Source organism: Lynx canadensis, chromosome A3 (assembly GCF_007474595.2).
Source record: "Lynx canadensis isolate LIC74 chromosome A3, mLynCan4.pri.v2, whole genome shotgun sequence".
NCBI lineage: Eukaryota > Metazoa > Chordata > Mammalia > Carnivora > Felidae > Lynx > Lynx canadensis.
Genome location: NC_044305.1, coordinates 67,622,282 through 67,910,639, shown reverse-complemented (window position 1 = coordinate 67,910,639; position 288,358 = coordinate 67,622,282). Strand labels below are relative to the sequence as shown.

Sequence of the window (288,358 nt, the reverse complement as noted above, 5' to 3'; positions counted from 1 at the left end):
ACCAAGAGTTGGTTTTTTGAAAAAATAAACAAAATTGACAAACCGCTAGCCAGGCTTCTCAAAAAGAAAAGGGAGATGACCCAAATAGATAAAATCATGAATGAAAATGGAATTATTACAACCAATCCCTCAGAGATACAAACAATTATCAGGGAATACTATGAAAAATTATATGCCAACAAATTGGACAACCTGGAAGAAATGGAAAAATTCCTGAACACCCACACTCTTCCAAAACTCAATCAGGAGGAAAGAGAAAGCTTGAACAGACCCATAACCAGCGAAGAAATTGAATCGGTTATCAAAAATCTCCCAACAAATAAGAGTCCAGGACCAGATGGCTTCCCAGGGGAGTTCTACCAGACGTTTAAAGCAGAGATAATACCTATCCTTCTCAAGCTATTCCAAGAAATAGAAAGGGAAGGAAAACTTCCAGACTCACTCTATGAAGCCAGTATTACTTTGATTCCTAAACCAGACAGAGACCCAGTAAAAAAAGAGAACTACAGGCCAATATCCCTGATGAATATGGATGCAAAAATTCTCAATAAGATACTAGCAAATCGAATTCAACAGCATATAAAAAGAATTATTCACCATGATCAAGTGGGATTCATTCCTGGGATGCAGGGCTGGTTCAACATTCGCAAATCAATCAACGTGATACATCACATTAACAACAAAAAAGAGAAGAACCATATGATCCTGTCAATCGATGCAGAAAAGACCTTTGACAAAATCCAGCACCCTTTCTTAATAAAAACCCTTGAGAAAGTCGGGATAGAAGGAACATACTTAAAGATCATAAAAGCCATTTATGAAAAGCCCACAGCTAACATCATCCTCAACGGGGAAAAACTGAGAGCTTTTTCCCTGAGATCAGGAACACGACAGGGATGCCCACTCTCACCGCTGTTGTTTAACATAGTGCTGGAAGTTCTAGCATCAGCAATCAGACAACAAAAGGAAATCAAAGGCATCAAAATTGGCAAAGATGAAGTCAAGCTTTCGCTTTTTGCAGATGACATGATATTATACATGGAAAATCCGATAGACTCCACCAAAAGTCTGCTAGAACTGATACATGAATTCAGCAAAGTTGCAGGATACAAAATCAATGTACAGAAATCAGTTGCATTCTTATACACTAACAATGAAGCAACAGAAAGACAAATAAAGAAACTGATCCCATTCACAATTGCACCAAGAAGCATAAAATACCTAGGAATAAATCTAACCAAAGATGTAAAGGATCTGTATGCTGAAAACTATAGAAAACTTATGAAGGTAATTGAAGAAGATTTAAAGAAATGGAAAGACATTCCCTGCTCATGGATTGGAAAAATAAATATTGTCAAAATGTCAATACTACCCAAAGCTATCTACACATTCAATGCAATCCCAATCAAAATTGCACCGGCATTCTTCTCGAAACTAGAACAAGCAATCCTAAAATTCATATGGAACAACAAAAGGCCCCGAATAGCCAAAGGAATTCTGAAGAAGAAGACCAAAGCAGGAGGCATCACAATCCCAGACTTCAGCCTCTACTACAAAGCTGTCATCATCAAGACAGCATGGTATTGGCACAAAAACAGACACACAGACCAATGGAATAGAATAGAAACCCCAGAACTAGACCCACAAACGTATGGCCAACTCATCTTTGACAAAGCAGGAAAGAACATCCAATGGAAAAAAGACAGCCTCTTTAACAAATGGTGCTGGGAGAACTGGACAGCAACATGCAGAAGGTTGAAACTAGACCACTTTCTCACACCATTTACAAAAATAAACTCAAAATGGATAAAGGACCTAAATGTGAGACAGGAAACCATCAAAACCTTAGAGGAGAAAGCAGGAAAAGACCTCTCTGACCTCAGCCATAGCAATCTCTTACTCGACACATCCCCAAAGGCAAGGGAATTAAAAGCAAAAGTGAATTACTGGGACCTTATGAAGATAAAAAGCTTCTGCACAGCAAAGGAAACAACCAACAAAACTAAAAGGCAACCAACGGAATGGGAAAAGATATTTGCAAATGACATATCGGACAAAGGGCTAGTATCTAAAATCTATAAAGAGCTCACCAAACTCCACACCCGAAAAACAAATAACCCAGTGAAGAAATGGGCAGAAAACATGAATAGACACTTCTCTAAAGAAGACATCCAGATGGCCAACAGGCACATGAAAAGATGTTCAGCGTCGCTCCTTATCAGGGAAATACAAATAAAACCACACTCAGGTATCACCTCACGCCAGTCAGAGTGGCCAAAATGAACAAATCAGGAGACTATAGATGCTGGAGAGGATGTGGAGAAACGGGAACCCTCTTGCACTGTTGGTGGGAATGCAAATTGGTGCAGCCGCTCTGGAAAGCAGTGTGGAGGTTCCTCAGAAAATTAAAAATAGACCTACCCTATGACCCAGCAATAGCACTGCTAGGAATTTATCCAAGGGATACAGGAGTACTGATGCATAGGGGCACTTGTACCCCAATGTTCATAGCAGCACTCTCAACAATAGCCAAGTTATGGAAAGAGCCTAAATGTCCATCAACTGATGAATGGATAAAGAAATTGTGGTTTATATACACAATGGAATACTACGTGGCAATGAGAAAAAATGAAATATGGCCTTTTGTAGCACCGTGGATGGAACTGGAGAGTGTGATGCTAAGTGAAATAAGCCATACAGAGAAAGACAGATACCATATGGTTTCACTCTTATGTGGATCCTGAGAAACTTAACAGGAACCCATGGGGGAGGGGAAGGAAAAAACAAAAAAAGAGGTTAGAGTGGGAGAGAGCCAAAGCATAAGAGACTGTTAAAAACTGAGAACAAACTGAGGGTTGATGGGGGATGGGAGGGAGGGGAGAGTGGGTGACGGGTATTGAGGAGGGCACCTTTTGGGATGAGCACTGGGTGTTGTATGGAAACCAATTTGTCAATAAATTTCATATATATAAAAAAATGTTTTGAACCAATGTCTCTGCCTAGCTACTACACTATTTTATCTTATTTTCACCCAAAATGTCCTAAGAATGGTCAGTTCTTGCACTCTTAACTTCCTCACTTTGACTCACTTCAAACAGGCTTATATCCCTACCACCACCTCCAACAAAACTGCTCTTGCAACAATTACTAGTAATCTTTATCTCGCCCAACTGAAAAGTCCTTTCTCTGTCTTCACCTTGCTTGACTAATTTCTCCTTCTTCAAACACTCTCTTCTCTTTCCTTCCATGGCACTACTTTCTCCAGAGTGCCCTGAGATTTTGCCCTGGTCTCCACAGCCTTCTTTTCATAAAAACTCCAAAAATGAATTTATGATTTCTTCCAAACTGTTCTTTCCATGTTCTTCACCATCTTAGTGGCCCCATAACTGTACAGTTACTCAGTCTAAAGGCCAAGAAGCTGGGGCACCTAGGTGGCTTAGTTGTTAAGCGTCTGGCTTTGGCTCAGGTCATGATCTCGTGGTTCGTGAGCCCGAGCCCCACGTGGAGCTCTGTGCTGACAGCTCAGAGCCTGGAGCCCACTTCAGATTCTGTGTCTCCCTCTCTCTGTGCCCTCCTCCACTCATGCTCTCTCTCTGTCTCTCTCTCTCTCTCTCTCAAAAATAAATAAACATTAATTTTAAAAAAAGATTAAAAAAAACCAAGATGATATTTTTCATGCCTTCTTTTGGAAGGGAATAAGACTCAGTCTACTCATACAGTCCATTAATGAGTCTCATTAACTCTACCACCAAATTGTGTCTGGAATCCAATCACTTAGCACTATTTCCCTGGCCATCATTCTGGTCCACACCACTACCATGTGTCACACAGACAATAGCAAACTTCCCCTATCTCCCTCTTTCCATTCTGTACTCTTCAAGTCCATTTTCCATATAACAACCAGAGCGGGGAGGGGGCATAGAGAGAATCCCAAGCAGGCTCTGTGCTGAGCGTGGCTCTATCTTATGACCACAATATCATGACGTGAGCGGAAATCAAGAGTCAGACGGTTAACCAACTCAGCCATCCAGACACCCCCACAGTGATTATTTCTTTCCTATTTTTTAAATCTCTTTTTGGTCTTGAAATAAAACAGCTATACAGACAGTACATAAAATACAAATGTTCACCTCAATGAATTATAAGGCAAATATACATCAAACAACTCTTATTTCAAGGTGTAGGCTCTTACTAGCACATAGATCTTAAACAAGCTCCTTCCAAACCCTAACCATCTCCTGCCCTCCTACAAATACATGTAAAGTGATAAATTACTTGTATTTATACTTTTACCACTTAATTAGGTATCTGTCAACTATAATAGAATTACACAGTATGCATTCTTTTTAGTTCTGGACTCTTTCATCCAATGTATTTGTAAGAATTATGAATATTATTATCTGTAGTTGTAGTCAATTTATGTCCTTTGCTGTATAGTATTCCATTGTGTGTTTATGTCATAATTTATCCATTCTATTGTTAGAAATTTAAGTGTTTCCAATTTTGGATCATTGCAAACAATACTACTCTGAACATTCTTGTTTATGTCTATTAGCAGACATGCATACATATTTGTCCTGAATGCATATCTAGAAGTGGAATTGCTGTGATATAGATTACATGTATTTTTAAACCCAAAAGAATCAATTTCCCCAAATTGATTATTCCAAATTGCAAGAGTAGCACAAGAAACACTTGTCTCTTCACCTAGGCTTGCTAATTATACTTACTTTACCATATACTTTGCACTCTCCCTCATAGTAATAATGTATGTTTCTTTGTTATTGTCATTAGGTATGCTTACTTCTCATCATTGGCCATTTTAAAGAAGCACTTTGAACTAATTGAAACATCATGGCTCCTTAACCCTAAATACTTAAGCATTTATCTGAAGAGAACAAAGACATTTTCTGACAGATCATACTTACATATTATCAAATTCAGGAAGTTTAACATAAATAAGATACAATTAACTAATATAGTGCTTCTCAAACTTTAGTGTGCATACAAATCATGTGGATATGTTATTAAAATGTGAATCTAGGGGCGCCTGGGTGGCGCAGTCGGTTAAGCGTCCGACTTCAGCCAGGTCACGATCACACGGTCCGTGAGTTCGAGCCCCGCGTCAGGCTCTGGGCTGATGGCTCAGAGCCTGGAGCCTGTTTCTGATTCTGTGTCTCCCTCTCTCTCTGCCCCTCCCCTGTTCATGCTCTGTCTCTCTCTGTCCCAAAAATAAATAAACGTTGAAAAAAAAAAAATAAAAAAAAAAAATGTTTTTGTTATAAAAAAAAAAAAAAAAAAAAAAAAAATGTGAATCTAATCCATTAGGTCTGGGAGGGTGCCTGTGATTATGCATTTTTAATAAGTTCATCGATAAGGCTAATGCAGCTGATCCACAGACCATACTTTAAGTTTACATTGTACATATTCAAATATTTCTGATGGTGTCAATAATATACTTCAGAGCATTATCTTTTCTGATGCAGTATCAACCCAAGTTCAAACATTACGTTTGGTTGTCATGATCACCATCATTTTTGAAGGACATTTCACTGGGCTAAAATTTAAGGTTGCCAATTATTTTCTTCCAAAACACCGAAGGTATTTTTTCATTGCCCTTTTCTAACTTTTCAAAGCTAAGATGCTTTTGAGAAATCAGTTTTTAATCTCAATACTGCTCCTTTTAAGGTAAACTCTTTTCCCCTCTCCTATTTATTTTTAAGATGATCTTTATTTTTGTTTTCTATTACTTCACTGTGATCTGTCTAGGTATTGGTTAGTTTCACTTATTTTGCTATAGTTTTGTTGGATTTCTTGAGTCTATGATTCATCAGTTTTAGAAAATTCTTAACCATTAGCACCTCAAATGTGATTTGAGGTGGCAAGAATATATCAGTTTTGCTGTGTCATCTTCCCCTTGCCCACTCCCCTATATCTTCCATTCTTTTGTCTCTCCACGCTTTTTTGTAGATATGTAATTTTCTCATCTATGTTTAATATCCTATTCAACAAATCCAATGAGTTTGTAATTTTGTTTCTTACACTTGTAGTCAGGGAATTTATATTGGTTCCTTTCAAATCTGTTGTGTCACTTTTTAGAATGTCATGTTTTCTGCCAACATTTTGTATCTCATCTTCTGTCTCTCTGAAGAAAATAAGTAAAATTTTAAGTTTTAAATTACAGTATCTAGAGCCTTTGGGAGGTTTTTTCTATTTTTGAGGTTTCTACTATTTCTCATTTTTATGTTTTCTTATCTGCATACATCTGGTTCTTTGTTTCTATGCCAGACTTTGCATTTTAAATATTTATGGGATTTAAATTTTTTTTTAATATTTATGGGATTAGTTGGGGCCTAGAGTGATGCTCATTTCCTTCACAGGGGACTTCACTTGGCTTCTTCCGGGTGACTGTAAGAACTACAATCAGGAATTAGGTTAATAAATTATAGGACCTGAAAACTCCTGAGTCACTGAGAGGACTCAAGGTTCTTCAGTGATTCCAATAGCTTGTTTGGAAGTTTGTTCTTTCACCAGGGGTGCAGCTCTTTAGGAGTTTTCAGGGAAACTCTGAGACTTCCAATCTGTTTTACTGGCCCTTCTAAGCTGTCAAAAGGGCTGCTCCTTTTCCAAGAGAGCTCTTTGATTCAGGAAATGCCTCTTGGACAAAAGTGAACCCCAAATGCCAGGATCTCCAAGATGCTGTTGCAATAATTCCTCACTGACTTATTAGTTCTCCAAGGCCTTCCAGCAGATTAAAACACAAAAATTGGTTTATGTTTTATCCTTGAATGTAGAGTTAGTCTCAACTACCTAGTCTACCAGTTCCAAAAAGTGGATTCTAAATAATGCTTTTCAAATATATGTTTTGGGATTTATATTTGAAGCATCCAACCATTGATATTAAATACAAAAGTGAGACAACAAAGAGGCAGATATTTTTGAAGTAGGTTTCAGAGAGCCAGTTAGTTAGACAACTGGCCTAGAAAGAAGACAAAAATGTGTTGAGAATGTACGGATTTTCTCAAGCCCAGAGAAAGGATTTATGAAACTAGTCTGAGAGTATGAGAAACATTCTCTACATTTGGAGAACATGGAAGAACATTGTCGATTCTATGTGAAAGAATCTAGATGGGAGGCCAGCTAAAGCAGCTCATCGTAGCTAAGTAAAATTGCTTTATCTGGGGAGTAACCACTCTCAGTGATGATCAAAGATGCATGAATGCTGGGGACCAGATATAGAACCTATGATTAAAAGAAATATGAGGTTAGGGTCATGTTTAAAATGATCCTGCATCAAAAGGGTTGTTTTTAGTGCCAGTGAAATTCCCAAAGAGGGTCTATGTGAAGTGGAAAGCCAGAAAACCAGAAGTTGAGGGGCATAAGGAACACCAACTCAAAGAAGAGGTGATTCTCAAATGAAAGGAGCTACAGTCTGAGGGCCCAGCCAAGGAGTCTCTGAAGAACCTATAAAAGCCATAAGGCGTAGGGTCACTTTACCTATCTTTCAGGCATCAGAAAAGCAAAGGTGTCTTCTAATAATATTAGCCACGTACGAACTCCCTGTTCCACTACCTCTCTTCTTTACATGCACTATAACCCTGTAAGGGTCAGTAAGAGCATCTAGCAGACAGGAGGACAGGGAAGCAAGCCAAAAGGATGAATCTGATTGCATTTTGCTCCCTGAAGACAGGAAAATTCCAATGAAAGTTAAAGTCTTGCTTAATATATTGGAATGGACATCTGGCTTTCTGTACTGGGTTTATATTTGTGGCTTAAGGAAACCACAAGGCTTTCTGTTACCTCTGAGTCACTGGAACATTCAAGGGTTTAGAGGGAGAAAATTTTTCAGTGAATTAATTTTAAAAGGTCAAAGGAAGGTAAAATGAGTTTGTAATGAGATCCCACTTTTTTCTAAGAAAAAAAGGACATCAGAGTTTTAGTAAGCTGACTGAAGAAGGGGAAAGTACTATAGAATAGGTAAAGAGGTTGAAGTCAGGAAAGCCAACAAAACCCCTATAGCACTACATGAGATAGTGAGAGAATGGAGAGGACTTTCAGGTGCTGGAGCACCTGGAAGTAAGAGGTATTTCTGTCACCCCCCACCCCTAGAACTGTAGGGATATAAAAAGAGGAAAACAGTGAGTCAAAACCCTCTATTTCACCCCTATAGTTTACTTTCAGTATTGCCTTCAACTAATTGTTAACTCTGCTAATCCTCACCTCATCAATCAAGTGGGGAAAATAATGCTTGAGAAATGTAATAAAATATGTAATAAATGTGACAATATGGATAAAATATATAATGATATATGAACTCACCATAAGTTAATGAATGAGATGAAGTTATCTAAAAGAATGAATTAATGAATGGTCAGCTCTGGTGTAAGAGTAGAAGAGATAAGCTTCGCATCTCAAAAACACAAACCAGATGCCACATTACAGCTGAATCTCCCCATGTAAACATTTCTTTGTGTGTGTTTTCTTTTAATAATCAAAGTCAGGGGCGCCTGGGTGGCGCAGTCGGTTAAGCGTCCGACTTCAGCCAGGTCACGATCTCGCGGTCCGTGAGTTCGAGCCCCGCCTCGGGCTCTGGGCTGATGGCTCAGAGCCTGGAGCCTGTTTCCGGTTCTGTGTCTCCCTCTCTCTCTGCCCCTCCCCCATTCATGCTCTGTCTCTCTCTGTCCCAAAAATAAAAATAAACGTTGAAAAAAAAATTTAATAATCAAAGTCATGTTTAAATATTAAATAGATGGTTTTACTGCCTCAAAGACAAGTCTGGAGAATCTACCTAGACTGGCACAAACCTGTTGGGGTAAATGATCCTACGTGCTATTCAGTTTAGTGTTTACCACCAAGCATTCAGTCAGAGCCCTGTGCTAAGGGCTGCTGGCAAATCTTCCCATGATGGCTGAGTTCAAATGAATACCAAGGCACTGTCAGCTGCTGGCTTTCATTAGATTCTCTCTGAGTCAAATATTAAAACAAGGCCACCTGATAGAATCATCTTGGATTCCTGCAGAAAGGGACTGGAGATGCTGGAAGCAAAATGAGGTGCAGGTGGGATAGCATAATAAGTTCTGCAATTTACAAGTGTTAATATGAAAATTCAGAATGTGAACCTCACTGGAAAGGATCTATAGGCTATTTATCTACTCAAAGTGACCTTGTAATCTATAAGTCATTAAAGTGATAGCAAAGAACATGAATGCCACCCTGTGGCTACCAGCAGAAGTTATACTTAATGTAACATAATTTTACATAATTAGAGGGTAATGGCAATATGATTAAAAGAACGCATGTAGATGCCAAGAGAAAAGAGGAATGGCCACGATAAACAGTTACCACTGCTAACATATGACTCAAGGAAGCATTGCCCAAAGTAATAAGGAAAAACCTCCTCAGTCTTTCAAAATAGCGTAAGCAAAAATAAATTCTGATTATAGATACACAAAGCATTAGACAAAGACATCAATAGATTACTAGTAATAGAGAACAGAGAAGTAAGTTAAGTCTTCCAGCATCCTTATCATTCAAGCATACTGAGATTAGGTGAGACCCTCACATACACACAAAGATGATTACCTTTCCATGTCCGTGTGCATCTTGTTATACTAAAATACACACATTCCAATTCACAGACACATACATATATCCATTTTTTCTGTGAGTTTTTCCTACATTTGACTACTACAAAAACCATTGATGATTTCATTCATTTATTCACCAGATTTTCACAGAACCAGGTAGTGTCCTAAGTTCTAGGGCTACAACAGTACAGGTCCCTGCCATCACTGAGCTTTCATTCTATGTGGATCAACTGACAAATGTTGGTCAATTCCATGTGGTTCAAGTCCATGGAGAAAAATTAAACAATGTAAATGGAATAGTGAGTGCTGGAGGGTGGAGAATGGGGGAAAGCTTCTTCAAGACATTATAAAGTCTGAAGGATGTAGTGAGGGAGGAAGTCATATGGGTGAGGCAAGGAAGCTTTCAGAAAAAGGACAGCGCAGTACAAAGGCTCTAAGGTCAAGTTTGCTGTGTGTGTTTGTGGAACAATGAGGAGGTTAGTGTGCATAGAGCAAATTAGAGGAGTGTTTGGGGATGAGGAAGGACAGGTTATAACAAGGAGAGGACAGCTGGGCACAGGGCTTTTTGGACAATTTTTATGGCTTTGGATTTTACTCAGAATTAGAGCTTTCTGGCATGTTATGATTTATGTTTTTGAAGAATCAGTCTGACTTCATACAAAAGCAAAATCAAGGTAACTATTTCAGTAGCCCAGCAGATGATGGTTGTAACTTGGTCCAAGACAAAATCAATGGATGTAGTAATGGTAGTCACATTTTAGACATGTAATAAATGTAGAATCAAAATAATTCATAATTGGATACAATATAGGTATGCCAAAAAGATAAGAGTTCAAGGTTTTAGCTTGAATCACCAAAAGAGTGAAGTAGTCATTCACTGATTTGAAAAAGACTGAGGGAAGCATGTTGGTTGAGGATATCTGGGAGTTTTGCTTGGGACATGATAAGCCTAGGGCGTTTTTTTTTTAGCTCTCTAAATACAGGTGTTGGATTGAGGAGTAGGGTTACCATATTTAGCAAGTAAAACACAGATGTCCAGTTAAACTGAATTTCAGAAAAATAGTAACTTCTAATGCAGTATGTCTCAAATATTATATTTATTTATGCTAACAAGCTATTTATTGTTTATCTGAAATTCAAATTTAACTGGGTTTCCTAAATCTTATTTGGCAATGCTGGTCAAGAAGGCATTTAAGTTTCAAGTATGGAGTTCAGTAAAGAATTCTTGATTGGGGATATAAATTTAGAAATCATCATTATATCGATGGTATTCAAAACTTGAGGCTAAGTGACATTACCCAGGAATGAGCATGCTGAGAAAAGAAATGAAACCTAAGAATATGTTTTGGGCCACATTCAGAAATAAATAGTACAGTGTTGTAATCAGGCTTCAAACCATATAAGACTTATTAGTCTTTGAACATGAACCACAGAATTATCCACATCTGAACCTCTCAAAAGAAGACAAAGGCCAATTATGAAGCTGAATTTCTCTCAGTCTGTCTCTAAACCACTTTTTCCCATACATTATCCCTTCTATCACATCATGAACTTCTGAAAAGACAGTGACAAGTAGGCAGACCTCTCAGTCTCAAGATATGAAGGAAAGCATCTCACACATTCCATCCTAGGTCACCATAGTAACAAAGGTTCTGAAATTATTTAATCTACTTTCAAATTCCATCTCCAAGGTGAGCAAAACTGATGTAAAAGAAGAAATATTAGGCCAGTGAAGGCCAGTGGGGTATTGAAGTTTTAATGCCAGTGTTTTGAACTTTAAGACAAAGAACATGAAAGTTTGTAGATCGCCATTTTATTTCACTTAGAAATACTTCAAGTTTCTAAATGGAAGAATAGAGTGTCACCTGGAAATTAATGAGTGGTCAATTTGGAATAAATGAAGCATATTAGCTCATAATATGGCTATAGGTAGGCAGAGCTTTATTCCTGTACACAGATGCCAGGGGTGCCTGGTTGGTCCACCAAACATACACACCCTTAATGTCATACCGCCTTTAGAAGTCACTTCAGTGTTCAGCTGGATTCATCCTCTTGTCCTTGCACAAGCTAATCAGAGTGGTAGAATGCAGAATTCATAGAATAACCTGCCTTCGCTGTCAGACAAATCACGGTGTGTGTTTTGGTTCTGCTCTTCCTAACTGTATAACCTGAGACTTGTTAATCAACATCTCAAACTTTAGATGTCTCCATCTGCAAAATGGGGGTACTAATAATACCTGACATACAAGAATTTTGTATGGATTAAAGGAGATGAGCCTATTAATCCGTTAGCAGAGAATCTACCACATAAAGAGTGTTCAATATTGGTTTTATATCATTTTTATAATCATTAATGCTGTACAGTAAATAAATACTCATATGTAGGAGTGAAAAATAGCACAATAGTACTCAAAGCATAACAAAATGAAGGGGGAAAAAAAAAAACAAGAAAAAAGTTTCACCCAAGTCTTCCACATCTGATTATCTCCCAAGCTGCCTGCTTTGTAATACGGGGTGAATCCCCCTTTAATGGAATGACTGGCTAGCAAATCACTGCTGCCACTCTGGGGCTAGTTCACGGCTTCAGGAGCACTCCACTATTCTTGTCATGGTTTCACTGACAGAGCAATGTCCCTGAGCATTTTAATACTGTCCTTTAACATGAATTTGGAAAACTAATTTATAGAAAGAAATATAATTAATGGGAAAAATATACAGTATATAAACTTTAAATATGGAGATTGCAAATTGCCATTAAAGCAATCACCAAATTCTATTTTCATCATGGGAAGATACATAACGCTTGGGGCAAGTGGTAAAGTGGGATTTGGAGGCAGCCTCTATACTCCCCAGTGTTTGGGCTTCCCTATTCTCAGCAGTTATCTTCTCAACTATCAGAAGCTCCTCTCTAAAACAAAGGGAATGCTTACAGAAAAGGCTTTGGGATCTTCCTAGTACCCCTTCTCACACTGCTCCCTGGCCTGGGCCACAGTGTCATGCCTGCTCCCCCCATCCTTTCCTCTTTATTGCCAGCACCAGTTTGCCTAGCTTCCCATCTCCCTGAGCACTGAAATGCTGCAAACCTGCCCACCTGCAAAAAGGTGACACTGTGTTTCCTCATGACTGTATCACCTCTGTCAAGTTCATGAGCTGCATCATCTGATGAATAATCACTCTAGACTGAAGAAAAAGAAGAAAACTTAATTACTTAATACTATCTATTAGTAGGAATACCTGATGCTATTATTTCTTTTTAGAGAATTGGGATAGATTAGTTTAGTTTGGTCCACATATTAGAAGGTAAACATGTATGCAAAAGATAATCATTGGAGATACTAGGTTGAGCTACATGAAACTGCTGGTATTTGACTATTTTTCCCTACAAATACAGTAATTCGCACAGTTCAACCTAATAGAAACATTACATTGTTTCACAAAATGCATGTTGCCTCTGGAGGAAAGAAAGTGCTGGAACATTGAACTAGTATCTGCCATCACGAGAAGATACTGGAAGCAATCAGTGTGATTCAGAGGAACCCAAAAGTTCTCCAAACACCTTCTCAATATTCAGAATGGAGAGACCTGAGCTAACACCATATCCCCTTTTTGCAGGTGTGAAGTTTGAAGGACTGCTATAAATAAATTGACCAACCATAATGTAAATTGACAAACAACATGTTCCTCATCATCTAGTGCCCAATTCTTGGCATAAAAAAAGTGTTATTTTAGAGATTAAGAAAAAAGGAGGGAACCTGTTACAGAGAAAGAAAAGTTGTAAAAGACAATGTAAGGTACTTAGGGCTCAGGGGACAGAAGAAGGGGGGTTGACTCATTCAATATGCACACCGAAGTCAGTAATTGCAATCACTGACTCAAAGACATGTCTCCCTCTATGTTTGGAAATCAGCCAATTCATCTCCATTCTCTGACCAAAGTATGTGTTTCTAAGGCACAACTTTCTTTCCCTTCAAAAGCTGTTCTTGGTGAGTAGATCTCAGCCCTGTTACCTAAGAAAAAACAAAAATTCCCCAAGACTGCTTTGAGGCAGGAAGAAATGAAAATCAATGTGTCACCATATACAGAAAAGCAGAAGGCTCAGTTCAAAAGGACATTCTAAAGAGTCATTTTTCTCACTCATGAGGATGGCCAAGATGCTCATGTACCATATGTGGGCCAGTCATTAAATTCATTCAGAATCTAGAGCTTAAATCAATATAGTTCTATAAAAATGTTTCAGTTTTTAAAACATATTCTCAACCAATATCATATCACCCCATGAGACAGGTGGGAAAAGTAATGTTAGCCCTATACATAGGTAAGAAAGGTAGAAAATTTTTGCTAATAAGGAAATTGAGGCTCATGTATTCGCCTAAGATCTCACAAGCATTCCAAGAACTACAACAAGAATTGAGGCCTTCTGATTATTCCATATCAGAAATAACATTCTTTGAATCTAGAGAGATCTGAGCGCCAGCTCTACAACCAACTGATCTGTAATCATCTGAGTCTGTTTTATTAGCTATAAAATATGAATAGTTGGGTCTATTTCATGGGATCACAGGCTATGCTTAATTAATGTTGGTTCTCTGTTCCCCTGCTTCCCAAAGAGGGAGGATGCTATGATGGGAAGATGAAGTGAAATGAGCAGATATTCAGTGGTTAACTATAAAAAGTAGTGAAGGAAAAGAGTTCTGTGGATCAAAGTTTGAAACTACAAGAATGTCTTGGGTGCCTGGGTGGCAGAGTCGGTTAAGCGTCTGACTCTTGGTTTCGTCTCAGGTCCTAATCTCATGGTTTGTGAGTTCAAGCCCACATGGGGCTCTGCGCTGACAGCGTGGAGCCTGCTTAGGATTCTTTCTCTCCCTCTCTCTGCCCCTCCCCCACTCACGTTCTTTTTCTCTCTCACTCTTTCTCTCAAAATAAATAAATAAAATTTAAAAATTATAAAAAAAAAAAAAAAAAACTACAGGAAAGTCTTTTGCAGCTTCGGTGCCTCCTACACAGTGTTGTTACCCAAATAGGTAATGGTGGTTTCAGTATGAAACTGACATCCTTAAGGTTGTTCATTTTCTCTATTAAACGTGAATAATATGCTTTAACCTGGGGATTAAATATACTTTAAAACCTAATTAAAAATGAAGATTACAATCTACTTCCCTCATCCAAAGAAAACAAAATAGAAAAGAAGTTGCCCTAAAGGTTAATGCAAAAAATAACTTGTAATCTTGATTCTTCTACTTTTCTAAAACATTTAACTTCAAACCTAAGTTTAATACTGGATTAGCTTTAATGAAGGATGGTAATTTCTTAAAAAATACAATATGGCCATCTCTGAATTATCCTTATTTACAGAGGGAACCAAAGAAACAGAAATCCTAAAACAGCATATTACCTCAAAGTATTTTCTTGCCATAAAGACCAAAATATAGGTGATGTCATATGATTTTAGAAAAATGAAACTATTTCTTTATGAGCATACACATCTTTGAGGATGGTAAAAACAAAAAGCTATCAATTTGGTACAAATTCATTCATCAGCTAGTTGTTACCTACATTCTAAGTGGGACATTAAGAGAATGGGACATGGAAGTAATAATCCCAAGAATAATAAATAACAATTTTTATGTGACAACAGTGAATTCAAAGGAAACACTCTCTTCTTAGTTCTTCTGGACAACATGAAAGTCCAAGGTAGAGGAAGACAGATCACTAACATATACCTGTTACTTTTTGCATGGATATGACACTGTATTGTAATGTGTAGGGTGTTAACTGTTATTTTTAAAATTTTATGAAATTATTCATGTTTTTTTTCATTCAATAAATACTTTGAGCACCAACTATTTTCCATGCACAGTGCAGGGGCTTGAGGGGGAAAAAGGTGACTAAATCATAGCTACTATTCTCAAATAGTTTAAAATACAGTGACATATAAACCTGTTTCAAAATAAGTTTACATTCCCTGAACCACAGATAGTAGAAGAGGCATTAGAGAGTCACCAACTGAGCATTAAAAATTAATTTTAATACCTCAAACTATAGGGCATTAGTTGGATGGGCTATAGTACATGTTGTAATGGAATATGATGACATAATTTAAAAATAACATTATTGAGTTCTGTTTAAGAATAAGAAATTGTTCACAGTATATTAAATGTAAAATTAGGTTTAAAATATGTATCATTTATACCCCAAAACTTAGTGACTTAAAGTAATACTATGATATATTTCATAATCTTTTGGTTGGCTAAGGAGGCCTTCTGCTGTAATCTTCTGGAATCACTGATGCAGTAATTCTATGCAATGGAGCTACAGGCTCACCTGGGGCCTGGCTTATGTGGGACACTGTTAAGACTGTAGTTCCCTATAAATGAGGTCTTATATCTTCACGAAGTCTAGACCAGGTGGTTATCAGGCCTTCCACTTGCATCATGCTTCCTGATGTCCCACCTGATGATAAAATCACAGGACTAAACCCAAAGTCAATGTGGGAGCCATGTGCACACATAGAAGGATGACTCATCAGCAGCCATATACAGTCTACCACAAATTTCAAGCCATTATGAGCACATTCTAACACACACACAGTCTGAAGGAGATACACCAAAATATTAATTTACCTTTGGCAGGGTGGACAACAATGACTTTATAGGTATTTTTCTTTACTTTTTAATGTGCATTTAAAAAAAACATTTCTACAATTAGCATATATAGATGCATTATTTCTATTAAAGATTCAAAATTAGTTCAAATAAAATAATTCTGTGGATATTTCCCATCCAACAATATAGAACTCGTTCAACCATTAGAATATCTGAATGATGAACATTTCACAGCAAAAATACCACATAGAGACATTGTTCTCCTTCTCTCCCTCATTCTTGTAGAAAGAAATTTACAACACTCCCATTGCTATTTTTCTACTAGCTAAACATCACTCATCCATTTAGTTTTGAAAGTTTGAAAATTACATGAGTCATGTGTTATTCACCAAAAATTTCAGTAATATTAGCATGTTTTCAGACAATGATTTAAATATACACACATACTTGTAGCCAAATCAAGTTATACTTAGGAGAATTACCTCATTCTTCAGTAATACTCTCACTGCTAAAGCTAATGTACTTTTGCTCTGATTGTCCTCACTCCTTTTGTGGTCAATCATTTCTTCAAGGTTCCCTTTGTTCCAATGCCTTACTTAACTAGCTCAGCCCATGCTGATACCTCCTTTTTGCAGTTGCTTCAATCTCCGGGTCATGTTCAGTTTTGTACTGTCATGTAGGGGCTTATCTTCTGTATGTGCAGGCCCTCCATGACCACTGTGGTTACTCAAATATTTGAAACCTCTCAGAAGCTCTGAGCGTTTTGTGTAGGACTTGAACATAAGCTTTGATTATCTAAGCACCTTCAAATTTCAATTAGTTGAGCCTTTGGATTTTCAAAGGTAAGAAGCCATCCCAGTTTCCATCTTTACACTTGCATCAGGAGAAACAGGTACATAGATGTCCTGCTTATGAGCACTCATAATTTCTCCTGAGTGGTGACATCAGTTTTTGGTAAGGGAAGTTTCTTACTAGTGAAAATTTTAGCCGGTGTGTCCTCATTTTGGAGATTTGTGAAGGGCATTTGGCAAGAACACATTCTAGTAAATGAAGAAACATCTCTGCAGTGGTAGCTTTTACTCATCACAAATTGAACAAACTCATTTTGAAGACCACTTCTCCTTCCCTTCTAGTCAGTTCCCGAGCATCCTTTCTATTATCTAAAGAAGAGAGAGGATGGCATTGGCAGAGGGAAGACTTACATAGTAATATTTCCTGGAGCCAGAGTGGAGGCAGGCAGCTCTGGGGGCATTATGGAGATGTAAGGAAATGGAGTTGTTTCAAAAGCAGGAAAAGCGTCCTTTATATAGTCTCCTCTTTTTTTTACACTAGCTGTTTAATCTGAGTATTTCCCAGCTTTTTGCAGATGATAAAATAGGTGGAAAGAATGTTTATCTAATAAAGTGCATGCTATTAAACAAGCAATTTTGTTTTGAAAAAAAAGGTACATCATCACTTTCTTCCACTGACATCCAAAGTAGGATTGAGAAGCTTTTTGTTTTATCATTCTTTCTTATGTCTTCTTTTTTTAAAAAAATCTCTGCCACTCCTTCAGGGTTCAGTGTCCATATCTGTGTCCAGACACTGCCAAAAAATATAGTGATGATCTCATCATCATGGTGGTGATCCTCAGTGGTCTCTCCTTCCTTATCATGATCCTCTTTCTATGGGACTTTAATAGAGAGAAGACTGCTTGTGTTCAAAGCCTGGTTCTGTCGCTTCTTAGCTGGGCAAACTTGGGCAAATTATTTTATTTCTACGTACCTGGATTTGTCTTAACCTACAACTAAACTTACATCCTAAATTTGTTGTGAGATTAAATGAGTGAGTTAACATATGAAAAGCACTTTGAACAGTGTTTATCACATTGCAAGCACTCACTGAATGTTATTATATTTCTTTCATTTCTTACACTACTTGACAGTGGCATCCATGTCTAATGTCTCACCCACAGAATCTGACTTAGAGAAGCCTACTCCCTCCACAACTAAGGATGCTTGGAACAGCCTAAGAAATAAGAATAGGTCTACAAAAGGAAACTAAAGCTGATTTAAGAACTTAATGCAGCAAATTTTTATAGAATCATAGAACTAAAAGGAAATTAGAAATGGTACAACCAAATGTTTATCAATATTGGAAATACTAATCAGAGTAATATCCATCACCTCTACCACACATACAAACACCCTTAACTCTCTCACCTCCTCATCTGACATCCACCAAACCCCAAACCCAGGTTCTGTTAAGATTCATTGAAAGCTCCATGTGTATTGTGGAAAAGGCAATCAGATGATCTGATGTAGCTCTACCCACTCCTTGCCACTGGAGTCAACATATCCTAACTCTCTCAGTTTATGGAGGAGAAAAACAAGAGCAAGAGAGGAGCAATCATTCTGCCAAAGACATGTTGCTAATTATTGGGACCAGTTCTTCCCTGGCTATTGTTCCACCCCTACTATTTTAGAGTCTCCAGCTTCTTGTGAAGTATGCTTGCCACTACATAAAATAATTTCTGGCAGCCTCTAGAGGATATCCCACAAATGCTCAATATCAAACTGTCCTAACAGCCACTGCATGGCTTCTCTGTTCCTCTTCTTCCTCTTTTGGTCATCTCTTTGAGTTACAATCTCATTTTCTAGTTAATGCTGGGTCCATGGCACCTGCAGATCCTATGGCATCTTTCAGTTCCCCCTGCTGCTTCTGCTGGGCATGAACACTGCTGCTCCCATCGATGCTGCTATCTTCCGTTTGGCACCACTGCCTCCCACTGGGCACTACACCCCCACAAACACTCTGGGACCTATAAGGCATCAAAGGTATGTGCTGTGTAGTATGTCTACTTACACAGAAGACCAAGGTAGCGCAACGTATATTGAAGTCTGTCCCCGGATTGCAAAATAACTCTTCCTTTCAAATTCTTACTTATGGATCCTTGTGTCTCTTGCTTGGCTCACATATGAAAATAAGTAGATAAAAAACACAGTAAGGAATTCCAACAAATAAGAATCAGAGGTCCTAACGACTCTACTTTGCTCCCTATGGCTAGATAGTTTGTAAACTAAAATTATATGTAAAAATGTTGCATGTATATAATTTTTTTTCCTTCTGGTAAGAAATATGAGATACTCAAAGGGCCAAAGAAGGTCGTAGCTTTATGTTGAGATTTCCTATACAAAGCCCTATAATCTTTTATGAAAATGGACCCTTGCTACATCTATCCCACTGGGTCACCAAACCTGCCAAGATGTGTGAACCCCTTAGTAGTGGTTGCAGATCAGGCCTCCATGCTACTAGCTGTAAGTAGCAAAACCAGGACCATCTGTTTAGCTGTGTTGAGCTGAATTAAACAACAAGATCACGTGCTTCTCATTTTCCTACCTGAAATCTTTCTTGGTGACTGAAGACCCTAACACACGGGGGGCTAAAGAGAACCTGAAAGAATCCAATCCATGAGAATGCCAAGAAGATTATAAACCCAGTTGGTGGAAGCCACCTTTCTGGGGGCTGATGAAAAGTGCATCTCCTCCCCACCTGCATCTACTCAGGCAGCCCCATGGGGTGATTTAGCATGCTGCAGCTGTGCAGATTTCCATCTCTGATAAAACTTTGCCTGAGAGCTATTTGCTGATGATTGTCAACAATCAAATGAATTATAGATGATGTTGGTAAACAAAATGCTGCCTTGATGAATGATGAGTTGGCTCTATTCTGACATGACTGCTAAGTCATTCAAAGCGCTGATTAAACCCATTACTGTAAAATAATCACCATCCATTACCTTTAATGTCGTGAACTGACAACCTAGTTAAGGCAGCTGATGGTGTCAGCAAAGTGATTTGTTGTACTGCATGTCCATCGACAATAAATCACTCCGATAAATCAATGAACAGTAGCAATAAAACAATATATTTTCATATTTCTTGACATTCAATTACAGAGTGAGTATAGTGACTTATTCTTAAACACAAACACTGATATGGAAGGATTCAGCATTCACCAGCAATGAACACAGGATTAATTCTATTTTAGCCTAGACTGAAGGAGGCTTGCATAATTGTGTGTGTACGTGTGTGCGCCTTCTTCAGATACTTACCATAGTTGCTGCTGCCAAGATAACACACGATACAAACATAATGATGACACTAAAGATGTCTCTGGTCCTTAAACAAGGAAAGGCAGTAACATAGAATCATGACCAATGGACCAAAACTTAGGTCAGGAAAGGCAATAACATAGAAGAGCGACCAATGGACCAAGAATTAGAAGACCTGAGAACCCATTTTAAACCAGCTGTTTGACTTTGCACAAGTCACTTAACCTTTCTGGGATTTAGTTTCTTCATATCTAGAGTAGAGACGATACTTGCTTACTTCAGGGAGTGATTTTATCAATCAAATGATGAAGTAATATATATGAGAATCCTTTGCAAATGGAGCAGCTTCTTCAAAATTTAGTTTTCATTTTCCTTATTCTGAAGCCACTATTAGCTTTAAAACTCTTTCAGCTTATATGTTGAGGACTTTTTCTAGGTTTAGAGGTCTTATATGCAATTAAATCTTAGCTAACTCAAATTTTTATACAGTAATATTTTATGTACTGAATCTTTATTTATTCACTGACATTATCTACCACTTAATTTTTTGCTAAGTAATGCCCTAGGTCTTGAGAGGACAATAATGAAAAGAAAGTTCACCATTTCATGATGGAAATAGAAAAGAAACAGGAAAATAACAGAACTTGTGTAAAAAATCATTATATAAAAGTCAATTCATCAAATACCCAAAACACACTTTATTTTAGCCAATATGGTAGAAACTTTGGAAACAATAATGCATACTTCTGATTCTTCAACTCAGTTTCACAAATGTTTTTTGGACAACTATTAGATACAAGGGACTATATATATATATATATATATATATATATATATATATATATATATATGAATGATTTGGACCCTCAGAGGACCTCCTTTCTAGTTGAGAGGAAAAAAAAGTATACAGGAAACATCAATAGGAGGCATAATTTGTGGAGAACATTCAAAAAGTAACTACCAAGCTTCTTTATGATTAGAAGAGAAATTATATTTGATTGGGCAAATAAAGACAAGCACTAAGGAGGGTTGGTATTTAAGATGATTCTACAAGGGGGCACCTGGGTGATTCAATCAGTTAAGGGTCCAACTCTTGATTTTGGCTCAGGTCATGATCTCACAGTTAGTGAGTTCACTGACAGTGCAGAGCTTGCTTGGGATTCTCTCTCTCCCTCTCTCTCACCCCTCTCTCCCTCCCTCCCTCCCTCTCTCTCTCTCTCTCAAAACAAATAAATAAACTTAAAAAAAAGGATGGTTCTACAAGGATGAGTAAAACTTAAGTAGAGCAATGTGATAAGGTCTGGAGGAATGGATCATTCAAAGAAAGAAGTACTCAATGGAGAGATACACAAAGGCAAGGATAAGGATAGGAGAAAACACAAAATGATATCCAAGTTGATGAGTTCCCCTACTTTGGTGATGCATCAGTTTGGAGAGGCTAGGTTGTGTTGCGGTAACAAATTAACTCCAGAATCCCAATAGCTCAAGAACGCACCAACACATCAAAGGTTTATTTCTTGCTCACAACACATATCCATCAGAGATCAGGAGGGATTCAAATTCTGCCATTTTGTAGCTGCATGATCTGAAACATGCAGCTTTCCTTGTTGCTTCACAAGAATAAAGAAGCATGGATAATTCACACCTGTTCCTCTATGCTTTGGCACAGAAGAAACACATGTATTTTCTGCTAACAGCCAATTAACCAGAGCTAGCCATATGTCCTACCTAACCACAAGGAACAGAGAAATATAGAGAAAATTAGGTCCTTTGGTGAGCATTACTATGTGTGTCATGGCTATTCTGTAAAACATGTACAAATCAAAGTAGAAATTGAGAAATGTCAGTCACTTCTAGCCAAGAATGTCAGAATAAATAATTTGCACTTACCTTAATAGGAACTGGGGTGTCCGTTGAAAGTATTTGATGAGAAGAGTGAGTTGATTGGGTTTGGTTAAATCCAGCTATAATCCTGAAGATGGTCTCCTGGAGACAGAGAATTAAAGCCTAAATTGGTGTCATAGCTGTGACAATGGTAAGAAAAGGACATACATAAAGCATTCATGAAGGTAAATCTTGTTGCATTTGGCCATTAATTGAATGTGGGATCTGAGAAGTAGGGAGAAAAAAAAAGGAGAGATCCAATGGCTTGAATAATGGTGGTGCCATCGTATAGGCAGTCTGGAAAACACACTTTGGAGATGCCATGTCTAGGAACTAAAGGTTATCACTGAGAATCAGAGTGTTGAACTGAAGCACAATCACTTCGGCAGAAGCCAGAGAAGTGAGATGGGTCTAGTGTACATTCGTATCCATTCACAAATTGTCTAAGATTTCTTTTATTTTTTAAAAAAATTTTATTTATTTTTGAGAGGAAGAGAGAGCATGAGTGGGGGAAGGCCAGAGACAGACAGAGAGGGGGACACAGAATCCAAAGCAGGCTCCAGGCTGTCAGCAAAGAGCCTGATGCAGGGTTCAAACCCGAGCCTTGAGATCACAACCTGAGCCCAAGTTGAATGCTTAGCCAACTGAGCCACCCAGGCGCCTTGCCTAAGATTTCTAATAGGCTACTCTTTCATTTCTTTACCAATATTGTGGTCACACAAATCATCACTAAAAGACACGTGCCTTATACATCAGCCAACATGGTATCTTTTCACTACCCATAAATAATTACTATTAATAATGGTAAATACAACTCTGAAGTCATTATTTATAGCATAGTAGAATCAGGGTGTTTCTGTTCTGCTTCTTGTACTAACTAGGAGCCTGGATGCAAGGAAATTAACTCATGACTCTATTTCAATTTCCTCATGGGATATGCACTGTTTGCTTAAAAGTCATCTTCTCTGTGAGGTCTTTTCTGGTCATCCCACCTAAATTTCTATTGTCACCCTCCTACCAAATTTGCATATGCTTTATTTTTTTCTCCTTAAACTCTAATATGCTTTATGTTTTTCTTTTCATCCTTGCTTATAGTCTGTCTCCCCCACTAGAATGTAAGCTCCATGAAAATGGGGTTGTTTGTCTATTTTGGCTGTACTCAATACACACAGGGCTCTCTATAAATGTAATAATAAGAATAATATTATTATCATAAAAGGGCTTGTAATAGGACTTAGCAGCAAATTATATATAGCCTGTTGTACCAGGATTTTTGAACCCCAAAGCATTTCCCTGACCCTAAATATATCTGTACATTATTTTTAATACATGCTTAATATTCCAAAATAGATGTCCCTTAAATTTACTTTACCACTTCCTGTATCTTTAATATTTCAGTTGTCATCTTACTGTGGACCACACTGTAATAAATGCTATGGAATATATAATTTTGCATTTTTCTCACATCATTTATTATATTCCTAAAAGAGGAATGCTTGCTTAGGTAAAAGCATATAAACATTTTGCAGTTAGAGTGTATTTTGCCAAATTGTTTCCCAAAAGGGCATTATCAATTTATATTCTTCTTAAATAGAAATAGCCTCTTAGGTAGATGATGGGTTCAAATCCTAGCTTAATGATCTTTGGTTGAAGGTGCTGGGCAACATACTAAACCCCTGTAGGTCATAATTTCCACATCTGAAAAACAGGTTTCACAGAGTTATTCTGAAGATTGAATGTGAAAATATACATAGAAATGCAAAATGGGGTATGACACATATATCATGTATTAAATAAAATTTAACCATTATTATTTTAGTATATGATATTGTCTCTTCCCCATACCCTTATCAACACTGGGTATTTCTCTTTTATAATCTCAAGGCTGAAACATCTTTTTTATTGCTCATCAAATTAGCATTTATTTGATCACCAGTAATGATGAACATGCTTTCTGAGGGTTATTATTTCATTTCTCTCTTGGGGTTGTCATCTCTTACTGATCTGTAAAATTTCTTTAAGTATCAAGAAAGTTAAACCTTTATCTGTCTAATGTAATATAAATGTTTTTCCAGATTGGGATTTGCTTTTAGTTGGACTTATAGGTTTAATTGCATTACCAAATCTAAAATTTTTTGTTATCAGATCTATCAATATTTTCCCTTATGAGCTTTGTGTTGGGGGATATGCCTAGGCAGTTCTCCTTTACCAAGTGTAATTATTCACTTATTTCTTCTAGTCCTCTCAAACTTCTGTTATTTATATTTAAAATTTCAGTCCATCTGGAATTTATTTTGGTTTAAGGCATTCGGTGAGCATCTAGATTTTTTCACATGTTAATTCAATTCACTGTGTTGTCTGCTCATAATTTCTATTCTTTGTTTTGTTGTTGTTGTTCTTTGGGTTTTTTTGTTATTTATTTGTTTGTTTTTACTGATAAGACAGAACCAAAGGTACCAGGAATAAAAGGTTAACAAGATTAATTGAATCCAGATAATTATTTTATGCAACAATATAATTCATAGACTCTGAGCTGACTTCTCTAGACTTGTTAGTAAAATTTATTAAGGTGAATGGCCTTTGTAACAACTAGTTTCCTGATTGGGTTCCCCTTTTTGCTTCTGCCAAAACTTGTCTTCAGGGTGAGGTTACTATAAGAATACTATTGACACTATAACCATTACCTTTGCAACAGTGGGCATTTGATACTCCATGTGGAAATATTGCTCCATTCAGAGAAAGTTGCAGAGAAAATTCCTACATCTGTAAGAGATTACACTGTAGACACTGGTTTCAGGGGACCTTGCTTTGAAAAGTCAATTTTACGTCCCTGTTTCTCCCATTATCTCAAATAGTAAAGGATGAACATTCTCTGTAACTATTGGAAGTCAGTTTGGTGTCTCAAAACATAATTGATTTTGATGATTTTGTTTCTTCCAGCCTATAGAGAGTCTATTTTTCCCAAAGAGTCCTCCAAATTTATTAGTAATACTGGAAATTTATCTTAAATAAAATAAGAATTTCTACTTAAGGTCTCTTTCAGGCTCTGTGGTTCTTTTGGCTCAGTAAGTATGAGATTTTCTTCCTATGACTAGAGTCTTAAGGGGACAAGATTGCAACACAGAATTATTGAGAGTTATTATTGATCTAATGGCCTCCCATCCATTCCCCCATCCCAGACCTTTAAGTCAGAGTCTTGAATGTCTTCTGCTGACTCATAAAAAACAAGTGTTCATGACTAGCTGGTCTTGGAGGCTAAGATCAGGGCCCTCTTTCCTTAACTCCCTCTCTGTAGAAGTTCTGCTCTTGTTTGGCCTCATCTCCTTGATTTCAAACTGTTGATTCTCTATTTTGACTTTAACACCCGATTTCTGGCCCTTATTAAACTTGGCCCTTTTATTTTCATGTATTCTTTTGCAGTTATTCTTATCTTTTTCAGTTTAGCCTTGTTTACCCACACTCCCTGCTGTCTTTTGGAAAGAATCAGACATTTCTGAATTATATGAGTTACTCTTTAGTGTGGGTTTTAAATGCATGATGCCTTTTTGGTGAGTAACATATCTGCTTACACAGGAGCTGTGACAAGATTTATGAATCACATTCTACTTAACATAGCTACCTGTCTTTTCATCACCCTTATTCCTTTCTCCACACTTTTATTCATTATGTTCCCCTCTCCTGAAACAGCTACCATTTCCCTATCTTCTAACCACTTGTTTAGGCTCTGCTCAAATCAGTGAAGCCTCTTCCAACTATTTTTTTTCCTTCCTTTTAGGATTTTATATTCCCTCTGAAATATGTATTCAACAACTTGTATGGGTCTTGATTTACTAGAAGTATTTTCTAGTTACATTTTAATATAAGGTCTTAGGTTCAACATTTCATAATTTTAGAGGTATTTTACCAATCCTAAAAAACTAGGTAAGAGAAATATTTTCTTATCCTTAATATGTAGATGAGAAAAGGGAGATATGGCAATTTCAAGTGGCTTCTCCAGGTGCGTATATTTAGTAACTAGCCCAGGTGAAACTCAAACCATTGATCTGGCCTATAGCCAGTGGTTGCCAAAATGAAACCAGTGCTTAAAACCACTAAGCCCCATTGTCCCTCAATTACTTTAAGGCCAAATTCCAATTAAAATCCATTTCACTTGAGGGGCACTTCAGTGACTCAGTTGGTTAAGCATCAGACTTCGGCTCAGGTTATGATCTCATGGCTTGTGAGTGTAAGCCCCGCGTTGGGCTCTGTCCTGACAGCTTGGAGCCTAGAACCTGCTTTGGATTCTATGTCTCCCTCTCCATTTGCTCCTCCCCAGCTCATTCTCTGTGTCTCTCTCCTTCAAAAGTAAATAAACATTTTTTAAAAGTCCGTTTTACTTGAAGATGTATCTAAACATTAAATAGTAGCAATGTCTCAAATCTTAACCATTCCTCTATGTTGCTTTCCTAAAAAATAGAATTCTAGACTTCAAGGCTATGATTTGTACCTCTACTGTACCGCCATATTCTTTATCTCCTCTTCAACCAGCTATTCCCTTAATTGAGCCAATCTTTAAACTATGAAACACTTTCATTTTTCTGTCAGAAGTATTTCAGTTCCTTTGTACTGAATTGGGTAAGAAAACTGTGTCTAAAATTATTTAGGGAGATATAGTGGCAAGTGTACTATGGCTACTTGCAAAATGCAATTAAGCCCTGGGATGGTGGCCAAGAGCCCTGGCAGTCAGAGACTTGAAACCAGAGGAGGGATTATATTGCAGCCATATTAGTGCCATCTAATTGCTGTTTTAACTTTCTCCTTTCAGCCATACTGGTTGTCCTGGCAGAGACTTGATGCTTCCAACACAAGAGCAGGAGCCAAAGAGAATTTATCATCAGATTGGATTTGTTTGTGTTTGAAATTGTCTGAGATCTGGCCATGAGAAATTATTTCCTTTACACCTCTGCTGTTGTTCCAGATGTTCCAGGGCTTGTTGGGTGTTACACTGCTAATTCACTTCTGACCCTCACACTGGGAAATGATAGCCAACCCACCTCTGGAAGTCCATCCCCAAGTCAACTGTTAATAGGTTTGTATCTGTTCCAGACATTGAGGTTTCAGAAAAAACTACTTGGACATTACACTGCGAGAGAAATGAGCATTTAAATTGCTTTTAGTGGTAAAGGGGATTGGAATATGAGAGTACAAAATGTGCTGCTTATTTGTAGAAGAAAATCTCTTTTTTCCAAGTATCTTCTCCATTTTTACCTGCAATTCTGTGTTAGTTTTAGTGGAAAGTATCATTCACTTCACACTTTTTAAAAGCAAATTCCCTTGAAAGGGGGGTCACATCTGTATTAACATGTCAGTGTGGATAAGCTGGAGAGCCTGTGTTGGCTTGGATGAGGTAAATATGTAAAGGAGAAGTTATGCAGGCTGAGGAAAATCTTATGCTGAAAAAGTAGCTTCAACTTTTTTCCAGAGTGTAAAGTGTTAACATGTAATCTCTTGAGACTTAAATACATCTTGTTAAGCTGACAGTTTTCAAGAACTGGTGTCTTAACCAGTTTACCAAATGTGTATACCAAGATATTAAGTGCAATAATCAGACAACCAACTTAAAGAATACCTTTTATAGTTGAATTAGCTATTTTAAAATTATCTCACTAAAAAGATTTATTTCCTTCAGGTTACTCTGCAAATGTCTGCTATTTATTTCCTTAACTATTTGCATCTCTATTTGCAAGATGCTAGAGTTACATCTGTATCTTTGTTCTGAGTGCTTGATATAGTGGCCTCAAAAAAAAATCAGCACTTAGCTATATAGGATAAATAAGTTTTGGATATCTACTATACAGCATAGTGCCCATAGCTAAAATACTATATTATATACTTAAAATTTGCTAAAAAGGTAGATCTTACATTAAGAGTTCTAGTACTACTACTACTAATAACAACAACAATAATAATAGGGATGGGAGGAAACTTTGGGAGGCAATGAATATGTTTATGGCTTTGCATTGATGATGGTTTCATGGGTGTGTACTTATCTCCAAACTCATAAAGTTGTATACATTAAATGTGTACAATTCAATGGGTAAATAATTTCCCATTATAATAGCACTAACCTGGAAAAAAATCCCACAAAAATTTCTCAGTAATTCTCCACCTGGGATAAAAGTGTCATCAAACCACTTTTTTACATATCAACCATATTTCAACAAAGTGGTTTTTTAAAAAACTCAGCAATTTGCATTCTGCCTATACTGCAGACTGGGAGGGGAAGAGTAACACCAAATTTAGAGCCCAGCTCTCAAAGGTGTTATTCACATGGAAATGCAGATACCATGATACAAGCAGGATAACAATCTGAAACACTTTTTGTGACTTATAGCAGGTCTGTTTCCCGCTTTAACCATTTCATTTCTAAGTCATGTGATCAACACAAACAGAATTTGAGTTGAGGAAAAAAAGAAAAAAAGCATTGTCTATCCTCCTCCATCTCTAGCCTAGCCTTTCCTTTCACAAGCATCCATACCATGCCACCACCACAGACTCTGATGTTGCTTTGAAGAGCAAAAAGGGACAAAGAAGAGATCATGGAGGTGGGACACAATTTAAAGCCCAAGCATGGAAAGAAATCCACTGCTCCTCCAACTCCCCACTCAGAACTGCTAGCCTTTCCACAGTGTTTTCTGTTCTTTCCTAGCTGACATCCCTTTTCCTTCCATTGTCTTCAGAAATATTCCTCCATTTCATTCATATGGAAAGGGGTACTGGAATGAGATTCAACCAACTGCAGATTCACTTTCAATCCTTCAACCCATTTGCAGTGAACTCTTGGATAATCAGGTCAGGCACCTTGATGCCTTCTCTATACCACCTAGAAAACAGGTATGCTCATTTCAACTGGAGGGACTCTAAGTCTATGCTTCCCTGCTATCTGACCATGTCTCCACTCTTACTTAGCATTCCAATGGGATTGAAGAGGTTCACAAGAGGATATTTGATTACCACACTTTACTCCCTAGTGAGGAATTGCTGAGAATTGCTGTGGTAATTTTTCCTAGGTTGATGTTTTATGTGTGTACAATAGGAAATTGTTTACGTATTGAATTTTGAAAACTGCTGCAGGTGCCTGAAATCTCACCATTAGAGGTTTTTTCCTTTGGATTATACATTACTCTCTGTCTTTCCTTAAAATAAAAATACTAGTAATATGGATCCAAAAAAATCAGTCCTTATCTCCCTCTCTCCAGCCCTTGGTAGCTAGATGTCCTATACACCACCACCACTATAGTAGACTGAATAATGCCCCCCCCAAACATGTCCATGTCCTAATCCCAAGAAAAGAAATATGTCACAGGATCTGTCAAAAGGGACTTTTGATTAAGTGGAAGATCTTGAGGTGGGGAAATTATCTTGGATTAACCAGCTAGGTCCAATGTAATCACATGGGTCCTTGTAAGAAAGAGAGTTGTAAGAGTCAGAGAGAAAGACTGAAAGATGCTATACTCCTGACTTTGAAGATGGAAGATGGGCCCATAAGCCTATGAATACAGGCAACACGCAAAAACTGTTTAAGACAAGGAAACAGATTCTCTCCTAGAGACTCTACAAGGAATGCAGACCTGCCAAAACCATGATTTTAGGACTTCTGACCTGCAGAACTGTGAGTCTATAAATTTATGTTATCTTAAGCCACTAAATTTCTGGTAATTAGTTGCAAAAGACATAGGAACCTAATACAGCCAACCAGTTTATACTCTTTAATATGGATCTGTGTTGTTTGTGTTGGTTGTTCCATGTCATTATTTGTAATCAGGATAACTTCACTTAAATTCTTCACATTAACACATTATCCTATAACTAGCAGGTGATATTCCTAAAACTGGAGATACGACAAGTGGATCAAAACTCTGGCTCTAGATCCAGGCATATCTGGGTTTGAATGCCTTCTTTGAAACATTATAGACCTGTGACTTTGAACAAGATACTCTATCACTGTGAAACTAACTTCATATCTATAATAATGCTATACTAATTTCATATGGTCAATGAGAGATTAAGTGAGATAATTGATATGTAAGAACTTAACACAAGTCGCTGTATAGAAGGCACTGAACAAATGCTAGCTATTTTTGTTATTAAAAGGGATGATTCCATCAACTAAAGTGTTTAGCAAAGAGATACAGAGGAAGTGCAATCCAAGTTGGGCCTTGAACATTTAGGTAAATTTGGTTAGAGCCTTTCAGAAGTGAAGGCAATTATTACATTGGCAATTACAGGCTTTGCGATAGAGACTTGAGTTTGGGGCTCATAAGAAAGGTCATTTTAGGCAAGCTTTTTCCTCTTCTCTGACCCACAGTTTCTCCAGCTACAGTTTGTAAAACAATACCTACCTCATAGGATCACTTCAAGAACTAAACAGGATTATGTAGCTGATGCCTTGGGAAAAGCTCAGCACAGAATGCTATCAATGAGGTTAGAAAGGCAGCAGGGGCCAAATTGCAGGGCATGTTTTTGAAACAGACAAACTGGTAAACAGTCCCTGGAGCCACCAGACTAAAAGAGAATAGGTGACAAAACTAGAGGGTCGATTGGAACCAGATTATAGTGAGTCCTATGTTCCTAGCTAGGATTTCCTGGCCCAAAGCAATGGAAGTTATTTTTGTAATAAAACCTATCAAATAGAAGTCACAGAAGGTTTTAGGTAACACTGTAAATTTCTGTCAGTTTGCCCACGATGCAAATGATAGAGGAGTTTATGGAGAAGCACGCAGGTAATTCTAGAAGCCAATGTTTTGAAAGTTTCTTAGCATGCATTATATGTATTTTCTTCTAATGTATTACATGAATTACAATATATTCTACTGTAAAAAGTGAAATATTGCAGAATCCCAAAATATAAATCACAAAATGATTTTTAAACATAAAGTTATACTATATTTCAAATTTAAATATAGATATTTAGATAGATATGTGCTATGTACCATTTTATTAAAAATTTTTTTTAATTTTTTAAATGTTTTTTTAATTTATTTTTGAGACAGAGAGAGACAGAGCATGAGCAGGGGAGGGGCAGAGAGAGAGGGAGACACAGAATCCGAAGCAGGCTCCAGGCTCCGAGCTGTCAGCACAGAGCCTGACGCAGGGCCTTGAACTTACGAACTGGGAGATCATGACCTGAGCCACAGTCAGATGCTTAACCGACTAAACCACCCAGGTGCCCCTGTTTTATATTTTTAAATGTTTATTTATTTTGAGAGTGTGTGCATGAGCAGGGTAGGAGGAAAGAGAGAGAAAGAGAGAGAGAGAGAGAGAGAGAGAGAGAGAGAGAGAGAATATGAATCTCAAGCAGGCTCCACACTGTCAGCACAGACCTCAACATGAGGCTTGACCTCATGAACCATGAGACCTGAGCTGAAATCAAGAATCAGAGGCTTAACTGGCTGAGCCACGGAGGAACTGCTGGCTATCTACCATTTTAACACCTAGAAATAAAATAATGAGCAAAGGACTGTGTTTATGGAGCTTGGTATCATCGAAGAGATAGACACAAATTTAATAGTTATAAATATATATACTTTATATCATATAACATATAATTATATAATGTATATGCATATTTTATACATGCTATGAAAGAAAAGTATAAAAGGCTATGATAACATATTCCAGGAAAACTTGATACAGTCTGCTAGGGACTTAATTGTGACCCCTAAAATTTATATGTTGAAGATTGAATACCCAATGTGATGGTATTTGGAGATGGGACTGATGGGAGGTAATTAGTTTTAGACGAGGTCACAGGGAGGGGAGGGGAGGGGAGGGGTGGCCATCATGATGGGATTAATATTGGTACAAAAAGAGAGCTCTTGCTCTCTCTCTGCTGTGTGTGGACACTGTGAGAAGGTGGCCATCTGCAAAGCAAAAAACTGACCATGCTGACATCCTGATCTCAGACTTCTTTAGAAATTCCACAATTGTGAGAAAATAAATGTCTTTTTTAAACCACCCAGTCTATGGTGTTTTGTTATGGCAACCAAAAAAGATTAATATGGTCTAGGGAGTTTGTATCCTTGCCATCCATGACCTCCTGGCATGTCACCTCCTTATCACCCACTGACTTCACATGCTCTTGGCAATCATAATTCTTATCACTTAGCTGTCTCCTTGTGTTGTTAAATGGTGAGCATGATAGAACCTCTTCGACCATATAAGAACCGTTTCTTCTCCTGCTCTCTACATAGTACATAATGTGGTCAGTATGTACTTTTCACTTGATTAGCATGACTGAGAATGTGAGAAGTTTCTTTGTTGAGCTGGAAAGCGAGACAGTAGGTGTGGCATGAAACAACAGATATTACCTGGAGGAATCAAGGAAGGCTGGGCAAGTTATACCAACAGCAGCAGCAGCAACAATAACAAAAAGAAGGAAAAGGAGAAGAGGTTACTCAACATGTAGAAAAAAAGACCCCATTGTGAGTGAAACTAGACACAGGCTTTCACATCTCCTGAGTCAGAGTGGTCCCCAGAAAAAAGCCATTTGCCACTGTGGAGTTGATTCCATGTTTCTAAACCAAAATAAGAGTAAGCTTCAGACAAACGGAAATCAAGTTAGTGCTACTGACTCCAGGTTTATGATCTGCTACATTTGCCCCGTGCAAAAGTTATGGATGATGTATCCCACCTGGTCTATAGCTAAAACCTTCTTATAGTCTCTCATCCTCTCTTCTCCAAGCCGTTCTCCACAAAGCAGAAAGAATGACATTTATAAATTGAATCATCCTCTGCTTAAAACCAATCACTGCTTCCTTTATATTTAGAATAAAACTTGAGCTCTTTATTATGGTTTACAAGGCACTGTCAGTCTGATTCCTGCCCACTTCTCCTACGCTATATGCTTGCCATCCTCACTCCCAATGCATCTGCCATACTGGCCTTGTTTCCCTTTCTAAACGTGCCATCTCATTCTTACCCTTGGTTCCTGTGAAGGCTAAATGCTGAGCCAGCGAGGCTCTTCTTTCACATCTTCAGTTGCTTGCCTCTTTCTCATATGTCAGGTTTTAAGCATGAATGCCATCTCCTAAGAGAGGTCTTCCAATACGTATCCTGTTAAATAATGCCTTGTTATTTTCCTGTATAGCAACACATATACCAACTTTGCAACATATAAATATTCCCATAAGTGTCAGGGTTTTCTCTGTTTTTCATCATTATATTAACAGGACCTAACCCATTGTCCTGCATATATTAGACCCTGAAGAATTTGTTGGCTGACTGGCTGGCTGGCTGGTATCAGGATAGTATCCCTGGGGAGAAGGACATGTGAACCAGAAAACAATTTTAAGAGGAGTCATTTTTCTAAGTTAAAGCTTAAATGCTTCAGGAAATTAAAATCTGCCTTTATTTGGTCAAGTGCAGAGTTCCCCAACACTTCTTTTCCCTGTTTTTCTTTCTCCCTGGAATTCTATAATACTAAGAACATAGACACTATCCCATAGCCTTTTTAAAAAATCTTGTTTTCTTAATCTACATGATTTTGTTCATTTCTTTATCTCTAGCCTCTAGACCTCTGCACAACATCCAGTAGGCCCTTAACAAATACTTGTTGAATAAACAAGAGTAGAAATCCTTGAGGACAAGAATCATGCCAAACACCTCTTAGGCATTTTTAAAAATTAAGCAATATGTCAAGGAATGAACTGACATTAATGGTTTTAGATGCCAAAACTTAGAAAAAATAAACATTAAAATCTTTCTGAAATATAGGATGTATATTTTTACTTTCTTATATATAGATACTGAACACAATTTGACGTTTTCTTGATGTTTCAGGTTATTAACATGAACATCAATTATTGTTTGCTTCTGCCTCTGCTGTAATTTGGTCTGACATTTGCAGGAAGGAGAGGAGTCATGTAAGCAAATGCAGTTAGTTCCTCACAGTTCCCTTCAGCCATCTATGCCAAATGGCCTTAAGCATGCAAGACAGAAATTCTAAGATAACCAAACAAACATCTTCCTTGGGAAAGAGAAATGGATCCAAATCTGATCTCTGTTAAGACAGTAACAGGCATCTCATTTTCAGTGTGGGATGGTTCTCACATTCTCCCTCACCATACATACATTAAGAAAATACGTTGCCAATTCTATCTTTGGGACTTCCCACTTTAAATTTTGGTATTATTCTGAGGAAGTGTGATTAAAAGAGTACTGTATTTAGAGTCAGAGCTGAGCCTGAATCCCAGCTCTGCCACTTCTAACCATGCAAGGGAGATGTGGGGATTGGATTGTATAAGGTATATGTCATACTTCACACAGTCTCTGGCACACATTTTAATACTTGATTCATAGGGTTTACTCATTCCCCTCCAGTGTGTCATCTGCTCTTGATGACCTAACTGCCCCATGATCTTCCGTGTCTATCCCTTTGCCTGGGGAAAGTACTTAGAATCCTTCCCTCTACCTTCTGCCATCTATCAAGAACACTCCTATGGAAAGAATTTAATTAATTTACCCAAAGATATTGGGTTCTGAAAATTAATTACATGTTTTTCTTTCCAGAGGCATTTGCATTTGGAAAGGGGACAATCAGTTCATCCAAAGCAGCGGCTCTTAAATAAAACAGTAGCAGGCATCAGAGTCAAACTAGATGTAGAGTCTCTCTAGGGTATTGGTTTGTCCACTTGCTCTTCAAATCTCACCACTTGGAAAATGGTATCCCTACATTCATGCAGGGCAAAGCCTTGCACCAAATATTTTAATGCATATATTTAAAATGTGTGTGCTGATAGCCTTGATATTTCAGATTTATATTAAAGCTTTCTTCTTCAAATGTAATATGGTACAGCATAGCCAATATATTTCCTACCTGGAAAATCATGTAACTGCGGTGTCTTTATATAGCTGCATCTCATTCTGACTTATTGAAGGATTTTGACTTTTCATAGAGAGGGTTTTAATGGAGCCACTTTAAGTCTTTTTTATATTTGAAATGATAAAGAGATTGGCAGGACTTGTAAGAAATAGCACAGGGTCGCTATACGGACATCTTTAACAGTGGAAACCTGACCCTATGCAAGGAGAGCACTTTGGTATTTATCAGGATTTAGGTGAGAAACTGAAGTGCAAGCATGATGCAATTTTGAAAGATCCCATCAAAAGTAGACATTTCCACACCCACTGGAAATGGGGTTCATTTTATCTCAAAGTCTGCAGGTGGTATATTTTCCATTTCTGTGGCCATTAGGGGATGATTCCAGATGATTCCAGAGTGGAGATGGACTTGAAATCCTAAAGTTCTCTTTGTAACTAAAGAAAAACATCTCTCAAAAAAAAAAAAAAAGAAAAAGAAAAACATCTCTCAGATAAACTAGTAACAGCTAAGATGATTCGTTTATATGGTGATTTCATATATTATATCATTCAAAACGAATGATAGGGATTAATTTGCCTGGTTGCCTATGATTACTACTTGCAAGTTTATATATGCATGGTCACTGAAACTAAATAATTAGGCTATCTCTATACTACATACAAGCTCAGCTATCATCAATATTTTACTAAGCACTGGAACAGAAATCAAAGAATACATCATTTCTTTAGAAAATGATGTGGCTGTCGCCTTCTGAAATGGGTCCAAATGATCACTTCCTAGTATTCACGTGCTTGTATAGTCCCTCTCCCCTTGTATGTGAACTGGATGTAGTGACTTGCTTCTATCAAATAGAATGTGGAAAGGTGATAGCATGCCACTGCTAAAATTAGGTTATAAAGACTATGACCTTCTCTCTCTTTCAATCTCCCTCCTTCTCCCCACTCTCTCCCTCTCTCAATCTTTTTCCCTCTCAATCTCTTTTACGCTCTCAATCTCTCTCTCTCCATCTCTTCTCTCCCTCTATCTCTGTCTGTCTCTCTGTCTCTCTCTGTCTCTGTCTCTGTCTCTCTCTCTGTCTCTCTCTCTCTCTCTCTCTCTCTCTCTCTCTCCTGTCTTCTCTCCTGTTTTCTAAGATAAGGCCAGGTACTATATCATATTGTGAATTCCCTTGTTGAGAAACAAGTGAGTAGAAACTGAATACCCAGCTTCTGAATAACAACCAGTGAGGAATTTAGGTCATCAGTCCAATAGCCCATGCAGAACTGCATCCAATCAAAAACCACATATTGGAAGCAGATCCTCCACTAGTTGAGCCTTCAAATGAGGCCACATACCAGCTAACACTTTGACTGCAGTCTTGATAGAGACCTTGAAGAGAGGTGACTCAGCTAAGCCACACCAGATTCCAGACCCACAAAAACTGAGGTAAAAAATGTCCTAAGCCACTAGGTTTTGGGATAACATGTTATGCTACAATAGATAACTAAATCAAGAACATTTAAATATTTAATGTATAATAGAAGAGTAGATAAAGTGTGGTATATTCATATAAGGTTGAACACCATTTGATTATATTATTTATATAGTTACATATATTGTCTTCAAATAAACTAAACCAATTTCTCCAGAAGACTTAAAAGTAGAGAAGCCAGAGCATAAGGCCAACATCTAGAAATTATAGAACACTTTACCAAAAAACACAGGAAAATCCCAATTTTAATTTTAGGGAATTATGTTCTTTATCAGCCAGTGCCCAAGTAGGTGAACAGAAACCACTCTACATGGCTCACAGAGATAGAGATTTAACGCAAGACATTAGTTAGAAAAATGTTGGAAATTCTCACAAAGCAAAAGAGGGAGGGTGATACAGACCACAGGTCAAGAAGCTGCTACTGCCTTTGCAAAAACCCAGGGGACTACACTTGCTGCTGGTGCCACTGAAGGTACTAAACAAGAACCATGACCCTACTGCTACCACTGCTAATTCTTCTGCCTAAGGTACAGCAGAAGGAAATGGCTTCTACTGCCTTCTTAGTTTCTAATATTCCATGAAGGTCTCCTGTTGACAGAACTTCCCTTGAGCTCAACAGAAAAGAGGATCTGGGAAATGCACTACCAGTAGAAAAGTGAGTATATGGTTAAGTGCCAGTAAACTATTTCTGGCACACATATTAAAACAGCTTAAGTAGTCCCCTTTGAATGATGGCATATATTTTTCAAGACTAAAATTATCACAAAAGGATACATGGTACAAAATTCCTCAAGTGTTTTACTTTAGTTGTATAAATTGAGCCCCAGATTACCACTGTATTCACATGATGACAAGATAACTGGATGAATACAACCATTTCACCATATAAGAAATTAAGGGACTCCAGATTTAAAATGTCACTCAACCCTGTTATAGGAGTGGGTTTTTGATTCAACAGTTTAGTCAAAACAGTTTATTCAAAAATGCCTTATGTAAATATTTGCAAACTAGGTATGCCCAGGTTTATATACTTATTGCACTGAGAAACAAAGGAGAAACGGTCCAATTTAGACATGAGAGCTTTAAGATCCAAGTTTTTCCCTTACTTACAGAATTGTTTGGGATGCCAAATACACAGTCCTGATATGTCTAGCCATACCAGACAATATCCAATGTCTTGAATATTTTGCACAAAATTTTCCCAGGCAATTATTTACTCCCCTTAACTTGGTCAAAGTTTTCAGCCATGCATGGGAGGGGAGTCAGGTTAGCAATTAGTTTTCACCTGATTGTTACTCTAGCTTTCAGACCTATCTGAAGTCTCTTCTGTGTGCTTTCACAAAATGTCTCTACCTTGCTGTCTAGAGAACATGCTATTTGAGACCAGTGCCCATATTATCACTTTAACAAATATTTATTGAGGTAAATATTCGAAGCACAGTGGTAGTTGCTACTCTACATCTCTTTTTAGTAGCAACACCATGAGCCTCCTCCTCTGCCTGGCCTAAAGCTAGTAGTGCTTAGTAAGTAGTTACAGATAACTGATCCACTCAAGAAAAAGTACAATTTCTGAAAACTAATAGTTTTCAAATTAAATCCCAGTCTGCAACCTATAATTGTAATGGATTTATTTTCTATCTGCTTTCAGAATCCCTGGTAACTTGTCACTGGCACAGTTACTGCAGAGAGAAAAACCTGGATGTCTTGTTTTAATGCTCAGATTTGTACACATAATTGGATTTCTTCCTTCTTGAGGGAACACAGTTAGAAAGCCTTGTCTCCGGTCCTTTTCCTTAAAAAGTCTAAAGGACACTCAACCACAATTAACACACTCCTCTAGGAGCCTTTGCTGAGCTGAGCTGAGCTAAGTGGCAGCACTAGAACTGCTTCTAAAGGCTATTGTTGGGGGAGGAAGGGCAGGTGTTGGTATTTGCAGCTGAAAATCAGTACCCAACACCAGTGTACTCCATGAAGCCCTGAACTAAGTCAGCCCCTTGCATATTGCTCTTACCCTAAATCCTTATTTGCTCATCTGAATGAACAATTCAAACTGCCACTGTCAACTGAGTAGGCCCTGAAAGGATAACACGCCGGGATCAATAACACAATTGGCTCAGGCACCAGTGAGAGATGGCAGATGGCAGAGAACACACAAGCATTTACCTCTGCTCTCTTTCAGGACATACTGAGATGACAGAAAGGCAATTTTTAAAAAGCATAATCTCAACGACAAGAGGCATGAGCTACAACATTACAGAAGTTGGAAGGCAGAGGCACAAGGGCAAACTCCAAATGCTGAATCACATAAAGTAGAGAATGCATCTGAGCAGCAACTGGATTCATACTGCAGAACCCGCAAAAAGCTTAGAAAGGGCATCTTAGGGGCACCTGGGTGGCTCAGTTTGTTGAGCATCCAACTCTTGGTTTCAGCTCAGGTCATGATCTCACAGTTTCATGAGTTCGAGCCCTCATCGGGCTCTGTGCTGGCAGCATGGAACTTGCTTGGGATTCTCTCTCTCCCACACTCTCTCTGCCCCTCCCACACTTGCGCTGTCTCTGTCTCCCTCAAATAAATAAATAGACTTTAAAAAATTAAAGAAAAAAAAAAGAAAGGGCATTTTGTCACCTCTGAGGGTGGATGTAAAGATGGGGTCCAAATAAGAGAATCAGTGCAAAGTCAGTTTACATAGCACTTAAACCCCAAGATCATCTCTCTGGTGTAGTGAACACTTATACTCCATCAGATTAGAGATTTATTCCCCAGAAAAAAAAAGGAGAGGGTCTCTGCTCTAGAGGACAGAAAGTAGTTCTAAGAACAGGAATGTGATACCAAGGAAACGGTAAAAATGTGAAGGCTTGCATACATAATCTGAAGATAACTACCACCACCACCACCACCACTAGAAGTCCTTAGAAAGCTATTAGTCTTGGAAATCTGGCCAGCCCTAGAGAAAATGCCTAACCTACCTGATGATCTCCCATTATGACACCAACTGGTGAAGCCCATGAGTAACCAGTCCACACAAATAAAAATTCCATTATCTTAAATATCAGCATAAATATTTTAAAAAATAAAAAACATAAGCAGAGAGGCAAAAATCAGCAAACTAAGCGAAAACTACTTGAAAAGCAGAGACCAAAACAGAGAAAACTTGGGGGAAAAACAAAACCAACAACAACAACAACAACAAAAAACACTCAAATAGATCATTAATATCTTCATAGAACTGACAATATGCTGTGCAAAAGTAACATTCAGATGAAAAAAAAAAAAACCCTGGAAATTAAAACTGATAGTATACATTTAAAAATTGAATTAAAAGGAGAGAAAAAACAGTTGGGAAAAAATGTCAAAAAAGATGTGCAAAATGACAAGATGGAAAAATAGGATTTGTTTTTTTTTTATATGAAATTTATTGACAAATTGGTTTCCATACAACACCCAGTGCTCATCCCAAAAGGTGCCCTCCTCAATACCCATCACCCACCCTCCCCTCCCTCCCACCCCCCTAGGATTTGTTTTAAAAAAGAAGTGACAACGCAGATGAGAGAAGTTATATCCTCATCTTCCAAAGGCATGTGTCATTAGACAAGTACTGACAGTGAAAAATCAAGAAATAGTAGCATAAGTACGTGATATAAAGTATGAAGGTAATCAAATAGATAAAACAATTGGAAGCAGTTGCTTTTGGGAGATGAAAATGGGAGTGATATGGGCCTTATATAATAACCAAAATATTTTCATGCATGAACTTTAATAAGCACTTCTTTCTTTTCTAAACATCACAGCCTTTGCATCTGGTTTTTAAAACTTTGGTTCTGCCACTTAGAAGCCTTGGGCTTATCACTTAACTTCTGTAATGTCTCTTTATCTGTATACTGTGGGAAAGAGTATCTACCTCCCAGAATTGCTGTCAATGTCAAATACAACACTGTATGTGAAGAGTTAATTAAATAGTGTCATAAATACAAATGACATAATAAGTGTTAGCTATTATTATTCCCTAAGTTAGCTAGAAGTGAATTTTTTATTCACCAGAGGATACTCTTACTCCTTCCTTGTGATAACAGAGATAGAAGAAACTTTGAACAAAGTGGTACTTCTAAAGTTTGTCACAGCCTTTGCGATGGTCATTGGCCAACCAAAGGTTTTTATAAACTAACCCCTGATACCTGTTGTTATGCCTGCTACTACCTCTTTTACATCAGAGACAGAAGTCTGGAATAAAGAGCATATGAAGATGATGAAGGCTGTAATGTGGAGATCCTTGTTCCATGATAAATAAAAATCATTTTTATTTTCATGTTATTGTTTCATTACTCCTGTTAACCTAATAAGTTTTCCAGTCACCAAGAAATGAAATATTAATAATATTTGTAAGCAGAATGGCACTCCAAAGATGTCCATGCCTTGGTCCCTGGACTCTTTGAACATGCTGTATTACATGCAGATGTAATCAACGTTACTAACCTTAAAACAGGGAGACTTTTCAGGGTTATCTAGGTGGCCAAATCTAATCCTATAAACCCTCACAAGCAGAAAATTTCTTCTGTCTGGAGGCAAGGGAGAAGTGGTAAAAGGGGGAGTCAAGGACATTAGAAGCAGGAAAAGGATTCCACCTGCCATGTCTGGGGCCATTTGGAAAGCATGAAAAGGAATGCAGGCAGGCTCTGGGAGCAAATACCAGTCCCTGACTAACAACCAGTAAGGAAAAAGGAATCTCAGTTCTCTAAGTGCAAGGAACTGAATTCAATGAGCTTGGAATGAGCCTGAAACAGTTTCCTCCCCAGAACCACCCGTAAGGAATATAGCCCTACTAACACCTTGAGTTTGGCCTCGTTAGACCTCAGCAGAGAATCCAGTAACACCCACCCAGACTTCTCACCAACTATCTACTAAGTTGGTAGTAAATTCTTATGGCAGAATAGATAACTAATGCTATACTAAAACACTAGTAAAGTCTCATCTGATTCAGAATAGGTAATCTGATCCACTGGATCCAGCATATTTTCCAGAGATTTCACAACATAAAAATATTATATTGTAGCAGGTTGTACTTAAAAAAGTATACCTTTATAATATAAAGTACTTCTATCTTTAAGACATCAGTGAGGTTTGACAGAATGTATATGTTTCTGAATATAAGAGGTTCCAATGGCTGGATGACAACCTAGAAACCCATGATATTTCGCAGTATCAACTGCTTTGTAAAGGTGATTTGGCCATTCATTAACTTTACAAAGAGCTAAAGACACTAATGCACACCATAAAGTGTAACTTGGCATTTATTTTCTGTCGTTGCCTTGGGACTACGTTTTAGCTTTATTGAAAGGTAGTAAAATACATTATAAGAGACTACCTAATTCATTTCTAAAAGAGAAGGTTTAAGTACAAAATGAATATTAACACAAGGTGTTGATATTTGTGAATTAAGATCTTATCAATTATGCTACACTATAGACTTTATAAAATGTCCATATTGTTACCTTGCAAACAGCATAAAATCTCAATCTTTTACTGTCTTGGTAATTTGGGAGAGGATATTAGATGCTCACAGGGGCATAGTTTTCTGGAAGACTAAGTACAAAGGTTCCATGGGCTGGGATCAAGGATATGGGGAGATTCCTTAAGATCCTGTATTGAATGTTCTTGCGCAAGGGCAGTCAGGGTTAAGAATCACAGATATAGAAGTATAAAAGTATGTGGCATGTACGGGAATAGGTAAGTGGTGTGTTGTGCCAGAAACAAAGGACTGGAGAAAAGATAAAGGAGTGGAGGTAATGAGGCATCAGAGAGACAAAGAAGGATCAGAGTCTGTAGGCCAGTGTTTGGCTTGTGGACCAAATCTGGCCAGCCGTTTGTTTTATATGGCTCATAAGCTAAGAATGGCTTTAACATTTTAGCTTGTTGAAAAAAAAATCAAGGATACTGTTTCATCTCTCTTTCTTATGAAGGATACTATACATGTAAATTATATTATATTCAAATAAGTGTCCATAAAAAAGGTTTTGTTGGTATCTAACAATGACCAATTGTTTATATATCACCTATAACTGCTTTTGCACTATAATGGCAAAGTCAAGTAGTTGTGACAGAGACTACATTGCCCATAAAACCTAAAGTATTTACTGACTTTCTACAGAAAAAAAACTTTGCCAACCCTGGGTGTAGGTCTTTATATGTCATGCTTACATAGCTGAACTTCTTTCCTATGAATACTTATTGAAATAAATTAGTCAAATAACATCAGAATTATAACTCTGACAGCAGTGTAGAGGATGAATTAGATGAAGAAGCAGTTATAGACAGATCAATTGCTTAGAAATTATTGCAAAAGCCCAAGTTACAAATGAAAAGAGAATGCACTTGGGAAAGAGGGTGGGAGCAGAGAAGAGAAGGAAAGTCATATGTTATAAGATGTTTATCATATAGAATTGTCAAAATCTGGCTGGGAAAGGGGAGGTAAAAGAGAGAAATAAAAGACTGATATTTTAATTCTATTGGCTAAAGTGACATTGTTTGAAGATAAAAAGAGGAGCAATATTGAGAGTAGGAAAGAAAAAATAAGTGAGTTTGGCATTACACATTAAAAATGTGGCATACCTGAGGATTCTGGGAAGATGGCGGCGTAGGAGGACGCTGGGCTCACCGCGCGTCCTGCTGATCACTTAGATTCCACCTACACCTGCCTAAATAACCCAGAAAACCGCCAGAGGATTAGCAGAACAGAGTCACCAGACCCAAGTGCAGACGAGAGGCCCACGGAAGAGGGTAGGAAGGGCGGCGAGGCGGTGCGCGCTCCACGGACTGGCGGGAGGGAGCCGGGGCGGAGGGGCGGCTCGTCGGCCAAGCAGAGCCCCCGAGGCTGGCTGGCAAAAGCGGAGGGGCCTGACGGACTGTGTTCCGACAGCAAGCGCGACTTAGCGTCTGGGAGGTCATAAGTTAACAGCTCTGCTCAGAAAGCGGGAAGGCCGGAGGACAAAGGGAGGGTGAGCTGCGGAGCCCCTGGATGACAGAGCTCAGTTTGGCGGGGAACAAAGGCGCTCGCCAGCGCCATCTCCCCCGCCCATCCCCCAGCCAAAATCCCAAAGGGAACCGGTTCCTGCCAGGAAAATTGCTCGCTCCGCGCAAACACCCAACTCTGTGCTTCTGCGGAGCCAAACCTCCGGCAGCGGATCTGACTCCCTCCGGCTGCCACAGGGCCCCTCCTGAAGTGGATCACCTAAGGAGAAGCGAGCTAAGCCTGCCCCCCCTGCCGCCGTGCACCTTGCCTTCCCACCCCAGCTAATACGCCAGATCCCCAGCATCACAAGCCTGGCAGTGTGCAAGTAGCCCAGATGGGCCACGCCACCCCACAGTGAATCCCGCCCCTAGGAGAGGGGAAGAGAAGGCACACACCAGTCTGACTGTGGCCCCAGCGGTGGGCTGGGGGCAGACATCAGGACTGACTGCGGCCCCGCCCACCAACTCCAGTTATACACCACAGCACAGGGGAAGTGCCCTGCAGGTCCTCACCACACCAGGGACTATCCAAAATGACCAAGCGGAAGAATTCCCCTCAGAAGAATCTCCAGGAAATAACAACAGCTAATGAGCTGATCAAAAAGGATTTAAATAATATAACAGAAAGTGAATTTAGAATAATAGTCATAAAATTAATCGCTGGGCTGGAAAACAGCATACAGGACAGCAGAGAATCTCTTGCTACAGAGATCAAGGGACTAAGGAACAGTCACGAGGAGCTGAAAAACGCTTTAAAGGAAATGCAAAACAAAATGCAAACCACCACGGCTCGGATGGAAGAGGCAGAGGAGAGAATAGGTGAACTAGAAGATAAAGTGATGGAAAAAGAGGAAGCTGAGAAAAAGAGAGATAAAAAAATCCAGGAGTATGAGGGGAAAATTAGAGAACTAAGTGATACACTAAAAAGAAATAATATACGCATAATTGGTATCCCAGAGGAGGAAGAGAGAGGGAAAGGTGCTGAAGGGGTACTTGAAGAAATAATAGCTGAGAACTTCCCTGAACTGGGGAAGGAAAAAGGCATTGAAATCCAAGAGGCACAGAGAACTCCCTTCAGACGTAACTTGAATCGATCTTCTGCACGACATATCATAGTGAAACTGGCAAAATACAAGGATAAAGAGAAAATTCTGAAAGCAGCAAGGGGTAAACGTGCCCTCACATATAAAGGGAGACCTATAAGACTCGTGACTGATCTCTCTTTTGAAACTTGGCAGGCCAGAAAGAATTGGCACGAGATTTTCAGGGTGCTAGACAGCAAAAATATGCAGCCGAGAATCCTTTATCCAGCAAGTCTGTCATTTAGAATAGAAGGAGAGATAAAGGTCTTCCCAAACAAACAAAAACTGAAGGAATTTGTCACCACTAAACCAGCCCTACAAGAGATCCTAAGGGGGACCCTGTGAGACAAAGTACCAGAGACATCACTACAAGCATAAAACATACAGACATCACAATGACTCTAAACCCGTATCTTTCTATAATAACACTGAATGTAAATGGATTAAATGCGCCAACCAAAAGACATAGGGTATCAGAATGGATAAAAAAACAAGACCCATCTATTTGCTGTCTACAAGAGACTCATTTTAGACCTGAGGACACCTTTAGATTCAGAGTGAGGGGATGGAGAACTATTTATCATGCTACTGGAAGCCAAAAGAAAGCTGGAGTAGCCATACTTATATCAGACAAACTAGACTTTAAATTAAAGGCTGTAACAAGAGATGAAGAAGGACATTATATAATAGTTACAGGGTCTATCCATCAGGAAGAGCTAACAATTATAAATGTCTATGCGCCAAATACCGGAGCCCCCAAATATATAAAACAATTACTCATAAACAGAAGCAACCTTATTGATAAGAATGTGGTAATTGCTGGGGACTTTAACACCCCACTTACAGAAATGGATAGATCATCTAGACACACGGTCAATAAAAAAACAAGGGCCCTGAATGAGACATTGGATCAGATGGACTTGACAGATATATTTAGAACTGTGCATCCCAAAGCAACAGAATATACTTTCTTCTCGAGTGCACATGGAACATTCTCCAAGATAGATCATATACTGGGTCACAAAACAGCCCTTCATAAGTTTACAAGAATTGAAATTATACCATGCATACTTTCAGACCACAATGCTATGAAGCTTGAAATCAACCACAGGAAAAAGTCTGGAAAACCTCCAAAAGCATGGAGGTTAAAGAACACCCTACTAACGAATGAGTGGGTCAACCAGGCAATTAGAGAAGAAATTAAAAAATATATGGAAACAAACGAAAATGAAAATACAACAATCCAAACGCTTTGGGACGCAGCGAAGGCAGTCCTGAGAGGAAAATACATTGCAATCCAGGCCTATCTCAAGAAACAAGAAAAATCCCAAATACAAAATCTAACAGCACACCTAAAGGAAATAGAAGCAGAACAGCAAAGACACCCCAAACCCAGCAGAAGAAGAGAAATAATAAAGATCAGAGCAGAAATAAACAATATAGAATCTAAAAAAACTGTAGAGCAGATCAACGAAACCAAGAGTTGGTTTTTTGAAAAAATAAACAAAATTGACAAACCTCTAGCCAGGCTTCTCAAAAAGAAAAGGGAGATGACCCAAATAGATAAAATCATGAATGAAAATGGAATGATTACAACCAATCCCTCAGAGATACAAACAATTATCAGGGAATACTATGAAAAATTATATGCCAACAAATTGGACAACCTGGAAGAAATGGACACATTCCTGAACACCCACACTCTTCCAAAACTCAATCAGGAGGAAAGAGAAAGCTTGAACAGACCTATAACCAGCGAAGAAATTGAATCAGTTATCAAAAATCTCCCAACAAATAAGAGTCCAGGACCAGATGGCTTCCCAGGGGAGTTCTACCAGACGTTTAAAGCAGAGATAATACCTATCCTTCTCAAGCTATTCCAAGAAATAGAAAGGGAAGGAAAACTTCCAGACTCATTCTATGAAGCCAGTATTACTTTGATTCCTAAACCAGACAGAGACCCAGTAAAAATAGAGAACTACAGGCCAATATCCCTGATGAATATGGATGCAAAAATTCTCAATAAGATACTAGCAAACCGAATTCAACAGCATATAAAAAGAATTATTCACCATGATCAAGTGGGATTCATTCCTGGGATGCAGGGCTGGTTCAACATTCGCAAATCAATCAACGTGATACATCACATTAACAAAAAAAAAGAGAAGAACCATATGATCCTGTCAATCGATGCAGAAAAGGCCTTTGACAAAATCCAGCACCCTTTCTTAATAAAAACCCTTGAGAAAGTCGGGATAGAAGGAACATACTTAAAGATCATAAAAGCCATTTATGAAAAGCCCACAGCTAACATCATCCTCAACGGGGAAAAACTGAGAGCTTTTTCCCTGAGATCAGGAACACGACAGGGATGCCCACTCTCACCGCTGTTGTTTAACATAGTGCTGGAAGTTCTAGCATCAGCAATCAGACAACAAAAGGAAATCAAAGGCATCAAAATTGGCAAAGATGAAGTCAAGCTTTCGCTTTTTGCAGATGACATGATATTATACATGGAAAATCCGATAGACTCCACCAAAAGTCTGCTAGAACTGATACATGAATTCAGCAAAATTGCAGGATACAAAATCAATGTACAGAAATCAGTTGCATTCTTATACACTAACAATGAAGCAACAGAAAGACAAATGAAGAAACTGATCCCATTCACAATTGCACCAAGAAGCATAAAATACCTAGGAATAAATCTAACCAAAGATGTAAAGGATCTGTATGCTGAAAACTATAGAAAGCTTATGAAGGTAATTGAAGAAGATTTAAAGAAATGGAAAGACATTCCCTGCTCATGGATTGGAAAAATAAATATTGTCAAAATGTCAATACTACCCAAAGCTATCTACACATTCAATGCAATCCCAATCAAAATTGCACCAGCATTCTTCTCGAAACTAGAACAAGCAATCCTAAAATTCATATGGAACCACAAAAGGCCCCGAATAGTCAAAGGAATTCTGAAGAAGAAGACCAAAGCAGGAGGCATCACAATCCCAGACTTTAGCCTCTACTACAAAGCTGTCATCATCAAGACAGCATGGTATTGGCACAAAAACAGACACACAGACCAATGGAATAGAATAGAAACCCCAGAACTAGACCCACAAACGTATGGCCAACTCATCTTTGACAAAGCAGGAAAGAACATCCAATGGAAAAAAGACAGCCTCTTTAACAAATGGTGCTGGGAGAACTGGACAGCAACATGCAGAAGGTTGAAACTAGACCACTTTCTCACACCATTTACAAAAATAAACTCAAAATGGATAAAGGACCTAAATGTGAGACAGGAAACCATCAAAACCGTAGAGGAGAAAGCAGGAAAAGACCTCTCTGACCTCAGCCGTAGCAATCTCTTACTCGACACATCCCCAAAGGCAAGGGAATTAAAAGCAAAAGTGAATTACTGGGACCTTATGAAGATAAAAAGCTTCTGCACAGCAAAGGAAACAACCAACAAAACTAAAAGGCAACCAACGGAATGGGAAAAGATATTTGCAAATGACATATCGGACAAAGGGCTAGTATCTAAAATCTATAAAGAGCTCACCAAACTCCACACCCGAAAAACAAATAACCCAGTCAAGAAATGGGCAGAAAACATGAATAGACACTTCTCTAAAGAAGACATCCAGATGGCCAACAGGCACATGAAAAGATGTTCAGCGTCGCTCCTTATCAGGGAAATACAAATCAAAACCACACTCAGGTATCACCTCACGCCAGTCAGAGTGGCCAAAATGAACAAATCAGGAGACTATAGATGCTGGAGAGGATGTGGAGAAACGGGAACCCTCTTGCACTGTTGGTGGGAATGCAAATTGGTGCAGCCGCTCTGGAAAGCAGTGTGGAGGTTCCTCAGAAAATTAAAAATAGACCTACCCTATGACCCAGCAATAGCACTGCTAGGAATTTACCCAAGGGATACAGGAGTACTGATGCATAGGGGCACTTGTACCCCAATGTTCATAGCAGCACTCTCAACAATAGCCAAATTATGGAAAGAGCCTAAATGCCCATCAACTGATGAATGGATAAAGAAATTGTGGTTTATATACACAATGGAATACTACGTGGCAATGAGAAAAAATGAAATATGGCCTTTTGTAGCAACGTGGATGGAACTGGAGAGTGTGATGCTAAGTGAAATAAGCCATACAGAGAAAGACAGATACCATATGGTTTCACTCTTATGTGGATCCTGAGAAACTTAACAGGAACCCATGGGGGAGGGGAAGGAAAAAAAAAAAAAAAAAAAAGGACGTTAGAGTGGGAGAGAGCCAAAGCATAAGAGACTGTTAAAAACTGAGAACAAACTGAGGGTTGATGGGGGGTGGGAGGGAGGGGAGGGTGGGTGATGGGTATTGAGTAGGGCACCTTTTGGGATGAGCACTGGGTGTTGAATGGAAACCAATTTGTCAATAAATTTCATATATAAAAAAAAATAAATAAATAAATAAATAAATAAATAAATAAAAATAAAAAAAAAAAACGTGGCATACCTGCAAAACAGCTGGAAAATCATTGCCTCTGAACATTTATAGTGTACTCATGTCATTTACTGCATACAGCATTGTGTTATGTTTTGTATAAAACTAATCTTATTGTATTGTGATCATCTAGGGACACGTTTAATATTCCGATGCAAGGTATTGTACATAAAAGGCAATTCATACGTATTCTTTAATGGGCGGGTTATACTGCAAATTCTGTAAGGACAAGAGTATGTTTTAAATTGCTCCAGAGAACACAGGAGGCATGAATACGTGGTTTGTGACAGATGTTAAGTGAACAAACCCTCCAACTTACAGGAGGAAAATGCATGCTTTGGCCATCAGACTGCCCCTTGCTGTAATTATCCAGGGTTCTGTAACACCTTTTAGATGGAAATGTGGTCTGGTCAAGAACTCCTCTCTCAGCAGGGGCACACTATAGAAGCAGAAAACCTGTCTTTTAACCTTTCTATCCTCAGGGGACCCAGAGAGACAATGGTTGCTATTTTAAAAGACAGGTTACCGGGAAAGTTGATAGTTCAGATGAATAAGAGAACACTTTGGCAGTGAAAAGAATAAACACAGGAGCATTAGGAGAGCCATCAGGAGATGCCATCCCTAGCAACTGAATAAACCCATCTGCATTGTTCAAAATCATAGTCCAAACTGCAATTGTTTGGCAAATAGACTCTCACATCATTAGATGAAAAGGATAGGTAGTGTAGTGACAGGTAAAATTGGATGAAGGCTACCCTGTTATGTACAGTGTATGCCTGAGGGTCATTTTTGAAGGTGTAGATTATCACTTGAGATTAAATAACTCACAAGTAGTTGCCAGAAAAAAAATAAAAGGAAAAAAAAAAAGGATGCTGGGTGAAGGCCAGGTGAATATGGGCTGGTACTGAATGAATCAGTGGGATAGATGCATAATGAAATGAATGGCAAAGTCACATATGTACCCATAACCACGAAGAGTAAGGTCTGCAAGTAAGACTTTGTAGAGAAAAGAAAGCCATAACTCAAAATGATTTTGGTCTTAGGGTGAATCCCCCAACTTGGAAATTTACTTCTTATCTCTTCAGCTCGCAGACCTTTCACCTCATTACAAATTAGGGTGCATTTTCAATACATGGTACTCAACAGACACTATGGTAGACCTAAAAGGAATAAAAAAAAAATCCCCTCCTTTTCTCCACTTAATATGTATAGATACCCAGCCAACAACAACCTTTCCATCAGCCTTCTATACCACCAGGAACCCTAAATTACATCCACTCTTTAGAAGTGAAAGCATTATGAGTCTACTAGCCCTCTTAAAGAATAAATTTACTCTAGCACAGTGGCATTAATACTTGTTTTTAGGGCTGACTCTGCTTAAGTTGGCATCTCATGAAGCCAGCTGAGCAGGCCCAAATAAAAAATGGCCAGGCTCAGTAAAAGGATTCTCTGAGAGAGAGAGAGAAAACTAAAAGTGTAAATGATAAAACCTCTTTAGTTGACCAAAGCCCACTGTACCTAGGAGACTGCTATCTGTGTGTTATCCAGAAGAGTTGTTGTTAGCATCTACTATCTGGTGGTGGGGCAAGGAGCAACTCTTCACATCATTTGGGGCTGTGACAGCCTCTGACTTCATTTTTGTCAATCACCATGCAGAATTCACCCATTAAAAAAAAAATAAGATGAATTGTCCTTTGTATTTCATGAGTAACTTTAAACTGAAGAGTTCAAAACACCAGCCAAATTCTTACATCTTTCTTTAGAGAGCCATAGCATATGAAGTTATTTTTAACCTATGATTTATTTTAATGATTGTGGACCATTAGAAAATAGTTTGTGGGATAGATCATGCTTGGAAATTGCCCACTGGAAAAGATGAGGTTCACAGAGACTTACCATGGGGGACTTAGCCACCAATGAAACAGAATGTCCTAAGTGATCATATACTGTGGCCAAAGATGGAATAAATATTGAGGCAACTAAAAGAAAAAAGAACCCAGCTCTGCCTCAAAGAGCACAGTATAGAGGAAAGAGAAAACACATGCAAGCTTTTGAGTTGGGCAGATCTACATTTATATACTGCCTCTATTGCTTTCTGTGTGATCTTGGGCAAATGTTTTAACTTCTCTGAGGCTTAGTGTCCTCATTTGTAAAAAATAAGTGTGATACTTTATCTCGGAGTATTTGTAATAAATGTGCCTGGTGAATTGTGGGTCCCACCTGATACTTCCATCCAAATTTTGATGTCCCACCTCACACTGGGCAAATAAGGCTTATATAGAACAATAGCAATTTAGTAGAGACAGCTTGATATAATGGATAAAGCAGGAAAGGGTCTGAGGATTTGGGTATATAACTTTGCCACTATAAGAATAACTGTTATTTCTATACCAATTTTTAGTTTATAAACATGTTAACATATATTCCCAGTTATCTAATGTCAGTAACATCATGTCAAAGAACCTCAGTTGCATCATCTGAAAAACTGAATGGAGCTGATCAGCTAAACTCTCTTAAGTGTTCTTCCAATTCTCCAATCCTAATTACTAAGTTGCATAAAGTAAATAATAATTGAAAAAAGAGTACAAGGAACAGAGAAAGATCCTGGTGAATTTGGGAATCTGGAAAAGTTTCATTGACCATCAGACCCTGCCTTGTCTCCTGCAGCAGGGGTAGAATGCAGATAGATGAAGGAATGATGACAGGATGTCCCCAAGTGATGGTGAAAGTCTGAGCAAAGGCATGGAGTCAGAGTTAAGGAAGATGTGCAAAGTCAAGGGAGAGGAATAACCTGAATGAAGCAAACAAGAGTGCTGGAATATAATATGAAGAAGGGTCAGGAAGGCAAAGGCCAGCATTTAGATATATTGCAAAGTCAAACAAAGATGAGATTAGTTACGGCAGGAAACAGTTACTCTTGCAGTTTTTGTGTGATTTAGCCTCTCTCCTGTTGCAATCATGGTAATCCATCCACCATAGTAAACAACTACCATCTCTATCAAATTTCTTATCTTTTATCTTCCCAAGTAGATTCCTTCCCAAGTAGTTGAGTTCAAACCACAACTTCTACTTGTCTTGAAGAAGGCAGATAATAGACATCCAACAATATGCATGGATTGGTGAACCGGTTGAACCAAATTCAGTGCTTATAATGCTATGATCCACATGGTTTTGTACCGAAATGGAATTGTAGTCAAAGAACATGGACCATGCAGCCAAAATAATACAAAAATAATTCAGCTCCAGTTCTTATTTTTTCCCTAATACTTAACACCATGAAAAGGACTTGAGTGAACCTCAATACTTCTTAAAGTCTCTTTCTTTCTCCAGGGTGTGAATCACATATATACATTGCACCTGCTTTCAAGACTCTTCTCAAAACCACCTGAAGGTGCCCCACAAAATCTAATTATTTTCCTCTGTTCCTCTTCACTCCACTGCCCCTATATCTTAGACTATATCCTAGGAGAAAATAGATACTGCATAAACTTAACTAGAATTCTTGATAGCCAGCAGGAGGAGGAGATTTGGTAGCCATATATATGTATTTTATATATACATATATATTTATACATATATATGTATATATAAAATACATATTACATATATATAAAATACATATAAAATACATGTATATTTTATACATATTTTATACATATATATTTATACATATATATACATATATACGTGTGTATATAATATGTATATAATATGTATAAATATATATATGTGTGTATATAAATTTCCAACATCTACTCTCTGTTGTACCAAATGTGATTGAATAGGTTCAGTATGTGTCTCATATAGATTATACCAGAGATAGGCTTCAAAGAGCCTATGTGTACAGACAGGAGAGAAGAGACAACAACCACGTTTTGTTCAGTGGCACATCTCCTGGGTTGGCAGGGTCAGCTCAGAAAGGTAAACACACTTACTGCATCTAGACTGGCCCTGAGACAGGAAAAAATGGCTGAGTGAGATTTGAGTAGAAAGGAAGAAAAGAAAGGCAATTGGCAGCCCAGATATTAATACAAACCACAAACTCCAAAGTTTCTCAGTGAAATTTTGAGTTTCTGATTTGGCTCATCTCAAGGGAACCGGTCTTCACAGAACTCAGAAACTTAACTTTCCCCAGTTGCTTGCTTCTACTCCTGAAATCCCTTTATCAAGGGTCAAAATATCACTTGCCTCTTTTGTTCCTGCTGAAAATGAGAGTAATTGTAGCCCCAAAGTGCTAAAGGAGCCTACCTCTCCAGTCTTGGGGCAAAATTCCTGCAACTCTTTGAATAGCCCCAGGGGAAACCAAGAACAAAGCTTATCTCTCCAGGGTGTGCCAGCATATTCATTCTGGTAGCTCTTTCCCTTTCTCCCCACTTGGCTCACAAGCCCTTTCCTATTAATTGAGGGCAGGCTGAATCCAATTTACATATTCCCACATTAACAAATCCTCATCTAGTTTTTATGAGCCCATGCCCGCCTACAAATCTCTTGCAAAGTATATGATGAAAAATCTAATTCTTAGGAGCTATGTTTCTGCAAGTCAGAAAGATGCCCTACATATATATATTTTTTAACTGATCAGTCTAAAAACAGCTTCAGCCAATTTAAACCACTTTTTATAAAATGGCATTTGCATCAGGTTTGACAGCCTGCCTGCCATTTTCCCACCCCATTATGATATGAAACAGCTGAGCTACCAACTCTGGGAAAAACTAACTTTAGGCAGGAAACTGCAACTAGACAATAATGGTCCCAAGCCAGAAGCCAGCCTTAGCCCATGTTATAGAGCTCAGCATGGGAAATTTAGGAGAAATTAAATCAGTCTGAAAAAGGCAAAGAAAGAACTAATTTTCCTGTGTTACATGAGTGGGGAAAGATAATATGTTGTCTCTGTGCTCTGTGGAGTCTCAGATAGTCCTACCAACACTCCTTAGGACTTTGTTATGGACTCTATTGGGGGCAAGTGTTCACCAAGGAACACTGCAACAGACTGTGGAATGAGCCCCCAGCCCTGGGATGCAGTGGCTGCTAGAAAACACAGTTTAAAAGTTCCCTGGAATTAAGGAACAGTCTGCCTAGGTCTACACTTTGCTTAGCTATACTAAACTACACATCCCAACTCTGAAAGACAACAGTGGTCTGTACAATTTAGACAACTACCACCAAGCCACATAAAATATACTCTCTGCCATACTCACTGCCTTTCCCCATATGGTTTTATTTTTTTTCAACGTTTTTTTTTTTTTTATTTATTTTTGGGACAGAGAGAGACAGAGCATGAACGGGGGAAGGGCAGAGAGAGAGGGAGACACAGAATCGGAAACAGGCTCCAGGCTCTGAGCCATCAGCCCAGAGCCCGACGCGGGGCTCGAACCCACGGACCGCGAGATCGTGACCTGGCTGAAGTCGGACGCTTAACCGACTGCGCCACCCAGGCGCCCTCCCCATATGGTTTTATAAAATGATTCTTTCAAAAGCTGGAACTCAAATTTGGGGACAGAAATCCATAATCCTAATTGTTCTGGGACTAAGGGTGTCACGTACCTGGGCGTAACCTGTCTAGCAGGAACAAGAGGACTTTGTTTACATTCAGGCAATTAGTTCTTCTTGCCACCAGTCAGTGGTTGGACTTATTCAGAGGAACTGACATCTTGGTAAGGAGCAATCCTAGACTTTTGGAAAAGGCTAAAGGCTCTGAGAGCTGCTCCAGACACTCCTCATTCACCTCAAGTTCTACATTTTAGTTCGGTGCTTTTAACCTGGTTCTCCCAAGAAAACTCCCCCATCTTCTTCCTCTCCTCTTGAAAACCCTCATGTTGCTCTGACCTCAATCTCACCCCTAGCCCTCACCAAAGAGACTGAGATTCAGATTATTCTCCTATGTCCTAACCACTGTTGGGGGAAGGGTGGTGGTGGTGGTTATAATCTCTTCTCACTCTTGTCAACACATTCCAACTCTGCCTCAATTCATGACCATTATGGAAAACAGCACTTATTCTTTCATTCATTCATTCACTCACTCATTCATTCATTCATTCATAAATGCTTATTAAGCACTCTCTCTATGCAAAGGACCATTCTAAAGCTTGAACAAAACAAAACCCTCTCCCATCTTGAAGCTGATGTTCCAGTAAGCGGAAGTTAGACACTGATTTAGAACCCTTTAAAAATGTCCCTTAAAATATTCTCCTTCACCTCCTGTGCTAGCCAGCAACTGCCCCTATTCTTTATTATTTCTGTTCCCCCATATATAAAAAGAAAATTTCTATTTTATGTAAGCATAGTACTCCACACTTTTCTAGGTATTTTCAAATATTATCACAGGAGTTGTTTAAACAACTTTATGAGGTAGTTTTTTTAATTTTTAATTTTGACATAATTATGTATTTACAGAAAAGTTGCAAAAGTAGTTCTGAGAATTCATGTAGATCCTTTACCCCACTTCTCCTAATGTTAACATTTTAACAAGGCACATTGTCAAGACTAAGAAATTAATTATTGTGCCACACTCTCAACTATAAACTCTATTCAGAAATCACAAAACTCTCCACCAGTATCTATTGATACTTTTGTTGTTGTTGTTCCAGGATCCAGCCCAAGATCCCATAAAGCATTTGCTCTTCTTAAACTCTTCCAATTTGTGGTAGTTTCTCAGTTTTTCTTTATTTTTCATGACTATGACACATTTGAAGAATACTGGCAAGGGATTTGTAGAATACCACCCACCCCCAAGTTTGGGTTTGTCCATTTTTTCATGCTTAGATTGGGGTTATGCGTTTGGGGGGGAAATACCACAGAAGCAAGGTGCCCATTTCTTTATATCATTTGAGGTAAATGATATCAATATAACTTGTTATTGGTGATGTTAACCTTGATCATGAGGTTAAGGTGGGATCTGCCAGGTTTCTCCAATGCAAGGTGATATTTTTCCCTTTGCATATTCTTTGGTAGAAGCGAGTCTGAGTCTAGCCAACATTCAAGCAGAGGAGAATTAGCCCCATCTCCTGGAAAGAGGAATATCAAATAATTTGTAGATGTGTTAAAATCACCACCATGTTTAATTAATATTTGGGGCAAATGCTTTAAGGCTATATAAATACTCCGTTTCTCCTTAAAGTTTTGCTCACCGTTTTTAATTTTTTTTTTTAACGTTTATTTATTTTTGAGACAGAAAGAGACAGAGCATGAACGGGGGAGGGGCAGAGAGAGAGGGAGGCACAGAATCGGAAGCAGGCTCCAGGCTCTGAGCCATCAGCCCAGAGCCCGACGCGGGGCTCGAACTCGCGGACCGCGAGATCGTGACCTGAGCTGAAGTCGGACACTTAACCGACTGAGCCACCCAGGCGCCCCTTGCTCACCGTTTTTAGCATTCACCCATGGATCTTAACTGCAGCAATTACCTAATGGTGATTTTATTTTTCTACTTCCTTCTGCATTTATTTTCAGAATTCTTCTGTTTGCTCCTTTTCCTCATTTACTTGTCTGATCATTTATTTATATAACTATGGGCTCATGGATATTTATTTCATTTATGCTCCTGGATCATCTTGTAATCCCCATTCTACAAATACAGCAATTGAGATGAGGAGCATTTTCATGACTCACCAAAGATTATACAGTCACTCAGTGCAAAACAGTATCTACAGTTCCAGTGTACTCACCCTCAGCTCTACTCTGCCTCTGATTTCACCTGGTACACAACTTGCCACAAAGCATGAAATTAATAAATACTTAACAAATTAATGAATAAAAGAAATAGTAAGCTTCCAAATTCATCTGATGATCACAGTTGACAGTCAGTAATCTTATTCTATGAGCACAGAGAGGCAAGGATGTGTAGCCAGGAGATATGAATACCAACACCCCAAAGGAACTTTACTCAACAGTAAAAAGGTTTTGGCATTTGTCCAAATGTTCAGACTATATCATAGTTTCCTAGGAAAGAATGAAAATATAATCCCTATAAAGGGAACCCCAGCAGCTGGTTTCCTGATAATCCACCGTGATCCCACCATGTTGACTGAACAATGCTCCCAGGAATCTATGAACTACTCAAAGACAGAAGTCAGGTCAAATTTGCATAGTGTGCACTCAATTAATATTGATGAATATGTACCTTGCTTTTTGTGGTTCCTCTCTTGGGAAAATTCTAGGACCAAAACTCCCCTGATGACCTGTCATCAATTTAGTTTCTGAGTTATGTTTTTTTTCCCTGAGTTATGTTTTTAAGAACAACTTTAATGAATAAAGTACAGTACTAACAACTCATGTCCTAACAACAGTAGGATCAGTAGAAATGTCTGGCACCTTGCCCAATTTCTGGCATTCAGGAAGTGCTAAATAAATATTTGCAGAATGAATACATGAAGAAATAAATGAGTGGGCTAGAGTAATCGGGAAAGACTTTGTGCAGGAGGTGGGGCTTCAACAGGACCAAGAAGGATTCTGATGACAGGTAGAGAGCCTTATTGGAACAATAGTGAACACTGTTCCTTTTATAGTTTCACCCATGTCACTTTATGAGAACTCCTTGATACCCCTAAGAGTAAGCCAGCACCTCCTACTATCCCCACATTTGTCTTCTAAGTCTTAAAGCCCTGTCCTGGTATATACAATTGTTTATGAGCCCAAGAGATAACAGGAAATCATTTAACCATCTCTTGTAAGATTACTTAACGTAATTCCTTTTTCCCAGCCCAGATAATAGTCATCTTATACTAACATTCTCCCTGGAATCAACCAGTTCTGAATGCTGGGGCTGGATATTTGTAATGCTTCACTTCTAATGACTAATTTCCGGTTTTTCAGGAATCTGCACATACATAACAGAAACTGAACACATACTAACTTACACTAAAAGGAGCTTATTGTCCCATTTAACTGAGTAGGCTCACAGAAACAAAAGTACAGCTAAAGGAATAACATCAGCTCCAGGACCATGTAGAAGTAAAACAAGGAGTTAACAGTGGCATCATCTTTTCCTTATACATGTATCTCTCAATTTTGATGGTCTCTGATTTCATTCCCCCCCTGCTATTGACAATGATTCCTTTTAAGGCAGGAGAGTCAGACCTCAGCTCATACTTTTCTTAGTGCAGGAATTTAGAGGACGGGTTCCACTCTCTCCAGTTCAACCAGACACTATTGATATTACAGGGAAAGATATGGAAATTACTGATCCTGGTCACATGTCCAACCTAATTGCCAGTAAAGCTAGGTTCCACCAGGATCACAGACTAAAGTGATAGGGGCAGTTTCCTTAGAAAAGATTGTCAGTACAGGTCAACTCCCACCAAAGACCCACAAGTCTATGCCAAGCTGGACAGAGCAGGCATGCACAGATTTATATACCTCATGTCCACAGCCTTAACGCCTGATGTGTTTAGTCATATGGAACTCCCAGTGTCCTCCTTTTCTGATCCCGCAGACTCTCACCCCAAATTCCTTACCAATGAGAGAGAGAAGAAACAGCAATGAAGGTGCACTCTAAAATTACCATTTAGGGGCTAACAAATAAAGAAGAGAAGCAGTGAGGAGTAATGGTCTTTTCTTACTAAGACCAACTTCCTGCCAGCATTCTATCCAGATGAACAAAACATGGGCAAACTAAAGCCAGGTATATCATCTGCCTCTTTGAATTGGAGGGTAAGAATTAAAGACTGGCACTTCTGGGTAATCTTCCTGAATCACGTGGCCTCCACTATGTGTAAGGCATGCAGTAAAGTTAGCCCTACTTAAAAAGTGGCCATGACCCACGTCTCTAACTTCTGAGGCTTTATTTCAGAAAGTCAGCTGGAGGCTGTGTTGGGCAATACCGTGTGGTAGATGTGTTTGGTCAGGCCTACAGTGGAACTGGATAAATAAGACTCCACAGTTTTAAAGGCTTCTAAATACATGTGGTGTACACATGCATGTGGGGGATTAGGAAGTAGGGGCAAAGGAGACACAACAGTGAGTATACCATCCTGGTAAATGTGCAAATTTATATTCAGGAAAAACAAAAGAACCTCTAAAGGATGTATGTTTTCTGTGTGTACACAGTAAGATATATTTAGAGAAATCCTTTGAAGTTCAGTGTCAAAACTTGGAAGGAAGGTAGAGACCATGCTGGCATTGTAGGAGTTGATCTGGTACACAGGCAGCCCAGCCAGCAGAGTGACCCCTTTTAAATAAATAATGTCAATGGTCATGTTGCCATCAGGGCTTAATACAGGGGCAGGAGCAGCAAGCAAACTCCAAGTCAGATAATTACAAATCATTGGTCTATTACTATAAGACCCGAATCAGAAAAAAAAAAAATTTTAGAAGGAGAACTGTAAGCTCCCCAGCAGAGTCCAGAACAAACAGCATGATGTTCAGACAAAGGATCAATATACAGCAACAAAGTAGAGTAATAAGCAGGGAAACTGAGGCAGAAGCCCAATCATTCACAATGAGCCAACATGTTGGGCATTTGGAGTTCCACAGGGGATACTGACAGCTCCTCATTGTTCAAGTATTTCTAAGCCCTGCCAAGCAGGTTTGGAAGTCACAAAGTCCAGTCCCCTTTTCTGGTACTTTTTAGTTTTTGCATTCACTTGTTCACCTACTCGCTAAGGCATAACTCTCTGAAGGTAGGGAATCTGTCTTAATCACCTCATTTGTGGCATCTACAAGTGGCCTAGGAATAGAAGACAGTAAATGGCCAGACAGGTTATGCGTGAGTGTGGAGGCAGAGATGATGGGTGGGGCTCATCAGTTACTGCAGCATCCTGACTCTAGAGGTAGAAGGCATTAGTGATGCCAGCTAAGAGGGCATGGAGAAGTGTGGATGCACAGAAAAATCAAGGCTAGAGCTCTCTGGAGGTAGAGTGCCTTCCTTTCTCCCTAAACATCTGTGCTTTTCCACACTCAATGAAGAGAGAGTTCCCCAGCAGAAAGAGCATCTCCACTCCATTCCTCCAAGGTGCTCAGAGGAAATGGGTTCCTTCTTGGTCATGCCTGGCTTGCTGGCAGAGTGGCTGACACATATGTCTTCCCATCTTCCCTGTGCTCAGGCAAAGCATGTCCTTGGGGCCCAGTTCATGCTCGCGCTCAGAGACTGTTCAAGCCTGTTGCAGCTCTAAATGCTTTGGCTTACAGGGGAACTTAACAGCATTTTCTTTCAGTGAAAACTCATATTCAGGGCATGCATCCAAGACCTTGGGAAGCAGAGAACCCATGTAGAGAGATATGAAGGCATTTGTGCTCTGTCAGTCTCCTAATAATTATTAACTCTCTGAGAGACCAGGGCACTTCCCTTGACCTCTCTGGGCCTGGGGTTTTATATGTTAAATGAAAGCATTGGCTTTAGTAGCTTCTGACTCAGAATCCTCCAAGTACACTACCAGCAGTCTATTCCAGAAAGAATGAAAAGATTCACAGACCAAACTGAGATCCTTGAATCACACAATGAGAAGCAATGAGAAATAGATGAGGGTAGTTTAACACACACAGGACAGGGTACAAACAGGTGGAAGCACTACAGCGCCTCAATCCTGGGTTACACAATGACCAAATGCCTGGTCTTTCACCCTCTTCCTTTTACTTTCCCCTTTCCCTTCTTCTCTCCCTCAATTCTCCCCTGCCCTTCTGGTCAACACTGAGTTTCTGAGGACTAGAGGGTAGGGTGAACAAGGAAGATCTGCAGACCAAAGGTGTCTGGAGCTTCTTCTATTGTGGAGACTCAGGGGCAACTACTCCTGGCTCTAACAATAAACAGCCAATAACATTCTAAGCAGTAAAACTGCATGTCTTGGGAAAGGGATAAATGAGCCAGCACAGATGTATATACCAGTTCAGATACGGTATAGCTATGAATCCAGGGGTGATATGACCTGTGCTTTGTGGTATTTAACATTTACCTGGCCTTCCATTATCTTCTGTCAATAATATGTTACACTTTTATTTGTTGCATCCTTTGACCTATGTTCAAGACACAAATGTTCCATTTACTCTAGCTAGGTCTACTGTGCCTCACAGGTTACTGACAAACAATCCATGAGTTTTCTCTATGGCTCACGAGCTACTTGCTTACTTCCTGTCTATGATTAGTCTTGTCTCTATATTATGCATTTATTTCCTGTGCAAAAGAATTACATTTTCTTAAATAAAAGATAAAAATTAAAAACATGATAGCCTCTGAGATCTCTTCCTGCTGGAACATTGTAGCACTGGATGACTGAGGAAGAAGATGCCCAGCACACATGAAAGCAAAGCATGGAAGCCAACATAAGAGAATTCCCTCTCTCCTGTTCTCCTATCCCCACATGCCAGGATATCCTACCACCAAAATACTCATCTGAACATTGAGATACTTTTGTGACTCAATGAACCTCTATTAACACTTACATAAGTTATGAGTGTTTTTCTTGAGTTTAAAAGCAGCTCTGAAGGCGGAAAGAACCTCCCAGTTATAAAGCTGGGTTGTGACTGCCTACATGATCTCAGCTACTTCCTTGTCCCTCACCACATCTGGAAAATAATTCCTGTATGAGCTCAACTGTCCCTGGGGATAAAGCAGCAGCAGTAACCTCTGAGAAAGCAACATCCATGGGCTGCAGCCATTTCTGCAACAAGATGTGAATATGTGGCTGGTTCACCCCAAAGCTGGGTCTCTCCTTTGGACAACTGCAGCCCTCACCACCACAATGGCAACCCACAAAGAAACATCCATGCTGACAAGCAGCGAGTGAAAGAGTAAAGGAAGAGAGTATGTTCCAAAAATCTAACTGTGCATAAATAATGAAAATATTTTTACCCCCTAGACCTGCCCTTTTGGGATGGGCTAATGGGAAAGGCAAACCTACCATGCTATCTATCTTTCAGTAATAAATAAGTGGACACAAGAGGTAATCAGGGGAAGAGAAGACAGGGAAAGGTTTTTTATTTTGTAATTTGAACATTCCAGGATTTCTGGCCAGAGTCAACTGATGGGGACAGCTGGATCGAATAGAGGCTTTGTGAACAATGCCTAGGATCTGTGGCACCAGAAATACAGTCAGCAACGCTGCTATAGCAGGCGTTTCTGTTGGGCACCTCCTGCAGGCAATGTCAAAGTGCCAGCACATCATCGGAGAGGTGTTTGTCTCCTGTTGGCTTCCCATTTTGTTTGTGACTCCCACAGCACCCTGTGCAACCTCTCCTCTATCCTTCCACACGGACAAGTTCCTGCCTCACTTCAGCAGGGGCATCCCAAGGAACTCATCAGGGAAGGACAGGGAATTAGCATAAAATCTGTCCTAGACCAATAACGTTTCTCAAGTGACAGACACAAACAAATTAAAAACTACCTCATAGAGATACACCCTCAATTCAAGTCACACAGGATATCTATAGATAAACACCCTCCAAAATGAGCTCAAATCCCAATTATAGAACAAATGAGTTGACAGTCTATCATAAACGCGTGTGCAAAAACAGCAAAATCAGATCCTCCTCAAAACCTCAAACAATTCAAATATAGAAATAAAAACATTTAAAAACACGTCAAAAGAATAATACAGATTTGAAAAGAACCAAGTAAAATTTAAAATACAGTGATAGACATTGAAATTGCCCTAGCAAAAGGAATTTTTACAGTTTTTCTGTGTTTTCCTAAGTTCAACATCTCATTACATGATTATCTGCCTTAAGTATTATAACTCTTATCTTTCTCTATGATCTTCACAGTTGTAAACTTTTTTTTTTTTTTTTTTGCTATCCTTGATCAGGAAAACCAGAACTGGTCTTTTCAGGAGTTCAGTAAATAAACCACAAGTGATTTTTCTAATATAGAGCTAATGGCTGGACTGAGCTAACAACTCTTAGTTTGCTTTACATGTGTTTTCTAAATATTCTGGCTTTATCTTGAACATCTGCTCTTAAAGACAAGTCTCAGACATTACAGGTATAGGAGTGTGGCTTCTGCAGACAGATTCAGAGCTTTCTCTGGCCACTTCTAGTACTCTACTGGCTACCTGCCTGTGTTGAATGGTCAGCTCAAACACCATGGCCTTCTGGTCAGTATTGGCTTCATTCTAACACCTCACCATGCTGGACCCTAGATAGAAAGGAGGTGATGGCCCGTAGTTACCAGTAATAGTGCTTACCCTAAATTTTACTAAAACCCCACACCTACATGAAAACTTTTTCTCATGCTAAGATAGAGGAAGAATACATGAAGGATAAACTTCAGGATAGCCATTTATGGAGCAATAAAATATGAATTCTGCAACACTTGATGTTCATACTGTACTCCCTGCCAGGCCATATTTTATTTAGATGAATGAAGTAGGGACTCAGCCACACAAAAGTAAGTCTAACAAAAAAATTTCCACAGCTCCTTGAACTGGAGAGAGAAAACAGTCATCTCTGTCGGTCTCCCATAATACTGACTGCATTAATATTAAAATGTAGTAAGCTTTTTAATCAATAAGAATTATAAAGATCATTGCTTAACTCTAGCTGCTACATTGTACTTCATGTGGAGCCACAGAAGGGTGCATTAGGTAGGAGCTGGGATTTGTTGAGTATGTAAAAATGAATAGAGTGAGTGACTGAAGGTACAGAAGATTCCAAGTCACCAGACTGAGGAGAGACACCAAAAATTCTGTCTGATCTCCATTATCTCATAATCACAGAGCACATGGACAGGACTAGTTATCTCACTTTCCTCCTGCCTTGGTAGATGGCAGTAAGTCTCTAGGAGTGCATGCTGAGAAAGACTGTTGCACAATTTGGTTTCCATCAATAGAAGAGATCAGAAATCCTAGTATATGCTGGTTACAAAAATGTCAAAATATTAGTCAAAATATTGTTAAAGGACAAGTATAAATTAATGAGTAAACCTAGAATAAAGTAAATGAAGTTCAGAAAAAATGGGAATGGGAGTCGGAGGAGATAAGCCAGCACTTAGTTATTGCATACCCAAGACACATCTAGAAATCTGTTTGGGTTGGAGCATCAGTGGATGAGGGGAAGGTTAATGTGCATGTGCAGAATGGGGCACTGAATCTTAGAGCACTCCACACAAAGCAAAGGCTCAGGTATATGTAGTGAATCAGAAGAAAACCCAGGCAGTAGAGGCTAAAAATCAAGGATGTGCTGTGTCTTTTGATATGGATCCCGAGACCCACATGAGTTTGGATTTAAATTTATACTTTTGTTTTTCAGTTGAAGAAACCACAACCTGAGAACTTAAATTTGAAGTAAACCTGGTTCCGGGGCGCCTGGGTGGCTCAGTCGGTTAAGTGTCCAACTTCAGTTCAGGTCATGATCTCAGTTCATGAGTTTGAGCCTCGTATCAGTCTCTGTGCTGGCAGCTCGGAGCCTGGAGCCTGCTTTGGATTCTGTGTCTCCCTCTCTCTCTGCCTCTCCCCTGTTCATGTTCTGTCTCTCTCTTTCAAAACAAATAAATATTTTTAAAAAATAAAGTAAACCTGGTTCTGTAGTAGTGCTCCTAGATAAATACCTCAGCATGGGGCCCCTACATTTTTAGATAGTGAAAGCCAGTATAAATACAATTATAAAAGAAATTAGAGGCACAAAAACTTCACATTTAAGGAATGTGGACACAAAAATGAGTAAACAGCAGGAGACTATCAAAAATCAACAAACTGGTTTGATAAAGATTCAGGTAGATCTCTAAAAATTGAAAGATAGGAACACTGAAATAAAAAATGCAAGTGGAGGGTTAAACACTAGAAGAGACACATTTGTAAAGAAGCTGAGTGGAAGGGAGATATAATGAAACTGTACAAAATGAAAGAGAGTGAAAATAGAAGAGAGGTTAAGAATATGCACAATGGACCAACACATATCTAAGTGCTGTGACAGAAGGAAATATGAAAGAAAATGAGGAATGGATAATATTCAAAGAGATAATGTAATGCCTGAGTTTCCCAGAATCTAGACAGACATGAAGTCTTAGATTCAGGAATTCATGAAACCCCAAGGAGAGTAAATACTAAAAAAATCCATTTTTGAGTAAAGTGTAATCAAATTACAGCCAAGATAAAAAAGAGGGTCTCAAGTGGAACCACAGAGAAAAGTTAGACTATGCACAAGGAACAATATTTAGATTGACATCTAACTTTTTGATGGGGAAAAAAGCAGTCAGAAAGTTGAGGAATAGTACCTTCAGATACTTTCAAACTGTGACAGAACTGTCAATCTACATTTGTATCCCATTAAAAAGTATCTTTTAAGGATGAGAATAAAATAAAAATATATTCACGTAAAACAAAACAAAACAAAATGAATCTGACATCTACAGACCTACACTAAAGCTTACAAAGGATGCCATTCAGGACAAAAGAGAAATTACCTTAAGGATGAATAGTGGCAAAAAAAAAAAAATACTAAACATGTGGATGAAACTAAGGAAACTGTTCTAGTACAAAATAAGAAAAATAGCATTTTTTTTAAAATAGTAATAAAATGATTAATGAGTTTAAAAACAAGTAAGAGCATTAAAAAGCTAACCAACCATATCATCTAAGTTTGGAGTGTGTGTTTGCCATTCAAGCATTCATCCATTTAACAATATTAAGAGAGCACTTATGAAAGCAAAAGCTATTTGATCCAGGGTACACGTAACAGTCAAAAATGTTTATCCCTGTGAAATTTGCATGCTATTATAGAAAAGCATGCAATAAACAAACAAATAAAGCCAGATGATTATAAATTCTATGGAAAAAAAACAGGAGAGGGTGAGTGAGTGTGCAAGTTGAGGACCCTTATCCCTTTATATCTATCATACAGTCCATGTATTATTTCCATAAATTTATCTTATGATAAATAGAAAATTATTCTAGGGCTTTTATATTTTTGAAGGAGAGTAAAACTCAAATTTAGGCTTAAGTGTATGAAGTATGGATTTCAAAGAACATGTTAAAATTTCAAGAATGAAATATAAAAGTAGACCAAGTAAGTATGATGAGGGGTTGATAATGGAATGAGGTGGGGTGAGGCAGGGGGAAACTCAATTAATTCAAAAGGAACAAAAAAGGAAGAAAATCTGAGCAAAGAAAGAGTGAAGCAAATAGAAATCTTGAAAATAAGATGGTAAAAATAAATCAAACTAATGTCAGATATTATAGTAAACAAGAATAGACTGAGCTCTGTGAGTAAATGGCAGGAACTGTCAGACCTGATTACAAAAAATCAAGTAATATATGCCCTTTAGATGAAATAACCCTCACACATAAAGACAGAGAAATACTGAGGATAAAAAAGAAGAAACAGATATACTAGGCAAATATTAGCCAAAGATATCTGGTATACCTATATCATACAAGTCAAAATAGGTTTTATCACAAATAAAAAATTTATATATATTCAAGTATATTTATATATATTCAATTGAATTTATATATATTCAATTTCAAGTACACACACACACACCTCTCTGTTTCTCTATCTATATATCCATCCATCCATCCATCCCTAAAACTGGAATTAAAGTGCTCACACTATAATGAAAAATATTTTTCAGTTTCCTGGGAAATGTATTAATTCTAAAATCTTATTGCCCTAGGATGATCTAAAACATGCAAAACTAAAACTGAAAGGACTATGAGGAAAAACTGACAAATCTATCAATTCTCTATCAGGTATTAAATCCTCTCTGAGTGATTTACAGATGAAGCGGGCCAAAACTCAGTGCCCATAAAGAAGATTTAAATATTACTATTAACAAGTTTAAATAATAAATAATATGAAAACGTGACACTAACACTTTATTTTCTTTCTTTTTTTTATAATTTATTGTCAGGTTAGCTAACATACACTGTATACAATGTGCTCTTGGCTTTGGGAATAGATTCTGGTGATTCACCACTTACCCAGTGTTCATCCTAACAAATGCCCTCCTCAATGCCCTTCATCCATTTTCCCTACCACCCCAACCCCATCAACCCTCAGTTTGTTCTCTGTATTTAAGAGTCTCTTATGGTTTGCCTCCCTCTCTGTTTGTAATTATTTTTTTTCTTTCCCTTCCTCCCATGGTCTTCTGTTAAGTTTCTCAACTTCCACATATGAGTGAAAACACTAGGATTTTATCCAAAGGATATAGGAGTGCTGATTCAAAGGGACACATGTACCCCAATGTTTATAGCAGCACTATCAACAATGGCCAAATTATGGAAAGAGCCCAAATTTCCATCAACTGATGAATGGATAAAAAAGATGTGGTATGTATACACACACACACACACACACACACACACACAACGTGGATGGAACTGGAGGATATTATGCTAAGTGAAATAAGTCAGAGAAAAACACTTTATTTTCAAGTTTACATGGAATACTTAACAAATGTTAACAGAGATATTATGAAGCTTATATTCTCCTGGAAGAAGACAGACATTACTTAAGTAAGTAAAGTCTATAGTATATTAGATAATGATAAATAATGAGGAAAAACACTAAAGCTGGAAATTAGGCAAGAGATTCAAGGGGATAGAGTATCAATTTCAAATAGGTAGGCCATGGCAAACCTCCCTGAGAAAGAGCATTTGAATAAAGACCAGAAGGAAGTGATGGAGGAAGCAATGCAGTATCTGGGTGGAAAGCATTCTAGGCAGATGGAACAGAAAATGAAGAAAGCCTGAGGTTGAATTATGTCTATATTATTCCAATAAGGTGACCAGTTATCTGCAGCTTCAGCAGAATAAACTTGAGGAAGAGTAGTAGAAGATGAAGTCAGAGAGGAATGCCAGACTAGGTAGGGCTGCATAGCTACTTTAAGAAATGTTGTTCTTTACTATTAGTAAGAAAGGATTGGAAGAGGATTTGATCTGATTTGTGTTTTAAAATATCACTCTATTATGTTGTGAATAGACAGAAGATGCAAAACAGATGGAAGGACATGGGTCAGAGGCCACAAAGTGAGAAATCATAATGGCTTAGAAGTCAGGGGTAGTAGCCAAAGTGATAAATAATGCTCAGATTCTGGATTTCTTTTGAGGTAGAACCAAGGGGATGTGTAGAGTGTCAGAGTCGAGTAAGACTCCCAAGTTTTTCAGTCTGAGCAATTGGATGGATAAAATTACCATTTCCTAAAAGGGGAGAGCTGTGGGAGGTGCAGAAGCTCGGTTTTAGATCTATTAACCTTTGGATGTCAGTTAAACATCCAGGAGAGAGATCATATACATAGCTGGGTACATGAGTCTAGAGTTCAGAGGAGCAGTACAACCAAAAGGTATACATTTGATGGTCATCAGTATATGGATGGTTTTAAAGCCATGAGACTGGATTAGGTCACCAAGGGAGTGAACATAGATAGAATAGGGAAGAGTCCAAGGATTGAATTTGGGGGTCAACCCACAGACAGTGAAGAGTCAGGAAGCTAAGGAAGAACTAATGATGCTGACTAAAGAGTGATCAGACATGCAGAAGAAAACCAGAATAGCTAACTGCATCAAAATGCAATTCACAGGTTAGGCAGGATAAGGCATGGATATAGATGCAAAAATCTTGAACACAGTAACAGAAAATGCTATTCAACAGTACTTGAAAATGAAATCTAGTAATCATCAAATTGCATTTAACACAGGGATGCAAGATTAATATAGTATTAAAAAATCTATTACAGGATTTATTAACTTGAAAAGAGGAAAATCAAATGATATTCAAAAGCAGAAAAGCACTTAATAAGATTCAACATCGATTTCTAATAAAAGCTTCCAAGAAACAAGCAAAAAAAAAAAAAAAAAACCCTGAGTATCTTTTATCCTCATTAAGGGTGTCCACCAAAAACCTACAACCACAATCCACTGGATATTCACATAGTGGAACTATATTTTAAAAATCAAAAAGAAGGCAAGGCTACACACTGCTCAACACAATCTGTTAAGCATTGTATTGAAGGTCTTAGTGATCTTAGTAAGAATAAAAAGATGTGGAAGGATTATCCAGAAGACACAAAATCTCATTATTTAAGAATTATATAATTACATGAGGCGCCTGGGTGGCTCAGTCGGTTAAGTGTGTGACTTCGGCTCAGGTCATGATCTCACGGTTCCTAAGTTCAAGCCCCGCATCAGGATCTGTGCCAACAGCTCAGAGTCTGGAGACTGCTTTGGATTCTGTGTCTCCCCCTCTCTACCCTATCCCACTAATACTCTGTCTCTGTCTCTCTCTCTCTCAAAAATCAATAAACATTAAAAAAAAGAATTATATCATTACAATAAAAACCAAAAAATAATCTACAAACAAAATGTTAGCATTTATAAGAGTTTTGAATATAATTAGATAAAAGAGTGATATAAAATTAACTGAATTTTTGTATCAAAAACAGTTGAAAGTGTAATTTTTTATTTTTTTTTAATTTTTTTTTTCAACGTTTATTTATTTTTGGGACAGAGAGAGACAGAGCATGAACGGGGGAGGGGCAGAGAGAGAGGGAGACACAGAATCGGAAACAGGCTCCAGGCTCTGAGCCATCAGCCCAGAGCCCGACGCGGGGCTCGAACTCACGGACCGCGAGATCGTGACCTGGCTGAAGTCGGACGCTTAACCGACTGCGCCACCCAGGCGCCCCGAAAGTGTAATTTTTTAAAGATAGCCTGTATATTAACAGTAATGTGGACATGTATATTTTGCCTTAGAACACATTTAATAAGTGCAATGAGTAATTAAATAAATGATCTTTGAGGTCCATGATACAGAATGATCTTGGGTTGGAACACTAAATACCACAAATGCACCTAAATTAACTGAATTACAGTTTGAATGCAGTTTCATCAAAATACCCAGAAATTTTTTAAAGAAATTCAACAAGCTAACTCTAAGATGTGTATAATAGGCCAAAAGCCAATACTCAAGGAAAAGAGGTCCTGTTCTATCAGAGAAAGAGATTTATCATAAATCTATAATACATAAAGCATTAAGAATTAGCTCAGTGATAAGCAAATACAATAGAACAGAAAAGAGAACCCAGAAGCAGTCTGATATAGGTGTAATTTGCCATATTGATGGATGTAGCATTACAGGTAGGGAAATGAGGAACTGTTTAATAAATGATGCTAGAAAAAAATGGCATATAGAAAAATTGAAATTGTATCTCTAAGGTCACAATACACACAAATCAATTCTTAATGGACTAAAGACTTACATGTAAAAGGGAAAACACTGAAATTTATTTCTATGACTTCAAGGTGGAGAAGCAAGGGCTGCCCATAAAAAGAAAATATTTTACTAGATCTAAAAGTTTTTAATGACTACATTAAGAACTTTTATTCATCAAAAGATTCCAAAAAGAAAAAGAAAATACAAACCATAACCTGTGAGAAAGATTAGAACAAAAGTTAAATTAAAAAAAAAAAAATTTTAACGTTTATTTATTTTTGAGACAGAGAGAGACAGAGCATGAACGGGGGAGGGGCAGAGAGAGAGGGAGGCACAGAATTGGAAGCAGGCTCCAGGCTCTGAGCCATCAGCCCAGAGCCCGACGCGGGGCTCGAACTCGTGGACCGCGAGATCGTGACCTGAGCTGAAGTCGGACACTTAACCAACTGAGCCACCCAAGCGCCCCAGGACAAAAGTTAAATTTTAAAATAGCTTCAAAAAATCACTAAGAAATAAGGCATACGACCACAAGTAAAAATCTTAAGATATTAACATTTCTCAGAAGAAAAATAAATGACTAATAAATATGTCAGAATATATTCATCCTAAATAGTAATCAGAAAACTGCAAAATAATGAAATGTGATTCACAATCACTGGTGTGACAAAAATTCAGAAATCTGACAATATCAATCATGAAAAAAATGTGTAGCAATGAAGATTATACACTAATAATGGAAATTCAGATATTTTTCACACTTCTCTGGTACCTTTCCAGGTTCTACTATGAATAGATAACCAGCTACTACTACTTAAAACTAGCTATCAATCTAGTTGCTTAATAACAGCACATTGACTTAAGTATAGTCAATTCAAAGTACAATTGACATCTTGTAAAGCTGAGGGATACAGCCCTGTGACCCAGAAGTTCCACTTCTAAGAATATCCTAATTATACACTAAAGCAATGTTGTCTGATAGAAATTAAATGCAAGCCACATATGTAAATGTTTCCAGTAATCATATTAAATATAAATTTTTAAAAAAGGGAACTTATTCTTAATATGATATTTAATTAAATCAATATATCCATAGGGTACCTGGGTGGCTCAGTTGGTTAAGTGCCCAACTTTGGCTCAGGTCACAATCTCATGGTTCATGGGTTTGAGCCCCGTGTCAGGCTCTATGCTGACTGAGAGCCCTCTCTGCTCCTCCCCACCTGTGCATGCTCTCTCTCTCTCTCTCTCTCAAAAATAAACATTAAAAATAAATACATAAATAAATAGATAATATATCCAAAATTATCATTTCATCCTGAAGCCAATATAAAAAATATTAATTTGACATTTTATATTATTTGTATTTTTAAAGTATTTTTAAATTTATTTTAAGAGAGAGAGAGAGAAAGCATGGGAGTGGCAGGGAGAGAGAATCCTAAGCAGGCTGCCATCAGCACAGAGCTAGATGAGGGGTTCCATCCCACCAACAGTAAGATCATGACTCCTGCTTAAAAACCAACAGTCAGACACTCAACCAACTGAGTCACCAAGGCACTCCACATTATTTGCATTAAATCTTTAAAATCTGATGTGTATTTTATACTGATAATACCTATTTTATACTGATAATACCTAATACATTTCTAATACCAGAAATGGCTAGTGGCTACCATACTGGACAGTATAACTTAGGGAATCACAGCAAACATGTATAGCAATGTTTATATTCATGGAAACTCTGTACCTAACAGAAAAAACCTAGAAACAATTCAAATATCTATTGACACGTGAGAGATTAACTTAATTGTAGACTACTCAGGTAATGGAAAATTATGCAGCAATAAAAATGAAGAACAGCAGCCCCACACAAGAATGAATCTTAGAAACAAATGTTGAATGAGAAAAGTTTGATAGTAATATTGACAGTACATTATCATTTTCATAAAGCCCAAAAGGAAGAAAAACTCAACAATATGTTAAGAATACATACATATGTATAACATTATGAGAAAAAGAAAGAAAATAAAAACAATGACAGGGAAGGCAAGGAAATAGAATCAGAATAATTCATAGAAGTTTCCAGAGTTTAGAAAACTTTATTTTTCATGATATTTTCATTGGTAAGTTTTTAATATTCTGATATTCGTACCTCATATATGCTATATTTATTATTTTGTATGTATTACACTCTTCATAATAAAATGAGAAATTGTTAAAGAGGCTATTCTGGAAAACATGAGATAACTTTGCCTATGGCCATTTCTCTCTTCCCTCAACATTTTTTTCAATCTTTTTTCTAGGCAATAAAGAAAGTAAAGAATGGCCAGGCTTAACGCATGTAAGTTGCAGTTTATAAACAAATATTTGTTTCTTTGGATAAATACTTAGTAGTACAATTGCTGGGAGGCATGAAGAAGGGCACTTGTGGAGTCCAGGCTGCAGAGTGACAGAGTCATCTCCATGGGCCCATGGGGACAACTTGGCAGGCCATAGGTGTGTGATTGTGAACTGGGAGAGATTAAATGGGTGGTGTAGGCATGGAGGGGAGGGATTCCCTTCTGCAAAACTACCAAAGGAAGAGGAAGAGAGGTTGTAGAAGTGTAGGATTATATTTGGACAAGAGAAAAACCACGGATTGAGGATTGAAAAAAAATGAAAAAAGATCAAATTTCTAACTGTAGGGCTTTCTCTAGACTGGGACCAGCTGCCCTGTTGGCATGCCTGGGGAGCAGGGGAGCCAGCCCCGGCTTGGTAAATAGCTCAGAGCAGTCCGCAGACCATAGTCCAGAGTCGGAGGAAGCAATCCCCTCCCTTGAGTGCTGTGGGAAGAAGGCAAAGAGCCATACCAAGGACAAAGGACCCTGCTTGTGCCTGCCAGCCCTTTATTGGCTGGTCAGAGTGGCTCTACCCCAGATCCAGGTAACATGGAGTGGGATCCTTTAAGACGTTGAGGTTTGAATCTAGCGCCTGGGAGGCACAGGAGACTGTGGAGCAAAAAAAAAAAAAAAACAAAAACAAAAACAAAAAAACAAAAACAAAAAAAACTGGTCCACTCACGCCCATGCAGCACTGTGAAGACAGCCTGCACAGAGTGGTCTGGGACATTCAGTCCAGGGAGGAGAGACTGGGGTGCTGCCATTTTTCTCCCCATTACAAATAGGGCAGGGCTCAGGGAACAAAGGGCCCACAGTGGAGGCCGGACCCGCCTACACCAAACCACGACCCTCCACACCTGGTAACTGCGAATCTACCAGAGCAAGACTGACGCCAACCAACTGGACAACCAGACAGCCCCTCTTCCAGACCAGTGCAGCCACCAGTTCCAAGGCACCCAGCTGTGCCTTGATTTTCTGATTTAATTCTTCGTCAATTCTTATTATGTATATCAGTTTTTTCTCTTCCTTTTCATCCTCTTATTTCTTCTCTTCTCTCCTTTGGTTATTCTGGTTGTTGGTTTGTTTAAGCAGACATATTTAATCTATTCTTTTTACACCTCTTTTGTATCTCCTTTATCTTCCTCTCTCTCTCTGGATTAATCCATCTAGTTTCTCTGCCTGCTCAATGTTATTTTCTTTTCCCCCCACCCCTGTCATTTCTTTCTCTGTATGGGATAAGGCTTCTTCCACCACCACCACCACCCCCTTTTTAAATTTTTTTCCAGGGTTACTTCAACAATCAAATCAAAGCACACCTGATGGAAGGTCCAAACCATCACTACAAGTGGGGACATAAAACAACCAGAGTCACAACAAGAGAGAGCATATAACACACTTCAAAAACACCTCCTGAAAGACCAGACTGCAGACAGCATATAACTCCTTTTTAATATAGGAGTGCTCACAGCTGCATGACACATAAAAAGCTATTAAAACACATAAGGGACATGGGGTACCTGGGTGGTTCAGTCAGTTAAGCATCCAACTTCGGCTCAGGTAACAATCTCATGGTTTGGGAGTTTGAGCCCCACATTGGGCTGTGTGCTGACAGTTTGGAGCCTGGAGCCTGCTTTGGATTCTGTGTCTCCCTCTCTCTCTGCCCCTCTCCCTCTCATGACCTGTCTCTCAGAAGTAAACATTAAAAATTTTTTTAAACACATAGGGACAGAAAATCAGCCAAAATGATGAAACAGAAGAATTATCCTCAAAAGAAATCCCAGGAAGAAATGACAGCTAAAAAAATTGCTCAAAACAGATATAAACAATTTGTCTGATTAAGAATTTAGTATAATAGTCATAAGATTAATCACTGGGCTTGAAAAAAGGCATAGAAGACAGCAGAGAATCTACTGCTGCAGAGATCAAGGAACTAAAAAAATAGTTGTGATGAATTAAGAAATGTTGTAAATGACATGCAAGATAAACGAGATGCATTGACAGTGAGGATGGAAGAGGCAGAGAAGAGAATAAGTGAAATAGAAGATGAAATATGGAAAATGATGAAACAGAGGAAAAGAAAGATTAAAAAAATACTAGACCATGAGGGGAGAATTAGAGAACTAAGTGATTCAATGAAACATAATAATATCCTTTCCATAGGAGTTCCAGAAGAAGAAGAGAGAGAAAGGGGCAAACGATTTACTTGAAAAAATTGCAGCTGAGAACTTCCTTAATCAGGGGAAGGAAGCAGACATCCAAATCCAGGAGGCACAGAGAACTCCCTTCAGATTTAATAGGAATAGGTCTTCTGCATGGCATATCATAGTGAAACTGGCAAAATACAAACATAAGGAGAGAGTTCTGAAAACAGGTAGGGACAAACAGGCCCTAACTATAAGGGTAGACACATAAGGGTAATAGCAGACCTATCCACTGAGACTTGGCAGGCCAGAAGGGAGTGGCAGGAAATATTCAATGTGATGAATAGGAAAAATATGCAGCCAAGAATCCTTTATCCAGCAAGACTGTCATTCAGAATGGGAGTAGAGATAAAGGCTTTCCCAGACAAATAAAAGCTGAAGGAGTTCATGACACTAACCCAGCCCTGTAAGAAATCCTAAGGGGGAGTCTGTGAGTGGAATGCTGCAAAGACTACAAAGGACCAGACATCACCACAAGCATGAAACCTACAGATAACACAATGACACTAAATCCGTATCTGTCAATAATAACACTGAATGTAAATGGACTAAATGCTCCAATCAAAAGACGTAGGGTATCAATATGGCAACCCCTATCAAAATAACACCAGCATTCTTCACAGAGCTGGAACAAACAATCCTAAAATTTGTATGGAACCAGAAAAGACTCCAAAAGCCAAAGCAATCTTGAAAAGGAAAAGCAAAGCTGGAGGCATCACAATCCCGGACTTCAAGATGTATTACAAAGCTGTACTCATCAAAACAGTATGGTACTGGCACAGAAACAGACACTCAGATCAATGGAACAGAATAGAGAACCCAGAAATGGACCCACAAACATATGGCCAAGTAATCATTGACAAAGCAGGAAAGAATATCCAATGGCATAAAGACAGTCTCTTCAGCAAATGGTGCTGGGAAACCTGGACAGAAACATGCAGAAAAATGAACCTGGACCACTTTCTTACACCATACACAAAAATAAACTCAAAATGGATGAAAACCTAAATGTAAGACAGGAAGCCATCAAAATCCTAGAGGAGAAAGCAGGCAAAAACCTCCTTGACCTCGGCCACAGCAACTTCTTACTCAACATGTCTCTGGAGGCAAGAGAAACAAAAGAAAAAAGGAACTATTGGGACCTCATCAAAATAAAAACCTTCTGCACAGTGAAGGAAACAATCATCAAAACTAAAAGGCAACTGATGGAATGGGAGAAGATATTTGCAAATGACATATCAGATAAAGGGTTAGTATCCAAAATCCATAAAGAACTGATCGAACTCAACACCAAAAAAAAAAAAAACAAAAAAAAAACAAATAATCCAGAAGAAATGGGCAGAAGACATGAATAGACACTTCTCCAAAGAGGATATCCAGATGGCAAATAGACACATGAATAAATGCTCAACATCACTCATCATCAGGGAAATACAAATCAAAACCACAATGAGAAGCCATCTCACACCTGTCAGAATGGCTAACATTAACAACTCAGGCAAAAATAGATGCTGGAGAGGATGAGGAGAAAGAGGATCTCTTTTGTACTGCTGGTGGGAATGCAATTGGTGTAGCCACTCTGGAAAACAGTATGGAGGTTCCTCAAAAAACTAAAAATAGAACTACCCTACAACACAGCAATTGCTTTACTAGGTATTTACCCAAGGGATACAGGTGTGCTATTTCAAAGGGGCATATGCACCCCAATGTTTACAGCAGCACTATCAACAATAGCCAAAATATGGAAACAGCCCAAATGTCCATCAACAAATCAATGGATAAAGAAGATGTGGTATATATATATACAATGGAGTATTACTTGACAATCAAAAAGAATGAAACCTTGCATTTGCAACTACGTGGATGGGACTGGAGGGTATTATGCTAAGCAAAACTAGTCAGAGAAAGACAAATATCATATGACTTCATTCATATGAGGAATTTAAGATACTAAACAGATGAACATAAGGGAAAGGAAGCAAAAATAATATAAAAACAGGGAGGATACAAAACATAAGAGACTCTTAAATATAGAGAACAAACAGAGCGTTGCTGGAGGGGTTGTGGGAGGAGAGATGGGCTAAATGGGTAAGGGTCATTAAGGAATCTACTCCTGAAAACATTGTTGCACTATATGCTAAGTAACTTGGAAGTAATTAAACAATAAATTAATTAATTAAAAAAGACAAAAAAGAAGCCATCACTGCCTCTTGCTTCTGGATGCCTCTTTATCCAAGCCCACCCAATCCTCCCCTCTTCCACAGGACCAACCTGTTCCTTACATTGTAAATTTTTCTATTTTCTTTGTTTCTAGTCAACTATCATTATTTGCAGAATATTCTTAGTTTTGCATCTGCATCTATTTGCAACTCCCTTTGAGTACAGTATGTATCAATTTATTTCTGTTGCAATATGCTTTTCCAATAAATTATGCAAAATTCAAAGAAAAAGACATAGGTTATCAGAAGGGATTAAAAAACAAGATTCATCTATATGCTGTCTGCAAGAGACCCGTTTTAGACCTGAGGACACCTTCAGATTGAAAGTTGAGGGGATGGAGAACCATCTATCATGCCATTGGAAGTCAAAAGAAAGGTGGAGTAACCATACTTACATCATACAAACTAGATTTTAAATCAAAGGCTGTAACAATAAATGAAGAAGAGCATTATATCATAATTACAGGGTCTGTCCATCAAGACCTAACAATCATAAATATTTATCCCCAATTTGGGAGGACCCAAATATGTAAATCAATTGATCACCAACATAAGCAATCTTATTGATAAGAATATGACAATTGCAGGTGACTTTAATACTCCACTTACAACAATGGACAGATCATCTAGGCAAAAAATCAATAAAGAAACAGTGGCCCTCAATGATGTACTGGACCAGATGGTCTTGACAGATATATTCAAAACTTCCCATCCAAAACCAGCAGAATACACATTCTTCTCAAGTGCACATGGGACATTCTCCAAGATAGATCACATACTTGGTCACAAAAAAAGCCCTCAATAAATATGGAAGAATTGAGATCAGACCATGCACACTTTAAGACCACAATGCTATGAAACTTGAAATTAACCACAGGAAAAAGTTTGGAAAACCTCCAAATGCATGGAGGTTAAAGAACATCCTACTAAAGAATGAATGGGTCAACCAGGCAATTAAAGAAGAAATTAAAAATATATGGAAGCAAATGTAAATGAAAACACAACAGCCCAAACCCTTTGGGATGTAGCTAAGGCAGTCCTAAGAGGAAAGTACATTGTAATCCAGGCCTACCTCAAGAAACAAGAAAAATCCCAAATACAAAATCTAACAGTACACCTAAAGGAACTAGAAGCAGAACAGCAAAGACACCCCAAAGCCAGCAGAAGAAGAGAAATAATAAAGATTAGAACAGAAATAAATATAGAATTAAAAAAAAAAACAGATCAATGAATCTAAGAGCTGGGTTTTTTTTTTTGAAAAAACAAACAAAACTGATAAACCCTGGCCAGACTTCTCAAAAAGAAAAGAAAGAGGACCCAAATAGATAAAATCATAAATGAAAAAACACAGATCACAACCAACACCACAGAAATACAAACAATTATCAGAGAATACTATAAAAAATTATATGCCAACAATCTGGACAACATGTAAGAAATGGACAAATTCCTAGACATCCACACACTACAGACCCATAACCAGTGAAGAAATTGAATCAGTTATCAAAAATCTCTTAGCAAATGAGAGTCCTGGGCCAGATGCCTTTCCAGGGGAATTCTACCAGACATTTAAAGCAAAGTTAATACCTATCCTTCTCAAGCTGTTCCAGAAAATAGAAATGGAAGGAAAGCCTCCATACTCATTCTATGAATCCAGCATAACCATGATTCCTAAACCAGACAGAGACACCACAGAAAAGGAGGATTACAGGCCAATATCCCTGATGAACATGGATGCAGAAATCTCAATAAGATACTAGCAAATAGAATCCAACAGCATAAAAAGGTTTATTTACCATGATCAAGTGGGATTCATTCCTGGGCTGCAGGGCAGGTTCAATATTCACAAATCAATCAGTGTAATACATCATATTTTAGAAGAAAGGATAAGAACCATATGATCCTGTCAATAGATGCAGAAAAAGCATTTGACAAAATTCAGCATCCTTTCTCAATAAAAACCCTCAAGAAAGTCAGGATAGAAGAAATATACCTTAACATCACAAAAGCCATATATGAAAATGCCACAGCTAATATCCTCAATGGGGAAAAACTGAGAGCTTTCCCCCCTGAGATCAGGAACACAACAGTGACATCCACTCTCACCACTACTATTTAACATAGTGTTGGAAGTCCTAGCCTTAGCAATCAGACAACAAAATGAAATAAAGGTATCCAAATTGGCAAAGAAGTCAAGCTTTCATTTTTTGCAGATGACATTATACTCTACATGAAAAACCCAAAAGACTCCACCAAAAAGTTGCTAGAACTGATCCATGAATTCAGCAAAGTCACAGGAAAAAAATCAATCTACAGAAATCTGTTGCATTTCTATACACCAATAATGAAGCAACAGAAAGAGAAATCAATCCCATTTACAATTGAACCAAGAACCATAAAATACTTAGGAATAAACCTAACCAAAGATGTAAAAGATTTGTATGCTGAAAACTATAGGAAACTTGTGAAAGAAATTAAAGAAGGCACAAAGAAATGGAAAAATATTCCATGCTCATGGATTGGAGGAATAAATATTGTTAAAATGTCAATATTACCCAAAGCAATCTACACATTCAATGCAATCCCAATCAAAATTGCACTGCCATTCTTCTCAAAGCTAGAACAAACAATACTAAAATTCATATGGAACCACAAAAGACCCCGAAAAGCCAGTTATGTTAAAAAAGAAACCCAAAACGGGAGACATCACAATCCCAGACTTTAGCCTCTACTACAAAGCTGTAATCATCAAGACAGCATGGTATTGGCATAAAAACAGACACATAGACCAGTGGAATAGAATAGAGAACCCAGAATTGGACCCACAAATGTATGGACAACTTATCTTTCACAAAGCAGGAATGAGTATCCGATGAAAAAGAAGACAGTCTGTATAGCAAATGGTGCTGAGAGAACTGGACAGCAACATGCAGAAGAATGAACCTGGACCACTTTCTTACACCATACACAAAAATAAACTCAAAATGGATGAAAGACCTAAATGTGAGACAGGAAACCATCAAAACCCGAGAGGAGAAAACAGGCAACAATCTCTGTGACCTCAGCTGCAGCAATTTCTTGCTCAATGTGTCTCCAAAGGCAAGGGAAATAAAAGTAAAAATTAACTATTGGGATTTCATCAAGATAAAAAGCTTCTTCGTTCCAAAGTCAACAATCAACAAAACTAAGGGCAAATGACAGAATGGGAGAATATATTTGCAAATGACATATCAGATAAAGGGTTAGTATCCAAAATCTATGAAGAAATTATCAAACTCAACACCCAAAAAACAAATAATCCAGTGAAGAAAGGGGCAGAAGACATGAATAGACGCTTCTCCAAAGAAGATATCCAGATGGCAAACAGGCACATAAAAACATGCTCAACATTACTCATCATAAGGGAAATACAAATCAAAACCACACTCAGATACCACCTCACACCAGTCAGAGGGGCTAAAACTAACAACTCAGGAAACAACTGGCAAGGATGTGGAGAAATGGGAACCCTCTTGCACTGTTGGTGGGAATGCAAACTTATGCAGCCACTCTGGAAAACAGTGTGGAGTTTCCTCAAAAAACTAAATATAGAACTATCCTACGACCTGGCAATAGCTCTACTAAGAATTTATCCAAAGGATACAGGACTGCTGATTCATAGGGATACATGTACCCCAATATTTATAGCAGCATTTTCAACAATAGATAAATTATGGAAAGAGCCTAAATGTCCATTAACTGACGAATGGATAAAGAAGACATAGTTTATATGTACAACAGAATACTACTTGGCAATGAGAAAGAATGAAGTTCTGCCATTTACAACAATGTGGATGGAACTGGAAGGTATTATGCTAAGTGAAATTAGAGAAAGACAGATATCTTATGTTTTGACTCATATGTGAAACTTAAGCAACTTAACATAAGACCATGAAGGAAGTGAAGGGGAAAAAAATGGTCTCAAACAGAGAAGGAGGCAAACCATAAGAGAACAAACTCTCTCTTAAATACAGAGAACAAACTGAGGGGTGATGGGGGGGGTGGCGGAGGAGAGGGGGAAATGGGTGATGGGCATTGAGGAGGGCACTTGTTGGGATGTTCACTGCCTTTTGTATGTAAGTGATGAATCACGGGAATCTGCCCCAAAACCAAGAGCATGCTGTATGCACTGTATGTTAGCCAACTTGACAATAAATTATATTTAAAAAAAAAAAAACAGGAGCGCACTTGTTGGGATGAGCCCTGGGTGTTATATGTAAGTGATGAATCACTAAATTCTACTCCTGAAACCACTAACTTGGATTTAAATAAAATTTAAAAAATACATTAAAAAACACAAATATTTATTAAGTGCCAAGCACTGGACTAAACACTTGATATTCAATGTCTTATTTAATCATCACAAAAAAAATTCGGTTGGCACTTGTAATGGTCCCCATTTCACACATGAGGAAGTAAGCTTGAAGAGATGAAATGACTCACAGATGAAATAAATTGCCCAAAGTCACAGGATCAAATGGCCAAGATAGGATTTGAACTCGAATCTGATAACCATCAGAGCCTGAGCTCCTAACACTTGATGTATGATATGGCTGCAACTGCTGGAACCAGGGGCTATACGGTCATTTACTTAGATCATTGACCATAAGTAAAACAACTGCCACCAAGGACGTAAATTATTTACACCACTAATCAAGTACGTTCTCCATGTTAAGTGCTGGGTGTGCATTAAGTCTCAACCTTTCACCAGCTGGTTAGGCATCCTCTGCTATTGAGGAAATTGAGGCAGAAGTTTACACTATGAGTGGAAAGTCTTTCATTTAGTCGATGGCAGTGCTGGAATGCAAACCAAAGCTGTGGGTGCTTCCTAAATCTTAATAAATGCTAAAGGCATGAGTTTTGGTAGTCAATTCCTATGTCAGTTGAATTTGCAGCCAGGTGGACACTGTGTGAGAGAGATAGGATACCTTTCCAGTTGTGACCATCAAAGAGTTTAAAATGTAAATGATAACATTTACAAGGAACATGACTACATGCGTAAACCACAGTCTTGGGCAGGGCATGCCTGAGACAGGACAAAATGAGGTCCTGTTACCTTCCTGAGGTGGGGTGAGTTGGGAAGAGAAACCACATCAGCAGCAAGTTAGCCAGGAAGGAAGGTGGGTAATGATTCTAAAGATGCTGTCCAGTTAATGAACATGAAGGCAGAGGCGAAGCATTGGGTAGTTTAGGCAGTTTTACTTTTTTAAAAGTACACTTTGAAGCCTGACGCTATATATGGTGAATAATTCATGCTCTCTGGGATCACAGAAAGGCTTTGAGATGCTCTTGGAAAAAAAGAAGGGGGGGGGCGGGGGAAAGCTGTCCAGAGGGGTTTGTGGGTTTGGGAAGAGAGGGATATGTATACTACATACTGATGCAACTCTAACCAGGTGTCTGGATCAGCACATCTTGCTGCAGATCATGTGATAAGGAATCAGATTGGCTTTCTGTGGAAGTTCAACCAGCTTTTCAAATGTATGTTTTATTATTATTTTTTTAATCACAACACAGCGAACATTCTGTGAGGTCTGCAAAGCTGAAACAGCCTGCCTATTTTCTCCTTCTCCATTATCCTTACAGGCTTCTGCCTCCTTTATTTTCTGGTCAGCTTTACCCAAATTTCCAGTCAGAAGCTCTGAGATGTCTGGACCAAATCAGAAACACTTGCAATCCAATAATTGCAGGGGGAACCTAGAGTTGAGGGAACCCCACTGGATGATCCAATCAGGATTTATGTTAGTTCTCTGACTCAGATATATTTCCACAAACCTTCAAGCACTAAAGGAAGAGAACAATGGCAGAAACTAACTTATACTATGCAATGTTCCCACTAGCCATCTCATTCCCAAGAAAGTCTCTGGTTTCCCTTAATTGGATTTGGGGAAAACCCACAGGGAATGACAGCCACGGGAGTCTCAAACAACATAACACATGAAGCTGGACATCCCTTGAATGGTCACAACAGACATAATCTGAGCAAAATCAGAAAACCCAGACCAGCAAAACTATGAGGGGTCAGGTACAAGGGGAAACTATGAGAACACAGGGAGGCAGCTATGCTGAGCACATCAAGAAAGTTCTGGAAGCAACAAAGAGACAACAGAGACTCAACCATGGCTTTCTTCCTCAAAGGTGACCCATACTGTAGGGTTGTTAGAGAGGGGTGAGACCTCCAGGTAATGAAGTCTACCAGACTGACAACTTCAGCTGCCTCTGGAGACCTGGCTGCTACTCCTTCAGGGAGTTATTGAGGCTGCTCTAGCCCAGAAATCCTTAAGAGACATTACTAGCCTTGACAGTAATGGCTCCAAGCAGCCTGTCCTACAGAACTCTTATCTCCTTGACTGGTTCAGCCATCTCTTGGGTCCCTTAAAGTTTAAAAACTGATGATGGGGGTGCTTGGGTGGCTTAGTCGGTTGAGCGGCCGACTTTGGCTCAGGTCATGATCTCGCGGTCCGTGAGTTCGAGCCCCGCGTCGGGCTCTGTGCTGACAGCTCAGAGCCTGGAACCTGTTTCAGATGCTATGTCTCCCTCTCTCTGACCCTCCCCCGTTCATGCTCTGTCTCTCTCTGTCTCAAAAATAAATAAACGTTAAAAAAAAAATTTAAAAACTGATGATGATCATAGTGGTGATGATGGCTAACATACTCTATCCCAGAGATCATATACTGAGAAGCCATTATTTTATTTATTCTTTCCACCAACACCATGATGAAGGTATTTTTATATTATATTATGTTATATTATGTTATATTATGTTATATTATATTATATTATATATTTATTATATATTATATTATATTATATTATATTATATTATATTATATTGCCCCTTTTAAGAAATCAGGAAAATGAAGCACAACTGGGTTAAATAACACGCTTATATTTACAGTTTAAAGTGCCAAAGCTCCTATTTGAACCCAGGTCTCTCTAATTTCAAACTCTATGCTCTTAACCTCTACAACAACGTCTCTCAAATTTGAATAATGCACAGACCCCTTTAAAGGAATCTTTTAAAAAAAAATCCTGTGCAATCTGGCTTGTTACTTTTATTACAACTTTATTAAAATATGAACAAATATAAAACTAGTTATAAACCCCTTCTAAAATCATGAAACCAAAACCAAACATATATATTAAAAACATTTAATAACTAAATTTTAAGGCCAGTAAAATTCAAATTAAAAACATTAATTCAATGTGATGAAGGATGTTGTTCTGCTGAAACTAGACCATCCATGTGGGTTTTAACAAGAGGAAGATGAGCCTCATGTCAGGTTCCGTATTTAATACTTTTTTATGTGTATTTTAGCTTCAGTAATTCAGATAATGCCTGTTAGCCTAAGTATGTTATTAATTATTTCAAGGCTTTGCTTGCTGGTTCACAATAAATATATTTCACATGTTTCCAAAACGCTGCCAACAAACAATCTTCAAGTGTCAATTTTAATTCAGTGTCATTTGATAACTCTGTAATGCTGTCCTGTTTACTTGAAAAGAAGGCTATGACTGTAACATTATTGAAATTTTCATTAAATAAACCCTGATTGCCAGAAGCAGGTCTCATTTCATGTGTCTGGCCATGCTTACAGTGAATGAGTGGTGACAGTTGGGCTTGTTCAAAGATGGATTCTGTAGTGGGTGTCTGTGCAGTATGGGATTGCCTGCCCAGGAGCATATGGCTTTGAGTGTGATATGCATACAGCCCTTGGGGCCTCTGATGGCTAAGCTCTCCCATCACATTTCTTCCTGTGAAATTTTTATTAGTGCATCACTCCCTAAAGTCATTCGACCTTCTCCTAGTAAAAATAAAATTTATAAAAACAGATGCAAATGTCCACATAGAAATTGTGTGGTGGTTCTTGGAAGGTGTGACCTTAAAATTATTCAGAATAGATCTGTTAATTTATCAGAGTATCACTGAGATCAAACAAAAACTTTAAAAAATTCTTTTATGAGACATTTGCCTATGGGTTTTTGTTTGAAAAACATGGACCATGGCTATTGGTTTCCCAGCATCCAGTATGCAGAGAGTGGTCCAGCTCCTGAAAGGGTTTTTGACTATTAAAAAATTTGGTTCTAAGGTCATCTCTCAAATACACATAAAACTTCCATCCTCAACCCCTTTCTCTGGACCCTCAACACATCCCCACATTTCTGTTTCTGTAAGTCCCATCGACATTCACACTCTTGTTTCCCAGCACCTAGGTCTTCCCACACAAGGTCCATCAGTAAAGAAAGCAATGGACCTGAATCCTACATTGGCTTGTTATATCTGACCTTGTAGCAAGACAAGCATCATCACCCTCTTTGAATAGATGAAGAAATTGTAGCACAAAGAATTGACTTGCTGGACCTCACTGAAGGAAGTAAAAGACCCAGAACGTGGGCCTGGACTCCTGGTTCATGCTGTTCGCATTAAAACACACCACTTCAACCAAATAACACATCCACCCACTTTATAGAAGCAGGAGATTCCCACATTATTACTATGACTGTAGAGAAAAGAGAGTGAACACAAGGAAGAATCAAGAGCCACTTTGCATCTCTATTAAGATATAATACTGGATCCCTGAGATCAGGAACACGACAGGGATGCCCACTCTCACCGCTGTTGTTTAACATAGTGCTGGAAGTTCTAGCATCAACAATCAGACAACAAAAGGAAATCAAAGGCATCAAAATTGGCAAAGATGAAGTCAAGCTTTCGCTTTTTGCAGATGACATGATATTATACATGGAAAATCCGATAGACTCCACCAAAAGTCTGCTAGAACTGATCCATGAATTCAGCAAAGTTGCAGGATACAAAATCAATGTACAGAAATCAGTTGCATTCTTATACACTAACAACGAAGCAACAGAAAGACAAATAAAGAAACTGATCCCATTCACAATTGCACCAAGAAGCATAAAATACCTAGGAATAAATCTAACCAAAGATGTAAAGGATCTGTATGCTGAAAACTATAGAAAACTTATGAAGGTAATTGAAGAAGATATAAAGAAATGGAAAGACATTCCCTGCTCATGGATTGGAAGAATAAATACTGTCAAAATGTCAATACTACCCAAAGCTATCTACACATTCAATGCAATCCCAATCAAAATTGCACCAGCATTCTTCTCGAAACTAGAACAAGCAATCCTAAAATTCATATGGAACCACAAAAGGCCCCGAATAGCCAAAGGAATTTTGAAGAAGAAGACCAAAGCAGGAGGCATCACAATCCCAGACTTTAGCCTCTACTACAAAGCTGTCATCATCAAGACAGCATGGTATTGGCACAAAAACAGACACACAGACCAATGGAATAGAATAGAAACCCCAGAACTAGACCCACAAACGTATGGCCAACTCATCTTTGACAAAGCAGGAAAGAACATCCAATGGAAAAAAGACAGTCTCTTTAACAAATGGTGCTGGGAGAACTGGACAGCAACCTGCAGAAGAATGAAACTAGACCACTTTCTCACACCATTCACAAAAATAAACTCAAAATGGATAAAGGACCTGAATGTGAGACAGGAAACCATCAAAACCTTAGAGGAGAAAGCAGGAAAAGACCTCTCTGACCTCAGCCGTAGCAATCTCTTACTCGACACATCCCCAAAGGCAAGGGAATTAAAAGCAAAAGTCAATTACTGGGACCTTATGAAGATAAAAAGCTTCTGCACAGCAAAGGAAACAACCAGCAAAACTAAAAGGCAACCAACGGAATGGGAAAAGATATTTGCAAATGACATATCGGACAAAGGGCTAGTATCTAAAATCTATAAAGAGCTCACCAAACTCCACACCCGAAAAACAAATAACCCAGTGAAGAAATGGGCAGAAAACATGAATAGACACTTCTCTAAAGAAGACATCTGGATGGCCAACAGGCACATGAAAAGATGTTCAACGTCGCTCCTTATCAGGGAACTACAAATCAAAACCACACTCAGATATCACCTCACACCAGTCAGAGTGGCCAAAATGAACAAATCAGGAGACTATAGATGCTGGAGAGGATGTGGAGAAATGGGAACCCTCTTGCACTGTTGGTGGGAATGCAAATTGGTGCAGCCGCTCTGGAAAGCAGTGTGGAGGTTCCTCAGAAAATTAAAAATAGACCTACCCTATGACCCAGCAATAGCACTGCTAAGAATTTATCCAAGGGATACAGGAGTACTGATGCATAGGGGCACTTGTACCCCAATGTTTATAGCAGCACTGTCAACAATAGCCAAATTGTGGAAAGAGCCTAAATGTCCATCAACTAATGAATGGATAAAGAAATTGTGGTTTATATACACAATGGAATACTACGTGGCAATGAGAAAGAATGAAATATGGCCTTTTGTAGCAACGTGGATGGAACTGGAGAGTGTGATGCTAAGTGAAATAAGCCATACAGAGAAAGACAGATACCATATGTTTTCACTCTTACGTGGACCCTGAAAAACTTAACAGGAACCCATTAAGGAAAAAAAAAAAAGAGGTTAGAGTGGGAGAGAGCCAAAGCATAAGAGACTGTTAAAAACTGAGAACAAACTGAGGGTTGATGGGGGGTGGGAGGGAGGGGAGGGTGGGTGATGGGTATTGAGAAGGGCACCTTTTGGGATGAGCACTGGGTGTTGTATGGAAACCAATTTGACAATAAATTTGATATATTAAAAAAAAAGATATAATACTGGAACCTCGTGTTTTACAAAGAGTGACAAAATTATGGCTGATGATGCAGAATTTTTGGTTAATTTCTCTTGTCTATTGCCATTTGCTCTATTTGCCATTGGTTTAAGATGCAATTATTAAAGGTATTTTTTAAAATCACAGGACCCTAAAATCCATTTACTAATTCAACAAATACATAATTTTGTACCAATTAACACAAACTTTAAATGTTTTTATTTTAATGCAAAACTTCTATTTAGAAATTATTAGAGGGGTGCCTGGGTGCCTCAGTCAGTTAAGTGTCCAACTCTTGGTTTCAACTCAGGTCATGATCTCACAGTTTATGGGTTCAAACCCTGCATCAGGCTCTGTGCTGAGAGTGTAGAGCCTGCTTGGGATTCTCTCCACCCCCCTCTCTGTCCCTCCCCTGCACTTGTTCGTTCTCTCTCTCTCTCTCTCTCTCTCTCTCTCTCTCTCTCTCAGAATAAATGAATATACTAAAAAAAAAGAAACTGTAGAATTTTTTGAAGCCAACTTTCTTGGTTTGGGAGAAACCAACAGGGTGGAACTCTCCATTACACAAAGAAAGTGTAAATTCCAATGCCATTAATTGTTTTCAGAGAAAATGTATCTCCCCACAAATGTGAATGCAGATGGTATAAGCCAAAGTTTTCCTATTTATGGTTGGGTAAATTGGGTGCATTTATCATAAGCCAGACTGGGACCTGAAAGATTCAGACAATTGTCCTAAGGTAGGATTAATAATTAATGCTCCTTAAATGGCATTACTTAAATTAGAATATCTCCAACTTGGGGAAATATATTGCTGACTATTTCAACTGCTGTTCCTAAAGTTCTCTGACATAAATGGGTATTTGTATTAGGGAAATAAAACCTTCTGCAGTCTGAGACATGTGTGTCAGGGGTCCTGGGAGTGGCCAATGCTTATGACAGTGCATATTGAATTTGGGGCTGTCCTTGCACTATTCCACCAGTGATCTATAAGAGAGTCTGGTCTTAGATGTGCTTTTGAAGACCTAATAAAAAAAGTGCCCATTCTTAGTAAAGAGAGCCAGTAGTCTGCAGAAGTTAATTATAAGATAACATGATAATGTGGCATTTGGGAACAGCAATGGTTTGGAGCTAAGGCAGTGGACAAAGTAACAAGTGACTACCAAGATGAGTTTGCAGGAGATGTAAGCATTCATTGGGGTCCCACCTGATAGACAAACTTGGGAGAAAGATTGGCTTCCCCAAAATTTGGATTAAGAAACATTATCATTTTGTACCCATTTCAGGAGCAAAATAAATGGAACTTTTCAGTCACATCTATTATTTATATATGCTAGACACAATGCCTGGAATTGGAGATCCATGTAAACAAAGCATAACCTTTGCCTTCAAAGCACTTAAAATCTAGTGGGTGGTCATTTTTATGTGCGTGTTGGGAGGGTAAAGGGGTGGTAGGCAGATTGAGAGGGTTGCCTTTCACCAGTAGGAGGTCAAAGCATGAAAGTAATTTCCAGGTTTGTAATCTAGCCATGTAAGAGGAAAATATTTGGTGCCTACAAGTGTTTCTCCTCTGTAACAAGTCACTGGCTACCCTAGGCAATAGGCAATGACATAGCAGAAGCCACTCTTCAATCACAGCTCCTGCAAGGCAGGGGTTGCTTCATTCGAATTGTGGTTTATCCCACTCTTTATAAAGTAAGTTAATAAATTTAATAAAAGAAAACAAATTAATGTTTGTTAAGACATCAGGAGAATGCAAAAAAAAAAAGATGAATCTCTGAGAATTGAATGTCAAAAAGGAGCAAAGACAGAATCATACAATAATTCCATCTACTAATAAGGAAGAGGATTGTACTCTGGGATTCAGCTTCTGTGATCTTTCCTATCAACACGGCAAAGTGGTTTTAGCTTCCTCCTTGAGTCACCTGGGCCAATGGCAGCAGCCAGAATTCCTATGATAAATATTGATGGAAAATCACCCTCATATGTTATGTCTCATGAAGAAAGATGATGGCTCATTCAGAGAAATTGGAAAACATGATTTTTGATCAAAAAGGGAAAAATAAAGCAAGCATCAGATTTAGGAAAAGCCATCTCTCTTCCCACGTCTCTCTCATCATTATTCAAGTTATTGACAAGTTATTGAAAGGTTTTAAGCATCCTACCACTTATAAGAGTCAAAATTGACTTCTCTTGAGGGAGAATAGAATAGGTGGGGTCTGAGACCTTAACCAGCACATTTTGTTTTCTGTTTGGATGAAGTGGATTCTGTGCATGAGGGAAATTAGCTGACCATGGAGCTAAGAATGCTTTGTTTCCTTAACTGCAGAAATTCACTACACATACAATAGGATTTTCTTAAGAGTTTGTGACCGTAAGTCTAGTAATAAAGCAAACATAGGAGGAACTAGTTCATATATGGTCACCAATGATAGCTACATTAGCTAAATGGTTAAAAACAAACAAACAAACAAACAAACAATGGGTTATTTTCTGTCCTGATTTCATTACACTCTTGACCACTTCTCTCTCTTCATGTCCTCCCCTCCTTTTCTGTCCACTCTTTTCAGATTCTCCCTTAACTTCTTTGACTCCCCCTCCTCAGCTTTTCACAAATCTCTTCCTTCAGCCCATTATAGAGGGATGCACCCACTTTCTCTCAGATTGCTCTTCCCCTGCTCTGGTGAGCCCACGTTGTTGTGTTTACATTTTATTTTAATTTGGACTGATGACTGATTCAACAGACTCCTTCTGGGTCCTCTCGCTTTTAGTCTTCATTCTTTCCAATTCAGTTTTTACAAAACCACCAGAGAATTTTCACCATCTTTTCCTTGCTTACAGGTGCTCCAAGGTTCCCCATTATCCATGAAACAGACCCCTTGGCTAGGCATAAAAGGATTTCATGATCTAGCTCCTGCCTCACTTCTCCAAACTTCCCTCCCAGCATACCTTTCAATACATACCTTATGATATGATCATACAGAATTATTTGCAGCTCCAAAATGTTGTGTGCCATCTCTATGGAATGCCCTACCCTGTTTTTCCAGGCAAGCCCATTCAGGTAGCCCTGACACCACCCAATTTGGGTGAGATGCCATTCCTTTCTCATCTTCCTTTGTGTCCACTACTTGCCCTCATTGTAATATCCTCATTCAGTGGTTTGAATAGGATTCACACAGAAAAAAGTATGTATTATTGAGTTAGACTTTACACAAATAGGCAAGGAGCTGGGGAAGAGATGATATGGAAGGGAAGGCTGGAGGGTTAGAACACTAGTCACTAGTCAAATAGTCCGTTGGACTAGTGGGAGCTTAAAGAGAAATTCAGCAAATCACCAAAGTGTTACCACAAAGGGAGAACTCAAGAGAAGTCTCTGGAAACTGTCTCCCTCTGTGGAAGAGGTTGCCTTTGCATAACTGCAGGCTTGATGGGTCCCCCAGAGAAGCGTCTGGTGGTGGGCCTAGAGCCACTGTTTGAAGACAAGATGGATGAGGAGGGGAGGGGAGGAGAACAAGCTGGAGCCTACCAGGAACCTCTATATCTGTCCATCATCACAATTGACAACAAAGACCTTCTGAGAGCAAAGGAGTCTGATGATTTTCTGTCAGCAAAATTGCATGCAAGTTCTTTTTTTTTTCTTTCTTTTTTTAATTATTTATTTATTTTTTGAAAAAGCAAGCAGGCAAAATTATCTGGGGAAATTAGCTGTAGCTCTCAGATTTGGCCAAGTTGGCCTAATACAGTCCAACACACCTTAGCTGTCTTTTTATACTCCAAACTGGTATCAGAAGACAAGGTATGTGCCTCATTCATTTTCAACTACCAAGCAGCAAGCACAGGGCTGAAGACATATGAGAGATTCAGAAAAGTGGGCAGTGAATGAAGGACATTCATATAGATGATAAGGTATTTGAGTTTTTAGTCATGCTCAGAGCAGATGATGGGAATGGTATGATGCATTCTTGGGACCAGAATTTCTCATGTGACAACACTGAATTCCAGTGACTCAATAAATGTAGAAGCATTCCATTGGGAAAATCTATTTGATTATCTATATCAACACATTTACTTAACTTACTTAAAATTTACTTAAATTTTACTTTAAAATTTAAAGGAAATGGAGAAATGTTTCCTAAAATCAATTTTTTTTCTTTATTGTGATCAACATTTTCAGGTTTAGTGTGTTTTCGTTTTAGGGATGTCATTCATTTTTTTGTTTTCTTTTTGTTGTTATTGTTTTTAGGATGCTAACAGCAATGCAAAGAAAAGGCCTATTTTATGTTTATTATATTGAAAGGCTTGCCTGAGGTTACCTGTGTTCTTATCATAAAGTCAAAACAGTTTAAAAGTGCATCAGTTTTTAAGTCTGCTCCAAGCATACTAAAGTTCATACCCATTTCTCCTCACTTCAAAGAAGGAAAACTACATCTCCATCAAGAAAAAGATAAGGATAAATTCTGAGTTACTAAGAATTCTCACATAAAATATCCCATATCTTTATTTTAATCCTACTATATCCTGAAATCCAAAATTTTAAACTGCCCTTCTGATAAAAACTAATGAATGTTTAGGGGAAATGGAGCCATGTGGAAGAAAAAGGCCACTACAGATTGTACAGGGTCAGTATGACTATAGTATATTTGTCTCCTTGTTTTCTCTCCCTGACTCTTTGCACATCCATTTTGTGTGCATTATCATCATCAGAGTAACTTCTTTATCTCCTACTGTATTTCTGGTCTTGTGAAGTGTTTTCAAAAAAGAAGTTTTGAAATAAAGTTCAGGTTTTTATTTTACTTTCACAATCAAAATTCTGGATTTATGTCTCCAAAAATAATGAATTCCCGCCTGCTGTCAATTGCTATGGAGTGGTTTTCTATTCCCTGGTTCCCAAAATGGAGAATGTGGTGTTACACCAGAGGTAATGCAATAGTGCAGAATAAAAATGGCGTGTCTTTTTTGCCTATAAGTCTTATTAAAGATGTTTTGAGAAATTTGATAATAAAGCCATGCAAACATGGATATTGTAAAATAGAATGTAAAATTCACATTGATTTAGAATATAAAACAAGAGGCCCCAAAGAAATGTTGACTTTATTGGGGATCCCATTAGAACACTTACCACTCCCTCCCAATTCAGGGTAGTTAGATGGAAATTGCTGAGAAGCCTCTTAGATCATGCATTATTTTTGGTATTAGTAATAAAAAAAAAAAAACACTCAGGTTTTAGACAAAACAAACTTTTTGTCAATCCCAGAAAGATTCAGAACAGGATGCTACTAACTAAATTGATACTGTCAAGTTAACCCAAGAAACATTTTTATGTTTCTTTATTACCAGACATAACACAAGACAACATGTCATTTGATCAATGATGCTGTCACAAATCAACCCTCATTTGTCAGCCCAAAGAGAACAAATGACCAGAAGGTCAGGGATTGAAAGGAGGAGGGGTCTGGGTTCCAAGTCCATGGTCACACTGGAAGATGTTCCTGGATTTTGCTGGCTTAAAGCCACCTAAGACTGTCCTCCCACCCACCCACCCTTCCTTCTTTCTTTTCTCCCTTTCTCCCTCCCCACTCCTTATCCCCCTTCTTTAGAGCCCAGATCAGCAATACATATTATTTTCCAGGTTCATGCAATGTTTTGGGTTAAGTTACCTATTAAGAGAAACTCTATGATCCCTTGCTACAGTCCAGCTTATAAATTTTAAGCAAGAATATCCAAAGGCCTTCAAAAATAAGGTCTTTAATTGCTTTAAGATAGAATAGCCCAAAGTCACTAACTTTGGCAGTAAGCAAGAGGTTTCCACATAACAATGTCACTCTGACATGGTAAATCAAAGCTGTTTTGGCTTAGTAGGGAGTAGGTGAAGGTTGATGGACAAAGTTGCCTGAGTTCACATCAGACAGGAGATAATCATTGCTGTGATAGAGGAAATTCACTTCCATGTGGCTGTTCCCTGTTCCGAAGATGTTCTTGTCTGAGTAATGCAGATCTTATTTCCATGTTAACTGTATGCCTCAATCCCATATGGGTAGGGTTATTATTATTTTTTTAATGTTTATTTATTTTTGAGAGAGAGACAGACAGAGCATAAGCAGGGGAGGGGCAGAGACAGAGGAAGACATAAAATCTGAAGCAGCTCCAGGCTCTGAGTTGTCAGCACAGAACCTGACATGGGGCTCAAACTCTCTGACTGTGAGATCATGACCCGAGCCAAAGTCAGATGCTTAACCGACTGAGCCACCCAGGTGATAGGTTGATTATAAGCCTTGGGTGCCTGACCAGGATAGTCCTAGCATAATTACTAATGGAGTCCCCCTCACTCTCAAATGTGTCCTGGTTTACATGATGAATTAAATGTTAGAGCAAACAAAAAAACCTCACTGTAAAAACTGAGCTATTTCCAGCTAAGTCAGAGCCACAGAAATAAAAATGTAGCATGAATGAAGGTAATTTGGCCACAAGGAGGTTGGGATGATTAAGCAAGACTAGATGGCAGGAACAAGTGAGGGACCATGGCCTTCAGGGTCACTAAGGCAACAAAGGAAGGAGTTCCCCTCCCCTGGAAGGGCAGTTGAGCACAGTCCAGCAGAAGTCATGCTGTTGGCCAGCCAGTCAACCACCTTCAGCCTGCTGCTTCTGGTCCCCTGTCCTGGGCTATCCCCTCTTCCAGAGGGGAAGGACACCGGCTTTAGAGCCACTGCATTTGCATTTCAATTCCGGTTTTATTACTTGTCAGCTGTGTGACCTCAGGCAGATTCATTTAATCTCTCTAAGCCTCAGTTTTTCCATCCACAAAATGAGAATAATCAGAGCTGCCTTGCAGGACTGCTGGAAGGATCCAAGATTATGCAAGTATTTAGCCTGGGGTCTAAGTGCAAAGTCAGTACAAAATAAATAGAAACTGTTTTCATGGCCTATATGTGAATTCTGAACAATTTAGTAGACGATTCTCCACATCTTATAAATGGGCCCTATTTTTATATGGCTCATTCTCATCAATCCTGTGAGTCAGCAAATGCCTTGACAACAGTCTCCATTTTATACCTCAGTTTTGCCCACAGCACCCAGAATTCCATTGTACAAGGCACAAAGCAGGCCCTCAAGACATTCCTAATCAGTTAATCAATTGCCTCCCAAGCCCAGTGAACACTGATGGCCAGGTCCTGCCTGCTGGCTCTTTCCTTGCCCTGGAAAGCATCAAATTATCACAGCACCAGGGTTACTCACAGTATCTGCAGGGAAGGAGACATCACTGTGAGGCAAAGGCAAGAAGCCCTACGTGGAGTCAAAATAAATTATTCTTTGAAGACAGTGAAATTTCACTGCCTCTCTTGTCTTTAACCATGTTCATAAATAATGGAATGTCCATATTATTTTTCTTCATTCCAAAGAATGAAAATAGAAAAAAGGCCTTGGGTTTCTAGCTTGCAGTGCTGTGTTGCTGGCAATTGGCATTCATGCTTTCCTAAACAACAACTGTACTCCAAGAGTCCGTTGTGTGTCGAGTATGTGTACATACTGCATATAGATAAACATAGATATTTAAAATATTTTGTTTAATTAGGGTTTGATTGGGAGGCCTAAATGAGTGCAGGAACCAGATAAGGTAGAAAACTGCCAAACCAGCTTATCTTCACTGCTATGGAGACTCAGCTTAAAATCAGTGTTTCCACAAGCACTACAACATACATAGTTTGAAACTGAGTACTGATGCTATACTTTAATTCTTGATTATTTTCCTGTGAAGTAAAAACATTTATTATTATTAAAATATCCATACTACCCAAAGAAATCTATGGATTTAATGTAAACCCTATCAAAAATCAATAGCATTTTTCACAAAACTAGAACAAATGATGCTAAAATTTGTACAGACCATTAAAGACTCCATATAGCTAAAGCAATCTTGAGAAAAAAAAAAAAAAACAAAGCTTGGAGGTATCACAGTTTCAGATTTTGAGACATACTACAAAGCTGTAGCAATCAAAACAGTATGGTACTGGCATACAATAGACACAAAGAAAATGGAACAGAGATCCCAGAAATAAACCCACACTTATATGATCAGTTACTCTATGACAAAGGAAGCAAGTAAATATAGTGGGGGAAGAGACAGTCTCTTCAATAAATGTTTATGGGAAAACTGGACAGCTCCAAGCAAAGAATTCAACTGGACACTTCCTAACACCATACACAAAAATAAACTCAAAATGGATTAAAGAACTAAATGTGAGACCTGAAACCATTAAAATCCTAGAAGAGAACACAGGTAGTAACTTCTCTGACATGAGCCATAGCAACATTTTTAGATGTGTCCCCTCAAGCGAGGGAAACAAAAGGAAAAATAAACTATGAGGTTTACATCAAAATAAAAAGCTTTTGCAATGACAAAGGAAACCATCAACAAAACAGAAAGGCAACCTCTTTAATGTGAGAAGCTATTTGCGAATGATAGATCCACAAAGGGTTAATATCCAAAAAATATTTTTTAAATGTATACAGCTCAACACCAAAGAAAGAAACAATCTGACTTAAAAATGGGCAGAGGACTGGAATAGACATTTTACCAAAGAAGACATACAGATGGCCAACAAACACGAAAAGATGCTCAGCATCACTAATCATCAGGGAAATGCAAATCAAAACCACAATACAATATCACCTTAGAGCTGCCAGAAATGGCTAAAATCAAAAACACAAGAAACAACAAGAGTTGATGAGGATGTGGAGAAAAAAGAAACAGCATGAACTGTTGGTGGAAATGTAAACTGATGCAGCCACTATGGAAAAACACTGAGGAAAAATGTTCCTCAAAAAATTTCAAATAGAAATACCATGTGATCCAAATTCCACTACTGCATATACACCCAAAGGAAATGAAAGTGCTAATTTGAAAATATATATGCATGCCTATGTTTATCGTAGCGTTATTTTAAATAGCCAAGTTGTGTAAGCAACCTACGTGTCTACTGATTGACAAATGGATAAGAAAGATGTGGTATATATACACAATGGAATATTATATACCTTTAAAAAGGAGAATATTGTGAATTTACAACATGGATGGACCTGAAGAGTATTATGCTAAGTGAATTAAGTCAAAATGAATGAATTAAGTCACTTTTATGTGGAAACCAAAACAACAAATTAGTAAGCAAACAAGAGCAGAATTAGAATTAAAAATAGACCTACCCTATGACCCAGCAATAGCACTGCTAGGAATTTACCCAAGGGATACAGGAGTACTGATGCATAGGGGCACTTGTACCCCAATGTTCATAGCAGCACTCTCAACAATAGCCAAATTGTGGAAAGAGCCTAAATGTCCATCAACTGATGAATGGATAAAGAAATTGTGGTTTATATCCACAATGGAGTACTACGTGGCAATGAGAAAGAATGAAATATGGCCCTTTGTAGCAACGTGGATGGAACTGGAGAGTGTGATGCTAAGTGAAATAAGCCATACAGAGAAAGACAGATACCATATGGTTTCACTCTTATGTGGATCCTGAGAAACTTAACAGGAACCCATGGGGGAGGGGAAGGAAAAAAAAAAAAAAAAGAGGTTAGAGTGGGAGAGAGCCAAAGCATAAGAGACTGTTAAAAACTGAGAACAAACTGAGGGTTGATGGGGGGTGGGAGGGAGGGGAGAGTGGGTGACGGGTATTGAGGAGGGCACCTTTTGGGATGAGCACTGGGTGTTGTATGGAAACCAATTTGTCAATAAATTTCATATATTTAAAAAAATAATTAAAAATACAGAGAACAAACTGGTGGTTGACAGAGGGAAGGGGGTGGGGAAATGGGAAAAATGAGTGAAGGAGAGTAGGAGATACAGGATTACAGTTATGTAATAAACAAGTCACAGGGATGCAATGTACAGCACAGGGAATATAGTCAATTGTATTTTAATAATGTTGTATGGTGACAGATAGTCTCTATGCTTGTGGTGAGTATAGCATAACATATAAATTTCTCAAATAACTATGTTGCACACCTGAAACTAATGTAATGTGCATCAAGTATACTCAAATTTTATTTTATTTTTTAAAAGAATGCCACATGCTGTAGTCATGTTGTCCTGAGTAAATGTTTCAGCTCCTTAAGTGAAGGGGCAGTTATATTAGACAGGTATACACCAACTCCTCGGACTTAACTTTGGTAGATAACAGGTGTGTATTTACATTCATACTGCCTTCACTACCAGCATTCCTGATAACATTCATTTGCCTTTTCTTTTTTTTTTTTTTCAATGTATGAAATTTATTGTCAAATTGGTTTCCATACAACACCCAGTGCTCATTCCAACAGGTGCCCTCCTCAATACCCATCACCCACCCCTCCCTCCCACCCCCCCATCAACCCTCAGTTTGTTCTCAGTTTTTAAGTCTCTTATGCTTTGGCTCTCTCCCACTCTACCCTCTTTTTTTTTTTCCTTCCCCTCCCCCATGGGTTTCTGTTAAGTTTCTCAGGATCCACATAAGAGTGAAAACGTATGGTATCTGTCTTTCTCTGTATGTCATTCGCCTTTTCTTACGAAACTGCCCATGATCAAACCAGTAACTAGATGCAGCCACCACCACTCTCTTCCCTGGGCCTCTGCCTGCTATCTGAACACATGAAGCATCTGGTCTCTGTATGCATGTGTCCCAATTTCCAAGCATGCTCCCTTTTAATTTCTGCCTTACTGTAAAACCTGGAAATGTTGGAGGTCAAAACAGTGACATAAAGATTATATGCCATAGCTACAACGTGATTTGGTTCTCTCCATTTTGTTTATAAAAGAGATGAAGGCTTTCTGTGTGTCTCTATAAGAAATTAAACTACAGCAAGAATTTTAAAATCCACTTGTTTACTCAAAAGCAGCACCAACTTGCACATCAAGTTACAAAAATGTCCCGCCTTCACCTATCCTTAGTCTTCATAGTAACATTTTTATTGATACAGATTTGACCGCATACTTCATTGTTATCCAAAGCAGTCAAGGACAAGTCAGGGAGGTTACATCATCTCTCTGCCCACACAGTCAGCCTTGAACTCCCCCAGTCCTGAATGGGAGAAAGGGTCCAAAAGGAGAGATGGGGGTCAGTTGCCAATGGCATAATTATGTGACTGGCTCAAGCAGGGTTTAAACAACAGACATACAGGTTTAAATAACTGTGTGACCAAAGTTGTCCACATACAACTTCACCACAGAAACAAACTGGAAAACTGACATTAAAAAGATTTCCTTTAGGGGCGCCTGGGTGGCTCAGTTGGTTGAGCGTCTGACTTTGGCTCAGGTCATGATCTCTCAGTTCATTGGTTGAGCCCCTCATCGGGCTCCGTGCTGACAGCTCAGAGCCTGGAGCCTGCTTCGGATTCTGCGTCTCCCTCTCTCTCTGCCCCTCCCCCGCTCATGCTCTGTCTCTGTCAAAAATAAATAAACATTTAAAAAATAAAATAAAAAGATTTTCTCTTCCAGTGATAAGCAGTTTAATTTTTTTTCCTCCCTTTCACCACAACGGCTATGAAGAGAACATCACACATTCACCAGGCTCATTCACAGTTCATGCGCGTGTGCATCTCATTCTGTCCTAACAAGAGCCCTGTAAGTTACATATTAGAGGAGAAACTGACTACCAGATGATTGAAAATCTCCCAAGATCCCACAGTAGTGACAAAGCTATGATCGGAGCCTGGGCCTCCCAACTCCAGGGTAATACCCCTTCCTTTGCTGAGTTTAGGAATAGGTGATACAGGCAATCAGCAGCATGAAATGCTGAAGCTCCTCTGGACCACCTCCCCTGATTCTGAGAACTCTGTCAAATGTCTCTCGTCAGCCTCCACTGCCAGTGTCCAAGAAGCTTATTCTCACCAGGTCAAGCACACATCATTGACACCTTAATGTCATTGACAACCCTAAGTCCCCAGGGTTGGGCTGCCAGGTATGGTTGTGTAAGTTGTGCACTGCTCAACCCAAGAGGGTTCATTAATATCATGGCCTAAATGTCCTGTCTCAATGTGCAAAATGTATGCCATGGCCCATCAGGTCATGTACAACTCATTGCAGAGTTTGTATCCTAGGCCCTTATGTAATGTTGTACTATGTTTACATAATCCCATTTAATTCTCACTATAAATTATACGACATAACAATAAAATATCAACAAATAAAGCCTAATATATAAAAAATAAGTATAACAGAAACTATAATTAACATTATAATATTTATAAAGTGGACTCAAGGATGCTGCTACCAAGATTTAGTGTTCAAAGATTACCATGTTTTAGTGAAAATTCACATGCTATATACCTTTATGCTCTTGTCCTATCACAAAGAATTTTCATTCTTGCCATGGGTCTCACAGCATACTTCACTAAGGCCTATAATATTATAGCAAGGCCACATTAAAGTCACATCAACAACTGAAATCATGGCCTGATAATGTATAAAAAGAGAAAAGAAGTTGTTTTTTAAGAACAAATAACTACCAAATATGAGTTCTGAAGGGGGAATAAATATCTTTGGTTATTTTATAACATCATAGTTTGAAAAAGACCAGCCAATATTATTTTCCCTCTTGGAGTCACATTCTTAAAAATTGAACAAACTACTAAAAGCTAAAAATGAATATATAACATTATCATTGTCAGTATCCATAATTAGTTGACCTGATTTGTACTTTGGAAAACATTAAGGAAAAAAATTACCCAGTATAGACAATATGTCCTCTGTCAATGCTTAGGTGCCTGTGGTAAATGTTGGCAAGAGTACCTGAACTTATATTCACTTGTGTGTGCACACCATTTTATGTTCTCAATCAAGAGGTAGAATCAGTTTCACCAGCACCTGAATGTGATCTGTCCTTGTAAGCTGACATGACCAACAGATTGCAATAAAAGTAATGGTGCCAGTTCTGAGCTTCTTGGAATGTTACCAAGAGAATACCAGCAAGCTAGCCTTCTGGGGGGGGGGGGGTAGGGGGGAGGGGTAAGCAATTATGTGCAACAGAGCTAAGAGATCAGCTAAGATGACGAAAGCCATCTTGGACCAGTAAGGCCCCAATCGACCTAATAGCTGACTACAGATATATGAATGTACTGGGCCAAATCCAAAACCACTCAACTAAACCCAGACCAAAGTTCTAACTCCTAGAATCATGAATAAAACAAATGGTTAAGACATGATTATTTGGGGTTGTTTGTTAAGTATGAAAATCTAACTGAATACATAAAGAGGAACGAATATCATCTTATATTTATATCTAGTTTCCTTTTAGCAGAAGAGTCTCTAGTACAAATAATTCTACCTCATCTCATTTTACAGTCTTGCTTGTAGGACTTTATTCTTTGTCTGGCTACTTTCTCCATTATTAAGACATCTTTCTGCTCAGCAGCAGACACACAGGTATTCTTCCACTGACCCCAGAGACCCTGTCTTCACATGACTACCCTGAAAAGAAAATTGGCTTGGCAATTAGTTTTTCCAATTTATTAACCAGCCATTTCAAATTTCTAGCCTGTGACAAACCTTCCTTGGTAAAGAAGTCTAAAGAGTTGTGTGAGAGCATCAGGACTCCACAGTGTAAACCTACTTGAAGAAATCACACTTAGTCCTCCAGTCTAACGATGGATGCAAAGACATGCTACTGACTCATCTTTGAGATTTGAGGACTTCGAAGTTTGAGAAACTAACTTATCAGGAAGCTAAAAAGGACCTTGAATTCCTAATAGATTCCTAAAGAGAATTCCTAAGAGTCCATCCTTAAGATAAGTTATAATCATAATTATCATCACCTGAAGTTTACATAGTTCTTAATCTCTAGGAAATCTATAGGGAAGTCTGAACAACCAGAAGCCAGTGTCAAATACAAGGTGTCCTCTGATAAAAGGAAGAACTGGCAAATGACCTTAAGAGAAAGCTCTTCCTGAAATAGAATACATGAAAAAAAAAAATAAGGGAAATCTGTGACAGGATTAAAAGGATGACAAAGGTCAAGTGGGAGATTTACTGTGGTAGAAAAAGATCTGTATTCCACATAATTTTTCTGGACTGAACACTCAGTAATAAGGCATTTAATTCAAGTTTATCACCGCTAATCTCCAGATAAGCTGTTCAAGTCTCATTTTCCACATCTGACTCCATTTTGTGTTAGAGAAGGATTTTTCCCTTCTGTATCCAATACCACTGCCAAACACTGCTGCTATAATTGCTATGCCCAATTCTCTGATTAAGGTATAAGTAGCCATTTCTCTTCACTGGAGGAGAAGAGTGCAACTCTAGATAGCTGCTTCTGAGACCATGCCGTACATATTCACACCCTAAGTCACTTCCTGTCTGCCCAGATTCTCATAAAGCTCAAAGAACTCATGATGGTGCTAAACAACCCAGAACAGTACTTTAGGCTTCAGCCACTGAGGTAAAGCCGCTTTTGGAGATTATTCCATAGTGAATCTATGTCAGAGAAGGAATGGCTGTAGGAATCAGGGATTACTTTGACAAGAAGATGATTCGAGAGGCACAAAATAGCCAGTGATGTGTTAGAAGCAGCTCTTAGCAACTCATAAGAGCATATGTTCAGGTATTTTACAAGCTGGCCGACATCACATCGGTAGTTGATATAAGCTATAGTGGGAGAATTTATACCACAGAATTAACAAATACTACAACAAATGACTTTATTTTTCTGGAAAGCTGATTGTTAAACATTTGCCTGTTTGTCATTGAAAATAGCTGTCTTCAATTATTTTAAGGTATATCTTTCAAAAGAGATTGTATTTGCTCAAAAAGAAAGCTTCTCAAAGCTTTCTAACACAGTATTCACAAAGGTAAGTGAGAATAAAACAGATTCCTTGGAGCTCCATGGATATGGTCCAAAGTGGCAGATAATCAAAGCAAGTATTAAATACTGAAGGCAATGAGGATGTATAATAATGATAGAAATAAAATACTGGGAAACAATAAATATATTTTATGTAGCCCATGAGTAGGCTTAAACATTTAAAGCACATGCATTTTGGGGCCCCTGGGCTGCTCAGTTGGTTAAATATCTGACTTTGGCTCAGATCATGATCTCACAGTTTGTGAGTTTGAGCCCCACGTTGGGCTCTATGCTGACAGTTCAGAGCCTGGAGCCTGCTTCAGATTCTGTGTCTCTCATTCTCTCTGCCTCTCCTCTGTGCACACACACTCTCTTTCTCAACAATGAATAAACATTTTAAAAAGTGAAGTACATGCATTTTTAGGATGGCATTAGGAATATTGATATTAATTTTTTAAGTAAAACTATAGCTATAAGGTAAAAGCATAAGGTAAAAATTTGAGAGTAACTATTAAAATTTATAAGGAGAATATGTAATGTCCCAAACCATATATGGAACAGCATATAATAAGACAATGAAATAAAACAACAGCAATAAAAAAGCAAAGACAAAAATTTAACAAATAAAAGGCAAGAAAAAAAAATAGAAGGTGTAAAATTAGAACAAAATATAAAGTTACATGGTAGAAAAAATCCATATGCACTGATAATTAGAATAAATGTTAAATTATTAAGGCCATGTGTTAAAAGACTTTAAGAATGGATTATAATACAAAATCCAGTTGATTGTGGCTATAAGAAATATGCCTAAAACATAATGACATAAAGGTTGAAGCACAAAGGTAGAAAAAATGTACTAAAAGAAATTATTTACCAAATGAAAAGCTGATATATCTATATTAATTTCAGATAAAATTGGCTTTAACATAAAATATTATGAATATAGTAAGACGCTATAAAATGAAAGAAGGCTCAACTCCCCAAGTATACGATTCTAAAATTAGAGCCCATAAACAGCATTTAAATACATAAAGATAGGGGAACCTGGGTGGCTCAGTCAGTTAAGCATCTGACTTTGGCTCAGGTCATGATCTCACAGTTCCTGGGTCTAAGCCCCACACTGGGCTCTGTGCTGATATCTTAGAGCTCAGAACCTGGAGCCTACTTCGGATTTTGTGTTTCCTTCTCTCTCTCTGCCTCTTTCCCACTCATGCTTGTTCTCGCCCTCTCTCTCTCTCTCTCTCAAAAATAAATAAACATTAAAACAATTTTAAATACATAAAGATAAAATTGACAGGATATAGGGACAAGTTTTGCCATTCTGTGAAATATCAATAGAAATCCCTCAACAGGATAAATTAAAACTTAAAATGTTAGTAAATATATAGAAGACTTTAGAAAAATAGTAATATGCCGGATTTATGGGACAAATATAGAATATGTCAACAAGTAAATAGAGAATATTGATTCCTGTCAAGCTCACACTGAGTATTTACAAAAATTAACTGTAGTAAGCCATAAAACAAGTATCAACATGTTTCGGGAGGTGGGGAATCACCACAGACCATATTCTGTATTATGCAATTAAATTAGAGGTTAATGGCAAAGAGATAAATTTAAATATTTCTGGTAGTTCATACATTTCAAAAGAGTACCTTTCATTTATCTATATACCAAAAATAAATCAAAATGGGAAATTGAAAAATATTTAGAACTAAGCTATAATGAAAAAATTACCTATCAATATTTGTCGAATAGAGCTAAGACAAACATTACAGGCAAATTTACAGGTCAGGTGTATATATTGGAAGGAAGAAAGGCTGGAAAACTAATGAAATGATATCAAATAAGAGGTTAAAAAAATAGAGCAAAAAGAAAATAGAGGAAAATAAGAGCAAAAAATGTGGAAAGAGAAAACAAAGAATAAGATCAAAAGCAAAAGTCTTTTGAAAGGATTAATAAACTATAGAAAATTCTGGCTATGTTGGTCAATGTAAAGAGACAGAAATAAGCAGTACAAAAATTGTCCTAAAAGTATTTTAAAGAGAATACTAAAATATTGATAGCAATACTAATACAAAAATCAGACAAAAATAATACCAAAATACCAAACTACAGTCCAATATCCATGATGGACATGGATGCAAAAATTATCAACAAAATATTAGCAAACCATATTCATCAATACAGTAAAAGAACTTTCACCCTGATCAAATGAAATTTATTACAGGGATGCAAGAAAAGGTCAGTGTTCACAAATCAATGTAATACACCACATTAACAAAATGAAGGATACAATTACATGATCACTTCAATAGATGCAGAGAAAAAAACTGACAAAATTTAACACCCATTCATAATAAAAACTCTCAACAAAGTGTCTTTAAAGGGGACATAACATAATAAAGGCAATATATGAAAAATCCACACTTAACATCATTCTGAATGGTGAAAAGCTGGGAGCTTTTCTTCTAAGATCAGGAACAAGACAATGATGTCTATATTAACCACTTTAATTCAAGATCATACTGGAAGTCCTAGCCACAGCAATCAGACCAAAAAAGCAATAAAGGACATCCCAATTGATAAAGAAGAAGTAAAGCTATCACTATCTGCAGATGACATGATAACATATAGAAAACCCTAAAAACACCATAAAAACCAATAAATTAATTCAGTAAATTTGAGGATACAAATTAATATATAGACATTCTTGTGTTTCTGTACACTACTAATGAAGTAACAGGAACTAATAAATTAATTAGAACTAATAAATTAATTCAGTAAATTTGAGGATATGAATTAATATATAGACATCTCTTGTGTTCCTATACACTACTAATGAAGTAATAGGAAAAGAAATTAAGAAAACAATTCCAGTTCTTGAGGGGAGGCTGGTGGCATAGGAGGGCGCTGGGCTCACCTCATCCTGATTACTTAGATTCCACCAACATCTGCCTAAATAACCCAGAAAACCACCAGAAGACTAGCAGAATGGACTCTCTGGAGCCAAGCGTAGACAAGAGGCCCACAGAAGAGGATAGGAAGGGCGGAGAGGCAGTGAGCACTACACAGACTGGCAAGGGGGAGCCAGGGTGGTGGAGGGGCAGCCCGCCCAGCAAGGCAGAGTCCCCAAGTCTGGCTTTCAAAAGCAGAGGGGCCAGACTGCATGAGTTCTGACAGCCAGCGGGACTTAACACCTGGAATGTTAAAAGTCAACAGCTCTGCTCTCAGAGAGCTGAAGGGTGAGAGGACACCGGGAGGGAGACTTGTTGAGCCCTGGAAGACAGAGCTCAGCTCCACGAGGAACAGAGGTGCTGGCCAGCACCACCTCCCTCTCCCATCCCCCAGCTGAAATCCCAAAGGGAGCCAGTTCCCATCACCAAACTTGTTTGCACTGCGTGAACACCCAATGCTGTGCTTCTGTGGATCCATCCCTCCGACGGGTCTGCCTCCCTCCCGGTGCTGCAGAGCCCCTCCTGCAGGGGACCACCAATGGCAAAGCAAGCTAAGCCTGCCCTTCCTGCCCCTGTGCATCTTGCAGATCCACCCCGGCTAATACGCCAGATCCCACCAAAGCAGCACCACGAGCCTGGCAGTGTGCAAGTAGCCCGGACATGGGCCACACCACTCCACAGTGAGTCCTGCCCCTGAGAGAGAGGAAGATAAGGTACACAACAGTCTGACTGTGGCCCCAGCGGTGGGCTGGGGACAGACATCGGGTCTGACTGCAGCCCTGCCCACCAACACAAGTTACTCCAGACAGCACAGGGGAAGTGCCCTGCAGTTCAGCACCACCCCAGGGACTACCCAAAATGATGAAATGGAAGAACTCTCCTCAAAAGAAACTCCAGGAAGTAGTGACAGCTAACAAATTGATCAAAAATGATTTAAGCAATATAATGGAACAAGAATTTAGAATAATAGACATAAAATTAATTGCTGGGCTTGAAAAAAGTATAGAGGACAGCAGAGAATCTATTGCTACAAAGATCAAGGGACTAAGAAAGTAATGAGGAGCTAAAAAATGCTATAAATGAGGTGCAAAATAAAATGGAGGCGACCACATCTTGGATTGAAGAGGCAGAGGACAGAATAGGTGAATTAGAAGATAAAATTATGGGAAAAGAGGAAGCTGAGAAAAAGAGAGATAAAAAATCCAGGAGTATGAGGGGAGAATTAGAGAACTAAATGATGCAATGAAATGGAACAATATCCGTATAATAGGAATTCCAGAAGAGGAAGAGAGAGAGAAAGGGGCTGAAGGTGTACTTGAACAAATCATAGTTGAGAACTTCCCTGATCTGGGGAAGGAAAAAGGCATTGAAATCCAAGAGGCACAGAGAACTCCCTTCGAACATAACTTGAATCGATCTTCTGCATGACATATGCAGAAACTGGCAAAATACAAGGATGAAGATAAAATTCTGAAAGCAGCTAGGGATAAACACACTCTAACTTATAAAGGGAGACCCATAAGACTAGTGGCAGACCTATCTCCTGAAACTTGGCAGGCCAGAAAGGAATGGCAGGAAATCTTCAATGTGATGAACAGAAAAAATATGCAGCCGAGAATCCTTTATCCAGAAAGTCTGTCATTCAGAATACAAGTAGAGATAAAGGTCTTCCCAAACAAACAAAAACTGAAGGAATTCATTACCACTAAACAAGCCCCACAAGAGACCCTAAGGGGGATTCAGTGAGTGAAATGTTGCAAGAACCCCAAAGGACCAGAGACATCACTACAAGCATGAAACCTACAGACATCACAATGACTCTAATCGCATATCTTTCCATAATAACACGGAATTTCAATGGACTAAATGCTCCAACCAAAAAACATAGCGTATCAGAATGGATAGAAAAAACAAAAACAAAAAACAGAACAAGACCCATCTATTTGCTGTCTACAAGAGACTGATTTTAGACCTGAGGACACCTTCATATTGAAAGTGAGGGGATGGAGAACTATTTATCATGCTACTGGAAGTCAAAAGAAAGCTGGAATAGCCATACTTATATCAGACAAACTAGACTTTAAATTAAAGGCTGTGACAATAGATGAAGAAGGGAATTATATAATAATTACAGGGTCCATCCATCAGGAAGAGCTAACAATTATAAAGGTCTATGCACCAAATACTGAAGCCCCCAAATATATAAAACAACTAATCACAAACATAAGCAACCTTATTGATAAGAATGTGGTAATTGCAGGGGACTTTAATACTCCACTTACAACAATGGATAGATCATCTAGACACAGGATCAATAAAGAAACAAGGGCCCTGAATGATACATTGGACCAGATGGACTTGACAGATATATTTAGAACTCTGTATCCCAAAGCAACAGAATATACTTTCTTCTTGAGTGCACATCGAACATTCTCCAAGATAGATCATATACTGGGTCACAAAACAGCCCTTCATAAGTATAAAATAATTGAGATCATACCATGCACACTTTCAGACCACAATGCGAGGAAGCTTAAAATCAACCATAGGAAAAAGTCTGGAAAACCTCCAAAAGCATGGAGGTTAAAGAACACCCTACTAAAGAATGAGTGGGTCAACCAGACAATTAGAGAAGAAATTAAAAAATATATGGAAACAAATGAAGATGAAAATACAATAATCCAAATGCTTTGGGATGCAGCAAAGGCAGTCCTGAGAGGAAAATACATTGCAATCCAGGCCTATCTCAAGAAACAAGAAAAATCCCAAATACAAAATCTAACAGCACACCTAAAGGAAATAGAAGGAGAACAGCAAAGATACCCAAACCCAGCAGAAGAAGAGAAATAATAAAGATCAGAGCAGAAATAAACAATATACAATCTAAAAAAAACTGTAGAGCACATCAATGAGACCAAGAGTTGTTTTTTTTGAAAAAATAAACAAAATTGATAAACCTCTAGCCAGGCTTCTCAAAAAGAAAAGGGAGATGACCCAAAGAGATAAAATCATAAATGAAAATGTAATTATTACAACCAATCCCTCAGAAATACAAGCAATTATCAGGGAATACTAAGAAAAATTATATGCCAACAAATTGGACAACATGGAAGAAATGGACAAATTCTTAAGCACCCACACACTTCCAAAACTCTATCAGGAGGAAATAGAAAACTTGAACAGTTGATCCATAACCAGCGAAGAAATTGAATCAGTTATCAAAAATCTCCCAGCAAATAAGAGTCCAGGACCAGATGGCTTCCCAGGGGAGTTCTCCCAGACGTTTAAAGCAGAGATAATACCTATCCTTCTCAAGCTATTCCAAAAAATAGAAAGGGAAGGAAAACTTCCAGACTCATTTTATGAAGCTAGCATTACTTTGATTCCTAAACCAGACAAAGACCCAGAAAAAAAAGAGAATTACAGGCCAATATCCTTGATGAATATGGATGTAAAAATTCTCAATAAGACACTAGCAAATTGAATTCAACAGCATATAAAAAGAATTATTCACCATGATCAAGTGGGATTCATTTCTGGGTTGCAGGCCTGGTTCAATATTCACAAATCAATCAATTTGATACATCACATTAATAAAAGAAAAGATAAGAACCATATGATCATGTCAATCGATGCAGAAAAAGCATTTGACAAAATTCAGCATCCTTTCTTAATAAAAACCCTCGAGAAAGTTGGGATAGAAGGAACATACTTAAACATCATAAAGGCCATTTATCAAAAGCCCATAGCTAATATCATCCTCAATGGGGAAAAACTGAGAGCTTTCCCCCTGAGATCAGGAACATGACAGGGATGTCCACTCTTACCGCTGTTGTTTAACATAGTGTTGGAAGTGCTAGGCTAGCATCAGCAATCAGACAACAAAAGGAAATCAAAGGCATCAAAATTGGCAAAGCTAAGTCAAGCTTTCACTTTTTGCAGATGACGTGATATCATACATGGAAAACCCGATAGACTCCACCAAAAGTCTGCTAGAACTGATCCATGAATTCAGCAAAGTTGCAGGATACAAAATTATTGTACAGAAACCAGTTGCATTTTTATACACTAATAATGAAGCAACAGAAAGACAAATAAAGAAACTGATCCCATTCACAATTGTACCAAGAAGCATCAAATACCTAGGAATAAACCTAACCAAAGATGTAAAAGATCTGTATGCTGAAAACTATAGAAAGCTTATGAAGGAAATTGAAGAAGATATAAAGAAATGGAAAGACATTCCCTGCTCATGGATTGGAAGAATAAATACTGTCAAAATGTCAATACTACCCAAAGCTATCTACACATTCAATGCAATCCCAATCAAAATTGCACCAGCATTCTTCTCAAAACTAGAACAAGCAATCCTAAAATTCATATGGAACCACAAAAGGCCCCGAATAGCCAAAGTAATTTTGAAGAAGACCAAAGCGGGAGGCATCACAATCCCAGACGTTAGCCTCTACTACAAAGCTGTCATCATCAAGACAGCATGGTATTGGCACAAAAACAGACACACAGACCAATGGAATAGAATAGAAACCCCAGAATTAGACCCACAAACGTATGGCCAACTAATCTTTGACAGAGCAGGAAAGAATATCCAATGGATAAAAGACAGTCTCTTTAACAAATGGTGCTGGGAGAACTGGACAGCAACATGCAGAAGAATGAAACTAGACCACATTCTCACACCATTCACAAAAGTAAACTCAAAATGGATAAAGGACCTGAATGTGAGACAGGAAACCATCAAAACCTTAGAGGAGAAAGTAGGAAAAAACCTCTATGATCTCAGCCACAGCAATTTCTTACTTGACACATCCACAAAGGCAAGGGAATTAAAAGCAAAAATGAACTATTGGGACCTCATCAAGATAAAAAGCTTCTGCACTGCAAAGGAAACAATCAACAAAACTAAAAGGCAACCAATGGAATGGGAAAAGATATTTACAAATGACCTATTGGACAAAGGGCTAGTATCCAAAATCTATAAAGAACTCACCAAACTCCACACCCAAAAAACAAATAACCCAGTGAAGAAATGGGCAGAAAACATGAATAGACACTTTTCTAAAGAAGACATCCAGATGGCCAACCGGCACATGAAAAGATGCTCATCGTCATTCCTCATCAAGGAAATACAAACCAAAACCACATTGAGACACCACCTCATGCCAGTTAGAGTGGCTAAAATGAACAAATCAAGAAACTATAGATGCTGGTGAGAATGTGGAGAAATAGGAACCCTCTTGCACTGTTGGTTGGAATGCAAATTGGTGCAGCTGCTGTGGAAAACAGTGTGGAGGTTCCTCAAAAAATTAAAAATAGATCTTCCCTATGACCCAGCAGTAGCACTGCTAGGAATTTACCCAAGGGATAACAGGAGTGCTGATGCACAGAGGCACTTGTACCCCAATGTTTATAGCAGCACTTTCAACAATAGCCAAGTTATGGAAAGAGCCTAAATGTCCATCAACTGATGAATGGATAAAGAAATTGTGTTTATATACATAATGGAATACTACATGGCAATGAGAAAGAATGAAATATGGCCTTTTGTAGCAACATGGATGGAACTAGAGAGTGTGATGCTAAGTGAAATAAGTCACACAGAGAAAGACAGATACCCTATGTTTTCACTCTTATGTGGATCCTGAGAAACTTAACAGAAAGCCATGGGGGAGGGGAAGGGAAAAAAAAGTTAGAGAGGGAGTGAGGCAAAACATAAGAGACTCTTAAAAACTGAGAACAAACTGAGGGTTGATGGGAGGTGGGAGGGAAGGGAGGCTGGGTGAGGGCTATTGAGGAGGGCACCTATTGGGATGAGCACTGTGTGTTGTATGGAAACCAATTTGACGATGATGATAATAATAATAAAGAAAACAATTCCATTTACAATTGCACCAAAAAGAATAAGGAAGTGAAAGACCTATATACTGAAAAGTATAAAACACTGATGAAAGATACTGAAGATGACACAAACAAAAGAAAAGACATACCATGACCATGGATTAGAATAATGAATGTTAAAATGTCCACACCACTCAAAGCAATCTATGGATTCAATGCAACCCCTATCAAATTACCAAGAGCATTTTTCACAAAATTAGATTAAATCATCTTAAAATTTGTATGGAAGTACAAAAGACCCCAAACAGACAAAGCAATCCTGAGAAAGAAGAACAAAGCTGGAGGTATCACAATTCCAGGTTTCAACATATATTTCAAAACTGCAATAATCCAAACAGTTTGATACGGGCACACAACAGACAGGTACAACAATGGAACAGAATAGAGATCCCAGAAATAGACTCACATTTATATGGTCGATTAATCTGTGACAAAGGAAGAAAAATATATAATGGGAGAAAAGACAGTCTATTCAATAAATGGTGTTGGGAAAACTGGGCATCTACATGGAAAAGAATGAAGCTGGACTACTTTCTAACACCATACACAAAAATAAACTCAAAACAGATTAAAGACCTAAATATGAGACCTGAAACCATAAAACTGCTAGATGAAAACACAGGTAGTAATCTGTCTGATGTCAGCCTAAGCAACGTTTTTCTAGATAGGTCTATCTCCTCAGACAAGGGAAACAAATGCAAAAATAAATAATTGAGACTATGTCAAAATCAAAAGCTTTCATACAGCAAGGAAAGACATCAACACAATGAAACAACAACCTGTTGAATGAAAGAATATATTTGTAAGTGGTATATCTAATAAGAGGATGATACTCGAAATATATTTTTTAAAAAACTTATACACCTCAACACTAAAAAAAACAAATAATCCAATTAAATAATGTGCAAAGGAACTGAATATATCTTTTTTCAAAGACAACATACAGGTGGGCAACAAACACATGAGAAGATGCTCAGGATCACTGATCATCATGCAAATCAAAACCATCATGAGGTATCACCTTACGCCTGTCAGAATGGCTAATACCAGAAGACAAGAGATAACAAGTGTTGGCAAGGATGTGGAGAAAAAGGAACCCCCTTGCACTGTTATCAGGAATGTAAATTGATTCAACCACTGTGGAAAACAGTATGAAAATTCCTAAAAAATAAAAATAAAAATAGAAATACCGCACCATTCCATATTTCTACTACCAAACATTTCCCCTAAAGAAAATGAAAGCACTAATTTGAAAAGATAGATATACTCTAATATTTACTTTAGCATTATTTACAATAGCCAAGATATGGAAGCAACCGGTGTCCATCAACAGATGATAGATAAAGAAATGTGGTATATATGTATAATGGAGTACTACTGAGCCATAAAAAAGAATGAGATCCTGCAATTTATGACAACATGGATGGACTTAGAGGGTATTATGCTAAGTGAGTAAGTCAAAGAAGACAAAGAAACTATGATTTCACTAACATGTGGAATCTGAAAAACAAACAAACAAAAAGGTAGAAACAGACCCATAAACACAGAGAACAAACTATGGCTACCTGAGGGGAGAGGGTGGGAGGATGGCAAAAAGAGGTGAAGGTGAGTAAGGTACAGGCTTCCAGTTATGGAATGAGCAAGCCCTGAGGATGAAAGGTACATTGTAGGGAATATAGTCGATGGTATTTTAATAGCATTGTATGGTGACAGATGGGAGCTAAACTATGGTGAGCATAGCATAACACATAGAGTTGTTGAATTATGTTGTACATCTAAAACTAATGTAACATTGTGTATCAATTATATTTCAATAGAAATCAATGGACAGAAATAAATACTAAAAATTGTTTTAAGGGACGCCTGGGTGACTCAGTCAGTTAAGCATCCAACTTCAGCTGAGGTCATGATCTCATGGCTCATGAGTTTAAGCCCCGCACCAGGCTCTGTGCTGACAGCTCAGAGCCTGAAGCCTGCTTCAGATTCTGTGTCTCCCTCTCTCTCTCCCACTGCCCCACTCTCACTCTGTCTCTCTCTCCCTCAAAATAAATAAAAATTTTAAAAAAATTAATTGATTTAAAAAGATTTCATAGAAAATACTAAAAATCTTTATGACAATAAACACTAAAACTTGCATGAAATAGCAAGTTTCTAAAAAAAAATTATAAAATTTTAAGAAAAAATAGGAAGCCTAAATAATACAGTAACAATTTATAAAGTTGAATTCACTGTATGTATATATGTATATGTGTACATGTACCACATCTTTATCCATTCATCGGTCGATGGACATTTGGGTTCTTTCCATAATTTGGCTATTGCTGATAGTGCTGTATTTACTCAGCAATCAAAAAGCAAGAAATCTTGTCACTTGCAACAAGGTGGATGGAACTAGAATGTATTATGCTAAGTGAAATATGTCAGTCAGAGAAAGACAAATATTCTATTATTTCACTCCTATGTGGAATTTAAGAAACAAAACAGATGAACATAGGGGAAGGGAAGGAAAAATAAGATAAAAACAGAGAGGGAGGCAAACCACAAGAGACTCTTTTTCTTTTTTGAGAGAGAGAGAGCACACGAGAGAGAGAGAGCGAGCGAGTGAGCATGTGAGCAGGGAAGGGGCATAAAGGGAGGGAGAGAGAGAGAAGGAAAACTGGACTGTGAGATCATGACCAGAGCCAAAATCGTCAGGCGCTTAGCAGACTGAGCCACCCAGGCTTCCCCATAAAAGACTCTCAAATACAGAGAAAAGACTGAGGGTTGCTGGAGGGGAGCTGGGAGAAAGAATGGGATAAATGGGTGATGGGCACTCAGGAGGGCACTTGTTAGGATGAGCACTGGGTGTTCTATATAAGTGATGAATCACTAAATTCTATTCTTGAAACCATTATTTAAGTATATGTTAACTAACTTGGATTTAAATAATTAAAAATATGACAGAAATATACAAAGTCTCTGTCAGTGGAATATTAGCCACAAATAAAGGTCTGAATTTTAAAAAAAGCAGTTGAATTTGGTCTGAATTTTAAAAAAAGCAGGGGGCTCCTGGGTCTGTTAAGTGGCCAACTTCAGCTCATGTCATGATCTTGTGGTTCGTGAGTTTGACCCCTGTGTGGGGCTCTGTGCTGACATCTCAGAGCCCCAGAGCCTGCTTCAGATTCTGTCTCTCCCTCTGTCTCTGTCCCTCCCCCACTTGCGTTCTTGTGTGTTCTCTCTCTCTCTCTCTCTGTCTCTCTCCCTCCCTCCATCCCCCCCTTCTCTCTATTTCTCTCTCTCAAAAATAAACATTAAAATTTTTTGAAAAGTTGAAGGATGCCTGGGTGGGTCTGTTGGTTAAGCGTCTGACTCTTGATTTCAACTCAGATCATGATCTCATGGTTCGTGGGATTGAGCCCCAAGCCCTGCATTGGGCTCCGCGCTGACAGTGCAGAGTCTGCTCGGGATCCTGTCTCTTTCTCTCTCTCTGTCCCTCCCCAGCTTGTGCCTTCTCTCTAAAAAGTAAATAAATAACCTCAAAAAATGTTTTCAAAAAAGTTGAATTTATATTTTTAAAAACATACATATATACACACACATAACATAAAACCAGGCATAGGTGGTTTTATATGCAAGCAAAGCCATACTTCCAAGGAGTAGATTATTCTAATCTGTAACACTTCTTTTTCCTAAGAACAAAATAACCAAGATGATTTCCCAATTCAGTCTGAGAAAAATATATCCTTGATACCAAACCACATAGGGACAACATAAGAAAGGTAGAAATTACACTGCTCACTAAAAACTACTCATTACTGGGGTGCCTGGGTGGCTCAGTCGATTAAGCGGCCGACTTCTGCTGAGGTCATGATCTCACAGTCCGTGAGTTCGAGCCCCGCATCGGGCTCTGTGCTGACAGCTCAGAGCCTGGAGCCTGTTTCAGATTCTGTGTCTCCCTCTCTCTGATCCTCCCCTGTTCATGCTCTGTCTCAAAAATAAATAAAACGTGGGGCGCCTGGGTGGCGCAGTCGGTTAAGCGTCCAACTTCAGCCAGGTCACGATCTCGCGGTCCGTGAGTTCGAGCCCCGCGTCGGGCTCTGGGCTGATGGCTCAGAGCCTGGAGCCTGTTTCCGATTCTGTGTCTCCCTCTCTCCCTGACCCTCCCCCGTTCATGCTGTCTCTCTCTGTCCCAAAAATAAATAAACATTGAAAAAAAAAATTTAAAAAAAAAAATAAATAAAACGTTAAAAAATTTAAAAAATAAATAAATAAAAACTACTCATTACTAAGTTACAAATGACTTATGAGCATAGATGCCAAAATTCTAAATAAAATATTGGGAGATTAAATCGGTGTATAAAATGAAAATTACTCATAAACAAGTCTGTTAATCCTAAGAATATGAGTAGTTTAAGTATAAAATTAGCATCATAATTCAGCAAATTAATAGTTCTTTTGGGGGGAACAAATGAAGAAAAGGCATTAAACAATATTGATCTCCATTGATACTTAAAAAAAAAAAATTCTTAGAAACCTTTTCTAAGGTCTTTAACCTGATATCTATCCTGGTACACACCAAAAGCCTGTGATAAGTATCATTTGAGTAGTGAAAAATAAGAAAATATTTTCTTTAAAAACAGGAGCATGACAAGAAGGCTCACCATAAACTTCTAATCATCATTGCACTGGATATCCTACCCAGAGAAGAAAAGAAAAAAGAGAGATAGAGAGGAAGAGAAAGAGAGAGAGAGGTGGAGAAGGAGAAGGATGAGACAATGAAGGAGGGGGAAGAGAGGGAAGGGAAGGAGAGAGAAAGAAGAACAGGAAGGGAGGAAGGAATTTAAAAAGAAGAAATAGACTCATATATACATATAATATATGTGCTACATACAATGTGCTTAGATGTGAATGGTAGTCTACATAGAAGTGTAGTAAGGCAATTAGGTATAAGATAAATATTCCAAAATCAATTGCATTTTTACAATGTGATAACAAAGTTATTTTAAATACTGATATTGTTTACAATAGCAAAAACATGTATATGCCATGTAGATATATCTTCTACATAACTTCTTTCTTAAGATATTAAGACCTTTGTGGAGAAACTATAAAACTGTATTGAAAGACATCAATGAAGGCCCTATAAAGGATGGTAATATACCACAATTAGGGCTAAGAAGACTTAATATCTTCAAGGTGACAATTTTTCCCAAAATTAATCTATACAATCAATGTAATTCCAAACAGAATTCTATCAGAGTTTTTTTCAAGAAGTTTAACAAGTAGGGATGCCTAGGTGGCTCAGTTAAGTGTCCAACTTCCGCACAGGTTATGATATCACAGTTTGTGGGTTTGAGCCCAGAATTGGGCTCCACGCTGACAGTGTGGAGCCAGCTTGGGATTCTGACTCTCTTCTCTCTGCCCCTTCCCCACAAGTGCTTGTGCTCTCTCTCAAAATAAATAAATAAACTTAAGAAAATAAGAAGTTTAACAAGGCTGATTCTAAAATTCATATGGAATAAGCAAGGTCCAAAATAGGCAAGATATTACTTGAGAGAATATTTTCTTACCATATATCATGTATCAATCAAGACTTAAAGTTCAAGTGATTCAGTAGAGCACTGGTACAGATAAGAAGGACAATGGACTGTAAAAGAGCTTCAACACAAACTTATTCAAAACACTTACTTGAGATAGGAGAAAAGTAGTTTTTATAGATGAGGGGGGAAGAGAGTCTATTCAATAAATGGTTCTGGGACAACTGTTTATTCATGTGGATAAAAACTATTATATCACTAATACTGAAATTGAGTTCCTGACTCAAAGTATATATAATTATCAATATCAAGTAGATTAGAGACTTAAATGTGCAGAGCAAAACCCCAAAATTTTTAGGAAAAAAAATTGGAGAATATTTTCCTAACCTCAGGATAAAGAAAGATCACATGAGAATAAGAACATAAATTATAGCCTATTTATGCAATAGAATATTCTACAGTAATAAAATTAACTACAGCTACATATAACATAGTAAATGGGTTATTCTTAAAAATGTCAAGTTAGTGTAAAATAGCAAGTAACAAAAGACTACTTAACGATTGATACAATTTGTATAAAATCAAAATAAAGCAAGCAAAATTAAGCAATATATTATTTGCTGATACATACTTTGGAGATAATTTTTTTTAATTAATGGAATTTTAAAACACAAAACTCACATTAATGGTCACTTGCAGGCATAGGAACATCAGAGGGAATCAGAAGGAGCAACTAAGTAGATTCAGTGGCACTTGTCCCATTTCTTCAGGCCACACTGTTTTATAATTTTGCTTAATAATTTATATGTATTTTATTTATGTTCTGCAAGTTGTGAATATGACACAGTTTTAAAATAAAAATTTAAATTTTAAAAGGATTTGTGCTCATTTTACAAGGTCTAACTTCATTATAATTGGAGTTGTAGAAGCCTAAGTGGAGATTTGTGAGGCAGGGGTAGAGATGGGAGTTTCGACTGGTAATGAGTTTGCATTTGTTTTTGTTTTTGTTTTTTGTCACTGGTGTTAGTCAAGCATAGGCAGGTAAATCCCTTTAAATTATTGAGAATACTTTATTTTTATTAAGTTTATTTGTTTATTTGGGGAGGGGGCAAAGAGAAAGGGAAATAATGAGAATCCCAGGCAGGCTCTGTGCAGAGCCTGATGCAGGGCTTGAACCCACAAACTATGAGATCATGCCCTGAGCCAAAGTCAGAGGCTTAACCAACGGAGCCACCCAGGTGCCCCAATTATTGTGAATATTGTAGAAAAAACTTAAGCATTAGTTGGTTGACTGCATTAAATCCCCTCCATATCTGAAAGACTATTATTCTATAGATCAATTGTGAAGTCAAATAATTTAACTATTAATGTTAGCCAAACCTGTAACTACATAGAGTCCATATAAGTATCACCCTGATCTTCCAGTATTGAAATTAGAATGAATCAGTTGCTCCCCCAGGAAGCTAGGGAACAACTTCACCTTACAAGTCACTTGTTTCTGTTTTTCCTTTAATGACAATTTAATCCATTCATTGTAAGTCATTATTCCTCGGTGAGGGGGAGGAAGGAGAGAGATAAATATATACATGTTTAGCATTTTCAGCTAACTCAATTTTATGCAACTAATTACTTAAAAATAGTGTTGAAACTAATTTTAGGAAGTAATAAATTTTAGGGAGAGTCCTGGAGAATATTCAGCCTTTTAATCTTCAAAGATTCTGGAGTTTGAAGTAGAAGGCCACTTTACTGAAAGTGTTACCAAACGTTTCCTGATTCCTGACCATCAAGCAGCCATTGAGAATGCCAATCAAAGTGCAAAGACTATCACCTACAGGGAGCACTTAGAATTAACTTAAAAGCATAGATTAAATAAATTCATCTGTGCCAATGTCCCAAAGGCAAGGACAATCTTCCAAGCCTGAAAATAAGAGAAGCCAGAAGGATCCACAACAGAGAGTGGACTGCTGGTGTCCACTAAATCCACAGTGAAAATACAGCCCATTCGTCAGGTCACTCAGATTAATCACTTATATCTGTGGACAACCTTCTCATAAGTGCCTTCCCCCCAGGAACTTACTAACCCACCCATCTATCTTCTGAGCAACACCAGTTTTGGTTATTAATTACACCAAGAAAGAGGGCTCATGACTAAGACCCACAAATTCAGGTTTTATACCCAGTAGGCTGGAGGAAGAGGTTGATGCCAAGACTAGAAACAGGTCCATGCCCCTCACTGAGTGACACTGTCATTGATGGTTCTCATTGTATGTTGTGTCTGTTTTTGGAGAAAGTCAATCATGTCACTCTCTTGAGAAGAGAATGGTGATCAGCAGGGACACTTCTACAGTTTAATAAATGTAAACTACTCCAGACATGCATCAAGGTTCTATTTACTCTCTTCCTTGCCTTAGGGTGGAAGAAATCCAATAGAGAACAATAAGGGAGTAGCTTATCTTGCCCCGGAAATCACTACAGGCACACAGGAATTTTGCTATTTGTCTGAAAGTGACCAAAAAAAAAAAAAAATCCTTTGGTCAGTCACGTGACCCTGGCAGATATCTTCTCATAAGAGCGCTGTGTGGAGCTTCTGAAATTTGTGGAGATTTTTCTCTGCAGATGCAGGAAGAAAGCAGGTGGATGGGTGAATAAGTATGACCTTCCTCCTGGTCTCCTTGCTGGCATTCCTGAGCTTAGGCTCAGGATGTCATCATCGGATCTGTCACTGCTGGCACAGGGTTTTCCTCTGCCAAGAGAGCAAGGTGACGGAGATTCCCTCCGACCTTCCCAGGAACGCAGTTGAACTGTGAGTATCAGAGGCAGCGGGAACAATGGTGGGGCTGGCATTTGCGTGTTGTGTGCTATTATTATTTTCACTTTAGGCTGATAACGGTTGGGCTGAACTATTTCTGCACTGACCAAAGGCTTGAATAAAACAAACTCCCCCATCCTAACAACTCTGCTCTCCCAGGATCTTAGTGAGAGCCTGTCTCAGCCACACAAGGAAGGAAGTATGGAAAGCTCAATTCAAAGGCAGAAGGAAAATGTTTGAGTCTTTTCAACACATTTGCTCTTGGGTTCCAAACTATGTTTCGTAACCAGAAAAGTAAAACTAAGAAAAACTAGAAACTTTGAAGACCTGGAATTAGAGGCAGAAAGACAGTTTTGATTTAAGTGAAATACACAACATGTCTCCCTAAGGACACTGAATTCAGGAAGGCACAAGTCACTCTCACTTTGGAGCCACCAGCAAATAATTCCTCAACAGAGGTTCTGCTTCCTGGAGAAACAGGGAACTAGAGGAGAAGGGAAGGGGTGTGAAGAAAGGGAGAAAGAACAGGGGAGGCAGAGTGGGCATGAAAAATATAGCATCGTCTTTCAAACAGCTAGGAAAATGTGATTCCCAACTTGAGAATTTTAATAAACTATTTAATAGGAAGTCAACAGACTCTCAGAGTTGGACAAGATCTTAGACCAGTTCACTTTATCTCTTCATTTTGCAAATGAGGAATCTGGGATCTGGAGAGACAAAAGATTCGTGCAATCTCTTACAAGGAGCCAAAGCATAGCCAATACTAGAAAACGGGCCTTTTGACTCATAGTCTACTCTTCTTTCCCCCAAACCTCATTCTGTCCAATTAATTACTACTTCCCCAAAGAACTGGGAAGTTACAGCTCAGAGAATATAGATACACTCAGTATTTTTATTCCATGTATTTTATTTTTTAAAAAAATTTTTTTAATGTTTGTTTATTTTTGAGAGAGAGAGGGAGAGAGTCAGAGTGCGAGCGAAGGAGGGACAGAGAGAGAGAGACACAGAATCTGAAGCAGGCTCCAGGCTCCGAGCTGTCAGCACAGAGCCCGATGCAGGGCTCGAACTCAAGAATCATGAGATCATGACCTGAGCTGAAGTTGGACGCTCAACCAACTGAGCCACCCAGGCACCCCTTATTCCATGTATTTTAAATAGAAGCTGCTATTCTGGACGCCTCTTTCACTCTTGGTCCCATAAGGCTAAGGAAGACTCTTATTTTACTGCAGAGTATGGTCATCTTTTCAGTTCACAATTACCACAGCCACACTCAAACATGGTAGTGACTTTCACATTGTCACTCAGGGACAAGTGGTTAGTAGTACACTTGTTTGGTTCCACTTGCTACTTTTTCCCTGGACATCCTAAGTCCTCAGTTCCTATCCAGAGGCAGCTGCAGCAGCAGAGTAAATAACTCGTCAGCTCTGTGTTTTGGGTACACTGTCTCAGATGAGACAGTTATTCCTGATTATGGGGAAGAATGTGCCTAGGCACAGTCTAGTCATTATAAACACAGGAGAAGGCCAATGCACCTGAGCTCCTGAAAGAAGTCACTTGCCCCTAAGCAACTTTGAACAATTATTTAACCCATTCTGAACCTCAGATTCCTCACTTCTGAAGTGGTTTTACTACAACCAGTTTGGTTGGGTTGTTATTAAGACTAAAAGACACAGTTGCCTCACAAATATAGCCATTTCTGCCTCTCCATTTCTTCCAATGTTTCCCTGTGGGCCAAGCAGTGCCAACCAGTTACTAGAGCATACAACCCCTAACAAGGTTTCATTTTAGTAATAATCCTCCATATCAAACTCCCTTCTGCACTAGGCCATCTACTTTCTTACATCTCTTTACCAGATTTTTTTTCATTATGCATAGAAAACATGAAGAAAGAAAATAAAGGAAGGAGGGAGGAAAGAAACGAAAATCCATTCCCAAACCCCAAACCTCAGGGAGTATGTGTGTATAGTGTGGAAGGAGCAGACGTATGATTTTTTAAATTAATTCATACTAAGATATAAATGACTAAAATTTGTCTGTCCAAGAGTACTTTGCAACTGAGAAAGAGACTGTAGGTAAGAGTGTTTGTAACTCTTGACAAAAGGTAGCCCTGGTCAATGCCTTCCTTAGGTGTATATACTAGAGGACAAAGTTGCATAAAACTAAGAAGGGGAATGCCCTTTATTGGCATTCCCCCCGTCCCAGGAGTGAGTGTAGTTGCTTGAGAGTTTTGAAAGAGTTCTCCCAGATATCTAATCTTGAGAAGATTCTTTTCTCTGCACACTCATTAGTAGGGTATGAATTGGGCCATTTTAGAGTTTAGCTTTACAATCTTCCGGGCAAGGTATATACAGAAAAATAAGATACATGTTGCTTTGGTTGCTAGACATAAAAAAATTATTTGGGGATATTTTGGAGGTTAGTTTGTTCATCACAGAAGAGCAGATAAAATGCCACATGAACTACTCAGGTGCTGAGTTATAATGAAAGAACCATTATTTTTATTTATTTGTGCTTTTTAAGAGGATTGGATTGGGTTTATCTGGAACATTGGCAGAGGGAAAATGAAACAGCTTGTTCAACTAAGTATTTCTAGTTCACCTTGCAGTCTTCTGCATTTGGATATTGACTTTAATGATGGTCACATCAAGTGGAGATGGATGGAATAGCTGGGCTTCACTGAGTGCAACTGTTTAATCCATCAATACATCACAGCTTCATTGTCTGTAAAATTCACCCAGGGGAGAACAGGTGCTACATCTTAACCATGTACAGTTTATCCTAGCAATGCATCCACCTTGCAGCACTTTCATTCTATCTATCTGCCAGCTATCACCAGAGATTTCTAATTCCCAACCATCAGCACATGTCAATGTTAACACAAAAGGAATAGGAAAGCATCACCAACAGGCAGGTAGATTCCATTTACCAAAGGGCCCATACTATTTTCCTGAAGCTTTACACATAATACTTCATTAAAATTGCACAGAACTGCAAGTTTAGTATTTTTGTTCCATTTTTCAGATGAAGCAAACTAAAGAGCTCTAGAGTCTGATAATTTCGACAGGCTCAGTCCTGCGGCTCTTGGATAGTAGAGCTGGGATCCAAACCTGAGCCCGTGCTCCCACAGCTTATCTCTGTTGTATAAAATAAAAGCCTCTATGGGGCGCCTGGGTGGCGCAGTCGGTTAAGCGTCCGACTTCAGCCAGGTCACGATCTCGCGGTCCGTGAGTTCGAGCCCGGCGTCGGGCTCTGGGCTGATGGCTCAGAGCCTGGAGCCTGTTTCCCATTCTGTGTCTCCCTCTCTCTCTGCCCCTCGCCCGTTAGTGCTCTGTCTCTCTCTGTCCCAAAAATAAATAAACGTTGGAAAAAAAAATTAAAAAAAAAAAGCCTCTGACTCATTTGGTTTGTTCCTCTTCAAACAAACAAAAGATGTCCTTTAGAATTTTGACTGGAGGTTAGCAGTTTTTTTGTTAAGAGTCAATAATAAATACTTTAGGCTGTATGGGCCATAATTCTCTACTCCAACTTCTCAACTCTGTCACAGTTGTGGGAAAGCTGACACAGTCAAAATGTAAATGAATAAGCATGGCTGTGTTCCAACAAAGCTTTGTTTTTTGCCACTGAAATTTGAATTTCATATAATGGTCACATGTCACAAAGTATCATTCTTCTTTTGATTTTTTTTTATCACGTAAAGGATGAAAAATAGTCTTTGCTCACGAGCCACAGAAAAACAGATAGGCCAAGTATGGTCCACAGGCTATAGATTGCCCACCTCTGATTTAAACTATAGCTGAAAGTGGCTAAATCTCACTGGCTTAAGTAGAGTTGAGGCAGTTTGAAACAACATGGTGCCATGAGGAAAGTACTAAACTAGGTAAGCTGGGTCAGGAATGGAGGGAATTCTAAGATAACATTCTTTTTTTTTTTTTTTAACATTTATTTATTTATTTTGAGAGAGAGAGAGAGTATGAGCCAGGGAGGGGCAGAGAGAAAGAGACAGAAAGAATCCCAAGCAGGCTCCATGCTACGGGGCCCGACTCGGGGCTCAATCCCACAACCATGAGATTATGATGCTTAACCAATTGATCCAGACAGGCACCCCAGGTAATATTCATAGGAGGGTCTTTTGCTGTTTTGACAAGTCAGAAATGGTATAGTATAGCCTTTAGAATCCTAGAGACTGGAGTTCAAACACAGGCTGTGACACTGTTTTTTTGCTCAATCACATGGCCTCTTGGCCATGTCATGGAAACTGCAATGTGGGCCTTTTTCAAAGAGTTGCTGAGGACTATATGAGATAATGAATATAAAACACCTAGCGTAATGCCTCTCAGGTGGTGGTGGTGATGGCTGTTGCTGTTGTCATCTGTAAAACACTAGGGAAAAAAAAACACCAGAGGGCATTCATGACGACCAAATTAATCAATAGGTATGAGAATGATTTTCACAATTGATAGAAAGATCTTTACAACTCTGTAAGACTCCTACTTACTTAAGAACAATCTGGGATGAACACTGGGTGTTGTATGGAAACCAATTTGACAATAAATTTCATATGAAAAAAAAAGAATAATCTCCTCCTCCTCCCAGTGGCTGGAGGATTTACTCTCTGTGCACTTATTTTCTAAGTAAGAAAATGTGTTCTTTTAGGCTTTCAATATTTGGCAAGAGCTCAGGGAGGTTTCGTTCTGACCACAGTCAAAGGAATTTTGATTTCTGACTTACCCTAGAAACTCAGTTTCAGTTGGAGGCAGTCAATGAATATAGCAAGGACACTTTGATCTTGCTTTTTTCTTCCTGGAGTTACAATTTCCAAGGAGAATGTGAACACCCATTCAAAATCTGAAATTTTGACTAAGTGACAGTGCAGATACAGCTATCTTTCTCTTCAGCAGGGTCAGATGACCACAATACTAAGAGGAGAAAAGGGCCCACTGGTGGTCACTGTCAACGTAGAGAGATCTGTATTGAGATTTTATTATAGGCTGCCTTTTTTGACCCCTCTCTTCACATTAACTTCCTGTATCTCATTGCAGTCTCAATTGGCCATCCCTTACTTTTAATTATCTAATTATTATTTTTTTTTTTGCTTTGTTTTCTTCCTTTGCCTTATACTTCTTGTTTCACTGCTTTGGTTTAGATCACTCTCCTTACTCCATCATCATAGATTATTGTTTAGCTAGGAGCTCCTTTAGACTTTCTTAGTTCTAAGTACCGTGTGCCAAAAGGGAAGACTTTTCCTATGCCAATAAGGCTCTGTGATCTCTAAGAAAGAAATACAGCTTTTGATGTTTGCGAACAAGTTTAATTGTACTTTTTTCCCTCTGAAAAGCATATTCTGGAATTCATATTCTGCGGAACACATTTTAGGAAAGGCTAATCCAAAGGCTGTTCTATCCAACCCCAGCCACTAGAATGAACCCCTTGTCAAGTATTAACTGTAACTTGGACCTCCTGACTCCTAATTCAGTATTCAGCATCAGCTGGAGATAAATCTTTGGATGGGTTTTTAGTACTTTGTGTCTGAGAAGCTACCGTTTAGGAATGTACTGTGTTCTCACGAAGAAGATGGTTTTGAAGACTATAGCCATGTGGAAACTAGATGTTACTTACACTGAAGTGAAGAAAGGAAAGATAAAACACTGGATTACAAAACTACTAAAACCACCCCTGACTTCTGGATTTGTTGAGTATTGATGGTTCACTTTCTTGGTTGCCCACATTCAATCAGTTTTACAAACTCCCTTCATGTTGCTACTACCAGTAATTCTTTCTTTATTGCCATCGTCTGTTTGGGCCCTGAACATTCAAAGCCTGGATTGTATAATTATGTTCTACTTTATCTCCTTTCAACCAACCTCTCCCTCTTCTCCAAATTAGCCTACACACCGCCATTGAATTTTTCTGCATAAAATACCATTGCCACCATGTTATGAATCCCCAGCTCAAAATTACTCAATGGCTTGTTTTTCTGACTGCCTCTCACTACTGTCCAACAGGAGGCAGCTACTCTGCAAGGCTGATGAAGACTGGCTCTTTAATTAAGTGTGTGTACTTTTGCCTCCCTGTGTCTTCACCTTATGCCTATTTATACTATCCTCAGTTTCTTCTTTCTTGCCTCTTGAAGTCTGACCTACATATCATAATCTTGCTCAAAGGTTGCCTTCTTGATGAAGTCTTCCCTGACCAGTTCATCTTTATTTAGTCTGGATGCTAGTACTGTTCGATTCACACTTAATCTAACTTTGCTCTTATTTGTTCATGTGTGTTGTATTTCCTCAACTGCAGTGAAAATTTCTTTTGTATTCTTTGTTGTGCCTGGTTCAATGCAATGTATGTTCTGGGCCTTCAATTACATGTAGAACAAATGATATAATAAATCAGGGGGAATTACATCTGTTTATTCACTCCGCTCTTCAATACTAAGGAAAAGATTCTTATAAAAGATGATTATTGTTCTCCCTGTGGTGCAGTACTATAGGATTTGATAGTTTTCTTATTTTCCTTGCTTTCTTTATGTGTTTGTTTTAAGAAAATGCCTATATGTCATTCTAGAATTAATTTATTCAGAAGGATACAAAGATCAGAAGCAAAATCTTCCAAAGGTTGAACATCCTGTATTCTAGGCACGTCACTCAGTTCTCCTGACGTAAATAATACTACCTGCCTCTCTATACCTAATGAGAATATTAAAAAGATAAATGAAATTACCTAAACAAAATCACATCAAGCCATGCAGTAATGTTCAAAGAAATATAATTTTTTCCAATTAAGGTCAGATTCCAAAACCTGAACATGAGGTTTTCTGTGTTCCCCAGATGTGCTTTGATTACTGTAGTTCTGTCTGGATATCAAAATCAAACACCCCACTGTGCAAATTGCCCCAAGTGTCCATATCCGGAGACTCTTACTGTCTTGTTTAGATATTTCTTTGAAAGAAACAAACAGCACAGTTTTCTTGCTAATGCATACATAATCCTTTCTCTTGGAACAAAACCAAGCACCTACTTTAGTGAGAAATGGTAGGTATATGTCCAACATTTGGAATTTAATTGGGCTGAGGGTAAGGGAGGTTTATATTCCCCATGGAGAAATCAGAAAAATGACTATAGGAAAAGCTATATAATGCTTATCTTGAAAGGGAAAAAGTAGAAATTCTATTGCAGGTAAAGAATCCTTTAAAATACAAGATGAATTCTACCCTCAGAATTGGCTAAGAGCCATAATTTACAAAGTCATTATCAGCAATTGAAGAGTAGGGGTTTGAGAGAGAATTCCAATTGCTTGGTGATGATAAAATCCCTTGTTTACCCTGAAGGTGAGCACTGTCCTTCCTCACCCAAGTCCTCTACCAAAGAAGCTGGGCTTCAGAAGCCAGACGTGTTGGCAATAAATGGGAAATTCATTTGACTTGTGATTATCCTTCTCCAAAGACACTAATTGGGTTATCTAGTCACTATGGTTGATTGGACTACACTTTTTTTAAGCTGTTAGATTTAGACTCTCCAATTCAGCTTTATTTAGACTAGACTGTAGCTTATATATCCCACAAGGTCAGCTAGAAAAGAGAGTAATTATTTTTAATTGCTTAGGATCTGATTATAATGAGATCTGGATGTTTGTTCTTAATCTGACCTCCCTGTGAAGTATCTCAGAGCATGTTGTGTGTCTCTGACCTGAACATGCCATTACCTCGTTCTCTCATATGGAATATGCTAGCGGATCTGAAAATCTTCAAGTGACGGACAAAAAAAAAAAAAAAAAAAAACCACAGTATAAAGTAACCAAAGCTTTGCCATAGCCTTGAACTCAGGTATTTTTAGTCTTAGGAGTGGCTTGAGTCCTCTCTTTCATCCCTTCTCCCAGACCATTTCAGCAACAGCTAACACAGAGCCATCACAGAATCCAGTGTCAGAAATAATGGAAAATAAACAGCATGAGCCAATTTTTACATCTCCCAATTGGCAAGCTTGATGAAAACCTTTAAAAAGTAGAAACCCAAAAAGCTCAGCTAAGTTTCAGTGAAACAGAGAGATTAATTAATTGAGGATATCAGAGAGAAAACTCATCAGTAGATTGGTGAAACCTGAAATAAAATGATGCTAAAGTTTCATTCAATTCTTTTTTTTTTAAGTTTATTTTGAGAGACAGGGAGGGAGCGAGCTAGCAGGGGAGGCAGAGAGGGAGGGGGGGAAGGGAAAGAGAGGGAGAGGGGTACAAGAGGAGGGCAGGGAGAGGGGGGGAGGGGGAGAACCCCAAGCAGGTCCCACACTGGCAGTGCAGAGCCCAAAGTGGGGCTCAAACACACAAACCGTGAGATCATGACTAGAGCTGAAACCAAGAGTTGGATGCTTAACTGACTGAGCTACCCAGGCAACCCCTCATTCAATTCTAAAATGCTTTGATTTTACAAACATCTTCAGGCACCAAACTTCCCAAAGCAAAAAAGCTTTTTTTCAGTCTCAGAATCCAGCAGGTGTGTGATTCCTCAACTCATGCAATTTCGGTTGTGGGATTCTGGGGGGTTGGGTTCTGTTAGGCTCAGTAGACTGTTCTGTTGTTTTGACATGAAGCACAGAAAACCTCCACACAGACACCTCTGTCTCATTACTTTCAGCTTGGCAAGGGGTTTTAAACAGATTTGTGGGAGATCCCACTTCCATCAATGGCTACAACTAAATAAATGAGGGCTGATGGGAGGTCATGGAACATTTCATCCACAATCCTCCTGGAATAAGAAGGGCATGAAAAAGAAAGGTCCCTCATATGGAAGGGCCATAGCCTGGAGCACTAGATTTTTCAAAAGTGGCCCCAACTTAAAATATTCTGTCCCTTCTAATAAAGTCTACTAAATTTTGGTTCAGACAATGGATCACATGCCTAGAAGACAGGGTTGCCTCTACATGTGCATTCTTCATCATCTCACAGTAACCGCTTCTGAATTGATATCAGTGCCTTCAGCCTTCTACCTTCCCAGCTTCCTGCTCTGAGCCCTTGCTCTGGTTTAATTCCCCTGTGGGTTCCAATAGTCAGATTCAGGAAAAAAGTCCCAAGTCCTATGTTTGACATTAAGGTCTTCCATATTTTGGCCTCAGATTAGCTCTCCTGTCCTCTTTCTCATCTTCCACCCTTTCAACTCTTTGCTTCATGCACTACTTTCTATTTCCAGATAGGTCTTCTATTCCCCTACCCAAATACTATTACCTTCTCCAACCTGAAGTATATTTGCCTATTTCAATATGGTTCGGTTCTGAGACCAAAGTAAAGATGCTCATTTTTCATGAAGTTTTCTTTCAACAGTAAGTATTTGGTTATGTTTGTGCAAGGCACTGTACTAGGCTCTTAGAAAAACGGAACCAACAGGAGAGGCACAATTTGCCTGTACTTGTGGAGTTGCTCAAAGAGAAGAACATCAAAGAAATAATGACAATGATGTTTTTCCTCACCCTGTTCACAGAGATCAAAATCCCCCCTGAGAATCCAGCATACTCATTGTTAAATCCGCTCTTTTGAAAATTAACTGCAAGTTGCAATCTGAAATTCTAAATTCTGGGAACTGGAAGAAATGGACGCCCAGTAAAAGCCAATGAGAAGATGTCTACCTGTTTGCTGTCAGAAGCCAGTTGATGAAAAGATGGGCATCTGCCTGTCCCATAGAGACTTGCCCTTTTGACCACCTAGGCTTGATTTCAGGAATTATGCAAGGCCACTTCCAGAATAGTATAGTCTTTAAAAGGTCAGAAAAATCCTTGCTTTATTTTAAAAGGAGAATATGGACCTCAAATAAAAGAGAATGACAAATGAACACCTGCATACTTATGGTAAGGTTTAACAGAAAAATGTCCAAATATTTAAATTTGACTAGAAGTTTTTAAATTGTGCAAATACAAGGGACTGGGTTCTTTGAGTTGAGATAAAAGAGAATGATACAGAAGGCGGAAAACAGCACCAAAAGGTTAAGCTTCATCTGCACTGTTTTCTTTGCCAACTTTATAATTTTCCCCAAAGCTGCTGTGTTCATGAATACTATTATATGGATACCAGGAGATAATACGTTAAAGGAACATATGTATTAATGCACTGTGTATGCCAGCTTTCCCCTAGAGAAGCTGAGTGTCATCTCTGAAATTTGGTAATCACACAGAGTTAGTCTCAACAAAACACAGATGTCTCTTCTGAAATGACACAACTTAAAATTTTCAACTTTGGCAAAAGGAGGACACTAATAGGGAGTCCTTAAATGCTCTTGAATGTATAATCAGTTTTCTTTTTGTGTAAATTTCAAACTGTTTCTGCATGGTTTTGTTAGCTTTAGAATAGAAAAACAAATTGAACAAAAAAGAGTGATCACTCCATCACCAAATAATGTCTGAGCAAGTATCAAGAGTCCGCCCAAACCCTTGCCACTGCTATACCCCCACCAAAGCTAACCTCTGATCAGGGCAGGAAGGGAAGAAACCTTCATTTAATTGGGGTTTGTTTTGTACACAACAAGCTGTGTAGAATTTCTGTAAGTAAATATATTGGGGGTGGGAGAAAGGCAGTGGAAAATGCAACAAGAAACACTCTTTTAATTTAAAAAACAAGCTGAAAAGGCAGTGAAAGCAAATATGAGAATATGGTGAACAGAAAAGAGGTCATCTGAATTTCTACATACAGTAGCAGAATTGCTTATCAGGACCCTGATTGTAAAAATCTGTCGGGCTCCTTCAATAAGAACATACAGTCTTGGAATGGCATCTTATTCCCCCAAACAAATACTAGAGACAAGAGAAAAAAGAACAAACAGTTATGATAGCCAGATAGGAAAATTATAAAGTAGCTCTGGAGAAAATTACAAACTAGCTCTGGAGAAAATTACAAAGTAGCTCTGGAAGCAGAGCTCTCCACTAAGATGCCAGAGGGAGAGCAAAACAGCAACAGAAGTTGGAAGGAAAGAAGGAAAGAACGAGAGGGAAGGAGGGAGGGAGGGAGGGAGGGAGGGAGGGAGACAAACCCCTGGGCATTAGAGTTAGGAAATCTCTGAGCCAGTATCTAAATCTTGCCTCTTGAGTTGGTCAAATTCCCTGGATAAGATTTTCCCAAGCTCCTACCCAGATGGTGAAGCCCCATGTCAGCATTCTGGTAGCTGAGGAAAAGGGCTAGGGTCTTAGCATTTAGCATCCTAAGTACTCCTTGGCATTCTCCAGTCCAGAAACTATCTACTCTACTCTCTTTAAAGAATAAACCTTTGCTGTTTTGCTCAAGTGGGGAGAAGCACTTGCTTGAATGCTCCAAGGGGGAAGCATGCCTGCCTCTTCATCTTTCTACCAATCCTTGTACGTTAGCCACCTGACCCTGTTTGTTCTTCATGCCCATTTTCAGGAACATCAATGCCTCCAATTCCTGAGTGTTTTAGGGATTGTGCAGTGTAAGTACTGCCAAGTCAGTACTTCTTAAACTAATGTGTAGGAAAATCAGAATATATTGGGAAAATTCAGATTCTAGTTCAATAAGTCTGGAGTGGGGCCTGAAAGTCTTCATTTCTAACCAGCTCCTAGGAGGCTTTGTGGCTTTATGCCTTTAAAAAAAAAAAAAAAAACAAAAAAACAATGCTGTCTTCTCAGTGGAGCTTTAAGAGGAAATAAATAGTTACATGTTTACTACACCATCTCTTCTCATCAATTATTATTCAACCCACTCATTATTCAACCCACTCATTCTGGCTCTCTTCCCACAGGAACCACTGAAAATGTTCTTGTCACAGGTACCAATAAACTTATATTTTCATTATGTTTTATACTGTGGTTATAGTACTTTTCAAATAAAAAATAAAAATTCCAATATAAGAGGAATGCCACACAATTCAGATGCCAGATTCAATGGTCACTCCCCTATCCACATCTTACATGCCTCTCAGGAACACCACACAGTTAGCCATCTTCTTGCTTGAATCACTTTTCTACCACACTAGACTTCCTCCTACATCTCAGGACAGACCTTGGTCTGTGTTGAGTTCTTTACTGCTTCATGGTCTTTCAATGTTAGTTTCCCAGGTTCCACCTGGATACTCTTGTCTCATGCACCTGTATTCTCTGTAGGGCTCTTTTCCAGCCCATGGCTTTAAATACCACCTCACCTATATTCAAAATATATATGCTGTGCCTGACCTCTTCTTTAAGCACCAGGCAGGTAATATCCAGCTGAAACCTTGGTCTCTCCACTTGGATTTCTTACTGGCATTTCAAAACAAAACAAAAGGAACAAGTAGAAAATAGTAAATCTCTCCCTAAATCTCTCAGAATCTCCTCTCCCAAGCTTCATCATCTACATAAATGCACATAGCACCAGCCCCCCAACCCTAAGTCCAATCCATCACCAAGTGCCAGAGATTTGACCCCTAAAAAATAGCACAAAGGTCTCCACTTCTCCTTATCTTCCTTACTATCATTCTAGCTCAAACCATGATTGTCTCTCACCCAGGCACAAATGTCTACTCTCCTCCTTATCTTCCCTACTATCACTCTAGCTCAAACCACCATTGTCTCTCACCTGGGATATTGCAATAGTCCCCACCACTTCCATCCCCTGGTTCCACTCAAAGTGACAATCCAGGCTTCACACAGCATGCTCTTTAAAGAGTATGATTTTTTTTTTAATTTTTTTTTCAACGTTTATTTATTTTTGGGACAGAGAGAGACAGAGCATGAACGGGGGAGGGGCAGAGAGAGAGGGAGACACAGAATCCGAAACAGGCTCCAGGCTCTGAGCCATCAGCCCAGAGCCCGACGCGGGGCTCGAACTCACGGACCGCGAGATCGTGACCTGGCTGAAGTCGGACGCTTAACCGACTGCGCCACCCAGGCGCCCCAAAAGAGTATGATTTTTAAAAAATCCTTATTGATCTCATATGACCTCACAGCTTCTTTTCTACAATTTCTCCTAGATTTGAGGAACTGTACCTCTGTTGTCTCATCTTGGATGTGGTTTCAAGTCTGGGCCAAGTTGCTCTAACTAGTCCACATCATATATAACATGATTTGAAAAACAGCAAGCTGGCTCAGTTTACCCAAAACATCTCCCCTGCTACTTGTCACAATGCCATCATTAATAAATAAATCCTTGCTGCCTTCAAGATTGCCTTAATTTCCAAGACTCTGCAAAGGAATCTAAAATCCTTTTGGAAGAGAAATATCTTTAAGTTTTTGAAAACTGGCCCTTTGCTCTAGCATTTTTCAAAACAGATTCCTCATAACTCTACTTTTATAAGATGCTCAAGAAAAAGTAAATTTTATTTACCTTTTTAAATGTTTATTTGAGAGACAGAGCACAAGTGGGGGAGGAGCAGAGAGAGAGGGAGACACAGAATCCAAAGGAGGCTCCAGGCTCTGAGCTGTCAGCACAGAGCCCGACACTGGGCTCAAACCCACGAACCATGAGATTACGACTTGAGCCAAAGTTGGACGCTTAACTGACTGAGCACCCAGGCACCCCAGGAGAAAGTAAGTTTTGAAAAGTCTTCCATGACCAAATAGGTTTGGGAAAACTGCATGCTATACCCCCATTCTAAAGATTCACAAAGTACACAACATATTAAAGGCTCTCAGAAGCATTCCAATTCTATATAATCCATAAGTGTTCCACAGAATACACTTTTGGAAACTCTGATTTAGTGAGATATAGCTAACCGAGATTATGCTTTGGCAAATGGGCCTCCGTATATACCCAGAGGAACTGGAGAGTTGAGAGAAGTAGTATATACAACCCAATATATGTGGTAGACACCAAAAACTATTTCCCCTCTTTTCAAAATTCTATGTGTGCCAAGTCTTCACCTGTGAAAACCTGCTTTGCTCTTCCAATCAGAGAATTTTTATGCTACATGAACTTCAGAAAGCATACACTTTTTCCGTCCCTTTGTTTTAAGAATTAAAACTGAGGCCCAGCAAGATGAAATGACTTGCCTAAAGTCATGTGGGTAATTAAAGTTATTTTCTAGCCTCTATTTCCAAAGCCAAAACTTTAAACCCACAATTGACAAGTTTCTATGTCTGGCTTGCTGATGAAGCATACCTCTCTCCTCCCATAAAGAACAGAAAACCTCCACTGCCACCTCTACCTCTCCTCTCACCCAAGGGAACACCTTCCAGATATTTGTTAGAACTCTACTGCCTTTTCCTTTTACCTGCTTTTGAAAAACACCTTTATTAAGATAACACACAAAGTTCACAAGTCATTCAAAGTATACATTTCAGTGGTTTTTAGTGTATTTGCAGATATTTGCAACCATCACCATAGTCAATTTCCAAACATTTTTTATCACCTCAAAGAAAATCCCTTTTCCTTCAGCTATTACTACCCTACCTACCTTCTTACACCCAGACCTCAGCAGTACTAATCTACTTACTGTCTCTAAATTTCTCTATTATGGACTTTAATACGAATGGAATTATATGAGGTCTTTGTGACTAGCCTCTTAGCTTAATATTTTCATGGTTCATTCAAATTCTGACAGGTATCATACTCCATTCTTCTTAGGGTTGAAAGAATTCCTTTGCAGAGACATACCACATTTGTTCAATCACTTGTTGAGGGACATTTTACTCACTTTTTGCCTATTTTAAATAACACTACTTTAAACATTTGGGTACAAGTTTTTGTGTGGACATGTGTTTTCATTGTTCTTGGTGTGCACCTTCAAGTGGAGTAGTTGAGTCCTATGGTAACTTGATGTTTAATACTTTGGGGAACCACTAAACTGGTTTCCAAGGTGGTTGAGCCATTTCATATTCCCTTGAACAGTGTGTGAGGTGCCTATTTCTCTACATCCTTACCAACCCTTGCTGTTATCTACCTTCTTGATTCTAGCCATCCTAATGAGTATGAAGTGGTATCTCATTGTGGTTTTGATTTGTATTTCTGTTATGAGCAGTGACACTGAACATCTTTTTATATGCTTGTTGGTCATTTTCATTTCTTTATTGAATATTTATTTAGATTCTTTGCTCATTTTGAACTGGGTTGTCTTATTATTGAGTTGCTAGTATGTTCCTGTACATTCCAGAACCAAGCCCCCAATCAGATGTATAATTTGCACCATTCCATGAATTGTCCTTTCACTTCATTGATGGCATCCTTTAAAGTACAAATGTTTTTTCAATTTTTATAAAATCCAGTATATTTTTTTTAATTTTGTTATTTGTGCTTTTATGGTTTCATATCCAAAAATAACTTACCAAATTCAATGTCATAAAGATTGATTCATATGTTTCCTTCTGAGAGTTTTACAGTACTAGCTCTTATGTTCAGGCCTTTGATCCATTTGGAATTAATTTTTGTATATGATATTAGGTGAGTGTCCAACTTCATTCTTTTGCAACTAGATATCCTGTTGTCTCAGCACAATTTGTTGAAAACATTACTCTCTCTCTATTGAATAATCTTGGCAACTTTGTTGACAATTAGCTGACCATAGAGATATACAGATTTATTTCCAGACTCTCAATTCTGTTCTACTGATCAATATGTATATCTTTGTGTAAGTACCATACTGTCTTGCTTAGTATTGCTTTCTAGTAAGTTTTGATATCAGGGAGTATGAGTCCTCCAACTTTGTTCTTTTTTTTTAATTTTTTTAATATTTATTTATTTTTGAGAGAGACAGAGCTTGAGTGGGGGAGGGGCAGAGAGAGAGGGAGACACAGAATCTGAAGCATGGTCCAGGCTCCGAGCTGTCAGCACAGAGCCCGATGTGGGGCTCAAACCTAAGGACGGTGAGATCATGACCTGAGCTGAAGTTGGACACCCAACCAACTGAGCCACCCAGGCACCCCCAACTTTGTTCTCTATCAGGATTGTTTGATTTGCATTTCCATATCATTTTTAGAATCAACATGTCAATTTCTACAAAGCAATCGCAGCTGAGATTCTGATAAGGGATTGCACTGAATCTGTAGCTCAGTTTGAGGAGTGTTGCCATCTTAACACTGTGAAGTCTTCCAATTCATAAACATGATTTTCCATTTATTTTGATCTTCTATAATTTCTTTCAATGATGTTTTATAATTTTCAAGTTATACATTTTTTACTTCTTTTATTAAATTTACTGGTTTTTATTCCTTTTGATACTTCAATGAATCAGTGTTTTAATTTTATTTTCAGTTTATTCATTATGAGTATATAAAAATACAACTGGTATTTGTGTATTGATCTTGTAACCTGTAACCTTACTGAACTCTTTAGTTATTTCTAAAAGACTAGTTAATTCAGTAGAATTCTCTATATACAAAAGCATGCATCTGTAAATGGAAATATTTTTTACTCCTTCCTTTCATCTGTATGTCTTTCTTACTTTTTTATTGCCCACTTGCCCCACCTAGAATCTTCAGTACAATGTTAAGTAGAGGTAGCAAGAGTATACATCCTTGTCTTGCTCCTGATCTAAGGGAACTGCATCTACTTTTTACCATTAAGTATGATGTTAACTGTAGTTTCATAAATGCCCTCTATCATGTTGAGGAGGTTCCCTTCTATTCCTAGTTTGTTGAGTACTTTTTTAATCAAAAAAAGGATGTTGGATTTTATCAAAGGCTTTTTATGTATCAGTTGAAGTATTATATATTTTTTCTTATATTTTTTTCTTATCCTATCGATATGATGTAGTTTAATCAATTTGGGGATGTTAAATCAACTGTGTATCCTTGAGATAAACCCTATTGAATCATGGTATATAATTCTTTTTACATGGGTTTGGTTTGTTACTATGTTGTTGAGGATTATTGCATTCATATTCATAAAAGACATTGGTCCGTAGTTCTCTTTTCTTGTGATGTCCATCTGGTGTTGATATGAAGGTAATACGTGACTCAGAGTGAGTTGGGAACTGTTCTCTCCAAATTTTTTAATAGATTTTGTCAATAATTGGTATTACTCTTTCCATGAGTGTTTGGTAGAACTCAGTGGTGAAGCCATCTGGGTGTGGAATATTTTGGGGGGGTAATTTTTTTTAATTACTAACTCAATCTCTTTATTTGATATAGTTCTGTTTGGATTTTATATTTCCTGTTGAGTCACTTTGCATAGTTGCAGCTTTCTAACAAATTTTATGGCGGTGTAGGAGGATGCTGAGCCCAATCATTCTAAATTATCCAATTGGTTGATGCACACTTATCACAGCATTCCTTATTGTTTTTATAAAGTCAGTGATAATGTCCCTTCCTTCACTTCTTATTATAATAATTTGAGTCTCTTTTCTTCTTGGTCATTCTAACTAAAATTTGCCCATTAAAAAAAATCTTTTCAAAGAATCAGCTTTAGGTTTTGTTTTGTTTTGTTTTCTATTCTCTATTCCATTAATTTCTGCTGTACTCCTTATTGTTTTCTTGCTCTGTTCACTTTAGGTTTAGGTTGCTCTTCTTTTTCCAGTGTTTTAAGATGGAAGATTATTGATTTAACATCTTTTTTAATACAGGCATTCACAGCTATAAATTTCCACATAAGCATTGTCTTAGCTGTATCCCACAAGTTTCAGTATGCTATGTCTTGATTTTCCTTCATCTCTCACTTTTTTGTTCTGTTTTTATTTATGATATATTGCTTTTTAGTACTACATCGTTTAATTTTGGTATATTTGTGAGTTCCCAGTTTTTTTCCTGCCATTGATTTCAAATTTCATTCCATTGTAGTTGGATAACTTATTTTATTTCTAACCTATCAAATTTGTTGAAGTTTTTTTATGGCCTTGTGTATGATCTATTCTGGAGAATGTTCTATGTGCACTGGAGAAGAATCTGTACCTGTTGTTGTTGAGTGTTCTATACATGCCTGTTAGATGGAATTGGTTAATAATGCTGTTTAAGTGTCCTAAGTACGTGTTGATCCATCTAGTTTTTCTAACCATTATTTAAATTAGAGTATTGAAGTTTTCAACTATTACTATTGAATCTTCTATTTCTCTCTTAATTTCTCAGTTTTCACTTCAGATATTTTGGTGTGTTATTCAGTACATATATATTTATAATTGTTACATCTTCCTGATGATTGACACTCTTATCTTCATAAAATATCCATCTTTATCTCTACTAACATTTTTTGTTTGCTTGTTTTAGAGTCTCTTATCTGATATTAGTAGAGCCACTCCAGCTTTCCTGTGGCTGCTTTTTGCATATCTTTTTAAATCTTTTTATTTTCAATCTATTTTTTTTTCTTGAATGTACTGTGTATCCTTTAGAAAGTATCGTTAGGTCAGGTTTTTTTAATCCAATTTGACAATCTGTCTTAAAATTGGATTGTTTAATTCATTCACATTTAATATTATTACTGATGTAGTTGGATTTACATCTGCCATTTGATTTTTTGTTTTCTATGTCTCATGTCTCTTTTGTTCTTCTATTCATCTTTAACAACTGTCTTGCACATTAAGTAGATTTTTCTAACGTAGCTTTTCTAATTTTTTTAATGATTTCTTTCACTATGTTTTGAGCAACTGCTTTAACAATTGCTGTAAGGTTTACTTTATTTCTTATCAGAATCAGCTTTGGGTTTATGCTAGATTAATTCCAGAGTGAGAGCAAGAGTGAGAAAGACAATGTTACACCTACAGCTCTATTCCTTGTCAGTTAAAAGCAAAAAAGAAAAAAAAAGTGCGTTATGGAATTTTTTATAATTATATAATTACCTTTATTAATGCTTTATTTGTCTATGTGGATTTGAATTGCCATCTGGGGCCACTTGCTTCAGCCTGAATAAATTTTATTATTTCTTGTGAGGTAGGCCTGCAATCAACAAATTCTCTGTTTTTATTTATCTTGGAAAATCTTGATTTTACTTTTATTATTACAAGATAGTTTTCTAGTTATACTATTCTTGGTTAACAGGTTTTCTTCCTCTGAGCACTTTAAATTTGTTATCCCACCATCCCATACCTCCACTGTTTCTGATGAGAAGTGAGATGCTAATTTTATTGAGGTTCTCTTGTAAGTAATGTCATTTTTCTTTTGCTATTTTCAAGATTTTTCTCCTTTAAGCATTTTTACTGTAATGTATCTTTTATGGGTCTCTTTGTGTATATCCTACTGGAGTTTATTGAGCTTACTAGCTGTGTAGGATATTGTTTTTCAATACATTTGGGAAGTTCTCACCCATTATGTCTTTATTTTTTTTTCCTTTCTCTCTCTTCTCTTCTGGTACTCCCATTGCACACATACTGGTGCCCCTTCTTTTGGCTCCTATTTCTCTAAGGTTCTCTTCATTTTTCTTCATTCTTCTCTCTATTCTTTGGCTTGCATAATCTGTACCGATCCATTTTCAATTTTACTAATTCTTTAGCAGATTTAAATCTACTATGGAGACCCCTCCAATTTAAAAAAAATCAACTGTACTGTTGAACTCTAAAATTCATATATAAATATATATTTTAATGTTTATTTATTTTTGAGAGAGAGGGAGAATAAGCAGGGGGAGGGGGCAGAGAGAGAGGGAGACAGAGGATCTGAAGAAGGAACCCTATGTGGGGCTCAAACTCATGGACCCTGAGATCGTGACCTGAGCCACAGTCAGACACTTAACTGACTGAGCCCCACATGCCCCTAAAATTAATATATTTGTAAATAATTCCTCTTTATTAATATTCTCATTTTGATGTAATATTGTCATATACTTTATTTCTTTAATCATGCTTTTACTTTTTTGAACATATTTATAATAGTCATTATAAATGACTTCGAAATTCTTTTCTGTTAAATTTGGCATCTGGTTATTCTCATGGTCAATTTATGTTGCTTGCTTAATTTTCCAGTATATGAGTCATACTTTCATGTTTCTTTGTATGGCTCCTAATTTGGGACTGGAAAGTTGATATTGTAGAAGAGATATTGTGTAGCATTCTAGGTGTTGATTTCCCTCCATGGCCTGCTATTTGTTTATTTATTTAGTAACTGCCTGGATTATTTTAGTCAAAGACTCCAATGTTCTCTTCAGGGAGGCACAGTTTAACATACGCCCACAATCACCCTGGGAGGATACTGGTACTGAGAGGGATCTCTCACCTTTCCCTGACCACACCTGCCTGTACTACTTGTAGGCAGACAATGTTATGATTTTTCAACAATCCCCTGGAGACCTAAGTTTCTTTACAGACTAATCAAATTGTGGATCCTACAAAGAAATCATTTCCGAGGTCAGTATTTGATATTTGTTCTGACCCCGTGAGGGCTTTTTCCAGCTGTCTTATTTCCCTAGTTCTCTCCTGCATACTAGCCAGCCTACATTAGATACTTATTAGTTTCATGAATCTCCCAATTGCCTTTTACCACACCTCTACTGTATTTGAGAATGCTCTTTGGCTTAAATCTCTCCATGCTCTGTTGCAAATTAAGTCTGTTCTTTGGGGAAGAGAATACCAGGTATCTGTTTTGCAGTCTGCTTCCCTTTTACCCTCCTAGGCAAAATCTCAGTCAAGGCTCTGGAGCCAGGAGTGAATTCATAGGCAAGTTTCTCTCTGAGATCCTCATTCTAGGAGCTAAGCACTTGGTGGAAGGTAGGGTGGCAGCCTAAGATCCTCTCATCTTGATTCTTCTACCATGGAACCACCACCTCATGAGTCCAGGCAAGAGCTATTGGGGCCCCAGTATTCTCAGCAGCCTACACCCAAGACAGAGCCTCCAATACACAAGTGTGGCTTGGCAAGAAGAAAAAAAGCCCACTTCCTAACTGCATTTGTCATATGTAGCCTCAGCAACAGGCACCTGGAGGCAGAATAAGAAATGCTGAAGTCCTGCTCCTCTAGGAATGAAGGCCCTCTAGCTGGAAGTCAAAAGGAGAAAGAACCTGGTGTTCTTGACTGCAACAATCTAGAGTGGAGTCTCCACCTTTCTGAGATGGAAGAAATGAGGAGAGGAGAGAGAAGTAGTGGTTTTGGTTTACATGCTATAGACTCTTGCCTCCTTTTACTGGATTTTAATAGATGTTTCTTAAGTAGATGTTTCCTTCTTTGCCTTTGCCCTTAGAACCATTTCTAAAGGCTTTGAATAGTTTTTGTTGTTGTCGTTTCCCTTTGTTTTGTATAATTTTCTTGTTTTTATAATTTTCACCAGTTTCACTACAGAGCAGGTCAGCATAGCTCCTCACTCTATCATGCCCAAAGTCAATCTCACCACGGTTCTGGAGGTGAGAGGGAACAGAGAGGGAGTGGGCTGGGGATGAAAGCAATAGAGCAGTCCAGTACTCAGGATTATCATCTCTGAGATTCTTCATGTGTCCTTGAGTGAAGGGAACAGTTGGGCAAGCCAGAGGAAATAAACGTTATCACAGTGGAGTTTTTCATCCCATTTTTTACCTTAATGGTTTTCATGTGCATTATTAGTTTTAAATAATTCAGTACGTGTGTCCTAAATATTGTTCTGGTGAATGGTAATGGCCCTATCACCTCCAAAGTAAGGCCACTAACAACTGCTTTTCTTGTCAGGCCTAACTGTTTCTTAAAAACTGATCTGGTAGAAATAGGTGGAAATGGAATTACAACAGAAAGGACGCTTTCCAGGTCTGCTTCAGTTTGTTAGATCACAGGAAAAGAACAGATTCATTTTCTTGTGAGCAGAATATAGACAAAATGACCTTCCCCCTGTGTATTTACAGTCCTGACCATTTGAGTTCAGTAATTTCAGCAACAGAGAGAGTGCAGTGGTACCAAATGGAAAACAAGCCAAAAAGGAATATCAAAACCCTGACTTCAGCACCTTCACAGAAAAATCATTGAGACCCTAAACCAAGCAGTACATCTTCTACAGCCTGCTACTCCAGCAACACACCTATATTGAACCCTTACTTACTGTTTGTACAGCCATTTGTTGAGATAGAAAAGCTGAAGATATAGCCCTGACACATGAACTCTTAACGTAGCTGAAGAGAGTAGATGCACACACATACACATTCACAGAAAATGAGAAGGTAGCTTTTCAGTTTATCATGTGATGACATAATAAGAATAGAATAAACAGAACAATATTTGAGCATTGCATGAATTCTTTAAAGGGAGAAATCCCTATGCTTGGGATTAAACTTAGGGCACTTCCTTGAAAAGGTGAGACCTGTGCTGGATATTTTAAAAAGATTTAAATACATGGTAAACTAAAGGAGAATGCATGGTAGATAGAAAGAACACCTGGAGAGGTAAGCACACACCTGCAAATCAAAGAAAGACTTTCCCCTCCTGAAGTATTGCTTCTGAATCAATTTAATTTCTAGATATATGCCAAGTACACATTCAGGCGAGGGGGCTGTTGAAATTGGAATATTTCCATTCCAGATCTTCAAATTCAAGAAATATTATCTAGCAGGAAGAATTCATTTTCTCTTTTAACAATCTGTGGCCGTTTGGGTAAAAAGGACCAATGTGTAGTTCAGAGAAACTTAGTGGGTTGCAATAAATGGCTTTAAAAATCTCCTAAACTAAATGTAGAACAGATTCGACCCTGCCTTAGTTTGCAGTTAAGAAATACAAATTACTTAAGTCCCTTGAAGTCTTTTCAAACAGAATTAGTTTTCTATTCATTTATTTGTTTCAAGTGCCTGGAGTGGGGAACAGCTGAGATCATATTATGCCTAGAGATCTTTGGATCTAAAGCCACATGTTTCTAAAATAATAATTCCTTCAGAGAAACTTATTTAAACATTGGGCTAATTTATTCTTTTAAACAGTAAGCAAGTAGGCTCCAGTTAGATCTAGATAACTTTGCCTAGAATTAACCTGAAATTACCATTTTGCATGTTGATCTCCAACTTTTTTAAAAAAACAGATGAGACGAATGAATGAATGAATGAATGAATGTATAAAAATACATTTAAAGATGTTTCAGATATCCTGCCTCCCCATTTACTGTATTTTTCTAACTTTGCCTTCAAGACAAGCAGTCAAAATCAGCTACTGATCTGCAACCCAACTAATTTTGTCTTTGTTTTACTCTAATTTGTCTTCCTTCCAATAATCATTATGGAGTAAGTGACACTCCAGGGAAAATCAATTATTTTTGACTAAATAAAAAAAAAAGCCCAGTCTTTGTTTACTTTGCTGTTGTTTGAACCCTACAACAGTCACCCTCTTCTTTTCAAAAAAGTTCAGTAGCTTGTCTGCTGCAGCATCCAGGGAAGATTCTTCAGCCTCTAGGAACTGCCCCCCACCCCTTGAATAGGGAATAATTAGAACCACTTAGGTGTCAGAACTGAATTTCCTATTTCCAATTGGAATTGGCTGGTTGTTGTTTTCCTCAAGATTGTTTAAAGGAAAAGTCCTTTAAACCCTTAAGGGGATAGAGTCTTTTTTTATTTTCTCTTCACTAGTAAGGATGGGAAGCTACAGAAAGCATTCAGATTTGTAAAACCCTCAAAAACAAGGATTCCCATGCCTTGTTTCTGTCTGACTTAGGTCTGGCAAGTATTATGAATGACTCAGACCTCAGGAGATATTTTTTGAATAAATGAAATGAATGATTTTCACTAAATTGAACTGATGAGTTGAACTGAATTGGATTAGAACAGATTGGAATGAGCTGAATTAAGCTTTTCTGGACTAAGAGAATAGTTATCATGAAAGTAGAAGGTCAAGATGTCCCAATCGCCAGTTAATCAAAACCAGAACTTGAAATGATCAGGAGTCCAGGCCTTCCTGGCTGTTGAGGAAACTGAAGTTAAAGACTTCCCAAAAACAATAACTAAGGTGGAGAGAGGTGAGACTCCAGACATAATAACAATACAGACAAGTAATTGGGCTTCATGTATTGAGTAACTACTATGTGCTCCAAGTGCTTTAACTGTATCATTTCATTTATTCATCATAGCAACCAGGCAGGCCAAGCCCTACTCTTATCACCACTTGCAGATAAAGCAACTAGGCACAAAGCAATTAAGTAACTTGCCCAAGTAGTACATCCAGGATTTGGACCCAAGAAGCAAGACCCCAAGACTCTTAATCATTTCAAAACATCATGGGGAGTGGAGGAAAATGTTTTATAACATAGCTTAAATACGAATTTTAAGAAAGGAAAATATCATTTTAAGAAAATGGAGAAACAGAAGAAAGGAGGATTGTTTTCTCACCTGAGAACTTGAAATTATAAACCTGTCCCCATCTTCTCATTTTAAATACTTTAAAACATCCAAATTTCACATCTCTTGGGTAACCTGAAGTTAGACCTTGGTAGATCTACCAGACATATTGTACAGAACCTTGCAGATATGTCAAGGTTCTAATTTCTGTGAATGCCATAAAGTAAAGCCTTCTAAAAAATAATCACAGTATCTTTTTTATATTTATGTAGCCTTTACATTCCAAAATATAGCCTCATAATGTTGAAAATGTTCAACTAATAGCTTAGGACTCAGACACCTAATCAGGTCTGGATACTATGCCATACCATGGACTAGGAATCCTGAAATGGCATTATTTCCCTGCCCTATATACCAAAGTCCTATTCAACTCTGAATTCTTTGTAATGTTTATTTATTTTCGAGGCGGGGGGGAAGGAGCAGAAACAGAGGGAGACAGAATCTGAAGCATTCTCTGAAGTTTTTGCTCCAATCAGTGAAGAGTGACCAAATGCTTCCATGGAGCCATGCACATAGAGGTATTCTAATTATCCTATTAGAATCAGAACTACCTAAGTGATTCTAATTATTAACTCCTCTAGTTCTGACCATCCAATCTCTTTAGATCCTGGGCAAATAGAACTCATTACATATGGTTTTGTAGGTCACTTAGCAGTCTCTACTCACAGGGAATCAGAAGGGAATCAGGCCACTGGAGATGGCTATAGATGCAGAGAGGCAAGCACTGACTCAGAATCCTCAAATGCGAATGATGGATTTGATGTGAAGTGTGAGGCAGAGGCCAATGCAGGATAATGTTCAAGTCCAGCATTTGTTATCAAGTGGACAGCAATATCATTTACTGGGTTATATGAGCAGATTGACAGGGGATGGGGAGGGTAAAGAAAAAAGTAAAGTTTGGGACATGAATTTGAGGTGAGTTTGAAACACACGAGTGAAGATAACAAGGAAATACATGAATTTTCTACAAGATTCATGTGCTTTAACCACAAAGTAGGATAAGGACGTGAAATTAGGATCATCATGTCATGCCCTTAATGAATCCAAGCTTTTTTCTAGTAATTTTTAGTTTTATCTGCTTATTTGTAAGCACCTCGCCAACTGTAAGTTGCCGAATCCTAGAGGAAATTACTAATAGAATTGATGTTTTCTATTCTATAGTTTCTATAATCTGTTTTCCATCTTTCTGGAAAAAAAATAGATTGTTACTTGTTACCCTCCAGTGTTGTGATACCACTTCTGTGCTGGAAGTAGAAACATAATTGAAGCAGCTTGCTCTTCCCTTTCTCCCCTCTCATATAATGAACTTCATTTCTAATATGACAAAAGACTATTCAATGCTTTCCAAGACTATTCTTGGAATATTCTTGATTAAGAAGGAATAAGTCAAATAGAAGTCAGTTACTTCTGTGTTCTTGTGTTATCTGTGAGTGTTACAGTAGCAGCAAGATGACCAGTAGTTCTTCTTGCCCTGAATGCAGATGGAAAGTCTTTTCTGTAGGTCTTAGCATTTTTCCTAAGCCCCGACACATTCTAGGATTTAGGTTCCTGTCATTCTTTTGTCTTTACTTGTGATTTGGGTTTCCTTTGTTTTGTGCATAGTACAACTTTTAATGCAATATTTTTCAAGATGTTTTCTCCGTCATTGCTCTATTTGTTCACATGGGTATGTATTTAATATCCTTTATAAATTCTTTTAATTTTATTATTACTTTAACAAAATGTTCCCATTCATTCATTTAACAAATATCTTTTCAACATGCACTGAGGTAGTTACTGTTAAGCACAGAAAGACTAACCAGGCACAGATCTGAATTCCGGAAGTTAGCACACCAGCATGAGAGTAAGTCATGTACAAATCATAGGGGCCAAAAGAGCTAGAAGTCTTGCGGGAATTCAGAGAAGGCAGCATCTGGGGATGACACAGTGGATTAGAGAAGGAAGTCTTCATGGTGTAGACAGCAGTAGACCTGTACCTTGAATCATTTAGATAAGTGATGATGAAGTGTGTGTGTGTGTGTGTGTGTGTGTGTGTGTGTGTGTGTGAGAGTGATGGTCTTTGTTGAGGGAAAAGCAGGATATTTCAGAAGGAAGAAAGGAGAACATTATTGAAAATCAGTTTTTAATTAGCACAGGGAACTTATAAGTGTATACTTCTTCCATCCCATTTCTTATTCCTTTTTTTTCCCATGGTGCACATTTCTTGTAATTTCTCATCTGTGCCCTTTTTTATTTTTTTGAGGGAGGGCAAGTGAGTGAGGGGCAGAGAGAGAATTTCACCAGGGCAGAGAGAGAAAGGGGGGGGGAGTGAAACAGGGCTCACCTGAAGCGGAGCTCAAGCTCACCCGAGGCAGGGCTCAAACTCATGAACTGTGAAATTATGACCTGAGTTGAAGTCAGATGCTTAACCAACTGAGCTACCCAGGCACCTTTTTACTTTTTTTTTTTGAGTTATCTGTATTCTTTTATATGCTAAGATATTTCCATTATTGTTGCCACTTTAGGAATCTTCTTCACCCAAGATCATTACTCTCCAACTTTCCCACCTCTCTTTCCTTTAAGTTTACTCAAACCATCCTTGGATGCTCACCATTTCCCTGCCAGCTTGACAGAAGAAGACAATTTTTCTCTCTGGCAAATACAGAAAGCAGAGATAAAGGACAGATACCTCCCAAAGGGTCAGGCCTGCAAGCCAACCCTGCAACCCTCAAGTTTCACCTCCTGAGAGGCCAAGGAAGCCAAAACATAGTGGAATGACCTCAGGTCTTAGAGGGAGGAGGTCTGGGCTCTGGTTCTAGTCCCAAGGGTGCTTCATTATTTAACCTAGGAAAATTCTCTAACATTTCTGGGCCTCAGTTTACTCCCCTATAAAGTGACGTAATTAAACCCAATGATCACCAAAGTCACATCCATCTCCACTAAACAAAAAGTAAACTTAGGAATGAATTGGGACTAAAGTTATTCAACCATTTAATAATCAAACCAGGTTCATGTCTGGTTCACTGTCCTCTTGAGACTGCCACTTCCAGAGACTCTTCAAGCTTTTTTCATTTATGATTCTAGGAATATCACATGAGTAGTGAAAATCCTGCTTTTTTTTCCAGCCACTTTCTTCTGGCTTGTCATGATTAAGTGGCAGCAGGACTAAGCTGAGGGGTCAGAGTCTTTTTATTGACAATCTGCCCTTTAGACCCTGCCCCAGGAAGAGAGGGAACAGAGGTTAACAGGCTCACCAGCCATCTGCACTTTTCTAGTCTTTAGGTCTGTTAACAACTGACATTTTGTCCACACCACTATAGCAAGTGGCAAGACCGGGAATGAGGGCCACTTCAAATTCATGTGAGTGATGGTTCCTGACTTTCTTTGTCTAAGTCTCATATTTAAAACCAACAACCCTTCAAGTTTGAGGCAGGAAAGGACCTTCAATTCCTCAAGTAAGTGTGTATCATTTCCTGTATAAAAAAGAAAGCAAAGATTGGTGACCCCCAATTCGTTCATTCATTGAACAAATACACATCAATTGCCTACTGTGTGTCAGACAATGCTCTATATGCTCTAGATATAGATGATAACAAAACAGACTGCAGAAAGAGACAAAAAATTCTTGTAGAGCTTATATTTTATAGTAAATGATTTATAATGAACAGGAATAAATAAGATGTAAAATATGCTAGATGGTGATGTGTGCTACTAAGAAAAATACAACTAGGAAAGGAAGTAGAGAAGGTCAGGGTGGTAAATACGCGGCCAGGAAGCACTTCAGAGAAGGAACAAATTGAGTAAAGACCTAAGGAGGGTGAAGGGAAGAACTACATGAACATCATAGGCTAGAGTATTACAGGAGAGGAGACAGCAAGAATGAGGACTCTGAGGCAGGGACACACCTGCATGTACAAGGAACAGCAGAAAACTGAGAGTGACTGGAATGGATGAGTGGTGAAGGCACAGTGTAAGATAAGGTCAGAGAGTCACTGAGAAGTTTGCATGTCATGAAGGATGTATAGACCCTTGTAAGGACACTGGCTTTTGTTCAGGGTGAGATGGGAAACTATGAAAGAGATGTGATCTGATTCAAGCTCTCACAGAATTACTGTTAAGAAGAGACTGAAAGATGTCAAGACAGAAGCAGGAAGACCAGTTAGGAGACTATCACTCATGTGAGAGCAAATGATGGTTCGTATGAAGGTGAGAACAGTGGAGATAATGAGAAGGGGTCAGATTTTGGACATATTTTGAAAGCAGAGAAAATAAAACCACTGACAAATTGAAGATCACTGACAAATTGCATATAAAAGAAAACAGTGTCAAAGATGGTCATGGGGTTATAAACCTGGACAACCAGAAAAATGGAGTTGCTTTCCCAGGATGAGGAAGAATGCAGGAGAAACAGGGCTTGCAGGGTGGGGGGAGGAGGGGGTAAAAACTATGAGACAGACCTAATCAAAAGTAGACAGATTTTTTTTAATTTGTTTATTTTGAGAGAAAGAGAGCATGCATGCACATACACGAGCAGAGGAGGGGCAAAGAGAGAGGGAAAGAGAGAATCCCAAGCAAGCTATGTGTTATCAGCTCAGAGCCCAATGCAGGGCTCAATCTCCTGAACTGTGAGATCATAACCTGAGCTGAAATCAAAATTCAGATGCTTAACTGACTGAGCTTCCCAGGCACCCCCAGATCTTTATCCTCTTAAAAATAATTCCATAGTCTAAAGATCTGATTTGGATATGTAATTACATTCTTATTTTTTGATGCTGCCCGGGCTGAGCTTCTGCCTATCCCTTACTGTTAGAAAGTTGCACTAAAAAACTTACACTCAAAAAACAAAACTTAAGAGGTTCTGAATGATTACATTATATTTCAAGATTAGCTTTTAAAAATGCCTCCAAAAGGGGAACCCTTTTACACTGTTTATGGGAATGTAAACTGGTGCAGTCACTCTGGAAAACAGTATGGAGGTTCCTTAAAAAATTAAAAATAGAACTACCCTATGAACCAGCAATTGCACTACTAGGTGTTTATCCAAAGGATACAAAAATGCTGATTTGAAGGGGCATGTGAACCCCAATGTTTTATAGCAGCACCATCAACAATAGCCAGATTATGTAAAGAGCCCATATGTCCATCTACTGACAAATGGATAAAGAAGATGTGGCATTATATATACAGTGGAATACTACTTGCTCATCAAAAAGAATAAAATCATGCCATTGCAACAAGATTGCAACAACAACTTGCCAAGCTCCAAGTGTGGATGGAGCTAGACTGTATTATGCTAAGTAAAATAAGTCGGTCAGAGAAAGACAAATATCATATGATTTCACTCATGTGGAATTTAAGGAACACATCAGATGAACAGAGAGGAAGGGAAGGAAAAGTAAGATAAAAACAGAGAGGGAGGCAAACTATAAAAGGCTCTTAACTAAAGAGAACAAACTGAGGGTTGCTAGAGGGGAGGGCTAAATTGATAATGGGCATTAAGGAGGGCATGTTTGGGATGAGCACTAGATGTTATATGTAAGAGGTGAGTAGCTGGGTTCTACTCCTCAAACCAATACTGCACTGTATGTTAGTTAACTTGAATTTAAATAAATAAAAAAATAAAAATAAAAATGCCTCCAAATAGCTAATTAAGTTCCCTCCAGCTATTAATATAAACCATGTACCTTCTGCTCTAGTGATGATGCAGGGAAGACCCTGTCTTACCTGAAGATAACCACTGGATCTGTACATTTTATCATGAACACTCCATACCCTTCCTCTTTGCTTTGTTCTCCCCCTTGGCAAACCCCCAGTGCTTCTATCAAATCCCCTCTCTCCTTCACCATCCCCTCCCCCGAAGAGAAGTAAGATATATGAACCTTGCTTGGAGTGCATGACTCCTTTTAAAACAGCTTACAGACATGATATGGAAGAGAGTGTCTCTCTATATATTACTATATTACTTAAGTAAACAAGTAACTTAAATTTGTCATGTTCCAGATTTTTAAAAATCACAATCAAAACATGAAAAAAAATGGAAGAATGCAGAGAAGAAGGAAGGGACGGAGAGGGGAGGGACTGAGGGAAAGGAGGAGAGAGAAATACTACAGTTCTTTGAGAACAAGATTATAGTGGGCCAGACAGACGGACTTCAACATATCTACTACATCCTTCACTTCATAGATGTAGACGTTAAGAACCAGAGAGCAGATGGGACCTTCCCAATGGTCCCAGAGCCAGGATTTGGCAAAACCAAGAATGGAACCTAAAATTTGGGACCTTAATCTTTAGCAGAAGTGAGTCCTCTTCACCAGGAGGGACTTTAAAAGAGAGGCAGAGGATTCATATTCAATGCAATGGGCAGTGGGAAACCATTATGGGTTCTAAAGCAGGAAAAGGAAGTCAAGTTTTCAGAGTGTCCAAGACATATTAGGAAAAAGAGAAACCAGCGAAAGGAGACAGAGCAGAGGCTCTTCAGTCATGAGGTGAACAAGATGCTTGACCAGAATAAAACTAGAAATGGAGAAGAAAGGATGGATCCAAGAGAATTTTCCAAGGAGGAAGCAATCAGACTTTTAAGTAATGGGGATTGAGAGCAAGAAACAAGTCAAAGACGACTCTAGCTGTCATAACCACAGAGGCTGGCTCACTGTTTCAAAGCTTATAGTAACCCTGTAGATCCATTCCTAGAGGAAACTAGGGCTGTCCCCCATCCCTGCAGCCGGAGGATGACAATTCTGTCAGCATAATCAGTAAGGCACCAGCTCATTTCTGTGTAAGCCAAGAACATGCCCGCATGCGTCTGTCAGTCTGTTCCTAGCTCTTTCTTTCCATCTTGAAGGTACAAAGACAAATGCTCAGAGCATGCTTTAGGCAAAGCATATTTTATCCCAAAGCTGAGAAAGAAAAAAGTTTGCCTCTTGTACCATCAATGCCAGGATTTTTAAAGCACCAAGAAGTAGATAAAAGAAAATAAGCTATAGTGAGGGCTCTGATTCCTTAGTTAGAAGCAATTGCAGTGGTACCAATGTCACCTGACTCAGCAGGCATCAGGGAGGAGAAAAAGAGGAAGAAGATTTAATTGAAGTGCTTTGGATGAAAATTTTCTCAAATAAATAACTGGAAAAAGCATCATGTTCAAGAGAAAGGGTACTCATTTTTGTCCTCAAGACACAGATCACCAAAGGATGAGGCAGAGAAGAGATGCTACTTTATGGGTATTTTTCTTAAGAAAAAACATCTTTGTTACTCAAAATGTAAGACTTGGGAGTTTTGATGTGGGTCCTCAGTCTTTATATAATGAGCTTCGATGTTGGGGGTTAGGTTGCTATGAATGTACCTCTGCCCCTGAGCTGCTCTTCCCATATGCACTGAGGCATTCAGAATAACTTAAAGGCAAAGGAAAAGTTAAAGTCACATAGGAGTCTATCACTGATACCCAAAACCTCAGCCAGGTATGTACAAGCCCTCACAGAAAATCTGGAATATAGTAGGTACCCAAAAATTAATTAGCCCCCTTCCTGTGCTCTCAATGATAGTGATGTTCTGGGCTACAGACTTTTAGAGACATCAGAAGAGGCCAGATTTCTGGGCCTGAGAGTTCTTCTACTTCATAACAATAGCTAACATTTGCATTATCTTATTTAGTTCTCACAATGTGCAAGCATCTTAGTCCATTTGGGCTGCTACAACACAATACCAGCATCAGAGACTAGGTGAGTTATTAACAACAGACATTTATCTTTCACATTTCAGAAGCCTGAGAAGTCCAAGATCAAGGTGCCAGCAGATTCAGTGCCTATTGAGAGCCTGCTTTCAGGTCCATAGATGACAGCACCTTCTCACTGTTACTTATAGCAGTAAGGTAGAGGTTATCATTCTGTACTGATGAGAAAACTGATGGTCAGAGAAGTTAAATGATTTACCCAAATGCACACACTTTATAAATGATGAAAATAGAATCCAAACCCAAGGTTGTTGTGAAGACCAAAGGTAGATCATGTAAATCACTCAGCACCATGTCTGACATGTGGATGCTGTTCAATACAGCACCTATACCCCAACACACAAGAACTTCACCAAAACAACTTGTCGAACACATTAGCAATTCTTCTTTCAAAGGATGACCATGCAAAGTACAATGATTTGGTTCGTTATCACTCACTGTCTGGAAGCCTCACAAGGACTTCTCATTCGTGCTAATTTATAAGCCGAGAAGAAAAATCCTAATTCACCAATGTCCTCCTGGTACATTAACAATTCATTTTGCTCTCATATTCTAATACCCAATTAATTTATACTGGTATAACATTAGTTCAGAACTTAAAACGTGGAAGCAGAGTAGAAAGAAACCAAGATTTGTCTAGCACGTGCTATAGGTCAGCAATTGCAATAAGTCCTTTTAAAACAACGCCAACAAGAGAGCTGGAATTATAGTCTCTTGGTATAGAAGAGAGTAAAGCTCAAGAAGGCTGTCTAAATTGCGATGTATAACTGGTATGTTACTAAGCCAGGATTTCACTCCAGAAAGTGTGTCTGGCTCCAAGTCAATCTTATCTCAATAATAGCACAGTACCTCTTGTTTCTACAGATTGCTAGAATGTTATTAATTGGTAACTCAACCAACAAATTCCAGCTCTTTCAAGACATAGTATTACATCACTGCATCAATATAATTCAAAGGGCCAGATTCTCCCCTGAATTATGTTAAAGAGTCAGTTAACCACAAAAGGCCATTGTGTCCAAGGACACAAACCAGAATTCATCAGTATTCATCCTCAGGGAGCCACAATTTATTTCCCCCAATTTTGATTCATAATGAATTCCACTACCATCCTGACTTAGAAAATAAAATTCTGCACCTACTGCAAAGAATTGTAACCATTTCCTTCTTCTCTGAAGAGCTGCCATTTTTAGGCCTCTCCATGTGTCTGGCATACTCTCATTTAATCTTCACAGTGACCCGACAATGCAGAGACTATCATTAGTCCCAGTATGCAGATAGAGAAACTGAGACTCAGAGCACACAGCTCTAAGAATGAAATGAGACACAAACCCAGAGTGGGGACCCTTTACTCCATTGTTATACTTTTGTCCACTTGCTTCAGGTTGAAAATCACCTCTAACAATCCAAACAGCTGCAAAAAGAGACTGTCCAAGGATAAGGTATGTTACCCAGAATTTCAGTGACAATCTCTTATAAATGTTTGTGTAATATTCACACAAGAATCCTATAATATAATTCAATGCTAACAGATTTTTTACCAACAAACAATTTAATATTTGCCATTGCAAAAAAAGGAACTAAACTGTGTGGTTGTGCAGTGATTTGAATTGGCAGGTTTGAAAGGGAAATTAAGGAAATATTGCAGGTTTCCAGCATGGAACTTTCTAGAAAAGAGAAGGTGACTTGGATCACAAAAAAAAAAGAAAAGAAAAAAAGAAACGAAACAAACAAAAAAAAATTTTTTTATTTTAAAAGGGTATTTTTTTCTCCTCTGGGTGGCCATACTATGTATTATTTGCTTATGGAACATTTTCCAATATATGAAACCTAAATTTCTTCAAACTTCACCAGCATAGCAGAAACAAATCATACTGTGCCAAAAGTAAATTATAAAGTCTCTGATTTCTTGTCACACTCTCTCACTCCCCAATCATGTCAGCTGGCACCTTGCACACCTCCTCATCAGTGAGGCCCAAACACTTCTAAATCTGTAGGTGTTAAAGTCATCTGGATCTCAACACCTGTATGTCACCCTAGTTCCTAGTCCAATGCTCGGCAGTATTTGCTAAGTGCCACTGCGGTTCCCTAAAATAATCCTGTAACTCTCCTTTGCACTGGGCTCTCTACCTCTTTGTAGAGGTATTTATTTCACGGCAGTGAATAAAAGTGTTAATATGAGACCAGGTGAAAGGTTGGGATAAAATAATTTACTTTTAATTTTAATTTACTTTCAAGACTGGTGAAGCAAAATAAATAGTGAAAGTAGAGATAGGGGCAAGAGATAGGTAAGAAATCTGAAACAGATAGCTGGGAGTGAAGAGGTTAAAGTATTTCTCCTTGGTACTATACTCACTCTAACTTACACATATACTAGGTTCTTAATATCACTGAACCTTTTTTCAGTGGCAAATGCTTCCAATAAGAATATCCCAGTTATCTGGAACAAACACTACTTTTTAGAACTCCGTTTAGTCTTCAGCATAGGTAAACAGAGGCACCTGCTAATTTGTATGAATCAGAATGAATTCCAGAGAAGGCAAAGGTAAAATGATTATCCATGTATAAACTAATTTTTCTTTGCTTCCACTTTGTTATCAGTGGACTATTATGCAGATACTCAGAGCTGGAAGAAGACATAACAGATTACAAGTGTCAGGTGGTATGTCCCATTCAGTAGAGGAGTTCCCCCAATGGCATACTAGACATGCAAAGTGTGTGTGTGTGTGTGTGTGTGTGTGTGTAGGTAAGAGAGAGATAGAGAGACAGAGGGGGAGTGAGGAGGTTGCTTTGAGCTGGAAAAATCATCTCAAAAGCCTGTAAGTGTGAGTATTAAATGCAGAAGCTGCATATTTCATACTTGCACTCCATGATTTTTTTCATGTAAAACTAAAGTCGGTTTTTCTTGTGAACCATTTTTCTTGGCCTGATTTTGGGCTGGCAGCCTCCAAACTCTGACCAAGCCAATGATAACAATCCTAGCAAGCACTGATTAGGTGCTCACAAAATGCCAGGGCCATCCTTTGCTTTACATGGTGGCACGTGAAGAAGGGAAAGAAGCCTTCCTCGCCCCCTCTCACCTTTCTTATGTGTTTTTCTTCCTCTTAGAACTAGCTAGACTGAAAAGGCTTCCACCCTTATCAATCTCAGACAGAAAGAGAACAGGGCAGCTTCTAATTGAAGCCAACAAAGCCAGAATCTTGAACTAAGAGCATTACTCTAAGGAGTATGGTAGCAGAATGTGGATGCATAAAAACCTGGTGCTCATGTAATTGGAGGTTATGACAAAATTCTAGCTTACTGTTTCAGCCAGCACTTTTCAAGTACTTAACTATGTGTTAGTTACTGTGCTAAGAACTTTATAAGCATTTACATTATTTCATTTAATCCTCATAACCTCATTAGAAAACACTCTTTTACCTTCATTTTACCGAGAAGCAAACTGAAGTTCAGAGGACACAGCATGTAAATAGCATAGCCAAGATTGAGACTCTCATGTGTCTCACTGTAAAGCCATGCCCTTGATCTCACCATGTTGCTTCTGGGCAATGTACCTGTCAGAGCTTTTCGAAGTCACCATCCTGTCCTGCCTCAGTCTCATCCCTCTGTCCCTCTCCACAAAGCAGCAAAGGGAACTTTTGAAACTCAAGTTTGATCATCTTGCTCCTGTGCTTGAAACCTTGCAGAGCTCCTTAAATTTTCCAATAAGACTTAACAAGAGCCTCTTGACTGGACATTGCTCACACACAGATTCAGCTCTTGCCAACTCCTTACTCCTCTCTGCCCATGAAGATTCTGCTACAGTTTTTGGCAAATGCCAAGTTGCCTCTTACTTGCAGGTGTTGGTACAAGATGATGCTCCTACCAAAAGTAGTCCTGTCCCTCTCTCCTCTGCCCTGTTTATCTGTTTTATTTTAATGCAAACACACCTACAGGATTTGACACAGATTTAGCACCTCTTAGAAAAGTCTTCAAGGCCCCACAAACTCCATGAGCTGCCCTTTTTTCTGGGATCCTATAGCCACCCCTACACCTGTATCATTGCACATATCATACCAAATCAGTTTTCTCTCTGTCCCTAAATTGGGTTTCTGAGGGCACCAACTATACCATATTCATTGTTTCAGCCCCAGAACTTGGGACCATGACTGGCATAAATCAGGTCTTCTATGAATCCGCTCATTGAATGATAAAAACCTTGGTGCTAAAAGTGGATTCTAAGTAATAGTGTAACAAGAACAGCTGATCATAAGAGCATGGTTTCTTTACCCTTTTCATGATACAAAACAGCATGATTTAAGGGGACTTTGTCTCTAGGAGCATGGCTCCCTCGTTTCAAATCCCAACCATTACTGACAATTCCCTAAAATGAGTCACCTCCAGGAGAAGCTTTACCTTAGCACTTCTCTCATCTTTTTAGTAACATCCCTATGTTTGTTTTCACCCTCCTACTAAACTCAAATTATGATAATCACACCACCGTCTGCACAGTTTACACAAATCAGGACCATTGCCAACGCTGCTCTTTCTTCCTTCCACTAACCTAGAATACTGTCTGGCACATAGGAAGTGCTCAATAAATAGGTGAAATCGGTGTTGAGTGAATGAATAATGCACCTTTTTGGACCTGGTGTGAGAAAATAACTGTCATAGGTAACTGTCATGTGGTGCATGTACACAGTGCTGGGTTCAGAGTTGGTGTTCAAAGCACATCTAGAGGTATCAAGGAGGCGTATCATGTGGCAATGATCTCTCTCTGCTCTCATTCCTCCAGGTTTCCTGGTTGGAGCCTGTCTAAGGTCATGCTGTGGCCAAGTCTTTTTATGTACCATTCTTCCTGTAAGTCAGATGTTCTCCACTTACCAGTTTGGGGTTTGAGGAAGCCAGCTGCTTTCCTAGTACATTCTGTCCCCTAGAATTGCACTTACATTGGATCATTCTCTAAGAACAGAAAGGAGCCCAAAGAAACTTTTGAACTACATGACCTAAAAACAAATTCTAGTCCTTGTGTCTTAACATTAAGTAATAATAATAATAATCATATATAATAATAAAAATAAATATATAAATAATAATAAATATACACACACACATATATATTCTTAACTTTCAAAGGATCCTCATTCAGTCACATCACTTTGTTTTTTCTACAAACACTTGTTTGGTCATTGTAACAATATTCAGCTGAGCCTGGTAGGTTTATAATGCTCCCCACCAAAATTTCTACTTTTATCTGAATTCAGGGTGCCTCAGTCTCTCAAAGGCCAAGTGAGAAAGAAACCAGCCCAACTTCTTACTTTTTCAACAATATAAAGTACTGTGATTGGTGCTATTATCTTTATTACACTTCCCAAGATATTTTCACATGTATTGTCCCTTTTCAGTACTATAGTAACTCTCTGAGTCTTCTTACTCTGTTTATATTTTATAGTTGTGGCAACTGAGACTCAGAAACAGTAACTCACTTACCTAAGGTCACATAGCTGTTAAGTACTAGAGCCAAAGTTTGAATATGGGACTCCAAGTTAATGTGCAAACCTTCTCATTGATTCTTTTTTCTCTGAAGCCATTCCCCAAAGACAACCATGATTCATAAACAAAGGAAAATATAGCATGCTGGTTCTAACATGTTATGTTAAAGCAATGCATTAAGAGAATATTGTCTCAGTCTGGAATGGATGTTTGAGTCCACAGGGGCTCCCCAGGATGCAGAATTGACTGCTCCCCATCATCACGTTTAGCATTTAGATAGCACTCAGTCCTGTGATGTCCGATGCAGCAAAACTTCCCTAAGTGCAGGTGGTTGTACTGGCAGTGTGGTGATGCTGGGGTTCCAAAGGCATTTGTTTGCACAGTGGTCTCTGTGTCACCCTCTGGTAACCAAAGAGTGAAGTGAAAAGATGGCTTTGCTAGAGAGCAAGCCTGCAGTGAGAGAGGCATAACAGCACAACCATCTTGCTGATTGGAATCACAGTGTGCTTTGCTGATGTGACCTGGAATCTGGAAAAATGAGCTCTTAACTAAGTCTGCCATCCCTCCAAGCCTTAACTGTTCCATCTTCTAAATGGGGGGAATAAGGTTTACTTGAGACAACTCACAGGTCACTTGAGAATGACAGGAGGTAATGGGTGTGAAACATTTAAGGCATTTTGCATGTCATCAAAGGGCATGAAGAATTTGCTGCCAACTGGCCCTGTGTCAGGGCCTGTGTACCGGGGCTTCTAGTCTTCCTTCAGTATGTCCTGTAGTCCTTTTCTGCACAGTTCGAGTTCAGAGACCACCTCCTACAGAATACCATTGTTTTTTTTTTTTTTTTTTTTTATATGAAGTTTATTGACAAATTGGTTTCCATACAACACCCAGTGCTCATCCCAAAAGGTGCCCTCCTCAATACCCATCACCCACCCGCCCCTCCCTCCCACCCCCCATCAACCCTCAGTTTGTTCTCAGTTTTTAACAGTCTCTTATGCTTTGGCTCTCTCCCACTCTAACGTCCTTTTTTTTTTTTTTTTTTTTTTTTTCCTTCCCCTCCCCCATGGGTTCCTGTTAAGTTTCTCAGGATCCACATAAGAGTGAAACCATATGGTATCTGTCTTTCTCTGTATGGCTTATTTCACTTAGCATCACACTCTCCAGTTCCATCCACGTTGCTACAAAAGGCCATATTTCATTTTTTCTCATTGCCACGTAGTATTCCATTGTGTATATAAACCACAATTTCTTTATCCATTCATCAGTTGATGGACATTTAGGCTCTTTCCATAATTTGGCTATTGTTGAGAGTGCTGCTATGAACATTGGGGTACAAGTGCCCCTATGCATCAGTACTCCTGTATCCCTTGGATAAATTCCTAGCAGTGCTATTGCTGGGTCATAGGGTAGGTCTATTTTTAATTTTCTGAGGAACCTCCACACTGCTTTCCAGAGCGGCTGCACCAATTTGCATTCCCACCAACAGTGCAAGAGGGTTCCCGTTTCTCCACATCCTCTCCAGCATCTATAGTCTCCTGATTTGTTCATTTTGGCCACTCTGACTGGCGTGAGGTGATACCTGAGTGTGGTTTTGATTTGTATTTCCCTGATAAGGAGCGACGCTGAACATCTTTTCATGTGCCTGTTGGCCATCTGGATGTCTTCTTTAGAGAAGTGTCTATTCATGTTTTCTGCCCATTTCTTCACTGGGTTATTTGTTTTTCGGGTGTGGAGTTTGGTGAGCTCTTTATAGATTTTAGATACTAGCCCTTTGTCCGATATGTCATTTGCAAATATCTTTTCCCATTCCGTTGGTTGCCTTTTAGTTTTGTTGGTTGTTTCCTTTGCTGTGCAGAAGCTTTTTATCTTCATAAGGTCCCAGTAATTCACTTTTGCTTTTAATTCCCTTGCCTTTGGGGATGTGTCAAGTAAGAGATTGCTACGGCTGAGGTCAGAGAGGTCTTTTCCTGCTTTCTCCAGAATACCATTGTTAAAATACGAAAACCAGCACCCATGTCTCCAACAGAACTATCCAATTCAATTAAAACTAGGTGGGGAGGAAGGGAACAAACAAACTCATATTCTCACAAGATCTATTTAATTATCCTGGAGTTAAAGGGGGAAAAAAATGCTTATTTGCGCAAAAGGAAAACCAACAAAAAAGCTTGAATGGTTTTTTACTTAAATCTCATCTCCTGACCTGCTGAGCTAACATCAGTTCTCTCCCTGTCTGTGTAAATCCACAGCTTCCCGGAACATAAGGTGGGGATATTGCTGGATGAACTGTTTTCATAAATAATCATTCTTTTAAAATTTGGCACTGAGGAGACAAAAACTCACAGGAGCCCAGAATGTAGTTTTCTCAGGGTTCAGCCTTTCACTGTGCCTGCCCCGGCCCCCCATGCCTACCAGACTTGCACAGAGGCACATCGGGCCATCTGCACAGAGATCTCCAACCCATATTTTGCCTGCGGAATAAACAATGTGCTAAACAGACTGGCTCTGGAAGCTGCCAGCATCACATATCTGGAGGCATTGGCATCCCCTCCAGGTTACTGGTAGCGGTCACTGTATCCACCCTCACCTCTTACAGCATAGCTCCCATGGCGCTGTCCTACAGCCCCTCCTTTCTGCTGCTCAAACATGATCTACCGACTAGCCTGTTTTCTTTCCCTTTTACACCCCTGGAGCCTTTTCTCTTCCCCTCAGATTGCTTTCTCCCAACTGGGCATTTAGATTTTGTCTCAGGAATAAAAATTCTCAGAGCTGGATCCCTAATGACCCATTTTGCATTAATGAACCATTCAAACACACAGCATGACTGTTTCATCAAAATACCTTGGCGCAACTTGAAAACCTAAATAAATAAATAAAAATAACAAAAATGAAAGCTTATAGGGGTGAGAAGGATTTCCTATCCCCTTTACTTAGTTGAGTATTAGGAAGTTTCTCTCACTGAAATAAAAATATGATGCCAATCAGCATTTGATTCTAATGGTTACAGAGGTACTCTTATGCGATGTTCTTTTTAATATGTTCACCAAGGGGTCTTCTACTTCTGCTTGAGAATTCCAAAGGCTGGGCCTCCTCCACCTATCAGTGCATCTTTATATATTTAGCATTTTGTTATGAAAATTTTAAAATGTTAAAAAAAATTGCACAAAGTAACAACATAATAACCCCAATGTCCCTAAGACTCAGCTCCAACAATTATCAATAAATGGCCAATCTTGTTTCATCTATGTCCACCACCTTCTTCCACAACCTCCTCTACCATATTATTTCAAAGACAACCCTAGACATAATGGTCTCATATCCATAAATATTTTAGTATGTATTTTATTAGAAAAAACTTAAACCTTCCTTGTCCAACTTTACCTTCTTATTATAATGCAGTTACATTATTCTGAAGCACCTTGGGCATGTCTGCTTGCAGTTTTGTGAATGGAAATGTAATGATTAGAATGCGAATTTTCTCTTTAATGAACTTGAGGACTACAATTAAAGGAAGCTCACACACATGACCAAGGCATTAATCTCATTTTCTACAAGAAGTGATGCCATGAAGTAAAAGAATGATTATAAGATTCTAGTTGCTACCCTATCATTTGACAGCTGTGTTACCTTGAGTAAATGTTATTTCCTCACTTTCCTCTTCTATAAATTGGGGGTAACAGCACCTGCCCCACTTGTTTTACAGAGCTGTTGTGAGGAATCCCTTGGGATGGTCCACATGGAATCACTTTGTAAAGATAATGGACTGTTCAGGTGTAAGAAATAATTACTGAGGGAAAAAAGCTAAACTAAACAAGACACATTGTAGAATCAGAGCTCAGCAGGAGTGTATAAAGAATATGGAGATTTTCCCTGCCAATGTTCCCTTTATGGTTCTTGGAGCCTTCTGTGAAAGCTCATAATGCACACTTGCTGAGGAGCCATGGTGAGCACCAGCTGCAGAGCTGTGCCAAGAGAGGCCTCATCATGTATGATCTCAATCAATAAACCTGCCATCCTGGGCAATGACTGCTTCCTCCTCTACTGTGTGGGATGTTCAGACACAAAAGCCACCAGAAAAAGTATATTTTTCACCTTCTTTTGAGACCTGAATAGAGGAACAGATCACTGCTCTTTCCTCTCAGAGAGAAGAGAGATTGTCTAATAATAATACTTTCCCTGGCTGGCCAGAGAAATAAAGTGACCAGCTGAGCTGCAAGTAGATGATTATTCTTTCAGCAAAAACTATGATCGGTCTGAATTCAAAGACCAAAGGCATTTTAAAGGCAAAAACACCTGGAGAGAAGAATGGACAGTGGATTAAAACAAAAATTTCCCTCACCTGTTTTCCTCACAGGGCCAGCCAAAAAAGAACAGGAGGCAGAACAGGCACTGGGAAGGAATAAAATAATGGTTGGTTATACAAAGGCCCTTTGTCAGAGAAGTGTTCTGGGGCTGCCTTTCTCTCAGACGTTCAGAACATGGGCTCTCACGTGTCCTAAAGACTACGTGTGAACAAAATGGCGACAGCTAACTAAGGAGGACAAAGACAAGTCCCCAGGGGGGGACCTGCTCTGGTTAAGCTCCATGGCCAAAGGCTGTATGTGAAACAAGACTCATGACTCCATTTTTTTCTTAATTTAAAGAAATCACTGTGTATTCATAAGGGCAGGCTAAACTGCTGTTAAACACAACCTAGTCAAATTACAGTGACTTAACAGGACAAAAATGTATTTCTCCTTCCAGCAAAGTCCCTGGATAGGTGGCTCTTTGACTTAATTCCATTGCCAGTACTCTGAACAGCCCCACCAAGATGCAGAGGACTGGAAATGTTGTTGCTGGCTGAGCAGCCATTTCCTGGCAACAATCCCACCCATAGGAGGATAGCAGAAGGAGCAGCTTTTTGACTCTGACAAATCCAAGTATGATTAGAAATGGATTAGAAATACAGAATGGCTAAACTGAGGGGAGGGAGGAACTGACTAATTGGTATTTATCATCACCTGCTTTATGCAAAGATCTATACCATCTGTTATAAGGCAGACAGTAAATAAGACCCTAGATCCTCAAGAAGTCAAAAACCTAGAGGGTGGCAAATATGTAGTCAACCAACTAGATGTTGAACCTCCATCCTTTCCATTTTCCTTCAGTTGTGCCAGCTAATTTACTCTTATGGTATACTGATGAATATCATATACCCACCTAGAAATAAATGACTTACAAGTAAGTGTCGCAGAAAGCTCTATTGAAGAATTTATTTTTTTTATTTTATTACTTTTTTTAATATGAAATTTATTGTCACATCGGATTCCATACAATACCCAGTGCTCATCCCAACAGGTGCCCTCTGTTGAGGAATTTAATAAGCAGAGGCATATTAAGGTATATTAAGCACTTAAGAGTTGGTATTAGGGCCAGGGTACCTATGTTCCAATATTGGGTCTGCCACTATTCAAACTTTATTTACTCTGTCCCTCAGTTTCTTTTGCCTATAAAATGGGGATGGATATTTTTCCTACCTCATGGGCTACTGAAAGGATTAAATCAGTTATAAAACTAAAGCACATATAAAGATGAGAATTCTTGCATTACTCTGTTTGTAAACCATCAACATGCAAATCCTACTCCTAAATGCACCCTTCTTAGCCTACTCTTGCACCTGTCCTGACCTGCCTCTCAGGTGATCTGAGGTGTTCTGTCACCTGTATGGCCCATGGTGTCATCCTAGACAGCTTATTTTTCTTACTCCTTAACTCTGGTCCCACCTAAACAGATTTATCTTGATTTCCTCTAAGTGGAAAAATTAATCTTTTATGTACTGAAGAATACCTTATCCTTTTTCCTAATTTAAAATTTTATTTTCACTTTCTTAATGTGGCAGAGTTGCCTCTGATCTACCATCATAGTGATACAAAAGAGAGAGCAATGAATTTCTAAAGAGTTAGAGGGGCTTCTGAGACCTGACATTGAGTTGTGCAACACTGTAACAGGTGTCGGAACTTTTCCATGGCAGGTAGTTTTCCCTTTATTTGACCAGCTCTATGTCTGGTTTATACATCCAAATCTAGATATGCCCTGTTTCCCCTTCCTCCCCCAAATTTTATAACTATCCCCTTGTCCCCTTCCTGGAACATATTGAGTTATCAATTTTTACAGAATGAATGCATGCCTGACTCTTCAATGCCCCATATCCAGTTAGTTATCTAAACTTTTTATGCTCTTAACTATCCCTGGAGTATCCCTCATCATCATTGTCCCCATCACAGTTATCTTCTCCTTCAGGCCACGACTTGACCCTCTATTCCAACCCAGTCTCAGCGTTCTCAAACGCCACATATGCCACTACTTGTACAGGTCTCCTTACTGTCCCTCTGTGGTACACCTCACTTTGTTTTGCTTCCATTTCTGAAAACCCTCATGTTCAGTGTTTATGTGATGTGTTCTTGGCAGGAGAATTATAGACAGGAAATTGTGAACACTTAATGATTCCCTCACCCCCACCCCTCTGCCTGCTTTATCACCAGATCCAAATATATCAAAGTTCTAAGGTGGGTTTTGTTGGCCAGAATAAAGCAGAGCAAGGAGTGAGAAAGACAAAAGGCATCTGAGATTTGGAAGACAAATACACTCAGGTACTGATATGTATTGATGTATCAAGGTAAGGAATGTATTTCAAAATGTATCTCAATATGCATTGCCATGGGTGAAGAAGAGAGAGCTCCATCTTTGGAGTCAGAAGTACCTTGCCTAAAACTCAACTCTGCTGCTAAATAATTGTGTGAACTGAAAAAGTCACCTAGGTTCTTCTCAACCTCCTTTTCTTCATCTTTAAAACTGGGGTTCATTGCTCTTACTTTCTGGGTTATCAAGAGGACTACAAAGTAGACATATAAACACTCTTTCTTAAACTGGTGCAGCTGTTCTGGAAAACAGTGTGGAGGTTCCTCAAAAAATTAAAAATAGACCTACCCTATGACCCAGCAGTAGCACTACTAGGAATTTACCCAAGGGATACGGGAGTACTGATGCATAGGGGCACTTGTACCCCAATGTTTATAGCAGCACTCTCAACAATAGCCAAATTATGGAAAGAGCCTAAATGTCCATCAACTGATGAATGGATAAAGAAATTGTGGTTTATATACACAATGGAGTACTACGTGGCAATGAGAAAGAATGAAATATGGCCCTTTGTAGCAACGTGGATAGAACTGGAGAGTGTGATGCTAAGTGAAATAAGCCATACAGAGAAAGACAGATACCATATGTTTTCACTCTTACGTGGACCCTGAAAAACTTAACAGGAACCCATTAAGGAAAAAAAAAAAAAAGAGGTTAGAGTGGGAGAGAGCCAAAGCATAAGAGACTCTTAAAAACTGAGAACAAACTGAGGGCTGATGGGGGGTGGGAGGCAGGGGAGGGTGGGTGATGGGTATTGAAGAGGGCATCTTTTGGGATGAGCACTGGGTGTTGTATGGAAACCAATTTGACAATAAATTTCATATATTAAAAAATAATAAAAAATTTTAAAAAACTATGAACCTAGAAAAAAAAAACATTCTTGCCACACAGTAGATTCCTGATAAGAGATACTGATTATTAAGAATTTTGTGATTAACCATTTTCAGTTTTCATTTGAAAACTCAATAGTTTCTCTTGTACTATGACAGGTGGATCAATTATTTTCCAATATGTACTCACTAAATACATGACTGGGGGAGAAGGAGAGGGAGAGGGAGAGAGCAAATCTCAAGTAGGCTCCATGCCCAGCGCAGAGCCCTATGTGGGGCTTGATCTCACAAACCATGAGATCATGACCTGAGCCAAGATCAAGCATGGGATGCCTAACTGACAGAGCCACCCAGGTGCCCCAAAACACCTATTATTTTTTAAAACATAAAGAGCATGAAATACAGGCCTGCCTTCCTGGGGCTATAATGGAGTAAGCAACTAGATCAGCAAATGATCACAGAAGTAAAATAAATGCTCTAAGATGGGTATGTGCAAAGCAGCATGCATGCTCTAGAAGAAAAAAGGATTAGAGGATCATAAGAAGGTCAGAGGCCAGAGACAACTGCTCTGAGGAAGTGATACTGGAGAGGACTTTTAAAGGAAGGGAAGAAATCCCATGAGAACTAAGAAGGAAGGTCATTTCAAGCAACATATGCCAAAAGCAGAGATAAGAGCAGCATGATGCATTCAGTAAAAAGCAAGCATCTTGAGGTGGTCAGAACAGGGTCCTGGGAAATGGGGCAGGAGCCAGATTGTACAGGACTCCTTCACAACTGTCATTCTGAGGAGTATGAACTTTATTCTATGCATAATAAGGAGCCACTGAATGGCAATGACAGAGTAGAATTTACATTTCAAAATTGTTTTTTTGGATATTGTAGAAAATGGATTAGAGTAATACTTTATGGTTTCTTTTTCTTTCACATCATGGCACACACGGGATAATAAAGGAATGGCTCACTGTGGTCAGTGGCAAGACTGCTTTAGGTGAGGCTGCCCTGGGCCCCACACATTTCCCAGAGGTCCAAAAGCCCACCATTTTGCATATACACGGAAGCCTCATATCCCCAGTGTGAGGTGGCACATGAGTTGGGAAGCTCCATATTCAAGGAGAGCTGAGATCATCAAGCAAGAGATGTCTCAGAGAATTAACTACACTGACGTTATTTGTCTAGATGAGTCCTAATAAGCAAAAAGTTAGTAACAGCCAGTAATACAGATTTAGTGACAAAAATGTTGCTTGATGCCAATGGGCCTCGGGTTTGGTAGAATCTAATAAAATGTGTCTTTACGTGGTATAAAACTTCCTCAAGAGCAGGATGGGATAAACCATTTCTTTCTTCTTCTTTGATAATTTCAATCTGTATCTCTGAAGAAAAACCCTGAGTGGCAGGATCAACCCCAAGTCAAATTGTAAAATTGATGTTTATCCTGGGAATCTTGCCTTCCCTAATTTCTGTCCTTCCCTATGCACCCACATCCTTATTCTTGAGTCAACTTGAAAAGCATTCTCTCTCTTTCTCTCTCCCTATCAAACCTGCCTTTCCAGACATCCCTGGTGCAGCCACTCATTCTTTGGCATAAATGTGTCATTGACATCTTCTCCCTGGAGTATGTGCATTTCAGATAGCATCTCTTTGTTAAACATGAAGACTTGCTTTCTTTTCAAAGTTATTTTTGGCTTTAAGGCTCAGGAAGGAGAGATGGACAGGTAGAGTGTCTTATCTTCACACTCCTGAAATCACACTAGGAAGGTGTCTCTATAAACCCATGTATGGTATTTAATAGTTACCAAATATTGCTTCATTGGTCTTCCTAATAACCTGGTCAGAAGGCAGAACAGATTGTATACCCATTTTACACAAGAGAAAAATGAGGTCTGATGGGGTTTAAGTGATTTTCTAAGGGCCTCACAGTTCTCTTTAGCAATAAGGTCTAGCCTGCTAAATGGTGGTAGGGAGGAATACCCTAAGCTTGCTATGTAACTCTTCTGAGGTAGTGTTTTCCAACTCCCCACCTTCACTTGGAAGATCTAGCCAGCTCCACGTGCTGAATTGAGGTCAGTCCATCCAGACACACCTCCTCCGGAGTTTTGTTTGTCTTCTCAATAACCTTGAGTCTGGCAGCTCCCAGCTGGCTTCCAGGGAAGCACAGCTCACAGGGACAGAGGTGCTTTGTCCTGAAAGACTGAATGTATCAGTGTTGAGATTAAGATGGGGACTGGGAGCCAACAGGCATTGATGAGAGTCAAGTTGCAGAGCCTGATCTGAGAAAGCAGAAATTTCATTTTTCTTATTTAAATCTTTTCCATTTGGTTTTTTTTTCTCAGCCTTCTGACTTTTAAAGTTGAATTACCAACTTCTGTTTTTTAAGCACAAAAGGAAAAGTATCTGGCCTTCTAATGCATCAAGTGAGCTAAAATGTGGTTTATTGGGACCACAGCCATTCTAATAAACTCAAGAAATAAGGAATCCAGTCTGAGGAGTAAGTGGGGGGAGGAGGGTGCAGAAGGTGGCAGAGAAAACTAAGGAGGAGTTTTCCAACACATCATAATTAAGGCATGTAAATACCAGCAGCATTTCCCCAGCACACCAAGATGAAGAGGAGGAAACTGCTCTTTCTGTATAGGCTGTTTGTTGTTGGTAGTGTTTTGTTTTGTTTTCATGGTTGTTCATGATATTCATATAAACCAGTTTGCATTGGTGAAAATACACTGAATCTTTATGCTTTGTGTTATTCTTTTACTCTTTGAGAAACACAAATTGTGATTGACCCCAAACTCCCATCTCCTGCCCTTACCCCATGCAGGATTGATGGCTTTTCCTCAACACCTTTGTATCTCTGGATTTTTCTATTTAATACAGATATTGCTATCTGTTATCTGGATTTACCAAACTTTAATTCTGGAGTCTTCACTGCCCAGCCCTTCTCACCCTCCACCTGCCCCTGGTAGTTTTTGGAAGGCTGATCTCTTCTGTGTTAGAGATGTATTCCATCTTCCCTTCATCTCCTGCACCATGACCAGAGGAGCTTTGGGCACCTAGAAGCCAAGCAGAGCTGGACCAGCTGGACTGCCTAGTGACTGTTCCTTCTCTTTCCACTCTGAGAACAGTCAGAGGGAGACAGGAGCACAAAGAAAGACCCGGTCTTTGTCACATTCATGGAATTCACCAATCCCATACCACACCATGTACCCATTGGAACATGGTACCTTTCTGCTAACTATTTCTCCCTTATTAACTTTGCAAATCAACTTGCTTCTGCCAAGATTATAGCTTAAGTAGAATGCAAAGAAAAGGCTGAACAGAAACATTTTATCTTTCTTGAATGTCTCCCCTTTCTCTTTGTAAAAGAAAAGCCTTAATGGATATGAAAGAAATGCAAGCAGAATGGCTCTCAGAGCAACTTTCCATGGTGACTTGTTTTGAACTCTGACCATGCCTCTGCCCTTTTCCTCCTCCACAAAGAATTCTGACTCAGATTGCCTTTCCATAGCACCACCTGTTCCTACTCAATGCAATTTTCTATCTATGCTGGAAGGAAATGGCAATGGATGACCACAAAGTCAAAGTGTGCCTGTTAATCTAATCAGCCTTCTGGGACACTGGAGAAAACCAAGTTGTTAGCTTCAAGGACCACCCTTTTCTTGGAGGAGTCATTGGGCTCAAGGTCAGCATTTTACAAACATTAAATCTAGTCTAATATTTCCCCATTTGAGGGTTTGCTTCCTCCATACAAGGATTTGTTCTCGTCTTTTTTCAAAAGAAAATTCCGAGAGCTTTACTTGATATCACCATTTTACTGAGCAAACAAAGTGCTCGTGAACAGGCATATTTCATACCTGAAACTGATATGACTCTTAGAGGTACAACATTACAAGGTGGCTTATAAAATGAAAATGAGAACATTATTAAACCTTTACAGTCATTGGTTAATGCAGTGGAGGTTCCCAGGTGGCAGAGGATTGGTTAAAAGCAATCCCCTTAAATCATTTCAGGAAGATGACTAAGTTTCCTTTATGATTATGAGAAGCATTTATAAGAAATAACCTAAGGTAACTTTCACTTACATTCATGAAATATGCAACCTATACATTCATGAAAGTTTCACTTACATGGCTTAACTGGTTTTATCTGTTTGAGGGATCCTTAAACTTCATCTCCATTTTAACATTATCCTCCTCTCTGGCATGATCACTGAAAATGTCATATCCTCCAAGTTTTTACAAACTGAAACGGCCATAATAATGGTAGGTTCTTTGAACATCTCTTTAAGGGATAATAAAAGCATAGCTCACCCTAGTTACAATAACCCATGGCATTTGGACTTGGGGGAAAATCAGTGGGTAGTCAGTTCACTCTAAAAGAAAAAGACAGTTCTTGATGTCCCCTACTCACCCAGCTGGAAGTTTACCTGAATTCCAAATATCATCCTAAGGTAAGAATGTTGAGTGTGGGTTGTCTTATGTCTCATCTGGAACATTATGAGAGGGAAACCCTGCCCATTATGTAGATTATTATTTCATTAAGAGTCAGATATACTGGTTTAGAAACTCCTGCTATCCCCTTTTCACCATCATTTAACAAAACAGGAGCTTCTCTACTGACAAGCCAGCAGTTAGAGGCAGACCATCAGTTCTGTGGGGACGCTATCTCAGAATGTGCCCTTTGTCCTGAGGTTGTTGGGTACTACCTGGTCCCTGCCCCAAGATGAGTGCTGATGTCTGCTTCTTGTCACAAGGGGCTCTGAAAAGCAAATTCTGAGTTTGCAGCTTTAGAAAGGGTGTGCATAAGTGGACCTGTATGGTCTTACCTGAAGCAAGGCTTATCTATGTTTCTAAATTTTTTTTTTCAATGTTTATTTATTTTTGGGACAGAGAGAGACAGAGCATGAACGGGGGAGGGGCAGAGAGAGAGGGAGACACAGAATCGGAAACAGGCTCCAGGCTCTGAGCCATCATCAGCCCAGAGCCCGACGCGGGGCTCGAACTCACGGATCGTGACCTGGCTGAAGTCGGACGCTTAACCGACTGCGCCACCCAGGCGCCCCAACTTATCTATGTTTCTAAAGGTTGTCATGTAACCCTGTTGTGATAGATTTTCAAGTCCTACTTTTTTATGTGAGCTTGAGTTGATGAATGATCTTTTAATTTCTACAGAATAAAGGATTTGACAAATTATTAAAGGAGCCATTGCAACATTTCAGTATCAATCCTTCCCTACAAATCCCCAGTGGCCCCTATTTTTCTCCCAAGAAAAGTTCAAACTTATTTAGCTTGAACATTTCTTCTCAATGGGGTGATATTACTCCTAAGGAGGCCAAAATGTGTTCTTGGCAGGGTGAGGGGAGACAGTTTTTTACTCACTTTACATATAAAGAACAGATATACATGTTGTACATAAACAGATATACAGTGTATCTATGATATTAAAATTTCATGAGAATGAGAACAGCAAGAAAGGAAGATTAGGAGGAAAAATGCCTGTCTGCAAAGGCTCCTTAGGGAAGCAATAATGAAAACCAAAGCAGATCAACACTGACCTAGAATGAAAGCTTTACAATCTGATCCCTACATGCCTTTCTGTCCTTTCTCTGACAAACTGTTTAGATGGCAGATATCCTAAAAGTCATGGGGATTTTTGTGGAAATATTTATATTTTGGAATTAATGTGATAAATATATAATATTCTATTACATTGGATTAACCTGACTTAAGATTTTGAGCTATACTACTTTATACATTATCTTAGATTTCAATGTCCATGTAGCTGAATCATTCAACAATCAACCTCCTATTTGCTAGATAACTCTAAAGACTCTCACTTAACTCCAGCAGTGATCTCCAGGGCACATACTCATTTCATTTATTGTCCAGAACCAGCCCACCACAGTCACTATTCGACACCACTTGTCTATTCTATGACATACAACCTCCTATCTTACCAGCTCTCACCGCGCTTCTCAATTTCGACCTCCTGACTGATCTCCCACTACATGATTCCTTAATTTCCCTCCAGGATGTCACCTGCCTCTTAGCCTCCCCTCCCTTTTCTATCCAGACCTGGATGAACTTCACTTTATTCTCTCATCAGAATTCTAGTTCTTAACACCCCAATCCTATCTCCACACCTTCACAGCAAAGGACCAAAGAGAGGAGAGTTCATGAAAGAGGATGGCTCTAGTTAACTGCCACAACCCAGTCTCTTTGCCCCTGTGCCCAAGAGACTGGGCACTAATAGAAATGCACATATATGGGCAAATAGCCAAGAAACACACACACACAAAAATATAGTCCTGGATTACAAGTGCCCCGCACCACTCACTGCCCATCATGCTTACACATCCTTGGTTAGCTGTTTTGCCCATTCTCTTAATCCAGAATCTCTTCACTTATCCTTCTCAATCCCACCCCATCATTGAAGCCAGTGGCCTTGTCCCTTCCATAATTTATTATATAGAAAATTGAGTGCATCTGGTATAATCTCTCTCCCTCAGTTCTTGTTCTCTTCTCTGGAGAATTAACTACAATCTCTCATTTCTATATTTAATTTTCTCTAGTCTCAGTGGACAAGGGTCCTTCAGTCCTGTTCAAGATCAGGCCCTCTTCTAACATCCTTCACCCCAATCCACTCCCACTTTGGAGGGACCCCATGCTATCACACTTACACACACACACACACACACACACACACACACACACACTTGCTCCTTCCCTGTCTATAAATATGTCTGTGTCTCTCACAACTAGAGGGGACAGAGCGCTCTTCTTTCCATCTTCCTCTAGCTACTCTCCAACCTCTCTTCCTGATTCACACAAACTTTTTGGAAGATTATTTTACACTTCCTGTCTTTATTTCCTTAACATTTCTACATCTTTTTGCAATGCAGTGCAATCTGAATGTTTTCTCTAACAGTCCACAGAAATGTATTCCATATAAGGTCACCACTGACTTCCCAATAATCAAATCCAAAGTATAGCTTAGAGGGGCGCCTGCATGGCTTAGTTGGTTGAGTGTCCCACTCTTGATTTCAGCTCAGGTCATGATCCCAGGGTCATGGGACTGAGCCCTGTGCACAGCATGGAGCTTGAATGAGGTTTGAGATTCTCTCTCTCAATCTCTCTCTCCCCCCCTTCCCTCTCTCTCTGCTCCTCTCCCCCACTTTTGCTATAAAATAAAATAAAATAACATAAAATAACATAAAATAATAAAAGTATCATTTAGAGTTCTTATCTTACCACATCTCATTGGTCTACTTGCCATTTTTTTTTTTTTTATCTTCCAGGCAGGTAGACTAGAGAAGGGTGATGGGAGTAACACTACTTTCTACCCTAAGACCTTAACTTTTTTTTTCCATAAGGGGAATCCTTAAGGACTTTCACAAGAAATGTCTTACATGGACACTTTAAGCTTCAAGAATGGCTGAGCAATAGAGTGTTTTAGTTTGTAGACTCTGAAACCGAAGAAATCAAGGAAGAAAGAAGTTGTGAATTTCTGGAGTTTGATTAGCTAGTACTCAATGTCTGCCACAGACTATGATTGCACTTTCTCTTTTGGTGCCAATTAACTTTAACACACAGAAAGGCAAACACCCAGAGCATAGATACTAGAGCTAGTAGTCCCTGGAATTGAATTCTGACACTTCCACTTTCCATTTTTGTGACTTTAGGCAAGTCACTTAGACCCCCTGTGTTTTGGCATCCTAATTTAAAAATCTGGGATAGATAATGGTGCCTACCTAACAGGTTTGTTGTGAAGATTACATGAATTAATTTATGTAAAAGACTTAGAGCCTTCCACAGAGTAAGCACTAAAAAAAAAAAATCAGTATTACCATTTTTTATTAGTGCTTGCAAATATACTTCTCTACAACACTTCTTTCCCTTCCCTAGCTTTGGATTTGTACAGCTAACTACCAACTGGACACTGGATTAGCTGCAATGGGGCTGACATGACCAAGTACCACAAAGTGGGTAGGTTAAAGCAAGATAAATTTATTCTCTCACAGGTTTAGAGGCTAAAAATATAAAATTAGGGTGTCTATAGTATACATTCCTCTGGAGGGTTCTCAGGAAGTTTCAGTGTCATGCCTCTTTCCTAGCTTCTAGTGATTAAAAGCAATCTTTGGCATTCCTTGGCTTATAGACCCATCACTCCAACCTCTGCTTCTATCCTCAGGCAAGTGTCTGAGTGTCTCTATGTCTTTCCAAGTCATTCTAGGCCTTTGTCTCTACTTTCATTTCTCATAGTGACATTGGTTATGTTTGATGTGGGCCTACCCCAATTAAGTATTATCTCATCTTAACTTGATTATATCTGAAAAAATCCTATTTTTAAAATATTAGGAGTTCTCTCTTTTGGGGGGGGGGTAATAACTCAACCCACAACAGACAGGCACCACAGCTCTCACAAAATACCTTCTAGACAATAGTCGTTATCCATGATTCTTCTCCATCTCACACACCCCATATTCAAATGACACATTAAGTCCTGCTGGTTCTAGTGTTTGCCCAGTAGCAGTAGTAGTAGATACACGTACACGCACATACATATTATCCCCTCCTCTTGATCCCTTTTCTTCTACTCTATACTATTTTGGGCCCTCCTCAAACATTCAAATGCAAAGATCCAGTCTCCATAATCTGGTATATAGATCTTCCAAAATCTGGCACCTGTTTTTACTGAAGACAGTGTACTGGCTTCCACCTCTCTGATATGTTTCCCTTTGCCTAAAATCTCTCTCTCTTTTGCTCCCTTTCACCTGGTTACACCATTTATGACTCCACTGAAGTATCACTTCCTCCAGAAAACCAACTCTATCTCTCCCCACCCTGTCCTCCAAGACTGAATCAAGCGTCCAATCTTCACTTTTTCCTTAATATTCTGTACTTCTTTCTATCACTGCATTTATCACATTGTCATTATTTTCATGCATGTACTGCATATTGCTAACTTGGAAAAAAATCAAAATTCAACCTTTGAAGTACAATTTCTGCTGAATACATACTGCTTTTGCACTATTATAGAGTTGAAAAATCATTAAATTGCACCATCCTAAGTCAGAGACCATCTCTGAAGTTATATGAAGGTTGAAAATAAAAGTATGACAAAATGGGGGTGCCTGGGTGGCTCAGTCAGTTAAGCGTCCACTTCGGCTCGGGTCATGATCTCGCAGTTCATGAGTTTGAGCCCCACATCAGGCTCTGTGCTGACAGCTCAGATTCTGACAGCTCAGATTCTGTGTCTCTGCCCCTCCCCTGCTCGCTTGCTCTCTCTCTCTCTCTCTCTCTCAAAATCAAATAAACATTTAAAAAAATTTTAAGTATGACAAAATATATATTATGCAAATGCTAATCAAAAGAAAGTTGGAGTGGCTATATTAACATCAGACTTCAGAGCAAAGAAAACTACCAGAAATAAAAGGAGACATTACATAATGACTTCATTTTAAATGTATATACACCTAACAGCATTGCTTCAAAAATACATGAAACAAAAGCTGACACAAATGAAATGAGAAATGGGCAAATCTAAACTATATGTGGAAGCTTCAATACTCCTCTTTCAGTAATCAAAAGAACAAGTAGGTAGAACATCAATAAGGATATAGGAGAATGAACAACATTATCAGCCAACTAGATCTAATTGACATTTCTAACTCATTTTATGAAGCCAGCATTACTCTGATATCAAAAGTAGACAGGGGCACCTGGTGGCTCATTCAGTTAAGTGTTTGACTCTTGATTTTAACTCAGGTTATGATCTCAAGGTCATGAGATCAAGCCCCACATAGAGCTCTGCACTGGGTGTGGAGCCTGTTTAAGATTCTCTCTCTCCATCTTCCTCTGCCTCTCCCCAGCTTGCACTCTCACTCTCTAAAAAACTAGACAGACAGTACAACAGAAGAAAACCATGGACCAATATCCCTCATGAACACAAATGAAAAATCTTTGACAACATACTAGCAAATCCAATCCAGCAACATATAATTAGAATTATACACAATGACCAAGTGTGGTTTATCCCAAGACTGTAATACTGCTTTAGAGCTTGAAGATCAAATAATGCAATCCACAGACTTTAATTAAAAGACTAAAGAGGGGTGCCTGGGTGGCTCAGTCAGTTAAGTGTCTGACTTCGGCTCAGGTCATGATCTCACAGTTTGTGGTTTCAAAACCTGCATGGGCTCTGTGCTGTCAGCTCAGAGTCTGGAGCCTGCTCTTGATTCTGTGTCTCCCTCTCTTTCTGCCTCTCTCTTTCTCTCTCTCTCTCAAAAATAAATAAACATTAAAAAAAATTTTAAACACTAAAGAAGAAAATAATATTATACTAATTAATATAGAAAAAGCATTTGAAGATAATCTAATATCCACTTATTGTAAAACACTCAGCAAAGTTGGAACAAAAAGAAACTTCCCAGCTTGATAAAGGGCATCAAAAAAACAAAAAACCTACAACTCGCATCAAACTTAATCATGAAAGATGGAAAGCTTTTTTCCTGAGATCAGGAATAAAGCAGAATGTCCACTCTCACCTCTCCCCTTCAAGCCTACCCAGTGAAATTTGACAAGAAACAGAAATAAAAAGCATTCATATTGGAAAAGAAAAAAACAATTGTCCCTGTTAATATATGACAATTGTATATATAGCAGATCCATGAACTCTCCAGAGAGAGGGACGGAAATGCTTCTAGAATTAATCAGTGAGTTTAGCAAAGTTGCAGGATGCAAGGTCAAAAGAAAAAATCATTTTTACTTCTAAATTAATAATGAACAATTAGAAACAAAACAAAATCCAATACCATTTACAATAATTCAAAAAAATTGAAATACTTAGGTATAAACCTATAAAATAGATTCAGGATCTGTATCTTGAAAGCTATGAAATGCTAATAAAAAAATCAAAGACGATCTAAATAAATAGAGACATATACTATGTTGTGTTTATAATTGGAAAATGTAATACAATCAAGATGTCAGTTCTCCCCAAATTGATCTGTAGGCCAACACAATTCCAATGAAAACCCCAGCACTATTTTTTGTAGACACAGATTACCTGATTCTAAAATTTATATGGAAAGGCGAAGATATTAAAACAGCCCAAAACAATTTTTGAAAAAATATAAAGTCAGAGAGTTCACATTATCTCACTTCATGACTTACTATAAACCTAAAGTAATCAAGAAAATATGCCACTGTCAAAGATATAGATGGATAGATCAATGTAACAGAGTCCAGAAATAGACCCACACAATTATGGCTAAGTGATTTTTGACAAAAGTGCAAACTCAATGGCACAAGTTCAATGGCACAAGTTAGAGAAACAAAAAAGACACTGACCTAAACTTTACACCTTATACAGCAATTAACCCAAAACTCAAAATGAATCATAAATCTAAATGCAAAACATAGGGGAGCCTGGGTGGCTCAGTCAGTTAAACGTCCGACTTTGGCCTAAGTCACGATCCTGCGGTTCCAGAGTTTGAGCCCACGTCGGGCTCTGTGCTGACAACTCAGAGCCTGGAGTCTGTTTCAGATTCTGTGTCTCCCTCTCTCTGCCCCTCCCCAACTTGCTCTCTCTCTCTCTCTCTCTCTCTCTCAAAAATAAACATTTAAAAAAATTTAGGGGCGCCTGGGTAGCTCAGTTGGTTAAGCGACCGATTTCAGCTCAGGTCATGATCTTGCAGTCTATGGGTTCAAGCCCCACATCAGGCTCTGTGCTGGCAGCTCACAGCCTAGAGCCTGCTTCATATTCTGTTCTCTCTCTCTCTCTCTCTCTCCCTCCCTCCCTCCCTCCCCCCCCATTCATGTTCTGTCTCTCCCAAAAATAAATAAACATTAAAAAAAATTTAAAAATTAAAAAAAATTTAAATGCAGGGGCACCCAGGTGGGTCAATTGGTTAAGCATCCAACTTTGGCTCAGGTCATGATCTCAAGGTTTGTGAGTTCAAGCCCCAAATCAGGCTCTGTGCTGACAGTTTAGAGCATGGAGCCTGCTTTGGATTCTGTGTCTCCCTCTCTCTCTGCCTCTTTCCTACTCAAGCTCTGTCTCTGTCCCTCAAAGATAAACAAACATTGAAGAAAAATAAAAATAAAATACAAAAAATAAAAATTAAACGCAAAACATAAAACCATAAAATTTCCAGAAGAAAATACTGAAGAAAATGACATGACATTAAGCACTATCCATAAAAGAAACAATCAACTGGACTTCATCAAAATTAAAAACTTTTGCTCTGTGCAAGATACTGTCAAGAGAATGAAAGATTGGGAGAAAATATTTGCAAACAACATATCTGACACGACATGAATTCAGTATGTTTTTAAAAGCTCAGAACTCCTGGGGTGCCTGGGTGGCTCTGTCGGTTGAGCATCCGACTTCAGCTCAGGTCATGATCTTGTGGTCTGAGTTTGAGCCCCAAGTCGGCCTCTGTGCTGACAGCTCGGAGCCTGGAGCCTGTTTCAGATTCTGTGTCTCCCTCTCTTTCTCCGCCCCTCCCCCACTCATGCTCTGTCTCTCTCTCTCTCTGTCAAAAATAAGTAAACATTAAAAAAAAATTTTTTTTAAAGCCCAGAACTCCAAAAAAGAAAACAACAGAAAAGACAGGTAAAGATTTGAACACTCTTCATGAAATAAGATATATGAATGCAAGTAAGCTCACGAAGAGATGCTCAACCTAAGTAGCCATTAGGGAAATAATTAAAACCTCAATGTGATAAAACTGCACACCTACTAGAACAGCTAAAAACAAAGTAAAACTAACACAACCAAGGGCTTGCAAGGGTGCGGTGCACTTGGAACTCTCATGTACAGCTAGTGAAAATACAGAATGGTAAAGTAGCCCTGGAAAACAGTTTGGTGGCTTCTCATACAGTTACATTTACCATGTAATCCAGCAATTTCACTCCCAGGTATTTATATCCTAGAAACATGAAAATGCATTTTTATATAAAACCCTGCACCTTCGTGTTTATAGTAGCTCTATTCATTATCATCCACAAATGGAGACAACCCAAATGCCCTTCAATAGATGAATGGGTAAACTGTGGTATATTCCCATAATGAAATACTACTCAGCAATAAAAAGGAACAGTTGACCTACATAACAAAATAATATCAAACTGTTTTGACTAAAAAAGCCACTCTCAGAAGACTGTATACTGTATGATGCCCTTTATATGGCATTTTAGAAAGGCAAAATGTCACAGCATAACACAGATCAGTGGTTGCCAGGGCTTAGGAGTCAGGTGCAGGAAGACATGGTGACTTCAAAGGAGAAGCACAGGGAGGTTTTGGTGATTCAACAGTTCTGTATCCTGATTGTGATGGTGACTGGGGGGTGGGTTACATTAATCTATACATAGAACTGTACATACTCACCTGGACTATACTTACTTTGTTACACTGCAGCAAGAACTAAAAGTGAGAATGTCATGTGGTGAGCCTTGGACAATGGCTGTACCAATTGAGTCCTCAATAAATATTAGTTAATTGCTCCCACTCTTTGTTCTTCTTAGCCAAGGCTAACACCCTTTCCAAAGGTTAGTGTTCCCACTAGCTAGAATCGTGTCCTTTGCACAGTTCAGAACTGGAAAAGTGTAGTGGAGACCAAGTTTTGGTCTTCAATTAGTGCAAAGATCCTGTTTAACAGCAACATTTATTTCTTAGATCAATGGGTGTTTTCAAAATAGAAAATGTCCAATGTCAATATACAGATTTTGATCTTAGAGTAAAATGAAATATATACCTGTGTTCTGGAAATTCTTGCTTTGTGACAGTCATTCTAGAAATTGTCATTTATAGATTTCAGTATCTTTTAGTGAAGAGTCCTTGTGTTTCTCTTGACCATTCCTATTTATTTCTACCAATTAAGTATTATAGACAAACAACATTTTCTTCTTTTACAACATGTGAACTATTTATCTAGGATCAGTTCTGTGTTAGCAGTTAGCATCTAGAGAAGCATAAAGTGTACTTAATATTATATTCTTCTGACACAAAGAAGAGGTATTTATCTAGATTTCTGGTAAAATCTCTGGTCTACATTCAAAAGAAACAGTGCTAAATAATGCTTTCTTCCATCCCCACAGGAAATTAAATTTTTCATGAAATCTTTCCCTCTGTCACAATTCATGTTGTTCTTAAGGATTAGGTATAGTTATCAAGTTATCCCCTTAAAGACTAAATAAATCATTTTTCAAAATTCTATAATAAATAATATTACGTTAGGAGTAATTGGATACAGGGTTACATTCTAAGCACTGTCATGTTTGCTTTTCTCTGAATCTATTTTAAATAGTTTTATGCATTTTTCTCTAACAGAGTTCATTTGAACATTCGACATTTGTACTTTACACAGTCAGTAAAAGATAATTATTCAATGCATATGCTTTCTGATTACATGTGTGAAACTTCTAAATAGAAAATGGAAATTGGTTTTAAGTGCATTATGAAAGACTTAAGTTTATATTTAGTTCATGAAGCAGTGATCTGTCTTTCTTGTGTTCCTGTGATTTCATTCTCAGTGATTGTCACAGTCAGTCAGAGCCCAGAGATTTCCAGAATGAAGTTTATCTGTAGTTAATCCTCCTCTATCTGAGCAGAAGTAGCCCCAAACTGACCTTTATGTGACAGTCACCTTTCATTATTGCATCTGGAGCTAAATGTTGTCAATAAAAATCACAGTTAAGTCAGGTTGACATTAACCAAGGGGACCAAAAGAACTGCTTTAGAGGCAAAATATATTTGCCATGCTATCAGATGGTGAGACCCTAGTGAGTCATTAAAGTGGAATTCTGTTTATTCACTCTGACAGGGTAAAGGTGGCTGTGAATTGTATCCAGACCAAAATCCAGAATCCAGAGTAATAAGAACCCAATTCTGAATTAGTTTAATAAGACTAGTCATCAGAGAAATGTGTGGTAAATCTCCTTTCACTTTTTTGAGGCTTTGTGTTTTCCCCTTATTCCCAGCAGTTTCTCCACTTTGAGTTCATTTGCCAATAGTACTGCTTTTTAGAGAAATATCTAAGCCCAGACCTGTTTTGTTTTCATTCGTCCCACTTCAAAACTAATGCCCTCATTAAAGCCTGACTAGCCCTGCCAGCACAATCCTGATAACACAACTAGACAAAAACACTACAAAAAAAGAAAACTAGAGGCCAGTATGTTTGATGAATGTGAATGAAAAAATTCTCAGTGAAATATTTGCAAACTGAATTCAACAAGCATTCAGTGACCAACTGAACCATTCACCACAATCAAGTGGCATATACCCTGGGTATGAAAGGGTGGTTCAGTATTTACAAATCAAAGTAATATATCACATTAATAAGAAGAAGCATAAAAACCATATGATCATCTCAATAGATGCAGAAAAAATATTTGATAATATATAACATCCCTTTATGATAAATCTCTCAACAAAGTCAGCTTAGAGGGAACATCCTTCAACATAATAAAGGCCATATATGAAAAAACCATACCTGACATCATACTCAGTGGTGAAAAATTAAAACCTTTTCCTCTAAGATCAGGAACAATACAAGGATGTCCATTCTCACCCTTTTTATTCAACATAGTACTGGAAGTCCTAGATGCAGTAATCAGAAAAGATAAAGAAATAAAAGGCATCCAAATTGGTAAGAAAGAAGTGAAACTGTCACTATTTGCTGATGACATGATACTATATACAGAAAACTCTAAAGATACCACCAAAAAAAAAAAAAAACTACTAGAATTAACAAGTGAATTCACTAAAGTTTCAGAATAAAAAATTAATATATAGAAATCTTTTGCATTTTTATACACCAATAACAAAGTAGCAAAAAGAGAAATTAAGAAATCAATCCCATTTACAATTGCAACAAAAAGAATAAAATACCTAGGAATAAATTTAGCCAAGGAGGTGAAAGACCAATGCTCTGAAAACTTTAATACATTGTTGACAGATATTGAAGGTGACACAAATGGAAAAATATACCATTCTCATAAATTGAAAGAATGTTGTTAAAATGTCCATACTACCCAAAACAATCTATGAATTCAATGCAATCTCTATGAAAATATCAATAGCATTTTCCACAGAACTAAAACAAATAATCTCAAAGTTTGGGTGGAACCACCAAAGACCTCAATAACTAAAGCAATCTTGACGAAGAACAACAATCTCACACTTCAAGATATACTACAAAGCTGTAGTAATCAAAACAGTATGATACTGGTATAAAAAGACACCCAGACACCTAGGATAAAAAGCCCAGAAATAAACTCATGTGCATATGGTCAATTCATCTATGACAAAGGAGGCAAGAATATACATTGGGGAAGAGACAGTTTTTCTCAATAAATGGTGCTAGGAAATCTGGACAACTACATGTGAAAGGAAGGAAGAAAGGAAGGAAGGAAGGAAGCAAGGAAGGAAGGAAGGAAGGAAGGAACTGGACCACTTCTTTACACCACACATGAAAATAGACTCAAATGGATTAAAGATCTAAATGTAATACCTGAAGCCATAGAACTCTTAATGGAAAACATAGGCTATAATCTCTTAGACATTAGCCTTAGCAACATATTTATGGATAGGTCTCCTCAGACAAAGGAAACAAAAGCAAAAATAAACTATTGGAACTACAGAAAAATAAAAAGCTTTGCACAGCAAAGGAAATATTAAGAAAATGAAAAGGCAACCTACTAAAATGGGAAAGGATATTTGCAAATGATATATACAGTAAACAGTTAATATCAAAAATATGTAAAGAACTGCTAGAATTCAACACCAAAACCCCCAAATAATCCAACTTCAAAATGAACAAACACCTGAATAGTTTCCCCAAAGAAGACACACAGATCGCCAATAAACACATGAAAAGATGCTCAGTACCACTAATCATCAGGGAACTCCAAATCAAAACCACAAAAAAGATATCATTTTACACCTGTGAGAATGGCTAGATTCCAAATGACAAGAAATAAAAAGTGTTAGCGAGGATTCAGAGAAAAAGGAGACCTCATGCACTGTTGGTGAGAATGAAATTGGTGCTGCCATGGTGGAAAACAGCATGGAGGTTCCTCAAAAAATGAAAAACAGAAAGAGCATACAATCCAGGAATTCTACTACTAGGTATTTACCCAAAGAAAAGAAAGACAATAATTTGAAAAGACATACGCATCCTTTTGTTTATTGCAGCATTATTTACAATAGCCTAGATATGGAAGCAGCCCAAGTATCCATCAATAGATGACTGGATCAAAAGAAGATGTGGTATACATATACAATGGAATATTAGTCAGTCATGAAAAGGAATGAGATCTTACCATGAGAAAACAAGAATGGAACTAGAGGGTACTAGGCTAAGTCAAAGAAGACAAAGACAAACTCTATATGATTTTACTTATATGTATAATCTAAAAATAATAATAATAAAACAAAAACAGACTCTTAAATACAGAGAACTGATGGTTCCCAGAAGAGTGGTGGGTGGGAGGATGGGCAAAATAGGTTAAAGTAAGTAAGAGGTACAAACGTCCAATAAACAAGTCACAGAGACTAAAATATAGTATATGGAATACAGTCAATAATATTGTAATAACATTGTATGGTGACAAGCGATGACCACATTTATCATGGTGATAATGTAGTATAGGCAATTGTTGAATCAGTATGCTGTACACCTAAAACCTAACTTTGTATGTCAACAGAGATTGAGTATGATCGTTGTGGACCAGACCTGAATTCAACAATCTGATTTGCCACCTAATAGCTATGTCCTTGATCAAGTTACTAAGCTACTCTTAACTCAATGGTCTCATCTATAGAGGTAGATGCAAATATACTTACTTAAGATGATTTTGCATATATTAGATAGTGCAAATGAAATATTTAGCACAATACCTCCCACAGCAAGCACTAAATATGACCACTGTCATCACCACACTAACTGTTCTATAATTATTAGATTACACACATATCTCTCACAATAGAATTAAAATTGGTGGTGCAGGAAATCTATCTTTCCTGCCACTGTTTTTCCTAAAACTTTAATGTGTGTTAAGTAGTAGATGGTCAATAAATGATTTATAAATGAATAACTATACATAAGTTTCTCTCTCTCTCTCTCCTCCCTTCCTTCCCTACTTCCTCCCTCTCTATATATGCATAGGTATCATATAATTTTTAAAATGTTTCTTCTTTATCCCTGTGGATTTGTACATAACTGATCTTCCTTTCACTTCAAGGAATTGTCCCATAACTGTACCTTTTTTTCAAATTATTTCCCATTCCTTATTTTCATGGTTAGAATATAAACTCATTAGTGTAGACACTGTGTTTTTTACCATTATGTAATCAGGACCTAGAACAGCATCAGACATATAAACAGGAACACAATAAGTATTTGTCAAAAAGAATAAATAGATATTCTCTGAATTTCAAGATCTGCCTCTGGTCCTTTACATTGGATTCCCCTCTCTGGCTTGTCTCGATTCATTCAATGCTCTCCTTTACTATGATATGCACTGCTCTTATTTACTGCATTATACACTTTTTCAGGTAGAGTCCTCTCCACCCTGACCCAGTTCCAGTACCAAAAACTTTCGGTCCATTGACCAAAGAAGGAAGTCTACAAAAGAGTGTGCACACATTCTATTTGTGTTGTTATTCCAATGGATAATGATGATGTGTCAATTGAGATTACAGAACTCCTCAATTATATAAGGAACTGCTTAGATGGTGTCTCAACCTTCTACTGAGCCGGGGGAGGGGGGGGAGTTGGGATAGAAGCAGCTTTCTAAAAACCTTTCCCATCATGCCCACAGGTAGTTGCCAACTCCCCAACTATTCATCAGAGCAGCTTGCTGCTTCTTTGTAGCTTCCCTCTAAAGCAGGTGTTCTCGGTCTCCACTATGCATGAAAATAACCTCTGAGGCTTTTCAATAAGAATGCCTAGAGCACCTGAGTGGCCCAGTCGGTTAAGCATCAGACTCTGGCTTTTGGCTCAGATTATGATCCCATCGTTGGTTTGAGCCCTGCATAGGGCTCTGCACTGGCATCAGGGAGCCTGCTTGGGATTCTCTCTCTCTCTCCTCTCTCTGATGTCTCTCTCTCAAAATAAATAAATAAACTTAAAACAAAAAGAATGACTGACTGTGCCTCCTTGGCTCCCACCACAGAGGTGAGGTTTAGGAATTTGTAGTAATAATTCCCATAGGTAATTCTAATATGCATCCAAAGTTGAGAACCACTGGGTTGTAAAGAGTTCAAGTCCATTCAGACTAGGTTTTCAGGTACCAGAAATCCCAAACTCAAAGTCTTAAGGCACAACACACAAGACTAGACAGGGAAGGAGTTTAAGCAACCAGTTGTGTATGCCAGGTCTAAGGCTTCAGCCATCACTTAACTGTAGCCAGTTATAATTATGTGGGAAAGTAGCCCAGATCTTCTTAATCTTCAAGAGAAGCCATAATCTGCAATTTTAGATAAACTTTCACAATTTGAAGTGCTGGCAACCAATTCAAATTTCTTCAAAATACTGTATGGGGTAAACAAAACATGTCTTGAGCTAGATTCCATTCATGGGCCAATAATCTGCAGTTTTCACTTTATACCAACTGTTCTACAATATCCTGAGAAATCCTTTCTATATTTTTCATCAAGAGTGTGTCTATTAAATAAATTCTTAGAAAGCTAGATTCCTTTTATATCATTCATGTATGTTGTAGGTGTTGTTTTGAACAAAACTGATTGGTATGGCTGGAATAATTCTAAAGGCCAATAAAGTATGTTATTTGAAGTATGTGATGCTGAAATGCCTCAAGCAGAAAGCCATTGGCAGTGTGAACATCACTCCTCAATCTATCAATAGTAGTAATACCTGAAATATGCAAAGCACTGACTAGGCTCTTTGGAATAGAGACAGTGGCATAGTTCCTATTTTACAGAACCATGCCATATATTCAGAGAGGTAGGACATAGACTTATAGGATTTTAGTAAAAAAATAAAACATAGCCATTTACTAATGGTGAGGGCAAGGCTAGATTTGAGTTTACCTGCAGGAAATAGAACATTTCATTGAAAAGAAAATGGAGGCAGATTGTGGAGTGCCTCAAATATATGACAAATTAGTTAAGATTCCTGGAGGCAGTGTCAAGCAATTGAAAGGGCTTTGTGTGTTTTTAATTTTTGTTGTTTTCTTTTCTTTTGTTTTGTCTTGATTTTCAGTAGCAGAGTATCATGGCAAGCAGCGTTTAGGAGGAGTATTCTGGTTATGGTAGATGAGACAGATTGCACAGTAGAAAACAGAGGAAGACAACCTGTTAGTAGGTCACAGCCAAGGTTACAGACATGAGGAGAGGAGGGGAGGATGGTCTGGCCTGGAAGGTAGCAGAGGGAGGGAAGGAAGGGTAAGCTCAAGTGATTTTGACCTTGACTAAAGAAAAAGGAGGGCTACCACTTATTCAGTAATCCCCTAGGATGATCTTTATTCCATGCTGAGGGCTTCACATAAAATTATCTCTTTTTGTTTAAAACAGAATATGACTGAAATGGGAGGCCACTTGAAGAGGATTCCACTATATAACCACACTAAAATTTATCTTATAGGGCCTTGGAGATCATCCAGTCCAACCCCCTCACTTTACAGAAGGGACTTGAATTTTCTCAGTCATTTACATACCTGGAACAGAGCCAGAATAGAGCCCTGATTTCTGATTTTTTACCCTAATGATCTTCACCACGTTGCTTCCTTGTCCCAAGCTTTCATATAAATGGACTATAAATCAGGTACCAGATTCAGGTAAGAAAATGCAAGTGAACAAGTGATAAAATGAAAGTGAACAGGTGATAAAATGTGGTATAGAAAGTAATTCCATAACCACTCAATGCAAACAAGGGAGGAGGGAGCCAGAAAAAGAAAGTCTCCACAACCTTGATGTAAAGGTTGTACAGAAGAGGAGATAAAGTCAGCAGTGATATACAGTTAGCAGTAGTGCCTACATCCCTTTTATCAGCCCAGCACAGATGTTGAGATAAGAGGACATGAATGGAAATAAAAGGAAAGCAGATTCAAACTAGCTCTTAGAAAGCCCTGTTCACTGGAAGATGATAAAAGTGAAGAATTACCACTCTAAAAATGTTGTTGAGGGAAAAATCAGAGGGACTCAGGGAACAGTGAGGTGTCATTGGAGCTGGGTTTGGAGTGGTACCTGCTTCATGAGTTTCTGTCTTATAAATTTTTTTTTCTTCTAAAGAAAAAATCATGTATTGTGAGTTCACACAATGGCATATGGCAGTGTCTGCCTCAGAGAGATTATCTGCAAGTTTAACCAAATAGATACTCTATGGAAACTCAAGACAAATGGAACTCCAGTCCTGTAGCCAGCCACTCTGGTATTATGAGACAATTACTAAGGCCGGACCCCTGAGTTGAAATGTTTCTTGGCTCCCATAAACCGTGCCAAAAGGGAGAGCCCAATTATCCACTCTGTCCTGAATTGCTCACCATCAGCCCATGTAATAAGAGTTAATTAAGGACAGGAAGTACGAGTAAGAATGCTTTCCTATTCCTTGCCCTATTCAAGTTCCCAGCACTTTTTCTCTCACCAATAAAGCAATTACACAGGATGGCTTGGGTAAAGTTTTTACCAATTCAGTTATCATATTGATCAAGATAGATTCAGTAGGGTACCACCAGAAAGTAACTTTCTTCTTCACTACAACTGCCAGGCAAAAATCACTTTGTTGCCTCCTTTTTCCGCACTGGAGAGAAATTTGGGGTAGGCATCATAGATGTTCCACCCTCATAAATCAAAGTCCAGTGTTATCCTATGGACTGCTTCATACCCAGAAACCCCCGACTGAGGAACAAAGAGTTTTGTCTTTCTTCGTTTCCCTTTTTCCCCAATTGCCGCTCTCTTCGGCCTCATGTAGGTTGGGTCTAGGAGGGATACAAACTGGCTGGGAAAGTACTGCATCCTACTCTGAGGCCAGAGTGGCTGTCTGGCTTTGGGACCCTCTGGGTGTTGCTGATATTCAAATGCCAATTCTTATTGTCACTGGAGCATATATGGGCTGCTCAGGATCCCTCCTGCTAGAAGTCTCCATCTGCAGAAGAACATTTCCCCCTCCCATCAGCTTCCAGCAGCCCACATTTGGGGTCAGTTCACTGTACAGGCAAGCCCATCTTCCTCACTATAAGCAGTTTAGCTCCCTTCTGCTGGCTCTAGGTCTGGCTCATGGGAAATCCACACCATTGTCTATAAAACTACAACTCTCTCCCAAAGCAACTGGATACTTCCTATCTTTAGAGGTCAGAATTTGGTCATGTTCCAGTCTTTGTTATCTCCCCCAAATTGCAGGAAATACATGTTAACCCCCTTAACTGGTTCTATTACCTCCCACATTTGACTTAAGATGAAGAACAAGGACCCACTCCACACCGTGGAAAAGGGACACAAAGAACACTCACAGCTCTATCCCAAGAAATCCTCATGGGAGACACTGCAACTCCCAATGAATCCTTGGCATTTCCTTACACTGCCTGAAGGTGGGTGAAGGGCTAATGCCAGCTGAACCCATTTCTCCATATTTACAGTGACAGAGCACCTCACATCTAGACAGTTAAGATTCATGTGAAAATGTGAAGAGGTTCTAGAAAAATAAAGTAACTTAAAGTCAAAATATATGGAAATAACCCCTTCCTATTTTCCAATCTCTTCCTTCCTGCTCTTCCCTGCCCCACTGGCTTCAAGACCCATGTGTAGAAAAAAGAAGAAATGCAACCAATTAGATACATGCATGATTTGGACTGTGGTATAGCTGTCTGCTGGATCACGGTAAACAGTCAAATCAAGTTATTTAAAATCTATTTTTTTCTGGGTGCTTTGCTCATTTAGTTCAATCCACCTCTTTGGATAGTTTTCCTAAACACATTCCCAGAAAGTTAATTAGAGTAAGAGTTTGATCTAAAGAGTGTGAAGCTCAAAAACTCTTGGCATTTTGAGGTCAGGAAGATGATCAATTTCTTTTTGTATATCCTTTGCCAAGCTGTTCTCGCTTTAATTTTTAAACTTGTGTGAAATTCAAAGAACACAGAGCCTAGTGTCATTTACACTTGGGCCATCATAAAAAGGCAGCTTTCTCAAAAAGAATGTTGGCTGTTTTCCAGGATTCCAGCAAGCTTTTTATGGGATCTTTTAAACTATTCTCCTTTAAGCCAAAAAGGGAAATTAAATTTGGCCAAGGGTGAATGGACTGCCCAAGATATGAATTGCTTCTAACAGAGACAGAGTACAAGGGAATCCTAAAGCTTCCAATTTCAGGGAAGAAAAAAAGTAAATCCCACCTACTCCATTTATCATGGAAGAGACATTAAATAAACTGCAATATACTCAAGAAAATTTTCTTTTCAGAGCCATTTTGATGAATTGTGCGTTTTTAGAGAAATCATTCAGACCCTTTATGCCCCCTTACAGAGGAGAGGTGCCATCTGACAAGAACAATATGATGATACTTTTAAATCACTCCCTCCATTTAAAAACAAATAAATGATGCTTTGGATATGGCCTGTTGAAAATTTCAATCTTGAAAAATTATGAAATATTTTAAGTATGAAGTATAGAGAATAATATAATCAACACTCATAAAACACCCAACCCAGCTTTGCTTAATCTTAACTTTTGGTCATAACTGTTCAGATGGTTTTTAAAAATACAAAATATTTTAGATATGGCTGTGTCCCAGTCCTTTTTTCACAGAAGAAATAATACTTTGCTTATTTAGGTGTTGATCATTCTCAAATTTTCCTTTTGATAAATATATATGCATCTCTAAGCATGTTTTACAATATAGGTTTTATTATTCAGGAAAGGACAGAGGCCAACAGATCAGGAGACAACTGATCTTGAAAAGATACACTGTTGGGGCGCCTGGGTGGCGCAGTCGGTTAAGCGTCCGACTTCAGCCAGGTCACGATCTTGTGGTCCGTGAGTTCGAGCCCCGCGTCGGGCTCTGGGCTGATGGCTTAGAGCCTGGAGCCTGTTTCCGATTCTGTGTCTCCCTCTCTCTCTGCCCCTCCCCCGTTCATGCTCTGTCTCTCTCTGTCCCAAAAATAAATAAACGTTGAAAAAAAAAAAAGATACACTGTTATACTCACAGACCCCACACTATGTAGGGGCACATAGGGAAGCACCAGGAGGCAGAGGGAGCTGGGTCAGGGGAAATATGGCAAGAGCCTTTATTGTGGCTTCCATGGGAAGGAACTGATGAAACAGCGTAAGCAGGTTTAGGATCATCTGGTTTAAATAAAATTCCAAGGACTCTGGGGTGTAGGGCTGCCATGGGATAATTAGGGCAAGAGAATAGACTGTAAGGGGGCCTTGGGGAAGGTGGTTGGCCCTATTGACTCTGGCTACTTTTTTTTTTTTTTATATATATATGAAATTTATTGACAAATTGGTTTCCATACAACACCCAGTGCTCATCCCAAAAGGTGCCCTCCTCAATACCCATCACCCACCCTCCCCTCCCTCCCACCCCCCATCAACCCTCAGTTTGTTCTCAGTTTTTAACAGTCTCTTATGCTTTGGCTCTCTCCCACTCTAACGTCCTTTTTTTTTTTTTTTTTTTTTTTCCCTTCCCCTCCCCCATGGGTTCCTGATAAGGCCCTATTGACTCTGAATTAGTTGGTTTGTATATAAAAGCACACTCACAGGCCGCTTGTTTGCCATCTGGAGGAATTAGCTAGAGCTGGTAGGAGTACGCCCTCCAGAGTCATCAAAACTCCAAGATATCCAAAACTCAAAAATACAGAATAAAAAGATATGATTTATTTGCAACAATATGCTATTTTGCAGGGTAGCCTTTATAAAAATCATATTCTATACATACTGCATGTATATGGCACTGGCTTTTTCCTTCAATATTATGCTTCAGAGATTTCTTCAGATTGTTGCATGCAGCTCTAGTCAGTTCATTTCTTTCCACTGCTTTATAACTTGGCTTTATAATTGACTGTGGTTCAGTATATAACAGTTTATTAATATTTATTCATGTTCTTGTTCATGACCATTCATTTCTGATTTTTTACTATCATAAATTATGTTGCAGTAATTAATCTTTTACCTGTCTTCGGGTACACATGTAGCAGAAAGACATGGAATAGCTAAGTTCAAAGACATTTGTATCTTTGAATTTAACACATATTGCCCATGGCTACTGAAAGTACTCCTAGCAAATTACCCTTCCATCAAGAGTGTAGAGAATGCCCTATTTTTCCATGGCCTCTCCAGCAGTGTTATTGTGAGGTTTTCCTTTTGATGTTTGCCAATATGATGATGTATAATGGTATCTAATTATTGTTTAAATTTGCATTTTCCTGACTGCTAATGAAGTTGAGCATCTTTTAATATGTTTACTGGTTGTTTGCATTTCCTCTTATAGAAGTTTCCTGTTTATATTTTGCCAATTTTTCTACTGCGCTGTATTTTTATTATTTTGTAAAGTTCTTTATATTCCGGATGCTAACACTTCGTTAGTTGTATGTATTGCAGGTATCTTTCCCCAGTCCACAGCTTATCTTCTCATTCATTTATGTATCTGTTTAACAGAAATTTTAAGTTAATATAGTCCAGGGTATCAACTTTTTGATTTTGGTGTACAGTTTTCTGTGTTCTATTTAAAAGTTTTAGGAGTTTTAAACCTTTGATTTTTCCCATTTAGATCTTTAGTAAGCCTGGAACTGAGATGTTAGTATGGTAATGTTATCTTTTTCTACAAGCATAGTTTCAGCATCTCTGGTTGATTATTTCACATTTTCCTCCACTGATTTTTAATGCTACTCTGTCATTTGCCATTTCCTTTTGTTTATCATCTATTTTTGTAATCTTTATTCTCTTCCACTGCCCTAACTTCTTAATCCCTGTCAATACCACAGCATTTTAATCACATTTAATTTCTAAAACTTATATTGCCTGGAATGTCAATTCCCCCAATCTTGTTTTACATCTTCATAATTGTTCTGGCTATACTCTGAATGTTCTTCCATATGAATATTAATCACCTGGTCAATTTCCATTCACATATACCAAAAAAAAAAAAAAAGGAAAAAGAAAAAAGAAAGAAAGAAAAGAAAACAAAAGAAAAGGCTATTGTGCCTCAGATGTGTCATATGCTTAATTTATATACTAATGTAGATTAAAACCAATACCTTCATGGGGTACTTGGGTGACTCAGTTGGCTGAGCATCCAACTTCGGCTTAGGTCATGATCTCATGGTCCATGGGTTCGAGCCCAAATCCGGCTCTGTGCTGACAGCTCAGAACCTGGATCCTGCTTTGGATTCTGTGTCTCCCTCTCTCTCTGCCCCTCCCCCCACTCATGCTGTCTGTCAGTCTCTCTTTCTCTCTCAAAAATAAACATTAAAAAATTTAAAATAAATAAACATTTAAAAAATTAAAAAAAAAAAACAATACCTTCACAATGTTGAGAACTTCCCATGTAAAACTGTGGCATTTCTGTTTGTTCAGGGTTTGTTTTTTAAAAGGTTTTCCAGTTAAGTATTTGATTATTCTCCATATGACCCTAAACCTTTTTTTTCTTATATTTCTTTTATTGAATAAGTTTTATGGCTATTATAATTGATACACTTTAAGATAATCTAAGAATGCAAATTATTTTGTGCACTAATTATACAGCCATTTACCTTGCTAGACTTTCTCATTAGTTCTACTCCTAACCTCTTAAAGGAGAGTTATTTGTGTAGACAATAATGTTACCTATAGATGAGAGTTTTTCATCGATAATACTGATTTTTTTTTTCTTCTTCTCTTAACTGTCTAGGCTAGTACATCTAACACAATACCGAACAGATGAGGTAATGGTAAACATCCTTGCCTCATTCCTAATTTTAAAAAGAATATCTCTAATACTTCACATTTGTGATATTTATCGCAGTGTTTGATAGATTTTTATTCCTTACAGATTAAGAATATTCCTCCTTTTCCTTGTTTGTCAAAAAGTTTTATCATGAATGAAATTTTTTATTAAATATATTTTCTATGCCTATTAAGAAAATCATGTGGTTTTTCTCTTTTAATTTCTCAATGTGGAAATTTTACCAGCGTTTTCTAATATTTAACAACCCTTGAATTCTAGGACAAACTCAAACTGGCAACATTATTTATTTAGCCTCTATTGAGAACATATTGCTATTATACTATTTCAGATTTTTCCATTTACATTAATAAGTGAGATTGGCCTAATCATTCTACTCTTTTATTGTCCCTGTCTGATGTTATTACTGATGTTATACAAGCCACATAAAATGGGTTTGAGAACATTCCCTCTTTTCTTGGTCCCTGGAATAGTTTGTATAAGATTGAGATTTTCTATTATTCTAAAAAGGCATAATTTACTTCTAAAATGATATGATACTGGGGCATAAGGGTGGCTCAGTCAGTTAAGAGTCCGACTCTTGATTTCAGCTCAGGTGATCATCTCACCGTTTGTGGTATCAAGCCCCTTGTTGGGCTCTGTGCTGACAGTGCAGAGCCTGCTTGGGAGTCTTTCCCTCTCCCTCTTTCCATGTCCCTCCCCTGCTCACTCTCTTATTCAATCAATCAATCAACAAATAAATAAAATCATATCATGTTAACCTTGTTTTGGGGTGGATGGGTTTTAAACTACAAACCCAATTTATTAACAGTTTTAGATTCATTCAGTTTTTCTATATCTTCATTAATCAATTTTGGTAAGTATATATCTCAAGGAAAATTATCCATATGGCCTGATTTTTTTTTTAATTTAATGCTTTGAAATTGTTCCTAGGGCTCTCTAATTTAAATCCTGCTTCTCTGAAGGAAACCACCAACAAAATGAAAAGGCAACAAACAAGTTTTTTTGTTTTGGTATGTGTGGATGGAAATTATTGATTCACTATGTTGGACACCTGAAACTAATGCAGCATTGTGTCAATTATACCTCAAAAAACAAACAAACAACAACAAAAACAAAACTAATGTCTTTACCTAAGTGCCATTTTTCGTAACTCTCGTTTTGTTGTTGTTGTTGTTGTTGTTGCTTTGGTTTTTTTTTTTTTTCTTGGTTGAAGTGGACAGATTTTTTTTTATTCTATTGATCTTTCTAAAAAATTAGCTTTTGAGTTTATTGATCTTCTCCATTATAATCTTTAATTTCTACTCTATTATTTTTTTCTATTCTCTTTAGGTTTCTTCTCTCAAGTCAAAGTTAAATTTTGAAATGTGTTTTAAAGTTAATCTCTTAGGTTCTCACTTACCTTATTTCTATAATGAAAACTTAGGGGCTCAGTTGGTTCAGTGTCTGAGTCTTGATTTCAGCTCAGGTCATCATCTCAAGGTTTATGAGTTCAAGCCCTGCATCAGGCTCTGCTCTATGAGAGACTCATAGAGCAGAGCCTGCTTGGGATTCTGTCTTCCTATGTGTCTGTCTGTCTGTCTGTCTGTCTCTCTCTCTCTCTCTCTCTCAAAACAAATAAACATTACATTTAAAAAATCATAAGTAAATAAATATGAAAATTCATCAAAAATAATGCCTTTACCAGTACTCCTGATTTAAAGGAAATCTCAGCAAAACTTCATTAATTAGAGCTAGATCAGTAAAATCATAATCAATCAATTATCACAAAGTTGCTCGTTAAAACAGACCTGTAAGAAGGGTTTGCAACTTTAAGTGACTAATGGTTTCATTCAACAAACATTCAGATAAATGTACTTTTCTCTAACAATCATTTTTAGTGGTAAAGTTATAAGTCAAAGTCCTTGAAACTATTCTGATAAACCTTTCAATATTCTAAGAAAACTCCTTACTCATGTTAGCAATAAACTTATGAAGAAAATCTTTTATTTTCTAAATATTTTTTCATGCTTATTTTTGAGAGAGAGAGACAGAGACAGAGACAGAGAGACAGACACACAGACAGACAGAAGGGCAGAGAAAGAGGCAGATACATAATCCAAAGCAACTCCAGACTCTGAGCTGTCAGCACAGAGCCCTATGCGGGGCTCAGACTCACTAACAGTGAGATCATGACCTGAGCCAGTCGGACACTTAACCAAATGAGCCACCCAGGAGCCCTGAAACTTAATCTTTTACAATGAAACAAGTTAGTATAGGTTAAACTGTATCTATACATCAAGTTTTAATGTCTGGCTGAGTGTTTATCTTCTCAAAATACCTCTATCTCAACAGTCCCTCATTTTCCCAACTGTCTTATGAAATGACTTTTGAGTTTGTACTGTAAGTTCTACCCAGAAATGCAATAAAGAACTACCGACTTTATAGTTTTCTGTTTCCACTGTTCTGTTGTTGCTTTGTTTATTCACTGTGTTGAAATGTAGCTTGTGAAATTTCCATCTTTTTTATTTCCATTTGGGTAAAATAATTTAAAGCCCTTAACTTCTCTGTACGTGGCAGCTTAGCTGCATCCCTGAAGTTTCATGTTGTATTTTCATTACAGCTCAATTCCAAATAATTCCTAATTATTATGTAATTTCTTCTGTGACCCATGTGCGACTTAAAAGAGTGGGGTTTTGTTTTGATTTAGTTTTTACTTTCTAGATGTTTGTACATGTGTTGTTGGAGGGAGGCTGTTAATTATTATCTCTTGTAACTAATTTCTAAGTAATTTAAATGCACCACATCAAAGACAATTATTTGTTCTATACCAATTGCTTTGTGACCTAATTCTTGGTCAATATTTTTTTCATTGTTCTTTGTTGAATAGGTGAGTTTTCCAACCATTATGAAAACCCACCTATTCAGTAAGGAACACTGATTTCTCTGTTCACTATTCCTTCTTGTTTTTGTGCCTTCCTACCAGATTATACTTTATTTCTCTAAAGGAATTCCTTTGCTGAAATTTCATTAATGACTAACTAAATTTGTCTAAAAGCATCTTTATTTCATCCTCACATTTGAATGTTTATTTCTGGGTATAGGATTCTAACCAGGCAGTATTTTCTCTAATTATGAAGATATTTTTACAAAGTTTGCTGATTATTTTTATTTGAAGATAATAGGTCTATTTCTGTTTTTATTTAAAATAGTTTTTCTTTTGACTCCACAGTTTTAATTCAGAGGTATCTGGAAGTAGATTTATTTTTGTTTTCCTTCCTAGGACTTGAGGTTTCAAAATCTGAGATTTAGGTCTTTTATAAATTATGGAAATTTCCAGATGTTAATTCCTTAAAAATTGCCTGTCTCCCATTTTCTGCCCCTTTTATTTTCTAGAATGCATGAGATAGTTAAATAGACAGCACAGAGAAATAAATCTTTACATTTCATCTTCTATATCTCATCTCACACAACATCTTAGCATCAAAACGCAAGTCCTTCACTACCAAGTCCAGAAACTGACCTCCTCCCTGAATAGTTTGGCTCCAATTTATCCTTTTAGAATTCTGTTTGCATTCACCACTCAGGGTTCCATTTGGTCTTCAGTTGCTTTACTTTGGGCCCCTGGGGATTTCTCATACTTTCTTATAAGCACAACTATGCAATTAAAGCAATATTTATTATGACTTATAGAAGACTTCTGGACAATTTTAGTGAAAATATCTTCAAGTTATCTAGTTCATAACATTTCAGTAAATGGAACTCAAGACTATGTCTTTAAAAAAAAGGCTTTAATTATGTTAATAGGTTGGAAACATTTAGGCATAAGTGTTTATAGAAAACTTGTATGCTACTAGGGTTGAATCAAAAAGCACTATCTAGTTGACTTAGTATTTGCTTTTTCAAGTTTATTTTCATCATTCTTCTGTCTTGTGATAATAGGAACAAAAGAGTGATAGAAACAAAAGGGACTTGTCTATGTTACTTAAGACAAAATGAGTGCAAACCACAAGAGACTCTTAAATACTGAGAACAAACTGAGGGTTGATGGGAGGTGGAGGAGAGGGGAAAATGGTTGATGGGCTTTGAGGAGGGCACCTGTTGGGATGAGCACTGGGTGTTGTATGGAAACCAACTTGACAATAAATTACATATAATAAATGAATAAATACATGTAAAAATATTTTTTAAAAAGATTAAATGAGTACCTTAACTTTGATTCTTTTCAGATGGGAGTTCTAGAAGTTGACAGTCTCCCAGGTACATAGTCCTTAATCTTAATTTATATCTCTTTTTATTTACATGGGTTTAGTATGACCTGATGGTTTTGAAGTCCAGGCTCAAATTCACCCACCTCTTCCAATCTTCCTTTTATGTATTTATGTACTTTAGGATCTTTCTCACTTCAATATTTGCATAACATTTATAGTTATTACATCAACTGTATCCCACAACTGTTTTCTGGTATTCCAACATTTCTGGCTTTACCTTTCCACATATATAAACTCCTCCAAAGCAAAAAAGGCACTTAAGATTCTCTCTCATGCTTTCTCCCCATAGAGCTGGTGCACCTGACAGCCAAAGGCAAGTAAACAAAGTTAAAGTAAAATATCGTTTGCCGGGATAATTTCATCTGCAATAGGAGTTTCACTAACACCAATAAGTAATAAGAGAATGAAGTAATGCAGGTTTGCAAAACTATTCAACTCCTCAGTGCTTATTTCATTCCTGCTGAAACACCGCCTTGTGGAAGGAAAGATTCCGGGAGGAGTGGGGGAAAGTACCTACTAATCAGTTACAAAGCAATAGAAAGCCAGAGGAAGGAATAGTATTCTTGTCACAGAGATTCCAAAAGGGTCACTTATAATTCCACTCTCAAGCCTAGAACTCTCAGACTGATTAATAGCCATTCAAGAAAAAATTTGAGTACTTGCCACATACCAGACACTGTTTGAGGGCATTCGGTAGACAGTAGTAGACAAATCATACAAAAACTCCTGCCTTCACGGAGTCTGTATTCTAGTTATAGGCTAGAGATAAATACATATGTGAATACGTAAATAAATAAATAAATAAATAAATAAATAAATAAATAAAGTGTACAAAATGTCAGAAGTGTTGTGAAGAAAACTCTGAGCAGGAAAGAGAGCCAGGGGCAAAGTAGGGGAGGTTGTCATTTTAAATAGGGTGGTTAGAAAAAGCATCACTAAACAAGTGACATTTGAGCAAACAGCAGACTGGAGGCAGCGGCCATGAGGATATCTGAGAGAGGAACGCTCCAGGCAGAGAGAATTGCAAATGCAGAAACACAGGCAAGAAGGAACCTGGCATGTCCAAGAACTAGCAAGAGAGTACTGTGAAAAGAACAAGAGAAGCAAAGGGGAAAACTGTCAAAATGGAGAGTACAGGGTCTGTGGAAACGGAGAGCAGGGACATCCATACATCACTGTATACAATGTGGGTTTTTTTCCTGGAGGAGATGAGGAGCCACTGGAACAAACTTTGTGGAAGAGGGAAACAAATATTTCAAGTAGAAGAAAATGGCAAAAACTGAAGGTGGCTGATGTTGAGAGTAGAGTTTTTTTGATGAAATAAATTATGGCATATTTGTATACTGATGGGCAGGACTCAGTAGAGAAGCAAACATAGGTGAATAAAATGTAGCCAAAAAAGGGGGAAATTACTGTTGTGGTTACCTCAACAAGAAGAGAGGAGACGAGATCTGATGTGGATTGGAGGCACTATTCTCCGCCAGGTCCAGAGTCCTGGTCCCCCTTGGTAACAGGAGGGAAGGCAGGGTATGGCTTCAGGTGCAGATGGCTTAGTGGCTACAAGCCATGTGAGAGCATGAAATTCTCTTCTATTAGGTTCATCTTCTCTTTGAAATAGGAAGCAAGGTCAGCTAAGAATGGCAAGGGAAGAGGTTTTGGGGGTTGGACTAGAGAAAGAAAAGAGGCCTCACACAAGCTACGGGAGGGCAACATGGAGTACTGATGATGAAAGTGTTCATATTCCAGCTCTGCCATGTATCAGCCAAGTGACCCTGGGCAAATCTACAAACCTCATTAAACCTGTTCCCTCTTAATGCAAAATGGGCATCACTGCTTTGTGGGGAGGATGAAGAGAGATCATGTGAAAGCAATTGCAACTACTACTAAATGACAAGCACTTAGTATATGTTGGCTGTTGGCTGATAGTACACATTAGGCAATTACTTATCAGTGAATGGATAGGTTGTGATATTTTATGTCTACTCTCTTTTCAGGAGGTTTGTCCTCACCAAACTTCGAGTCATCCCAAAAGGAGCATTCTCGGGATTTGGGGACCTGGAGAAAATGTACGTACCTAACAGTGCTGTGCGTGAGTGCCTCAAATAGGCTGTGGTCAGCAGCCTCACATCACATCCAGTGTGATGCTCTGTGCCTAGAAGCCAGAAAACTTTCTGCACCTCCTCCTATTTTATTTCCTAATAGTGAGGGACCTTTCAGAGTATGGCTAATGAAAAGAGCATAAGGTCAATCTAAGCAGTCCTCACTTTTTCTTCTACAAGGCATTGCTCCAAAGTACCTGTGAGTGGAATTTTTATAAACCAAACTGATTTTCTCTGCTGATACCTATTCTTTCTCAGGGATGTTGTCTATTATTTCTGAATAATTTTTAATTGACAACAGGGCCTAACATTTGTGTTCAAGATTCTCTAGACTTCTCTTTTCCAAGCCATGCTGACAAGTGGTAATTGATGTATCAACATTTACAAGCATCAGAAAAGTTTATAGCACTGAAGATTTCCTTTGAAAGGAGAAGACTCCTTTGCTAATGCAAACATTAACTCCTTACTGAGCTAGTTTAATGTAGGTGTATCCCCAATCAGGCTTTTCTCAAAATTAGGCACAGTATTAAAAAGCAGAATAAATTCTGCCATGTTTAAAGTAACCCACTCTTAATTTGAGAAACTTAACAGAAGACCTTGGGGGAAAAGGAGGGGAAAAATAGTTTCTTTTTTTTTTTTTTTTTTAAGCAGAGAATGGGAGAGTTTATTTTTATTTTTTTTTCTCCTTTTTTTTTTATATATATATGAAATTTATTGACAAATTGGTTTCCATACAACACCCAGTGCTCATCCCAAAAGGTGCCCTCCTCAATACCCATCACCCACCCTCGCCTCCCTCCCACCCCCCATCAACCCTCAGTTTGTTCTCAGTTTTTAACAGTCTCTTATGCTTTGGCTCTCTCCCACTCTAACCTCTTTTTTTTTTTTTTTCCTTCCCCTCCCCCATGGGTTCCTGTTAAGTTTCTCAGGATCCACATAAGAGTGAAACCATATGGTATCTGTCTTTCTCTGTATGGCTTATTTCACTTAGCATCACACTCTCCAGTTCCATCCACGTTGCTACAAAAGGCCATATTTCATTTTTTCTCATTGCCACATAGTATTCCATTGTGTATATAAACCACAATTTCTTTATCCATTCATCAGTTGATGGACATTTAGGCTCTTTCCATAATTTGGCTATTGTTGAGAGTGCTGCTATGAACATTGGGGTACAAGTGCCCCTATGCATCAGTACTCCTGTATCCCTTGGATAAATTCCTAGCAGTGCTATTGCTGGGTCATAGGGTAGGTCTATTTTTAATTTTCTGAGGAACCTCCACACTGCTTTCCAGAGCGGCTGCACCAATTTGCATTCCCACCAACAGTGCAAGAGGGTTCCCGTTTCTCCACATCCTCTCCAGCATCTATAGTCTCCTGATTGGTTCATTTTGGCCACTCTGACTGGCGTGAGGTGATACCTGAGTGTGGTTTTGATTTGTATTTCCCTGATAAGGAGCGACACTGAACATCTTTTCATGTGCCTGTTGGCCATCTGGATGTCTTCTTTAGAGAAGTGTCTATTCATGTTTTCTGCTGCTAGGAAATTATCCAAGGGATACAGGAGTACTGATGCATAGGGGCACTTGTACCCCAATGTTCATAGCAGCACTGTCAACAATAGCCAAATTATGGAAAGAGCCTAAATGTCCATCAACTGATGAATGGATAAAGAAATTGTGGTTTATATACACAATGGAATACTATGTGGCAATGAGAAAAAATGAAATATGGCCTTTTGTAGCAACGTGGATGGAACTGGAGAGTGTGATGCTAAGTGAAATAAGCCATACAGAGAAAGACAGATACCATATGGTTTCACTCTTATGTGGATCCTGAGAAACTTAACAGGAACCCATGGGGGAGGGGAAGGAAAAAAAAAAAAAAGAGGTTAGAGTGGGAGAGAGCCAAAGCATGAGACTGTTAAAAACTGAGAACAAACTGAGGGTTGATGGGGGGTGGGAGGGAGGGGAGGGTGGGTGATGGGTATTGAGGAGGGCACCTTTTGGGATGAGCACTGGGTGTTGTATGGAAACCAAGGGAATTAAAACAAAAGTGAATTACTGGGACCTTATGAAGATAAAAAGCTTCTGCACAGCAAAGGAAAAATAGTTTCAAACAGAGAGGGAGGCAAACCCCAAGAGACTCTTAAATACAGAAACAAACTGCAGGTTGACGGGGGTGGCAGAGGAGAGGGGGAAATTGGTGATGGGCATTAAGGAGGGCACTTGTTGGGATGAGCACTGGATGCTGTATATAATCGATTAATCATGGTAATCTACTCATGAAGCCAAGAGCACACTGGATACACTCTATGTTAACTAACTTGACAATAAATTATGTTTAAAAAAAATTTTAATAAAGTAACCCACTATTCCTTTGAAGGCTCTTGACCCCATCTCCCAGGTCTCTAGGGCCAGGAAAATGTGTTCTTCACCAGAGCAGCAGCCAGAACTCAGGACTTTAATACCAGTGAATCCAGCAGAAGAAAGATGGATTACACAGAAAGGAATGATTTTTTCATCATAAGAAAGCAACCCCTCAGGTTACATGCTTTTCTCCTTCTTAAAGCCATTCAATTTTTCCTCTTGGTTCTTTCACCCCCATTTAAGAATACTTGCTGAGGTCTGAAGAAGAAAGAAATCCATTAATAAAGGAAACACAGAGCAGAGAGAGTGGGAATATGTCTCAGCAATTACACCACCTGCTTAGAGGAAGGTGCTCAGAATCCTGGGTTTGAGGGCTAGCTTTGATATAAACTTACTGTGCAATCTTGATTAAATCACTGTATCTCTTGGTATCTTGGTTTCCCTATCTGTGGGTTAAGTGAGGAGTTTTTCACAAAGGAGATGATGGCTCCTGTGAACTCTAATTCCTAAGTGTAAGGACCCCCAGTTGGATGACAGCCTGGTTTAAATCCTGCAATCTTGGGATGCCTGGATGGCTCAGTTGGTTAAGCGTCCAACTTCAGCTCAAGTCACCATCTCACGGTCCATGGGTTCTAGCCCTGCGTCGGGCTCTGTGCTGACAGCTCAGAGCCTGGAGTTGCTTCAGATTCTGTGTCTCCCTCTCTCTCTGCCCCTCCCCCACTCATGCTCTATCTTAAAAATAAATAAACATTAAAAAACGTTTTTAAAATAAAACCTGCAGTCTTCAGGGTTTACCTTCTTGAGGATATTAACACTCACAGGAATTGAGAGATAGGGCACTCAATGGAGCAGAGCTCACCGAGGAAAACAGGGAAGCAATAGAACTGGGGAGCTCTCTGCTCAAGGTATATTCCTACATGGGTTAGCTGTTGCCCTGCTTAGAACTGACATGTACTAGATGACTAGACTATTAGATACACCTCATCCCCAAGAAGCCCTATAATTGCATAGAAATTGTTCTAAAGACAGGAATATCAGATATCAAAAATAATCCACCTTAATCAAATTCAATCCAGCAGGTGTGACTGACCCTCATTGGGTGTTCAGCATCAGACAGGACATTCCAGTAGTGATATAAATCGTTAAGCTGAGCTGACACAGCAATAATCCCAGAGACAGGGCAGCTGGCTTAAAACCTCAACTTCCTCAAACCTCAAACACAGCTTGTGCATTTCGACCTCACGACTTTATTCATCAGCCTATACTGACACAGCGAGATGCCTAAAATAAAATTAAAGTGATCTCATTTTTTTCAACACTTTGTATGTCCTAAGGCTTCAAAAACATTTCTTAGTAGAAGGCTTGTCACCAAACTGAACTCTGAACAGACTGTGCCCTTCAGTCTCTACGCTCCTCTCTTCCGTTGTCTCACCTTCTATTCTTGGTCAGTGATGGCTTCTTATCTCCTTTCCCAATCTATCCCCAGTATTTCTATTCACCTGGTTTTTAGCCAGTTTCATGAACTTAGTATCAGCTTCCTCCTCAATATTTCCTTCTCCATGAATCATAAAATCCCTTTCATTCATTCTGCACATGTAGCCAAGTTTCACCTCCTTTTGCTAAAAAGAAGGAGGGAAAAGCTTTCTGTATAAATCCTGCCTTCCTTCCCTGCTACCTTCCCCTCTTTCTGGTCACCCCCACACTTGTGAAAGAACAGTTGCATTCACTACCCCCCTGCCCTTTCCTTTCACTCACTCTTTAGCCAGCCCTCTTGCTATTTGGCCACAAATTCTCTAACACCATGTAATCACTCTATGAGAGTTCCCAACAACGATGGACCTGCCAGATCTCTTGACTTCTACTTTGTCTTCCTAGCACTTATCTGCAGCTTTTGACGTCACTGACTATTCACACCCTTCTTTACAATACTCATTCCCCTTTTAATTTCAGTGACAACACACCCTCCTGTGTACTCTCCTAATGTCCCAGACTACTCCACTGACAGTTCTTTCCATCTTTCTTATTCCTCGGCTGCCCTTCAAAAATTCAGATATTGGCCATTTTCTTTCTCATATTATACTCACAATCCCCAATCATTATTCATCAAATGATGTCTTACTATCAGGGTTCCAAAACCTTCTTCCATAACACCCATCTCTCTTTTGAAAGATAATTCTTGTTTTCAAATGGAAAGATTCCTAAACATCTATACCTCATTAAACTGCAAGTGCCTCAAATTTAATACATCCAGACTAGTTCATGATCTGTATCTTTAAATTTCTTATCTTCTCATATTGCCCAGTGAAGAACATTACCATCTGCCCAAACTCCCATGCAGGAAAATTCAGTATCCCTTGACTTTCCCTTAAACCCAGGTCCTTTTCCAGTCCTATTGACTCTTTCTCAAAAATATTCCTGGAAACCAGCCCTTCTCTCCCTCCAGCTATTATATCCAAAGTCTCATTAACACTTACATAGCCTGTTACATGAGGCTGCTATGCCCATCCCAGGTCTGATCTCCCCAGCTCCCTGCTGCCAGACCCACAGGGCTCAAACTCTCTTACAGAAGAAACTGGAGGGACTCTCATTGCCATAGGCTTTAGTCTTAAGTGGCACAAAAATCAAAGCCCTTTCTATTTCCATCATATGCACTGTTTATCCCACATTTTTGCCAAGCAGGAACGTGTGCCGTTTCCCATTTCATTACCAGACATCTCATTACTTACATAAAACAAGATAGCTGTTCTTTGGATGGTGCCTGGCACATAGAGGGATCAAAAAGTAGTTGCAAGGAGGGGCACATGGGCGGTTCAGTCAGTTAAGCATTTGACTCTCTTGGTTTCAGCTCAGGTCATGATCTCACAGTTCGTAAGATTGAGCCCCACGTTGGGCTCTGTACTAACAGCAGGGAGCCTGCTTGGGATTCTCTCTCTCCCTCTCCCCCACTTGCACTCTCTCCGAATAAATAAACATTTTCTTAAAAAGTTGCTGGTGAATTAATTAACAAAATGCACTTTCACACTGGTCTTATGTAGATGCTGTCCCTCTGCCTAAAATTTCACTCGAAATTTGAATAGAAATCCTGCTGATCCTCCAGTGTCCAGATTAAATGTTTACTCTTCTGTACAGCCTTTCCAGAATGCTCTCAGTACTTCCAAACCATAATCTTGTGTCCACCATACCAAGAGCACTATTATCAGATTGTATTCAGAATACACAGTTTTTCTAGATCTCTTGATTGATCTTTAAGGGCAAGGTCAGAGTGTAACTTTGTATTAAAGTACTACACCAAGTTCTGTTTTTATCTCCTTGCTATACCTCTCATCTGTCCACTTATCTCCTCCAACTACCATCAGCTTTCCCAAATGACTGCAAGAGTTTTCAAGCATGCTGCCCTGTCCTCCAGCATGCTCTGCACTCATCCTCATCCATTCTCTAAGTGGCAACCACAGTGATATTATCTAAATTCCCATCTAATTATGTCCACTTCCACATCTGTCCTGCCACATACACACACCATGCCTTACCATTGCTCTTCACATTTAAAAAGAAAAAAGATCTCTCACACTCTCTCCTTTTATCAGTTCATAAAACGTACCATGTTATCTGCCTACCATGAACCTTGCTCGGTGCAGCTCATCCCGACTAGAACATCTCTTCCACTTTGCACTCTTAATTTGGTCGGTTCCTACCCATCCTTCAGATTCCCTTGCCAGAGTCACTCACCTAGAAAAGCCCTCCCTGACCTCTCCAATTAGGAAAAACCCATTACTATATACATTCTCCTACCACCACTAGACTCTTTGAGCGGACTTTCATTTTAGCAATTTTATACTTATTTTATGGGATAATTTAATTTCTAACTCCGCTACCGGACTGTCAAAGGACATGATTGTTTTATTCAGTACTGGATCCTTGGTGCCTTGCACAATAAATAACTGATAAATGCATGAATAAAAATGAAGAAATATAATAGTTGGGAAGACAAGATATCCAGATACCAAGATATTAAATAATATGAGTGATAGTGATAAATGATGTAGAAGTAGATAGGCATACAAACACTGGTTGAGAATCTACTATGATCTAGGCATTTATATAGTTACAGTTTAAAATGTAACTCAGGACAAAAATGCACAAGATAATATGTTCTAAGTAAGTGATACAACCATTGTATTTGTTAGGACACTTTCTACTGTGAGAGGCCGAAGAAAATAAACCTCAAATAGGCTTAAGGAAAGGAAGGAAATTTAATGGCTCATTTAACATGATGGTCAGAGAGGACGAATAGCTTTAGCAAACATTCTATTCAGGTTTCATGTCCTCAGGACTTAGCCTCCCTCTCTCAGGTCTCCCTTCCACTATGTTAGCTTAAGTCCTTAGTCCCACCCTGGTGGCAACATGCCAGCAGCAATCCTGTTTGCACATTTCTTGGGTTCTATTCAGAATGAAAGATTTGACCTTTTTTTTTTCTCAATCTCATAAAAGTCTTAAGATTTGTATAATTCATTTAGATCACACAATCATTCTTGGACCAACCACTACAACTAAGGGAAGGCGATATTCAAACTGGCTGTGGCCTGGGTAATGGATTCCATTCGCAGATTTGAAAACACCCATCCCAACCACATGCACTTGGAGTGGGTGAGGGAGAGTCACAAACAAAACCTGAGGCCTCTGCTGGGGAAAAAAAGGGGTGTGGAGACTAAGTGCTGGTGGCTGCAAACAACTCACATCTTAAAATTAGTCCTGTTCTCAAACCCAAGAGAGGTTTCTGTGGCCTGGGTGGTTGAGGATTTGATAAGTTTGGTTCTTTCCCCTGCCTCCTGTTAGAATGACTTAAAGAATCTAGTAATTTTTCCCAACCCACGCTGATGATTCTTCTTTTATTAACCCAGCTTAACCTAGCCCCTCTGCTTTTATAAGGAGTCAAACAGATAAGGAGTCTTTCTGGTAGAAGGCAAGCTTCTCCCTGGAAATGAAATGATCACTCTTCACATTGTAGCTTTACTCAGCATCACTATCTCAAACCTTCCTACTCTTTGGGACTAGCTGGGGGAAAAGAAACCATTAAACTCTCTGCAATGTGAAGTGGCTTTGCAAAGTGCACTGTAAACTGTTTACATTGTCTTTAATTACTTCAGAGCCATATGTCAGATTGGTATAAAGTGTGAAGATTACACTGAATAGGGTGGGGGGAGTAGGTGACAAGGTGGTGATTTATGGTAACCAGAAAAATTATGTATGGAAATGAGTGCAATTTAAAAACACATCTACGTGCTATTATAACACTGGAGGGGGAAGAAAAGCCAGTTTATAACAAAATATCTTTGAAAATAGGAGCATGATGAATATGTAAATGAGACCAATCAACATCAGCTGAGATATGGTATATGCAGATGAGACGGCAATGAGCCAAAATGTGAAATAGCTCCCAAGCCATAAATATGAACCATATAAAATTCATTTGAAATATTCATGATAACATAAGGACAAAAAATATAATCAAGTGATTTATTTACATTTAAAAATGAGAACGCTAGTCTAACACCCCAGCCTCCACCCCCAGATCACTGGGGAAAGAAAAGTTAACAGAGGGACTTCTAGAAGAAATTTATTAAATGAGAACCAATGCAAGAACACTAAAAAAAGTTGAGGACCCTTCAAATTCTCAGTTCTTTGCACTTACTCAAGCACAGATAAAAGGAAAGGAAACAAATCAGGTAATCAAAACTGTATTGCTAGAAATTTGGGCTCCAATCTGCTTTGCCTCCCTGAGCACCTGCTTGTTGGACAATGTAGGTCCATTACCTCCCCATCTATGTTTCCAAGTTAATAGGCAAAGGAGTCTTGAGTCTCACTTGCTGAAATAAAGCAAAAGGAGGTAGGCTGAAGATGCAACAGGCTGCTGATTAACAACTAGAGGCCAGTGTTGGAGCAATTAGATCCTTGAATGGGAAGACAGGATATGAATCCTTGGGCATACAAAGGATAATGAGGCTCAGTGGTTCTCATCTCAGGCAGTGCTTTAGAATGCCCTGGGTTTTTTTTTTTTTAAATAATCCACAGGACTATCATTTCTAGGGATTTTTCATCTGTCTGGGGTGGGGCCAAGCACTGATCATGTTTTAATACCCCTTTGATGATTCTAATGCACATCCACTATTGGAGCCCCTGAGGTGGATGATTATTTAGGCCTGAATCCCATTTGTAGAAAGAATATTCACAAATGTAGGTAGTACGTGTATGTATGGTGTGGCTGGAGAACAAATAAAAGGAGGGTGGTAGGAGAATAGGACAAAGAAGAAGCTGGGGTGAGATCATAGAGCACCTTAGAGATCATGGGGACAAGTCTGAGTGTCATAGTTAATCATGGGGATTAAATGGGTTATTTTGAACAACCAGGTGAATAATTTGATTTGCATTTGTTAAAGATAACTCACACACAGATTTTTGTTAGTATTTCATTAAGGATTTTTGTCTGTATTTGTAGAGCTATTAGTCTAGATGGTATTGTCAGGATGTGGAGCAACTAGAACTCTCATATACACCTGCTGAGGATGTAAAATGGTACAACTCTTTGGAAAATAGTTTGGCAGTATCTTATAATGTATTTACCCAAGAGAAATGAAAACATATGTCTACCCAAAGACTTGTTGAAGAATGTTTGTAACAGATTTATTCATAATAGCTCAAAACCACAAACAACCCAGTACTCATCACCAGGCCAGAAGGTAAGCAAATTATGTTTTACCCATGTGACAGAATACTACCCCAAAATAAAAAGGAATCAACTGCTAATACAACAACATGAATGAATCTCAAAAGCATTATACCAAGTAAGAAAGCCAAACACAGAAAAATATACTCCATATAATTCTATTTACATGAAACTCCTAAAAAAAAAAAATCTACTCTGGTGCCAAAAAGCAGATCAGTAGTTGCATAGGGCCAAGTGCGATAACTGGAGAATGTCTTGGAAGGGGAACAAGGAACTTTCTAGGCTGACAGAGATGTTCTATATCTTGATTGTGGTGGTTGTTAGAAAATATATCCATTTGTAAAATCTTTAACAGTTAAAATAAGTACATATTATTTGTCAAATTATACTTAAGTAAAGTTGATTTTTTAAAAACAATTAGTACCTATTTGGAGCCAGTTTTAAACACCACATCTCAGTTAATCTGCACTTTATAGACAGGGATCTAACATTCAACAAGGTTAAGCAACTAACCAGCATCAGAGGATCCTTCAGTGGTTAAGCTAGGATTGAATCCAAGGTAGTCTGGTCCTTTCTGCTACAAAAAGCTTCCTTTTTATTGGCATCCACCATTTTCCAGAATTATTCTACTAAAATAAAGGAGTGACCAACGGAAGGATTATGGCTGTGAAAGCTTCCTTCAGTATCATTTATAATTATAAAAGAGGATTTCTATACCTAAGCACTTGGAACTTCCATAAACCAGAACCTAAAATCATTTTCTGGGGGAACAGTCTTAGAAAGGAGCAAACCGGGGGCGCCTGGGTGGCGCAGTCGGTTAAGCGTCCGACTTCAGCCAGGTCACGATCTCGCGGTCCGTGAGTTCGAGCCCCGCGTCGGGCCCTGGGCTGATGGCTCAGAGCCTGGAGCCTGTTTCCGATTCTGTGTCTCCCTCTCTCTCTGCCCCTCCCCCGTTCATGCTCTCTCTCTGTCCCAAAAATAAATAAACGTTGAAAAAAAAAAAATTAAAAAAAAAAAAAAGAAAGGAGCAAACCTCTTCTTGCAACATTTTTTGCCTTCCACTTCCAGTGTGCCAACTCATTTCTGGGTAAAGCTCTTGCTGAGACTGGCCTAAATCCAAGGGTTTACAAACTGTGCTGCCTGTTAAGTTGCAAATTAACTTAGTCAGCAGTTGGGAAATGTACAATTAGGCCAATTAAGTTGTCATTATTGACCCAGGTCAAACATGAGTTAGTGTCTAGAAGGTGAAAGTCCTTGTCTCATCTCCTGTTCTCCATAAATATTCTGAAAGTATTTTTTTTTTATTTATTGCTTCAACCAAGAATACAAGAAGCTGTTTTCTTCTCACATTTTGGGTTGATGTGGTTTTAGTGTTCCCATTAAGTCCCCTTATTTCAACTGTTTCTAGGTAAGTCCTTAAAATAAACTTTACAATATCTAATGGCTGCCCAGCTCAAAAAGAGAATAATTTATTAGCTTCACACTTATGTATTTAGGTTTTTACGCATTTTGGTTTTGTTTTGATTTCTTTTTAAGAAAACATTTTTAATGTTTATTTTGATTTTTGAGAGAGAGAGAGAGAGCGAGCGAGAGCTAGCATGCACTTGAGCAGGGAAGGGGGAGAGAGAGAGAGAGGGAGACACAGAATCCTAACTCCAAGATAGGGACCTGAGGCGAAGTGGACACTTAACCAACTGAGCCACCCAGGCACCCTTGCTTGATTTCTTTTTATGTGTTGGGGGGATGGAAGAGGGGAAGTGTAATAGGGGAGGCAGAATTCCTGAGATATAGTGATCTTATGGATTCCCCCAACCCTGTATTCATTTTAACTCTCCACATCTTAGTCCCTTTATGCTTTATTCATAAAAATAGTATAGGGATTCCTTGCTGGAAGGGATTACAAGTAAGGGAATACTGGAAGAATACAGGTGAAAGCCCCACTGTTTACTCTGCTTGGGCTGCTATAATAAAATACCAGACTGGGTGGCTTAAATAACATTTATATCTCACAGTTCTGGAAGCTAGAAGTCCAAGATCAAAGTACCAGTATGGCCAGTTCTGGTGAGAACCCACTTCCTGGCTTATAGACAACTGCCTTCTCACTGTATCCCCACATGGCCAAGAGCACTGGTCTCTCTATCCCATTATAGGGGCACCAACCCCATCAGAAAAGCTTCACTCCCAAGACCTCATGCAATTTCTTCCCAAAGTCCCCACCTCCAAACACCACCACAGTGGGGACTGGGGCTTCAATATATACATTTGGGTTGGGGATGGAGAGAAAAAGACACAAACATTTAGTCCATAGCACCAACTGTGAACTAGCAAGCATATAGTAATAAAGATGTGTATTATAGATGCTCTTTTGCTTGGGAAGGCACAGATATGCTATCATTTACATATTCCATCTCTAGTATCCTCCACCCACTTGACACTCCAGGACTTATGGTCCTGGCAACCTCCACTTGGCAGCTTTCATTCAGCAGCTAAGACTTCCAGGTACCAAGATTTAACAGAGGTTACTAAAACAAGGCTTCTCTGGCTTGCCATCAAATGTAATTTTCTTCTATTCTCTAATCAACAGCCAAGCAATATCATCTTCTCTATCTTTCAAGACTTCTGCTTCAGCCATGTTTGTCCTTCTGACCTTTCTTGACAAGCCAAGTTGTGGAGGGACTTTCAAATGTGTTATATTTGTCAGTGCTCACAGATATACCTGAAAATGAACAAGACTTTTTTTTTTTCCTCTCTGCCAGTAACTTAATGTTTGTCTCTACTTGGAGAAGATACAATTAAGGCAGCATAATTCTCAAGTTAAAAATAGCCTCCTGGCTCTGCCCTGGAGACTCTTGGTAGGTTTTTTTTTAATAGAATGGTATTAAAATAAAAAGATGCAATCTAAATGTAAGCTCCAATCGATACACAAACTACTTATTTTTATTTCCTCATTTAGCCCATGCCCATCACAACCACATCCATCTGGACTGTTTATGACTTAATAAGATGCTTTAAACAGTAAAAGACTCAAATAGAATATGGACCCACTTGCCTGCCCACCCCTTCTCCCCCCCTACCCCCAGCAAATAAACTACCTGAATCTCACACTTCATAAACCTCTCCTTTGGTACTCGGCTCCACCCTGGCCAGACTACATAGAAATCAAATGATCAGAGATGTGTTTTTATAGTTCAGAGCATTCCAGAAGTTAAACAGGCAGAAAGAAAGAACATAAGAGGGAAAAAATGCCAGCGGAGCCTAAATGAATAAAGTGGAAGTTAACCACCCCAGTGGGTCTGAGATTCTGAGAGAGTCTGGGCAGAGAGATAGCAATTGTTGATGCCAAGTGTTTTATAAACATGTAATTTGCACTTGGATGTGAACGTGCTTTGAAAAGTTAAAAGTGCATACAAATGCAAGGTATGAATAACAAAGAGAGAACATTTGCTCTGCTTCCCATTCCTGGAGCTCAGCTCAACAACACAATGACTACTGATCTTGCCTTTCCCTCTTCTCATATTCTTTCAAAGCACCAAGCACACGGCTGGGCACACTAGAAGGAAAACAGAAGGCAACGTCTGTGAATTTGGCATCTCTAACTCTTGGATTCTTTCCCAGCCTTTCAGAACCTTTCCCCCAAATAAGATCTCAATATTTTTTTAAATCTTTTTCTTTATTCTTCTTCTTCAGTAAAGATAACAGCATCTGAAGAAAGTACTGCCAGTAAAATTCTAAGGAGTTAATGAATAGGATTCTCCAAGACAATTTGCCTTTTTGAAAAGACATGAAGTAGGCAATACCTATTTCAGAGGATTGAATCGTTAATGGTGAGATTTTAGTCAATGTGGTACATGTGCTTATGGAGATTTGCTTTAATACATGAAAAATTTTATCTAAAGTGGCTTACCTGTTTGGACTGCAAAGTCCATGTGTACATGAACTGAAATTTGAAAGAAGGATGAGTTTCCTGTATCAGACTGACATTAATGCTTTCAATATTCCGTCTATTGAGGACAGGCTCCCTCACTGACTGACCAGATGGAGAACTTAAACTGTTTTTCTTTTCCTTAAGGGAATGTTAAAAATTGAGGTGCCAGTCTTCATGTATTTGTTTCAAGTATGCTCTCTTATACCTTCCCTTATATTGTCTTCCCTACTTCTCTTCATATGTACATCTAACTTCTCAGTCCAACCAAGTCAGATATTTAAGATGGCACTTTTCATTTAGTAAAGCAGACATTTGCTTTGGGGAAAAAGGGATGGTGGCTTACTGTAGCACCAAGTTCCATAAGCCAAAAATCCTGGATAGAGAAAAAGTTCCAAACTAACTTCAAGGAGATGAGACCAAATCAGAGATCAGTGGTTGGACATTTTTAAAGGGAAGAGATTAATAGACTTCAGTCAAGTACTCAAGACATGTGCAGGCTGATGGATGACACCAGCTAATCCATCAAGTGATTTATCAGGATTCACAGAGTAAATGATTGTGAATTCCATCACTCCCTAAACACCTGTGAGGATGAGGCTTGTAGAGCTAATGAGCTTCCTCAATCTGGGACACCTACATCTGACTAGTATATGTGCTGTTGTGTTTGTGTTTATTCTGTTCTATTTATGAGCAACTCAGAGAAACCAAGCAAACTCAGAGAAGCATAACACATCCATCAGTCAATAATTCCACAAATTCTTCTTGAGCAACAATATATTTGTTAATTAGATGAGGGAGTGGTTTGATGAAGCTTATTGGCTTCACTACTAGATGTTCTGTGCAATCAAGATGAAGATACACAGTCCCTGCTCTCAAGGAGTTCCCATAGTGCTCAACAACAATAGCTGTCATTTGTTGAGTCATTATTTTACCATAAATTTAAATAAGCATTTTACATACATTATCTTATATATTTATCATCTTAGTTTTACAGTAAGGATATTGAAGCCAAGAAGTGATGAGACTTGCCCAACATCACACATCTAACAACTTGCAGAGCTGTGATTTGAACCCAGGCATTCTGACTCCAGTGCTCACAGAGTAATCTATTCTTCTGTAATATCTATGAATCCAGCAAGGGCACCCCAGACTATACATGATACAGGAGGATCATAATCTTTCTAAGGGAGAAGAGCAGGACATAACACAAATTCACAGAGTTCTTATTTATTTAATTGTAATAGTAGCAGTAGTTTGAATATCTTTGCAGTTGTTACCTATTTTATAATTTCAAAATGCCTCATCTATATATTAGCTCATTTAATCTCTCATACCAACCCTTCAGTGGCAACTGGGGCAAGTATTTGAGCCCATATCACAGGAGAGAAAACAAAGTTCAGAGAAGTTTGGTGACTGGCCTAAGATCAACAGCAACAAAGTGATGGAGGGGAGATTCCTCCCATGCCACATTACATGCATTTTCTCCACATAATGCTTTACTTTTTGCAATGCTGCCTCTCCTTTACTACATCTAGGGTGCCTGGGTGGCTCAGTTGGTTAAGCATATGACTCTTGATTTTGGCTCAGGTCATGATCTCATGGTTCAGGAGTTCAAGGCTCACATCAGTTTCTATGGTGACAATGAGGAGCCTGTTTGGGATTCTCGGTCTCTGTCGCTCTCTGCCCCTCCCCCACTCATTCAGTATCTCTCTCTCTCAAAAATAAATAAAAAATAAACATTAAGGGGGCGCCTGGGTGGCTCAGTCAGTTGAGCGTCCGGCTTTGGCTCAGGTCATGATCTCACGGTTTTTGAGTTCGAGCCCCGCGTTGCGCTCTGTGCTGACAGCTGAGAGCCCGGAACCTGTTTCGGATTCTGTGTCTCCCTCTCTCTCTGCTCCTCCCCTGCTCATGCTCTGTCTCTCTCTCTCTCAAAAATAAATAAACATTAAAAAATAAATAAATAAAAATAAACGTTAAAAAAGAGAGAGAAATTACATCTTGAGAGCCTTATGGTCACTTCAATACAGGTCAGTAAGAATGTCCAAGTCAGAAGAAAAAAGTAACATTTTATTTCTCCAAATACATAACCTTCATATGCAGGTGTTTCTGCTCAGTGTTTTCATGCTTCCCACTCAGTACTGAGCACTTGGCAGTGGTAAAGAAGGATGCCCTAGAACTGGACAGATATTTGATCCAAGTAGTAAAAACCCAAGTGCAAAACTGGCCTTTTCCAGGCCAAAGAATCAATGTGTTATTAAAAACTGGCCCAAGCTATCTCATCAAAACATTATTTTTAATGGCAATTTTCTTTCTAAATCAACACCATTTATAGACTTGTTTTCTTCCTGGTTTTGTGTATTTCTCTCTGCCTCTCCTTGGAATTAACATTCTAGTAACATATAGACTCAACCATAACTTCTTAGCTAAGATAAAGGATTTTATCTCCGCAAGAGAGAATTTTTCTTTTAATTAAATGTAATGAGCATTTCATGAGCTCCTGCTAAGTGTCTCCTACACCACAGCATCTCAGATATTAATGTGCACAAATCACTTGGGGATCTAACATGAAGAGTCTGACTAACGTGGTCTGGGTAGAACCTGAGATTCTGCAGTGCTAACCAGCTCCCAGATGAGGCCAACACTGATGGTTCATGTTCCATATGGAGTAACAAGATCTAAACAATGTACTAGTTCTAGGTAAGGAACTGTATGGTGGAAGATCCAAGAGAAGTGGGCCACAGTAATATGCTCCATTGTAGTTGTTGATAAAATGACATGACACAATTAGAGAAAAGCAGAGAACTACATAAACATGTGCTCCATTGCTATAACCAAATCATAGATAATGGGACAGTTTTCCTACTCTTTGTCGTTTTTAGATCACATATAACAGTTAAAGTGGTACTCAGTTTTTAGTATAACTAATCACTTATCTAAGTATTGTCAGTTTCTTCGTTGGTGATCTGCAAACATTGTAGTTGGAGAATGAAAAATGCAATTCTCATACAACTATTCAGGAGTAAACCCATTCATTGTATCATTCATGTGGGCAAACAGCCTGAGCACTCCTTCTTGTCACAGGAAATTTGCATTTCAGGCAAAAAGTAAGGGACTAAAAATGGATATTTATGGCCTGGTAGTATCAGGTGGGCAAAGGTCAGAGGGAAGGTGCAGGTCAAGGTAGCACAGAAGGTTTCACCCAGAACAAACACAGCCAGAGTTGTGAGTTGAGGTGGATTGGGGAAAGGAGATGGAGGAAAGCAGTGAGAATGCTGGAAGGAAACAAAGAAGGCTTCTTTTCTCCTTTCCCTTTCCAGCTAAGACCCAGAAATATTCCTGGTACACCCAATGGAGCTCACAGGAAACCTAGAGTAGAATGAAAGCTATGCTGGTCTGCCTGAGTTTTAAGGAAGGAATTCTGCAGAGCTAATCACTGGACTGAGATTGCCATTTAATGCCCTTCCTCCATAAGCCATTCATCAAGTTTATAGCAGCAACAAGAGTTCATTACCATGTTCCTGTTTTGCACATTCTTGAACAAGGTTATGCCTCCAATTTTAAGTGTGGTGTATAAAAGAAATGAGGGAAGGTGGGAGGGTGAGAGGTTTCTTGGAGTGAACAGTAATAAACAGAATAGGTGCTCCTCACCAACTGGAAATGAGAATCTCCCCCACCTGCTTATGACTTTGTATAATCAGAAAGAACAACACATCACAAATTCTCCAATTCATTCTTATTAGAAGTTCCTAGCCCCCTTTTATCAGTCTATCTATCCATTCATCTTTCAGTCAATCTTCCATGTTAGGACTTGAAAGAAAAGATAGGATTTCATTCTAACCCTCAAGAAGTTTGTGATATATAGAAATAAGAGGAATTCATGTGAAACAGAAGACACAAATCAGAACATCCGTAGCCTCTAATGTTGCCGTCCAGACCTTGGATGCTGAAAGCAGTTCAAACTGGTGGGGGTTAGATCATTGTATTGCAGAGAAGCCTGGGAAGCTATCATGGAGACAGTAGGATTTCCATAATCAAAGGCAAGAGGGGAAAATGTTCTGAGTGGCAGATACGAATGAAACAGATTAAAACCATTCTGGGTACCTGAGGTCTCCCTAAAGAAGTCTGAAGGCTTCTACAGCCCCTGTCCTTTGATCCTATTATACACAATGGGCTCCTACTGACCTCTCAAAGTTCCAGTAGAAGAAAAGAAACTCCATACACTGGGGTAACTTCACCTGAATTCACCAGGATATTTACTCCTTGGATATCCCATTCATGATTCTGTACCCAAGATGCTAGGAGCTCATCTATCAATGTCCTAATAGTGTAATGATCTGTGTGCAATAGATGCACTCAAATTACATTTAAAACTGCTACGTGCCACTGATGTGGAGTAGCCATTGTCAGTTCTCCACAAAGTAGATGTCCCAAAGGAAATGGGAGATTTATACATATTCTCTCATCTCACCCCAATTATATAGTCAAATTAGGGCACACATAAAATTCACTTCAGGGCCTTAATTGTCCAATTTCTCCATTTTCATAGATAGCATGAAAATGATTTCATAGATTCACTGACTAAATAATAAACATATACCACTACCACATCCCGGTCAGAAGCACAGGTAGGAGAAGTGGCAAACACACATGGGGTAGATTGGTACAACCCAATCCTCTAGCTTCAAGAAGGAATTCTCTTTTCTGAGGACACAGTAAAATTCTTCAGTGCAGGAATGAAGTCAGAAAGGAAAATATTCTGCTCAAAGAATAGTGTTTCCTGATCTCCTCTGGGGAAAGGCAAGCAAATGCTCACTATTCTCAAGTACAGATTTCTCTATTGTAGGAAGAGGAGAAGGTTTGGAATGCCTTTATTAATGCTCTAATATCTGCTACATTCTGCCTTTTTTTGTAAAGTGTTGTCCATGTCAGGATGAAAAACAGGCTATGTCTGGTCAGTGAATCCATGGGTGACAAAGCACTACAGTGATCTCTGCTTCTTGGTAATCTCATATTTAAATAATGCAAATGGCAAGCTTTTACTGAAATATACCACTTCCTCAATCCTTCCTCATTATCTCTGTGTTTTTGGTCCTAACCTGTTCGTGCTCCTCTCCCTGGAGTCCAGAGATGACCAACCTGACAGATCCATTTGGTTCTTCAGAGCCTAATATTCCACATTTAAAGCCATAAAAAAAAGGAAACTGCCATTCCAACATTCACTAACATGTGATTAAAAGCAAAACTATGTCCTTTTAAAGGCTTCAAAGATACTGTAACAAACACATGTGGGTCCTGTGGCCATCCTATATAGAGGAAAAAGTGTTGATGGCAATGAATTTTTCAGCTCTTTATCAAAAGCACTCTTTTCTCAAATTGCCCTTATCCCTTTTGAGACTTACCACACTTCTCTGGTAATCCTATTTTAGGTTTCACTGTTCTCTGTTCTCGTTCTCTCATTCCATCTTTGGTATTCAAAATCTCCTTCTGTCCCTATTGACATCTAATCTGGTGTGATTCTCACTCCCAATAATTCTTCAACACAGGGGTAGATGATCACCTTTAAGTCATAGGTTAAATGTCCCTAGAATCAGGCCACTGGGAACAATTGGGGAAGGTAAAGTTTCAAAAGCATCAGCTCTAGGGTCTACAGTATAAAATATGTGCCCTTGCCTTGCCATTTTCCCTGGAAATATTTTCAAAATCAATTCCTATGACATGGTGGGAAGCTGATAAATGTACTTTAAGCTTCTAACATTGCACCATTTCTCCAGCATGTTTTCTTCCTCTTCACTTCTTAAAAATGCCCAAAACGAGGCAGTAAGAAAGCTCCCTTTTAGGTTGAGAAAGTCCATCCCCTTCCCTTCAAGCAAGGATGACAAAGGGATAATCTCAAGGAAAAATACATTTCCCAGTCTAGAACTCCTCAGACCAGACTCCCTTTCAATTCTACAATGTCTCATTGCCATCTTTCCCAGTTACACCTATCTTGGGTCTTCCTTAGAATAATCTAGAAATTAAAAAATAAAGTATAATTCTCCAGGGCCATCAATCCAAGATAATAGGAGGACTGGAATAGTTTTTCATGCACCTTGGAAATCTTTTAAAAGACATGCACATTTCTATGGGGCGCCTAGGTGGCTCAGTCAGTTAAGCGGCCAACTTGGGCTCAGGTCATGATCTCACAGTCTGTGAGTTCAAGCCCTACATAGGGCTCTGTGCTGACAGCTCATAGCCTGGAGATTTTTTGTCTCCCTCTCTCTCTCTTCCCCTCCCCCATGCACGCTCTCTCCCTCTCTTTCAAAAATAAATAAATGTTAAAAAAAAAATTTTTAAAGACATGCACATTTCTAGAAAGGAAACATGATCTCTGTTCTGCCCATCCTAATTACAATTCCTATTTTCCAGTGTAACAGGATTTCTGGATGGCAGGAGTAGCACCCTGACATGTCACCCTCAGAGGGTGGACTAAGCAAAAAGCATGCTGTCTTCAGAAACAGCAAAGGTGTGCTCACTGTAGCATGTAAACATTTTAAACAGAGTGAATCCCATTTCTATCCATACTCATCACAAACAAGCATCACCAAAATGCTCAAATGCATATTCACGGTGTGCCTTTCAAATGCATTGTATGAAAAAATCAGAGCTAAGCATGAGGCACAGATCCGTTTCATTTAATTAGACTTTCAGAGAAGCCTAAATAAAAAGGTCTGCATTGCCGTAAGTGTTCTGTTTCTGCACAAGTATAGCTGTCTTGCATTGTCAGTGGTTTGAATTGAAAATTATTCCAAATGCAAAGCCTTTAAACCCTGAATGTTTGACTTAGGTAATATTATTACAGACAGACAATGACATCTAACCCATTTCTCTTCTGAATTTTATACTAGGGGCCACTTTTCCTTTATAGAAAAATCAGGGTGAGAGGCTATTCCCATTGTCTCAGTGGCAGAGCCCTAACTTAATGCCATGTTAGGAAATCTTGCATCATTCTCAGAACATCCCTGAGTATGCTCATCCCATATTTTGATTTGCTCCTTTTTACTTTCAAGTTCCTTTTCAAATCTCTCCCCAGTCCAGGTATCCAACTTTGCTACTACTCACCTCCAAAGACCCTTCTCAATAGCTAGGGTAGGCTCCTCATGTCCATATCCAATGCAATCCCCTTTCCTACCTTCCCATTTCTACAGTTGTCTAGCCTTCAGTGCTACCAATGGTCTCTCCATTTATTTTTTTTTCATTTTTTTACTATGTTTATTTTTGAGAAGCAGAGAGAGACAGAGCATGAGCAGGGGAAGGGCAGATAGAGAGGGAGACACAGAATCAGAAGCAGGCTCCAGGCTCTGCACTGTCAACACAGAGCCCGATGCAGGGCTCGAACTCATGAACCACAACATCATGACCTGAGCTGAAGTTAGACACTTAACCAACTGAGCCACCCAGGTGCCACTCTCCATTTCTATGTAACCATTTAGTGTGTACTCCCTCCTTCAGCATGTATTTACTGAGCACCTACAGTGTGCTGGACACTAGAAAGAAAACATTGACCAAATAGATGGAGATCCTTGTCTTCATGGCATTCAGATTCTTGGAGCAGAGATAGACAATGGACAATAGACTTTTTAAAAATCATTGAACTAGGCGATGGCAATTAAGGAGTACATTTGTTGTGATGAACACTGGGTGATGTATGGAATTACAGAATCACTATACTGCATACCTGAAACTAATATTATACTGTATGCTAACTAACTGGAATTTAAATAAAACCTTTTAAAAACTCAAGTAACTTACCAAGAGTAAGATAAGTTCTGAGTTATGGCAGGGGAGAAAAATTATAGCAGGATAGGGGGATCAGGAATCCTCTTCTAAGACTTACTGCCCTGATCTGGGGTACAGCAGTCTACATGATACTCAACCTCCATGTTGGTTTTACCATGTTATAGTATCTCTATGGCCACCTTTGTAACACTTCTGTAGGCTTATTCCTAAATAAACCTAACTGCAACTGAAGAGGAAAGACAAAGTTGGCAAGTGGCTCCCCAAACCACAGCATATATTGTTTCAAAGGTATAATGTACTTGCATACTGTCTGCCTTCTTTGGGCAACTTATAGATACCCAAGCTGGGCAACCAGGAATGCTATCCCTGATGGAAATGGTTTAGTTTTTGTTTTTAATAATTAAAATTGATTTTTATGATTATAAAAGCAATGCATGTTTGCTATAGGAAAAAAAATTCAACAATGTAGAAAGTTAAAAAGAACAATGATTTTACATAATTCTACAATGACATATACACTGTTAACATTTTGGTGGATAGCCTTCCATAATTTTTTCTCTGACACACTTTTTTTAAAAAATTAAAATGAGATTATATTACACATGATCTTTTGTAACATACTTTTTTTTTTCCACTAACCATATGCTGAAAAAATGTTTTAGAGGATACTGATGGCTGCTGAAGTGTTAAAGACAAGGGCAATAATCCCTAATTCAAAAAGACCAGAACTAGGGGCGCCTGGGTGGCGCAGTCGGTTAAGCGTCCGACTTCAGCCAGGTCACGATCTCGCGGTCTGTGAGTTCGAGCCCCGCGTCGGGCTCTGGGCTGATGGCTCAGAGCCTGGAGCCTGTTTCCGATTCTGTGTCCCCCTCTCTCTCTGCCCCTCGCCCGTTCATGCTCTGTTTCTCTCTGTCCCAAAAATAAAATAAAAACGTTGAAAAAAAAATTTAAAAAAAAAAAAAAAAAAGACCAGAACTCACCCACAACTACTGTTAAGTATAAAGGATCAGCTACTGGTTTGGGAAAAAGTAGAAAACTGCAAACAACACTGCACCTCTAGTTTGAATGTAAAGCAGAATGAAGAAGGAAAAAAAACTGAAGAGGCACTTACAGAAGGAAAGTACAATTTTGTTAATTGTTTTGGAAAGAAGATGAGAGAGTAGAATATCATTTTCCTTTCTGCACTGTTCTGTGCCCACCTCCATGAAGGCTGAGTATGAAAAGTGCTCTAGGTGGAGGCCTCTTTGAAAGGGATTCTGTGATATGCTGTTTTTATCAACGGACATTGACTAGACTACCATTAGAAGAAAGTCAGTATAAAAGATGTCAGGTCTCTGGATTACAAACCTGGCAACCCAAAAAAGGCAGCTCTTGGGCTCCTTCAAAAACGGACCAGAAAATAACGATGTAAAATGTTCCCTAGAAGCACCTGTACCTGCTGCAGCCAGGTTTCTCAGAGACAAGTAATCTGTCGACTGTAGCAATATGTACAAATGTACTTGCTACAGAAGAATAACCTAAAAGATTTGTCATTCTGGGTCTACATGTATATTGAAACTTTGCTTTCATTTATAGCTAGGATACATACAAGGCTTCATGAAAATAGATTTGTGAGCTATCATAAGATATTCCGCATCTAGCACATACACCCATATGCACAGGGAAAATAATTAAACCTTTCCTGTTAGTGTTTGAAATGTCACCATACAACTTCTTTAGTCTCCCTTTTTCCCCCTCTCTACTGTTCTGGAAGTTATATGTTCTATTCATATTATTTTATTATTATTTTATCATTTTAAAAACATGTATCAAACCCTCAGATTAATCAGCATCATGTTGCTCTACCTGAACACAAGAACCTGCAAATGGCTTTAATCCTCATCTCTCTCTTGAAATTTTCCATGTCATTTTTATCTAGAACTTTAGTTTTCTTAAAAAATACTTCTCAATTAGTATTATTTTTATTACTATCATTTTGCCAAGGATTTTGCTTGTAAACTCTGTATCTTCTGGGTTCCATTTTCTTCTTGTTGATGAAAATTGTTTCATTGTTCTTTACATTTAGGAGTGATAAGTTCTCTTCACTCTTTATTCTGAAAAAGTCTTCCATGCCCCTTCCTGAACTCTTTACAGTCTAGATGAATTTATAAGCCTGGAGTGATCAGAATTTCCACTCAGCAAATAACTCTATTGTCTTCTATTGTGTATTGTTGCTTCTGTGAATTCTGCTGTCAGTCTAACTTTTGGTAGTCTGTCTTTCCTCTCTGGTAAGTTTTAAGATATCCTTTGCCTACAGTTTCACTTTTGGTATGGATTTTTTTTTTTTTTATGCTTGTGGCTTAGTGGTTTCCTCAAACTAAGGCGACATTTCCTCAATTCCAGAAAAGCTTTTATTATCATCTCTACTCTCTTCTTTATTCTTTCTTCCCTCCTGCTGGATATCCTATTAGATCTATGTTGGAACTTCTTGTACCATCTTCTAGGTCTCTTCACTTATTATTCCTGTTTCCATCTTTTTGTCTATGAGCTATATTAAGAGTGATTACCTCATCTATTTTCCAATTCATTCACTTTATTTTTCAATATATCTAGTCCATTATTCAACTTTAATGTCCTTGACTACATATTCTTTTATCAGTATTTTTCATTAGTTTTTAAAAATCTGTCCTTTCTCACACTTTCCTGTTTTATGACTTCTAGACCTTTATCTTTGAACAGTTCAAATATATTTATTTTTAAATATCTTGTAGTCTTATTTTAATCCACAGTCATTGAGGTATAAATATATTCTCTCTAGTGTGTTATTTCCTTGTAAGATTTATATAACATTTATCCTCAGCCCATCTTAGGAGGGATGAGGAACGTTCACTTGCAGCCCCATGCTCTAGATATAAAATATCCTAACATACAGCTTCTCATTTGCTGCTGTTGACTGTTTTCATTTTCTCCAGTTTTGTTATGATCTTCCTGTTAATTTTTTGGCTTCAGGTCACTGTATCGAGTGGATGGTATGTATTCTCATCCACATAATCATGTGGTACTGGCCTGGTGTTAAATACTTGCAGATGACTATTTCCACCCAGGGCTTAGGCTGCTTCTTGGATGATTTCCTTTGTGACAAAGTAGAATTTTAGAGTCCCCATTTCACTAATGTGCACTCTTCCTGACTCTTGACTTTATGCAGGTAATTCAGTTCTAGCTCCTCTCAAAAACAAATCTGCAATTTGGACTCATCTTTCCAAGTGGGTTTTGAAGATCCAAGACCCAGCCATTAAGTTGTTAGAACTTCTCTTTGATCTTTTGGCTCCAGTGCACTTTCACAATTTTGACTAGGTTGGGGGTCATTCACTATTTCTAAATTGGCTCTTTCATAAATGTTTGACCTATTTTATTTCACATTTCCATGTGGTTGAAGGTAAAGAAGCTCTCATCCCAGACTTCTACTGTAGCCAGATTTCCCAACATAACTCTTCCATTTTTTGTAATAGTCTATCACCCTCTTCTGGCTCACCTTTGAAGATGAGATGATGTCAGAGGGAGGTAACCAAACATCTTAATGGAAGACTTAGTTTAGATTACCTGATGCCTTGCCAAACTGGGGCTGCTCCCATATAAGCAATATCTAAACATTGAAAAATGCATTCAGCACCAGAAACAAGCTAAATCCTGTCATTCACGGGTAAGAATAGCTAAGAATTTTAAACAAAGAACATGTAAGTATCTTAAACCTATAGGATGAGAAGATGGGGTTGGGATAATGGATCTAAGAGTGGTAACTCAGTCTAGTAAAAAACAAAAACAAAAAAACAAAAAACCTGGGTGATTCATACCACCATAGCAACACCAAAGCCAGGTAACATTATGACTATCTTAGTTATATACTTTGCCTTTTAAAATATATATATACTTAACTTTTCGAGGTACTTTTCTACCTACGGCTCATTTATCCATTCAACACATGTTGCTAAGCTGATCCTCACATCATCCTATAAAAATGATAAGTAAGTGTTAACATCTTCACGTAAATCATGAGAACACTCAGACCTCATTTAAGTTAGTAGCCAATTGGCCAACAGCTAGTTTGTAGAAAAGTTAAACATAATTCTTCTGACTCCTGACCCTTTTCCCTATCTATCACATAGTACTAAACTACTTTACTGGTTAACAGAAAGGTACTATTTGAGAGAAGTTGATTCAAAGTTGATTCAAGGTTGATTCAAAGGTTGGACAGAAGCATAAGAGACTCTTAAAAACTGAGAACAAACTGAGGGTTGATGGGGGGTGGGAGGGAGGGGAGGGTGGGTGATGAGTATTGAGGAGGGTACCTTTTGGGATGAGCACTGGGTGTTGTATGGAAACCAATTTGTCAATAAATTTCATATATATATAAAAAAAAAAAAACAAAGGTTGGACAGAGGAGTATCTGGTTGCTCTCCTTCTAAATCTGACTTTCAAACTGATTCTATCATTCCCCAGTACCAAGCCCATTTCAGCTTTCCCTTCCACCACCTCCAAGCAGGTTATATTTATGAGGCCTTTGTGTTTTGGGACAACCATTAGCAAGAATCCTATTTTAGACTCCCACAACTATAATAGAATATAGAGTTCAAGTGTTTAACCAGCTTTTGAGAAGCTGAGGTATCAAAGTAAAATAATGTTGAGTTGATGGCTGGCAGCAAGAATCCTTAGGAAGAGAGTCTATCCAAGCCTTTTAGAGTAAATCTCCAGGGAATATTCAAAGCTTCAATATGTTTAAGTGTAGGGTGGAAACTAAATATACAAATAATCAACAGAAAGGATAAGTAGAGATGATGAAACAGAGATCAAGGACAATAAATTCTTCCTTGGTAATAATAAATTTCACACCCCTAAAGAGGAAGGAAATCAGTTTCTTGAGCAGCAAAATATCAGCCACTGTTTCACAACAATTTCTAGACATGGTTCTGGTGGGAAATATGAACAGTAACTAACCTTGCTGAATATCCATTTAATATAAATGATCATGGCTAAAGATGCTGGTTAATGTCCACAGCAAAGAATCTAAAGTATATGGTAACATATTTACCTTTGCAATTGAGTGTATATAATTTCGACTACCTGTCTGCATACTGACTGGGGGTGATAGAAAGAAAGAATGGGAGAGAGAGAGAAGTGTTGCTCAACTCTTAAAACTGAAGCTACATGCTTGAATTCACTGGTGATGTTCACCTTAAACAGAATGTATCAAGTTCTACATCTTGTGATCTAAGAAATAACCAAAGCCCTATATGCTCAAAGATCTCTCTTACTGGCCTACCAGAGTGCTTGAAATTCTCATCTTACTCATGGTTTAAAGATTGCAAACCTTTATTAAAATGCAAAGCTGACGCCTGGAAATATAAATCACCAGCACCCATGTAGGTCTTGAGAAGCTACACAACAGTCTTGTGGTCTTCAATTCCCAAGAAAGTCAAAATAAATGATTTTATAGGTCTCTCCTCTCACTGGGAAAACTCTGTAGTTCTCCAATTCTGTAATACAATAAACTCATACATCCGTAAGTTTTGACAGAGAACTAGGAATCTGGGTAGATTCACAGTCTTAAATGCCACTTGGGATAGGTGGAGTAAAGGGGTGGTTAAAGCCAACATAAGCATCACTGTGAAGTCCTCTGTGATCTAAGGTGTTTTTCTGGTGGTACTGCCAAGGAGTTACACACCACAGCTTTGCACCTTGAGAGCATGATATTAATGGATACAAAGTGTTTCTTGTCCTTGGTCCCTTGGTCACTGGTAAAGATCCTTTGAAAATGAAAGGCAGCATGAAATCAAATAAAACTATGCCAACAGGAGCTAGTTGCATATATGAACCTCCTTAGGACATTGTTGGCATTTCTGTCCACTCCTTTCTCCTACAATCCTGTGATTTGTCTTTCCAGCAGCCTATGAGAATACAGTTTACTTTTAATATAGCCACCCCATATTCTATAAAAGCAATTTTTTGTATAAAATATAAGCCTATAAATACCAGCATTAATGCTTAAAGACATTAAAAGCATGTCGAATATGACAGTGAATAGCTACCTGTATAAGCAAAAGAAGTATCCCATCTGCAGTTTTAGGTGAGGGGCACTAGACGGGGTCATTCCCAAAAAATAGAATATTAAATTAATACAGCTTCTCACATTCATTCTTCAGGCTGCAATTCTACCTCCCAGTACCATGTTATATGTTAAATGTCACCTTCTATCTATTTCCCTGGGGGAGAGTAATGCTGTATGTATAGTTATTGCTTGGGTGTCAATTCATAAAACTGGTTGAGTTTCATCTCAAAAACTATGGATAAAAAGCATAACGGAGAGGAGGAAAAGGAGTATAGAATGGGGCAGGGAGTAGAGGTATCCTCAAAGAAAAATCACAGTAATAAAAGCTGTGATAACAATCATTCTAATAATTCCAAAAGCAGGTTTATGTGTTTAATGCTTTACTGTTTAACAAATGCTTTCACCGACATCATTCAACTTTGATTTTGATGATATGAAGTAGATGAGAGAATTGTTTATTCACTTCACACATAAGATTTATGAAGCGTCTGTGCCAGGTCACATCACTGGTAAGAAAGTAGGAACCTAAAACTAGGTGCTAGCTGTTCATCCCACAGACACTGTTTTGCTCTAACAATGTCTTGAGGGCCAAGGAGACTTTTGAGCCCTTTTGGGAATTGGTTTAGCAGGTCAGCTTTCCTCAACTACTCAAGGTCTTGTTGACATCAGGAAATACTTAAATACTCTGACAACCCAAGGCCTCATCTTACCAGTTCTCAGGAGCCCCTGTGCTCATTTTCTCTGTTAGAACTGGCTTCTTCCCACTCAGGCCGAGAATAGTTGGGGAAGGGGTAGAGCAGGGAGAAAGGGAGTTTCAGGCAGAGAGTTAGTCCAAGCTCTCTCCTGGGTATTAAACATTTAAGCTTTGGGTCTCATCTCCTCAACCCAAATGCTCCCAGAGAATATGATTTTGTGTTTGCTTTCCATGATGTTGCCTGTGTCTGAGCTGCATCTAAAATTTGGCCACTAGAACAATGACCTCATTTCATTTTTTCCTTGAGTGGGGTGAGGACCTGGAGCTCATTTTTAACCACCCTTCTATGAAACCATGGTAGGTCACATATGTCACTTAAGGGGCTCCATAAAGGTCAGAAAGCTCCAAAATTATTTCATCTATGTGATCCATTGTCCCCAGTATTCATCATGACTCTTTGGTTACATCTTTGCTCCCTGATAAAATGCAATGCCCTCCCGCACCTTTTTTTTTAATGTTTATTTATTTTGAGACACAGAGAGAGAAACAGAGTGTGACTGGAAGAGGGACAGAGAGAAGGGAAGACACAGAATCCAAAGCAGGTTCCAGGCTCTGAACTGTTAGCACAGAGCCCGACACAGGGCTCAAACTCATGAACTGCAAGATCATGACCTGAACCAAAATCAGAAGCTTTACTAACTGAGCCACCCAGGCACCCTAATGCTCTTCCTCCAATCAGACTGTCATCAGTTGTCAGAGATAGACACTTTGGTATGAATGAGTGTTTCTTTTTAAAGTAGAAACTAATACAAGGAGAGGGGGAGAGAGACAGTCACTGAAATGGGCCCAGATGATGCAGGATTCAAGGCCAGCTGTACTTCCTATGATGCCTGGAGTCAAGGTCCACTTTCATGACCCCACCAGGCAAACCTGGTTTTGGACCATTCCACCTTTCATATATCCTCAATTCCCTATTTGAGTTGACAAGAGTCCCCTGTATTTGCCTCTTCATTAACTCCCCCTATTCAGCTTCAACCTCTCAAGTTGGTGATTTTTAGTCTTTAGTTTTCTAAAGCTTTGGGAACTAGAAGAAAGAAAAAACAACCACAATTGAACATCTCATTGCCTCAGTTCCCCAGTTTTCTTGTTGACAGGTTATAAACTGTTGCTACTGTAAGACATCTCTTCAGATTATACAAGCAGCAAGCAATAAAGGACTCACGTTCCATTCTAGGGAAAGATTTTTCCAATAGTTTTCTCATTTTCTCATTGTCCCTGCCCCCCCCCCCACCAAGCTCTCTTTAAATACTATGGAGCTTATTCTGTCACTGACCTTGTCTGATCAGATAGATTGTCAGCAACTGCAGTCTAATTGGAAAGCAAGTTGCTATGTAATTCTTGTCTCTTACATCTTATATTTAAAAACACAATGATCCTAAAAGGGGGAAATTGCTTTTGGTAGGTGACAGAGGAAAATACACAAATTGTGCAACTAATATATTCAAATGAATTCTGAAATCTAAATCAGGATTTGATGTAATAAGTTGGTCCTAGAATTTCTACCAAAAGCACATTTGGTCAGAATGTTTTTTTTCCTCCAAATACTTATATTTTGGGGGGGAAAAGGGGAAAAACTGTATCATGGACAAGCAGGAAGGAGGTGGCTATTCATAGCTAAAAATTAGGATTGAGATATTTGAGGTCCTTAACACAAGGATGTTGCATTGTGTGCTTGAAAGGACATCAGATGGGATTTGGCAGCCCCAGGTTCTACTTCTCTGACTTGGTGTGTGGCCTTAGGTAAATCACCTAACCTTTCTGTACTTTCTCATTCTTTCCTCCTAAACAAGATAACAGCTTTTGCTTCTTTCACTAATTTAATCAACCAATGATCACTCGTTCAACATGAAACCCTGAAATCTGTTGCAATGAAAACAATATTACAATTTCCATTAGATTAAAAGCTCCTTGATGGCAGAAATTGTATTCTCTTGAATATATCTGAAGATGAGGCCTGCAGACAAATTTTGAGATTTGGTGCCAGAAACACTTAAGCATTGTTAACACCTGTCCCCTCCAGCTCAATAGAATTGAAAGCCCCCTGTATGTGATGTAGTAGGTTCAGTAGTATTTACAGTATGACAGTGGCCACAGATTCAGCCCTCAGAATCCTATAGACAGAAGCATGGCCAGTGTAACTACAAGTCCAACAATGATAAAATACTCTGATAAAGATACAAGGAGTGTTCAAGGAAAGCTCAGAGGAAGGCAATGTCTTAATTCCAAAGGATTAGAGAAGTCTTCCTTGGGGAAAACTGTAAAGGGTGGCCTTAAAACTGATATATTTCCTTCCCACTCTACTACTTAGTTGTGAAGGTAAAGTTTACTTTAATCAATGTAAGCAAAGGATTTCAAGTCCTAAAGATGTCATCTGTCGAATCAGCACACATTTGTGGAGTGCCTGCTGGGTGCAGAGGTGACAAACTATGAATATAACAAAGTCCTTGACCCCAAGGGATTTATAGTCACTAGACTAGACTCTAGTCTAATAGAGTGATGATAATAAATACTACTATAATACAAAATAATGATAATACTATTTAACACTTACTAAGCTTTAGATATTTAACACGTAATTGTTTAGTAATTAGTCCTCACAAAGTTTTTCAAGGTAAATACTATTGTCCTCATTTTAGATATGAGGAAACTGAAGCTCAGAATTTAAGTAACCTTGCCAGCTTCACACAGCTTATATGAGTCTGAGTACTTGTATGGGTCTATAGTACTAACTCTGCTGCCTGGTCCTGGTTCCTAACATAGATATGCCCTTTCCTAGAAGTCAGTTAACCTTGACTCAATTTCTATAGCCCCAGCAAAAACTTTAAGTGGATGAATGAAAATGCACTCCTATTATCATAAAGAACATCTTAACCTAGACCAGCTCAGTTATTAATTACCCATGTAAATACAGCTTCCCATTCCTTTGTTACACTGTGTGTTTGAGAAAAAAGGAGAGGATGCATGTGTAGGACATGAAAATCTAGTAAATCTAGAAGATAACTACTCAAGTGCCTGTCTTCCTTCCTTTGCTGATCCTCTGAAATTCTCTTTTCAGGGATATTACAAAACAACACACAGTCTCTAAAAGATTTTTTCCTAACAAGATCTTTGTTACCTGAAATTGTATTAGAAGACAAATGTGTATTTCACAAATATACACATGAATAAGAGTACAGAAGAGCGCCCAGAAGCTGCTAAAGGGAGGAAGAAATCTGGATTCTTTTATTCTGTTCTACAGCCAATGCCCTAGACCTCAACAGTAATAATTCCACCCTTATTTGCTTTGCCACTCTTCAAGCTTTGTTTAAACAAAGGTTTCCAGGGGCACCTGGGTGGCTCAGTCGGTTGAGCATCCGGCTTCAGCTCAGGTCATAATCTCACAGTTCGTGAGTTCAAACCCCACATTGGGCTCTGTGCTGACCGCTCAGGGCCTGGAGCCTGCTTCGGATTCTGTCTCCCTCTCTCTCTCTCTCTCTGCTCCTCCCCTGCTCACACTCTGTCTCTCTCTCAAAAATAATAAAGATTTTTTTTTAAGTTTAATAAAGGTTTCCAAAGCATAGAAAATATAGTAAATTAACATATACTAAACTAGTCTGATGATTCCCAACATCTTGCATGGCCTTAACTGGCTGAATCAAACTCATGTTGAAAGACAGTCCACTCTCCTCCTCACTTCCTAAAATGATGGCGTTTTTCTCCAGGCAGTGGCAAAGTCTCATAAAATAGGAGTGTCTTTTTCAGGACTTCCTTTTTCCTGACCATACAGGTCTCTTTGCTGTAAAAAATTGGGACACTTTTAGAACCAACGTGTGGCAAAGTCAGCTGTAGTGTAAGGCTTTTGACTACCATTTGATGTGGGATGGGGAAATCTGCCCAGAAATTTACATAAAATTAATGAAATATGTAGTTGGCAAAAAATGTGCCCCTGAATTTCTGAATTCAAAGAAATTCTGAAAATGTGGCAAAAGGCAGGATAGATATCAGTTTTCCATGTAGAATGCTTATGAGGGTGCTACTCTCATGTATTTCAAAGAGGAAAACAAGGAAAACTTTCTCAAATTTAAAAGAGGCTAAATGTGAGTTCCTTCTTGTTCCTTCACTGCAGCCCATAAAGGAGGCACTTTTATGCCAAGAGTAAGAGTTAATGAGGTGGAAAATAGTGGGGCATAAAAGGGAGAGTAATTATGAATTACAGAGTGAAAACAGAGACTGGAAGGAGGATGAAAGCCATTTAGGGAAGGGCAAATTACGTTATAGGTATGGGAAGGGTAGCGAAAAAGACATAATAGATCCCCAGAGATAATTATTAAGGAAGTTTTTGGGGGTGCTGTGGGGTGACAAAAGTGAATGGAAAAGCCTGCAATAATTGTCTCACATGCACGCGCATGCATGCACACACACACACACACACACACACACACACACACACACACACACACTTGGTGTTTCTCTTGGTAAAGAGGCTCCGGATATATGACAAGGAAGATTTCAACACTTGCTTACAGGGAGATCAATGGAGCCCTATTTAAGCTGATAATAAAACAAGAACTATGTCCAAAATAATGGCTCAGACTAAGGTTACCTTCTCCCCTTGTCCAGCTTTCAGGAAGAATGGCCCTTGCTGGCTACCCTGCTACTGCTCCCTCATAGGGACTGCCCAGAGAGCCGCTTCTAGGAAACAGGTGCAGTGCCCTAAGAAGGATGGAGCCCTTCACCCAGCTTGTTAGAAATGGAAGTTGGCTGTCATGGAGGACTGCTGACGAGTGGCTGGCTGTCTTTTAATAACAGAATCACAGAAATAATTAAAATCACTGGATTCTAGGGCTAGAAGTTACCCACGAGATCATCTGGATCAACAGTATTGTTTTATAGATGAGGAACAAAGGCCCAGAGAAGGTAACTGATTTGACTCAAGCAGAGTGGTTAATTAGTGGCAGAGTCAAGACTAGAACCTAGGTCTCCTGACTCCAGTGAAGTAATAAAAATAATGGTAAGCAGCATAACCTTTGCATAACACTATGTATTTTTTCCTCCTGTATGAACATACATTATTCATGTGATCTTCAATAGCCCAACCAACTACAAAGAATTGAGTATGAAATGTACTGAGGTACAGAGGGCCTTAGCAATATCTTACTGAAGAAAATGGATCTCAAAGAACTCCAGTGATTTTCCAAAGTGATGAAGGACTTTATCTTACCCACTCAAGAGACCTTGCCTCATGCAGCTCCACATTGCTGGAGTCTAGAGAGTTGGAGGCTCAAATTTCTTAATCTGAACACCCTCTGAGGGTCTGTGTGCTAAAGGATTTAGTAGTCCCCATTTTTAAAAAGTTCTTCTTTCTACTTTTCTGTATGTTCTCTTTCATGACATAATTGAAAAATAAAATAAAAAGCCAAGGGACCATAAGGAAGGAGCAGCCACCTGCTCGCACAGTGAGAGGACAAGCAACTCCATCACAGGCAGTAAATACTGTATCATTAAGTTGAAGAGAGGTCTCTGGTAAATTAGGTCAGAGACTTAGTTTTGAGGGGGATTTTTTTCCAGTGTGGCCAACCAACACTCCTACATGACTCCTAATTCAACAGCCAACAAAAATTTAAACACTTACTGTATATACCCATTTTCACTAGGTGGTAGATGTTCTTAAAGGTGGGACTTTAAGAACAAGGTTCTTTATTTCTCACCTAGTAGTCCCGGGTAGTGTTTCTCAGCACTTTACTTAGGATGCCAGGACAACAGCAGCTCATCCATTTTTAATTATGGCTTCCAAGGTTTCCGTGGGCATCTCCAGCCAAGTCAGATGGAAAGAAGTCAGAACATAGAGGAACACACATGAGGGGCTATGGGCCAGGCCTAAGGGTGCACAAATCACTTCTGCTCACATTCCCATGGAAGGAAACTGCTCCTCACAAGGCTACACCTAAACAGCAAAATGGCCAGAAAATGTAGTCTAGCTATGTACCCAAAAATAAGAAAAGAAAAACAGATTTTGGTAGACAGCTAGAAATCTCTTCCATGCCATGTATTATATCCATAATTCTCATAAAAAACCCCAAAGGTAGATATAATGATATCCACTGGATTAAGTAAGTTTCATGGGGGTTAGTTGACTTGTCTAAGGTCACATAACTGGCAATGATAAAGGTATATTTTTAACTCAGTCCTGTCTGGCTCCCAGGTCCACACTGCCTCTCATATGTGTACATGAACTAAGATAAATACAAGTCAGCATAGCCTTCGAAAAAGGTCATTAGTGAGAATACCCATGTAGAGCATTTAACACTATGCCTGCTACACAAGTGTGTAATAAAGGTTAATTATTTCACCATCATTATTATTGCTGCAGCCTTGAGTTACACAGCTCAAACTTACACATGCCCCAAACCTACAGATAATTTATCATGGCTTGTGTGTCAGAAGTATCACCTACCTTCCCATCTCCCTTTCCTTGGCCTCTGCTGAAGCTGGAGGACTACAGCTAAGCCAAGTGACCCAAGTGATCCCTTCCCTTTCTTCTCTACACACAGTCTCCACTTCCTTATACCTTAACAATCCCTAGTCTTCTATCACTTAGAACTTAATTAAATTCCCATTTGAACAATTTCTGAGAGGCATACACAGAGGAATAAAAGAGTTGTCTATTTTTTGTAACTTCTGGCTCTAATATCATTCTACCTCTAGAAATCTCTTTCCCTTTCCCTCTTGCTCTTTCTCCTCCATTCTCTTTTTATCATCTTCTCAATACTAATGGCTTTCCCAAACAACAGTCTTCATGGCTCCCAAGCAAAAGTACTAGCTATCCTCCTGTATTCATGCAGAGATAAACTCCTAGGGCATCACTTTTTACTCCACCTTTGTCTCCATAAGCCATTCCATTTTAATTTTCTTGAACATTATATACATAACCTTGGATTTATTCCAAAATTTTTAAGCCATTGGGACACTTAATTGTTTGCAAAAAGAGGACTCATAACCCACATCAAACCACTCCTTAGTCATCACATGACTGTTAATAACTACTGGTATACCTGAAATTGCAAAGAATCATAATTACAATAATGATGGTGGGAAATGAAACATTTGCAAGAAACACTGAAAAAAGTAAATGAGAGGACTTAGGATCTGTTAATGTTGAAGAAGAGTTAGAGGTAACCCCAATATTTAAAGCTTGGGTTGGTCTAATGAACCAATAGGGATGACAGATACAGGTATTGGCTGGCATTATTAATTGGGGAGGAGAAGACAGTTGAGGGAAGAAAATAATAAACCTGTTCTAGACTAGATGCCTAGTCTAGAAGTGTACACTGAACATGTAGTAGAATATGGCTTTGGTAGTTGCAGACATGAACTTTGGTCTAAGAGAGAAACATATCCCAATAACCTGTGAAGTATCGACAGAGAGGTTATAACAGGAAAACCTCGAGGGATACCAAGACAGAGCTTCAGAGATGCTGACACTGACAGGGCATGAGAGAAAATATGGTATATGAGGACAAAGAATAAAATGTATTGAATCCCTACTCTGTACTCTGCTCTTCATTGCTCTAATTTTTGGCATCCTTCCCACACTTTGCTCCACTTCTATTGACTTTGCACTCCCAACGTCTCATGCATGTTGATTCTCTCCAACTAAATTATTAATCCTCGGGAGACAGAGATGCTGTTTGTTTTTTTTTTACTGTCTTACATGCTCTACACTTACACAGAGAGAATGTACTAAAAAAGTACTTATATGATTCACTGTTCGAGACTTTATCTGTGAAAGGTGAATTTCCACGTTTATATATTGCCTTACAATGTAGCATGGAGGAATGGAGTAGTATTTAGTTGTTTTATAGGCATATCATTCCCAAAAGGATTTCTACTCTCCTGGATTTTAAAACAACAGAATTCTCTGAAGTGGAAATAGTTTTCCAACTCACTGTAAATATGGCCTACCTGATTTCTGCCATCCTTTTGAGGCCCCATGAGCATATCCAAGGTCAACTTTATTTACTGGCTCCGTGGTAGTGGGGAAATTACTGAACCTCTGTATGCTTCTTCTTCCTCTTGTTGGGATGAATAAGCAATTTAATAAATGTGAAGCACAGAAAAATTGGCAAATAAGTCCATAATAAATGTTAGCTATTATGACTGTGATTTTTAGTCCCTTTCCTCATCTGCTAAGGGAAGTGAGGGAAATACATTACTCCAAAATATAATTACTCAACATTTTAAATTAAGACAAAACTAAAAATGGATACAATACTTTGCTGCTGATGTATTTGAAAGTGAGCTGAATTCAATTGTCTCAGATAAAGTCACGGAGAGGGTTCTTTTTATTTGTCTCATTTTGGGGACATCCTTAGAGAATCTTTAGCAAAGACTCACCTTGCCCAGGAGAAAAAAGCAGATGCAAAATTTCAGGAAATGAAGGGGAGAGGAACCCTTTGGCAATGGCCTTACCACACATTGACTGCAAGTCCCATTCTATATTGATCCTCTCCCAAAGGGAACAATAGGATTTTCAGGTTATGACTTCAGTGACAGAGGCATCCTTATTGGGATGCCTTTGTGCACTGTCTATTCTCCTCTGATGGCCAATAGACCAGGATGGTGGGTCTCACTGTGGAAAAAACTCAGGGTGGCGTTTAGGGTAATGCTACATATTGCCTGGTTTAAGAATCTAATCTTTAAATGGGGTTAAGGGAACTGTTCCTAGGACATTTGCTAGCATCATTTTCTCCAGCACAGTGGCTGGCTAGCTTATTATTTCCCACCTTCAGAGGAATTCAGGTCTAAACTCCCCCAAGAAGGCAGGCTGTCAAGGCAGCTGTCTGGCAGGCATGGTGATATCTGGAGTTGACCATGTAATGAACATTGTGCTTTCACACATACCATCTGATTAGTCTCTTTAACAGTCCTGTGTGGTAGTTATTATTCCCATTTTACAAACAAGGGAACTGAAGCTCAGTGGGACTCCTTAACTTGTCCATAGTTTTACAACTAGTAAGAAATAGAGGCAGGATTCAAACTCAGGTCTCTATGGTAGTCTCTGGATCTGATCTTCAGGGAATTCTAAATGAGAGCTTTAATTGTGTGTTTGGAGAGCATTATGAAATTTTCTGAAATGTATTTTCATTAGAATTTTCACCTGTCCTGTTCTGTACTTTTTTTAATTATATAGCACAGTTCCAGAAGACTATAGAGAGTAGATGAGTAGACATAGGATATAAATACAGAAAACATAATGTGTGTGTGTAAAAAAATATATTTTTTACACACACACACATATATATGTATATGTGTGTGCATGTTTTATTATGTATAACCATATACATTTACTTCATATATAAGTATAATGTATGTACTATATATAAAAGTATATTATTCATACATCTGCAGCTATATGCAAATACAACATGCCAACAATCCATTTCTTTTTTCCACCAACACAGATATAACCCATCAAATAAAGATAGCACTCAGTTAAAAGAAAGCCTAGAATACTAGACTTACTTACAGATGATTTCTAAATCAGGACCCACTTTATTCATCTTTTAGGTCCCCAGCACCTAGCCTAGTCCCTTAAACACAAAAGCTGCTTAATCAAAATCTGTTGAACATTTGTTGAATTCATTCTTAACTCCTTTAAATATTCACTCCAAGGTTTTGCTAAACAAGAAGCTTCCTTCCTGTGCTAATACACAATTTGATTTGTAAATACTCTGTTTACTCCAAGTTTTCAAGAACACAGCTTTATTGCACAAGAGCCAAGGTAGAAAATCTTTTATAATCTTTAAAAGGTAATTCATTCATTCAGCAAACATTTGGTTGGGAGCAGGAATACTAAAATAAAAGGCAGTGTCATTGTCCTCTTTGCCTAGTGAAGGAGACAAACCAGTGCAAACCCAACACAGTATGTAAGGGCTATTACAGAGTATATATGTATGAATCCTAGACCACAAGGACTCGGGGAAAGAAAACTGTCAACTGAATTTAGTCTGAGGTTATTAAAAACAGAAGAAATTTGATTTGGTGAATATTAAAAATACTTTAGTGCAATTGAGTTCCCTAATGTGCTTAGTTAAGGAGGGGTACTTTGGATATATTAGAGGAAAATGCTCTGTGAAAAGTCAGGAGAGGAGGGAAAAGATGAGGAAGATCCAACTGGAAAATATCTCCTATGTTGGGGAGAGGAAAAAAAACAGCAAAGGAGGCTCTATTGGTATCTCATTTATTGTTATGGGATGTAACCAGAATGTAATAGATGCCATTGACATTCTAGTGAGACTTATAACTTTTGGTGACCGTTTTTAGTTCTTCCTTATCCTGTAAAACCAGAGCAACTCTGCTCTGAATCAGACAGTCCCAGAATTTGGCAAATGAGTATCAGGTGAAATGGTGGACAAATTAATACCTGTCTACAATAGTTTGAAATTTTATGCTAGGCCTAGCTGAATTCTACATGCTCATTCAGTCCCTAAAGTCCTTCCTACTGAATACCCCACCCCACCCCCTCCATCAAGTGTACCTGCATATAAAAACCACTCCATTGACCAGAAGAATGTAATACTGGAGTAGAATTTGTGGCTCGGAAATTCACTCCAGAGAGAATGCCCTGAAAACCCCCAGTATCTCATGCAAGTACATCTCCCCTTCCTTTAAGGAAACATGGAATTTCACTCACAGAAGAGACCTTAAAAGTCATCCTCTCCAACCCCCATAGAGTCATACTAGTCATCTCCCATGTTTTCTCCTCTATGGGTGTTTGCTGACTCAAGGACTTCATCTTGGAGCTCTGCTGAAGGAGCTGGGAAATACCTTTAGCTGGAGCTAAAGACATCCAGAAGCTATTAGTACAGCAGACTAAATACATGTATGTGTCCCTTAAATGATGTGTATTAAATGTAAAAATCCCTGGGACAAAAGCCTAACTCACAGACCAGCTAGCCTTGGTTGCCATTTACCCAGTTTGGTCATGCTGCCTACAGAAAAGGGGTGAAAGAATACTTAAGACAATTGTCATCTCCTTCACAGTTTTGCAGATGCCCATTTCCGGACCTGAAGACTATTTTTCCTCCATCTACCCATCCATCCTTTTAACATTTATTGAGTCCCTATTACATGCAAACTTGCCACTAGATGCTAGAGACAGATGAATAAGATAGGATCAGAAATTCAAAGCCAAGTCAGGGAATTAGACAATGACCACACCTCCCGACCAAAAAAAAAAAAAAAAAGCAATGACAAAACAATACATTTCCTTTAACTGAGAAATCAAAGAAGTCTTGTGAGAACTAGAAGGTAGGAAAACTTCAGTGAGAGAGAAAAAGGAGGCTTTCCAAAGGAGATACAGGGTTTTGAAAATCAAGTGACTCATTCCTCTTGAGCTGATTTAATTGAACTCCTCTATCAAGCTTTTCACATCCAACCACTTGTGTGATGTGGAGAAAGGTCTGCTGGAGTGTTACTACCATTCTTCTAAAGAGTCTAGCAGTCAAAACCAGAACCACCCCCTAATACTGGAGGTATTAGAAATTAGAGACTCAGGCCCCACTCAAGGTCTTTCCATGGAGAAGCATTTGCACAAGATCCCCAGATAATTCTTATGTGCATGAACAACTGAGATGCACTATCCTAGAAGATGAGTGGAGCCTCATTTAGGGAAGTAAGCTTTCCACAGGGTCTCAGGATCTCTCACCCAAAAAGGCCTGCATTCAATGTCTGCACTGAACATATCCTAAACTTTTTGATCCCAGAATCTCTTTAAACTCTTAACAGTTTTTAAAGACAGCAAATAGATTTTGTTTATGTGGGTTATAGCTACCAATATTTACCATACTAGAAGTTAAAACTGGGAAACGTTTTATTTGACAGTCCATTCTAAAACAATAATAAATTCCTACATGTTAACATAAATAATCGTTGTTATACAAAACAACCATCTTTTCAAACAAATATTAGTGAGTAGAGTACCATGGTCTTACATATTTGCAAACATTTTTAACATCTGGCTTAACAGAAGACAGATGGAGTCTCATATCTGCTTCTGCATTATAGTGGTTGCCATAATACACATTGGGTAACCCCTGGACTCCACTGTGTCCTCAAAGAGTGAAAGTGGAAAAATTTTTATTTTAGAATTATTATGAAAATAGTTTTGACCATACAGACCACCAGACCACATTTTGAGAACAGCTAATCTATCACATTCTTAGAGCTCCCCTGTCTTCACAAAACCTTTACCTGTTGCCCCTAAGAAAATGCCGTATCTGGAACTGTGCCAACTGCAATGATTTGTCACAATTGCAAAGAAAATTCTTAACTGCATCTACTGAGACAAAGAATGGTTTCTTAATTATATAAGTTCTTTGGATGTAAAGATTCCACATCCTCCCTTCAAAGACAAGTTTAATGATCCTCACAATTGTGTATTATCTTAGCCAAGCCAGGCAAGTTTTGTTAAACCTCACTGGAGATAGCATTGGCTGTTTTCACTCTACTTTACATAGGTACATTAAAAATGAAGGGAGGCTATGCATAATAAAAAATACTGTCAATTATCAATAGTAAATAAATGTTCATTATATATTTTCCACAGCAGCTCTTGCTACACATTTAACATCTGAAATGTTGTGAGTTTTTGTTTAAATTTTCTTACTTATGAAAAACTACCTGCTGCCTTCTGTTTTATTCCTGCTTCCATGTTCTATCTCTGGTTTATCTTGCTACTATTTTGCCTCATTATCTCTCATTATCTCGTGCTCCAAGAACCTTACTTGTCTAATTTATTGTCTCAGTAGCCAAGGGAAAATTGGTCCTACTTGCTCCTGAAGCAGACTAAGACAAAATTCACAGATCTAAAGGAGACCTTAATGATCATCTAGTCCAGCAATTCTCCATCTTTCATGCATAAGAGAATCACCATTGCTTGGAGAATTAAAAGGAAAAGAAAAAGAAAAAACCAGACACACACACACACACACACACACACACACACACACACAATGCCATAGTCCCACCCCAGATTAAATAAATCCAGCTTTCTAGGGTGGACTCAGACTCTGGTCCACCAAAAGATTCTACCATGTGGCCAGAGTTGAGAAACTCTGATATAGTCCAGCTCTTCCTTTTACAGATAGGAGGCCGGGATGGCCAAGACGGAAAAGATCCTTACTTAGAATCACCAGGGAAGAACTAGGATTTGAACACCACCTTCTGGGCAAACAGGACAAGACTCTTCTATTAGTTCATTTAATTCAGAGTTCTCAAAAACAAACAGTTTACTCCCCTTCCTTTGCATGGAAGTCATTTTTCAAATAACTTTATTAATGTATGTTTATACACAATAAAATAGATGCACCTGTTTTAATTTTAAAGTTTAACAAGTTAGATAAGTATATACACTCATGTTACTACTTCCCCAATCTTGAATAGGACATTTCCATAACTTTCTAGGAAGTTTCCCCTTGCCTCTACCCTGTCAGCAATCTCCTTCCCAGGCCCCAAGTGACAATTACTCCAATTTCTGCCACTATAGATTAGTTTTGCCTGTTTTAGAGCCTCATACAAATAGAATTATACAGTATGCATTCTTTTATTCAGCATAATTGTTTAAAGATTCAACCATGTTGTAGCCACAGTTTGTTCCATTTTATTAGTGAGCAGTATTTCATCACATGGATATTCCATACTTCATCCATTGGGCTGTTCCCAGTTTGGGGCTATTACAAATAAAATGTATAAAATACCTTTGGGAAGGCATACATTTTTATTTACCAAGAGTAAATACACAGGAATGGAAATCCTGGGCTTAGAGTGGCCTGGGAGGCAAAATGTGTAAAACAAAGTGTTCCAGGGTGGCTCAGTTGGTTAAGCAGTCCACTCTTGGTTTTGGCTCAGGCCATGATCTCACCATGCTGAGATCAAGCCCCATGTCAGGCTCTGTGCTCACAACCTAGGGCCTGCTTGGGATTCTCTCTCTCTCTCTCTCTCTCTCTCTCTCTCTCTCTCTCTGCCCCTCCTCTGTTCTCTCTTTCAGTCAGTAAATAAACCCTAAAAAAAAAAAGTGTTGTAGCCCTGCAATCAGTCAGAGGTAGCCTAGCATACCTGCATATTAGTGGGGCTGTTTATTAACATGGAGGTCAATGTACTTTACAGGTGTGTCAAAAGGATTAGAGAGAATGTATATAGAGTAGCTGATAAAGATACTGAATAAATTATAATAAAAATAACTAGAGACAGAACTAGGCTGGACTGGAACAAGATCCCTGAATTTCTCAGTGATGTATTTTTCCACTGCTGCATACTTTTCACCTTCCCCCAACCCTCATCCAGCCAAAGGCTCTCCCTGCCCCTCTCCAACCCACACCCTCTCCTGTCTTTGAAGTGAAGGCTATAAAATATGAACTACCTTCTGAAATAATTTAGAAATGCTCTTTGGTTTGTTCATTCTAACAGTTTTTAGTTCTCTTTGAGGGACGGACAGATGGAAGGGAGGGAGAAAATCCAAATAAGGGAACTCTCAGCACATGAATTCAGACAAGGAGAAATATCTACCTTCTAGGCAATATCAGGCTGAGATATTATCATGTGTGGTCAACCAAATCTACTGGAAGCAGTAAGTGAACCTGCAAATCATTTTTGGAAGATATGGCCCCATTTGGATTTATCTAGTTCTTCCTCCATGACTTACCCTTTCCCTGTGAAACTCTTTCACTCAACTCCCTTAAATGTTCAAATTAACATCTTTTTCCAGGTTTACCACCCCTTTCCTACTCCTCTTCATTCCTGTACCTCCCAGCACTCCTTCCACTTGCAGGACAGAGGAGCAAAATAAACCACCAATAGCCAACATGTTCTATTACACACACACACACACACACACACACACACACACACACCACCTTTATGTTCAACTGTAAAAATTGTGAATACTTAAGTTTACCAAGTGAATCATCAAAGATGCTATCATAGAATAAGAAGGCTATTTTTCTCCCACAAAATGTCTCCTTACTCACAGGGGCTTGTGAAACGTGACCCACCACCACTGAGTTGACAAGCTCCAGATGTCACCAGCTCCCCTCACTGAGATGGCTACTGTTCACAATCACACCTGTCCTGTAAGACTTTCTCCCTGCTCGGTCTTCCAGGTTTTGCCTGATCAAGAGCCTTTCTAGAGCTCTTCAGCTAAATCCTGGGCCAGCAGACAGTGCTTCTGCCTCAGCCAATTTGAATGCATGCTGCCTATGAGATTTCCTGAGACACTCTCAGCTGCTACATTAAAACTGCATGAGCCTTCCTCTGAAGGCCTAATAATAGCACATTTCATCTGTGAACCACTTTATAAACATTAAGTGATTAAGCCACCCTCTATCTTCTCAAGCTCTGGGCTTTGGCATAGTGGACTTCACTCTCTACTGCCCTCAAATTACTCCATCAAGAAAAAAAAAAAAACCTGAGACCTGAAAGATCTTCTCTGGATATTTTAGGTAACAAAAGACCTTGGAGTAACGACCCTTACTTGGGTAATGATATGGAGAAGAGAGGGATTTAAAGCCACGCTCCTTTGAGACTGAATTGAGGCTCTCATCTCCCAATGTTAGATTAGCAGAGAGAAGAACTTGACTCCATGGTCTAGAGCAAGATCTATAGCCGCATGGTGCCAAAGCCAGCCCACAATCTATTTTTATAAATAAAGTTTTATTGGGAGACAGTCATGTTCATTCATTTACTTATTATCTATGGCTACTTCTGCATTGCACTATCAATTGAGTAGTTGTGACAGAGATTAAATGACTCATAAAGCCAAAAAAATATTTACTATCTAGCCCTGTAGAAAACGCTTGCTGACCCCTGTAAGGTCTAAGGAACTCAGAGTTTGTTCTCATCCTGTATAGTCCCTAAATATCTTTAATCAATTTTCTTTCCCTTTCTGGACCTCAGTTGCTACATCCACAGACTGAATAACCTCTAAACTAACTGAGCCATCACCTTGGGCTTATTCTCTCATTGTTCTCCAAATATTAGCATCTCCTATTTTAGATTTGTCTGATTATTACACCTGGCTTCTTTGAGGACAGGAATAGGGTTGTGTGTGTCTCATGAATCATTGCAGACAAGAGGCTCTATGCTGACTTACATTTCATTTGTAAAAAATTCAAATCATATATTTTTATATCATATGTATTATTTTTTTTTTTTTGCAGAGAGATCTCACAGAATGATGTCTTGGAAGTAATAGAGGCAAATGTGTTCTTCAACCTGTCCAAATTACATGAAATGTAAGCAAGATCCTGTGGGGTTTGCTCATCACCATTGGCAATAGCTGTAAATTTTGTGTATATCCCTGGAAGGTCCTAACTCTGCTCTATCCTCTGATCCCTAGAATTTCATTTTAAGATGTCAAAGACAGCCCAAAGGGCACCATTCTGTGTCTCTCTGCCTGGTGATCCAAGTACCAACCAAGAAAATAATCTTGTCCTGCTGTCTCCCTCCAAGAGGTTTTTTTTGTTTTTTTTTTTCCAATAGTAGACCCAATAACCTTGTGCTGTGACTGAAGGGGTCTCTATCTTATCATTTCTTTTAAAATTATTCCAGAGTCAAAGTCCAAAATAAATCCCACATGATGTAAAGATAGGCAGTCCTCACTTGAATACTAGTCTATGCCATACACTCACCATGAAACCTACCAAGAAACAAAAGCATTCTAACACTTAGTTTTCCTTAACTGTAAAATGAGAGTAAAAGTGCATGCCATAGGATCACTGTGATGAACAAAGGTGATAAATATAAATTAGATCCAACATCAACTGACATAGAGTAAATATGTCATAATGATACTTGGTACCTTTATTACAACCAAATTTACTTTGTTTTTAACATTCTGGTTTTACACACCTGTCAATATTCATACAGATATATTTCTGTTTCATACCAGCCTATAACCACCATAAATTAATTCACAGAATCATAAAATGTCAAAGCCAGAAAAAACTAGACACTATCTGGTCCCAAATTTTCCAAAGTACAAAGTGTTTTTTAAAAAGGTAAACGACTTTATGGTCAAGTTATATTAGGAAACATTGGGCAAATGTTAGGCTCACTTACTATAGGAAAACTCAGAACCTATCATGTGTGAATACACACTTGGAATATCCAGGGAGGCATTTTATTAAGGGTTTCTCAACCAGTATCACTGGTAAGGTTTCTTCTGTGGGGCATTTATTAACACCTCACAAAAATTCCATGCAACATAGTTAAGAAAGTGAATGAACCACTTTCCTAATATTACAGACAAGAATGAAAGTTGCAAGGCTTATCTAAAGTCACCCAGTCAAATCCACAGCAGGATAAGGACTTAAACATAAATACCAACTCTTATATTTTTAAAAAATTTCTTATCATTTGCCAAGCATATATACATATATATATACATTTATACATCCATATAATTCATACACACACACACACACACACACACACATTTAGAAATGATACTCAGTCTGTCCATACTGGCAGACTACCCTCTCCCTTTTCCTTCCTTCCACCCACTCTGCCTCCCACCTGCATTCTTCCTCATTGCTGTTAAGCCTCTGAAACTGATGCCTTTCCTCGCTTTCCCCCATTGCCCTCCTGTTCCTTCTTTTCTTCTCTGCTTGGTCTCTCCTTACCCTAGTTGGAAAAAGAGAGTTTCACCAGGGTCTCAGAACCCACAGGAAATGTCAAAGAAATGAACCAAAGAGCAATCAGCCCTCTGGGCAGGGTTAAGCAGGCATCCCTTTCTGCAGTTCAACAGGCAGTAGAGCTAATGGAACAGCTCTTTCATCTCTTCCCTGCATGGAGAGGTGCTCACCCCCATGTAGCACTGACTATACTTAATTAATTACCTGGTACTTGGATCTGGGTAGCTACAGGTTACTGCAACATAAAAGCTAATGAAACAGGGAGGAAGTAATTAACACAGAGCATATCTGTAAATATACATTGATCCAGCAAGATGAGGAAAGGTCAGCCTCTCTCTGTTGGAATCCAAATGTGAACACATTCACCTCAGACTATTGATCAGGACACAGCTAAAGACAACAAGGGCAAAAGTCACCACTTCTCATGAGCTGTGAGAGCAGCCTCAGTCTACAGCATGAAGGGAATCAGCAGCACGTTCCCAACTACTTCCTGCTACAATTGCATGATTAAAATCAGATGTCCACTGCTTTTCACCTGATCTTTGCTTTCCTTTGCCTCTTTACTCTTTCTCCAATCTCCTTTTGCTTCACCCTTTTGCTTCCTGCCATCTTCTTTTCACCTTCTTTTGTTTTCTATCCCCTACTCTCTTGTCTCCAAATCAGACAAAATCTCCATTTCCCAGGTCAGTCTCATCCCTGCCTTCTTAGCCTCCTTAGACCCTGAGAGACACTTACTGGTTAAAGACACAGTGTGCTGGGTGAAAAGGACAAACTCAGAAAGTGTTTTGTTTGGCTATGTTTAATGTCCCAAGAGGACATTAGTGATGAAAGCAAAATGGGTTAATATTTAGTTTGAACAACTTAGCATAGTGAAAACACTGCATGTGTTCTAAACTTTTTTGTTGAAATGGATGGATAGATGGATGGGTGAGTGAATAAGTGATATACTCTTTGCATAATGTGAAAAATACTACAGCATTCCTTACAGTTGAGCTCATGTATATATTCTTTTCTGTTTTACAGTAGAATTGAAAAGGCCAACAACCTACTATACATCGACACTGATGCCTTCCAGAACCTTCCCAACCTCCGATATTTGTAAGAACTCTTATATTCTGGTGCGGCCACTATAAACGAATTGTGTATTCCTGGTTTAGCACAATGTCTACTTGTTACTCTGGGGGGCAACTGCTTTTTATAAAAGATGTGGGGTTACCTAGACATGGAGGGAGACACTTGCTGGTAGATTTTATTTTAGTTTAATATGTGAGTTCCACTAATATAACTGCATTTTTGTTTTCATTTACGAAAACAAACATAAAGAATTCCATTTGCATTAATGTAATTTCACATGGACCTCTTGCATAACTCAGTCATAATTTAGTGTTATTAATAAGATACAGCCAAAATTTGTGCTAGCATTTAGCTTGTTACCTTAACCTCAAAGACATCATCCCTTTTGTTCTGCATATATGCATTTTTTCTTTGATAACTTACAGTGTTTTATTTTTTAAGTTTTAGTTAGTAATAGACATGGTGTTTTACCAGCAGAGAGATTCCTGGTGTTTGAGCCCCATCAGCAAAATCACTGCTTCTTCCACTCAAATACCTTTCCAAATAGCTGAGTGCTTGACAGAGCCCAGAGTGCTATGAAAGGACCCCACAAAGTAACCAATAAGGACTTGGGCTAGAAGTCACAGTAAGCCCATTTACTAGCCACTGGTCACAGGATACAACCTAATGCCTTGATGCTTATTTGCTTATTTCCTTATTTCCCTACCACAAGAATGGAAATAACAATGGTAATAGTATGTATCTGTTACCTATTGGCATAATAATGCATAACTACCTAAGCCCCTCCCCCCATACACACAGTTTTAAAGCAACAGCTATCATCTCTCATCTGTCTGTGAGTTTATCAGTGGAATGGTTCTCCTGACCTGGACTGTTTGACCTCAGCTAAGCTCGGTTAAGCAATTACAGTTAGGTGGCAGGTCAACTGGGGGCAGGCTGCCCTAGATGGTCTCAGTTGAGATGACAACACCAAGTGGAGCTCATTTCCAGCAGCCTAACATAGGCTTGCTCTAATGGCAGTCCTGGGGTTCCAACAGAAAGAGCTCAAGCTTGCAAGCCTCTTGAGACCTACCCCCTGAATTAGTATGCCATCTATTCTGAAGCATTTTATTAGCCAGACCAACTCATGCGGCCAGCTTTGATTCAAGACATAGAGAAATGCACTCCATTTTTTCATGGGAAAAGCTTCACAGTCACAATATAAGATGTGTTGATCCAAGTAAGGATAGAGAATTGAGGCCATCTTTGCAAACAATTTAAAGGACATAAAAAAGTTTTATACAGTGCCTGTCACACAGTAAATGCTCACATCAACATTACTTGCTAGTGATACTTTGTCCTTAAGTTTTGATCCCTGAGAACTGGAGTTAGTAGGTTCAATGAGCAACACTGGGCCTTTGTGTGCCTCATCTCTACAAGAATAAAAGGTTTAACAGAACAGAGTCTATATGACATGTAACTTCCCCTCCCTGATAGAAGCTCCAGGAAGGATCTGAGAAAGAGTTAAGGTCATCCACTCCTGAGTTAATGTCAGAGGCAGGACTAGCTTCATTGGCATGCTGCCCATACAGTCACACAGGGTTCCATGCTCAAAAGCACCCCACATTCAGAGAGCCTCACACTAGGTTTAATTTCCTGCTTCCACAGTCTTGAAATGCTTATACTTTTTTTTTTTTAACAAAGGGCCCTGAATTTTCATTTTACACTGTGCCCCCCAAATAGAGCCCATCATGCTCAGAGGTCAGGGTTATGACCTCTTCTATTTTCAGACTTGGGTGTGTTGGATCCCTAAATGGACTTCACTATACTGTCTGCAGATTAGCAGACTAGGCACATAACAGTGGAGGAAATATGGAGTAATAGAAGGCATGAGCATTAAAGAAAAAAAAAAAAACTAAGACTTCATCCTCATCCCACCATTTACTTTTGGGTCATTTGCTGGACTTCCGAGACCCACTTGGCTTATAGGACCCTCAAGTGAGATTTATATAGGAAAATATTACATAAACCATGAAGTATTCAAAAATATTAATATATGTACTGAGTACTTTGTAGGATGATTATTTCTAGCCAACCAAAGTCTACCAGTCCACCCTCAAGAAAAGTCCAGTAACGACTGAATAGAGTTATGGTGGCCACCAAGACCTCCAGCTCTTACAGTGTTTAAGTTCAAAAAAACAAGTTGAGGAAATGCCTTTACATTTCATGAAGCAGTATAGAAAAGAAAACTATGTATGATGGCAGAAGGACTGGATTCCAGGTGGGATATTGTTATTTATTAGCTAGATACCCAATTACCTTCTCTAAGCCTCAGTTTCCATATCTGTAAATAGGGTGCTTGTGAAAAATAAGATGATGCCTGCCAAAAACATTTTATAAATTGTTTCTCAGTATATAAACTATAAACAACTGTACAAAATTATTAGCACCTGTTACCCAACTGACTTCTTTCATTCCTTCCTCTTTTCTTCTTTCCCTCCCAACTACCTTCTTCCCTCTTTCTCTCCCTTTTCTCTTAGAAAAGTCCAAGTGGGATGTGGGGGCCACAGAGCCTTCAATAACAAAATATAATCACCTTAGGACATGCAAATGAATCCACAGGGGAACTGCCATTCACATGCATGTAATGAAAAGCATTCCTGCAGAAGATAGATCCAAAAAGAAAACAACCCCTCACATACATATTCTAGAGCCCTTGATAGTAACAGCATGAACAATAGCCAGAATGGTGGGCTGGGAGCAAGTAAATAAGGGATGAGGAATCATTGCAAAGTTTGAAATCAAGATATCCAGAATTAGACCCAATACTGGCCCACACCTGGTAGTCACCACCATTCACTCTTATGAATAAGGACCCTCAGTCCTCCTTCTAGGGGGTAAGAGCTGGGGAGGAACTTGGGAGGATGTGAGCATGGAAGACATAGCCCCAGGTGGGAGGAATGGAAACTTTGGCCAAATAGAGGGGCCAAGCTATGACTTTGACTCTGAAAGAGGCTAAAATCTATACCATCAGTCATGAAATCCAGCCTCCCCTCTGGATCCTTTTCTCCCTTTGAGGGGTTGAGTAGTCCCCTGTCCCTCTGGTTCCCCATCAAGTCTAGACAAAGCTGTAGGTGGCCGATTCCAGCCACATCCTTTCATAAGAGGAGGTTATTGTTCTCAGAGCATTTGAAACCTGATTTCTCAGTGCAGCAAGAAAAGAACTTGTAAGCAGTTGGAAGTAATTGTGTCATTGTCAAAGGATCCTCCTTGGTTACTCTGGAAAATGTATTTATATAATTCTACAGCATAGAAAATTCTTTCACAGCCACTGCCATGCCTTTCTCCATCAGGAAGTTAAGAGGAAGAGTTGTCCATCTTAAGCCTTTTGACTTATTGACGAGGGTGGACTTTTCCCAGCTGTGCATCCTTCCTTCAGATGTGGCACACAATGACCCAGAGATTGGAGCAACGACCCCAAAGGCACTTTCTACCAGCAATATTTCTATTCAGGGCTCAGACCGTGGCCCTTTGAAAAATTTCCCATACTGATAAGCTATCTAAGTTAGTTGGACCCCTAATCTGAAAGATTCTATCAGGGAAACAAAGCCCAGTTAGGCTTCCTTCTCCCATGCTTACTTGTGTCTGAGCAGCAGTCATAAATGGCCTCACAATCCAGCAGTCAGGTATAGGTGGATGGCAACGATTTCAGATATTCTTTGGGATGATGAACTACTTGCTTAAAGGCAAAGAAGAAATACAAAATGAATGAAGGAATCCAGAGGGAACCAGTAGGATTGAATAGTTGTTTATTTCCTGAAGCCAGGATAAATGTTTATCATCATCACAGCCACCAAAGCAGGAAATTACAAGGGCTTAGGGGTGAGTTTCTATTTGACTTGAGCATCCTAATTCACAAACACACACACACACACACACACACACACACACACACACAGGAATGTTGTTTTGAAATTTTCAGCATTGATTCCATTTCATGCTGATCATTTGATGGCACAGAATTCAAGACAACTAGAAATCAGTGTTCTTCATCACTGTCTTCATACTTCACTGAGAAACCTGAAGTGGTTAGGAAAAAAAAACCTCATGAATAAAGAAATGTACTTTGACTAGAAGAATATACATCAAAGGATTCATCTGGGTGCATTTTTTAAGTCAATATTGTATTTGCAGGCAATATTTCTTTTTTTACTGCTCTGCCTTCCTGGAGCTGACCTTTTGTGTATGAAAGATTATCTATTGATCTGTAAATAAGGTTTACACAATATTCTCCTGCCTTTGCATCCTGTCAATGAAATTCTCAGGCAGCTGGATGTTGCTCTTTACTACTCAATAAACCCTAATTTCATCTGAGCAAACCCTTCGCACAGCTGAGTGGGACCCCTCCCCAATTGACAACCATCTTCTAGTCACAAGCAGGCTTGTTAGACCCTCCTTAGGATGCCTATTAACAACACCCACACCATCTGCTTTCTCCAGCCAGGTAATTCCAGGAGAGCCTTCACTGGGACTCACCCTAGCAATCCCTCCCCCAAGTCTCCTTCTCTCTATTCTGTATTCCTCCTTCATTTCATTTAGTAAGGGTAATGAAAGTAGCTTCTCTGATTATAAAAGTTGAACCATATGTTGGGCATCTCAAAGGACAGTGGCCAGGGACACAGGAAGCATCACACAGTAATGCAGAAGCACATAGATACCAGTGCCACCTGTCTAGACTCAGGTCTTGGTTCCTGCTCTCCTTAGTTATGTGACCTTAGGTAATGGCTTAACTTCTCTAGGTCCCAGTCTTACTTACTATAAACCAGGAATAGCACTACCTGCACCTTTGCATTGCATTGCAAACAACAATGACTGACATTAAGAAAATCCTCAGTAAATGTTGGCATTTTTTGTTAAATTCTTGACCCTATCATTTACTAGCTAAGGGAAGTCCGTGTAAGAGACATCATTCTCTTCGCACCACAGTTCTCCCCTATGCTTAAAGAAAAGAAAGCAATACCTACCTTTTGAGATTTTTCAAAGGATTAATTTGATGACGATGATGATGACAATAGTGGTGATTGTGGATTTTTTTCCCCGCCAAGTTTCCTAAAATTTTTGAAAGTCTTTTTAACTTTTCTTTTGGAAAGATCCACTGACCAGTATTCCAATGTGGAAATATATCATTTGTGTTTCTCAAAGGAGAAAGGCATCCTTCTTACTGAGGCCCTGACATATCCAGAAAGGCCCTTCTAAACAATCAAAACCATATTATCCTTCAGAGTTCTAATAGAGAGCTCCTGACACCTCCTTGTGATGTTTATTTTCAATACTTGTGGTCCAGAGTATTCCTTGCTGTCTTTATCCAAATTAATTCCAGTTCTTCACACCACCAGCTGGTTGAATAATGATTCCCATTTTTATCTTTATTTACAATTTAACCCTTTTTGCCATTCTTTATTGCATTTGAATCTCACAGCAATCCAAGAAGTTGGCCGCCTAGTAACAGCCCATGCATTTTGCAGCAGTAAGCTGGCCTTGCCTGTAGTCCCTGATTACAGGGCTCTTCTGACAGGAATGCACAATGTCCCTATGAATTGGATTACTCTTGCTGTTCAGCAACATTTGGCTGTCTATTCTAATAGGAAAAAGACCATATGAGGGTTCATTTTTAGAAGTTATGGCAGCATGTACATAGTGGAAAGGATTGGTACCTCCCCTTTTCTTCTCCATAATTTTGGATGTGAATTGGCTAATAAATAAAAACTCATTCAATCATTCAACAATCATTTATTGAGGTCATATTATATTCTCAGCTTTGTAGTATTTGTTGGGTATACAAAAGATGCCAAGACAGTTAAAGCCTATGCCTTTATGGAATTTATATTCTAGCTTAAGAGACAATGTTGGATAATGTTACATGGTGTTAGTGGTATAAAGAAAGATAAAAAAAAAAAGCAGACCAAGTAGACAGTAATGTTTTAGAAAGGGCAGTTGAGAAAAGATGGAAAAGATAGCCTTTTTTGAGTGATACAGGAGACATCTATGGACAGCTCTCACAGAATTCAGTCTTTTCTGGAGAAAAGGCCTAGCATGCATTAATCCCTGGCAACACCTGTAGGGCTGTGTGGTACTAGTCATAAAGCCCAATGCTTTGGGCCAGAGTAGTCAGAGGAAGCTTGATGGAGGTAGGAAGATCTTAGCTATAACTTAAGGGATAAATAAAATTTGGAAAGATAGGATAGGATAGATTGGGTTTGGCAAGATTAGAAAAAAGTAATTAAGGCAGGGGAGCTCAGGCCTAATACAGTAAGTAGTGAATAAGCTATATGAAATTTTGAGCAGCAACATGACAAGATGACAATGATTTGAACTGTAGATTGACCAGTAGCAGGGTACAGATGATACACACAATGGAGACCTACTAAGGAGCAACTGCTATAATCCTGGGGGTATAATAATGGTGGCACCTGGAGGAATGGGTTCAATTGGAGACACGTTTCCAAAAAAGGATCGTTGGCACATGATTTACCTCTAGGTCAGTCACCCAAGTGACTGCAGTGATTTTTTTTTTTGCCCCTTACCTTGAATAATCCCCAAAGCCTCCCTTCCCTCTAGTGCCTCTCCCTCAGCACCTCTCACACAGAACCATCCTGCAACGGGGCCCAATAGTCCTCTTACACAGAGGCTGGTGATTATTGGAAAGGAATTATTAGCCATCTCCCTGGCTGTCAGGGCTGTAAGAATCTAAGGATGTTGTCATGACTACAAAAATGTTTGGGCACAATGGAAATTATACAATTGCTTATTTTATCAGTTATCTGTCTAGCAGAGCCAACTTTGCCTGCTGTTGTCAATACTAGGAAAATATGATCAGACTTGGCGTTCTGAAACACTGAGGTTCAGGATGACATTTCAGCCTGAGCATGTCCACTCAAGGAGGGCAAGAACTTCCTTCTACCAAGGGCCTGATCATCAGGATGGTGATGTTTTCATATGCTCACCTCCTCTCCTCATTCCTCTAATTTGTTTACTATGTTTTTTTCCTACAAGAAGCCCAAGTCTCATCCATCAGCAAGACAATTATTTGATCCATCAGTGTACCTCAATGTTCAGGTCTTGATGTTCTTCCTAGGGGTATTTCCATTTTTAAAACAGGAGCCTAGAAAAGGCAATGTGAAACCCAAGAACTGATAATGGTAGACTCCCAGGTATGGAAGGTTCAGGGAGGGAGAGATCAGTCCCACAGAATCAACTCCAATAGCACCTAGGTAACCATATTCCACCCACTTAAAGAGTCTCTGAATTATATTTTCATAGGATACACCTTCTCATGAGGTAGGTGTGTCCTCACCTCATTAATTTTGAAATAAGGCCCATCTATCATCACCAAAAGTCAGCTGTAAGGACAAGTCTAGCAAGGGTTCAGAGAGAAACAATTCTCAGATGAGTTGCGTGAAGCTCAGTCCTGATTTCTTCCTCAGTGCTAGCATCACCTCCACTTCCCCAAGACAGTGATGACCAATCCTTTTAGGTGGGCAGTGTGCTGCAGGGGCAGGCAGGATAATGACTGGGAGGAGGGTGACACTTGAGCGAACTCTAGTTACTACAAGATTCTATGCTACTCCAAGTTGGGACCAGGTCATCTTCATAGCTGTATCCCCAGCTCAGGGCACAAAAAAGAGCCCTTAGCTATGGATTTTTTCCTTTTGGAGGATGCTGGCTGTGCAGCTCCCACGCACCTGGTTCTCGCCTCCCTCTCACACTTGTTGAGGGACCCATTTTTTCCTTGCTGCCCTCATTTAGCTCACCTTTCTCTTTAAGAATATGTGTTCTTAGGCTGTCAGCTAAGAACAAGTGCATGTTCTAGCAGAATAGATCCACTGCTCCCAAACTCTGGACATGTCCATCTGGGAAGTGGTCTTCCCCAGGTATGTGTGCAGAAGGAATGCAGCCCAGGGGATGCAACAGCCAGCCAGATCAGGCGGCTCAGGCTGGGGAACAATGAAGGGAGGGGAGAGAATATCACCCGATTCTATTGTCAGAAAATCCAGAGCAAGGGCTGTTTAATTCATCTCTGGGCCCCCCGCAGGACATAGTGTTTGCACACAGTTGGCCCATAATAACAAAGCAGGCCTGAGTTTGAACCTTTCTGTTTGTGTAGTGGAAGGGAAGCAGCTGCTGTTTTTAGAGGATTGTCTTGGGGCATTACAGAGTATGAACACTCAAGCGACAAATGTTCCAAGGAAGAATATTTTCATCTCCAGTAGACATTACACAAATTTTCTTCTGTGGCTGAATCATGAGCTCACCCATAGTAAACACCCTGCAAAAAGTGCTGAGGTCAAGAGACGACAAACTCCTCCGTCACCAGTTTGGGTTTCAAAGATAGCAGTGCTAGGAAGAGAGCAGGATGTTTAGGGGACTGTGGGAGAATAAATCAGGTGCCCCCCTAACAAAAGTCACACAGCAAGGTCTCTCTAGGCAAGGAACAAACCACAGGAGCCACATGGACGCAGATTCACTTGGCAAGACACCAATGAGAGCCACAGACCCAGGTTCCAGCCCTGGTCCTCCTGTGAGAAGTTGTAAGCAAGTAGCCCTCTGGGCCTCAAATATGATAATGAGAAAAATAATGTTTGTCTCTCCTTCTGAAGGTTGTTGTAAAAAAGGAAAAGAACAGAAGATGAAACAGAGTTTGGGATTGCTTTTGAAGTTTAATACAACAACAAATATAAGATCTGCTAACTATACAAGGCCATGCTGAATGATTTGGGGGTAGATAACAGGAATCATAATTTAGGAAGCACTTGCACTGGTATTGGTTGAAGAAGTCTTAGAAAAGCCTGTGAGATATTTTCTGATGGTTCCATTTCACAGGTGGCAAATTTAAGGTTCATAGAGGATGACTGAATTGCCAAAACTCACAAAATGGGATTAAGAAATGATCCCGGGCCACAAGGAACAGGGAAACTGATAACTGATTGAGCATCTACTACACGGCAGACCCCAGACTAGGTATTTTGGTCACACAACTCATCTCATCTTCCAATCTTCAAAAAACAGAAGGCATATATTTTCCCCAATTTACAAATGAGGATTTTGAAACTCAGAGATTGTGTACTCGATAGAATGGAAACGAGGAATGTCTGACTCCAAACCAATTTATCCCACTTTCTGGCACACCACAGCAGGTAAGGTGTAGAGCATGGATGAAGCCAAAATGATGTACTTGTGTTCTGAGCACAACACTAACACCTTATTAATGTTTGCCATTTGGAGCTTGTGATCATCTACTCAGGCTAAGTCAAAGTGTACCTAAGAAATAGCTTTCTAAATAATTAATGCTAGAATTGAGTTGTGAGGAAGGGTGTGCAAACTGTTTAAAATATTAACTCTTTTGTGACTCCCCTATGTATTTTAAAAGTAACTGCTTATCACAAATTGGTAGTATGATTAAAGTTATTCTTACATTGGCATCCAAGAAGGTCCCAAAAGGTTGCCACTTGGCAATGCTCTGTTGGCAGTGAAACTAACCTAGAGAGATCTTTATGGTTTAAAAATCCTTATGTAGCCAATGTGCTATAATGGAAAGAACATCACAGGAAAGGCCCAGGGGCCAGAGTTCCTGAGTTCAGATGCCGGTTTTTTTGCACTTTCTAGCAGACAAGTCAAGGAAACTGAGGCTTCCAGGTGTCAGTTATCTATAAAATGGAGCTTTTAATAGTATCTTTCTCCTGGAGTGTGGGCAGGACTAAAGGACTTCAATACAGTAAGGCCTTTACAGTGCTGCCTAACACTTGTTAAGGTAATTGCTAAGTTTTAACTATGATTCTTTCTACTCTGAGTCTAGAAAATTGATTTTTTTTTTTTTTTACTATCTGTGAGCACTGCCTCCCTTATCTGTAAGACAAGAATCATATTCATGTTCATCTCAGAAACTTACTGTAAGGTCAAACAAGATCATACAAAAAGCTTCGTCAATCATATGTGTTACACAAATGTAAGTCAAGGTTCTTTTCCAGTCCTTCCTTTGTAAAATAGAAGACTGGGTCAGAATTGTGACCTGTGTAACCAGCCCTTAGGACTTCAGTTACTTCCCAAATAGCAATCGTCTGGTCTATTGCCACTTTAGCTAGCCTCTAGTTTGGTCCAAGTCAAACACTGGTCACTATATCCCCCAAGCAGGAGGAGAGTGCTATGAAATCTGCCGCATGGTCTTCTTCAGGTCCGTTTCTCAACCTAAGTGAAGCAGCAGGCAGTGCCCACACTTCCTCATGGTGGGGGGATGGGAAGGGCATATTCACAATTGTCCACAGAAATCTCTCTCCCAGAATCTCTAAACTGTTTTCCTGCCTAATTTGCAGGAGAGGTTAAGAATTATGTAACTAGAACATAGCATCGCTCATCCCTCGGTGTCTCAGGCAAAATGCATTTAAATATCCTACACTGAGATGTGCCCTAGCTAAGGTTACAAAGGTATCCTACAGCATGCTCCAAATTCAAAGCACAAATAACATCAACAGTGAGGGCTGCACATTAGCTCATCACATATGTTAATTTTTTACATTCAGGCCATTTTTCCTAATATTTACTTTCAGTTTAGTTCCCTTGATTCAGTTTGCCATTAGAGAACATGTTTTTTTTTTTTCTACCCAGACGTGATATATGTAGAGGTTAATTGTTGGGCTGAAAGCAAGAATCTTATCATGTACCTAACATATTCTATAGGTTTGCAGTGGCATTATTCAGGGTATCTTACCTTACCTCTCAAAGTGATAATCTAAAGACGACGACCCTAAAAGGCCTGAAGATGAGAGTAGAAATTGAGCCAAAGTTCACTTGACACAGTGCACCCTCTCACCAAGGTGGTTCTGATTTTCTATACTATCAACTTTCTGATATCGTGGGAGAGGAATGGAGGGTGCTAATAGAATACTCTGCCTAACAGACAGCTTGCCAACCATGTCCTAAAGAGTAACAGCATTTCCCAAGAATTAGAATAAATATTTTAGCTTCTATCAGGGCTTCCAAGATTCAACAAGAAAACACCAAACTCAGGAGATAACTCTACAATGAAGGAGTCATCCAAGATGAACGTGTTTGGGGAAAGCCAGCACATTATTTCCTTCTCTTGGACATTTATAATGAATAATATGGTAAAGGCTCTCTGAGAATCCTTCAGGAAAAACACTGCTTACCCCTTATTAATCCAGCATTTCCCAAACTTCTTTGACCATTAGACCCTATCCTTTGTACAGGAATCACTTATATTTTCTGGAAATAGTTTGTCTAAAGAAATGCTCAAGGTTTCTAAGTTGAAAGGCATCTTAGAGGTCACAGAGTTCAACTCCCTCCTCCAATTCTACACCTAATTCTAATGTGTAGGTCCCCCCCCCCCCCACACTACAACATATCCAAGAAATTCTCAGACACCAGCCAGGTATCCTACAATTCAATTCTGACACCATCCACCTGGAGATAGCATCAGGTCCCACAGATTAAGGGCTCAATCCTACAGGATTGTCCCCATTTCAGATGTCAATTGTAAGTCCAGATTGACACTTGTGCTTCTGACCCACCAGCTATAGATTGGCAGTTTCAATGATCCCTCCTTGGGTTCAGCTAACTTGCTAGGGTGGCTTATAGAACCTCAGCGAAACATTTTTCTTACTAGATTACCAGCTTATTATAAAGGGATATAACTCAGAAACAGCCATATAGAAGAGATGAATAGGGAAAGATGTGGGGAAAAGGTTCAGAGCTCCCATGCCCACCACTCTCCCCACATCTCCACATGTTCACCAACCCAAAAGTTCTGGACCAGGAAGGGGAACATAGATGAAATATTTATTACAAGTTAAAATATCACACTCCTCATGAAGAAACCCTTCCAGTCATTTAGTTGAACGTATTTCCAGAGGTAAAGAACCAAGTGCTTAGCTATATAATCCATTCATTCCTCTGTGGGCATCTTTCATAATGAATGAGAATCAATCATTATGCTAAGCCAGGTAATGGTAATAGCACAAACTATATAGAGTCAGAAAGATGTGGATTCAACCTCTAGCTCTGTTCTCCTTATGTGTGGCTTTGTGAAAGTTACTGGACCTCTATCAGCTGAGCCTCCTCCACCACTCTGATATGAGGATGGTAATGATACTTGTCTCCTAAGGTACAGAACAGGAATAAATAAAATAATCAATGTTAAGTGCTTGGTGTGGTGCCTGGTGCATAGGAAATGTTCAATAAATGTTAACCATTATTATTATTAATCCTATACCTACTTTCTAGAGCAACACAGCACAAATCTATTACCATTTCCACCTGGCAGCCCTTCAGAATTACAGGCTTCTCCTTCCAAGCAAAATGTCCTATGTATTGGACAGTATGGTCTGGATTCCTCCTCCCATCAGCAAACAAACAAAAATGTATGAGTATACTTCCCAAATAACTTTATAAAATGGATATACATACAATTACAGTATTACTTTATACATTACAAAATATACACAAAAATATTTTAAAGCATGAAACAATGCTGAATAAATAATATGCTTTTACATTTACATCTTGTCTCACTAGATAACATTTTATGTGGCACAAAAAGCCTATTTTTCTCTCATTAATTATAATAAAAATATTTTAGAGAAAACAATGTCATAGGATGTGCTTCATTATTTTTTAATCCTTAGTTTAACACTGGAAAAGCAACCCACAGGTCATATCATACCATATTTCAATGGCTGTCAAAGCTGAAGACAAAATATCATCACAATAAGTAAATCCAACAGAAGACAAGCCTATAACTACACTCCCTGGGTCATCATACTCAGTGGTTCTATCCTTTACTTTTATGTAAATATGTTGATGAAATTGAGCTAGTAAGTTTTCTTCCCTAATTTCAATCCAATGTTCTTACAAACTACTTGGAAGATACTGCATTTTTGTATTTCCAGTGAATGTGTTCAAAACACAATGAAAAAACTCTAACCAGTTAGAAAGTTGTATTTCCTTACTTTTTAAAATGTGTAATACTAGAGTTTTCACTAATGATGACATGCATCACTTTCAGCAATAAATTAACTATTTCCATTTTTTCCAAATGGTCTCTACATAGCAGATTTCTTACAAATGCATTGCATCACCCTTCCCTTAAGAAGACAAACCAAATGTGCCTAATTTAAAAATATCTGATGGGGCGCCTGGGTGGCGCAGTCGGTTAAGCGTCCGACTTCAGCCAGGTCACGATCTCGCGGTCCGTGAGTTTGAGCCCCGCGTCAGGCTCTGGGCTGATGGCTCAGAGCCTGGAGCCTGCTTCTGATTCTGTGTCTCCCTCTCTCTCTGCCCCTCCCCCGTTCATGCTCTGTCTCTCTCTGTCCCAAAAATAAATAAAAAAAATTTAAAAAAAACTTTTAAAAATATCTGCTCTGTAGCACTATTTCCGAGATTATTTGTTATCACAGAAAGTATCAACCAATTTGGATCACTTATATTTTTGTTATAAATGTCTAAGTCTTCAATTTTGTCACTCTTCACAGTAATTTTCCACGAGATGACCAACAAACCTCTAGGTGATAATCAGGACCCAGAAACTACACAGAATTAGGCAAAAATGTTGATTCAGGCAGGTTTATCAGCAATTGCTAAAGGAAATCAGAGAGAGGAAGTGGCAAGAATCTGGGAAATATAGCTATGGCTTCCAAGTATTGCAACAGAGTAAGGAGCCTTGGGCAGCAGCTAATAGACCAGCCCACTCTGGCACCATGGCAGCCCCATTGGGACAACATTGACCTGGATGTGGAAATGGCATCTTAGTACCCAAGAGAACTGGAAAAAAGCAAAACATGGTCCAGGTCCTAGGAGAACCTGGAAATCATGTAGGGTCTCAGGGCAACTGGAATACAAGGTTGCAGTAGGACCAATAAGAGTGCCTGAACATGGATGGTGTTAAGGTTTCCTGTAAGGTACATTTTATTTTCTTGGGTACAAGATGAAGGATCTGAGACCTAGACACTTCATCTAACTCTCTTAAGGCCACACATCTTAAGAAGTGTTACAGGCAGAACTTGAACCCAGATCCTCTAGCCTCAGAGTTGACTAGTTTCAAAGCTTTGCTCTGTGCCCTAAGAATAGGACCAGAGCCTGATTAGTAAGCCAGGATATTAGATCAAAACAGAATATGCAGCCACATTAACAGGGCTGAGCTCTTTAAAATGCTTCCCTTGGGTTCATTAAACTCTCCCCCAACCACTATGCTCTTACCCATTCCTGATTGCTAAGGAGTCTGTTTTCTATGGGGGCTGAGGTGAGTTTAAGCTAAATAGGAGTTAAATGGTCCCAGTTTTGAAGTTATGAGGCTGGGGAGGCAGGAAACCAGGCTCTCCACTGTCTCATGTAGTTCCTTACACAAAGTCATTGTACAGAAAGAAACTGAGGCTCTGAAAAGGCAAGTTAAGTACTCAGTATCATCCAACTAGTAAGAGGATAGACACTCAAATCCAGGGTCTTTAATCTTACGTACAAGGCTGTTTTCATTATACCAGAGCTTCTTACACACTGCCATCTAACTCCAAGATTGTGGGATTCTACACCTAACCAATCTTTATTTAGTGATTCAGAAAGTACATGTTAGCTTCTTTTATAGTGGTGTATGTAAAGATGCAAATTCCCAATCGCTAAGGATCTGCAGTTAATAGAAATCTCAGTATAGTGAGCCCAAGGTAACAAGTCTTTTCATGTATTAATTAAGTGCGGTCTGTTCTCCTTCTTATCCATCATTGGATAAGTATCTTCTCCCAGAGTGGTCAGAAGGAAAAAGTTCATTTTATCTAGGAGACTAAAGAATTAAAAATGTAAAAAGCAAAAAAAAAAAAAAAAAAAAAAAAGACTCAAATTAGGTGTGAACAAATTCCTTATCATTGGAAACCAATTAGGAGGTAGGAAAAGGAGTTCAGCATTAGCTTCTAGGAAATGTGCTTTGGCAAAAATTATAGACCCCTAACCTGGACATACAATCAGCAACATACCATTCCTAAATCAAAATCAAATTTGCCTGAAGTATTTCAATGAGCCATCCAGTCTCTGGCATGAACTCTGTTTTGGCCTCAGTTCACAATTACAAGAGCTGATTCACACAGTCTCAGAATTGACCATTCCCTTCCATGGTGGATTTGGGGTGGAATAGAGATAAAGAATTACATTCTTTGTTAGCATGTGTGATGAAGCAGATCTTTCCTTCCTGACTTTTCTCCATTCGTTGGGTTATGCAGTTGGGTCTCAACCAGCAACTGCTTTGTCCTGGCCACCACTATTAAGTCCAGTGTTATGCGATTGTGGAAACATGGGCCACCTCTGCTTAGAGAGTCCTTAAGTCTTATATCCTCTTTCAGCATCCAAAAGTGACTTCCAATCACTTACCCATCAAGTCTACACTTCCCTACCTAGTTGTAAAGGTTCTTGAGATGCTTCCTCCTCCTTCCCTTTCAGTTCCATCTTCCTCTGTTCTGTCACACCCTTCCTGTGGTCTATCCACATGTGTCCACTTCTCTCATTCAGGCCAATAAGCTCTATACTCAGAAATCTGGGTTTTTTTCTTTCCTATAAGAAGTCCTCCATGACTGTTCCAACCCAAATTGCTCTCCCCTTCTCTGAACTCTTAATACACTCAATAAATAATACACAGTTTAGAACTAGACCTGTCTGAGTATTTCATCTGTACTAGCCTGAACTGCTTAATTCAGCTGCAAACTTTCTGGAACCAAGAGATGGTCTTTGGTGTCCACTCTTGGATGGAATGGAATGGAGGTTGTATGGAAGGAAGGCATATTTTCCAATGCAATAAAACTAAGAACACACACAATTTAAGAGTTAAAAACTCACCAGCACTCCTGGAGATTAATAAAAGCATAATTGATGTTTTCACCAATGAGCCTCAGAGCTGTGGGGTCACCTGTTCATAAAAGGCAAGTATAACACTTGCTTTGGCAGTATGTGTACTAAAAGGCAAGTATATTCTTACATGGCAGCACATAGTGGGAATGGTTTCCAGCAATAGAAGGACCTCATTAAGTTCACCCCAATGGAAGCAGTGCTCATTTTCATTACCTCAAGATGAGGGACAGTCAGGCATGAAAGGTGTTAACATCAGCTCAGAATGTGAAACTGGCTGTTGAGAAAGGAGAACTGTAAGCTTTTCTTTAGAAGATCTTTTTGCAGGACTTAAATTTGCTGACATTTTACCCTCAGGCCTTTACCTGTTTTTGAAGATAAACCACAGTTGAGTGAATCAAAATAATTTTGCAGCAAACAGTCATCTGACCAAAGCAAACCCATTGAGACAGAGCTTGTAGGTGATTACCCATTTCCAGCCTCCATCAGACATGAATTTATTGATCAAAGGAGAAAAATGAATTGAAAACTAAGTGTTCATCCGAACTCCATTTCCTGAGTTACCTTGGGGTTATGGAGAGTCTTAGCTATAGAGTTATCACCAATAATCCATCTCACTAGATGGTCACTAGATCTTCTTAAGTGTCTTAAACTTAGCACTACTGGAATAATTTTAGCCATTTTGCTGTGTGTTTTCTATAAAAGCCAAAGATTTCCACGTGCATCTATAGACATTTACAGATATCCCTTAAGTATTGTGGCTTCAGAAGCTCATGCTATTGATAGCAAATAATGTACCGTTCTCTTTTACAAGCATAAATTCTTCCCTCCTTTAATTTTATACAAGTAATACTAATTCATTAAGAGACAGAGCCAGGTTGCTATCCATATAATGTCAAATCCATTAGGTGTAATGAACACAGGTAGTGAATGATTCCTTTTAGTGCTCATCTTTTGACAGCACATAGCACATTGCCTGGCCTGATAAACATCAAGCAAATTATATGTGCCAACACTGTTTTTGTTTTTCAGGAAAAACATGATTTCTGTGCTCAGGTCATTCACAATCTGGTTGAAGAGATGGATATTGAATAAATAAAATATATAGTTTAGAATTTTGAAGGGTGTGAAAAAGTTCTAAACAAGACATGATTATACCAGGAATAAATCAGGGGCTTTAATTTAAATCAGCAATCAGAGAGCTCTTCACCAAGAAAATGACATTTGTAACTGAGCCCTGAGGGATAAGTTGAGGTGGGCCAAGAAAGGAGCAGGTGGTCAGCCTTCCATATAGAGCATGGGCAAATGCCTGGGAACAGGGAATAATTTAGTGTATCCGAGGAACTGGGTGAAAGCTACTGGTGTTGAAGTGTATTGGAAGGATGGCACGAGATAAGGTCCAAGAGTAGGCAGTAAGAAGTATCAAGTCTATAATGGAAAAGAACAAAAGAAAAGCAGAGGATGATAGCCATCTAATTTACATTTTTTAAAAGAATTCTCTGGATGCTGTATGGAGAATGGGTTCGAAAAAGACAAGATTACCTATATGGGAAGTCTATGGCAGAGACCTAGAGGAAAGAAAATGGTGGCTTGTTCTAGAATGGTATCAGTAGTGTTGGAAGTAATTGCATGGAATCAAGAAATCTCTTGGAAATGAAATCTAAGAGGACTTTGAGATGTATTGATGTTGGGCAGAGAAGAAGCCAAGTTTAATGGTCACATGTGTAACCAACAAATGATAGATGGTAGTGCTATTTATGAGGAAGTATTGAGAACAGTTTGGCAGAGGTGATGAGGGAAAAAAATTAGTTTTCTATGCCAATGAGACATTCTAAAGAATATATAAAGTAAACTTTAATTAGAGACAGACTATAGCAGTCAGAAGTCAAGTATGAATCTGAGTTGTCACCATATTGATAGTACTTAAAGCCATGGTAAATGAGATAATCCCAGCAAGATGATAGAGAAAAAAGGAAAAGGCTCAGAATAAAGCTGGAGGAGGGGATGTCAAAAATAAAATAAAATGAATTAAGAGGAAGAACAACAGATGAGTGCAAAATGACAAAAGCTAACAGGAAAGGAATATTGACAAAGAGTACTGAATTCTCCTGAAAAAGGTTTTTAAAAATGAGAATTTAAATTGCTCATTAGATTTATTAGTTATGGATTGGTGCGTTTGATGAATGACAAAGTAATTTTGGTGGAGAGATGCATCATGAAAAATCTTGGAGCAGGTGGAAAAGGAACAGCATACAAGAAAATAAAGACAACAGAGGCAGACAACTCTTTCTAGAAATTTTACAGTAGAAGAAGGAAGAGAAACAGGGCTAGGGTGCAAGGAGAGACAGATTTGGAGTAAAAGGAAATAGCAACCATCAGGGAATCATATAAAGAAGGAAAGCCAACTTAGGAATGTATTATCAGCTCATCACCACCAGAAAATTGGGGTTCAGTCATGTTAGAGTCCCTCCTAAGTGTCATTTAGAATATATTCAGAATTCTTCACCCAAATAATAGAAGACAGGAGTTCAACACTAGTCAAAAGTTGCCCTATGGGGTACCAACTCCCTTGCACTTCCCAATTTGCACACGTCTCTGAATGGTAGAGCAGATCCCTTTAGGTGTCCCACTCAGAGGTGGCAAAGAAGCCCAGAGCAGAAAATGAGACAATCAGTATAGCTGCAACCAATATCTGTCAAGTTAAGTCTGTATGTAGTTAGTTGCTATGGTAACAGCTAGAGTAAAAGATGGACCGAGAGAATGAAGCAGAGTATAGAGGTGTCTGATAGAATGTCTACCTTGATATTCACACACTCCACATCCTTTCCAGTCTCAAGAGATGAGATGGGTTGTGTCTAGTTCATGACAGAGTTGGCCCATAGGTTCTACCAATTCTTGGCCTGCAGTCTTCCCTGGCTCTGTTTCAGATTAATTACTCCAGGTAGCAATGATGGCAGACAAGTTAAGTGAGTAAGAATTTTTATATATTCCCAGTGACAGATTCAAGAAATGTTTTAGAAACATCAGCCAATTAACTCAATATTTTATGAGCACATACTACATTCCAAATCTGCACACAGTTGTATAGACTGTCAGAGGATATTAAATATGGTCCTTACTTTGATATCTCATTAAGGGCATACGTCATAGATACATGAGAAGAGATCTAAAAATGGTAGATGGCTGGATATGATTAAATTAAAATGTGGAATAGGGCTGTGTCAAGCTAGTAGATACTTACTTGTGGCAATGTTTCTGTTAGAATGAGTAGAATCTCAGATTGTGGAAAGCAACTATGAAAGCCATTTGTTTTTGTAGAAACATCAAGCTCTCAGTGTTGGCAGAAATTCTCTCCGGGTGGTCAAACTAGAGGTGATTTTTACTTTCTTCTCTAAATGTTACCATATTTTCCATAATTCCCACACTCAACATTTATTACTTTTATATTCTAAGAATTTTTTTAACATAACCAAAGGATGTGGGACAACTAGAACTCTCATACACTGCTGATGGCAACGCATAATGGTAGTCACTTTGGAAAACAGTTCAGCAGATTCTAATAAAGTTAAACATACACTTACCATGCAACTCAGCAATTCTACTCCTAGGTATTTATCCAAGATAAAGAAAAATGTTCTTTCTCTCGCTCTCTTTCACATGAAATGCGTACATGCCTACACACAAACACCACCACCACCACCAATGTTTAAAGCAGCTTTTTAATTATCACAAAAACTGGAAACAATCTGTATGTCCTTCAACTTATAAATGGATGAACTGTGATACACCCTTACAATGGAATACTACTCAGCAATAAAAAACAATGAACTATTGATAAATACAACATGATGGAAGAATATCAAATGCGTTATACTGGATGAAAGAAGCCAGATTCAAAAAGTTGCATAATATATAATTGCACTCATATAACATTTTGGAAGAGGCAAAATCATATGAACAGAAACTGATCAAAACAAAGGAGTACCCATCAAGGGCTGTTGAAGTAATCAGCAGAACTGACCAAGATGGAGCCTCCATCAATCAATAAGAATGAAGAGGGAACAAAACACCTGAGAACCATTAGAGAGCCCATAGCAGAATTCACTGACTCTCCGAGTTTAGAAGCAAAGAACAAGATACCAAAGTCTACTCTAGCATCATAAACCCAAAAGGACACATGATCCTTCACGATGACTGTACCAGTGAAGATTCTTTACATTGCAAATGACCAAGACCAACTCTGGTTGGTCAGCCAAACATAGAAAAGAAAAATGGTAGTGAGGAGGTATTAGAAGGATTCAGAGCAACTCACAAGAAAGAAGGAAATGCTGAACAAGAAGGTGTCAAACAACTCTCATGTGTCACTTCAAAACGTTTATCACTGCTGTGGCAGCCATTCCACTCACATTCAACCAGCTTAATGAAGGTGCAAATGGACTGCACCTAGCTTAGCCTTGTATACCTCTCATTTCCTGTCCTAGGTCTTCTGTCCTGGCAGGAACCCACTAGACACTAGGGCATGCAAGTCAGAGGTGGGGAGTTAACACCATGGAGACACATCTGACCAAAACGAAATAATAGTCCATAAATAAATGCTTACCCTTCTCCCCAGTTCAGAGCAACAGCTCTCAGATCCATTTTGAAAATCTCCTAAATCAAGTCCTTGGCATAAAGGATCAGTAACAAGTAGCGGTGGCCAACTCAACAACTTATCTTTGTATTGATTATCTTTCTTCCCTGTTTCATTACTGCTGCCACAAACTCTTCGAGCTCATTATCAAATATACTACCTATAGCCCAGGCTTCTCAAGACTTGCTTCCTGGAGAACCCAGGCTAACACAAGCAGGTCTTGGGAAGGATCCTTTATAGTTCTGGACATTTCAGCTACAGAAATTTATGGTTTATCTCTTAAGAGTGATGGCACCAGCGGACTCAGCTCTCATCAACTTCCAAACACTTCCCAGGAGACAGTCTGATTGACACAGTTTAGGTTACATGCATACTCCATCAAAGGGCACAGAACCTCATGTTCTAATCTCAACAGAATTATTTGGACTGGGGTCAGCTCTCCAAAGAATATGTGAAGGTGGGAAACAAAGGGTGATTTAGGAACATTTTGTTATCTAGTTACAAGTTGCTTTTTGATCATGTTAACTTATCTTAAAAAAAAAAAAGAGAGAGCATTGTGCATGTGGCATAGCAGCCCCTTTCTGCTTTAAGTATAAGTTTATTTTCTCCAAGGAATCAATACCTTGCTAGACCTTGGTCACAGCCTTAAAATAGAAAAGGTAAGCATGAGTCAAGAATATTATGGGATTTTCTGGTAGGTTTTTCTGATAGCTCAAAATCGTTATTTTGAATTTGGAAAGCTCATACCTTAACAATTGTTAAGATAGCCATGTTCACTTTTTTCTCACTCTTATTTTGTCTCTCTGTAGGTTAATATCCAACACAGGTATTAAGCACTTGCCAGCTGTTCACAAGATTCAATCTCTCCAAAAGGTTCTACTGTAAGTTTTTCCTTGAGTATTTACCTAATCAATAGATGCTTGCCCAACAGCCACTGGGCCTGTAATATGTATTGTTTAGCCTACATCCTCCAAATATGTCACTCTGGGTAAGCAGAGGTAGTAAGGCCAAGAGCAAGCAACCTTGGTTTTACCTGAAAGCCAGCTAAGCTCAGTGTGGAAACAGAAGTCTCCTCAATAAGACTGTTATCAACACAACCAGTTTGTAGCAAATCAAGTAGTCTCTCCTTTCTTCACTATTTAGTGATTTACATCCCCTTCCCGCTACAACTACCCCACCACCCCAGTCTTCTCCCACCCTCACCTCTTCCCTCCAGAAATCTACTATACTAGGCATAAAGAAACCACTTGACAAACAAATTCACACTGTCGGCAAGATAAGCTATTTGCCTTTTCCCAAGACATCTGAATTTTTTTTTAATTTTTTTTAACCTTTTTTTATTTTTGAGACAGAGACAGAGCGTGAATGGGGGAGGGTCAGACAGAGGGAGACACAAAATCTGAAACAGGCTCCAGGCTCTATGAGCTGTCAGCACATAGCCTGACGTGGGGCTCGAACTGACCGACTGCGAGATCACGACCTGAGCCGAAGTCAGACGCTCAACCGACTGAGCCACCCAGGCACCCCAAGACATCTGAATTTTTAAAGAACAGGGGAAAAAAGTGTGTAGTGCCAAGTGATTTTCAATAGTGAAATTGTAAGAATCTGGAAATGGTAGGGAAGCGGTATAAGGAGCTAAGGACAAAGGGGAAAAGGGAGAGAAAAAGAAAATCTTAACATTTCTCAAATTGTTCTAAGCAGTTTACCACTTCTGTATACAGTTTATTTGTTAAATCTGACCCAACAGTCAAGCTTGATGGGAGGATGAGGGACACAAACCAAAAAATGAGACTTTCCCCTTCATTCAGGAAGAGAAAAATCAATGCTACAATTTTTCCTGTGACCCAGGTAGAAAAGGAGGTCAAGTGGCTGTGAGAGGGGAATTGAGATGGGAGGAAGATGAAGTCCCAACTATAGGGAATGGAGAAGTTTGGTTTGGAGGTGAAAGGTAGCTTTGGCATACTGAGCAGTCAAGGATAATAAAGGAGTCTCCTAGAACTTTAACACAGTGAAATTAGCTAAGGAAATGTTCAGAGACAAGAGACTGCATGTCTGCAATTTCACTTTTAAGAACGGATATACTGAAGATAAATTAGAGGTCATTTATTTCCCTAACTTTGAACTCATCATCTTTCCAAACAGTAACTGTTCAAACATTGCCTCAGCTAAAGACCACATCATGCCAAGGAAATTAAATGCTGGAAGGTTACTTGAGTGGAGCTGGCATAAATACCTAATGTACCTGTTCTTTCTTCTAGAGACATTCAAGATAATATAAACATCCACACAGTCGAAAGAAACTCTTTCATGGGGCTGAGTTTTGAAAGTATGATTTTGTAAGTAAAGAAAAAAACTCTCTTTTTCTTAACAGGAAGAAACTCCTTTTGTGTTTAGGTAACTTTGGCATTTCACCATTTAAATTTCTGTCTGGTTCAGTATTTTTCTCTCATTTCCATCTTTGCATTTCAGAATCACAACATGGAGTCATGTTAATAATTTATGATTCTGTGGTGCGATTCAAGTATTTAAAATTGCTCTGTGAGTGATGGTCTCCTGTGATGCAACATCTGTTCTGAAGGACAGAAGAACTCATGCATCAATAAAGCTAGTTATTGCCTGGCAAGGCTTTTGTTGCCCAGAGAAAAAGATCAAGAAGGAGGCTGAATTCAAAAGATATTCTCTCATAACCATGCCAAGCAGCTCCTATTCAACCCCATGCTGGGCATAAGATGACTTCTCATTTTCTTGGAACTATCACGTTTTTTTAATGAGCCTGAGTTACTCCCTCTGACTTTTGGGAATGTTTTTAAATGCACTCTGTGCCATTGATGGAGTACTTTGGAATCTTCTCTATTAGGAGCCAGTGTGACAGTTTACCCACTCCCCAAAATGGCCAATAAATAGAGTGCTAGAGCCTACCCAAGAGTTTGTGGGACCCATGAAAGTTAGGTTAACAAAATGGCATTTGGGAAACTGGTAATTGCCATTACATCTGTAAAGAAAGCATTTTATCCTTCCATTTCACAAATTGTCGCAATTTTTAAAAATATAGTAATGTGTGTGTCTGTTTGTCTTTAAAATATGTCATTATGTACAAAAGGTAAGTTCCAGCCAAGAAAGAATTTTAGTCATTTTCAAAGCAGCAACATGATTCAGTGACTACTCAGCAATACAAAAAAGGAAAGGGGGAAGAAACAGAGATGAGGAAATATTGAAGATTAAAGCTAAGCACAGCATTTGATGTAAATTAATTACAAAGAACAACAGAAAGGTTTCAAAGAGACTAGTGGAGGAATTGCAAGTGTGAAGGAAAAAATAAAATCAAAGGCATGTATTCAGAGCATATGTTATTACAACAAAAATTTTTAGTGAGTCCTACCTAAGCCTTGCTTTTAATACACTGATGATATTCAGAATTTATGTACACATGTATTGGAATGAGTTGATGGGGTGTGGGAAATGAGTGAAGGAGAGAGCAAAATAAATGAATTAAAATATAAACAGAACTAAATGTGTGCAAAATAAAAGCAACTATTCTAAGACTGAAGAAGGATTAATTTATTCTGACTGGCGTGTGATGTGAGGGTTGAAGGAACAGTTTAATGAGGGAAAGGTGGCTGAGAAAGGAAGTTGCGTCTAAGATAGGCTTTAACGATAAGTGGGATGTAGCCAGGCAAAGAGCAAACAGAAGAAACAGAATCATCAAGGATATGAAGATTAAAAAAAAAAAAAAAAAAAAAAAAGGAATACGGGAGATAGAAGGAAAAGGGGAAAATAGCAAGCACCTTAGTAACTTCAGCCTGGCGGGTTAGAGCACAAACAACAGTGAATGGACTGCCATGCTACATATGGAAGGAGACTAGTGATAAAGGTCATCAGTTGTCCCTGGATATCTGTGCTTCTTTAAAACTTGCCTTGGGGCGCCTGGGTGGCTCAGTCGGTTAAGCGGCCGACTTCAGCTCAGGTCATGAGCTTGCAGTCCGTGAGTTCGAGCCCCGCGTCGGGCTCTGTGCTGACAGCTCGGAGCCTGGAGCCTGTTTCCGATTCTGTGTCTCTCTCTCTGACCCTCCCCTGTTCGTGCTCTGTCTCTCTCTGTCTCAAAAATGAATAAACGTTAAAAAAAAAATTAAAAAAAAATTTAAAAAAAACTTGCCTTAACACAGGTGTCATTTTTAAATCTAGTGATTCAAAGTCACTTAATATTATCATGTGGCAAATCTATTAACAGAATATTTTATAAAAATGTATCATTTTTTTTTTAATTTTTTTTCAACGTTTATTTATTTTTGGGACAGAGAGAGACAGAGCATGAATGGGGGAGGGGCAGAGAGAGAGGGAGACACAGAATCGGAAACAGGCTCCAGGCTCTGAGCCATCAGCCCAAAGCCTGACGCGGGGCTCGAACTCACGGACCGCGAGATCGTGACCTGGCTGAAGTCGGACGCTCAACCGACTGCGCCACCCAGGCGCCCCTAAAAATGTATCATTAAGTGGGAGTGTGCTGATATTTCCACTGTTTTCTACTTTGGCAAGCCATTATTTTTGTCTAGAACACAAGACAGAAGAGCATACTCTCCCAAAAAGGAGAGCTTTCTTGAGAGTCAATACTTCTCAGACATATCTCTAAAGGATAAATTCATTTTTGTGAGAACAAAATCTTTTCTTGACCTCAGATGGTCCTTACCCATAGATAATAGAATCAGAAAATTCATACTCAACACAGATTAACACTCCAGTTTTTCTTAATTTGGGTGCTACCTCTGGATGCAGGGCTACTTTCTCCCCCTATGAATATTCAGAAAAGGAAGCATGGCAAAATGGCATGGAGGACTGATAACATTTTCTATGCACTGGCATTTTTCAAAATACTGACACCCTGTTCTAAAAATACCTTTATTGTACATATACAACATACATATAAATATTACACACACACATTTTTTTCAAACAACCCAGTAATAAAGGATTATCAAATACTTGGCTAGTGACTCAGAGGAAAATGAGTGATTAAATGTCCACCATGTTGAGGCCTCTGAGCCCCTTCCCACCCCTACCCTGCAACCAGAGGGTCCGAATGAAAACACCTAGCCATGGCCAATTAGCAGAATGGCCTCAGATTTGGGGAAAAATTAAATGAGGCTACAGGTCTATCAGCTCCCACACATCCCAGCCATAGAAAAGGCTCACTCCATGTGCATTTCCTCTCTTCCTCAACCGGTTTCTATCTTTCTTGCCTACCCCAGGGAGCTTTAATAGGCCAGGTCACCCCCAGCACCTTCACTTTTCAGGCTGAGGGCAATTTCTGCTTCTGGAGCTCCTGAGCCTCTACCAAAGCTACCTATGTGTAAAAATTCGAGAAAACCATGATCCAGTTATTCATTAGTCAATACGGTGCCCAGATTTTACTTGTCGTCATCATCATCAGGCTTTAAAACGACCATTGTCTCTCTTTTTTTTTTTTTTTTTATTTTTTTTTTATTTTTTTTTTCCAACGTTTATTTATTTTTAAGACAGAGAGAGACAGAGCATGAACGGGGGAGGGGCAGAGAGAGAGGGAGACACAGAATCGGAAACAGGCTCCAGGCTCTGAGCCATCAGCCCAGAGCCTGACACGGGGCTCGAACTCACGGACCGCGAGATCGTGACCTGGCTGAAGTCGGACGCTTAACCGACTGCGCCACCCAGGCGCCCCCCATTGTCTCTCTTAAGAGGCTAAGAGTTATACTTCATAAGTGTCAGCTTCTCGTTGTTAGTGGCTGAGTGCTACCACCTCATGTAAATCCCAGGGCAGAGGTTCTGGGCATCACTTGGTTTTTGTGTAAGGATCCATTGTTGACATCAAAAAATTCTACCCTCTCCCCATATGATGGTATCCATTGATTAAGAAAAGTCCATAAAGACAAAGTGTTACTTCAAATACAGTAATTCTTCTAAATTAGCCTCTATGATATGTAATCATAACAACATCTATTTGCAGGAAATATATGTACAGAAAATACTATCTTGTGTTCAGAAACATAGTTGGAGCCCATCTGGATTTACATACCCCTTGTGTTAGATGAAGGGTCAGCCAAACCTGGACCATAAATTAGTACAAGTTTTTAGAAGTGAACAGTTTGATTGCAGGGAACATTACCATTGAAAGTAAGTTAAGTAAAATGGTATCCTGCGAAAGAGAAGACAAGACAGGCAAGAGAAGACAGGCAAGAGAAGACAGGCAAGAGAAGACAGGCAAGAGAAGACAGGCAAGAAAAGACAGGCAAGAAAAGACAGGCAAGAAAAGACAGGCAAGAAAAGACAGGCAAGAAAAGACAGACAAGAAAAGACAGACAAGAAAAGACAGGCAAGAAAGAAAGAGAAAGAGAAAGAGAAAAAGAGAAAGAGAGAGAAAGGGAGGGAGGGGGAGAGGGGGTGAGAGAAAGGGGGAGGGGGAGAGATGGGGAGGGGGAGAGGTGGGGAGGGGGGAGAGAGAGAGAGAGAAAGGGGGAGAGAGAGAGAGAAAGCAAGAAATCCACTCTTTTCAATAGACCGCTATTACAAAAAAAATTTTACTCTGTTGTTACATTTTAAATTTAGTGGAAACATTTGTGGCATTGCTTTATAAGCGCCTGTATAAAGCATCTATGTAATATCCTCCATTTTGCCTCTTGGCCCACAAAACCTAAAATGTACTGCCTGGCCCTTTACAGAAGAAGTTCGCTAATCTCCTGTGTTTGATCCAAAATCCCAGGGACCTACATCCCACAGGTTAGGGGCAGCTGCTCCAGCAATTCACTACCTGGGAACAGGTTGACAAAGCAGTCAGGAGGCTGGAGAGCTGGGGTGTAGGCAGGTAGTGGCAAGGTTAGTGGGGTGTGGGGGTGTATAGCCACTTCTTGGCCATCAGAACTCACCAATTGGTTGCTTATGTTTTAAGAAGATTTATCTGGTTCCTGTCTAGATTTTTTTTTTTTTTTTTAGGTATAGTGGTTGTCAGGAAAAAGGAAAAAAACATGCTGTTGCTGTCCTGTGATTTTAAGTGTTTCTAGTTACCCATTGCAGGCCAGGAAATAGAGTCCTGAACATGCAGGAGCCTCTCTGGCTCGGTTTTTCAAACACTGTAAACCCACTGAGCCTGACAGGAAAAAGAACCTGACAGCAAATCAAGAGCAGGCGGTCAAAGGCTCCTCAGGCTAAGCTCTCCCAACCTCGATTTTGTTTTGTTTTCAGATCCATCCAGGAGCACAGCAGTGCTGTGTTGTCAGCCCAAGGTGTCCTTGGGCTCCCCTATCCAGACAGACCTGCTCACCGTCCTCTGCACACTCAGGATGACTGTTCCACATCCAGCCCCCATCAACCTCAAAGCCCCCTCCTGCTCCCACTCACAGTACTGTGCCCTGCCACAGCCCAGTCTCTGTAATTGATTTCTCTTCCTTTCTGGCTTAACCCAGAGCCACCTCCACAAGCCTTCAATAACCAGGTCCCTATGGGTCACAGGAGATGTTCAGGTTGTCTGACAGCTTAATTAGATTACTTTTTGATGACAGCAAGGCCTGCTGTTATGGATGAGCATGGGTGAGAGACATAAGATCTTAGAGAAAGGGGATACAAAATGTTCCTAGTCTTATAAGCACTTGTCCAATAATGGTATGATTTCAGTTCTGCAGGATAGCAGAGATCTTTGTCTTATCCCCCCATGGCATGGTCTCTGCCCACTAATAATGTGTGCAAAGACCTTACAGGATCCAGGTGCTAGGCCTAAGTGTGCCTTTTCAACATTTTTTTTCTGAATAAGTAATAAATGCTAATTATACAAATTTCAAACATCACATAGGTTATATAGTGATAAATCAGCCTCCCTCCCACTCCTGTCCCTGAGCTTTAAGGGTGGCATTTTATTTATGCCAATAACCTGCAATGTCTGACCTTGCCCCAGTGCTTCCAATTATGAAACCCCCTGTATTGTTTGCATCTAACATTATTGGTTTTTTAATGGGCCTTTTATTTCAGATGGCTGAATAAGAATGGCATTCAAGAAATACACAACTGTGCATTCAATGGAACCCAACTAGATGAGCTGTAAGTAGCCCTGACTATCCTTCCAGGCCATTTAGAGGGAAATGGCTCTTACAACAGTGATATTTATGTGGCTTCGTGTTTCCCTTCTTTCCTCATCTCCATCCCCAGGAATCTAAGTGATAACATTAATTTGGAAGAATTGCCTAATGATGTTTTCCAGGGAGCCTCTGGACCAGTCATTCTGTAAGTAGCTTCTCCTGTTTCCATGTGCTACATATCAACATGTATAACTTAGAAGTCAACTTTCTCCAATTCAGAGAAGCTTCCCATACAGAGCTGGCAATTTTTATTTGTGTTATCTACAAAGACTTACAGGGACAATTTAAGCTGATCCACATAACAGCAACAATAACAACAACAAATATTTAATGAGCCCTTACCAAGCCGCAGTGTTTTAAAAGCTTAAGATCCATTTTCAAATTTAATCCTTATAAAACCTCTGCAGGAGGAGCTATTGTTCCCATTTTAGAGAAGGAAAAACTGACTTCCCTGGAGGGGTTAACTAATTCACCCAAAGCCATTGAAACTTTGGAGCATGCATTTAACATCAAACTGGTCTGACTCATAGCATAGACTCTTAACGACTCTGCTATACATTCCTTCCATGAAAGGGAAAGCACAGTTCTCTTTCCTCACCTTCAATGTCTAGGAGTTTCCTCCCCTGAGAGATCCCCACACACCACTTATTTTTGGACCCTCTTTGCCTTAAATCAGACCTCTTGGGACTCATCCAGTACCTCACAGCCCAGCATGAGGACCCCTCCTCCTGGTGTTGCTTCCTCATCTCAATCTCTCCATGAGGGACTGCCCATATGCTCATCGGCCCCTGCCCCTCCACTGGGGTCATGCTAACTGCCACCTCTTCCCTGACAACCTCAGTCAACAGTGAATTCTTCCTCCTGTGACTTTGACAGCCTTTATGGCTGCAGGGACCCCAATCTCCAAGAGCTTTTTAAAAACGTGTTTTCCTGGGCTCTAAGCAAGACCTACTCCATCTACTGATAAATGTACTGTAGGAAGGAAGGAACCCAGAAGGAAGAAGTCATATGCAAGAAAAAAATAGTGAGCAAAGAAATAAGCAAACATATAAAAAACTCAAGTTTTACTAGGTGATCCTTCTGTGGCCTGCCTAAGGTAAATTTAGGCATTTGAGAGCCACTAGCCTGAACCTCTTGACAGTCAATATCAGTTCCCATGTGTGTGTTTATCTACCTCCCTCCCATCTATCATCACTTTAATTTTCACCCAAAAGCTTATATTCTCCTTCAGGCTGGAATATAGTATCTCTCTAGCACAAGCCCGTATGGTAGAGCAGAAACTCCAGAGGGTGATTATTCATGACAGAGCATGTGTTTGACCCATATATAGGACTCTATTCAAAAAAGTTCAATGATTATTTCAGTATGGCTGGCTTGAGATGGGCAGTATATGCAAAAGAAGAAAGTATCAGCGTGATGAAAGCAGAGAGGCCAGAGAAGACTACTTTGATTTAAAACCATTCCTTCATCTCTCTAAGCCTTGGTTTCCTCACAGAAAGTTCTTCCTCACAGAAAGCTTATATTCTCAAAAGAGAATCAGACAATAATATGCATCATAATATGACAGGTCATGATGTGTTATGAAGTACCAAGTAGTTCATGGGCATGACAAATAGGGAATGCCAGGCATACCATCCGTGTGCTTTAATATACCACATACTTAAAACTTGTAATGTTTACTGTTTCCTCATCTTCAAGTACTTGGGAGACCAACAGACTTATAGAAAGTGCTGTTGATGTCTTTGACCACCACCAGAGAAGTCTGGCAATTTCACTTACCTAAAAGTCTTAAGGGTTTTGAATGCTCCTAAACACACACCTCTGTTTGTCATGGCAGCATGTGTCTGTGATGGTATAGGTTTCCATATGTTGTTTGCACTGAGTATACTATTAAATCATAGCACCTTAACCACTCTGCTGACAACATTCAAGTTGGACTGGATCCTCAGTGAGCTCAATATCCAGGAAACCAGAACCAGAAGTTGAAAGAGACCCATGAAACATCACACTGCTATTGTAATTGGCAGAGTTTAGACCAGAAACTAGGTCTTCTGCCTCACAGTCCATGTATTCCCACCATATCATGTTGTCTAAAGCACATAAGTATGTCTAATCAAACATCTGAAAGTTATACAATAGGCTGTGAACTAAAATAGAGGAGGAATAATTGTAAGCACTAGACTCCCAGCCTAAGAACACCAGTAAATGATAAATGCAAATAGCACAGAAGAGCATCTCCTACAGATGCATAAGCAAGTCCCAGGCCGAGGCACTGTGCCATGTGTCTCATCCAAGTGTTTAATGGAGAACACAGACATGAATCCCCCAGCCAGCCCTCCCACAAATGCCAGCAGGAAGAGGGATGTCACCATCACAGGCAGCTCCACAGAGTCCTCAAGTTACAAGTGCATATTTCAATGCTTTTACCACAGGAACCTATCTGGCCAGAATAAAGTGGATAACATTTATAGAAAATCCAAAGGAATTATGAAGCACTTGCCATGACTTAAAAGGGTTGAGAGTGATAATACATTCCCACATCTTTCACCCCAATGCATGAGGATATATGTGCAAGATGATGGCTGAAAGCCCAGCCTATAATTGCTAGTCTCCTTCTTCTCCCCTTAGGGGCAAGAGGATTGATCACCTAAACATCAAGCCTCCTTTCTGGGGTTTTCAGGTTTGTCTGCAGATGTCTTTCCAGCCTCTGCTTGCTGAACTAGGATTCTATGACCTAGTCCATCTCTTAATCTACAAACTCATAGGCCAACCCCTGCCAAACCCTGGCCTGAGAGTTGCTTGTTTAGGCGTGTGCCCCAAACTAGCCCACCTCAGGTGCTGTGAGTTAATGAACAGGAGGAGTACAGATGGTGCAGATCACTCAGTGTTCAGTAGATGCTCAGGCTACGGCTCTATGTCTTGATCCAATTCCCATTCCCCCCACATAAGACTTTGATATGGATGTTTGCATGCAGGAGGTTTACTGAGGAGTGCTATTAGTTTATGAGGGAAGGACTTGCTGAGAACACAATCAGGCTAAGAGGGAAGTTGAACTGCAATGCATTTGCAACAGAAGCCTCAGCTCCCCATGGGGAACTGTGGAATTAAGATGGCCCTTCAAAGTTTGAATTAAGGCAAGGGGCCAGCCCTCTTCATCAACAATCAGGCTGTACCTGGAGAAGAGCCAAATCTTGGCTAAGTGTGAAGAAGGCAATTGCAGAATAGAGCTCAGCTATAAGCACCTCGGGTGTAAGTGGTTCTAAGTGTGATCATGCATCACAATCACCAGGCATGGTTGTAAAACCCTAGACTGCTGATTCCCACCCCCAGAGTTTGATTCATCAGGTCAGGAGTTGGCCTAAGAACCTGCATGTCTAATAACCTGCCAGGTGAAGCTGATGTTGCTGGTCTGGAGAGCACATCAAAAATCACTGCACTAGAACCAGTGCTGGGAATTGGGAAACTTCTTCCTGTCTCTGGGATGTCTCCTCCACAAGCAAACTGTGGTCAGTCTTCCTCCCCAACAGACTCAGTTTTTTGTCCTCACAGTAGCTACGTGCAAAGGATTCCAAGAGAGCCAAGGGAAGGGTCCCCAAACCAATGATAACTCCTTTATTGAAGGCAAAAATTTCAGCTGAGTGAAAACAGGGAACCTCTGAACACCTGAGGGTACAAGGGTGAGCTGTTCCATCGCAAATAGAAATAGATGTGGAAAAAGCCAGGGGCACACAGACAAGCTCCACTGAGTTTCAGAGGAGCAGCCTAGCACCTTGATTTCCCCCCTCTGGTGTCTTGACCATCTGAGTTTTCACCTGATATTCTGAACTCAAGTTGTGTGTGTGTGTGTGTGTGTGTGTGTGTGTGTGTGTGTGTGTGTGTTAAGCAATCAAGCAATTGCTGTTTCCTTGGGTAACTGTTTCCTGTGGGGAAAATTTAATGCATTGCCTTTGTAGGCTGGAGCCAGTACAATCATATTCTGATGGTTTATCAAATTGATTTGGCTATAGCTCAGATTCATTTGATAGTTCAGATTCAAACACTGAGTTATTTGTATAAGAACGATTCTCTTCCATTACCAGTGTACCCACAGTCCTATAGATAGTAAATTGCCTTTTTATTCCGCCTGGGATCATGAAAGAGAGGTCTTCTAGCCATCTGTCAGTGTAGTATACACCAGAAATGTGCTCTCACTTATGGAAATGATTGACCTGTAATAACATCTTTGCTGGGAAAAATAGAAATTGTTCAAATCAGATTTGTGGCACTGGCTATAACACACTTTATTAAATGGGGCACAGAGTGCAATTTAACTCCTGCCTCTCCTGACTCAGCACCTTATTACTGACGGCTGTCTCCCTTTTTGCTTTGTGTCTCAAAATCAGGAATCCTAACAATGTTGAAACAATTTAGGATTACTAAATCTCTTCAGTGCCAGCCATCATCCCCTTATGTCTCCTGTTAGTACTTTTCAGCATTTAAATTCTCAGAAACAGTCCCTGCCAAATATAGTATGTGCTGAAATGTTAACCAAAGTGACATCTTAAAAAAAGAAAGACTGCAGTCATTAGACCAGCCTGAAAGACAATGATTAAAAACACAAGCCCACAACTAGCCATGCCCCCGCCTTGTCCAGCTCACCAGCCCCAGGAACAACGTCAGTAATAAACCTTCTCAGCTATTCACTGAGTATATTGGGTCATACATGTCCTACATTTTGTAGATGTTGTTGAGCACCTGCTGTGTATCTGGTACTATGCTAGGTGTAAGGGATAGAGAAATTTAAAAATAAACAGTGCCTGCCCTTAACTATCTCATTCTGGTCAAGGAAGAGATGTTACTGCCCAGAACAATATGCTCTACAGAAATTTTCCTCAGGAGGCTATGCTAATAGAGCAGAATAAGTCTTTGTCATGTGATACAGTGACTTTAACAGATGAAGTGGTGGTGTGTGGCAAAGAGCACTCATGCCTGAATTTCTGCAATGGCCACTTCATCCCTTCCCTCCCTTCAATCCTTTCTCCTTCCAGTTCACCTAACAAGTATTTATAAGCACTTGCTATGTTCCAGGTTCAAGGTTCTCAAGACTAATCCTACAAAACTACAGCTTTCAGTAAGCCATTATTTTGCTCATTATAAATTCTAGACTCTTCCACCTGGCTTTCAAGGCTCAGAGATCTCATTCCATCCCTTTACTCCTCACAATATGGTTACCCAGAATCACCATTCTGAAAACCCCTCACTTGCCATGCTTTGTGTTCTCTCTAAGCCCACCTTTGGCCAATAGTCGTAATAATCCACTTCCATGAAGATGTGAGTAACTGATAATGTCTTATTTTGTTACCCCACCCCCATCCCTGTATATTCGCATCTTAAGCATGGAAAATGTTTTTACAAAGAAATTGAAATCTAACAATAGATTTCCAATTCATGCACAAAGATTTTAGCCAGGAAAAAGATAAAGTTTTAGGGGAACACAGAGCAAAAGTGGAAATACTAGTAGTAAAGTCTCAAACCACACTCAACACTATCCACTTATCTTTGTTCCTGCTGATATAAATTTCTATGGATCTTTCTTAATCCATGCAGATATCAGAAACATTTTTCTGTCAGTCCAAAATTTGAAAGTCTTGACAGGTCCCATGTTTATTCACTGCAGCAAGTATCCAGCAAGCTTTAAGTAAATACTTCTATAAAGACTTATTTCCCTTATCACCCAGGAACCACTTTCCTGAAGACTGGCCTTACTGAACTATAAGTGACTCTACATTTGTCTCTTACCAACCACTCCCTCCTTTCAACATCCACCAGAAGATCCAGATCCCAGGTCTCTGACAAGATGTTTTAGCCTCATAGCAGCAAAGCCACCTAGCACTTACGACAACAGATCACATATTCCGTAGCTGTAATAAGGAGCTGGCTCCAGAAAACTGAGCAGGCAGAAAGGCACCAAAACTTCCCAACCAGGCTTCCCAGTCTAACACCTAGGTAATGGACTGCAGTCAGGTCAATCCACCCAATACATACATGGTTCTGCTGCTTCTCTCATACACATCTATTTATCTATCATACACATCTATATGCACAAGGTTGCTCCCTTCCTTGGTGCCTTTGATACTTTCAGTCACCGCTTTGCTGAGCAACCTTGAAATCCAGATTTCCTCTCTCAGTCTGCCCCACAGCCTTCTCCCTTTATTGTTTTTAAATATTTCTTTGTTTAGGGGAGAGCACAAGCAACAGAGGAACAGAGAGAGGGGACAGAGGATCTGAAGCGGGTTCTGTGCTGACAGGCTGATAGCAGCAAGCCCAATGTGGGGCTTGAACTCAGGAATCGTGAGATCATGACCTGAGCCAAAGTCAGATGCTCAACCAACTGAGCCACCCAGGTGCCCCAACAGCCTTCTCCTTTTAGAATGACTGTCCTGTAAAACTTGCTCCACTCTCTCATTTGTATTATGATACTAATAATGAAACATCTCTGCTAATCAGATAACTATCTTCTGAATAGATTGAGAGCCCAGTACTGTGCTAGATACAGTGCATAACCCATAAGTAGCTTAATAATCCTGGCTCTCAGAGCATTTGAAATTTGAGCAGACAAAACAAACATACATGAACATATTTTTCATGATATCATTTCATGGTATGAAATATCATTTCATATTGTTTGAAATGATGGAAGGGATAACACAAGGTGGGAGATTCTTTGAAACTGCTGGAAGTCAGGGGACAACACAGTTGGCTGGGGTGACCTAGCTCTTCCTTTTCCATATTCTTATTCAGCGTCACTTCCCAGTGGATCTTCAAACAAATCAACAATTTTCTGGGTGCTTAGTACACGAAAGTCACTGGTGAGAATGCAAGGAGCCCTCTGCCATGAAGCAGAGAGAAAATCCAAGTACAAAGAGCTAGGATATAGGGGCTCCTGGGTGGCTCAGTTGGTTAAGCTTCTGACTTCAGCTCAGATCATGATCTCACAGTTTATGGTTAGAGCCCTGCATGGGGCTCTGTGCTGATGGCTCAGAGCCTGGAGCCTGCTTCATATTCTGTGTCTCCCTCTCTCTGCCCCTCCCCTACTTGCACTCTGTCTCTCAAAAATAAACATAAAAGAAATATTTTTTATAGCTAGCATATAAAATAAAAGCTAATAAGTGGTGAGAAAGGCATAAGATCCATGGGATATAATACTATTGCACTCTTAATGGCTTTCAAGGAAAAATATCTCTACAACTGTTAAAAATTATGGAGATGACAGAATCACAGAGACTTCCATGGGAGTCTATTTGGGATCCCTATTATGGCATAGAACCTATTCTGAAACTTACTGACTCAAAATAATCATCCCATCTTGTTCATAATCTAGTGTTTCAGAAAAGTGGGTAGCTTATCTCTGATCCAAGTGATATCAAGTCAGGTAGTAAGGCTGGGGGGATCTATTTCCAAGTAGTCCCCTTCACTCACATGCCTTGTGCATTTGTCCTCCTTCCTATTGCTCTCTCTCTCTCTACACACACACACACACACACACACACACACACACACACACAGATAGCATTTCATCTCATTCTCTGGGATCTCTACACATAGCTTAGACTTTTCCCAGCACAGCAGTCTCAGGGTATTTAGAGTTCTTTCATGGCATCTTAGGGCTCTCTAAGAGCAATATAGAAGCTGTCAGCACTCTTAAAGGCAAGGTCTAGAACTGGTAAAGCAACACTTTCATCATATGCTATTACAATCCAAAGATATTTCAGGTCAGCCTGAATTCAAGGGAAGAGCAAATAGACCCTGTATGGAAAGAATGTAAAGAATTTATAGCCATCTTTAATCTACCCCAGTGTATAAGAGGAGGGCATTCCATGGAATCTAATAATTTGGGGGGGGGGTTTGGTTTGTTTTAGAAATCTTCATTTAATGTGATATTTTTTATATTCTGAACTCAACAGAGGTGCATATCTAAGAAAAAAGTTTTCTGTTTTATATTTATTGCTTTTAAAAATATGAAAAATGTTCATGGCAGGTAATGATTGCCCTGGCTTAAATTGTTCCTGAAGGACTTTTTATACTTTCATCTCATTCCTTGAATGGAGCCTTGAATTATTTTAGACAAAATGAAGTTTTTGCTTTCTTCCACATTTGAGCAGGGAGGAAGAAGCCAGATGAAACAAGAACATGAACTCAGAGACCAAAGTGAGTGTCAATAGCAGAACTGGTCAGTGGAACAATTGTGCTGAAAACAGAAACTAAAGAGATTTTCTAGGGCAGAGAAAAATACTGAGAAGCTCTAGACCAATAGGAAGTATAAGTGGAGAGCAGGCCAGGACAGCTGGATCATCTAGCAGTGGAATGTGAAGACTTAGCACAGGGATGAAGGTTTATGGGTCAGGCTCTTATCTCCAGGGACCCCAGTTCTCAAGAATCAAAACACTTAGGAGATAATTTACAGAAGACACCTTGGAATGCCAGTACATTTACCTTATGGTGATAGTAATGAATGTTGTGAGAAATAGTTAAATCCCAGGCATGTGTGGAAAAAAGCCAAGATATTCTGTTGAGGGTTTGCATATGGAATGTGAGAGAGAGAGGCACCAAGCATGACTTACAAGTTTTTCCAACTGGAAAGGCCCTAAGTGGAACAGGTTTGGGGGGGGACAATAAGGACTCAGTTTTAATATCCAAAGTTTAGCCTTCCCATTAGACATCCATCCAAGAAAAGATTTTAAGGAAGCAGCTGAACATAAGAGTCTGCAGTTCAGGAGAGCAGAGTAATCTAGAGATATATACAGGGGATCCATCAACATATAAATGGTGTTTAAGCTGTAAGACTAGATGACTAGACCCACAGATTAAGTGAAAATAGAGAAAAGAAGTCTAGGCTCTGAGCCCATGGGTACTCCAACAGTTGGAGGTCAAAGAGCAATTAGCAAAGAAACATCCAAAGCTTTAGGAGACAAATATTACTAGATATAAAGCAAGTCACCAGGAAGATATAAAAAGTTTCAATTTCCATGTACCTGAAGTATTTTCATAAATATATAAGGCAAAAACTGACAAAACTAAAAGTAGCAGTATACAAATCCAAAATCATAGTTGGAGATTTTAATGCACTTCTCTCAGTAATGATAGAACAAGCAAGCAAAAAATCAGGAAGCATACAGAAGAATTTGAGTAACAGATACCAAGTTTATCCAATTTGTCAATACTAACAAGAAGGGGACTAAGTGAAATATACATCGGTATTACATATATGTAATCATTAGCTCTCAAATGTAAATTTGCCTAAATATCAAACAGAGTATAAGTAGTCCAAATATTAGCATTGGTAGGTAACCACTACTAAAGCTAGGACTTGAGCAAATGAGTAGAAGCTGGATCCTCAGAAGATCTAATGACACATGGAATCATACACTTAACTTTTACCCTTCATCTTACCCTCTAATTTCCCACCAGTTTCATTTGCTAAACCCAACTGAAAGCTGACTGACAAGGTATCTGGGAAATGGAACCTGCAGAGGCCATCCATCCTGCAATACAGAGTAGAGCATAAAGAAGGGCACAGAATGGATGGGAGAGAAACCAGACAAATGACCCACATATCACATCCATGCTTTGTACTTCATCAAAGTACAATGGGGAGTCATCGAAGAGTTTTAAGAAGGAAGCCATAATCTGGGTGATTTTTTTTTAATGCCAATCTGCAGTGTAAGGATTGCACTGGGGAGAGAGAGATGGTTGTGATGGTTAATTTTATTTGTCAACTTGACTGGGCTGTGGGATGCCCAGATAAGTGGTAAAACATTTATGAGTCTACCCATGAAACTGTTTCCAGAAGAAATTAGCATTTGAATCAGACTGAGTAAGGAAGATCACCCCCCTCTAGGTAGGTGCGCATCATTCCATCAGTTAGGGCCCAAAAGGAACAAAAAGGCAGAGAAAAGGCAAATTTGCTTGCTTTCTTCTTGAGCTGGAACATCTATCTTCTCGGAGCTCCTGGTTCTTGGGCCTCCAGATTCTGGAACTTAGACCAGTGGCCTTCCTGGTCCCCAGGCCTTTGGACTTGGATTCAACTATACCTCCAGCTTTCCTAATTCTCCAGTTTACAGATAGCATAGCACAGGATTTCCCAGCCTTCATAATCTCATGAGGCAATTCCCATAATAAATTTCTTCCTATTTATCTCTTTATATCCTATACTAGTTCTATTACTCTGGAGAACCCTTGTGAATGCCATGGTCACAAGCACAACAGTTATGAGGCTACTGTCTTTGTCTAGGCCGGAACTACAGAAACTAAAGTGGTACCGGAGGAATAGATGGATTTCAAACAGATATAAAGTCAGGCCTCAGATGACGAAAGCCAATGTCCAAGTGAGGAAGAGGTGGGAGTCAAGGACAACTTCCAGTTTCCATCTTGAGCAACAGAGGAAAATGGAGGAGTCATTTGCTGAGAAGGGAAAAACAAAAGGAGGAACATATTTAAATGGAAGGTAGTAAATTCGGTTTTAATACTTGAAAGGCATCAACATAGTGGGGTATGACGGACAACTGATTATCTGGACCTGGGTTCAGAAGTAGGATCTGAGCTGGAACATACATTCAGAAGCCATCAGCATATCTCCAGTATCTGAAACCAAAGAAGTGGGTAATATCTGAGAAGGTTATATACTGTCAGAAAGGTACCAAAGTTTGGAGAAACTCCAATATTTAAAGAAAAGATAGAAGAGAAAGAATAACAAAATCCAGAGTCAAAGAAGATGTCAGAAAAAATTAAAGAGAATGTGATGCCACGAAAAAGTCTCAGGAAGAATGTTTTACACATGAAATTTAATTGAGAAATCAAGAAGATTAGAATGAAACTGTGGCCTTGGAAAGTATTGTTTCTCTAGGGTTTGGGTAGAAACCATGTTGCATTGTAAGGAAAAAGTGACATCCATTATTAAAAACTGTTTTAAGTTTGATTGGGAAAAGGACATGACAAATAGGGAAGAAATTAGAGGTGGGTTTCAGTGGACAACAGGAAGCATACAGAATTTGGGAAAGGAAATGAATGACATAATGAAAACAAGGTTTTGAGAATGTCATTTTCACCAGACTTTGAGAACACATGGGGTAGCAAATGCATTTTCATACCCCCAAGTTTATTGTTCTGAGTGCCCACTACTTTTACTTATAGGAAATGCAGACATTAGAAGTTTCTCCTTCTCCACATATATCCAAGGTCCCCAAGGGTGCTGAGACCTTATTATCACGTGCTACTGCCCCCATCAGAATCACTCCTTCATGGCCAACCTGCTGGCTCCAACAGGTCTAAGCTGGTACCATTTAGAGCCCCATGCTGCCACTAGCTGGTCTCGGTTGTTGTGAGAGTTGCAGCTGCCAACCATGCTGCCAGAAAGGCACCCAATGTCACTGGTATGGCTACCAGAAGTCCTCCAGGGACACAAACTTGATTAAAATGCACATTTCTGGGGACTTCCATGTAGACCTCTGCTAATTTGCCCAAGCAGAGACTCCTACAAGGCAAAAAAACTGTATGAGAGACCCCGACCGAGAGACCGAGAGAGAGACCGAGACCCCGACCGAGAGACCGAGAGAGAGACCGACCGAGAGAGAGACCGACCGAGAGAGAGACCGACCGAGAGAGAGACCGAGAGAGAGACCGACAGAGAGAGACCGACAGAGAGAGACCGACAGAGAGAGACCGAGAGAGAGAGAGAGACCGAGAGAGAGAGAGAGAGAGAGAGACCGAGAGAGAGAGAGAGAGAGAGACCGAGAGAGAGAGAGAGAGAGAGAGACCGAGAGAGAGAGAGAGAGAGAGAGAGAGAGAGAGAGAGAGAGAGAGAGAGAGAGAGAGGTGTTTACTAAAAATATCTGCAATTTATTAAGTGCTGTTTATTGGCCAGGAAGTTTCCTGTGTACTTTAACTCATTTAATTGTCCCAACAACCCTTTGAGGCAGCTGTGATTATTACCATTCCTATTTTATGGCTGAGGAGACAGAAATGGAGAAGTGACATTACTTTATCAAAATCACAAATCTAATAGGTAGAGGGACGGGGTACATACACAGGCTAGTCTGGCTATACTCATAATCACCACTCTCTATTGCCATTTCAACTTTGTGCTGAGGGTGCCTATACTGCCCACCAGACTCCTCTTACCCTTATGGTGTTTCTTCTCACACTTTTCTGAAATTTGGCCACAGATTCCACCCTCACTCATCTCAAGTATTTTTTGTAGCTAGCTTTATAGTGGGGAGGAAATGGCTTCCATTTCTTCAACTGATGTAAATTGGTGTATATCTATTCCAGACAGACTATAGAAGGGGAGATGGCTATAGTTAAGCACCAGATCGGGCATGATGTGTGTATAACCAGTGATCAGAGAAACCTGTTATCTGAGTCCTCCTACTGCAAACCCAAGGGCCAGGGCTCTAGGGGACCACATGTCTTAGTAGCCATATATTGATCTCACTGAGATGTGTTGGATCAATTGGCATCACCCTCCTCACTCGTGTAAGAATATCACTACTACATCCGCAATTTTGCCTGCTAACCAAGCAGAAAATTTTAGGTCCATAATAATCAGGTTTATTTACATTTTCTCCTTATAGAGACATTTCAAGAACCAGGATCCATTCCCTGCCTAGCTATGGCTTAGAAAATCTTAAGAAGCTTCGTGCCAAGTCAACATACAACTTGAAAAAGCTTCCCAGTCTGGATAAGTTTGTCGCACTCATGGAGGCCAGCCTCACCTACCCTAGCCACTGCTGTGCCTTTGCAAACTGGAGACGGCCAGTGTGAGTCTTCCCATGTCCATCCCTTGAGCCCCACTTGGGAATTTCTACAACGCAGAACTTGGTCCATAACTTCCACGTATCTGCAGCATGAAGAGAATCCACTTGTAGAGAGACCTCGCTGATGAAAGACCTTAGGCATATTCTAGATTGCAGCTTCAGTATTGTGAAGGGTTTCTCATTTTCTTGAAAATGGGCTCACAAGAGAGGGCTACCCACATGGTAGATGACCTTCCAAATATTAAATGAAGTAACATGAAAAACACCGAGCATAATGCCGGACTCATAGCTGATGTTTAATGAACATTTGTCCCCCTTTTCCTTGGTACCAATATGGATTTGTCCTTCAAGTCTCCAACTCTGCACCCTATAAATGTCCCAGGGACCATCAAAATCAACTTTGGATGGGAGAAGCGTAAATGCCATTCAAGTGACTGATGCACCCATCCACAATATATCCTAACCACTCAAGGCTCCCTAATCCATCTTTGGATCTTAGCACATCACAGGCAGGACAAAGATTGGGACATCTGTTCACTTTGGCTTTCAAGGTTGGTCAGATTTGAGAAAGCCCAGAAAAGCAGGTAATGCAAACAGAGACAAAAACCAGGAGGTGACTGGTTAAAAGATGAATGAATCATAGAGAGGCTCTGGTAAGAGTGGAGGAGCAATATTTTTGAGATTGCACAAAAATGTCCCAGGCATTTAAAGACTCAATTGCAGATAGAATGTACTGGATATCAGGAGTTCTCAAAGCCCTCCACCTCCCCTGAGCTCACTGACACAATCCACATACAGTTACACTCAGATGGTGCCTTATCACATTCTTGTGTAGTACCCCAGAACTAATACAGCTTCCCTGTGTTGTCATTTCACTGTATAGTATAATCCCCTCTATTGTTCAACCTTTAACACATACTCATCTGCCCATGTAGACATAGCCCCTGCTCAAAAGCAAGATAAAACAAAAATGAAACAGATAGTATATACCCTAAATTGTTTTCAAAGTAACTAGGAGTCCACACTCACACCCATTTGAAAGATTTGCAGAAAAGAGGCTATTTTCAGAAATAGCATGCATCACTGAAAAACTATCCAGAATTGGACACTCCTCACACATTAGCTCCAGGGCCAGGGAATTTCTTCCTAAGGACTAGAATCAGGATGCATAACGGGTTGGGCTGAAGCACACAAGGTTTGAGCTTTTATATTCCAGATAAGAGTTATTCCAGCGGGGACGAGAAAGATACCAATTTACTGGCAAAACCCTGGAACTGAATACCCTTCAGGAAAAAATCTCCGAAGAAGTCAGGATCACTATAAGAGCTGCATGTGATATGCTGCCTGGCCCAGTGTTAGGAGTATGCTCATACTCCTCTGGTCTTGCCACCCCCTGGTAGCATAGACGCAGCCTCAGGGTTCCCAACCAGAAATCTTCAAGTCTGTCTCACATTGTCCCATGACCTTTCCTGATTGCCCCCAGATTACCTGGCTCTCACCCTTTCTAGGTCCCTATTGTAATTGACCATCAGGGCCTGTCTGGTACAGCAAAAGAGAGGATCGCCCCTCTCCTAGGAAGAGATGCCAAAACAGAGTAACAAATATTGCAGTGGGCCTTTAGCCCTTATATTTAACAAACTCACGCCCACAAACACAAAATAGTTATATATTCATGAGATAATTGCAGGGTTTTTTTTTTTAATGGTGTCATTTCATCCTATACCATAGGTGTGGTTTAGTAATGAGATTCAAATTTAAAGTTGTACAATACAACTGTTCTTACAATCTGCATTTAGAAACAATGCCCAAGATGTAAGCATTAAGCCCTTGTGACTGTGAGGTTTTGGCCAAGGACCCTCTCACAGAAAGACTTGGTTAACCACACCCCTCATCTGTCCTTGAACCATTTATCTCTTTGTCATAGTTCAACACTTAGCTTCCAAAGTTATTTTGCTCATTTTGTGATTTCAGTTTTAGGGTTTCTCTTCACAACTAGATTTTAAATTGATTCACTGTGGCATATACATCTAAATACTCACACAGGGCCTGGGCCCCAACATGAACTAAGTAACCACCATCATCTGTCTTGGTATTGCTCTTATTTGCTAAGGTCTCATTGCTGGGTCCCATTAAACTTTGCACCTTTATCTCCTGTAATTCTTACAAAGGCAATAGTATTTTTATTCCCTCCTCACAGAGGCAGAACCTGAGAATACATAATTTGACCAACACCAACCCAACTCAGATCCAAACCCTTTTCTTGGTTTCCAAACTCAAGCTCTGGGCCACTCCACTACACACTTTGCAACCATCAGCTCATTAATTTATTGGGGTTCAAGAAAACTATTTTTTAAAAATGACCCTAAACTGATCTCCCAACTCTTTATGATGCTTATTATTTGCTAAGGTACTGCAGAAGAAACACTATATTCCCTCATTTCTATTTTTGTTTCTATTCTTTTCTAAGAGACATACATTGTTTACGTTTTCCACATTCGTGTGGCTGATCACTTCTGTTTCAGGAAAGGGAAGCATCAATATTTAAAATATGTTAGTAGCATTATTGACAGTAAGAATCTTCACAGAAGCCAAGGCAAGCCCCAGGAAGTGAAGGCTGACTCTAGATGGTTAAGTCAGATCTGTTTCAATGAACGGAATTGCCATCTGTAGACACCAGGTTACTTACTTTCTGTTCTTAAAATCGTGCTGCTGCTAATCTAATGACAGGGTTTAGGAGTCACAAGTTAGATGAAGGACCAAGTGATTCTCTTATCCCCGCTGCCCCCCCCCACCACCCCGCCAGGCCCATCCCTTGCCTCACCTTTCTTGTAACATCTCTGACTGAACCAAAAGATTTTCTGGCATTTTCAATTACATGTATGTGCATTGTTTTGCTCCTTTTCATGCAACCTGTGAGTGCTGGGAGAAGC

At 38.9% G+C, this 288,358-nt stretch overlaps 1 protein-coding gene across 1 annotated transcript; it reads left to right on the top strand.

Moving 5' to 3' along the window:
• Positions 1–119,517: 119,517 nt before the first annotated feature.
• On the top strand, positions 119,518–285,435 carry LOC115511231 (follicle-stimulating hormone receptor). The gene is made up of 9 exons (XM_030311787.1): positions 119,518–119,669; positions 197,567–197,638; positions 241,492–241,566; positions 243,991–244,065; positions 265,351–265,422; positions 266,800–266,877; positions 272,531–272,599; positions 272,708–272,782; positions 285,246–285,435. The coding sequence occupies exons 1-9, from the start codon at positions 119,518–119,520 to the stop codon at positions 285,433–285,435; spliced, it is 858 nt and encodes a 285-aa protein (XP_030167647.1).
• Positions 285,436–288,358: the final 2,923 nt, after the last annotated feature.

Coding starts and splice junctions, on each gene's coding strand:
- LOC115511231 (XM_030311787.1), top strand. CDS start 119,518: ATGACCTTCCTCCTGGTCTCCTTGCTGGCATTCCTGAGCTTAGGCTCA. Junction 266,878..272,530: donor AGTTTTGAAAGTATGATTTT/GTAAGTAAAGAA, acceptor CTTTTATTTCAG/ATGGCTGAATAAGAATGGCA. Junction 272,783..285,245: donor GCCTCTGGACCAGTCATTCT/GTAAGTAGCTTC, acceptor TTCTCCTTATAG/AGACATTTCAAGAACCAGGA.